The 247,338-nt window shown below is 41.1% G+C and overlaps 7 protein-coding genes and 1 long non-coding RNA gene across 14 annotated transcripts; 3 read left to right on the top strand and 5 right to left on the bottom strand.

Moving 5' to 3' along the window:
* Positions 1-16,193: 16,193 nt before the first annotated feature.
* gpr35b (G-protein coupled receptor 35 b) lies at positions 16,194-16,785 on the top strand. Its single transcript, XM_061694396.1, is given in 2 exon segments — positions 16,194-16,406; positions 16,408-16,785. Coding segments are annotated over 2 exon segments (591 nt in total).
* Positions 16,786-18,097: 1,312 nt separating this feature from the next.
* On the bottom strand, positions 18,098-68,037 carry LOC133411732 (semaphorin-6B-like). The gene is made up of 16 exons (XM_061694395.1): positions 67,635-68,037; positions 67,484-67,546; positions 47,415-47,538; positions 46,153-46,264; positions 45,008-45,068; positions 44,858-44,920; positions 37,692-37,806; positions 36,714-36,802; positions 36,394-36,611; positions 34,640-34,771; positions 34,420-34,569; positions 34,103-34,279; positions 32,190-32,330; positions 31,464-31,541; positions 30,386-30,447; positions 18,098-25,355 (listed from the first exon to the last, which is right to left on the bottom strand). Exons 3-16 carry the CDS (start codon positions 47,533-47,535, stop codon positions 24,370-24,372), a joined length of 2,505 nt encoding a protein of 834 aa, XP_061550379.1. The 5' UTR covers positions 47,536-47,538; positions 67,484-67,546; positions 67,635-68,037; the 3' UTR covers positions 18,098-24,369.
* A 729-nt stretch (positions 68,038-68,766) lies between these two features.
* LOC133411527 (alpha/beta hydrolase domain-containing protein 17A-like) lies at positions 68,767-82,437 on the top strand. The gene is made up of 6 exons (XM_061694033.1): positions 68,767-68,966; positions 69,645-69,730; positions 71,211-71,656; positions 71,832-72,026; positions 73,451-73,630; positions 79,335-82,437. The coding sequence occupies exons 3-6, from the start codon at positions 71,214-71,216 to the stop codon at positions 79,558-79,560; spliced, it is 1,044 nt and encodes a 347-aa protein (XP_061550017.1). The 5' UTR covers positions 68,767-68,966; positions 69,645-69,730; positions 71,211-71,213; the 3' UTR covers positions 79,561-82,437.
* Positions 82,438-83,952: 1,515 nt separating this feature from the next.
* Positions 83,953-96,257, bottom strand: LOC133411526 (GRAM domain-containing protein 2A-like). 2 transcript variants are annotated; one of them, XM_061694030.1, is made up of 14 exons: positions 96,088-96,257; positions 93,123-93,260; positions 92,970-93,027; positions 90,975-91,047; positions 90,461-90,564; positions 90,288-90,377; positions 88,030-88,119; positions 87,894-87,956; positions 87,245-87,344; positions 86,276-86,317; positions 86,085-86,184; positions 85,457-85,558; positions 85,283-85,366; positions 83,953-84,294 (listed from the first exon to the last, which is right to left on the bottom strand). In XM_061694030.1, the coding sequence occupies exons 1-13, from the start codon at positions 96,231-96,233 to the stop codon at positions 85,330-85,332; spliced, it is 1,143 nt and encodes a 380-aa protein (XP_061550014.1). In that variant the 5' UTR covers positions 96,234-96,257; the 3' UTR covers positions 83,953-84,294; positions 85,283-85,329. The 2 variants fall into 2 exon arrangements, with proteins under 2 accessions (XP_061550014.1, XP_061550015.1); XM_061694031.1 differs by lacking the exon at positions 85,283-85,366.
* Positions 96,258-99,864: 3,607 nt separating this feature from the next.
* On the bottom strand, positions 99,865-213,932 carry LOC133412107 (receptor-type tyrosine-protein phosphatase S-like). Of its 6 annotated transcripts, none has more exons than XM_061695169.1 (36): positions 213,646-213,932; positions 185,236-185,443; positions 176,263-176,411; positions 171,916-172,057; positions 159,988-160,176; positions 147,847-147,957; positions 140,703-140,717; positions 137,246-137,515; positions 136,497-136,876; positions 134,509-134,710; positions 132,089-132,225; positions 131,304-131,448; positions 129,093-129,410; positions 127,555-127,748; positions 127,401-127,427; positions 127,037-127,154; positions 126,244-126,888; positions 125,427-125,521; positions 122,839-123,092; positions 121,691-121,778; positions 121,298-121,516; positions 120,050-120,207; positions 118,400-118,411; positions 118,059-118,171; positions 115,470-115,567; positions 114,270-114,393; positions 112,946-113,121; positions 111,382-111,501; positions 109,802-109,956; positions 109,443-109,728; positions 107,922-108,100; positions 107,282-107,408; positions 105,734-105,859; positions 104,184-104,338; positions 103,953-104,088; positions 99,865-103,134 (listed from the first exon to the last, which is right to left on the bottom strand). In XM_061695169.1, exons 2-36 carry the CDS (start codon positions 185,372-185,374, stop codon positions 103,066-103,068), a joined length of 5,871 nt encoding a protein of 1,956 aa, XP_061551153.1. In that variant the 5' UTR covers positions 185,375-185,443; positions 213,646-213,932; the 3' UTR covers positions 99,865-103,065. The 6 variants fall into 6 exon arrangements, with proteins under 6 accessions (XP_061551153.1, XP_061551154.1, XP_061551155.1 ...); XM_061695170.1 differs by having other exon boundaries at positions 176,266-176,411; XM_061695171.1 differs by lacking the exon at positions 140,703-140,717.
* On the top strand, positions 181,789-242,420 carry LOC133412108 (uncharacterized). The gene is made up of 3 exons (XR_009769733.1): positions 181,789-181,845; positions 215,029-215,070; positions 242,290-242,420. It is a non-coding gene; the product is annotated as an uncharacterized LOC133412108 (long non-coding RNA).
* Positions 215,853-218,857, bottom strand: fem1a (fem-1 homolog a). Its single transcript, XM_061694037.1, has one exon. It carries the CDS (start codon positions 218,678-218,680, stop codon positions 216,827-216,829), a length of 1,854 nt encoding a protein of 617 aa, XP_061550021.1. The 5' UTR covers positions 218,681-218,857; the 3' UTR covers positions 215,853-216,826.
* Positions 220,517-225,037, bottom strand: LOC133411974 (C2 calcium-dependent domain-containing protein 4C-like). The gene is made up of 3 exons (XM_061694883.1): positions 225,003-225,037; positions 222,612-223,374; positions 220,517-221,131 (listed from the first exon to the last, which is right to left on the bottom strand). The coding sequence occupies exons 2-3, from the start codon at positions 223,344-223,346 to the stop codon at positions 220,580-220,582; spliced, it is 1,287 nt and encodes a 428-aa protein (XP_061550867.1). The 5' UTR covers positions 223,347-223,374; positions 225,003-225,037; the 3' UTR covers positions 220,517-220,579.
* Positions 242,421-247,338: the final 4,918 nt, after the last annotated feature.

Genomic DNA, 247,338 nt, shown 5'->3' with positions numbered 1-247,338 from the left:
TGACCATTTTTTATGATACAAATCATCATCTTGAGCTTCACAAAAGATATGTTTGCAATTTTTGTGTGTGTGTCTATTTCCTCCTATTTCCTTAGATTCTAAATTGCCAATCGGTGTGAACGTTTGTGAATCGCTGTTTTTTTTCAATGCACCCTGTGATTAACTGGCGACCATTCCAGGGTATACCCCGTCTCTTGGCTAAAAGTCAGCTGGGATAGATTACCCGTGACCCTGAACAGGATAAACGATAGAAAATGAATGAATTAATCTCTCAGTATGATGTAACCCTGGAACTACATGCGAAAGAATCAACATATTGCTCTCTGACAATGTCAATCACCCATGTGGCATACATTGTGGTGGTACAATTTTAAGACTATTGAATAATACAGCTCCAAAGACACTTCTGCACTAAACATAGGCAAACGTCCAAATATGTGTAACATATACAATCAAGGAATATTTATTTCAGCTATTTTACACTAATGAATTCTGTCAGCAAGGAAGGTTGGATATTGTGGGGTTTTCCCCAATAATTGCTTGCAGAAAGTCAATGTATTCTCTGTGGAGAAGTTTCAGAGTTTACACCCAGTTACATTGTGATGTTCGATGCCGCTTGGTTCCTGTTTCGCTTCATTTCTGAACTTGTCATGATGTTTTCAATTAATGGTGCGCTGTAGCATTGGGCACAACAGTCATGAAGTACATATGGGGTGTGTAGCACTGTCAGTGCAACAAATACTAATGATATTTTGTTTTGTTCTTTTTCTGTTGCAATCAAGTACATTGAACTCCAGTTTTATTCAGTCCGCCCCTGTGGTGATGAGATGAGTGATGGTGGGTAAGTGGGGGTTGTGCTGTGTGTGTGTATGTGTGTAGGGGGGTGGAGGGATGAATGGGGGCTGGGGGGGTTAATGATGCAATGTGCTGGCAGCACTGTTATGAAACAGCATGAAGGCAGAGATTACTCAAACTAGGTTAGTAGAGCAGCTTTTTTCTTCCCTCTCTCTCACACAATCAGACACGCACACACATACTGAGACATACATGGCAGCAGGCACACACATTCCCCTTTTAGCAATCCTTTTTATCCTTTCACTCCACTTCTAATTTGTCGCATTTTTCATTCTCCAACGTGTGCAAATCCCCACTTCTCAGGCCCATGGTGCATTTTTTTCCGTTCAACTGTCCGCCACTTTTCCCTTCCCCTCACCCTGCACACACACCTCCTCTAACGCCCCTCTGTTCTATTTCTCCCTTGACAACAGCAGTAACACTTTGACCTTAGCGCTTATGTAACCGCTGTGCAGAATGGTTAGACAGCAGGGGAAGGGGGAGAGAGAGCATGGGGGAGGTGGCGGGAGGCTTCAACAAGGCAGACATTTTGTTGCTCGATGAGAAAGTAAGGTGGAAGAAGAGACGAGCAAGGAGAAGAGATTAGAGCTGGAATAGCTTTGGGAGCGTGCCACCAGCTGCATAACTCAATGACAGAATGGATGCGGGAAGAGGATGCAAAAATAAAAAATAAAAAAAGAGTTTTGAACATATTAAATCTTCTGACAACAAGCAGATCTGCATACAAAAAGAAAAACAATGTCCATTTTGGGTAGTACATCGCAGATGATAACTAATACCATTGTAGCCTAAAACATTTTACACTTGTTTGAGCCCGTCTGCTGCGATTGACTGGCAACCAGTTCAGGGTGCACCCCACCTCCTGCCCAATGATAGTTGGGATAGGCTCCAGCGCTCCCGCGACCCTTGTGAGGATAAGCGGCTCAGATAATGGATGAGTCCACCTGTGCGGTCTAATGTTACCAATACACAGTCAAGATGAGATTCAAATTCAAATCCTCACATGCTGTTTTCCGTGTATAGTTTGCATGTTCTCCCTGTGCTTGTGTTTTTTTTTTTGGGTACTCTGGTTTCCTTCCACATTACAAAAGCGTACATGTTAGGTCAATTGAATACTCTAAAGTGCCCATAGATGTGAGTTTAAATGGTTGTTTGTCTTTATGTGCCCTTTGATTCAATGGCAACCAGTTCAGCATGTGTCCTGCCTCTCACCCAAAGCCAAGTGGGAACGTTTTCAGGTCACCCTGAACAGGATAAACGGTAGAAAATGGATGAATGAATGTTTAGCGCAGCAAACAAACAACCATTCGCACCCACATTCACACCTACGGGCAATTTAGAGTCTCCAATGAATGCATGTTTTTTGGGATGTGGGAGGAAACCAGGGTGCCCGGAGAAAGAAATGAAAGAACAGCGAAGTAATAAAATACAATAGAGAACTATAACAGTATAATAATGACAACAATTATGTTACATAGGAGTTGGCTTTTATCTACAGTATACAGTATATGGAGTGGAAAAGCAGTGCTGCGCCTTGTGAGGAAGGGATGCAATGAATAGCAAATCAGACAGGACAGGACAGGGATAATGAGCCAGGCAGTGTTTCTGGTTTGTGGTGGGAGTAGCTTCGCAGTGCCAAAACCCTTGTTAAGAATTAGAGTACAAATGAGAGGACAAAGACTGGCCCTCCTGCCACAAGCGACTTGTGCAAAGAAGATATACTAGGGAATCAACAGCGTCACACATGCTTGTTAGTCAATTTCCAGAGTTGCTGTACTGTGCAAGCACAATGAGGGCGGGCGACCTTGGGCACACCCGTCCCAGAGGAATGTATGGGCCCAGATTGTCCACCCTGGGGGACCCAGCCAAAAGGACACCACCCATATCCAGCAACCCAGGGTGGTCCCCAAGCCCCACTGAAATTTACCACATTGTCATCCTCGCACCCATCCCCAGAAGTGCAACAGGCCCCCGCCCAACAACTGGGCCGACTGCAGGAGCCAGCCTTGTCCCCTAATCTTAACATTGTGGTAGAGGCAAATCAGCTCGACGGGCCGAAGTTCAGCTTCTTTTGTATTTGTGTTATACCAGTGGTGGGCAGTGAATTTGGTACCTGTGTATTAATCCACCTCTTAATACCACCAATGTCACGTCTGTGCATATCCCATCAATGGGGGTCGGAACGGGTAACCATGTAATCCCATTCCTCACAAGTCATTGGCGGCTAGCCGTCGAATAAGGCGGCCCCCATCTTGAGCTTTGCCTCTTGAGGAGGGTGGATGGGCACCCCACAGAACTAAAAAAAAAATTCAATCTGTCAAAGGAGGGTCACAGACTGGCCCTCTTCTCAAAGAAGACCTTAACAATGAATCAGGGAGAAGAGGTAGCACCTCAGCCACCAGACGCCTGTGAAGGCGGACGAAGGCTGCAGCAGTTCTTCAGTCCCAGTCGTCTGGGCTCCCCAGCCATTGCATCTGATTGAAGGGCTGTTGAGATCATGAATTTCTCGGGGTACAACGAGATCTTCACGTTAATCAAAGTTTTGCACAGGTGTCTCCAAAGGATATCCCCTTGGAGTTAACTGCAGACAATCCTTCATTCATTCATTCGTTCATTCACAAAACCTTGATTTGTGGGATAGCCATGAAGTCATATCGCAATTATAGAAACCATCAATACAATACAAAAACACAATATAACAGCACGTACTGTACACGCACTGTCACATACATCATATATTTATCTAATAACATGATCAAAACATAAAATATTTAAATAAAATGCATCATACTCAACAGAGATGCTGATGAGTGAATGCATTAGTTTGAGCAGATCGCTACAGATGTGTTTTGCTAGTCGAAGTCGGCTACAGCAAGTTTTGCACTGACTGGATAAGAGGGTGGAAAACTAGTGACATCATCGAAGGCCAGCGAACTGCGAATCTGTTTGTTAAAGAAACATTACAACTGCTGTCCATCCATCCATACATCCATCCATTTTCTGAGCTGCTTATCCTCACAAGGGTCGTGGGAGTGCTGGAGCCTATCCCAGCTATCATCGGGCAGGAGGCGAGGTACACCCTAAACTGGTTGCCAGCCAATCGCAGGGCACACATTCACACCTAGGGGCAATTTAGAGACTTCAATTAAACTACCATGCATGTTTTTGGGATGTGGGAGGAAACCGGAGTGCCCGGAGAAAACCCACGCAGGCACGGGGAGAACATGCAAACTCCACACAGGCGGGGTCGGAATTGAACCCCGGTCCTCAGAACTGTGAGGCAGATGCTCTAACCAGTCGGTCACCGTGCCGCCTTACAACTGCTAATATATTTAAATTAATATTGGCAAGCACTACTGACTCTGTCGGCCATGGGGCAGATTAGATTGACATGTCATCATATAGAGGCTGACATCTGATGGTGCAAAAATCCAACATACTGGATAATAATAATGCATAATGCAGGCAAGAGAAACACTAAGAAATGAAGAGAATAGACTGTTGGGAATAAATAATACAATTTAATGGAACAAATATTAGAATTTAGGTTGTAACTGTAAGCCAATACTTCTGATAGTCTTTAGTCTAGCAGAGATCCTCCTGCTGTCGCTCATGTTTGATTGTTACACATACTGCAAAGCTCATTTTTAAATAGCTTGATTCAGAACATTAGATTGTCAGGCCAGCAGTTTTGTTATCACACAGTTGCTTTTGTTGTTTGCCGTAGGTGTCTCTTTCTTCAGATCAAAATTGGTACAGGCTTATGACTCTGCGGAGTTAAATTTAAAAGCCTTGCTCACATCAAAGCGTCTTTGTGGGGATGATGGTTGGACTGTAACCGATTGGCTGCACATGGTTTTAGATGGGGGGGCCCCCATGGCCAATCTCTTTGCCTTAGTCTCATCAACTCTGTACATTCCTGTCTCGCTTCTCCCACGGCATGCCACGACGCTTTCATATACAGGGATATGCGAGCCTGGGGTTATTTAAAAGCACATCGATTGAAGGCAGAATTCACAGCTGCATGCAACAGCAACATGCATGTAAACAGTGAGATCCTCTTATGTCAGAGTCCGCCCTACTCCTGTGTAGTAATCCAGATTTTCTTTCTCATTTGCTAAAACTGCTTGTTTTCTCCTCTCTGGAGGTGGTGCTAATCCCTCCTCTCCCTGCCTACAGCTAAGGTTGCGCCAACTGCAGCACTGGTCTTTGCTGCGTCACTAGGTCAGTGTGGTCAATTCCCTCTTGCCACCCATCCGTTACCACTCCTATGTTTATTTGGTCTGTCTTTTATACCTTTTGTAAGTCGTTGTACTGTACAGCTCCAAATGCTTATCACACCTTGTTTCTTCCCCCCAGTCGTTGTTTGTTATCAGCCTCATTTGTCATATACTGTACAGCTTCAGTGTGTGATAAAGCCTGTACTGTATAAATAGAATTTGAGTTCAGGCGCAGGTCAATAGGTGCGGATTATCTCATTGAGCAAATACACCCCCACCCCGAATGAGATGGATTGCTGGGAGAAAAGCAAACATACAAAGTATATTTTTATATTGTCCTTGACCAGATTTTACGCAGCATGCTTCAGGTGTAAAGCCAGGTTTTCAGGTCTCCAATTTGATTTGCCTCCGTTTGCCAAACTCACTTCCTTTCTCACATTGCTTTTTGTTAGTGGCTGTAAAGTGAAAATAAATGCCTTGAAAATTTGACCCACCCCAGAGAAGAGTGTTTTTAACAACCCTGCCAAATCTGAATGATTGAAAAAATTGCTAAGTATATAAAATGAGGCTTCAAAATGGTGAAAAATCAAGACATTCTCTCTGCTCTCAAACACTCTGGGTGTGTCAGATGAATGTGCTTAAACCACACCCTGCTCACCTCTCAACTTTCAATCCAATACCAGTTGTACGAACTGGAAAAATGGATGCTACTTTGTTAAGCATGTTTCTTATGCCTGCACAAAACTACGTTTCAGCTGTGAAAATATGTCAGCTTGAAGCCTCCAGTGGCTGGAATATATCCCACCATGTTGTCGTGGTTCTTTTCTATGCTACAACAAGTGGACACCCCCCCTCGCTCTTCAGCCTTTCTCTGCGTGATGTGCGCGCACTCGAGGACGATAACGAGCCACTCTAAAAGCGGCCATGCCAGCAGACTGTCCAAAGGGATGATGTCGTCACTTGACACATATTTTGCTTCGCCCCAAAAAAATCAGGAAAACTGAAATAGTGAAAAACGGTTTAACGCTGCATCTCCACATTTGAGTGGTACATAGTTTTAAGTCGTTGCACGTTTTCAGCAATTATGTTCAAACATTTATAATCATTTAGAAACAAATCTCTGAATTCACTTTAAAGGGTATTTAGTAAACATTCAGTGACTTATTCATTTTGATTTAAATAAAGTGCATTTGTGATTACATACTCAATTCTGAATCCAGACTCATAGCCATGATACTCTTTTTGTTCCATGCATTATGATTCACACATACGGAGTTGCACACGTTTACATTTCTACAATATGCCCAGACACGCCTCGACAAACAAAGTAACATATTTTTTCTTCTGTCACTCAGTCCATCTCTTGTTTTGTTCCTTTTCCACTCCCACATGCACTTGAATAGTAGGACTGGGGCTAGTGTTGACACAGTAATGGTACTGAGCCTCTAAATTAGGTAATACATTAACTGAAAATGAGATGTTCTTGAGTGATTAGAGTGCCAACCTGGTCAGAATGCACAAATGTGAGGTCAAGCTGTTTTTCCTCTGTGTACACATGGTCGGATGCAAATATATGCCATGCAAATATCTGCATAAAAGGAGGTTTCCACGGGAACCGGAGTTTTTTCATCCTCAGTGTGATTCAACGTGCTTTGCTATGTGACCCTGACCCAGTTACGCCATGTAGTGAGTGCGATTCCACCCTCCGTGCGCATCGGCGCTGTTGTGATATTTGTTTGTATTTTGTATCCAAGGCCATCAAGCGTAGTGAGGTGGAAACAAGAAGTCCAGAATCTTGAATATTTCCCTGAAGGAAATACCTTCAGCTTCCTTCGTGTTTAGCCAATGACCTACATCCTCCGTAGCCTTTTCTCTGGTGTCGATCGCGTTCTGCTGGGCAATCAAATAGTCCTTATCACATTTGTTTTATCCACCCTCATAGATTCTCTCATCATCTTAATTTCCTTCAGGGCCAGGTTTGTATGTTTGTTTAAGCCTTTGCAGTCCTACATAATCTAATCATGGAAAACTGGAGCCACTGGATGACTCTTTTGAAATGATGAGGTTGTATACATGCATGAATCACCAGTTTAAAGCCACAGACACTTCCCTGTACGTTTGTGTTCCATTCAAACTTCCAGCTTTTTCAGGTTAATCGCATTCACCACCCACATCTGTTTTCGTCATTGCAGAAATAATGTATGCATCACCCCATTTTTGGGTGTTAATCAACACAGAAACGCTGCATTTGAGAATCAGGCATGGGTGAGATTGGATAAATCAGTTCCTGTGCAACAGCCCAGATGACTCATAGCGGCGCAGGCCTTCACAGAGACATCTAGTGTTGACACTGAGATACCACAGGACGGCCTTATGTAATACTTGGAGTTTGCTCTAGATCGTGCATATTGTATGACTCTCAGCCCTTTTGATCAGAGGACTGCAGTTACACATGACAAGTCACAAGCTATTATGCGGCTGAAAACTGCGACTGCAGTACTGTGGTTGTTTTTCTTGCTCTCATACAATCAGAAAGGTATACAGTAGGATTTACATGAATATACCCATATATTGGCTTCTAAGTTGACTTTTGTACATTTTTGGACATGGAAAAGGTACACAAAATATGAGTGTTTCATGTAAAGATCAAGTGACAAGCCATTATACCAACATTATGATATGCACACCCTTAAAGGGACTTTCTTGCCTGTAAAATAAATTGTTCATGGCTGTGCTTGACAGATTGAAAGTGCCATGTTGGTAAACATGCCATGTTGGGAATGATGTAATCACCACTGGATCAAAACAAGAAACTAGTGAATTGATGTACAGCTGACTCATCTGACTTGATTACTCAAATAGGTCTTTGTCGAGTGGACGCCTGCTGAAGGTAATAAGACAGAATGAAATGGTCTGCGTGAAAAGTCTGCATTGCATCACAAAGCGAAAAAGGAGTGAGGGGGTGGTCAGGGGCTCTGGGAGGGGGCAGATGGGTGTGTCTTCACTGACCTAGTTACAGCAATAGAACCCCTGAGCCCAACACATCCCTCCCCTCAGCCCCTCCATACACCATCCCTGCCTGACTCGGTGACGTGTAAAGGACACTTTCAAACCACACAGACAGCCAGGAATGGAAGTCAGGCGGAGGCAGACGGAGGGAGGCAAAGTGAGACGGGTGGACGGATGCAACGCAATTAAGGTCGACTGAGATGAGCAGACTTATACATCCACAATGATGTATAAGATCTGTACAGAGATGGGGAATCTCTTTGCGCAAACAGGAAGAGGCTCTAGGGACTTACAGCAAATTAATAACAACAGGCAGCAATGGTAATATTAAACCCCCACACATCCTGTGGAATATTGGATTTTTTTTCGTCATTTAGGGGGAAATCACATCTTTGCAGCGTAAAGCAGCTTTTAATAAAATCAGAAATGCTATAACTGCACAAATACAGGCTATGATTACTCATAAACATGATCTAATCTCATATTTCCTGTACTTCTTAGGGCTAAGCTTGAATTTCATGGCAATTGCAGTGTAGACTATGCAATGTCTGTGGGGTTAAATAAGCAGAATTAATGACAGACTTTACTTCAGAACCAGCTATCGTATACCTAACCTCCTGGCTCCTCACTGTTTGACTAACCTTTTGACCCCTCTATCTCTAAGTTCAAGTAGAAGGACTGCAGACAAAGAAGGACACCAGCGCCATATCATCTTACAAATGCTTGTAATTAACTGAAAGGACAAGTTAAAGAGAACATTGGCAATTTAAAAATAAATCTCTTTTGGATCTTATTCCTTAAAACTGTCACTATGACCCAGAGGTGTGACCAAGTCATTGCTTCGCAAGTCCCGAGTCAAGTCCCAAGTCGAGACAGGCAATTCCCGAGTCAAGTCGCAAGTCCTACTCTTTGAGCTTCGAATCCTTTCATTTTAAAACTATATTTTAATATACTGTATATAATATTTATCTTTAATTAATATGTATATATTATATACTGCATGGCGGCACGGTGGGCGACTGGTTAGAGCGTCAGCCTCACAGTTCTGAGGACCCGGGTTCAATCCCCGGCCCCGCCTGTGTGGAGTTTGCATGTTCTCCCCGTACCTGCGTGGGTTTTCTCCGGGCACTCCGGTTTCCTCCCACATCCCAAAAACATGCATGAATTGGAGACTCTAAATCCCGTAGCCTGTGAGTGCGAATGGTTGTTTGTTTGTATGTGCCCTGCGATTGGCTGGCAACCAGTTCAGGGTGTACCCCGCCTCCTGCCCGATGGTAGCTGGGATAGGCTCCAGCACGCCCGCGACCCTAGTGAGGAGAAGCGGCTCAGAAAATGGATGGATGGATATATTCTATATGTAATATATTTTAAAATCCATTTTTATTTATCAAAACAAATTTGATAAGTGCATTGTACCTTTATAAGAAAATTAGGGGGCTGATCAAAATGTTTGCACCTTCAAAGCCAATCGTCAAGGGGGGGTCTTTGTTTATTGCCCCTTCAAAAACGTTTGATAGTAGGTTTTCAGTTATTCTAGGAAAATGCTATGCTGTGACTTACTTTTTCTCAATTTATTTCTGAAGTGACATTAAACAGACCTGTCACAAATAAGAATTTGCATCCAGTAGTTCTGCAATTAGTAATCAAGTACGGACAATTCTATCGGAATAATCAAGGATGAGGATAAAATATATTTTTGCTTGGCTAAAGAGCAATTATGATTACACAAGAGAAAATGAGACATTTTACTTACTAATGAAAGACCAATTTGTTTCCTCTTTTAGATAATCCACAGTATTTTTCCTAAATTCACCTTGTGCAGATAGCAGAAAACTGCATTTTCGTGTCTACAAACATTTCTAGTGATGTAATTTCAAACACAAATATAAATACATTTCAATTTAAACTTGGTATTTTTTGTGAGTATCAAAATCATAAGGCATTAATAATGAAAAAAAAAGAGGAACACAAGTTTGTCATCTTGTAAAGATACAATTTTATACAATTGTGCTATCTCAGTCAGAACACTAGGGGGACTATGTAAAAATATTACGTCAAAAAGAGGCGAAGAAAAGGACATGAAGAAGAATGTAGTTTCACGTCAAATAGATGCTAGCTGTGTGCTGATCGACTAGTAAATAAAGTGAATTAAAAAAGAGGGAAGTAAATTAGCAACATTTCAACTCGACAGGTAAATTTATAATTTCTTGGTCCATAAAATCCCAAATATTTGGGCGATCGTTCTGATATTTTCAGAGGTTGAAGTGGCCATAAGTAGAGATGTCCACATACATTTTGGTGACAATTGTTTGCAGTTTTGTGACATTTAGCAACGTAAAGGGTTTTCACTATCGTGAGCATATAGAGGAGTCGAAGAGACGTCACAGAAACGCGAGCTGTCATCAGCTCGCCAACTTGTCTCTAGCCCGGTGAGATTGCAGTCTTAGTTAGAAATTGTTAGGAATAGTGTGTGCTTCGTTCGCTTTGTTTTATTATTCATTAGTAGAACAAAGGCTGAAAGTCGGTCTAAACTTACGACATACACCATGACTGAATTATATGTCCTGTTTATTGACCTGCCTCTTGGGCAAGAGCAATTGTCTCGGCAATTGTCTGCAAAGTTGAAGGTAAATCTTTTAGTAACGCACGAATATAGAAATAAGTAATTTTAATCTTATTATGCCTCTATATGTTAGATTGCTCATCACTGCTGCAACTCCGCCCTTTAAAGGGCAACCCATTTCTGCAAAACCTTCTGCTCTGTCATCTGTTTTTGTCTCATGTATTCTGAACTATTCCATTTAGCCTGACCAAGACCCTTCCCTAGATTTTTTTTCTCCACCCTCCCCCTTCTTTTTTGGCCTCTCTCGCGAGCCAAGCAATCTTTTCCTTCCTTTGCGAAACAACAAGCATTTTCATGCCGCAAAAAAATCTCATGCTATGAACCCGTGACAGTTATTTTATTACCAAACAAAGTGCGAACCCGTGACAGTTATTTTATTACCAAACAAAGTGTCCTCTGTTTCACGTGTCTTCACTCACTAAACCAGCATCAGAATCAGAATCATCTTTATTTTGTCAAGTATGTTAAAAAAAACACACAAGGAATTTGTCTCCGGTAGTTGGAGCCGCTCTAGTACGACAACAGATAGTCAATTGACAGAGAACACTTTTGAGACATAAAGACATTGAGAAACACAGTCACTGAGCAATAAAGGGTTGCTAGTTATCTGGTGATGCCGGCACAATTTTTTATTTATTTATTTATTTTTTTAATGCTGGACTGATTGCCAGCCAATTGCAAACAATACATACAGTACAGTAGTTCCCTTCTTCTTCTTATCTGATTAACAAAAAACTAGTAAACATCCTGTATTGAATGTCCTGTCTCTGTCATAATCAGCACAGTTTTTCTGCCCGTGAATACAACAATATTTTGCTTGGCAAATAGAGTCATCTTGTCAGTCACTGAACCACAATAAGAAGTGAGGTATGCTTTAGGCCGACAAGTACTTTCGCAATGTGTGTTGACACACTGACATACAATTCCTGAGGAAAATATTTGTTTTGAATTCACCAGTTCCTTTTTTCCCCCTTTCCTAGAAAAAGAACAAATTGGTGACCCACTTCTTCTCACAATCTATCTTTTGAGAAGGGATGCTATTGTGGAAGTATTTTTCAGACTTTTTTCTTTCATTTTCATCACAAGTGACAACATCCCTCTCAAAGTAAATTACTTGGATGGACCTTTAATGTAAAAGTGACGGGGGTTGCGTCACCCACATCCCCCACGGGTGCAATGCCCCTGACAACTACAGTGATCCTTTGCGATACGAGCGAGTCGATTTACGAGTTTTTCAAGCTTTCGTTCGGACGATTTTTTTCCTTTGATTTACGAGCAAAACTGTGAAAAAATGAGCGCTCTGTGGGAGCAGGAAATTCAACTTGCTTCACAAAAAGCAACAGTTTGGCAGGGAGTGAACAATTCTTCAAAAAGAGGCTTCAAGCTGTTTATTGCTGCTCCCTGTTGAAGTTTACTCTCAATGTAAACATAAACCAAAGTGAATTAAACATTGTGTATTTAAAACAACCACATAGCTTTTACTTAAGTCCATTTAGCCTAATGCTAACAAACAATGCAAAACGCCATTGACAGGCTGACAAAAAGCATCTATTTAGCGGAGTAACAGTTTATACACAAACGGTACATGAACACGTGTAGGCAGACAGTATAAAAATACGCACAGGTCATATATTCTTTATCGATACTCTGCAAAAAAAGACTAATATTACAGCAGCTCACTGAGTCACTTGCCATAGTTGTGAAACTCTTCATTTGTGTTTGCAGTACTGTATTATACTGCCCCCTGGTGGCCAGGTTTAACACACCAGAAGGACCCTAATGAATCATGATACACAAACTGTTTAATTCTTTATTAATTATGTAATTACTATATGTTTTTATAGTGCATGATATTTTACAGTACTATTTTCCTTATTGAAAACACATTACAAACAAAATTGTTTTTTTGGGGCGGAGGCTGGAACAGATTAATTGCATTGGGAAATATGATTTGAGATATGAGTGTTTTGTCACGGACTGAATTAAACTTGTATCTGAAGGTAATATTGTATTAAACAAAATATAATTGCTTGATGGTTTGGTTTTAGCGTGTTTAATAAATTAAAAGTGAAGAATGTGAAAGTGTCCCTTGCATTCTTGGCTTTTTCAGTATGCAGCCATCAGTTTGGACTGATGGCTTCTTCCTTGTCTACATTCATCGAATAAGGAAATTAACTCACTGTGGCAGATCGTCAAACTAGATGTTTTTGAGGTGTAGACATAGCTGCATTAAAATGAATTCAACTGACGTGGTAAGGCGGTTTTTTGATTGATTGAAAGGCAACTAAAATTCAAATGTGTTCTCTCAGCAGTTAGACTTCTAAGGCAGTCTTCTCGCACATACTGAGAGGTGTTTCCAATCACGGAGGTTGAAAAAAAAGAAAGAAGTAACAAATCCATTTTGGCGAAGTAAGGAGTAGAAAGTACAGCCATCTATTTTCAAATGTAGGGAGTAAAAGTAAAGTCCACTAAAAAAAAAAAAATACTGAAATAAAGAATAGATACCTGAAAAATCTACTTAAGTACAGTAACAAGCTATTTGTACTTCGTTACGTTCCACCACTGTGCCCACATTTGTGTTGGTTTTCTCTGGGTAATCCGGAGGTTCGTTTAACTGAACACTCCAATGGTGCGAATTTCTCAATGTGCGATTGACCTTTTACCAGTCCATGTCATACTATGCCTCTTGCTTAGACAGTCAGCTGGCATCTGCTCCATGACCCACGGCCCTAATGATAACTCCTATAGTGCTTATAGGAAATGGATGAATAATAATAAGTGGCACGGTGGACGACTGGTTAGCACATCAGCCTCACAGTTCTGAGAACCGGGGTTCAAATCCCGTCCTCGCCTGTGTGGAGTTTACATGTTCTCCCCGTGCCTGCGTGGGTTTCCTCCCACATCCCAAAAACACGTATGGTAGGTTAATTGAAGACTCTAAATCGCCCATAGGTGTGAATGTGAGTGCGAATGGTTGTTTGTTTCTATGTGCCCTGCGATTGGCTGGTGACCAGTTGAGGGGGTACCCCGCGTCTCGCCCAGAGTCAGCTGGGATAGGCTCCGGCACGCCCGCGACCCTAGTGTGGATAAGCGGTTCGGAAGATGAATGAATGAATGTGTTATATAGTTACAATACTACATCTCAAAACTCAACATTATTTTTTTTCCTTATTTAAAATGTGAGAGTTTATAATTTTTAGATTGCCAGCATTCAGAGATGGCAAAAGTACTCACACTCTGTGTAAGTAGAAGTACAAGTAATAGAAATAGAGTAAATGAGTAAAGTAATATACAATACCCGTTTTGTGTGTTTTTTTTCTTTTTGCGTTGACGCAGGCTTTTACACTATCAAAACAACGTTTCCCCCATAGCTTTGTTAACGTTGTGACATGACAAACAAAATAAAAAAGCTAAAGTAGCCAATGATAACCACTGAAAAAAGACACCTTACCTGTCACCTTACCTTTTTCAGAGAGAGAATTTTTGAACATTTTTTGGAACATAACACATACCCCACGAATCATTCGTCAGGGCCAACATAATCAAACAATTCTCTTGAATAAGGCTGTGCTGGGGAAGATCTTGCTTCTCCAAATCTGTTGTGTCGTGGTCGTAAATGCTCAAGTGTTTCACGTTCCTCCATGTTACAGCTGTTTTTTCTGCCTTCAAGTCTTCAAGAGCTCAGTCACTCATATCAATCAAGATCTCAACTACGGTTGACTTTACCTCTCTCCAGTGATGCCCCCCAACCCCCACATCATGTCATCATCCATCCATTTTCTGAGCCGCTTCTCTTCACTAGGGTCGCGGGCGTGCTGGAGCCTATCCCAGCTATCATCGGGCAAGAGGCGGGGTACACCCTGAACTGGTTGCCAGCCAATCGCTAGGCACATACAAACAAACAACCATTCGCACTCACAGTCACACCTACGGGCAATTTAGAGTCTCCAATGAATGCATGTTTTTGGGATGTGGGAGGAAACTGGAGTGCCCGGAGAAAACCCACGCAGGCACGGGGAGAACATGCAAACTCCACACAGGTGGGACCGGAGATCCTCAGAACTGTGAGGCAGACGCTCTAACCAGTCGTCCAGCGTGCCGCCTCATGTCATCATGAGGATGAAAAAAGTAACAAGTCTATTTTGACAAAGTACAAGTATTGTTTTTCAAATACTGTATAGGAAGTGAAAGTAAAACATTTTCAGAAATATAAATACTCAAGTAAAGTACAGATACCGGAAAAATCTACTCAATTAAATTGACAAAGTAGTAGTGTATCGGGATACAAGTATAATTCTTTCCGTGACCACGCTAGTAACTCAAATCACTCTTATCTCATTTCATCTTTCCCCGTTGAAATTCATGGAAAGGCCACTTATCCATTCCAGCCTCCCCAAAAAACAAACCAAAAAAATACTTTTTAAATGAAAAAACAACAAACACAAACAAATTATTAAATACTAAATAAAACACTTTGTGTGCGGCACGCTAGCCGACTGCTTAGCACATCTGCATCACAGTTCTGAGGACCGTGGTTCAAATGCCGGCCCCGCCTGTGTGGAGTTTGCATGTTCTCCCCGTGCTTGCGTGGGTTTTTCTCCGGGCGCTCCTGTTTCCTCCCACATCCCAAAAACATGCATGGTAGGTTGATTGAAGACTCTAAATTGCCCGTAGGTGTGAATGTGAATGTGAGTGCGAATGATTATTTGTTTATATGTGCCCTGTGATTGGTTGGTGACCAGTTCAGAGTGTACCCTGCCTCTCGCCCGAAGATAGCTGGGATAGGCTCCAGCACGCCCGCGACCCTAGTGAGGAGAAGCGGTACGGAAAATGGATGGATGGATGAAAACACTTTGCATCAATTGAATGGCCATTGTGCTGCTGCCTGCCTTGGCCACCTGGGGGCATTATAAGACACACAGACGCATATACTGTACATGGACATCTGTACAGTATAGACGTCTCAGCTCCTCGCAGAGGATAAAAAATATATGAGAATATGTGACTGTGAGTACTGTTATATTGAATGTCTAACGCTGTGTCCGAAATCGTTTACTCACTCACTACTCCCAACTCCCCATGTAGTTTTGCACTATAGAGTGGACTATATCATGAGCTCATTTATAACAGCTTTCGGACACTACACGGCGCTCTGTCGCTCAATAACAAAGTAGGCTTTTGCGGTGGGTAAAAGGTAAAATAAAAAAAAAGATTGCTGCACATTAATAAAATGAGATTTTGTAAACAAATATGTGTCATGTTCATGCAAGTTAGCGATGCTCAATAACTTGTTATAGAAGCGTTACTGTACATTGCTATAAAAATGCCAACAGTAACAACAATGACTCCTGAATATTTTGGGTGGTATATTTTTTATTTTTGGGGCTGGCTTTAACAAAACGTAAGGGGGTGGTGGGAAGCACAGTGTTAGGGGAACACTGCCCAACCACAGAACCACCATTGATTGAACCGTTTTACAGACAAGCATGTGCAGCAAAGCCAATGCTAGCTGTAAAGTGGACATGCTTCTGGGCTCGGTTTACAGCCCTGTGTTTGTCCTGGGGTTTCTTGTCAATACCGCGGTCCTGCGTGCGTTCATGCGACAGGCCTCCTGGACAGACACCCACGTCTACATGTTAAACCCGGTTATAGCTGACTCTGCCCTCATCATCTGCATTCCCTTTCGGATTTACCATTCTTTTTTTCTGCCTGGACAAGACTCTGTTGTTCACCTTCCTTATTTACATTCATTACATCAATATGCATGCTAGCATCTTGACCACTACGGCCATCAGTGTCCACCGCTACTGCACTGTTAGGTTTCCATTGTGGATGAGGTCATGGAGAAGGAAGAAGGAGATGGCCTTTGCTGTGTGTTTACTCATTTGGGGATCTTTGGTGACGATCGCCGCTGTCTTCCAGAAGGAGAATTATCCTAACAAACTGTGGACGTGCTTTGAAAGATGTGAAGATCAACCTTTTGCTTTCAATTTTGTCTTCATTCTGGTATTTCTTGGCTTCCTCACTCCTTTATTGATCCTAGTTTTTGTTCAATTCAGATTATCAGTATTGTGTTAAAGACAGACGGCGAGTCATCACCGCTGCAAAGGAGTTTTATACCGTGATGCTTACTATTGGACATTTTAAAATGTTGCCCTATGTTGTTATACAGTAACTGTGAGTCGTTCAACGTGTACCTGATTTTAAAAGGCGGGCCTGGCTTGTTGAGTGACGTGGAAGTCAGTAAATGAGTTTGTACAAAGGGCTGTCCATTTTCTTGTTTTAGCTTTAGCCACTTTGTGTGGCGAGTGACTGCGTCAGTTGAGGCCGTCGACAGGTCGGGAAGATATGCTTGTGTTTACTGTATTTTTCTTTACTGTTTGTTCAATAAAGTGAATGATTGAGCACCAGCAGCTGTTTGCTCTATCCAAACCACCTGTTATGGATTACAATATGTTCTAACTAATGGTGGAAGGCTTAATTCAATTAGTTGACATTGTTTTCTTTACTAGAGACGTGCAGTTGAGTAACTTAAGCCAGTTGGACTCGAGACGTGCAGTTGAGTACCTTAAGCCAATTGGACTCTGCAGTAAGTGCATTGCACTTTAGGTTGTTTTATTAAGTGTGAAATGATCCAAAACTTAGGACATTCTCTGGCTCTAAAGCACTCTTTCCTCCTGGCTCCAATTTATTGCTACGTAAGTCATCAGTAACAATCCATGTGGAAAAATACAATCCTGCAAATACAGCGAATAGCCGTGATATAAGTACAAAGGAAAATCTAAGATGCACTGAACCTGCAAAAAACGCGATATAGCGAGGGACGCCTACATATCTTTTGTAATGCCAGTCCAGGAACTATTCTGACACACTTCGTAAATGCGTGAATGACAGAGTGGGTAAAATGTTATATAATGTCAGTCAACTTTGCAGAGGTCATCAGGTTGCAATGTACAGTTTCATTAGTTTGGTGGGTGTGTTGCCTATAATTAGGACCAGAAGTATTAGTAGTAAGAGTTTATGGCCTTCATACACCACCACAATGGATTTGATGAACTCTGTATGGTTAAAGTGCAGACTTTCAGCTTTAATGTATTAGGTTTCACAAAAAAAATATGGTATTTTCCATTTGGCAATTGTAGCCATTTTACTTCGAAACCTAACTCAATGTTTCCATGATTAAATGTTCTATTTTACTCACTCTCTCTTGAGCCTGTTGTTAAACAGTATATGACCATAACTGCATCATATCACAAAAGCTTTTCCTCTCTTCTCTTTACAATGTGCAGTCAATACATCGGCCCCCAAGGGAGATCACGTCTAACATTCTTGCATTAAGGCCTAATGCGCTCAGACAGCATCTAGCCCCCTCTTGTGATGTAAAAAGTAACCGCAGAACCACCAAAAACTGCTGCCTCTTAACTGGTGTCTGTTTTTGTCATTTAGATAAGATAAAATGATTCTCACAACTATCGCTATCATAATATTCGTTTTAAAACATCAAGATGTACAAACAGAATGCTCAGTGTGTGAATGTGAATCCGTGGATTGGCACTGGAGGATATACTTAAATGTAAAAGCAACATTATAGCAGTAAATTATATATTTACATTTAATAGCAGTACTCCAAAGATTGATGGTTATTATCACAGAAGTATTTTAACAACTGCAAAAACTCAGGAGGCAGGCAAATGGCTCAGTTCTGGCTGAGATCAGGCCCGCATCTCTACTCTAACAACAGGAAAGAGCTGAAGTCAGCGTTCAGCCAAAGTCACGTAAATACTTTACATACATCTTATTCACAGCATTGGCACAGAAGGAAAAAAATAATAATAAAAATAAAACCCTCACACTTAAATTCCTTGCTGTTTTTGGGAAAGAACCCTCTGCTCCCAAATCAAACAGTGTACAGCAGGGGGATTATTTACAATATTCACAAATGTTACAGTTCTGGAATTGCAAAAAAAAGAAAACAAAAAAAAGAAGGAAAGTCATTGTGCTCTTATCTATTACTGCACAGCATAATTCCAATACAAATATTGTCTCCCTCGGGATGCTAACAAATATATTCAAGATCCTTCACTATGGCAGTTGATTGGCAAACAGACGACCACTCGACTAAAAAACGTGATGACAAATATGACACAAAGAATGACATGCCATACATAATCCCTCACATCATTTTAGTCCATTTACATCGTTACATTCTGCACCCACAGTTTGTGTCATTTTCATAGCATGTGTATAATCATAAAGCTCATTGACAATGTATCTGTATACATATTTACAGTACAATATAGTTATTGTATGACCTTTAAATACCATTGCTTGCATCATTGCAAATGCACATCAACAGTACAGGCCCACATGTAACAGAAAAACATTCAGCAGGTAAGGTCAAAGGCATATATCTCACATGTAGCATACTGCAATAAGTACGATTTTAGTCAGCAGTGGGAGCACTGCTGTCTAAAATGGTCATCATGGCACCTTAACACAAGTTTTTTTTTTTTTTTTTTGCTTCTGTAAACAGGCATCAGTAAAACATGCCTAAGAAAAGTTTGGCACACATGGGATGAAAAGACACTGGTGAAATGAGATTGTTGACAATTTCAATCTGTTACTGCAGTTTAATAATAGCTAACTAATAATCATCCTGTCATGAGGTTTGCAGTTCATGAATCAGAACTAAAGACAAATAATAATAATAAATAAAGGGAACTCTTAAATCACACAACCCAGCTCTTATTGAATGATTATATCACGTAATTTGATGAAAACAATATGACATAAATCCAGATCATGAACCAATTGAAGACTGGATCGAGAATCCTACCCGAAAGCAAAAATGGAAAGATTTAATCAGCAGCTCATCCCACTTTTGTAAATTTCCTCCAGACAACTCAAAATGTGGTTCACTAGTGTTTATGTCTGGGCATGTTCCTGATAAGATGACAGATGATTTCCCCTGGGAGTTCCCTACCAGGTTAATTCTAAGATCCTGGACAGTCTGTTAAGAGTCGTGGATGTAATGATACGGTACATTACGTCCTACAAGTGCTCGACTGAACTCAGGCGTAGGGAACCGGTGGGACAGTCAAAAGTGCGACTGACACTTAATCAGGTTAGTTTGTATGGTCTCCTCCACTTCTACTGTTAACTTTCAACTATCTCCTCCATGCTCTTGACACAGAAAACCTCCTGGCCAGATGGATAGTCATGTGGAGCTTGAGCAACTTCTGTGGGCTGCAGATAGTGCCTCATGCTACAACGTTTGGGGAAAAAAAGGCTCAACAAGAACAAAAAGGAAATGGTTTGTGGCCACCACCGGTAAAACCATTCCTCAGTCTCTCCTTGCACCTGTTATCAATTTGCACTCCAGCAGATGAAATTGATTCACAATCACAATTTCTTCCCAACTGGACAAGCTCCATATTCCAGAATTGTGACAGACGTGGAGTGATACCAAGATGATTGCATGTTCCCTTGATTTATTTTTGTGCTGTGTACTTCGTCGACAGCCTCTGAAAGAACCGGTGAAATTAATCTAAACCTCTCTGATTCAATTCAAAATGAAAATTGTAGACTCTAGGAGGATTTATTATGACTGAATTGCAGCTTTGGTGTACTTAACAAACAGACAGGTCAGTATTTTTATTTTACATTCATAGTAATAATGTCATGATTTTATTGTTTGCGTTCAAGTTCTAACTTAACCTTAGTATGTACAGGTACATATAAACCATAGTACTGGTGCACACATTAAGATCACCCAAAGTAAATCCGCTTTATCAAAGCATTCTTAAGACAGATTTTGCGTATCTCATCTTCATCTTTTTGGACAGCATCAATCTCCATGCTGTACTGATATAAATGCTGACTCTTTCATGAGACTTGACATATTGATGGTATAGAATTTATGGCCCCAGATTCCTGCTGGGGACATTTCCATTACCCCCTTTTGGCATTGGGGTTTCCTTCACTGCCTCTGTAACTGTCACTTTGTTCTGCATCACCCTTGTGGGCTTTCCAGGGAAATTCTTACCCATTAAACCTGGACTGTGTTCAATAATGTGGCATGAATGAATATGTGTATGTCCCAGTTACGTCGGTTACACGTTTGTCCCCGTCTTGCTTCCTGCTGAGTCCAGTGTTTTGGTGCAAACCTTTCTAGACATCCTTGTGGAATTATTGGTCATTAAGGAGTACATGGATCGGATGGGATGAAAAGAGCAATGGGCGACTAATATGGCGACAACATCATTACACAGAGCATGCGGCTGGCAGGGATAGTGCTGACATTTCAGTTCTGCTTCCCTCTCTCCAACGAATTATGATTCTGCATCGCTATGAGACAGGCTAGACTATTGGAGGCATTTAACACACATGCCGTGCCGCCTGTATACACTGAGCACTAAATAACCACAGTCACGACTTAAATGTATAAGTGCGGTGAAAGAGGAAGCAGATGCAGGTTCTCCTTTGCCTTCCTGTTTATGGTCAGCGACAATTTCAGTTTTTGACGTCTGATGAGTCACCATCAGACGTCAAAAAGTGACACCATGTTACCGATTACATATGGGCGTAATAATCGATAGTAACTGAACAAAAACCTGAAGTTGAGCTATATCCGTGAATTCTGCTCAATACAACACTGACATCCATACAGGAGTTTCAAAACACCCAGAAAGATTTTCCCCTGAAAAAGTGACACATAATCAATTCATTGATTGCTGATTTTACCTATAGTGAAGTTAATTTAGTCAAAGGCCCATCATTATTACTGGAACATAACATGGACAAAAGAATTGGGACAACCCGCTATTATTACAGGAAGTGAAAATGAAAGAAAATATAGTTTGTCTGCCTTTGCAGCTATACTTGCTTAGCTAAGACTTTGGAGTGTGTCTGTGGCATACCTTGATTTGTGCCAGTGGTGGACACCGACCTACATTTATGACCTAAATTCTAAGATTCGTTCCATGAAACTGTGTTAATTTATTCCCAACAGTCTATTCTCTTCATTTTGTAGCGTTACTCTTGGTGTGTGTTTGTGGATGTTAGATTTTGTTTTGTCCAATCAGATTTCAGGTATGTTCACACTGCAGGTCACTTCTGATTTTCTTGGTCCCAATGTGACATGTAGAAGATTTTAAACAGTTCAATTCCGATTTCATATTTCATATCCGACTCAGGCCTCTTTCATATGTAGATATAAATCGGATATTTCTCTGATGCAAGTGTGCTGTGGACGTGCAGGTCACATTCATCCGACCTATACGTCATCAAAAAGCGACAATTGTTAAAAAAAAAAAAGCTACGCCACAAAAGGAATGGCAGACAAAGGTAAACAGTGGCAAAAAGAAGATGCTTTAGAAAAAATACATATTAAAAAAATATTGGCTCTGGTTGCACAAAATCCTTGGCACAAATGCGTCATGACTAGACCTCCACGAGGGGTCATATTTACTTCCGTAAACACGGTGCCTCGTGTTTGTGTGCATGCACAATTTAACGTCCTGTTTCACAAAGTCATTCCGTCCACAGCAGCCGTTGCATTTGTTTTTGTAAAGTGAACAACTATATAATAAGATTGGATTAAACAAAACATCCGAATTGGGCATCATGCCCTGTAGTGTGAACGTAGCCTATGTATTGTCATGTCAGTCTAATCTGCCCAGGGCCTTTAGAATCAGTAGAGCCAGCCCATGTAATTTTAACTTTATTTTCAATGGGACTGTTTCTTAAACTAGCGTATTTTCACGACCATAATGCGCACTCAAAAGTCTTACATTGTCTCCAAAATGGACGGTACGCCTTATAATGCGGCGCGCCTTATGTGTGCACCGAGTTCCAAAATCGGTAAATGTTATTGTGTGACTTTAATGAGCGCTCCGCTTGACTGACTGGGTGCATTTCCTCCCGACAGGCTGCTTATAAAGAGGATAGGCGGACGTGACTGAGGACAGCATGCAGATGTTAAAGGGCGAAGGGTACGCCCCCAGTAGGTATATAGTATGTGCATTGTGCAAAACAACATCGGTTTGGACCCCAGAAAAGAAGAGACACGCTTACGAAGCACAGTTTAAACTGAAAGCTATCAGTTACGCGGGGGAACATGGGAATCGAGCAGCCGCGAGAGAATTCAAGATCAACGAATCCATGGTTCGCAAATGGAGGAAGCAGGAAAACGAGCTTCGCCAAGTCAAGAAGACGAAGCTGAGTTTCCGTGGAAACAAGGCGAGGTGGCCTGAGTTGGAAGACCAACTCGAGCAATGGATTAATGATCAAAGAACAGCTGTGAGAAGCATCATTGCTGAACAGCCCCCCGGCAACGAGACTGACTCGGACAATGACGAGAGGGAACCCGGCATGTTTGATGGAGAACTTGCCCAGCTGTTCATTTCGGATACAGAAGATGAGGACTTTGATGGATTTGTGGAGGAGGATTGATCAAAAAATAACGTGAGTACATTGTTAAATACTTCAATAAAATACAACCGAACTCAGTTTTGCTCCCGCTGCCTTTTAAAAAACATTGTTTTAGTGTGCATGCATGCTACCGTATGCTTTAAGCTAGCGTATGTTTTACCATGCCTGCGCCCAACCATACGGTGCGCCTTATGTATGTGTTAAAGACAGAAATAGACCCCGTAACTGAGACTGGGCCTTTTAATATGGTGTGCCTTATGGCCGTGAAAATACGGTCATAATATTTCAAAACTATCCTCACAGGGCCAGCTGGTTGGCCCACAATAATGTCATTATTTTTCCGTCCTCTGATTGGTTGGACGGCGTAAAAACTTGTTACAGCCAACTTCGACTAGCAAAACACATCTGCACACATTAATATATTTAATAATCAGCATCACTCGTGAACATGAGGTTTTATTTTAACGTTTTGTTTAAATGTTTTGTCATGTTTTAGATGAATATTGATTGTGAACTGCTCCAGATGGTGTACGTGGTACAGTTGCATGCTGTTATATCGCGTTTTTGTATTGTATTGATGGTTCCTATAATTGTGATGTGATAGTGTGATATTAAGAGGTGGATTAAGTTCCCAACTGAAGTTCCGGGTACCAAATGCATGTCCCACCACCTATTTGTGCACTGGGGCACAGCTCTTCCCTAAACTGTTCCCACAAAGTTGGAAATACAGTCCAAAATGTCTTGGCCAAATGAAGAATTAAGCTTCAGGGAAGAACTAATCTCGACTGATTGAACAATGATGTGTGCCCCAAGACTTTTATCCATTTAGTTTTTCTGTGAGGCAAAGAGCATCCCAGTATTTGCTAGTTTGCTGCATGCACGGCAGCCTCTAAGTGCCTTCCTTCCTTCCTTTCTTTCTTCTTGTGCCCTCTGCCTGCAGCCTTGTAAGAGAGTTTGGCAGGCGAGGCAGCTCTGCAATGCAGACACAGCAACAACCTCTGTCCATCTGACCAATTAGTGCGAGCCAGCAAAAGATTGGCAGGCGCAGCAGCCAGTCGTAACGAGATCCTCGTCATTGGGGTATACTGGAGGGTGGAGAGAGGGGGTTGCCTGAGACAGAGGGCTTGAATGACAATGAACAAAAAAGGTCCACAGACGAGAGGGGGAGGGGTGTGGATCAGGGTAAAGACATGGATAGGTGCCCATGTAGGCCCTTTATTTCCTCAGCAGTCACTGGCCAGCCTGAGTCCTGTCATTGCAGTTCTTCTTACTCATCAAATGGCTGAGGTCCATCAGCTCCCCCAGTTCTCCCCGCTCCAAAGCCCCCCTCAGCAGGGCCCTGGTGAGCACAGGGGTGTGCTGTTGGGACATGTATGTCTGACCGCTGGGGACAGCCATTGAGGGAGGGGGCAAGGGGACGGGCACCATGGCGTGGCTGCTGAGGATGTAGCCTTCTGGGGCCGGCCAGCGCAAGGGCAGAGGCTCGCTGCACTCCGCGGGCGCGCTGGGCGCAGAGACCACCCTCCGACGCTCAGGTGAGTCCTGAGGCGTCATGGGGTACACGTATTCCCCCGCGGACTTTCTTTGGGGGGCTTTGGGCGTCCCCTTTCCTCCTTTCTCCTGCCTGCTCAAGCAGACGTAGTGCTGTCGGGGGGTGTCGCTCCCCCGGCCCTCGCCGCCGTGCCGACTGCCGCCCCCCTGCTGGAACAGTCTGGTGGTCAGATAAACTGAGGGAGGTATTCGACAGGGGGAGCCCAGACCCACGGAGCCGCCCCCCAAGTAGGTCTGGCTGGTGTCCCATCCTCCGGAGTTGGAGTCAGACAGACGCAGTCCTCTGCGTTTCTGCTGTGGTGTGTGCTCCGGTGTGGGGAGGAAACTGGGGTCAAGCTCTCCGGATTTGACCCACCCATTGGGCATCACGAATAGGGTCTCCCCGCCCTGAGTGCAGGTGCGCTCCCCGCCTCCCTGCCGCGTCACGCTGAGCACAGAGCCGCCCATTCCGCCGGCGTCACTTAATAAGCCTCTTTCACGCCGCTGGATAGATGACTGAGTGGTGTTGCCATGGCGGCGGTTGCTGGGCTTGTGGGCCATGATCCAGCACACGGCGAGGCCTGAGAGCGCCGCCCCGATGGTGAACGCCGACACGGCGGAAGCCACGAGGAGATTGAGGGAGACGAGACTCTCTGGTTCGATGAGCAGACTCTGCTGCAGGATACCTAAAGAGGAAGAAACTTTGTTAGGATGAGATGTATAAAGCTGGTTTCCCAACCTTTATAGCGCCATGGGATATATTTTACATACAAAAAAATCCACCGAACAAAAATGTCACAAAAAGTGTATTGACTCTCGACTTTCAAGTGCCGCAGCTTATCAGTGTTTTAAGTCACGAACCATTGCTTGGTTGATTTATTTACTTTGTGTTGCAAGACAAAAACAAGGTAGGCTCCACTTCAATTAAATGAAAAAAAAAGTGACTTTAATGGTCTCACATGTAGGCAAGGAGAGCCACAATCACTAAAGCTCTTTCAGCCATTATTGAACGGGACAAACATTCAAATGCAAAATTAGGACACTAGAACTAAAAAAAACTAAAACTACGACACCACTAGAAAACTAAATTAAACTACTAGAACAAATTAAAGAGAGGAAAGAACCTACCAGAACTAAAATAGGAACACTCGCAAGGAGCGCCCACACGCCCACACTGAATTTACCTGCCAACCAAACTCCAGCTCTTGATGTTACTCACGAGGCCACGCCCCTTAAAGACACGCATCAACACACAAATACTACAGTATGTACAGTAATTACACTTTATTACACCAGTTTTCTTGACATTCTCTTTTAATGTTTCTTTTTTTTTACGTTTCTGTCTGTATTTAAAAAATGAAAAAATTTCAGGGGCTCGAACAAATTAATGGCATTTCAGTTCATTTCTATGGGAAAAACTGATATACCAAAAAAAAAGAAAAGAAAAAAAGACAGGGCTATGAGTAAATTGAGTTACAGGCTTAAGTCCATCCATCCATTTTCTACCGCTTAACCGAGGTCGGGGCACGGGGGCAGTAGCTTTAGCAGGGACGCCCAGACTTCCCTCTCCCCAGCCACTTCATCCAGCTCTTCCGGGGTATCCCGAGGCGTTCCTAGGCCAGCCAAAGGATGTAGTCTCTCCAGCGTGTCCCTCTCCTCCCGGTTGGACGTGCCCGGAACACCTCACCAGGGAGGCGTCCGAGAGGCATCCGAATCAGATGCCCCAGCCACCTCATCTGGCTCCTCTCGATGTGGAGGAGCAGCGGCTCTACTCTGAGATCCTCCCGGATGACCAAGCTTCTCACCCTATCTCTAAGGGAGATCCCGGACACCCTGCGGAGGAACTCATTTCGGCCGCTTGTATCCGGGATCTTGTTCTTTTGGTCACAACCCACAGCTCGTGACCATAGGTGAGGGTAGGAACGTAGATCGACCGCTTGTTCTCAGTAGGATCTCAGGTTAGCTGGGGCTTATCCCTGCTGACTTTGGCGAGAGGCGTGGTAAACCATAGCTTGTCGCCAGTCAATGACCTAGGGACAATTTCGAGTCTTCAATTAACCATACATGCATGTTTATGGAATGTGGAAGGAAGCTGGAGTTGACACGTGGGTTCAGTTCCCAATCATAGGGGCATGAATGGTTGTTCATCTATGTGCCCTGTGATTGACTGGCAACCAGTCCAGGGTGCAGTCTGCCTTTCGCCTGAAGGCAGCTGAGATAGTCCCCAGATCCCTGTGACCCTGAACAGGAGAAGCGATAGAAAATGGATGGATGAGAATACAAAGCTACTAGTCTGTAATGTGTACACGGGAAAACAATTTTCTTCTCATTGTGAGCTTTAATGTACCCTGACAAGTCAATACCTCCACTCCAAACTGCCGTTCATTTTCGTTGCAGAACTATTAGGCGAGATGATGTACAACTTGTATATAACTCAACAACTTCTCTCCAGTGTGGCCTTGGGGCTCTCCAGGCTTCCAAAAATTTCAGAGAAGCCTGCACTTGCCATCAAACAAGGCTCAGACCGAAAGCAACACACAGACGCCTATTTTTCTTCTCTCCACTCCTCATTCTTTCCATTGTGCAGCCTAGTCAGAGATTCTCTCCATACAACATACCGTGACTTCAGTGTTTCCACCCAGCTCTAATCACTCCCATCTGCACCAACAACGGTGAATGCTGGTCCCAAGCTCGGGAGTCACTGTGCTATCAGTTTTCCAGAGCGGTGGGGAATGCTGAAGCCCGCGTATCAGAGTTAAATAAAATGAATGTGCTGAATGCTTGAGAGAAGCTCCTTTAAACCTTTAAGTTCTGACCTAATGACATTGCACATGCCCCCGCCAAAAAAGGGAAAATACTTAAGCTTCTGTAGAAAAGGCTTTTTAATTTCCACTGTGGGAATTCCAGACTAAAGCTGGATGAGTCTCTCTCTCTCTCTCTCTCTCTCTCTCTCGCTCTCAAATCAGTCTCTTCATTTAAATACAATTCCTCTGTTAGATTCAGAACAAAGCTTTTAATGCTGTCAGAGGTTGCATTGATGTTGTTGCTCCTTGTGCAGTCTAGTGTTGGCAGGTACATCTCTTTCACAATGTCCCTAATTAAACTGTCACACTAGGACACTTTTGACCTAAAGCAAGTCAGAGTGAACTAAAAAAACAACAACAAAAAAACAATCCCAGCTGTACACACCAATCAGCTCTGACAATGACATCACAAACATCAACGGCTGGTGTCAGGGTTGAATAGATCTTGCTGAGCAGGGAGTGAGAGTTGTATTATACATGACATTACATTGGTGCATGTAATGATTTTAATTACAAAAACATGTCATGAATAGTTTCTAGCTCCACCAAAAAACAAGAAATAAGCAGTGGGAGGGTGTAATGATTGAATGAGCCACTAGGCGGAGACTTCCATTAGCCAGGTGGATGCAGCCAAAGACATCAAATATACACAGACCCCGCCTCGAGTGAGTTGGCCCGTTGGTGGGATATGTCAGCGTTTCTGCCATATTGGATGTGGCACGTCTGCCTTGTAAAGTCAATGAATTGAATTTTATAAAGCGCTTTTCAACAACGTGCACAAAATTAATGCCTCTCATTCACCTATTCGCACACACACACACACACACACACACACACGTATATAATATATACATAATATATTTGGAAAACGGGAACTAAAAACAGCGCATGAAAAAAAATAATGATCATAAATGGTTAGTCATTAGATAGGTAAGCAACTAATGTATTATTTTTCTAATGTTTTCACGAGTGTTTACAGCTAACCAATTTATGGTATGTAACACAGTTACTGTGATGACAAAGATCCATCCATCCATCCATTCTCTTAACCGTTCATCCTCACTGGGGTCGCAGGTGTGCTGGCGCTTATTCCAGCTGACTCTGTGCCAGAGGCGGGGTACACCCTGAACTGGTCGACAGCCAATCACAGGGCACATAAAAACAACCAAGCATTCTCACTCACATTCACACCTACGTGCAATTTAGAGTCTTCAATTAACCTACCATGCATGTTTTTGGGATGTGGGAGGAAACTGGAGTACACGGAGAAAGCCCATGCAGGCATGGAGAGAACATGCAAACAACACACACATCATCCACCGTGTCGCCTATGACAAATATTGAAATATTAACTTTAATAATTTAATTTGTGTCAAGAACAGCCACATCCTGAAATTTGGCTTTAAAAAAAGCTCTAACGTTTAACTGATTTTGATTAAGCATTTTGATATTCAGTGACATACAATATATCAATTTAACCATTAACAATGGTTCCACTCCCAGTTGAAGTGGAATTTAAACATAAAACAAAGAGAATTACAGGTTGTGTATTTAACCAAATCACATTAACTTTGTGGGGGACATATTTTGCCAAACCAACGTTTTCTAGTATTTGGGATGTAATATATGTCTTTATGTGAAATATGAATTAAAATCGTCCACGCATTCCTGAGTTCCAGACGTTTTTCTGTCAAGAGATCAGGTAATTCAAATTTCTTGAGCTTATCTACGTCACTAGCAAAGCTCTCCGCCTTCCCTTTCTGCTCCTGAGCCAGCGCTTTCAACATAACAAACACGTGTGGTCTGTGGGATGAGAAAGAAAAGCCCAAGGGGGTGACCACCTACTGTCGTCAAGTGCTCGCCACACTGCCTCAGCTTGCTTCGCCAGAATAGCATCCTCCCACAAAACCTGAATATACCAGGCCAACTCCCATGCATGAAATGTTCCCCGCCCCACTTGGGGTCTTGTCCAACTGGCCCATGAATCGTGGCCACTGCGTTTGCTAAGTCCTCATTTGGCACGGAATACCATCCCCGCATATCGCATTTCGGCCCAGAAAAGTTACCGTAGCAGGACTTGCTCGGTACAGGGAAGCCATGGACAGGAGAAACCCCTGAGGTAAGTGTGTGTAACGCATTTTATTAGCTCTCACAAGTGGGTCTTCCACACAGAGAAAAGGGGGAGGTATTAGCCAATTATGGACAAAGCGGATATAAAAGTGGGTCAAACAGAAATAGTTGTCAGAGGGGCCTTTTGTGGACACTCGTATGAAATAACCAAGGTGTTTTTAAAAAAAATGAAATTGACACTTTTATACTAAGTCCATGTTAGTGAGTCACTCTATGGAGGTCTAAATAGCCAAAATACAGGACCTTTCATGCTACCACACGATGCAAAACATCATAGATGGGATAATGAAACTAGTATAGATGTTGCGGTATTTAACAACCATTAAACAACATATATTTGAACAGAAACAGTAGCCACACATGCAGACAGAGTGTATAACAATACACACAGGCATATATTCTTTATCTGCAAAAAACGATTAATATTATTGCTGCTTTGTCATCAAATCTACATATAGTAAGTCTGTACAGTATGTTTCATACTGCCCCTGGTGGCCAAGGTCCACAATGCCAATTGAATTATCATTATGCACAAACTGGTTATTTCATTACATTCTATGACATTTGTGATTACGCTATGTTTTTAAGTACAATACTGTAGAGGTGTTTTGTTGGTGTTTTTTTGGGGTCCTGTAATGTATTAATGGCATTTCCATTCATTTCAGTGGAGGGAAGATGGTTTAAGATCAGAGTGTTTTGAGTTACAAGGGTGGTCACGAAACGATTAAACGTTTGCTAAACACACACAAAGCAAGCATCAAGTTGAAGTTGCTGCCACCTACCATCACAGTCTCCTAAATGGGAAGTGGTGTTTCCATATTCTACATCTTGTTGAAAAGGGAGCCTGTAATCACAGAGAAATCACACATTAGCATAGCAATCCTCTATGTTTCATAAGAGGGATAACAAAATCCCAAAAAGTCACGTAATCTTTAGTAACAGAATGCTAAAAAAAAAAAAAAAAACATGCTATGAAGCATTATACCTCTTTGTACATCTGGTGTAAATTGGGACTTTTGTGGAGAGTAATTAATGAAGCAGCTTTCCCACATATTGATAGGTCACTTGCTGTAAAAGGATATGCTGTTGATACTCGAATTGATTTTCTTCTGTGCTCCCTGCCCAGAAGGAGGGCAGATGTCACGGTCAGCTGAGCATGTGGTGACAGAAGAGTTTTCAGAACAAAAGGAATTATCTGTTTTGTTTTTTATTATTTTGCTACAAGAGCTGATACATGCTGAATACAAGGGGCTGATACATGCTGAATAATATTTCAATAATAATATAAACCGGGAGATAAGTTTATGGTAATCAAAATTCATGCTTTTATTGTGCAGCGGGAGAACTTGATGCAAGCACTAATAAATATTTTAATCAAAATTCATGTTGTTGTGCTGTGGGAGAACCTGATTAAAGCATTATTCGTAAATAAATAAATCTACTTTTCACAGAATAAATTTCCCATTTTTATCGCTCTTCTTTTATGTATCCAACTTTGAATAATTCCAAAACCTCTCAGCTAAACTTCCTAGCGAAATTTACCATAAATCTTACGACCCCTTGCAAATTTATTCATGAAGATGAAATAATCACTAATGTCAAACTTGATGGAAGTTGCACAGTTGCCTCTTGTTTCATCAGTGTATGATTACAACAGTGGTGTGCTTATGTAAAAAAAAATAATAATAATCAAATTATACCTTTTACAGTAAAACTATTAGAATCATTCAACCACATAAATAACATCTTTAATAATCAATCTTTACCCTAAATACAACAAATGCATAGTGGTGCACAAGTAAGTCACAGCGTTGCCTGCATATCAGAAAATATTCTTCTGCGTTTATGTGTTGCTCTTACCTGGTTCCTGGTCTAAGGAAGGAGCAAGTGCTGCCTCTGGTCCAGCCACAGTATGGATCCCTAGAGGCGAGGCAACTCCTGTGTGCAAACACATAATCAAAAATGTAACAAAGGTGATCCGATTCTGCTTACTCCCTGTTGGAAAACGATGGAAAATGGACCAAAACACAGGACCTGCAAACATGGCTATAAAAGTAACAATGTAGCAGTTAATCTGCTTGGCTACACACTTCTCAAATGTCAAATATGACCCAGTTGATTAAAAGGTCAGACTGGAAACACGTCATCTGTTTTTTGTCATATTTGTAATGTGAGAAGTTAAGTGTTTTCTTAGCTTTGTCTGTATTATTCTACATATTGAAACCAAATAAATTGCTAGTGTGGGAATTGGGTTCATAGTATGTGAAGTTATGTATCCAATCTTGGTATTCATTATGTATGCATTAAAAGTGTACCTTTAGAAGCATAACAATGATCAATTTTGACTTCCAGTAATGTAGTTTTAACAGTATGTTTATTTGTCTTGTTGTAATTTATAACTGGCCAGCATTATACTGGAAGGTGTTTAAAACCAAAATAATACGTAAACTGTTAAAGTCATAACTCTGACAATGTTTATCAAAAGATATGAGCGTTATGTATTATGTAAGTGTCTGATGACCCTCATTCTAAAAAGCGAAGAAGGTTTGAAGGAACGAAAAACACAAGTTAACTTGTATGGCTTACTTCATGCAGCGGGAGTACAGGTGGCAACGAGATGTGGGCACACGGACCAGGCAGGATGGGAAGGCCAGCAGCAGGGTGTGGCTGATGCGGTCCAACGTCAAAGACAAGAGCTGGCGAGCCTGAGGTGAGTCCTCACCACATCTGAAGAGACAAAAATGAGAGGGAGGAGGTGAAAATATCCACAGCTGGGTCACATAGGAAGTTGGATTATGCATGGTACGCCTTTACGATTAGTAGTCCTAAAGCACAGGTCTCAAACTCAAGACCTGGGGGGCAGATCCGGTCCACCATATTATTTTGTTTATAAAGCGAATCATGTGCATCTACTACGGTGTTAACGACCAACGATTTTTTTTGTAATCGCCTATGAAGTGAAGAAAATCGAGTCAAAGTTGATTAATTGATGATATTTTTTCAGCACATAGTTGTTGTCCGTGCTTTATTGGACATAACGTTGTTGCTACGAAGATTAGTCAACTTCAAGCTGGAGTAAAGTCGACTCATTGACAAGTCGAATGTCAGTTCAACATCTAGTGTCTGACTGCCGTGGATGTTTGGATTCGTCAACTGGAATCCAGTTTACTACCACCAATAAACATACAATATTTGTCAAGTACGTTATTCAAAGGGTAGGCATGGAAGAGGGTCTGGCCCAGCTTGTCTGTGAAATTCAGGTTTGTAAACCACTGAAATGACGAACAGGTCCCTGTAGATGCTTTGGATTAGAGGTCATCAAAGCTTTTGATAAAGATAAAGAATTGAGGGTGAATCTCGGCTTGTCACGTCGATTGCGTGAGAGAGAACTGCCAACCAGAAGTCAGACAAGTTTAGGCGCCTCGCACTTGAACAGAGTATGTGTAGGTACCCTATAAAGAAAGTATGTGTTGCGATAGTTAGCGGAACGTTTATGTCACGATAGTGAGAAAAGATGGCGCAGTTCAAGGAGTGAATGGCAAATGGCATGTGAAAAAGCCACACTATCGCCATACACTCAGCCTTGCTTGTTTATCTGTAAATAAATTATTTTCCCGTCAAAATCCCTTTCTCAATCTTGTTGATGTTGTTTTATACAGTTGTTTGAGCTGTCCCAAAGGCAAAGAATATTAGCATCCAAGTCACTGTTTTGCTTAACATGCTTCTTTTCATAAAAAGCTATTTTTCTCCACCAGTATTGTGGGTGAAATCATACCATCGACTGCTGATTACTAAAAGATGGAAAAACCTAGAAACAAACGTGTTTTCAGGTGAAAGAAAAGAGTCTACTCTTTCTTTTGGTAGAGTCGGTGTTAATATTGTCACAGAACACAATATTCTGTTGGACTTGAAAAATCAGTCAAAATGCTCTAAAACGGCTGGCAAAATGTGGAACTTGGCCCTGAAAACGTCTGGCAGCCAATGATACTGCAAGCATTTTTGTTCCCAAATGTCTTTTTTTTAAATTTTTTTTTTTTTTTATAAAGAGATTACATAACTGTTGAACAAACTACTTTTCCTGACTTCTGATTTCAAAAGTAGTTATCTATCAATTTGTTGTACACATGTAATAATATAATGGGATGATAACAAAGATAGCTGGGATAGGGTCCAGCACGCCCGTGACCCTAGTGAGGGTAAGCGGTACAGAAAATGGATGGATGGATGGTTTCACAGTCATAATTGCTTCTCTGAAGGATACTATAACTAAAATGTAGCCCGCAACAAAAAAGGTTTGAAATCCTAAAAATGTAACTAAAAGTGTATTTAAGCTTGAAGTGGTAAATATAATGGTGCAGTGGGGAGTAGCAGATCATATTAAAAAATGTTGAAGCCTTTGTTTCTAAAATAGAAGCGATCCATGAGATATGATGGATCACTATGCCAAGGGGCGTCATCGATCGGATATCAAGGACAAAAATCTCTTTACTCCAACTCACCTCTCAGGGTTGAAACCCTCTACCTCCTCCAAGAACACACTGCTGTGGGACATTGAATCCCCACTGGGAATCATTAGAAACTTGAGAATTGTCCCTCGGGTCGAGCCCAGGAATAAAACTGTGCGGTTCCTATAGGGCCCGGCTTCTGTGTCCACCACCATAGCTGTCAGCTGGTAGCTGCAAAGACATATCGGCTGTGAAAACACATTTACTCTAAGCGGCTCAATAAAATCTATTTTCTTCCCCCTGTGCCACTTAAAGCTTAAATTTTTCATGACATAAAAGTTCTTTAACTAGAAAGCATTCTGTCACAGTACCGTCCCATAGTCTTGACTACCCAGGGTCTGTGCCCCAGCAGCGGTACTGTCTCATCCATCAGAGGGTGGGTTTTCACAAAGTTTAACACCTCGTCCGGTAGCGTAGTGGAGGAACTAAATCGGGATCCTTGGACTGAACATCCTCCGGGTCTGGAAAAAGAAAGACAGAATACAAGAAGATCTACGCAAGTCCTGTCTGCTTATACTGGTACTAGTATACCTGGGTTTAGGAACTGCCTCTTCTGGTACCGGAGTCCAAATGGACTCAGGGGATTTCTGTTCCTTGAAGCGTCCCTCGAAGGCGTGAGCAAGCTGCTGCATGTCAAACACACACACGGCGGAACCAGGAATGCTGCCGGATGCAGAGAAAAGAATGTGCAATAAGGAATGGAAACAAGTCCTGGGTGTATACTGTATGTGCAGTGGCGGGCCGTACATTTGGTACTTCGTCCTTCAGTGGGCACTTACTCAACTTAATCCACCTCTTGATACTATTAATCATTATCACCTTGCAATAATAGAAACCATCAATATTATATGCATCCATCTTCTGAGCCGCTTATCCTCACTAGGGTCGCGGGCATGCTGGTGCCTATACCAGTTATCATTGGGCAGGAGGCGGGGTACACCCTGAACTGGTTGCCAGCCAATCGCAGGGCACACTCACATTCACACCTACGGGCAATTTAGAGTTGTCAACCATACATATTTTTGGGATGTGGGAGGAAACCGGAGTGCCCGGAGAAAACCCTCACAGGCACAGGGAGAACATGCAAACTCCACACAGGCGGGGCCGGGGATTGAACACCGGTCCTCAGAACTGTCAGGCAGACACTCTAACCAGTCGACCACCCTGCCGCCATCAATATTGTACAAAATTGCAATATAACAGCACGCAACTGTGCCACGTACGTTATCCGGAGCAGTTCAAAATCTATATTTATCTATATTTTACTAATATGACAAAAACAAATAACAAATTAATAAAATACATCAGTCACTCGTAGATGCTGATTATTTAAATGTATTAATGTTTGCAGATTGCTACAGATGTGTTTTTCTGCAAACCCCAATTCCAATGACGTTGTGACATTGTGTAAAACGTAAATAAAAAGGCTTTGCAAATCACTGTATTCTGTTTTTATTTACATTTACACAATGTCCCAACTTCATTGGAATTTTGGTTTGTAGTCGGAAGTTGGCTGCAACAAATTTTGTCTAGCCAACCAATCAGGGGAGAGGAAAGTGCTGATGTCATCGAGGGGGAGTGTTCTAGCCAAGTGAGGGTGATTTTGAAATCTGATTGTTTAAAGAAACCATCGCATTGCTAATACAGTGGTCCCTTAAGATACTGGTGACCCGACTTTTCGAGATGCTGTTGGGCCAATTTCTTGCTTTGACTTGCAAACAAAAATTTGAGATACGAGTGCTGTAGGTGGAAGTGAACGTAACTCAGTTCAGAACAATCAGCAGTTAGGCAAACTGAACAAAATAGAGAATTACAGATTGTGTATTTAAAACGACCACATGCCTTAAAGTCTGCTATCTTAATGCTTCATGGGAAATGCCATAGATGGGGTAATGAATAACATCACTGTTGCGGTGTTATAACCCTTTCAGCAACGGGTATTTGAACACAAATGTTGGGGCAACACATGTAGACATATATATACCAATACTCATAGGCATATATTCTTTATCATTTGCGAAGAACGACTAATACGTAGGAGCTAAGACCAGCTGCGCGTACATTATTTCGATATGTCTGCATTACACTGTCCCCCAGTGGCCAAGATGCACACACCAGAAGGAGCAGAACAATGTCCATTGAATTGAAGCAAAAAATGCGGCAAAAACTGTTTTATTTCTTTACATTCTATTTAATTATGTCATTGATGTACATTTTTATACAGTACAGTATTACATAAACCTTCTTGATTGCCCACCGCTGTATGTGTGTGGGTGTCTTATTACCTGTTTTGGGGTGTAGAGAAAAGGCCCAAGATGACGTCCCGCCCATGCATGCGAATGATACCGCTTGTGGCGTGGAGGAGGTTAAAGTAGAAGTGCGAGTCTCCCGGGACGGAACAATTGAGCCGAGCCTTCAGGAAGGTGGTCCACTGTTTCTCGAGGACGCGCTGAGAGCCGCCGAGGTCGGATTTACACACACGAGCCACACGGGACACCATTACCTGGAATAACATAGCAGAGCACAGTCCAATTGGGAGATATTATAATAAATGGAGAGATGTCTGAATAATGTAACTGGGAAGATACATGAATCGAGAAACAACCTTTTCCAGATGGTGAAACTCCATGGCCATTTCTCTGAAGAAGAAATAAATATGAGACCTCCACTCCATGGCGCTTACAAAGTAGGGCTCTACATGGGAATATTAGCAGAAAAAAAAAAAAAACTTTGAGGAAATCACACATACACAATTTAAGCCAGCGGCAACACACCATAGTCAGTCACATCAGGACAGTCGGCTTCTGTCCACCGACCTGCTCATTGACTATTCATATCCTGTTTAATTTATCGTCACGGATTAAAGAATGGACATGAATCATCATTACTTCATCCAAACAGTGACCTGCTGGAGACTTGTTTTCCCCTCTATATAAAAACAGGCTTGACTTTGAGCCTTATTAAGGCTGTGAACTGAAGAGTCCAATAACTTCAATACATCACTCTGTCTGTGCATGGTCCACTTAAAAATAATTGTGTGTGAAGCACATGATTTAGTCGCCGAGAATATGTGGACAAAAAGTATTGAAACCCCTAACTATTGATCTGAGAATGTGGTATTGGTCCTCTTTGCCATTAAAGTAGTTTCCACTCTTCTGGGAATACTTTCAACAAAATGTTTGGGTGTGTCTATAGGAATTTTTGTTCAATGATCCAGAAGAATACGAGCCTGAGAGAAGGCCTGTTGGCTCACATTCTGTGTCGTAGTTCATCCCAAAGGTGTTTGATAGGATTCTCCCACAGCAGACTAACCAAAACATGCCTATATGGATTTTTGCTCCATGCACTGGGGCACCAACTTGTTCCCAGAAAGTTGGAAACGTCCAGTTGTCCAAAAGGTCTTAACAAGATGAATAAACATTATTGTGTCGAATTAATTACTAAAATGGTGTATCTGTAATTCAAGTATTTGACAGTTTCATTTTCTGAAACTAGGACGATGCAATAAGCACTTTTGAATAGTTTATGTGACATTTGTGTGTGTTTAGGGGACATTTCTTGTGTGTCTGTTCCGATAAGCTACCTCGGAACCATTTGGAGTCGTGCTTGACCGTGCGGAGGGCGGGGCTGTCGCCGAGGCTGCGGTAGATCACAGCATCGATGTTCCATGGAACCGCCCGGGCCCTTGAAAGACTGCCCTTTCTCGCACATATCCTCCCCCAGCTATCCCTCTACTCTATTTCCTCTCTCCTTTCCTCCTCTCAATTCTCCCCCCCCTACCTCCCCCCACCTCCTCTCCCAAGTGCGAGACATGTAGACATCCCTCTAAAAGTCCGAGACACACACTCCTCTTTCTCCTTTCACTCCATTCCCCTCCCCCCTATCTCCCTATTCCACACCCCTCCCCCCTATCACCTCACTCCAGTATCCCCACCCCGCCGCTCTCCTATCCCCTTCATTCCCATTCGCCTTCACCCATATCCTCTCTCTTCCCTCCCCCGCTCCTACTTCCTTCTCTCTCCCTCTCCCCCCTCCTCTCCCCTCTCCTCTCCCTCTCCCTTTTACACTACCCTCTCCCCTTTCTCCCCTCTATTCTATCCCCCCCCACCATCTCCCCCCCCCCCTTTCCTCTCTTCACCTACCCCCTCACCCCCCTCATCTCCTATATCCAAATCCCATACTCCCTATACCCTATGTTGCAGCGAGCTCGTGTACCACGCAGCTGACCCGGCGTACCCAAGCCAGAGTGGTGGCTCACTCCCGCCATATCTCTATAAGATCATACAACGTGACTAATCCGCTACACTATCGCTATCCACCGACAGCCCTCCCTCCCTTATGTTCTCTGTCCCACAGTCACAGCACATGGCAGCTGTCTCCGTTACCGGTACTTCACTTGAGTATGTATTTTTCTGATGAAGCTTTACTCATTACCGTTGTTGAAATAAACACATAGGGCACGTTGAAGTTAATAAGTAGTTCTCTCTTCAACTTAACTCCCCCCTTTTGGGGGTCACTCAATCCCCAAACCAAATGAAAATGTCCCAATACGAGAAGACTGTAAAGTCCAGACTTGGTTGACGATGTAGGTAGAGTGCACTTGCATGAATGGAGTTCTGATATTCCCGATGAATCTGGGTTGGGGGCAATTCTCCTGGCGAAAGAACTCATTCTTAACTTTGACTCAGTTACGTTGACTCAGATCAAAATAAACCACTCTGGTACGAAACGTGATTGCTGTCTGCCCCCAAAACATTTATCTGTACTTTTTCATTATTACTTTGTCAAAATAGGATTGTTTGTTTTTTTTAACCTCCACAGATGACGACATGACGTAAAAAAAGATGTGGAGAGAAGTCAAAGCAACAGTGGTTGAGATCTTGATTGATTGAGATGGAAACAAGGAGAGCAGCATCATGTGAAGAATGTGAATAAGGGAGCATTAACGATGATGATGCAACCGATTCGGAAGAGCAAGACCTTCCCCATCCATCACTTTATTTAAGGGAATTGTTTGATATTGGTGGTTACAAGAAAGATTTGTGGTGAATGCCTTGTCTTGTGTCAGCCTAAAAACCACCAGCTTCTGGTGTTCAAAATTGTCTGTCTACTCTGAAAAAACACATACATGTAAGGTGTATCTTTGTTTTTTATTGTTTTTTTAAACGGATTTAGCAGCTACAAAGCTGTTGAAATGTATCCAGCTGCCTATGCAGGACTTTATCAGTTCAGTCCTGATTATCTTGTCAGAATTTAGCTTGCAGCAAAGATGAGGTCAGTGATATATTTTTTCTTCTCAGTTTGAGCGCTATAAAAGTTAATAAAAGAGAAACAGTTTATTTTCTCGTGGGCCAAGATATCAATTGACAGTATTATGGTATTATAATACGGTATTATATATAATTGACAGTAAAAATTTAATTGTCCTTTTATAACTAGTACATTTCAGAGTCTGTACCTCTTTATTTTTACTTAATGTGCTGAATCAGTACTTTTGCCGACAGGCTTTTTCTTACTCAAGTACTGTGAGTAGGCTGTGAGTACTTTTGCCACCACTGGTAAAACAATAATGGTGGAGCGTAAAGAACAAATCTTAAAAAGAATCCTGAGAGGAAATAACACTCTCAGCCACACTCTGTAGCTGTCTTCAAGGTGGAGGCTGTTGATGGAGTCGAAATTAATGAGGCGACTAGGGAAGCTGAAACCCGACATGTCTAACCTCTGTGATTTTACAACACTATTAAAAAGACTTGAAGGAGCAGTGGAGCAAAATTAAACTTTGAACGTGTGTAGAGACAGCTTGGAAAGCATGTGTATAGTGGGGATCAAACCAGCCTTTTAACGGAGAGACAACTACACTGCCACCTGTGCCAAGTCATAAGGATAAAGAAGATGGATTAATGAGGAAGCCATGCAATTTTTTTCTTTGTGTTTGTCACAAGCTAAACTTCTTCTTTTCCTTTGGGGTCGCCACAGCGCGTCATCCTTTTCCATGTAAGCCTATCTCCTGCATCCTCCTCTCAAACACCAACTGCCCTCATGTCTTCCCTCACGACATCCATCAACCTTCTCTTTGGTCTTCCTCTAGCTCTCTTGCCTGGCAGCTCCATCCTCATCATCCTTCGACCAAAATACTCACTATTGCTCCTCTGGACGTGTCCAAACCATCGAACTCTGCTCTCTCAAACATTGTCTCCAAAACATCGAACCTTGGCTGTCCCTCTGATGAGCTCATTTCTAATTTTATCCAACCTGGTCACTCCGGGAGCGAACCTCAACATCTTCATTTCCGCCACCTCCAGCTCTGCTTCCTGTTGTCTCTTCAGTGCCACTGTCTCTAATCTGTACATCATAGCTGGCCTCACCACTGTGTTATAAACTTTGCCCTTCATCCTAGCAGAGACTCTTCTGTCACATAACACACCTGACACCTTCTTCCACCCGTTCCAACCTGCTTGGACCCATTTCTTCACTTCATGACCACACTCACCATTGCTCTGGACGGTTGACCCCAAGTATTTAAAGTCCTCCACCCTTGCTATCTCTTCTCCCTGTAGTCTCACTCTTCCCCCACCATCCCTCTCATTCATGCACATATATTCCGTCTTACTTCGGCTAATCTTCATTCCTCTGCTTTCCAGTGCATGCCTCCACCTTTCTAACTGTTCCTCCACCTGGTCCCTGCTTTCACTGCAGATCACAATGTCATCTGCAAACATCATGGTCCACGGGGATTCCAGTCTAACCTCATCTGTCAGCCTATCCATCACCACAGTATACAGGAAGGGGCTCAGAGCTGATCACCTCCACCTTAAATTCGTCTGTCACACCTACAGCACACCTCACCGCTGTTCTGCGACTCTCGTACATCTCCTGTATTATTCTAACATACTTCTCTGCCACTCCATGCAGTACCACAGTTCCTCTCTGGGTACGAGGGCCGCAGAACTTTCTCTAGGCTTTCTCTAGATCTACAAAGACACAGTGTAGCTCCTTCTGACCTTCTCTGTACTTTTCCATCAACATCCTCAAGGCAAATAATGCATCTGTGGTACTCTTTCTAGGCATGATATCATACTGTTGGTCGCAAATACTCACTTCTGTCCTGAGTCTAGCCTCCACTACTCTTCCTACTACTTCATTGTGTGGCTCATCAATTTTATTCCTCTATAGTTCCCACAGCTCTGCACATCATCCTTGTTCTTAAAAATGGGCACCAGCACACTTTTCCTCCATTCCTCAGGCATCTTCTCACACGCTAGAATTCTATTGAATAAGCTGGTTAACCACCGAAAGCCTGTCTCACCTCTTCCCGAAAAGCTGCACAACACTCGTCCTGTCTCAGCTTCCACCAAATGGTTCTCTGCTCTTCCTTTGTCTTCCTAATCTTCCTCCCCACCACCAGAGTCATCTTACACACCACCATCCTATGCTGTCTAGCCACACTCTCCCCTACCACTACCTTACAGTCGGTAACCTCCTTCAGATTACATCGTCTGCACAAGATGTAATCCACCGACTCCATTTCTCTACCCATCTACACCATGGTAAAATAATTTAAACCGTGCCCCTAAACGTCTAGCCTTACTGCCTTTCCACCTGGTCTCCTGGACACACAATATATAAACCTTTCTCCTAATCATCATGTCAACCAACTCCCGGGATTTTCCTGTCATAGTCCCAACATTCAAAGTCCCCACATTCAGTTCTAGGCTCTGTGCTTTCCTCTTCTCTTTCTGCCGAAGAACCCGCTTTCCACCTCTTCTTCTTCTTCTTCTACCTGCAGTAGCTGAATTTCCAACGGCGCCCTGCAGATTCACGGCGCCGGTGGCTGACGTTGTTAACCCAGGCCACGACCGATCCGGTATGGAATTCTTTGGATGAACGCTCATATTTGTTTGGCAAAGTTTTAAGCCGGATGCCCTTCCTGACGCAACCCTCTGCATTTATCCAGGCTTGGGACCAGCCTACAGTTTGCACTGGCTTGTGCCCCCCACAGGGCTGCATAAACTAACAGACCAGTATGCGTACATTCATAGGCACAACCTCATGAGATGCAATACAAGACCTTTATCATCCTGTTTCCAATACTCTCCTTATCTTGCTGACTAAATGAGATCGGCAAAGCATTATAATGGTACACCACTGCAAACTGGCCAGAGAGTGTCTACATTTTACATTTTCCTCGGTGTGTAATGTTTTTCTAATAACTATAACAAATACTATTCCAATAAGGTGCCTCAGGATACAATACTAAATCATACCGTGCTTGCTTGTGTTGACTGCTCCTATGAAAAAGCCTCGCAGCTCATCGAATACATTATAAAACAACACATTAATCTACTCTGAGCTTTATTTTTTTCCTCTCTCTCAGAATCCCCACTTAGACCAACCATCCCTGAATCTTTTTTTATCAATATTTTGTTCTTTAATACAACTGCAGCAGATGCAATCACTCAAAAGGAAATCATGCTTGACTCACATAAAATGAAATGAAATGAAAAATATGAGGGAGGTGGCATGCTGATTTGACCTTCAAACCAGCTCAATGGCCTCAGCCATCTTTTATCTGCCACTCAAAATCAATAAGGTTACTGCCTCGAAACATTAATGCTTGCAATTGTGCTTCTGCATTTGACATCTTGACTTGTGTTCTTTAGAACACAAAGGTTCCTTAACTCTGCCTTCTTATAGGCCTCCTATGGAATGTTTGTTTAACCAGGAACACATCTTAGCCCCTACCTACCTAGCGGTGAACGATCAGGCCAGCAAGGCCTTTTCTGCTGCCCTAAACACTATGAGAAGCAATGACCTATGTTGACAACCTAAATTCCAATATTTGTTGTTATATTTGTTTATTCCCAACAGTCCTTTCTCTTGGCTGCACTGCTTCCAGTCTGTATATGTTGGATGTTACTTTATTGTCCAATCTGATTTTGGCCTCTGTGTGTTGCCATGTCACTCTAATCTGCCGAGGGCCTTCAGAATCAGTTGTTCAGACCAATGCAACTTAAACGACATTAGCAATGGGATTGTTTTTTTTTTAAGTCTCGGTATCCGTCAAACCACATCCTGCTGAAAGATGGATGCTACTTTTTCGAGCAACTTTCTTTTGCCAACACATTCTACATGTTTGAGCCACAAAAATATATGTTTTAAGCCTGCCGTTGCTGGAATATATCCCACCGGGTCGTCGCGGGGCTTTCTGCGCTGAAACGAGAGGTGCTAGCCACCAGCAAGGTCATGAGCTAAAAGGCTTTCGGGAATCCTCCCGCTCCGCAGATGGGCAGCAAGCTCATCCAAAGCGTCACCTCCTCACCTGAGAATTTAAATAACAACACCGAGCTGTTCTTTAAATTGTGGCATCTGGGGAGTTTGCATTTTTGGGCTGTAGGCATAGCTAGCAGAGTTCTAGTTCACCAGAAATGGACTTATAGTAATAATAAAGTGACTTGGATAACCACTGATGCGAGCAAAGGTGCTCAAGTGCATCACTGGTTGAAAAAAAACACTGGAAAACATAAATTGGGAAAAACAATCTAGTATCTCCCCAATTCAGTTCTCTGTAGTTCTCAGTCTTTTCACATGTTAATATCATCCATCCATCCATTTTCTGAACCGCTTCTTCGCACTAGAGTCGCGGGCGTGCTGGAGCCTATCCCAGCTGTCATCGGGCAGGAGGCTGGGTACACCCTGAACTGGTTGCCAGCCAATCGCAGGGCACATACAAACAAACAACCATTCGCACTCACATTCACACCTACGGGCAATTTAGAGTCTCCAATTAATGCATGTTTTTGGGAGGAAACCGGAGTGCCCGGAGAAAACCCACGCAGGCACGGGGAGAACATGGAAACTCCACACAGGCGGGACCGGGGATTGAACCCGGGTCCTCAGAACTGTGAGGCTGACGCGCTAACCAGTCGGCCACCGTGCCGCCATGTTAATATCATTAGAAACAAATCTCTGAATTCACTTCACCGGGATTTTAACCAATCAGATTTCAAATTTGTCCTCGCAAGGCCAGTGAGCTGACATCAGCATTTTTCCATCCCCTGATTGGTTCATCAGAGCAAATCTTGTGATAGCCAAGTTCGACTAGCAAAACACGTCTTTAGGGACCTCCACACAGTAATATGTTTAATAAACAGCATTTCAGGTGAGTATCATATATTTTTGTAATGTTTAGGTCACATAACAAGATAAATATTGATTTGGAACTGCTTCAGATGATGCACAGTGTGAGGCATAGTTGCGTGTCGTTATATTGTGTTTTGCAAGGTGATGGTGGTGGTACTAGAAGATTTACTAGGTGCAAGTACCCAGGTACAAAATGCACGGCCTGCCACTATCTACCGTTCCTTGCCTCAACTGACTTCATTTACTGTTACCTCCCTGAAGCCTCCCTGAAGCCATGTTTCTCTCTGTTCTTCCCTGTAAACAATTACCTCTTGTAGCTGTTTTAACTAGATGTCACAACTTGTTGTTACCATCTCATCTAATCTTGCAAATAATTAATTAATAGTTCCCTTCATATTTTACACTTTCACACCTGTCCCGGAGGTGCTGGTATACTGTAAAAATCTAATAGGAGTTGTTTATTTGGTTCAGGTAGCATTTCATTGAGCTTGATTTAATTTAGATGAGGTGGTTGTTTAGTAACATGAATTCACGTGCAAAATAAATAAAGTAACAGCTGTTGTGTGTCCATACAGATGGTGTTGATACATGTCTGTCTCCTCACGATACCTCATGTTTGCCCTTCATTCGGCACACTCGAATGTCGTTTTTGTTGGATTCCCATGTCCGTTTCTACCGAAGAGAGTAAGAATTTATTATAGAATCATGATTATTAACGATAATGGTTTTGTGAGTGTGAAACAAAATGAGCATTATTACCTTGCTGTAGAACATCTCATCACCTGCCAAGTTGTCCAGTTCCACTCGGTATAAATCATCTCTACAATCACGCAGAAACATAATTGGCTGTTAATACATGGGTGTTTTTCTTTGCATTTCTTTCATTTTAAGATGGCCAATTTGTTTTCATCCTTCACAATGTTGAAAGTTTATAACGAATCACATGAAAATGCTTTATACTACTTTGGATGCTTGCCTTCCACATTCTGTTTTAATGAATGTTAACCAGAGGCCCGTGAAGCAGTGAAAAGAAAAAAAAAAATCAACCAAAAACAATACCAGCTCTTCACATGAACATAATCAACTATCCAGATTCAGCAATTAGTAAATTTTACAACCTAAGATAATAATAATCATCAAGAATGTTGACCATCCAACATGGGAAACTAACTTAGAGTGGTGAGTAAAATTTTGGTACATCTTTTGAGTGACTATATGAAGCTAAAAAAAAAAAAGCCCATTTTTTATTGAATGAACAAATTTTTAATTATTGTATTGGTATGCGACCAGTTCAGAGTGTACCCCGCCTCCCGCCCGAAGATAGCTGGGATAGGCTCCAGCAGCCCGCGACCCTAGTGAGGATAAGCGGTAAAGATAATGGATGGATGGATGGATGGATGTATTGGTATCAACAAAAACAACATATTTACCATTGAACTTAGTGTATAACTGCACTACATCAGACTATGAGCGTGAAACAAAACAGAAACAGCTCTAAGTAGCAGTTGTACAGTTTTACAACACTGCAAGCTATAACCACAATATAAACATGTTGTAAATAATTAACTATCTGACAAAGATAGTCAAACATTATTATCTTCATAAAGGGAAAACGTTTGATACAGTATGAAAACATTTGATACAGTATGCAATGTAATCTTGTGATATACAGTATACTATGTATGTTTTTATATACAGTAGACGTGAATATGTGATATGTACACCAAATGAATTGTCCAACATAGCTTGATGAATCCTAACAAGAACAACACAAAAATGTCTTGCAATTGTGCTTCTGCATTTGACATAAAAAATGACAGTGACAGCAGATGGAAGCATCAAGTGAAAGATATGAAGGCAAGCACATCAGTCACACACAGTTGGAGGTGGTTGCCGTTGGTTACCTGGCTCCTATGTAGAGTGTGCGGTTGACTTGAAGAACCGTCTGGATGTGGAGCTCCTGCCTTTGTGCTGAACGGTGAGCTCTGCCCAGGAACACTGGATACCTCCTCACCACTGAAATGTGCCAAGAGTGAAATATTGAGGACTTAAAAGAAGAGGTTGCAATTTACAAATATCACTGTTTTTGTTGTATTTATTAAAACTGTCAGTATGTCCTGACAGTAGTACATGAGTAAAATGATTGGTTAGAAAAAAACGAGATCATCCATCTCTGGCCATGTCCTGTGCTTCTAATTTGATTTGCAAGAAACCAACCCGTGTGAGGAAAAACAACCAATTAGAGACAGAAGGCCTGCCTGACTGATGAGGTGTCAGTCATTTCTTCTGCACTTGTAGGCACACATAGCAGAACCATTTTCGCAGCCTCGCACTAGACTTGCGCATTAGGAGCTTTGTTGAAACTATGGCTGGTCACCTCAGGCAGCTGGAGGACAGTAGTTTTCCCCTTTACAAAATATGAACTGAAAAATAACAGCGGCGGCCCTCCGACAGCTTCCCTACCGCTTAATTTAATACAACCCTAGTTGATGGCATGATGCTTTTGTGTGAAAAAGCTGAGGCCGTTGTGTAGTACAGTTCATAAATACGGTTAAGGGTTTGGTGTTGATGTTTGTTCAGAGGCCGCTCTAATGAGAGCAACAGTTTGAGATTGTTATTGTAGTCAGGAAATGTTAGTGTTTTCTTTCTTTTAATGAGAAAATACAAAAGAGGTGGAGTGAGCTGAATGAGACTGATCCAAAGTTTCAAAGAGGGTGACAGTCGCCTCTACGGGAGCCCTCATCAACAAGAGACTGATTGGGAAAATGTCTCCTCGTCCTTGGCTCCAGGTCAGCGGGAAACGACCAAGTGATCCATCTCCATAGGTCTCCTCCCCTTTTCTTTTATAACCTGAGCCCTCTTTGTGTCAACCCATCCCATCCAAAATGTCTCTCACTTCCTTCATCTCCTCGTGTCCCTTAAAATCCAAACAAATTCTATTCACTTTCCCTTCCTCCTCTCATCTTGTTCATGCTTTCGCATCATGAATGTGAGCTTTAATTATCTAAATAGAGTCTGTGCCCCACTGTAGTTCTGAAGCAGCTCCATTCCAAGGGTGGGACTTTTGACCCCCAATTTCCACATTAATCATGGAGCTATACATCAATGCGACACACATACGCGTACACACACACACACACACACACACGTACACAAGGACACATACCCTCCAGAGGGACGTAGCTTAGTGGACTTGGCTCCTCTGGGAATGAGCCATCAGCCAGATGAAGCAGCAGGAGAAGAAATGTGAGGAGAGGACCCACGGTTGCCATGGCAGCAGAATACATGCACTGTTAATAAAGTCAGAGAGAGACGAGAATCAAAAGCGTCATTTTTTTATTTATTTTGTGCACATTTTCCAACATTCACTTCGACAGTCAAGCATCTGTATGTGTGTGTGAATATGTAAGCCAGTAACGAAGTAGAAATACATTGTTACTACACAAGTATATTTTTCAAGTATCTGTACTTTACTCAAGTATATATTTTTGTGAGGACTTTTTACTTTTACTCCTACATTCGAAAACATCTGTACTTTTTACTCCTTGCTTTGTCAAAATAGCCTCGTTACGTATTTCAACCTCTGCGGGATGACGACACAATGTAAAAAAAAAAAACAGAGAGAGGTCTTGGGGACTAATATGGCAGAAAAAAAAACAGGGACAGCAGCGACATGGAGGAGTGTGAACCAGGGAGCGCAAACAATGACACAACACATTCAGAGAAGCAAGATATTACCCCCTCCATGGGGGTATTTAAGATTGATGGCCTCAGCTACAAGAATGATTCATGGTGAATGTATGTTGTCTTGCACCAGCCTAAAAACCTAAAAGATTCTCAGTCTAATCTGAAAAAGAAGAAAAAAAACATGTTTTTTCAGTTGTTATCATTAGCTAATTTATCATTTTTTGTGTATGTCAGTTTACAATGTTAGCTAAGATATGGGAATACGTTTTTCTAATTGTGTAAAACCCCGACTTAATAAAAGAGGGAAACTATTTTGTGTGCATAGAATGTTTTTTTTCCCCGTTGTGCCAAGTTATCAAAGTGGGTATTGTATGCAATTGAAAGTCAAAATTAATTTTTACTTAGCTTTGGTCTGTTCTGGACATTATATAGAGATTCAGAGCTTATGTTTCTTTGCTTTGTACACTGAAGCTCCTCTTACCAAAGTCTCAGAGAGAACTACTGGAGTTTCTCCCTGGGACCTCTTAGCTCTGTTTCATAGTAAAAAAGGTTTGTTAATAAAGCTTCATAAAATGGAGATGATACAAATAAGTGTCATTTGTAGTAAATTTTAGGGTCTGTACTGAAGTCATTCACTGCCGTGGATGTTTTGCATTTGTCAACTGGGATCCAACCGTTTACTGCCGCCGACGTATATATTCGTCAAGTCCGTTTTTCAAAGGGTAGACGTTGAAGAGGGTCTTGCTCAGCTTGTCTGTGAAATTCAGGTTTGTAAATAACTGTAATGACTAACAGGTCCCTATAGATGGACGCCTTGGATTTGAGATTAGCACAGTTTTTGAGTAGAAAAGGATTAGGGGCTGAATCTGGGCTTGTCACATTGATTAAGAGGGAGAGAAAATGCTAACACATTGAAAGTGTGACAAGTTTAGGGACCTCACACTCAAACAGAGTATGAACAGTGTATGGATGGTATATAAACAGAATATGCAGAGTAGGTAGTAGAAAGTGTGTGTTACGATTGTGAGAAAAGATGACAAAGTACATGGAGTGAATGACGAATGCCGTGTAAAAAAGCCGCTGACGTTCTACTCCAGCCAACCGGTGAATCAGTGTCGCTCAAAGCGTGTTTCATCGTTGTATATCTTCCATTAATAGCTCTTTCTCATTCTTGTTTTTGTTTCTTATAATTTGAGGTGAGCCCAAAAAAAAAAAAAAATAATAAACATAGTCAATGTTCTGCTTGACATGTTTCTTTTCACCAAAAGCTTGTTTTCTCTGCTTTTTTTTCCAGAGACAGTTGTTTTTGGTAAAACCAAAACACGCTTTTTTTTCTGGTGAAAGGAGAGAGTCTACTCTTTTTTTTGGTAGGTTCTGTGCTATATTGTCACAGAACACAATATTCTATGGGTCTCAAAAGATCAGTCAAAATGCTTTAAAACGGCTGGTATTGAGTTACGTAGAAGTACAGGTACAGTACTTCCATTCCATCCATTTTATGAGCTGCTTCTCCTCACTAGGGCCGCGGGCATGCTGGAGCCTATCCCAGCTATCATGGTCAGGAGGCGGGGTACAACCTGAACTGGTTGCCAGCCAATCGCAGGGCACGTATAAACAAACAACCATTTGCACTCACATTCACACCTACGGGCAAGTTAGAGTTGTCAATTAACCTACCATGCATGTATTTGGGATGTGGGAAGAAACCAGAGTGCCCAGAAAAAAACCCAGCAGGCACGGGGAGAACATGCAAACTCCACACAGGCGGGGCCGGGAATTGAACCCAGGTCCTCAGAACTGTGAGGCAGACACTCTAACCAGTCCTTCACCGTGCCGCCGATACAGTACTTAACTGTAAAAAAAAAAAAAAAAAAAAAAAGACTGGTAAAAGTAGAAGTACTGATTCAACTCCTGTACAGAGTATGAGTACTTTTGCCCACTCTGGTGTGTTTGTGTGTGCGCTGACAAGGTCAGAAGTGCAGCGGAGTGACTGCTGCCAGCTTGGTGGCAGCAGCAGGAAGCTGATGTGTTTCTATTGTTGCTTTTGGGTGTAATGGAGCTCCATTGTCAGAAATGTCAGCTCTTTGTCAGAGTGTTGAAATTGAAGAGGATTCTCACAGCCATAAAACACACCAAGGGGACAAAACAGTCACAGACTACAAAGCCACTTTGGGTGGGAATGTTCCTACCTCTGATGGTCTTTCTGCACGGACATATGGAGGCTTTATTTTGAGTAATCGGCAACAAAAGTCGTAATTTCTGCTTTATGAGTAGAAATAGAGGAAACGAGGAGGAGAAGATATGTGTGTAGGACGGGCTGGTTCTTTCTCACCGCTGCAGGGCAAAAGTATAGCGGACACGCACACACACGCACACACACAAATAAGTCTACAGATACACTGGCAGCGAGTGAAGAAGAACATTTGTCCTTTATGGACCTTGTTTTGGTCACTCTGCAGTGTTTCCCTACCTTTATCGAGACAAGGCATTTACTCTATTTAAATTAGAAAAATGTCACAAAATGTATATGCAGTAGCGCTTGAAGTACGAGTTTAATTATTTTAAGGACCACGCTCGCAGCTCAAAACTTCATCAAAACATCATCTCAACATCAATCATCTTTCACCATTGAAATAAATGGAAATGCCATTAATCCGTTCCAGCCTCCCAAAAAAACCCACCTAAAATTTATGTAATGTGTTCTTTAATAAGAAAAATAGCATCTTTAATATTGTACTTTATACAAGCATACATTAATTACATAATTGAATACAATATAAAGAAACAAACCCGTTTTTGCCACATTTTTTTTGCTTCAATTCAATGGACATTGTGGTGCTCCTTCTGGTGTGTGCGCTTTGGCCACCTTGGGGCAGTATAATACAGACATACGGATATACTGTACATGGAGCTGACCTCAGCTCCTCAGTCAGTCGCAGCAATATTAGTCCTTCGCAGAGGATAAAGAATTTATGCCTTTGACACAACGGTACAAATATGATATGATATAGGTATGTAAACAAGAACGAAGCCGAAACAATGAGTATTGTAATCACTTGTGTTAAAAAAAATACATTGCAGATGTTATGTCACCGGCAGTACAGTGGACGACTGGTTAGCATGTCTGCCTCACAGTTCTCAGGACCTGGGTTCAAATCCGGCCCCGCCTGTGTGGAGTTTGCATGTTCTCCCTGTGCCTGTGTGGGTTTTCTCCCACATCCCCAAAACATGAACCACAGGTTAATTGAGGACTCTAAATTGCCCGTAGGTGTGAATGTGAGTGCGGATGGTTGTTTGTTTGTAAATGCCCAGCGATTGGCTGGCGACCAGTTCAGGGTGTACCCCGCCTCTCGTCCGGAGATAGCAGGAATAGGCTCCAGCACGCACGCGATCCGCGTGAGGATAAGCGGTACGGAGAATGAATGAATGAATGAATGAATGAATGTTATGCCACCATACAGCCATCGTATCACAATCTTTGCTTGCAAGTCAAAGTAAAACTGGCCATACTACAGCTCGTATCTCGAAAAACACAAAGGTCATTCGTATGTTAAGGCACTACTATACACTGATATAATGATGATCTTGTCTCAATTTACTCACAACTGTACTCAGTGTAAAACCTGGGCCTGTTTCGTAGAACACAAAGCTACAACAGGATTTTTGTACCTTCTGTCATCTTGTGGAAGAGCATTCAGTTGTTCTACCTGTCACTATACGTCGCTTACATAGATACATCAACAAAAATACATTATTTTTAATAAGTGAAAAAAGTTTACTAGGGTACAAACAAGGTATTTTTCTTTAACTGTTTTCGTTGTGTAGAAATCTCCAAAATATCGTGATAAAATAGAGAATTGAAACGTATGCCTCAATACTTATGCCTTTGAATGGAATTTTTTCCTTTGTGGAGTTTGGGCATTTCTAACTCCACACTTTTCTGTAATGCAGCATAAACATGGAGTAACGCTGAGAATACCATTGTAATATTTTGCGGTAGTTTATCATTATGTCCAAAATAGCATACAATTCCAAAGCTCTTGTGCCATAAAATCTCTCCTGTATTACATTGAACACACAACACAAACACACACACAGGCCTACTAAAATCTGCAATTGGAGTAGCATTTATGTAATCATAATGCCTGTGAGTAAACTCAAGAGCTAGTGTGTAAAATCGAATTGGCTTTGACAGTAGAAGGTTTAGGAATGGACTAGGACAAACAAAGAAGCAAAGAAAAAAAGAAAAACAAGAAGAGCATCAAGGGCGGTTCTTGAGTTTTCGTATTTTGTTGCTGCACAACACTGCTCAAATAGTGGAACATGTGCAATTTGATGATCAGAAAGAGAGCTCACGGATTGAAGGAAGGATCTGACAAATACAAACGCTCCAGTTTTATCAAATCAACCTGCCAACCTGAAACATCTATAAATAGGATGCGCATTCACCTGCAGCATTTGGAGGAGTGACAAGCTGTTGGAAGACTTCAGGGACGGGATACACACACACAGAAACACACACACACGCCAGTGACAATTGTAGCCTGGAGATCGCAGTTTTGACATCTCTCAACCTCCTCCTCATCTGATAGAGCAGGTGAAGCCTGAGGGGAGGTGCAAGGTCTTTTCAACTGACTCTCCATCAGGATTCGCCGGTCTGGCACTGTCATTTCATTACGGCCATTTCACGGGCGGGATCCAAACGTGATACGTAAGTCGAAAATGAAATTGTGTTGCATTAAATGGATCGAGAGGACGGACGTGGGAAATTAAAAAGTACTCAAATGAAGCGTGAGTCCCTCTGAGATTAGGCATCATATAGTTATGGAGTAGCACTGTCACATTACATTTGCCCCCACCCCCCACCCACACACACACAAACACTTTCATACACTAAGGTGCACATGCAATCCACAAAATCCTTCAGGCCATCATTTATGAAGCCCCCTCATTAGAGCGTGTATTTACTGAGGTAATCAAACCACGAGGTAGACCATTAAATCTAGGTCAAGGCCAACATTCCACAGTAGGAGCCGAAGGACAGCACTGAGACAAAGGCCCTTAATCTTCAAACATAGGACTACTTGGGGCCTGGTTCACTAAAGACCGCAACCAGGGTTGCGTCTGCCGAATGAGGAAAACTGCCACGCAGTTCATTTTGTGCATTCTGGGCAGAGTGTATGCAAACAGATTAATCTAGCAATGTGATTTGTCAAACCTGAGACAAATACCGATGGTTGATTTTGTGTCTTTAAATAGCTCGTCTGAAAGGCAGATGCAAACCAACATGCAAAGCGGTACCAGCGTAGCGCGTTCAAAATGACAGGAGGCGGTGTGAAATGTTATGCTTGTGTAAAGATTTTTGAAATGCCAGAAACAAAAGATTATCGCGACATATTCATTTATATTCAGCAATGCAATTTTGGAGGTTCTGAATGATCAAAGGGATGACTTGGAGTCAGTCACAAGAAGGAGTCATGCCATTTCACCTACAGTATGTTTCAGCATACTGTAACAACTGATGCTGGCCTCTCCCAGAGCAGTTTTCCCATTGTGCCATCCCAAGTTTTAAACATACCTTTATGTACATACATCTAATTTCCACTCAATCAGGAAAAGTTAAATCAAACAAAACATGGCTTGTATGCAGTTAAAATTATCAGAGCAATTGTTTTATTTTCTGTAACTCAGTAATGTTTGTTTGCTTCTTTAATTTAAAATTCTATCCATCCATCCATTTTTTGAGCCGCTTATCCTCACAAGGGTCGTGGGAGTACTGGAGCCAATCCCAGCCACCATCGGGCAGGAGGCGGGGCACACCCCGAACTGGTTGCCAGCCAATCGCAGAATTAAAAATTCTATCATTTCAAAATTCATTTTTGTGCTTGCCGGCCAGTCCCAAATGTTTCATGGTGAAAACCATCAGGGCTACCTAAAGTGTGAAACCCTCTTTTAAATATGGTGGGCTCCACCTTTTGCATCTGCTGCCAACAACGTGCGCAATCTGTTAGAGTGAGTACACACGCAAGTTAGCACCCACTATTTGGGATCCTATTAGTAAATCGCAATCTTAGCAGATTATCCACAACACACCCAGCAAGAGAGTGTACAATCCGTTTGAGTGACCAAGCAATTTAGGGCCTGCTATTGTGGATCTTAGTAAACCCTCTGTGCTTCATTAAACAGGGTTTTTATATTTTGTGTCCGAGTTGTTCTGAGGAAGACACCAAAAGGCACTTAAGAAACCTGCAGTGTCAGAGTGAGGATCATAAAACCAGTATCATAAAATCAAGAAAATGCAGCCGAGCCATTAAAAGGAAGTACGTGTGTTGTGCCGTACGTGTCAGATCGTGTGTGTGTGATTGAATTAAATGGCGTGACGCTGACACGGTTATCATGGGACGCACACAGCCTGGCAGTGTAATCTCGCCTCAACAAGAAAACTATTAACAAATCAGCTGCTAATACCCACATCATTAACCGATCGGCAGGTTGTCGGAAGCACCTGTTTACACTTTATCAAGTTTTGCAGATCAGCTTGGTTCTCATCAACTGGGACCAAGCTCCATTTCATTAAGTCCTGCTGCACTCCTTATCAGCATAACAGATCAGGCAGTTGGTAAGCAGCATTCTGAGAATTTCCAAATGTTCATCACCTATAATTCAGTGCATCAGCAACATGATAGATTTCGTATTTACCTATAATCCCATCACAAATGTGCCTGTTGAATGTGCTCATCTTTTGTACGAGGCTGCTGAACAAAATCAATACATTTTCATCCTGCAAAACAGAGACACAAGTGCTCCATCTCTCCCTGTGGTAGGCATTATTTAGTGGCCATGATGATACATAAATCTGAGAAACCTCAGCAGTACCACTTAAAACACAAAGCAACAATACGCCAAAAGGAAGCAGCAATCACTGCTTTTGAGTCGTATAAAATGATTAGATGAGATTTTTCTGTCCTGATTGGTTGTTCAAAGCAAAACTTGATATGCCCATCTTCAAGTCGCAAGACACGTCTGTAGTGATCTGCACACATTAATAAATGTAATAATCAACATACCTGGTGAAGTTGGTGATTACGGGAAAGTCCCCACTCAAGTACCAAATGCACTGCCTGTCACTGTTGGGATCAGCATACAGGAATCAGTTGACTAAGGTTAAAATCAAGGTTCTGGCAACCACTGTTCAGAGTTCTGTGACCAAAATAGTCTCAGAAGAGGGATGGTTAATCATCTGAGGGAGTTTGACTATGCTTGTGAATGGTCAGGGCACAGGTATTTTAACCCAATAGAGTCAGACTTAGTTGACATTGCAACTGGTCAGACTAAGATGGTTCTACGCCTTCATTGGAGTCCAGCTGTGTTTGAGGATACTGATTGGACTTGATTAGGAAAGCCACACACCTGTCTATATAAGAACTTACAGCTCACAGTGCATGTCAGAGCAAATGAGAATCATGAGGTCAAAGGAACTGGCTGAAGAGCTCAGAGACAGAATTGTGGCAAGGCACAGATCTACAAAAAAAATTCTGCTCCACATAAGATTCCTAAAACCACAGTGGCCTCCATAATTCTGAAATAGAAGACATTTGGGACGATCAGATCCCTTCCTAAAACTGGCCGTCCGGCCAAACTGAGCAATCGGGGGATAAGAGCCTTGGTGAGAGAGGTAACGAAGAACCCAAAAATCAGTGTGGCTGAGGTCCAGAGATGCAGTCGGGAGATGGGAGAAAGTTCGAGAAAGTCAGCCATCACTGCAGCCCTCCACCAGTCAGGGCTTTATGGCAGAGTAGCTCTCCTCAGTGAAAGACACATGAAAGCTCGCATGGAGTTTGCTAAAAAACACCTGAAGGACTCCAAGATGGTGAGAAATAGGATTCTCTGCTCTGATGAGACCAAGATAGAATTTTTTGGCCTTAATTCTAAGTGGTATGTGTGGAGAAAATCAGGCACTGATCATCACCTGTCCAATACAGTCCCAACAGTGAAGCATGGTGGTGACAGCATTATGCTGTGGGCGTGTTTTTCAGATGCAGGGACAGGACGACTGGTTGCAATCGAAGAAAGATGAATGCGCCCAAGCACAGGGATATCCTGGACAAAAACATTCCCCAGAGTGCTCAGAAGCTCAGACTGGGCCGAAGCTTCACCTCCAAAAAAGACAATGAACCTAAGAAAGCACCTAAAAATAACAAAGGAGTGGCTTCAGAACAACTGTGAGACTGTTCTTGAATGGCCCAGCCAGATCCCTGACTTAAACCCAATTGAGCATCTCTGTAGAGACCTGAAAATTGCTGTCCACCAACGTTCACCATCCAACCTGACAGAACTGGAGAAGATCGGCAAGGAGTAATGGCAGATGATCCCCAAATCCAGGTGTGAAAAACTTGTTGCATCATTCCTAAAAAGCCTCATGGCTGTATTAGCTCAAAAGGGTGCTTCTACTAAATACTGAGCAAAGGGTCTGAATACCTATGGCTGTGTGATATTTCAGTTTTTTGTTTTTTTTGTAAATCTGCAAAAATGTCAACAATTCCGTTTTTTTCTGTCAATATGGGGTGCTGTGTGTACATTAATGTGGGAAAAAATGAACTTAAATGATTTTAGCAAATGGCTGCAATATAAAGAGTGAACATTTTAAATCTCTGTTGAGGGCACATTCAGAGCTCTGTAACAAACTAGTTGAAGGATCCTTGGCTAGTGACCCGTCAGTAATAAACTCCTGAGATGAGTGAGGTATCAGGATTATTGGAATGGCATTCCGCCTCCAGAATGGTGTGGTCGTGTGACAGAGCTTTCCATTACTAAGGTTGCGTACTTAATTTGGTTACCATACCAGGTCACCAGGGCCTGAATCTTTGGTGTTGCTGTTGCGGCACAGTTTTTTTTTAAAGACCTTTTTTCAAATTGGAGTTGTGGGCGGTGTTCCTCAGAATTCCATGATAATATTAAAACCATATGAATCTGATTTTAGGGTACTGCTCATCAGAGTTCTGTGACAAATGGTGTCAAAAGCGCGATGATCAGTCTCTATGGTCTTGTTCAATCCAATAGATCTGTTTTCAAATTTGTGTTGAGGGTGATGGCTCATAGTCAGTGGTTCCACATTCAAATCTTCTCCTTCTCTGAGTTGCTTCCAGATTCTGCGGCTTCCTCGCAACAATCCAAATTCATGAAAGACTCTAAATTGTCCATAGGTGTGAATGTTTTTTTGTTTCCAGTATTTGTGCCCTGCGATTGACTGCCGACCAGTCCAGGGTGTACCACGTCTCTCACCCAAATTCTCCTGGGACAGACTCCAGCTCACCTGTGACCCTGAACATGATAAGAAAATTAATAGATTAATGCTTACCTGTCTCTATTGGTACAGCTCACATCAATAAAATGAGCATTGATATCTTTTTAAAGCCACCTATTGGATACGATGGTCCAGGTGTACTCTTTTGTGCCAGAAGCATACAGTTCTGTATGTTTTCTTTTGTTACTTTCGATCTAAGGTTATGTTTAGCTGTACAGGCAAAAGCATTCCCTTTCACTGTCTCTTGCACTCTGGTGCTGCAGCCACTTCACTCCTGCCTTTGTTACCGTAGCAACCGATAGCAAAGCTCGGCGGCTCCTTTGCAGTAGATGTAAAAGCAAAGACGTTAGGTTCGCTCTTGTACACATACATGAGTATATACGCCTATACGTGCACTCAAATGCAGACGGACAACCAAATGCATGCAAATGCCTTTATGTGAGTGTTCATGGACAGACGTGAGGTGGTGGGGGTCCCCACTTTCTCAGCAAGAAGGGGGATGGGATGGAGATGTTTTGCCTTCACATTGTCGACACATTGACAGTCATAATAGATTATTTGACGTCAGTGCATCCAACATAGAGTACTGCATATGCTCATATTTAAGAACAAAGGTCACATTTCGACTGCTCGTTCATGTCATATCCTACATGTGTAAATGATAAACCATTTGGAGGTGTGCATGCTACTCAAGCTAAAATCAAAATGATCGGAAGTCTTTTAAAACGGTCACTACACAAATGGACGAAAGCAACTACAGCTATTAAACAAACTGGAAACTTAAAGAACAACAACATACTTTTTCTCGCTTTGAACATAGCCCATCCTAGAGGACAGTAAGCAGGTTAAATCCCTGAATAAAGTAAAATGGCCTGAGGGTAGAAGCACAGACATGGGCTAAACTGGGAGAAGTGGGTCACCTTCACAGAACTGCATCCCGCTAGCAATATAGCTTCATTAATGAACTTACAGCAGTCTTTTACTGAACACTAATGTAAAGAAAAATGCCACATTTAAGAGAATCAGCAATGGCTTTCTGACTAAGTACAGTTTTGTCTGACCACAGATGCACTAAATACAGTGGTGAGAGTTCAGATGACTACGGGATAAGAAAACACATTCCTCATTTTGCCACGCAACCGAGATGTGAATGAGAAGTCATCACATGTAAATTAAAAGCTTTAAATTTCAAACTTTAAGATCCAAATGTTCTAAAAATGTTTAGTTCAATTTGTTCCAGGCAGAGAACAACATAATCCATCTGGAGCCTAAATTAACATTATAGACAATAATCCTACTAAAATTGTTGGTACTACAGAATTTGTGGTGAGGCATCTAATCATGTAAAAAAAATATACTTTCTAAAATTGAGATGGGAAAAAAAGGAACAAATGTACTCATTTTATAATCTTTATAATAGAATCAATCAATCAATCAATCAGTCAATCAATTAATCAAACTTTATTTACAAGCACTTTTTATTCAAAAAAGAATGCAACTCAAAGTGTTTTAAAGGAATTAAAAAATAAATCTAAATAAATCAACCCCAACCAGGACAGACACACACAAGCACACACACAAACTAACTTGAGCTTGAGTACAGAGTGTGCAGACGCGTAGCTAGCTAGCTAACCAACAAGTACGCTAGATAACCAATGGTGCAAACGAAGGCGCTCAAGCTCTTATATAGTAGGGGAGGGGCAACTCATACATTTTAGCCATTCCCAAAAAAAATCAGGAAAACGGAAAGGATGAAAAACTGTTTAACGCTATATCTCCACAATCGAGTATTAAATTGTTCTCAATGTTTGCATGTTTTCAGCAATGATCTTCAAACACGTATAATAATGTATTTTGAAACAAATATCAGAATTCACATTGCTGTTTTTAAAAAAAAAAAAAAAAAAAAAAAAAAAAAAAACACCCCCTCCTCCATAGATGGATACTATGGTAGCATATGTACAGTAGATTGAGTGGCCATTTCATTAGGCACAGCTGCACAATATTATGAGATCCAATATAGGAGCTGTATCAAAATTCTCCTAATAGAATTCTGTTTTGACACAGTTGCAGTACTGGATCCCATTAGATTGTGCAAATGTACCTGATAAAATGGCTTGAGGGCATATCAACTATTCTGTCATTTTCATATCCTTCATAATATCGTTGCGGTAATACAGTCCTATCTATTTGGATGAAATAGGATAGTTGGACGTTGCATGTATGACTGGGCAGTAGGGTATAATTGTGGATTCAAATATCTCCCCCAGAATGCGACAATGCCAGCAGCGCCCACATCATGTCAGATCGCACAGTTTGGAGAGAAGAGAGAGGACTCTTGCATATTTATTTCTGTTCCCAGACCGGATCACATGCACTCATTTACAAATATAATAGAAAGCCTTGCGCACACACACAGACAGACAGACAGACAATTGCGCTCTCTCCAGCAATTGGAACACTGTGTCAAGTCTTTATCTTATCAAGTTGAAGGCGATATTCCCTAAAGTGGCTGCCTGTCTCCTCAGAGCAGCTCTAATCACACTGAAGAGAATCTGTCTTTTGCTGTTAAATATCCCAAAATGCTATTCAATCTCATTTATATGCTAATGCAAAGGTTAACCCTTTTATGCAGCTGTGGGCTAGCTGGTTTTGTGTATGGATGATGTAGAAAAGTGAGGGAAAGAAGAGCAAATTAGTGATGGTGAGTGAAAGAGGTAAAGATAAGAGATAAAAAGGAAAAGACTGTAAGAAGAGGAGGACGAGAGATATTCCCAAGGGTGGGTGCCATAGGTAATTAAAACAGGATGGACAGAGCTGGAGTCTAGCCAGCAAGTGCTCCATCTCCCCTTAGACTTCTCCTCCAATCAGGCCCTTCCGCCTAAAGCCAAATTGCTGCTAGCAGCAGACACGCTGCAATCGTTGGCTGCAGTGAGTTAGCAGCTTATATGATAATGGACGTGCGTGATAAATGCACAGCTCAGAAATGGAGGTACCAAAAGCAAGCAGTAAATAGCTGTCAAAAAAACATAACAGCTTAATAATAAATAATAAATGGTCCTGAAAACAACACACGCATGCAAAGCACACATACACACATAAACGCCGGTGCGTGTCCATCTACGCTGCAGCAAGGGCAAATGTTACTGACTGGAGTTTGACTGCAGCAAGCGCATATACATTCACTGCACAGCCCGGAGCTGGAAGCGAGCGCATGAGTATGCAGCGCACACACACGATGAGCACAGAGTCGGGTGCACGCACGCTCCAGCCATGTATAACCACAATGAAGATAAAATCATGTAACACAATAGGGTTATTATTTCAGTTTGCGCTGAGCATAATCAAAACAGGACCATTTTATTAGATTTCCATTTTCTATTTCTACTTCTTAATAAGATGAGCTAATATGGCAGCCATTACCATGAGTGTGGCTTTTGTGCATAATGTAAAATGAATCCCAAGCAGTGAGGTTGCTCATGTTCCTGACATCAGGGATCACCAATACGGGTAAATTTAGCTCTTTTGACAGAAGCCCGCTAAGAGGATCAGAGCTCACAATAGGTGGTCTTCGCACAGCAGATATAAAAAACAAAAAACAAAAGGCCTGTATTATCGGCTGCAACATGCACAAGTAATACCTCCTCTACTCGCAGGTATAAATTCACGCTTTGCTTCACGCAGTCTGTTGGAAAGCCTTTATTGAAACAGCAAAGTGTATATTTGGAAGGGTTGGACAGGATGAAGCCAAGCAATAGATTAGCCACAACAAAAGCTTCAGTCAAGCTATGAAAGCATCTCGAGCACAGCCAGGAGACAAAGGACTTGGATACGCCTTTATCTCTCACTAAAATGTCTTCCAAATGTCTCAGACTAAGCTGTCATAGCGAAAACCTGCCTTTGGCTGCGGTTCTTGTTGAATTTGTTGGGAAACAAAAGTAGAATAATATGGCCAGTTCGAAGACAGAGACTGAGAAGTAGCAGCATTCATTTTGCGCACAAAGGCAAGAAGTCAAGTGCTGCTGTGGTGGCATTTCAGAAAAGGTTACTCTGCTTATTGCTTGTTTTATTTGTGAGCGGGTGTAGCTTGAGTTCACAAAAATAAAACCACAAGCTCTATTGTCATTTTTGTACTTTGCAAATTCGAGAAGTTTATGAGATCACAGAAGGCGACAGATTAGACAAACTAATTGTTTTCACAGAAGAGGCAGCTGGAAGATCACTCACAACCAAATTTTCTATGCAGGCAGCTGAAGAAGAGGATGAGCTGCATGCAGAGGTGACACAAACACACAAAGACAGAACAAAGCAAGTATAAACAACAACAACAAAAAAGTTAAAATGGCAAGACTTTAAAGTACCGTATTTTCACGACCATAAGGCGCACCGCATTAAAAGGTGCCGTCTCAGTTATGGGGTCTATTTCTATATTTAACTCATATATAAGGCGCACCGTATTATTGGGCGCAGGCATGGTAAAGCTCGTTTTCCTGCTTCCTCCACTTGCGAACCATGGATTCGTTGATCTTGAATTCTCTCGCGGTTGCGGCTGCTCGATTCCCATGTTCCTCCGCGTAACTGATAGCTTGCAGTTTAAACTGTGCTTCGTAAGCGTGTCTCTTCGTGGGCGCCATTTTCGGGGGTCCTTAGCCAATCCGATGCACATACCGGAACTATGTACCTACTGGGGGCGTGTCTTTAGCCTCCTCTGTCACACGCACCCTTCCCCCTTTACGTCCGCATGCTGTCCTCAGTCACGTCCGCCTTACTCTATATAAGCAGCGTGTCGGCAGGAAATGCTCCCACTCAGTCAAGCGGAGCGCTCATTAACGTCACACAACAACATTTACAGATTTTGGATCTCAGTGCACACATAAGGCATGCCGCGTTATAAGGCGCCCCGTCCAATTTGGAGAAAATTTTTAACTTTTAAGTGCGCCTTATGGTCGTGAAAATACGGTACATGAATTGCTTGCATGGGTTTTCTCCGGGTACTCCTCCCACATTCCCAAAACATGCATGTTAGGATCACAAAACACTTGCAATTGTCCAAAGGTGTGTGATATGTTTGTCTATTTGTGTCTAGCATCTTTCGTATGCCTACACATAACAACGAGTTTGAGCCGTCAAAGCGTATACGCTTAATGTGACTGGAATTTGTCCTAGTGGGTCGTTGTGGGGGTTTTTCACACCGCGACAACGAGGCACTCTAAAGTGGCCAAGCCAACCCTAAACCCCTGTCCACATATTGGCTGTCAAGCTAAACTTTTTAAATAGTGTGCACACGTCTCCATGACGTGTGCACACTCACGCGCGACAGTTTTCGGGCTGTTGACATAGGTAGCTAGCTAACTAACAACTGCATGTTGCAATTGCGCAGGATTACCGCTGATGCAAACAAAGTCTCTCAAGTTCTTATATAATGGGCAAGGGCGGATGCATGCTAGACTCCAAAGTGCATCACGAGTACAAAAACATCACGACAACTGAAATGGTAAAAAACAGTTTAACGCTGTAGCTCCACAATTCAGTACTACATAGTTCTCAGTCTTTGCACATTTCCAGAAGTTGTCTTCAAACATGTATTATGTATTTAGAAACAAAACCCTTAATTGACTTTACAAATATTTAATGTTTGTTCAGAGTTTAATGTGAAATAAGTCATTTTAAAAAGTGTTGTTCACTGCTTGTGTGTGTGTGCGAGAGAGAGAGACTTCATGCATAATGCACAATGTTAGGGTGATAAATCGGAAGAAAAACTGTGCAAAACCAACACAAGTGTTAAGCCGTAATCGCATGTGCTGAGGATACGTGCACAGAGATGCTAAAAAGAAAAAAAGAAAAAAGGAGGCTGCACCTCAGGGGACGAATCATGGAGGACGGAGAGTCATAAAAGAAAGGATACATGGCCGCTGTAAAGTATATGGGAGAGTCGCGCATTGAAAACAACTGCGAGGCATTCTAATGTGGCTAATGTTGTGACTCAATCCACAAGGGGCGGCGGGGCTCAGGTGCTACAGAGTGGGGAAGGAAAAGAGTATGTGAATGAGCTGGTTCGTTATCACAATGTATGCATGTTAGTGTGGAGGGATGAATGATGCAACAGTTCACAAGAATTCGGTGCGTATACGTGCAGCTCGTTGCCATGTTCCAGCCACCCTGGTTTCCTGAACACAGTAGAAGTTATGTTCCTACGGACAACAGAGTTTGCATATAAAACTCCCCAAGCGGTGTGGCGGCCATTATTATTCTCCTTTTTTATTGAAACATCTGCAACAATTCTCTTGAATGGCCCCAAAAGACTCCTGAAGGCATCGTACCTCATCACGGGGAAGGTTTTGCATGGGAGGGTATATTTTGAATAGCTGCCCCAGGATGAAAGTTGCGTACTGAAAGTATGCTGTGATGGCTCCCGGCCCTCGGCCCTCGGAGTTCTGCAGAATAAAACCCTTGAGGTCCACTCTCCGAGGACCCTGTTGGATGAAGTCGTGCAGCAGATGCTTGCCCAGCTGGGTCCTTCTGATCGTTTGCCCTGAGGTGTGTAGACTTCAACACCCTTTTAAAGTCTTGAACTTGTTCCACAGCAGCCCACCAAATGGATCAACGCACCCGATGATACGGTATCCAGAACTATTATCATTTCTCTTTGCTTTATGATCACATCTGTGACCCAAAACAGCACTCAGCAGGGCACAGACCTCCGCTAAAGCCCAACAATCCTGGACAAGTCCATCTGACTTGTTTGATTGAAAAATGATAATGGGAAAGGGCATCTTCCACTGCAATCTCTTCTTTCCATTGCACTGTACCTCCAGCTTGTCTTTCCACTTTTCCAAATGCAAAAGCAGGTAGTACAAGGTACTAATTCTGGTACCTGGTCAAGCAGGTTTAGCTGATACCATATGCAAGAGATCAACCACTGCTGATCGCTCATTAGTCAAGCAGATGCATCATTGCCACATCATGATTTTAGGCTAAATGACTACGAACAGAGGTACGTCGTAACAAGCTACTTTTAGTCCGGTTCAATTAAGCTTTTGGATAAGTTGTACTTATCTGAGTAGTTTTAACGCAGCATACCTTTTACTTTTACTTGAGTATTTTTGTTCAGAAGAAACCTTACTTTGTGTCCAGTACCTCTCGCTACTTTTATTTGTATTTATTATTGCTTGTACAATCTATTTGATTTGGTTCGCCAGGGAGACTTGTGCCTCGGGTCCTGTCACGTGACTCTAGTCCACCAATCCAATGTAACCACTGCCGACGTTTGACTCCATTTCACCAATCAAAAGGAGCCGGGAAGTCACATGACCCACAAAGAAGCAAAGTGACAAATTTTACGTGAATATACGGCATAAACAAAATTTGCAATGGTAAATATTGAACACGTTTAACATTTACGATTGTCAGCCACGGCCGTTTTTTGTGCAGATCGGGAAGCAAAAATCAGTCTTAACACACCCCACATCACAGGATAATCACTCCAAATAATCATTCAGAGACATCCGAGAATCGGACCTTTGCCGACTTTGATCGCAAGTGCAGGAAAATGCTTAAATTTGGCCCGATTGTCACGATACATGCACCCCAATTTACAAACTATCCAAATAAACAAATGGCAATCAAAACAATACCTCTTGGGCATTTGTGCTTGGTGAAGGTAATATTGCTGTCTTCTTTGTTGTCATTTTCTGATGCTGTTTTGGTTGCAATGACTAAAAAATGCGTCCAAGCTTTGTGAGCTGAATTGAGTCAATCCTGTCTGATGAGGCAACAAGTAGCACTAGGTTCAACTTCAGATTCATTTTCAAGCACAGCAGTGGTAAACCAGTGTGACTGATGGATTGAGTCAATGTTCCTATTTGTGTACTAAAGGTAGAGAGAGGCAATTTGTTGCCAATTGCTTGAGGTATTCACTTGGCGACAAGAATGGAGAACCTGTGAGATGGTCTGAGCCAAATATTTCACCAAACATGCTCCTTATGAAGAAGCCCACCATGCTAATCTGCCACTGATTTACTCTCCTTGTGCACAACTATATTATGCTGCAATCCAATCTATTTTTCCGTGCTTGAGATGCCCCGTTTGTGGCTGAGTATGTGTGATTGAATAGGGTCCGATGTGATCAATAGAGCTCATTAAGTGTCCCTGTGGACACCCCAAAGGCTCCCTTAGATAGCTTTTACGTGCAGACAGCTACGCTTTTATTGCTTTGAATAGTTCCCACTTTGTTGGTGGAATAGTTGCCGCCACTTAGGAGGTCGTCTCTGTGGGTGTGGGTCTATCTGTTTAATTAGATTAGATATGTTTGGTATTTTTTTTGTGCAACCTCGTGGCTATCTTTTTTTATGTGTCAAAAGAAATTTGTTCAGTATGGGTAGTTCAGAGAAGGTTCCAGTTAACATTGAATAAACACATTCCCCACCTTGTAGATAGGGCAAAGCTGATTCATATTGCCTATTTGTCAATTTCAGTCCAACATGGGGGAAAAAAAACTATTTAATTAAACTCATTTCACCAAATCTCTGAGTGATTTGTTTTGAATATGTAGGATTTTATCATTTCCTTGAATTTGGATACAACTTCACCTCACTTTTGGCATTAATGGGGAACTAAACCCAAGATGTCAAAACTTTCTGTTATATTATATATTTTCTATTGTATGTATTCGATTTCATTACACGCACAAAAGCTGCATGATAAACCATGATTATAACTTCATCATCTATGTGTACTTATCGAGTTGTGAGCCGATCTGGATTACATTTTTTGGCACATACTGTACAATGTACTCTTGCAAAATAAAAGGCTGCTGAGTTCCCCTACACAGTATACATTATAGCTGCTCTTTCATTTAACAACTAAACCTTGCCGGGGTCCTCTTCTTTTCATAATTTGATGACTGCATGCTGCCCTTTACATGCTTTATTGTACATGCAGATGAATGGCGTTCCCCATCCTTGGGTTGCTATTATTCTGTAGGCCATGAGTCAGTTCATCACTGCATGTTTGGGCTGAGTGGCTGCAAAACCGCCTTCCAAATGGAGGCTGAGGCTGCACCTGTTGTTGCCCGAGCTTGCTGCAGTGTGCCGGGGCTCAGCACCTGCTCACACGGCCGCTGTATGGCCGCCTGTGTGAGCGTCAATGCTAACAGGGAGACCATTCACACCCCTTTCCCTCAACGCTTGTTCACCCGCCGCTATCATTTCTCTCTATCGCTCTCAGCCCGTCCCTTGCGACAGATTGCAATCTGACTTAATTACTCTCTCCTACGGCCACTCTGCTGTGCTGCCCATTCGTTTACCCTTGTTAATTTGGTCTCTAACCTTTTGTTTTCACCTTTCAACTCAGAACAGAAACAGAAACAACAGCAGCGGATGAATCGAATTGGTTTTGGCCTCAGTGATGCAGCTACAAACAATAAATGACCATACAGCTACTAAGTCATTTCAGTAACAGCTTAAAGGGCAGCAATGAGTGAGCATGTCACTTACTATGGAGGCATTGGGTGAGAAGGTTTAGGCTAATTTACATGGCAAGGCACTGGACAAAGGATTTCCCCCCACGTTGTATAGTGTATCATTTTCTCAGGATTACAATGGAAGTTAGTTGCATGTCCCAAATTATATTAACAATGTATTACAATGTATTCATTGTATCTCACAACAAAACTTTTTCGTGTACATGTTTGTATTTTCAATGCGTATCTGGCATGACATGATTGTCATTTCTAATCAAGTGACTTCATGGCCTCGAAATAATCAAATCTGACCTTTACTATTGTTACCAGGGAGCCCTCAGCAAACACTCGTTCACACACCATGAATACACTCTGGGGACCCTAACAGCAATAGCCCCCACTATGATCACGACCTGTGATCTAAATAATCCGAATTTCTGTCAAGCTTTGCGCCGGAATCCTTGCACTGCAGCGTTAAGCAAGAAAGTACAGTATTGCGTGAAACATTGCATTACACTCAGAGCTACGCAACATGTTAAAGAATCATTAACGATGCAGCATTGCACAACATGCAAATCTAAATAGAAAAGAAAAAAAAAAAAAAGCAGACACAAAGAGCAGTTTAGACCTCGCCAAGTGGATCTCTAGTGGCGAATCCAGAGGGACATAATGCAGCAACGGTGTCGCGCATGAAGAATGTACGGTACAGGTCTGCTCGTGCCATCCGCACGGCGCGTTTGCGTTTGCGTTCGCGCCGCTCATTCGCTCCACTTGGCACACTCACCGCACCAGATGGGTCAGGTGGAGCAGGTGCCACTCGCCCACTCGCCCTCGCTTCTTTTGGGTTCTGTGGAGAAAAGGTGCATGGGTGGCAAGGCTATCCGGAGCCTCGATTCAAAAAAGGAATGAAAAACAGCTCATCAGCCGCACCTCACCTGTCTCTTCCCTCTTCTGTTGCTGCGCCTCGGCGGAGCATCACCGTGTACCCAAACTAGCGACTCCAAAACGCCCAGTTGAGTTTCTTTTTTCTTTCTTTTTTTGTTTTTGTTTTTTAAATCCTCCCCCAAGAGAAAGCAATCAAATTTGGATGTCCTCCCCCACCCCCTTGTAGTCCGTTGTTTTTATTCCCCAACTCCAAGTGTTGAGTTATCTGTTAGGAGACCGAGCTGCCACAGTCGTCTGCACTTGCTCGCTCGCAGCTGGCAGCTAAATGTAATCTTCCTTTTTTAATTTACAGTGGCGAGGTGAAATGTCCAATGCAGAGCAGGCACGGTGACAACCCAAGCCCATAATTTACGTACACTCTCTCTCCCCCTCCAACCCTACCGAACACACACATATACACACACACGCACACACAGTCCTGCAGTGGATCAATGGAAGGACCATATCCAGTCTCTCTCTCTCTCTCTCTCTCTCTCTCTCTCTCTCTCTCTCTCTCTCTCTCTCTCTCTCTCTCTTGATTTTGAATTCGTCCGTGTGATAATGTGATTACTTTGGACTATGTTCCTTTAAAAAAATGTGTCTGGTCTTACGTTATACTACTAATTTTATTTTTCAGGTAGATTTGAAGACAAAATAACCGTTATTATTTAATATAATATAATATAATATAATATAATATAATTCATTCATTGTCCGTACCGTTTATCCTCACTAGGGCTATAATATAATATAATATAATATAATATAATATAATATAATATAATATGATATAATTGTGTGGGGTTCAAATCCCGGCCCCGCTCCTCGTGCCTGCGTGGGTTTCCTCCGGGTACTCCGGTTTCCTCCCACACCCGCCCCCCCCCCCCCCCCAATAAAAACACAAAAAAAAAAACATGTTATGTTAATTGTCGACTGTAAATTGCCCATAGGTGTGAATGTGAGTGCGAATGGTTGTTTGTTTCTAAGTGCCCTGCGAGGATTAAGTGCCTAGTGAGGATTAAGCGGTGTAGAAAATGGATGGATGAACGTTGGTGTTCAATTGTTCACAAAGGCGTTGCAATAAAGTTATATTCCAGAGTGTACTCAATGTTGACGTCACTTCCGGATTTAATGACAGTGCTCGAGAAAAAAAAACATCTCGTAGACATTTATTTAATCTTAATAGCTACCCAAAAAAAAAAAACCCACACACACACAAAAAACACCGGTATACTTGAGTAAAATCATCCATGTCAAGGCACAAAGGGGACTGTCGAAGTGTTGTGCTGCCTGTGTGTACAAATAGGAGCACAGGAGCCTTTTTGCCAACGTACCGTGAATTGGTAAGTAGCTCGCTCGGATGCTAACAGGTTAGCACTTTAATGCTAACTGTGTCTGGCTAGTTGCCTTTCTATCGATAGTTCTTTTGTATTTATTTTTTTAAGGCAGTGTCTCGGTATTAACAATGCACAATGGTATTCACGTCCATACGTCATGCGCATACTTCTGTTTGGTGCGGATGTCGATGAAAAGAAAGCTATGTGCCAGCAAAGGCTAGCGTTAGAGGTTATCATCCTATATGATTCATTAGCATATGAGACAGGCTGTCGCCTCTTGAGTTCATGTTCTATTCGGGCTGGCGTCACAGATATCATCAGTGATAAACACATCGAGGCCCACTAATCACGTTTGAAATGTTCCCGATTTGATTTCGACCTTCACACACGACTAAATGTTGTGTATTGTGTACCCAAGTATGTTGGGTGTACTGTTAAAGTTAATCAACATTTGTATACGCCTCACTTTTAAACTTAAATGAGTGAAATCAAATAACTTGGATGCAACATGGCAAGCTTCCTGTTTTTTTTTTTTTGAATTTGGTAACTGTGTGTGTGTGTTTTAAACCAAGTCTCATATTGTATGAATTCGTCTCTAGTTTTGTTGTTGTTGTAGTTGTAATATTTAGCAATAGCCAAATTGCTGTAAATATGTGATGTTTTATTTTTTGGTTCATTTTAAAGGTCCATCAGGCTCAGTGACAACAGCATAAGACCCTGGCACCATTGTGTGCCAGTCCATTCCGAGACCCAGGGACTTTAGAATTCAGGTAAAATCATAGAGCACACCTGTTAAACGTAAAGCCCGAGGGCCTAGATCCGCCCCGCAGCATCATTTTATGTGGCCCATTAAAGCAAATAGTCTTTGTAGTTTCTTCCAATATGGATTTGTTAATGTCTTTTTGGCATAAAATCTATACTGAATTTAAAAATTTTCTTCATCTTATTTGTTTTTTTAAATGTTTGCTTTCATCAAATAAATTCGGCAATGGTTGTATATTGAAATATTATCTGGACACTATTTTCCATGACTTGTGATTCTATTTGTTGTTAAAAATATACATAAAAATAATCAAATGCAGGTACAATTGTGTAACTATAATAATATGATGAGGTGATGATACATTTACATTCCGGTTTTCATAGTCCCTCTGATGAAAACCATGACTACAGTATTGACCGAGACAAAAATTAGTTTGACATCCACATATAGAGGAATATTTGCAGTGCGTTCTTCTGGTAAAGGAAACCGTGGCTATTTGCAGGGGATTGGGACAGAGCCAAAAGTGTGGGTAATTGACACGCCCAGCAAAAATATGTATTTAATGGCCTAAAACAGTAGTTTAAACTGACAACATTAATCCAATTTCAATCTCATTTTACAACATTACCATTAAAAATAAACCCCTTACAGATTATTTGATTTAAAAAAAAAAAAAGCAATAGAAGTGAGCATGCACACTGAACGCACATTTGCTTTATTTGCGTTACATTTAATGTTACATCCACATTGATCCTCTTCAGCGGTTCGTTAGCGCGTTTTACTTCCGTTCCAAAGACTGAGTGATGTGAGCGGCCACAGCCAGCACAGCAAATCAGCCCGACTGGACATTTCTACTTATGCCCACTTCACTATGAAAATATCAGATATTCCCAGTATTTTGGATTTTATGGATGAGCGTTTTCCACTCCCTAGGCACTGGCTGGTTCCTTTTCTTTCTCTCTTCCTTAAATTACTCCCCTTTCCTGCCCCGCCCAACAAAGCGCTTTGAGCTACCACGGCAGGAAGTTGGAAGTCCCGTCCCCCATCATTCTTGACGCTGATTGGCTGTCGGGACTTCAATTTGTGGCTTCTAGTTCAACATTCCTAATGCCAAACTGCATTAACTTTATATGTAATCACATCACGTGAATGATCCAATTCACATACGTGTTGAATGCAGTATTAATCTCACCTCAATAATAACTTCCCTCGTGCCAGTTACTACTTTCTTATTAGCCAGGGCTTCGTTTCCATCTTGAGGCATCTTAAAGTGTTAAAGAAAGAACACAAAATACATGAAAAGCTGAGGATCGCCTCCACAGAAGAAAAAAAAAGTGAATAGGGGAATTTGTAAATTGAGAACCTTAAATAGGTGTGGGTTCACTATAATCGGTAAATTTGTAGGGAGAGATTATAGCATCCTCATTATGAATTTTAATTTAATGCACTTTGTGCTCTAATTATCCTGTTTTTGTTTGGTCTAGCAGAAGATGAATGGTCTGTCCATACGAGAGCTATGCTGCCTTTTCTGCTGCCCTCCGTGCCCCAGCCGCATTGCAGCCAAATTAGCTTTCCTGCCACCGGAGCCCACATACATCCTTCTTCCCGACCCAGATCCTGCATCTGGAGCTGGAACAGCATCTGGGTCCAGCACCGGGGGCACCGTCCCTTCTCTGGGTGCTCCTGGGCTACGTTCCCGGTTGAGTGCAGGTAGTGGTGGTGACAGAGGAGGCGGTGGGGGCACCAGTGGCGGAGGAGGTGGAAGTTCCGGGGCTGGGGCTGGATGTGAGAGCAGGTGGAAGCTGCATCTCACGGAGAGAGCAGAGTTTCAGTATTCTCAGAGAGAGCTGGATGTAACTGATGTGTTCATGACCAGATCCAGCCGAGGGAACAAGGTTGGGTGCATGTACATACGCTGTGCCCCTAATGCCAGGTGAGTTGTCGTATATATATATATATATATATATATATATATATATGCCCAACCTTCACAAAACACTTTAATGCTGTCATATGATCCTGTTCAGTCATTTTGTCTAGTATTATATGCAGAATTATATGGTGCAGAAGGTGTATCCTTGCCTAATTTTTCCCCTTTTGCCTCTCAGGTTCACCGTGTTGTTCTCACACGGCAACGCAGTCGACCTCGGTCAGATGAGCAGCTTCTACATTGGCTTGGGCACGCGCATCAACTGCAACATATTCTCTTACGATTACTCAGGCTACGGGGTTAGCACCGGCAAGCCGTCGGAGAAGAACCTTTATGCTGACATTGATGCCGCCTGGCATGCCTTGCGGTCTCGGTAAGATGGCCGTGGCTATCCATTATTATCAGTGTAGGATTTACTTTTAATAGCCCAAAAACACAGAAATTGTTTTGAGCCACATTGTCTCTTGATGGTAGTTACTCGCCTTGTCATGGTTATAGTCTGTTACTGACTCTGTCCATTGTCAAAATGAGGTACTACGAGGAACAATTTGTTGTAGCTGGTCAGTTGGAATTTCAAGTGGGCTGCACTGATCCACTATGGGTGACGTAAAGCACTGCTGCTTGCTAATTGGTCGATGATCAGATTGATCATGATCGCCCAGAAATAAAAAAAAAAAACAGCACTCATGCTAATGTTAGCTTACCTTCTCTATTCAAGCTCTGGAAACTGCTTTGGTGTCCTTGGAACATACCAACATAATCATTCGCTACTGTACAGAGTAACTTTTTTGGTTGGCTCAGTGGTACTCAAATGTGTTTTCTCATCATACTATTCTATTTCTGACTATAAACAAACCAAATGGAAACAAAATAGAGTGGAACCTGAAAGGTTGAATTCTGGTTGCTCTCCAATTAGTTTTTAATTTGGAAACTTTTCCCTTTCAGGGTCAATCTGTTGTATGATACAACAGACCCTGAAGGGTATAACTCATATCATAAAACTGTTTTTAACTGTCGAGGCAACTTGAAATTCGCTTGTCGGACGGAAGCCTTGCATCTCCAAAACCATCACTTTTCAGGAAACCAAAATGAACGGCATGTTTGTTGAGCCATTAGCATCAGATCCTCAAAGAGACCAGGCCATTTTTAACATTTCAAATTGGTCAATAATTAGTTAAATTAACAGACTCGTGAAGGGACTGACCAATGGTATCGATTTGTGAAAAAGTATGAAATTGACAAAATTTGGACGTAGGTTTCTGCCCTACTGTGACATATAATATAATGTAATCATACAAATGTAAAAAAAAAAAAAAAAAGTTGACCAATGTTAATGATTAAACTTACAAACAGTAAAACAGTCTCAACTTGAATGTTTAATGTGAAGATCCTTTGTGCTGTAGAGCCTCCTGCATCTTTTTAAAGTTCCTAATTTTCACACAAGCGTAAAAAGAAATTAACAAGTGTTCATAGCGGAACATTAACACAAAACAGTGAAGATGCGCAGCTTTAAAATTTTAGTTTAAGGACAACATTCTCTACGTGCTTGTTTCTCTCCAAGCATTCTTCTAATACCAAAACAAGCTAAGGTATGCTGACGTCTTCTGTAACATTATGCATGAGGGCTGGCCAAACAAACCTTTGTGCAGTTTTAAAGGCATCGTTTTCCCCCCAATAGTTTTGGTTGAATTCCTAATTGGACGACTATTTGACTTTAAAGGTATTACTCTTTATGCATATAAACTAAACTGCCAGTTTTCATGAGATACATTCATCAAATCCTGCAATCTGTCTCAGGTACGGCATCAGCCCTGAGAACATCATCCTGTACGGACAGAGCATCGGCACGGTGCCCACAGTGGACTTGGCGTCACGATTTGAGTGTGCTGCCGTTGTTCTTCACTCTCCTCTCACCTCCGGCATGAGAGTGGCCTTCCCCGACACAAAGAAAACCTATTGCTTCGATGCCTTCCCCAAGTAAGCCTTCACCGCATTTAATGGCCTCCACTACTCCTGTTACCAATCTGACTGAACAGTTAGCTTGTTAGATAGTGGAACAAAATGAAAAACTGTGTTTCCCTTAAATTTCTCCTCCCTCTAATACAAAACAGGATTGGCTTTAATGGAATTCATAGCTGAGTGCATTCAGTGGGTACGGAAAGTATTCAGACCCCCTTAACATTTTCTCTTTGTTATATTGCAGCCATTTGCTAAAATCCATCCATCCATTTTCTGAGCTGCTTCTCCTCACTAGGGTCGAAGGTGCGCTGGAGCCTATCCCAGCAATCATTGGGCAGGAGGCGGGGTACACCCTGAACTGGTCGCCAGCCAATCGCAGGGCACATACAAACAAACAAACAACCATTCACACTCAGTCACACCTACGGGCAATTTAGTGTTGTCAATTAACCTACCATGCATGTTTTTGGGATGTGGGAGGAAACCGGACTGCCCGGAGAAAACCCACGCAAGCACGGGGAGAACATGCAAACTCCACACAAATCATTGAAATTGATTTTTTTCCTCATGGTGCACAGATCCGCCTCACAGTTCTAACGACCGGGGTTCAAATCGCGGCCCCGCTTGTGTGGAGTTTGCATGTTCTCCTCGTGGCTGTGTGGGTTTTCTCAAAAACATGCAGGGTCGGTTAATTAAAGACTCTAAATTGCCCGTAGGTGTGAATGTGAGTGTGAATGGTTGTTTGTTTCTATGTGCCCTGCTATTGGCTGGCGACAAGTTCAGGGTGTGCCTCGCTTCTTGCTGGGATAGGCTCCAGCACGCCCGCCCTAGTGAGGATAAGCGGTACGGAAGATGAATGAATAATGTATACACAGCACCCCGTATTGACAGAATAAAAATGGAATTGTTGAAATTTTTGCATATTTATTAAAAAAGAAAAACTGAAATATCACACAACCATAAGTATGCAGACCCTTTACTGTGACACTCATGTATTTCACTCTGGCACTGTCCATTTCTTCTGATCATCCTTGAGATGGTTCTACGCCTTCATTGGAGTTCAGCTGTGTTTGATGATACTGATTGGACTTGATTAGGAAAGCCACACAACTGTCTATATAAGAACTTATAGCTCACAGTGCATGTCAGAGCAAATGAGAATCATGAGGTAAAAGGAACTGCCTGAAGAGCTCAGACACAGAATTGTGGCAAGGCACAGATCTGGCCACGGTTACAAAATAAATATCTGCTGCACTTAATGTTCCTAAGAGCACAGTAGCCTCCAGAATCATTAAATGGAAGACGTTTGGGACGACCAGAACCCTTCCTAGAGCTGGCCGTCCAGCCAAACTGAGCAATCGGGGGAGAAGAGCCTTGGTGAGAGAGGTAAAGAAGTACCCACAGATCACTGCATCTACTCAGTGCAAGACACAACACCTGAAGGACTCCAAGATGGTGGGAAGTAGGATTCTCTGGTCTGATGAGAACTTTTTGGCCTTTATTCTAAGTGGTATGTGTAGAGAAAACCAGGCACTGCTCATCACCTGTCCAATACAGTCCCAACAGTGAACCATGGTGGTGGCAGCATCATGCTGTGTGGGTGTTTTTCAGCTGCTGGGACAGGACGACTGGTTGCAATCGAAGAGAGATGAATGCGGCCAAGTACAGGGATATCCTGGACGAAAACCTTCTCCAGAGTGCTCAGGACCTCAGACTGAGCCGAATGTTCACCTTAAAAAAAGACAATGACCCAAAGCACACAGCTAAAATAACAAAGAAGTGGCTTCAGAACAACTCTTAGACTGTTCTTGAATGGCCCAGCCAGAGCCCTGACTTAAACCCAATTGAGCATCTCTGTAGAGACCTGAAAATGGCTGTCCACCAACGTTCACCAGAAAACCTGACAGAACTGGAGAGGATCAGCAAGGAGGAATTGCAGAGGATCCCCAAAGCCAGGTGTGAAAAACTTGTTGCATCATTCCTAAAAAGCCTCATGGCTGTATTAGCTCAAAAGGGTGCTTCTACTAAATACTGAGCAAAAGGTCTGAATACTTATGGCTGTGTGATATTTCAGTTTTTCTTTTTTTAATAAATCTGTAAAAATTTCAACAATTACGTTTTTTTCTGTCAATATGGGGTGCTGTGTGTACATCAATGAGGAAAATAAATTAACGTAAATGATTTTAGCAAATAGCTGCAATATAACAAAGAGTGAAAATTTTAAGGGGGTCTGAATACTTTCCGTACCCACTGTATATTAATTAAGAATGCACTGTGTGGTATATTGCGTAGCATGGTGTCCTGTGGTTAGCAGTTCTGCCTCACGGTCTGGAGGTCCCAGGTTTGAATCTGAGCTCAGGTCCTCCTGTATTGAGTCCGCCTCACTGTTCAGAGGTTGTGTGTTAAAATCCTGGGTATAACCTTTATGTGTGGAGTTTGCATGTTCTCACTGTGCTTTTGAGTTTTTTTTTTTTTTTTGTGTACTCTAGCTCCTCTCAAATTCTAAAAAACATTCATGTTAGGTTCTTTAAGACTCTACATTGTCTATAGGTCTGAATGTCACCTTATCGTGGTGGAGGGGTTTGTGTGTCCCAATGATCCTAGGAGCAAAGTTGTCTGGGGCTTCACGCCCCTTGTAGGGTCAACCATGGAAAACAGGTCCGAGGTGAGGAACCAGACATAGCACGGCTCCCAAAACCCCTATGAAGAATACATTAAATGGATCAAGTTTTCCCTTGCCGGGACGCGGCTCACTGGGGCCTCCCTCTGGAGCCAGGCCTGGAGGTGGGGCACGAAGGCGAGCGCCTGGTGGCCGGCCCTGCACCCATTGGGCCCGGCCTGGCACAGCCCGAAAGGGTAACGTTGGTCCCCCTTCCCATGAGGTCACCCCCTGTGGGAGAAGCCATAGGGGTCGGGTGCAGTGCGAGCTGGGCGGTGGCCGAAGGCAGGGACCTTGGCGATCCGATCCCCGGCTACAGAAACTGGCTCTAGGGACGTGGAATGTCACTTTTCTGGCAGCGAAGGAGCCCGAGCTGGTGTGGTGAGGTTGAGAAGTTCAGACTAGATATAGTCGGGCTCGCCTCCACACATGGCTTGGGCTCTGGTACCAGTCCTCTTAAGAGGGGTTGGACTCTTTTCCACTCTGGAGTTGCCCACGGTGAAAGGCGCCGATCAGGTGTGGGTATACTTCGCGTGGACATCGGGGGAGAGTGGCTCTGGATTGGCAGACTGGGGTGGTGGTCCCCCTTTTTAAGAAGGGGGACCGGAGGGTGTGTGCCAACTACAGGGGGATCACACTCCTCAGCCTCCCTAGTAAGGTCTATTCAGGGGTGCTGGAGAGGAGGGTCCGTCGGGAAGTTGAATCTCAGATTCCGGAGGAGCAGTGTGGTCCTGGCCTTGGAACAGTGGACCAGCTCTTCACCCTCGGCAGGGTCCTCGAGGGTGCATGGGAGTTCGCCCAACCAGTCTACATCTGTTTTGTGGACTTGTATAAGGCGTTCGACCGTGTCCCTCGTGGTCCATGTACTGTTTTGTCCGTATTGTCCCCCTGATACGGGCTTTTCGGTCCATGTACTGTTTTGTCCGCATTGCCGGCAGTAAGTCACTCGTTTCCGGTGAGGGTTGGAGTCCGCCAAGAACTGCCCTTTGTCACCGATTCTGTTCATAACTTTTATGGACAGAATTTCTAGGCGCAGCCGAGGCGTAGAGGGGGTCCGGTTTGGTGGCTTCAGTATTGCATCGCTGCTTTTTGAAGATGATGTGGTTCTGTTGGCTTCATCAGTCCTTGATCTCCAACTCTCACTGCAGCGGTTCACAACTGAGTATGAAGCGGCTGGAATGAGAATCAGCACCTCTAAATCTGAGACCATGGTGCTGAGTCGGAAAAGGGTGGAGTGCCCTCTCCAGGTCGGGGATGAGATCCTTCCCCAAGTGGAGGAGTTCAAATATCTTGGGGTCTTGTTCATGAGTGAGGTAAGAATGGAACGGGAGATCGACAGGCAGATCGGTGCAGCGTCTGCAGTGATGCGGACTTTGTATCGGTCTGTTGTGGTGACGAAGGAGCTAAGCCAAAAGGCGAAGCTCTCTATTTACCGGTCGATCTACGTTCCTACCCTCACCTATGGTCACGAGCTGTGGGTCGTGACCGAAAGAACAAGATCCCGGATACAAGTGGCCGAAATGTGTTTCCTCCGCAGAGTGTCTGGGCTCTCCCTTAGAGATAGGGTGAGAAGTTTGGTCATCCGGGAGGGGCTCAGAGTAGATTGAGAAGAGCCAGATGAGGTGGCTCGGGCATCTGTTTAGGATTCCTCCCGGACGCCTCCCTGGCGAGGTGTTCCGGGCACGTCCCACCGGGAGGAGACCCCGGGGACGACCCAGTATATGCTGGAGAGACTACATCTCTCGGCTTGCCTGGGAACGCTTCGGGATCCCCTCAGAAGAGCTAGAGGAAGTGGCTGGGAACAGGGAAGTCTGGGCTTCCCTGCTGAGGCTGCTGCCGCCGCGACCCGACCTCTGATCAGCGGAAGACGATGGATGGATGGATGGTTTGAATGTGAGTGTGAATGCTTGTTTCTCTAAGTGTGCCCTGCAATTCACTTGCTAGCAGTGTACCCCACTTTCCGTGAACCTAATGAGGACAAGTTCTGTTAAAAATGTATGGTATGGATGGATGTGGCTGGTTTTCATCTGGGCTGAGTGTAGTCTTAATCTTAATCTTTTCCCCCTGAGTGGGTTCTCTATGAGTACTTGAGCTTCCTCCAACCCTGTGATTTCATTGACTAGTGATCAGTCCGGAGAGTACCCCGCCTCTCTCCTTCAGTCAACTATGACAGAGAGGAGATGAAAAAGATGAAATGATATGAATAGAGAACATTTTCTTGCCAGGTGGCAATTTTATAACGCTGTGCCAATGTCAAATGGCAGGCCACGGTCAAGGGAATGATATCCTGACAAAAAGTGCACAGCCTAAGCTGTCAAAAGCTGATGGCCTAATGGCTGGCCGAATGATACCTGAAACAAAAAAGTAAGTAAAAGACTATGTCGGGGGCACTGCTGCAAATTAAGCACTTTTCATATGCAGCAGCGCCCACATTTTAAAAGTAAAAAATCGCAGACAATCAGGCTCATTTAATCGTTGCAGCCAAAATCGCGATCATGATTAGAATTCGATTAATTGTGCAGCCCTAGTGTAAAATACAAATGTCACCAGGCGGCACAAAAAAAGATATGTTCAGTTCCCTCTGTACTTGCTGTTTTTAATTAGATGTTCGTGAGCTAATGCTTTTCATTCAAATATTTACTGCATTTATGACTAGACTTTATACCGATTTTATCGGGCTGATCGGCTATTGACCAGCTCTGCAAAAGAGATTTACTCCGCGTCGCCATCATGCACAGTATATTTCAATCCAAAAGGTAGTTTAGGCGGCACGGTGGACGACTGGTTAGAGCGTCAGGCGGGGCCGGGGATTGAACCCGGGTCCTCAGAACTGTGAGGCTGACGCTCTAACCAGTCGGCCGCCTGTGTAGTTATCTATTCACAAAAAAAGAAAATAGCATCTTATCGTGGGCTTTTAAATTTGACTGTAACATTTAAGGTTGGACCTCCAAGTAGGGTATTTCTGAATTCCCAGCTGTGTGGAATGCGGCATATGTTTTTCCTAAATAAGTCATGGCCAGAATTAACTCAAGTCAACCTTAATTGCTTCTTCCCCTCCTCCAGCATTGAAAAGGTGTCAAAGATCCCATCTCCAGTGCTCATCATCCACGGTACGGAGGATGAGGTCATCGACTTCTCCCACGGCCTTGCCCTGTTCGAGCGCTGTCCGAAGGCCGTGGAGCCCCTCTGGGTGGAGGGCGCCGGGCACAACGACATTGAGCTTTACAGTCAGTACCTTGAGCGGCTACGGCGCTTCATCAACCAGGACCTGGCTGCACAGCACGCCTGAGGATTGGAACAACAGCCTCTCTGCCTCCGCGCGCATGTGTGTGAGTGAGAGATGAGAAAAGTGTGGCTCAGACATACACTATCTGTGTGTCTTTTATACGTCACGTTACTTTTTAAAACAATTGCATTAAAATAACTCTTTAAGATTTGAGCATTTTTAAAAAGTCATTGCGTGTATTTATCTTTAGTGTGTTTGTAATGTGGCGAAGTTCAGTTGAGCTTCGCACCTCAAAATGAATACAATTAATTAAAAGCTCTTCTTAAAAAAAAACTAACAAAAAAAAAAAAGTAACAACTTTTTGTTTTCCAAAAAGGCACACAGATGTCATTTAAAAGTGAATGAATGATTGTGGTCCTGGATGTAAAATCTTGAGTTAATGTTCATATCATGGACCTGTGTGTGCGTGCGTGTGCGTGCGCGCGTGTGTGAGAGGCAGCTTTGGGGGAGAGAAAAAAATGAAGGACATCCTTTTGACTTGGCTAGTGGCAAGTGGGGGGGAAACGTTTGTGATTTATCAAGTTTTTTTGTCTTATTTGTGTGTGTATGAAGAATACCTCCACAGTTTGACCAGCTCTTTTTAGTGGACAACATGACACTGGTCAGACCTGTTTATCTGTCAGTGGACATGCAACTGACTGCCAGATAGTAACTCACCACTTCGCACCCTCCAAAAACTGGCAATTTCTTTCCTGTTTCCTGCCGTAGCTTTTGCCTTTTTACTCTTAGCTGCTCCTCCTGACAGGGATTGTCATTTGTCCCCGTGTTGCTTTTATCCCACATGCAAGTGAGCTGCCTGGAATGTATGTGAGGTTCCATTCCCTGTGGAGGACTACTCCATACATGTGAATGTTTTAGCAATACTCAAATATGCTCTAAACAGTCAAAAGGGGAGAAGTCTTTAAGTGGAAGTAAAGGTACAGTAGAGCTGTGCCCTCATGGGAGCCACTAGAGGTGAAGCTTGTATCATTTAGTGCAAAGGTGAATAACACTTTCGCTCATCGTCCTCCATGTTTGTGTCCCGATGGAAGGAATCGCAACAGTTCAGTTGTTGGGGCTATAGAGCTCTGGACTACAGTGGAACCTCCAAAGTCGAACATGATCTGTTCCTTGAGTTCCAAGTTGGTCGAATTTTAAAATTGCTGTACAGTATTCCCGCACATTCCGATTCACAGGCCAAACCACTGTCTAATATAAAAGTATTTCTTTGGCACCATCTTGTGGCATCTTGGTGCAAAGAAACTATGTTAAAGTGGGTTGAGGAGGTTCAAACTCATTTTTGTCGCGGGCCATATTGTAGTTACGGTTTCCCTCAGAGGGGCATGATGCTGTGAAACCATAAAAATCTTTAATCACCATCATATTTACACACAAAATTTATGAACTAGTTTTGGAATCAGAAATCAAGGGTATTTGGTTTTTCAACTATTGTTCATGTTTGGTAAAGCAAAAATGCTTGCTGTATCTCAACATTATCATTTATGATATATGACTTTGAAATTTTGGCGCAGATTTGAACAAGAATCATGGAAGTTGACACATGATTCGCCTTCGCGGGCCACAAAAATTCAAGTGGCGGGCCGGATCTGGCTCCTCCTTGAGTTTGACACCTGTGTTGTAGAGCTTTGCTGCCATATTTTGGTATCTTGGTGTCATGGAACTCCGTGTATGTGGAAGTCAGTTGAGGAGTTTCTTAGTGCTTTGCCTGCATCTTTAGGCAGTTTTAACTTTTTTAGAGAGAGTGAGGATCACTCCAGATTTCCGCCGATCACAGCAGGACTCGATCGCTATCCCCCGCCACTGTAATGTCAAATGGATACATTTTAGTGAATTTAAAAAGTCTACACAGCTCTGTTCAAATGCTAGGTTTTTGTAATTTAAGAAAATGAGAAAATCATTTCAAAACTTTTTCCACCATTGTGAGCTGTAACCTGTTCAACTCAACTGAGGGAAAAAAAAAATAAAAATAAAAAAAAAAATATATATATATATACATATATATATATATATATATATATATATATATATATCTTTTTGGGAGGGCAACTAAAAATAAACAACTGTAATAATGTGGTTGCACAAGTGTGCACGCCCTCTTATAAGTGGGTATGCGGCTCTGTTCAGAATTTACCAATCACATCCGAACTCTCGTTCGATAGGAGGCAACACACACCTGCCACAATTTAAAGTACCTCTGGTTAACCACAAATAAAGTTCAGATGCTTAGTATGCTTTTCCTGATGCTGTGGAAGATCTCTGCGAACCACGGCTTGAGCTGTCAACAAAAATGTCAGGAGAAGCCTACTTGAACAACTGACATTTTGGAGGTTAATCAGAGGCACTAAATGGTAGCAACTGTGTGCTAACTCCTATCTAACATAAATTCAAATGTGATTGATTAATTGTGAACCCAGCCACATCCCCCGTTATAAACGCTTGTAACTGAGGATATGCGCATTTGTACAACCAGTTTATTGTTACACCCCCTCTTGAATTTTTTATTTTTTTTTCAATTGTACAGGTTATAGGTCTGATTAACGGTGGAAAAAGTTTTGAAATGAATAAGCTTGGTTTCTTTTTACATCACAAAACCTGGCATTTGAACTTGGGTGTGTCGACATTTTATATCCACTGTAGTTCTAAGTTAAAACTATCGCCACTATAAACTAACTGTACGTGCAACATTTTAACATAACTGTCTTAAGTACAAAAAGAAGTTAACCACTGTATAATGCAACAAAAATAAAGTAAAACTACTCACCCTGACTGACAAGCGTGAGGTCACAGTTGGTCATTATACTTTTCAGTCTTTGCAATCGCTGGTCCCACAAAAAAAAAAAAAAAAAAAAAAACACCACGTGATGAATTGAGGTTTGACGCATATTTCCCCTGCCCTCCCAAATTTTTGGTTGTGCTTCAAATGAACTTTGGGGGTTCCACCGTGTTGCTGTCTGGCCCTCCCAGCATCATTTTCAGATGTTTGCCAACCTGAGTGGCTCTCACATAGAGGGGCCCACTACTTTCTGTCTGACCCAACCATGCATTACCTTCTCACTCGAGTGTGGTGCGCCGGTTCCACCACACACACACACACACACACACACACACACACATATATATCTTTGCACATCAATACTCATGTACTGTACTAAAACAGTATACACACATTTATGATATATCTATCAGATCAAGCATGAAACAAGCAGGTCTTAAGTTCAGCACTATTGTAAGAAGGGTATAAAATGTAAAAGTTTGTGTGTCGTTAATGTTTTCAGTAGGCCAGGTGTCTGGCTTCCTGTTATAGAAAAAACCCGTAGGACCAGTTGGTACACCTGAACGAGTTCATGGCATGGATCACGTGAGACAGAGCTCTGGGTTTTTTTTTTTGTTTTTTTTTTTTTCCCTCTTCTTTTTCTTCTCTCTTCCCTCCTTTGGGTATTGGTTACAGCGCTGTTGGGATGCCTCATCCTTGTCAGCGTTTGCTTCGTGTGTGTGCTATTGAAATCAATGGAGATCTGTTACCACCTTAAACCAGGGATCTGCCACGTGTTCATAAGCTGTCAACTTTTTTGTCAGCATTAGAAGTTTAGAGGCTTCCTTTACCCCCCGCGGACAAGTAGTTTTTTCAGGGATTCATCTCGCATGGGTTTTTGGGTGTAAACTTAACCGTTTTTATGCACCACTATGGTTGATGTTTCTTGTTTCCTGGGCCCTTCACATTTATTGAAAGGGGATTGGGGGCTTGAACAGTGAAAACTGTATGCATGTCTATTGTGTTATGCTGAGCAAGTGATGGGGTGTTATGTTCTCTACTATGTATTCTATATGAGGGCAAAGCTGAACCAATGGCATTGGACCTGTGAAGCGCTTTAAAAGACAAAAAGAACAGGACATTTATTCGATTCTTTTTTATTATTATTATTTTTTTAAAATCGCTGATACAAACTAATGTATGTTACGTTTTTTCCTGGGGGTCAAGCGGGTAGGTGGGTGGGGGGTTTACTTGAACAATACTAGTGGACTGTTTATACTGTATGGTTACTGTACTTACCTATTCTATTCTTTGTATTATGATTTGTAATTTTATGTTGCTTTTTTGAACTGAGACTATGATGTAATGGAATTAATACATGGGACTGAATCTTGACCTTTTTATGGATAACAAAATAAAAGATGTCTTCTGTACAAAATGGATCATAGAGGTTTTGATCAATAATCGGGTCAGTTGTGCTGTGCAAACAATGTACATTTGAACATTTTTAATAATGCAATACTTAAGAATCATGGAGCTGGATGAAATATGTCTATATAGAATTGGCAACTTTGATAGTGTGATTTCATGTTAATCGATGTAAACGCGCAACACGTAGAAGCTTATGCTTGTAGAAACTGGACTTCAAGAACGTGGTACTTTATTATTAAAGAACCCCCCCCTTCACATTGTAATGCTATTGTTTAGATGGAAACACTACCCTCTACTGGCTTGTTCCTGTCTTCTAGGAGTAAAAATTATTTATTTAATTATTTTCAAATCAAGTGCTCATCTTAAACTCACATGACCTGTACATTATTTGTGAACATAAATACATTGCTTTTTCGACTTTTCACTCTTTGGGTAAAGAAAGCATGGGCTACATGTATAAAGTCTCATTAAAGGCAAACAATTCTGTATTAATGACGCAATGAATCGTGGGAAAATTGGTCGTATTTGCTGCCCTTGACTATGTTTCTTGATGGCTGGAGAAAAAAAAGAAAAGACAAACAACAATTGGAGTTATTGATGTAGGCTAATTAATACATAATCAATATAATAAATACAGTATAATCAGCACAATGTCGTTTTATTCCAAAGATACCTCCATACAGTGCTAATTCTAACCATTTAAAAAATATTTTCATCCTTACAGTATACCATTTATTTCATTAGTCATGTTCAGTGGTTGACTGTTTGTTCCAGAAAATTGTATTTATTTATTCCCGACAGTCTATTGTCTTGATTTGGTAGTGTATCTCTTGGCTGCACTGCTTCCACTAGGTTTATGTGGATGTTTGATTTTCATTTCCCCCCCCCCCCCCCCCCCCCTTTTGTCCAATCAAACTCCAGCGTCTATATGTTGCCATGTCAATCAAATCTGGCAAGGGCTTTCAGAATCAGTAGAGCTGGCCCATGTAACATACACTACTGTATATAGTTGTCCAGACTTTAAGAATTTTTTTAGGTCCCTGACCAAAATTTTAGGATCTGAATCAATATATTTGGTGAGTATAATGTATTTTATTTTCTTTTTTTAAAATGTTTTTGTCGTGCTATTAACTAAATATTGATTCTGAACTGCTCCAGATGATGTATGCCACAGTTTTTTATTTATTTATTTATTATTATTATTTTTTTTTAAATAAATATGGTATTGAGGATTGCTATAATTGCGCTGTGATAGTGGTGGTATTAAGAGGTGGATTAAGTTGGGTTAATCCCCACTGAAGCCCCAAATACCAAAAATCACAGCTCTCCACTGATCATATTTTATTATTATTTTTTTCACATGCAGTTACTGTACATTGCCTTGAAGTGAGTGATAAAACTCAAGTGACCAAATCTTCTCTATTCCTCCCAAAAATGACATTTGCAGGAGAGCTGCATGCTTCTGACAAGATGTTTCTGCACTTATTCTCAAAGCAGCTCGAAGCTATCGGAACAGTGCCCATTCTGACTAAGCAAACACACCTGGGTGCGGCTGTGGCGGAATGTAATCGCTTATCCTTTTTTCAGCCTCAGTGGCCAACAGGTCGACAGACAGCCATGCCACTCCTGTTTAATTTGATTTTGCCAGTTAAGGTTTTAAACCGGTTTGACTCATTGCCAGCACCAACTTGCCCAAATGCGTGCGTGTGCACTCACTCTCTGTACTCCAAGGACAACTCAGTCAAAGAGTTTAGCTGCTCCTCCAGTGCTATCATCCTGAGCCCGATGTATGCAGACACCACCAACAGAAACACCAACCTACACACATAAAGCACAACATAACTTACTATTGTGCTCGGCAAAAAGATGCACCAGTCTGAACCCTTCTGGAGAACTGACTACACCTTTCTAGCCAACAAACCTGCTATCCACAAAAATGGGCCAGAACAAGGAAATAGTTACTCCAATACAATACATTTGTTATTTATTTATTTATATTTTTCATCCATCCCGCAAGGGGAAATTTATGTTCTTTTAAAATGTCTGTGTTCCGGCATCCAACACTGAAAACAAACCACATCATTCTTTGATACACTACAGTGCTCACAAAACGTTTGTTATTATTTGGGTGAAAATTCAGGGTGAACCTTAAAGAGTCAAAAGCCTTTATGGGTGAACTTAATTTGGCCTTCTCTAAACTGTTGAATGTAATTGTTCAATGTTTCATTAATTTTGGCACAACTTGCTGTTTCAGGTTTAGCTGGTCTGGACCGCAAAATGAACAAACACTCTTCTTAATAATAATACAGTGGTAGAAAGCCAACAATGGTTTTTGACCACTTACAACATCAAGTAGATGTAGAAGACCGTGCCGAAATTCACTCTTTGTCTGCGGAAGAAAAACTGTGTGACGTCCTCCATAATCCTCCAAAGCAGCGATGATGCTGATTGAGACAAATTCATTTGCACGGCATCAACATTCCCTCTACGTCTGAGCATGAATCATTGAAAACAACTTCAAGGCCTTGCACACACCTTGGTCCACCTCGTCTGTTGAGGATACGCTTTGTGTGGCACCTGCCAAGGTGCAAAGAAGAATCGATATCAATATTATGAGCAATACTATACATACTATATGGTCTCCCACGACCCAAATGAGGATTAGCGGTAAATAGAAAATGGATATGTTTATCACATTAGTTGTGATAGCAATATGGGGAGAAACGTGGAGTTTTATGGCATTTTGTAAAGTGTTAAAACAGGATTTAACAAACTTCTCCAGCTCGAAAGCTCATATTAAACATTACGCCCCTCCATGGGACCCAAATTCCTAAAAATATGTAACGTATTGTAAGTGACAAGTGACATAAATCAAAAAAGCTTGTTGCTAAGAAAGTGGGTCACTCAATAAAATAGCTATAACCGTAATTTGACTTAAAACTAGGCAATTGTTTGATTCCTAAATAGTATCTTTAATAGTTTTGTAAACCACAATAGCATTGTGCACAGTTTAACATTAACATTGCACTTAAATAAAAAAATTAAAAAACAGTACCTAAATAGTGATTCAATTCAAATGTATTGCTCATAAAGTCTAAATAAAAATTGCACAGTAATACATTTTTAAAAACTTTTTTTTTTTTTTTTAAATGATTAAATGCAAATGTACCTACAAGCTAAATCCGGCAGAACTGTATTTAACAAATGTACTGTACTGGGTTAAAAAAAACAACAAGTTGAAGCCAGTGTAACATTATGCACAGTTTGAACCTTTAATTCAGTGATTCTTTTACATGCCAGTAGAGGGAGCTAGCGTACCACTATCATTTCAATAATCTACACCCATTAATTATTATTATTTTTTTGGGAATAACATCACCAATATGTGGCTTGTCAACAAAAATGAAATGAGAACATCCTTGGAAGAATGTCTACACATTAAAGAACTCAAGTTAATCTATCCAAGACTATAGCCAGGACATGAATAAAAACCTATTGTCTTACCTTTACTGGCCGAGTGAGGGTTGTTGTCTTCCAGATAATTGCCATTCTTTCCTTTCATACCATGGTCCACACTGTCGTCAAAGCTGGAATGACTGGACACCTTTGGTTTGGGCATTTGGACAAATAATAAAATAGAGACTTGCTTGCAGTAGAGCCTCTAAAGTCAGATGTTCACAATAATTTGAAATTTGCCCAAATTTCTGGGACACATTACAGCTCTAACGTCACACAAAACGTCAGAACACCGTCATGCGAGAAGACAAGAGTACAGTGAACCCTCGCCTATTTGTGGTTCGCCCCCGGCGTAATTTTGTGCTCTTTCCCTAACGCACTAAGATGCCACAAGAGGACGCCAAAGCCATGGCTAATAAGAAAGTAGTAATAGGTGTCAAGGAGGTATGTTGAAGTGATACATCTCAATAGTTACTGAGGATATTGACTGTACATGTTTTACGACGGTGATAGGTTGATCCACAAACAGATTACTAGTTCCATTATTTCCAATAGGAAAAATGTCAAACTCTGAACAAATCAGCGTTCCTGAATTGAGGGTATTTGACCTTAGAGGAAGATTATGCGTTGTTATCATGAATATTTTCTTGTCTAGTATCATAAGATAACCATGTCTTTATTGCAGATTTTAACTCACCATAAGGTAATCAGCTTCATTCTCCGCAGAGGAGCCATGAGGGCTGCTTTTGGCACTGCCTCCCTGTGTTGTCACAGAAACAGCATTAAAAAAAAAAGAAGTCATATTTGTGGTATGGTATTATGTACGTACGTACAGTTCTTGGCACACTCGACTGTACATGTGAGTAGACTGGCTGTAGGAGATTGTAGCACATCTCTCGGTTCTTCACAGAAATTAAAAAGTACTGAGGGACGAAACGGCAAGCGTGAGACGATTAAGCAGCAACGAGGAAATTCATTGGACTTTTTTCAGTTTGCCTCACTGCAGGATGTTGAAGCCCATTTAAAAAATAAATACATTTCCACTGAATTACTTCCTTCAAGATACGTGTTTGGGAAAAACAAGAAACAAGAAGTAGACACATTTTATTTGCCTTACTGGGTCACATAAAATGATGTGCAAGGTTGGATCTGGACCTCGAGCCTTGAGTTTGGCAACTGAGTCCTCGAGGAAGTGAAAACTGAAAAATAACAACACCTGGAATTGTTTAGGAATGCATTAGGAAGAGTTCACAGTTTCAGCCGGCTCACCCTTTCGGCAATACAGTGGAACCTCGATAAACGGATAACGGATATCGGATGAAACGAACTGTCGTGACTAATCAATGTGTCCAAATATCGTTTCCATTTGTCACTTAAACTGGCGTTGAAAAAAAGTCTCTTAGTTCTAGAATGGGCCGCTGGTGTTTACTGGCACTGTGGCGGAATATAGGGTGAGACTTGGGCTTAGGTCTGGAAATTCACTCCAAGCGCGATCTACACTCCGGAATGTTCGGAAACTCAGAGCGTTGTTGGACTGTGCCGTTCGTTTATTCAGAGCGACACACTCTGGGAGCTCTGACTGAGGAGACAGAGCGGCCGGAGCGTCAGGCAGGACGAGATGTTTACAGGCGGAACTAACACATCCAATATGGCGGACGCACTGACGTATCCCTGCCAATGGCCAACACGCTCATTTGTAAATTCATACACAATGGAGCGCAATCTGCCTCTCTGAACACTGCGCTCTCAGAGCACAGTGAGAGTGTCAGATTGAATTTCCGAACGTATCCTGGGAGATACGTGTGTGCCACCTATGTGGCGGCCATGTTGAATGTGGCTACATTTCCACCTGTCTGTCATGATGGCGGGAGTTATAGTCATAGTAGCATATCTAGTGTTTTGCGTCGCAGAGAGAGCTCACATGGCTGTCTGCGACGTTAACGCACAGAGGAACACGACATACAAGTCTCTGGAGTCTGGAACATGCTATTTTTGCTACAGTAACAGTTTTTGTTTGTTTGTTTTTTGGTAAGCCGTTTATCTATGGCAGGGGTGTCAAACTCATTTTTGTCACGGGCCACATCGTAGTTATGACTTCCCTCGGAGGGCCGCTACAACTGTGAACCCATATAAATGAAAGATTACCGCATATACTGTAATTACATACAGTATACACAACAAATTGATTTATGTCCAATTTTGAAATCCGAAGCCTATAAAAACACGTTTTTCAACTACTATATTTCGTTTCAAAGGGGGATTGGTAACCCAAAAAAATGCTTGCACATATCTCAATGTTTTTTTTTTTTTTTTTTTAATCCAAGCGAAAGCAATACGCTTTCGTACATATGGCCCCAAATAAATCAATCAATAAATAAATTAAATAAATTAAAAACAAAAAGTGCTTCCATGTACCGGACAATCGACGAGAACGGACAACCCCCCGTCCCTAGGAGTCCGTTTTATCGAGGGCCACTGTATAGGCAAATGCTAAGGGCACGGTGGCCTTTAGCGTGTGCCCGAAGTTAACTAACTTGTTATTAAAAGTACTTCTTACTAGTAACTGGAAAAGTTAAAAAACTTTCAAATGGAAGGCAATGCCCAATTAATATTACTACAAAGGATGTAGTCGTCGTAATGGATCTTTTATGAGTTGTCGCATTTACATCAGGCTAGCTAACGTTTTTTTCTTCTTTTAATTCACTTCTTACCTCTTTATAGATCAGATCTGCAACCTTGTTGCGATACGTTGTTATTAATACGCCATAACTTAGCATGGCCACATGTCATTAAACTGCAGCTTGCTGCTTCTTTAGATCTGCTAATCAACATTTCACCGTAATCACAATAAAGTTGTATGTAATCTAATGCATATCAGAAAAAAAATGTTGAATAATGAACAGTATATTGCATAGTAGACAATATGTGAGTATTAAGTTTTTCTTTATTTCACATTGTAAATTAAATTGGGTGATATGATATCCTATAAATTAAAGACACTGGAGAGAATTCTATTTGGGAATCCAGATGGAAGAAACGTCATATTTACAGCATTGAATTAATCAACTGGAATGAAAAATCATTGTCTGACCTTCTCCTCGTCAGCAGTTTGTATCGACAGCATGGAAAAAGCTGAGCCATGTTTCTTCACCTCCTGAATGCTGGATATTGGGATCAGCACCTGCAACATACCTAGCCTTAATTAGGAGTACTACAGTATGCTCGGGTAAACAGTTTCCCATCATCCTTATTTACAGCACTGACCTTGGTCTCTTTGAGCAGCACGGACGAGAAGAAACACACATAATTTTCAGAAATAAAGAGTTTTCCATGGTAAAGCACTTCCTTCTGCAGTGCGCAAATGAAAGCTGTGGAAAACAAACAAGCACACACACATACACACAAAAGAGGCAGAGGTTTTATTTCTAAAAAGTATATTTATTACTGTAAGTCATTGTAATACCATGGATTGTTTGAACATTAACACTCCGCTTAAATATAGGAAAAGAAAAACCTATACTTAAATAATGAGTCCATTAAAATGTATTGCACACAAAAAAAGTAAACGTACCTGAATATGTTTAAAAACAAACAGTTTAATAACTGTTTAAATGAATGATGAAGAAATGCAAATTGTACCGTACTGAAACGTTAAATACAACTGAACTGTCCTTAAAAAATATACTTACAGTCAAAAGTAAACAATGTAACATACTGTTCTGGATTTAAAAAACAACCTGAGAAAGGGCTACTATCGCTCCGAGTGTAATCTACTCACTATGAATCGGGTTCTCTCCTTCAGGGATTTCTTGAAATAGTTTGTGGAAGTGTTTATTGTGTTTGTGGAAACTCTGAAATGAAACAAAGAATTGCACAGTTGCATTGTATCCATTCACTGGCCACAACATTAGGTACATCTTCATGTTCAGTAATGTTCATTTTTGCCTGCTAATGATGCTTTCAGAGAGGTACTCGTTTACAATTCTTTTGTGGTTGTTGTTTGCAGTGGCGTAGAACTGCACTGCGTCGTAATTAGAATCTGCCAAAAAATACAGGATATCTTGTCCTATCTTATATAGTGTAAATCAAATCTGAGCATTATTATTTTGCGTCGATAATTTGATTTTAAGACAGCTCTGTTGTATTATCTCTCTTTAATCTGGCCCTCAGAGCAGAAAATTATCAAGATTTATCTAATATTTGTCGCGTTCACTTTTTCCGAAAATTGGTGAGCTGAAATGTACAGCTTATACACTGCGCTGCCCTAATTGGAAAATTATTCATTGTAAATTTAAAAAATATTAATGAAATAGACAATTTTACATCATTGTAGCTGTCCGGCAGAACCAACATATGGTCAAGTTACTATTTTCTGTCCCCACGTCGTATGTTATTTTTTATGCGTTATTAATCAATTTAAAGGGTTGAAAATACCTCTTCCCTCATTATGTCTCTTCAAGATTGAGAATCTGGAGGTTGTTTCGACAATAATGAATAAAAATAGGTTAGGTTAGATACATTTGACAAAGCTTTTTTGTTGTTGTTGTTAAAAATGGATCACTGTAATGCTTCAGTGTAGAAGGAGCTCGTCAGTCACAAAGGTAAGTCTGTGGAGATTCATTTCCAACTATTAAACTGTTTAGTCTGCTCATCGTTTTATGTATTTCATTACTATTGGCTCTTAGGCTATGTTCACACTGCAGGTCAATACAGAGTTTTTTTTGCCCATATGTTACATGTATCACATTTAAAGTCGGATTTGTTTTTCTAATGTGAATAATGACCACATAAAAAGATCAGATTTAACAAAAAAATCCGAATTGGGCATCATGCCCTGCAGTGTGAATGTAGACTTAGAACTTTGAGAAAGCGATAGGGAAGATGATGTAACCACAGTTGTTCGCTTTTGTGAAGAATTAAAGGTAGAGTGGGAGTGAGCTCAGACTTTGATATGGACGGCTGGAGCTGGCGACGTGCCCCACGGCATAATAAATTAGCGACTGAACATGATATTGCGGTGGTGTTGTGTTGATGTTGGTACGCAACGGTACATGAGTGAACGTGCTGTTTATTAATTCAAGCAAGATGGTTTATTTTTGGGCGGCACGGTGGATGACTGGTTAGAGCGTCAGCCTCACAGTTCTGAGGACCCGGGTTCAATCCCCGGCCCCGCCTGTGTGGCGTTTGCATGCTCTCCCCGTGCCTGCGTGGGTTTTCTGCGGGCACTCCGGTTTCCTCCCACATCCCACAAACATGCATGAATTGGAGACTCTAAATTGCCCGTAGGCGTGACTGTGAGTGCGAATGGTTGTTTGTTTCTATGTGCCCTGCGATTGGCTGGCAACCAGTTCAGGGTGTACCCCGCCTCCTGCCCGATGACAGCTGGGATAGGCTCCAGCACGCCCGCGACCTTAGTGAGGAGAAGCGGCTCAGAAAATGGATGGATGGTTTATTTTTGTATTTCTTGAAAGAGACTTTTTTACATATTTTACATACACAGTTTAACATTTTATTTTATATTTTTACCTCATCTATGTTGGCCCATCTTTCCATTTTAATGATCAAATGTGGCCCTGCATTAGAGTAGATTGTGCAGGTGTGCCTAATGAAGCGTCTCAAGAGTGTATAAAGAGGTTATAACTCATTCACTGCCAGCCTTCCCAGTCAACATGGATATTTGACTTGTAAAGCCGTCAGTGGCAGTGAATGTGATTATTTAATGAAACCTGTTGGCAAAGCTGTCAAAATACAACTGAAAGAAAACATTTAGTACATTGTTGCTGACAAGCCCATCTCGCCGGTCAATGCATTCCTCCGCTGAAGTCTTCTCCCTGAGCACGCAAAGATGTCAAGAAGCAGATAACAACAGAATAATCACGTACTTTGAGCAATGCCACGCTTCAATTTGAATCAAGGTGGAGTCTACCTGACGGTTACGTTGTCGTTGAGGTTTTCATTTAGTTCCTGGATATTCAGTCCACTATCCTCTACATTTGTATATTTCTTAATGAGCTTCTGGTTGGAGCCTCTGCGGCTGTTGAAGCGTCCCGCTGCATCCTGAGAGCTGACCACAGAGAAGAATGGATTCAACAAAAACTTCATAAGGGAATATTGTAATATTATAACTTTTAAAGAAAATGTTACAATATATGACATGCTTCATATGAAGCTCATGCAATAACCCCTTGGTATCATTATGAGTCAATATAAATAGGAAGTTCCTTTGGTGTCATCATGAAAATGTATTATTAGAATAATGAAGCACTGAGGTCTGATTATACAAGCCCAATTCCAATGAAGTTGGGACGTTGTGTTAAACATAAATAAAAACAGAATACAATGATTTGCAAATCATGTTCGACCTTTTTTTTGAATTGAATACACTACAAAGACAAGATATTTAATGTTCAAACTAAATAACTTTATTGTGTTTAGCAAATAATCATTAATTTAAAATTGTATGGCTGCAACACCTTCCCAAAAAGCTGGGACAGGGTCATGTTTACCACTGTGTTACATCACTTTTTCTTTTAACAACATTCAATAAACGTTTGGTAACTGAGGACACTAATTGTTGAAGCTTTGTAGGTGGAATTCTTTTCCATTCTTGCTTGATTTACAAGCTTCAGCTGTTCAACAGTCCGGGGTCTCCGTTGTCGTATTTTACGCTTCATAATAAACGCTTCAGATCTGGACTGCAGGCAGGCCAGTCTAGTACCCGCACTCTTTTACTACGAAGCCACAGTGTTGTAACCCGTGCAGAATGTGGTTTGGCATTGTCTTGCTGAAATAAGCAGGGGCGTCCATGAACAAGACGTGGCTTGGATGGCAGCATATGTTTCTCCAAAACTTGTATGTACCTTTCAGCATTAATGGTGCCTTTACAGATGTGTAAGTTACGCATGCCATTGGCACTAACACAGCCTCGTACCATCACAGATGCTGGCTTTTGAACTTTACGTCCATAACAGTCCGGATGATTCTTTTCCTCTTTGGCCCGGAGGACACGACGTCCACAATTTCCAAAAACAATTTGAAATGCGGACTCGTCGGACCACGGAACACTTTTCCACTTTGCATCAGTCCATCTTAGATGAGCTCGGCCGAGCCCAGAGAAGCCGGCGGCGTTTCTGGGTGTTGTTGATAAATGACTTTTCCTTTGCATAGTAGAGTTTCAAGTTGCACTTACGGCTGTAGCGCCGAACTGTATTTACTGTCATTGGTTTTCTGAAGTATTCCTGAGCCCATGTGGTGATATCCTTTACACATTGATGTCGGTTTTTGATGCAGTGCCGCCTGAGGGATCGAAGGTCACGGGCATTCAATGTTGGTTTTCGGCCTTGCCGCTTACATGCAGTGATTTCTCCAGATTCGCTGAACCTTTTGATGATATTATAGACCGTAGATGATGAAATTCCGAAATTCCTTGCAATTGTACTTTGAGGAACATTGTCCTTAAACTGTTCGACTATTTTTTCACGCACTTGTTCACAAAGAGGTGAACTCTGCCCCATCTTTGCTTGTGAATGACTGAGCAATTCAGGGAAGCGCCTTTTATTCCCAATCATGTCACCCACCTGTTCCCAATTAGCCTGTTTACCTGTGCGATGTTCCAAACAGGTGTTTGATGAGCATTCCTCAACTTTCTCAGTCTTTTTTGCCACCTGTCCCAGCTTTTTTGGAACGTATTGCAGCCATAAAATTCCAAGTTGATGATTATTTGCTAAAAACAATAAAGTTTATCAGTTTGAACATTAAATATCTTGTCTTTGTAGTGTATTTGATTAAATATAGGTTGACGATGATTTGCAAATCATTGTATTCAGTTTTTATTTATGTTTAACACAACGTCCCAATGTCATTGGAATTGGGGTTGTAAATGGCTAAACATTTGCACACATACCAGTAGATTGATGTCTTTTAAAATGTGTTTCCTTCCTTTATATCATTTTTATTTTCATTGGATGTGTGTAATTTTGGCACATTCAACACACTGCTCCGCTAGCTACAGTGTGTTTAATTATTAGTTAAATGATAAGTAAAGCAAATTTTAAAAAAGGTTCATGGTGTCATTGTCAACAAGTTATTTGATAAAACGAGTCATTTTGATCATTTATATTCTAATTTCATAACCATATTGAACAGTTTGTATTGTCCCCGGAATTGCTGTCCCCACTGTTATTATGGGGTGAATGTCCCTTTAAAAATCCCTCAGCTGTTTTCAGAAACATTCCGACCGGCATCTTCTTTCTTCAATGGAAGCAGAAATAGTGGATAGTTGCAGAATAAATAATTATACTTATGTTTCATAGTTTTCATCATATCATGTATGTGATAGTTGGATGATGTCAAGGTTAACATGTCCACTCTGTCATGGGGGGGGGGGGGGGGGGGGGGGAACAATTTATATAAAAACCTTTCTGAAATTCTGAATATATTTGTTGTTGTACAGTATACACTCCAGGTCAAAAAAATATTCTTTTTTCTCATGGTTTTGATTAAGCTCTTTTGAAGCATTAATACATTAAAACAAATGTTCTACATGCACAATAATAACATTTTTTTGTAAGCTGTGTTTTATTTTTGTAATTTGTTTTTAAATGCTTTTAAATATTGTACTTTTAATCACAATAAGCACAATGAGTTACCTTGCCATGCTGCCTTGCCATGCCTAATATAGTTTATTGCACAGTAAAAAAAAAAAAAAAATCCACTTATAATAAAAAGTTTAAAACCAAACAGTTCATAAAGATTAAATGCAAATTTATTGTACTGCAAAGTTAAATACGATGTATTGTTCTTTCGCTTTCCACACTTTGAAAATCACTGCGCTATTGCACTGTCATGACAAATGAGAGTGGAACGTCTTTATGAAAAGAAAACACACTTACACAGAGCTGTCCAGTGAGAACTTCCTCTTCTTCAGACTCATGGTGGAAACACACACACAAACGCGCTCACACACTCTCACACATAATCTCAAATGAGTCAAAATTGTCAAAAGTGTATAAACACAACTCAACTGTGCGGACTTCATTCCCGAAAATCAGGGCCAGCCAGGCACAAGGAAATTCTCAGAAATGTCAGGTGAGAGGAAAACCCACAACAAGCCCGATCAGCCAATCGTCTGCGAGGAAAGGCGGGGCTTTTTCAGAAGTCAACCAATTTTAGCGAAGGTAGGTGTGAGTTAAAGTCTGTCTACCCAAGCCACGGTTGCTAATGGTTACCACACTCAAGTCACGTAGAGTAACCAGCTTGGCCAGCACTGATAGATATCAGGCCATTTCATTTCATACCTCATTATCACATTAGCGCATTATGAAAACATGATTACTTTATTACTTTCTTACTTAAATGTATGATGAATAAATATAATTATCCTTTGAATCTCTGACAGTGGCGTGTTTTATGTCCCTGATGAATAGATATTCATCATTACAAGTTTGCAAGTAGTCCTTTATATTAGATGCAAGGTGCTGTAGCACTGTTTTATTCAGCGTCAAAAATTCAGTGTCTTAAATACAAACTCAAGTGGCACAAAAATGCAAGATGTTATCATTAAAAGGTATGAATTTGAATTTCTAATAATTTTTTTTTTTTTTTTTTTTACAACACAACACAATCTATCACACGGCTTTTATTTTTTTTATAGTTAAAAAAAAACTGTGTTCAAAATTAAATTTCACATGGCACAGATATACTTTTATACCATTTGGTATTTTTCATCCATCCATCCATTTTCTGAGCCGCTTCTCCTCACTAGGGTCGCGGGCGTGCTGGAGCCTATCCCAGCTGTCATCGGGCAGGAGGCGGGGTACACCCTGAACTGGTTGCCAGCCAATCGCAGGGCACATACGAACAAACAACCATGCGCACTCACAGTCATGCCTACGGGCAATTTAGAGTCTCCAATTCATGCATGTTTTTGGGATGTGGGAGGAAACCGGAGTGCCCGAGAAAACCCACGCAGGCACGGGGAGAACATGCAAACTCCACACAGGCGGGACTGGGGATTGAACCCTGGTCCTCAGAACTGTGACGCTGACGCTCTAACCAGTCATCCACCGTGCCACCTCATTTGGTATTTTTTTAAATCCAATATCACTTTTAAGTATTATTTATTAACTACAAATAATGTATCTTTGTTCATCTATCCTATCTATGGCCGTGATGTATCGTGACAGGTTAAATGCTAATGTTAAATGCTCTTCCACTAGATGACGAAGGTGCAACAGGATCAGATTTTACACCGAGTAAATAAATTGAGATAATACAATCATTATTTCAGTATATACTGTATTTGCGTAAACGTACTGCTATTTGCACAGCATAATTTAGTCTCGTCTTAGTATATATATTTTTTGGGATTCTATTTTTTATTCTTGATAACACAAACTTGGAATAGAAACCCAATCCCCAATATATATATATATATATATATCCATCCATCCGCTTATTCTCACAAGGATGCTGCTGGAGCCTATCCCAGCTATCATCGGGCAGGAGGCGGGGTACACCCTGAACTGGTTGCCAGCCAATTGCAGGGCACATAGAAACAAACAACTATTTGCACCTACGGGCAATTTAGAGTGTCCAATGAATGCATGTTTTGGGGATGTGGGAGGAAACCGGAGTGCCCGGAGAAATCCCACGCAGGCACGGGGAGAACATGCAAACTGCACACAGGCGGGGTCGGGGATTGAACCCCGCTCCTCAGAACTGTGAGGCCGTGTGTGTGTGTGTGTGTGTGTGTGTGTGTGTGTGTGTGTGTGTGTGTGTGTGTGTGTGTGTGTAAATTATGCTGTGCAAATAGCAATACGCAAATACAGTATATACTGAAATAATGATTATATTGTCTCTCTCTCTCTATATATATATGCAAATGTTCACTTTTAGTTTAGTTGTATGAGCAATACTATAATGATCATATACAAATGGAATGCCACTAAACAGTGTTAGACCTACACTATGGCTGCACTATTAATATAAGTGAAAAAGAAACCAAAACAAAAAAACTCCAGCACTTAGCTTAGTTTTTTTGTCTTTCTGTTTGCTAGTAAGCAGACTGTCATTATGGTTACTGCGGTTGGGAAATTCCATTGGTACCATTGTCACTCAAGCGGTTAGAAAATCAAACAAACAAACAAACAAACCATAACATTCCTGTTTCCACACCTTTATTCAGAGTCTTACCAATCAATTTCTCCTTACTTATTGAATGCACCACTCTCGTGCAGTTTTATGGAAATGTATTTTTTAGTTTCATGCTAAATGTATCTGTCTTACTATTTAATGGCTTACAATGTCCAAATGAATCCATCCATTTTCTATACCTCTTACTGTCTCCGGTTCCAGGGTTTTGGCTTGTCTTTTTTAGCGTCGGACCATGCTCGAAAGCACTGTAGATGACAATTCACGATAGGGGAAGTTCCAGGTGCCAAAACTAAGTAAAAACAAAACAAACAAATAAAAAATGATAAAACAAATAACTAGTAGTAGTGTAGACCTATGCCAAGGTTGCACAAACCTAATTTGTTGTTTGACTGGCACAGCATTGTACACCGTCATACAGTAGATGCCGGTACCGCTTCGTCGCTGATATATTCCAGAACATTCTCATTAAGATTTGTGCATTTTTCATTGAGAAAAACAAAATGCAAATGTTGAATAAAATGGGAATCTACACCTTGATGAAATTCTGCAAAATCATGTTAACGTAAATTTTCTTGAGCGATTTATCAATTCCTAACTAGTTTCCACAATTTACTTTTTAAAAATGTGACGCTGCCTGTGTGATTGATTTCAAAGTAGTCCAAAGTCAATTGAAATCGATAAGAAACAAAGGCTTGCATCAATGAAGAAACTATATAATAAACATGCATATGATTAAAAGGAAATATTGGTCTTATAGTTAAGTGGTGTAAAATGTTTTCCCTTACAATAAACAATATGTTTATGACAGTGGTTGTTAATATGATGTATCTAATAAACCAGGACATTCTCATAGTGCAGTCACTACCTAACTGCAGTTCGGTTGTATTTAACATTTTTTTCATTACATTTGAATTTTATCTTTATGAAGTGTTTGTAATTGAAACTTTTATGTGCATTACATTATAATTGAATAATTTCTAAGCATATTTTTTTATTTTTTTATAAATTCCTGTATTTAAGCGGAGTGTTACTGTTGAAACTGTGAATAATATTCCAATGGCTTACAATAATATTAAATCTACTTTTTAATAAAAACATTTTGATGACCACTTAAGGTAGTTTTTAGGTAGTACCTGGTGTAAAAACGTTGTGAACCACTGACATTAAATATAGATAAATACTGTTGAAAATGGAATTTGTTCTTCAATTGGATCTCATTACTTTGCAAATGTACCTATTGAAGTATTGTGCTTACTGTCTAATAATTTGCATTTAACATATTATGGGTGAGCGAGCATATTAGATTAATGAGGTCATTCCAGAATGTGTCTAGACATTATGAAACATGACTGCAGGTGTACATGACATCATTCAAACGGGATGTACGATACAACACAACCTTTCGGCTGAAAACGAAGCTGCCAGGCATCTTTGTCTCCATCTAGCGGCCAACAACACAAACGACGACATTCCCACACACACACACACACACAAAACGTCCCATTTGTGCTGTATATCCAATCATCTGCTTTTAATACAAAGTCAAGATATTATATCTACATCTATGTTCGGAAAGGAAAGAACAGGTACAGAAGTGAAGGAGAATGGCCCTCGACACAATCTTCTCGTTAAGCCTCGTGTGTGCATCCTCACCACTTCTCTTGTCACAACAATTGGTTAGAAAGCGACGGAATTACATATTTCCATATATGTCACACACTGTCAAGACTTCTAGACCTCACATCGACTTCATATCGGAGTATTTTTTTGTCTTTTTTTTAAATTAAGGGCGAGGAAAGTGTGCAGCGGAGCCATCTGTCAAAAATACACCTGCTACCGTGTGCTTTAGCAAACTACATCTGAGCGTCTCTGATGCCCTTTGACCTCGTTGCTATGATTACCCATGTTGTTGCTATGGCGGTCAAATAGGAGGGCAGGGAAACAAAAGGTCATCACTGTAAAGTTAAACTCGGTCTTCCCCTAAAATATATCTCTAACTAACAGTTGGACATCAGTGATCAGTATCAAAGAGCACCCTACACAGAGGGCATACTTTGTCACAGAGAAAAAAAGTTATACAAAAAAAAAAAGCATAAAACACCACCAAAATGAAAGATAAACACATATTGATTGGTTATAGTTACTGCTAGCTCGATACTCCAAATTGATAAATAAAAAAAAAAAGCGTAACAAAATAGATTCATAAATATCTTTTTTTTCCCCCCCCAAAAAAATCACATAAAATAAATATGACACGATAAGGCTTGTTTTTGCGACAGTAAAAACTACATCACATCCAATCCCGCCATTATATCTTGTGCTCAGCCGTGTCGTTGGAGCGTTATGTACAAAATTGGGCTAAATCTCATCAATTTTCTGCACTGACATTGCTGTGCTGTTCAGTCACCACGTGGGATCAATTCATTATGATTATCTGCCAAATTAATATTAAGCACGGAGGAAAAACATCAGTCGGTTTGGTGGGTTCGGGATGTACTGTACATGGAACTTTAATGGGAGCTGGGTCAACTGAGTGCAAGGGAGAATTTGAATACAATGGTGCCATGAGATCCAAGTTTAGTTCATTTCCCCATTGAAATGAATGCAAATGCCATTAATCCGTTCCTGCCTCCACCCAAAACATTTGTAATGTTTTAAATAAGGAAAAATAGTACTCTATAATATTGTACTGCATAAAATATATAGTATAACATCATTAAAAAGAACGGCGTGGTGGGTTGACTGGCTAACACATCTGCCTCACAGTTCTGAGGGGTCGGGTTCAAATCCGGCCTCACCTGTGCAGAGTTTGCACATTCTCCCCGTGCCTGCGTGGGTTTTCTCCGGGTACTCCGGTTTCCTCCCACATTCCCAAAATATGCATGGAAGGTTAAATGAACACTCTAAATTGCCCGTAGGTATGAATGTGAGTGCGAATGGTTGCTTGTCTCTATGTGCCCTGCGATTGGCTGGCGACCAGTTCAGTGTGTACCGCGCCACTCGCCCAGAGTCAGCTGGGATAGGCGCCAGCACGCCTGCAGCCCTAGTGAGTGTAAGCGGTACGCAGAATGGATGGATGGATAATTAAACTAAATGTAAATAATGACAACATTTTTGCATCATGATGAATTAATTGTGAATCCTTCAGGTATATGCCCCAGGGGGCAGTATAATACATTCATGAAGACAAATGAAGAGGACTTTCACAAATACCGTGACTCAGTAAACTGCTATATTACTCGTTTTTCGCAGAGGTTAAAGTATATATGACTGTGGGTATTATATTTTCTGTCTACATGTGATGATGCATTGTTTGTGTTCAAATATCTTGCTATCGTGTTATAACACCGCGACTATTGATGCTAATCGTTAGCCCATCTATGAAGTTTGGCATTGTGTGTTAGCATTAAGCTAGCGGAAGGCAAAGTTGTGTAGTTTTAAACACACTATGTGCAATTCTCTCTATGTTTAGTTGGACAGTTCAACTGGGAGGGCCATTAAACAACTTAAAAGTCCCATATTTGCAGAACTGTTCACTATTTGCTGAACTGCTGCTTGTTGGAAAGCAAGTTGAGTTGAGTTTGCTGCCTATACAGTTCTCGTGTAATCAATTTTTGCTCATAAGGCAAAGCAAACAATCGCCTGAACAACGCCTCCTATCTCCAAAAACTCTAGTCGGGTGACCAGTATCTCGAGGCACCACTGTATTTGAACCCCCAAATCTTTTTTCCCTTTTATGACACCCTGTGAGATTTAATTGCAATGCAGTGCACTTCAAGTAGGCTCGCTTCAGAAGGGCTTTCAACCTCACTTTAAGATCATTGTACGGTAATAGAAGTGAAGCATGTGAGCAAAGCAGCATGTTAAACACAAATCAGCGTAAGGCAATGATAATGAAAACAAAACACACACACACACACAAACAAAACATGAGACAAAATAGGAAAAAGTCTTTCAACAGCATCCCTGTCAACAAGCCACCATCGGAGCTGACAAAATGGGCCTGGCATGAAGAAGGGGAGCAGGATGAGGAGGATGAGGAACCATTACAAGCAAATAGCAAGCAAGCTTTGTCAAAGGCGCAGGACAACGGCGGCCAGCCCAGTCCGGAATATTTAGTCTCTTTCTTGGCCTGACATCACAATTCCTGTTTGTGGGCCACAGTTGATTGGCTCGTGTTGGCACTGTGCGTCAGGTATTAGGAACGTCCGCTCTGTCTCTATAAGCGGTCCTCGGGGGTGGTTGAGTCCAGAAGCGAACCACCTGCTTTCATTATGATCAGTATACACCTTAGAAAGAGACTCACGTATACATAGAAACGTTGACCTTTGCACTCTTGTAACCCATGAGTACACCAAACCAATAGATACAAAGTTGAGGATAAAAAGCCCATTAAGGGTGCAGCAAATATCCAGGCTCTTTGTGTGTCTTTCTTTTAGTATTTATACACAGAGAGAATCATGAATTCATTTTCCTGTATTTCACTGGTATTGGAGATAGCTGACACAACACATATGTATTATTATACGTCCTTCACACTTGGAACACTGAGGTAAGTACAGTATATGGATTACACATGGAGAGTCTAGTGCAGCTCTTCAGCGGAAAGAGCGCGACTGTTGTTAGACAGATTCGTTGCTGTTGTTTTATTTGACCTTGTTGGTGTAGATCTTCCCTCTTTGTCTTTTGCTCCTTTTTTCAGGTTGTGTCTTCGCTTATGTTGCATAGTGGTCAAAGCTACCCAAGTATTCCAGAGCAGCCTGGTAGCAGAACTGGTACTCATCCTACACAAGAGAAATCATTTTTAAGAACAGCTTTTTTTTTTTTTTTAGTTTCAGAGAGGGCAGGGATAGGTCACTACTCACATAAAAAAATTTTTTTTTACTGTAAGCCAAAAAAAAACATGTATTTCTCTTTAATACATGTTTTTTACTCATCTTGGCATAAACAATACATAAACATGCAGACACAAAAAAAAGAGAAAACTAAGAAAACAAATGTTATAAGTAGGGATGCCGATAATGTAAGTCTGTACTCGTATTTGAATTAGAAAAAAAAAGCTTCAATTCTAATGCTCCGATACCACTTTACCAGCCCAACATATAACATCGGGGGCAGGTGAAGTAGGAGCCATGTCAATGGTGTGGAGGTAGATAAAGGTAAACACAGATGACAACACTTAGACTGAAATGCCTTGTTTCACAAGTTACATTTAAGTGAAATGTGAGGCAAGATAGAAAAACATAGTTGTTACTCTAAAAAGTCTCATATTTGAGTGAAAGATACCGTGTTCAAGTCAAGTTTGTTTCGTGTTTTTCAAAATGTTTGATTTAAATAAAGGTAATCTTCATTAGAATTGTAAGACAGTGGTATTAATGAATTGACATTACATTTAAGTAATATTAAGTTAGTATTCTTAGGAATTTTATTTTATTTTTTTGCATTTTACAGGCAAAATCTGTGGCACGTCAACGACGACTGTGAAACAGCTTGTGGGCATTTTAAAAACTTCATGAAATCCTTGACATTTTGTGGAATTTACTATTCATTGAAAAGAAAAATGCCATCCAGTTGCTGCTGTGAGAAGAACATGTCGACGTACCTCAGTCTGCACCATGGCTGGTCTCTGTGTCCGCAGCATTTTGACAGTCTGGAAGATGTCCACTGCCCCTTCATAGCGCATCCTCTCCAGCACAATGCTCAGAGTGATGAAGACCCCTGTCCGACCTACGCCAGCACTGCAGCCGAAATAACAATCGGTGAACCTGTGCACCATCTGTACAAGAACACTAATGTGCTACATTGTGACCGGCGGGCCGAAGCTCTTTCTCACCTGCAGTGAACACTGATTGGTCCATCCTGGCCAAACTGCTCTTTAGTTTTGTGCACTTGGCCAATGAAATCGATGAAGCCCTCACCGGATTTGGGCACACCTTGCTCGGGCCAGTCGGTGAACTGGAACTGACGGACTGTTCGTGATTGGCCGTCCTGAAAGGAAGTACATTTTATTTATGTAGCACTTCTCACAGCGAGACCTCTCATGTCTCCTGTCATTTGTGTCTGCCTAAAAATTCGCATTTCAGCCTGAAACCACTCCACTTAAAACTTGAGAAACATACAAGTGCCTATTCTTGCAAAATGTAATGCATTGCAGTCCGCCCGAGCCACTCAGACGTGTTTCGAGCTCTCTGTTCCTTGCTGTGAAAGGAACAGGGAGAAAAGCAAACCGCACAGCAGACATGATAAAGTTAGAAGTTGGCAGAACTCAAATTGCGTTTGAGTAATGAAACGGATGTCAACATTTTCTATAAATGTGCGTGAATCGACCTGTCCAAGTTCAATATCATCAAATACAGTATGCATTTCAGAATTAATTACTGCTGTCTGGTGAGCCTATTGTTTCATGTGAGTAAACAAAGATAATTAATTTAAGACCATTTATTGCAGCTGGATTTCCTTGAGTTCATCTTACCATTTCACCCAAAAATATTAGTTTTAAATGGAGATTGTTGGGCAATATTTGTATTTGCATCTTATATTTTGGTCTATTTGACATTGATGTGCTATTTAATTTATTTAAATTACAAGTGACTCAGTACTTGAGTAGTTTTTTTCCACTGAATACTTACTCGTATTCAAGTCACTATTTGGAGGACGATGTTTTACCTTGACTTGAGTCATAATATTCTAAAGTATCAGTATTCTTACTTGAGTACATTTTTGGCTACTCTACCCACCTCTTGGCGCAATAAAGGTTGGGAATTAAACAAATGAACTAAGACACAGCATCTGTTTTAGGAAACACAGCATTGCTGCATATCATGAGTAAAAGTGGTATTCCTGCTGCATTGACTGGTCAGTGAGACACCGGCTGGCAATTTCCTCTTTTTCGCTTCTAATAATTACAGTTATCTGACCCTGAATCAGCGGCTGTGGTGAACTTCCCGCTGAAACGTCTGCTATTCTCAGCCACTCTGGAGGCAATAACATCTTTTCTCCTCCGCTCAGCCTTTGTGACTCCCCTTTAATGGAGATCAATAGAGCATCTGTCCAAGTGGCGTCTGGGCAGGACAGGCTTAACCGGAGTTATCTATGACTGGCACTCGTGCGCAGATGTGGCCGCCGTGCGTTCCCAAACACACGAGCTGTCAGCTATTCTGCCGACAACACGGCCTAATGAATAATCTCAGGTGGCTTGTTGTGATACGCCCGTTCACATATAAATGAGGGAACATGGGTCCGCGGGTCGATAGGACATCGCTTTGGTCCGCTGACTCCATACGGCGTTGATAGATTGGGAACACGCCGCAAGAGTCAAGGTGGTGTAAATGCTGCTGTTTGAACACGCAAAGGAGAATTGAAACACGCACAACGTGAACCCACCCTGGCATCTGTTACTTTGAACTCCCGCAGGATGTACTGGGGCATGTTGTATTCGGCCATGGGGTCCACCACAAAGTACTGGTACCTGGCGGAGCGCTCAGCAGGCCAGTACTGGTGACACTTCTCCTGCGACAAGACACACACACACACAGCCGTTGATGTTATTGATTAAATGATACTGATAATGATACAAAATCAATTGTTTTTTTCTGTCCAGAACAAGTTAATAAACAAGCCATTTTGATCATGTGTATTCTATTTTGAAGATTTTGCATGTGTCCCTGAAATTGCTGTCCACCCTGTCATTATGGGGTAACTTCCCCTTTAAGAACCTTCTGATGTTTTCTGTGACATTACGAACAGGATTTTGTCCTTCTTCAATGAAGATTGACGTGTAATATTTGTACTTGTTTTGAAATTGTCATTTATGTCTACTGATCAGGTCCACCCTGTCATAGTGAAATATCAATTGACAGAAAAACCTTTCAGAAATTTGAAATAAATGAATCATGTTGCCAAGAGAAGGTCCCCCATATGCTCATTAAATGCTAACATTAGCCAAAAATGTCCGCCCTGTCAGCAAGCTCACATATTTTGAAGTCTTCATGTGCGTTCTCTGCTTGTAGTTAACGTAAAAAAAAGTGTGGGACTTTGACCAATATGCATTTCTAACCTCATAACATATAGTTAATACAATGAATATGATGTTCATTGGAAAATCTTACTTTTTTTTGGGTGAAATGGGGAAGTCTCAAAGGCACCTTATGATGATACTGACTCATTAGTGTGTTGTGTTTGGATTGTGTGTGTGCGTGGGTGCATTTGTGCGCGTGTGTAAGCTATTATCGTGATATCTTGTCACCTCCTAATTCCTTATCGATACTAGTCTCCGCCTACCTGCAAGTTGCTCAATTCTCTCTTCATTAAGTACGCCAACATAATTTAATGATTAATCTAATGTGCCTTTACGAAGATAATAATGCTCTGTTTTGATCGACGAATAAGTGCAGAATGGTAAATATGCGGAACAGGTTATCATTAAATATGATGAAAGATTTGAGTTTAATATAGATGTGTAAACAAATTTGAAAATCATACTAAAAATAAAAAAGGAACCCTGTACATGATTTACAATATTTTTATTATTGTGGTTGTAGTTTGCAGAGGTGCAGGATTGCAGTTCATCATAATTTGAATGCAGCTAAAAAAGGCCAAAATTGTAAACTGTATTGCAGTTCAATAGTACTTCAATCATAACAATAACAACCAGATTGTAAAATAATACCTCCCTCAACGTGTCAATCAAAAGAATAATGCTTTTGTCTTTTTCGAAGCAGAATTGCTGACAGGGCTCTTGTATTGGATCCCATTAGAATGTGCAGCTGGAGCTAATGTATGTGTAAATACTAATGATCTCCCATTAGTGCCTGACAATTTTTCTGTAGTTATAATGCTGCTCTCGGATCCTGGAAACCTTACCCCACTAGAATCAGTCAAGCAACTGGATTTAATTTTGTACTTTGGAAACGATGCAGTGTGAATCCTTACGCGTCCCATTTCTCTCAGTTTAGTGAGCATGACCACGATAGTTGAGTTGTGCTCCCACAGCATCCTCCAGAAGTCCTCCGTGGTCTCTGCAAGTGGACCCTGGGTGGCGATGTAGCCTTTCTGCTGCCTAAATGGGAACATTTACAGGCGTAAATAAGTGGAATCGTCCTGAAAATAAGAACATAGTCATTACAAACATTGGGTACAACATCAAGGAGGGATCGTATAAAAGCTGTACTGAGCTCAAGTGAGCTTCATTATCTTTACAAAAGCAGATTTTAAACAATGCTCTTTTATTGGATGTGATTAGATTCTGCAGCTGTACCTAATGTTGTGGCCAGTGAGTGTACATATTATCAGGTGCGTTTTAGAGCACAGCATTTCTTTTCTCAAGAACTGGAACACTCAAAGCTTGTGTATCCAAGCAGTTTGGAGCTCTGAATCATCTTCACCCTCAATCTTTTGACGTGGACAGTGCCGCAGAGCGATTGGAAGACGCGTACACGGAAACGGTAAAACTGACGTGATGTGACAGGCGCAAGCACTGTGGTGAAAACCTTTCCAACCCGTTCACTCGTCAAGTGATCAGCTGTAGACAAGAGGCCAGGTTGTATTAATGTTTGGCTTCAACTAAACATACCTATAACCGTCGATGTAGCTGGCGTTGATGTAGTCTGACCCCTCCAGGCCTCTGATTGGCTGGAGACACACGCGGGTGGTCTCGTAGGGCATGATGTTGACGAGCCGGTTCTTGAATTTGTTGCAGGGCAGGTTGGCTGTGACGAAGCGAGACGTGTGCGCTTTGGTGTTGGCCAGTCGCTGCATGGAAAGAAAATATATGTGTTTAAAAAAAAATAAAAATGAATGGAACTAAATGCGGAAGTGGCTACAAAAGAGCTACATACACCGTTACTTTTACTTGATCTGTTTTGATTTGTCAGAGACTCGTGTCAGATGACTCTGCTTCACCAATCCAACCTGAGTGACAATAAGCACTATAGAAAATGGATGGATGGACTACCAAAAAGAACAGCTATTTCATAAGTTACCATCTATGTCTGCTTAAAAATGTCCACATTTAAGCCTACAAAAACTCCAAACAACATTTTATTTAATCTCTGCCTGGTGAGCCTATTGTGCTATTTCATGAGTGTAAACGAAGAAGGCTAGTTTAAGACTTTGTTTTAATGGCTGAATTTGCCTTAATTTGTTATTTTATAAAGATTTAATTTATTATTGTTTTACTTAAGGTAATATTGTTGAGCAATACCAGAAGTTGCGCATTCCTATTTTGTGTTTTTGTTTATTTGACGTTCATGGTCTGATCAGAACTTACTCACCAGTTACTACTTGAGTTGTTTCTCACTAAGTACTTATTTGCACTTATTCAAGTAATTATTTGGAGGACTAGTTTTACTTTGACTTGAGTCGTATTATTCATTTTCTCCCTCATACAGGAGCGGTACCCACAAACCTTTTCTTTAAAATGAATGAATTAATTCATGCATTTTACCCTTAACCCTGACTCTTAAAACGAAAAAGCATATTTGTAAGTTAAGCGGGTGTTTAAATTGGTCAAAGGCGCATTAAGGACACACAACAGTACAGTACTGTAATAATACATATTTTCATTTAATAAGGTTCAAGAGTCCTGTAATATTTGTTGAATTAAATTAGCAGTTTCCCCACCAAAATTGGTTAATTGGAATGATAATACACTACAGAAAATTGCTTTTGTTTGTTTTTAAGTTCATTTAACCAATTAAATAATTGGTTAATTTATTTGTTGTAAATAATAAAATAAAAAATACATTCAGAAAATAAAAAGATACAAACTATATTAAACGATTTTTTATGTATTTTACATCACCATAATTGAATTACTTGCAAACAAATAAAATAAGAATATATTATTATTTTACATTTTAACTACAAGATTATTCTTTTTTTTTTTTTATCTTATTCACACATGGCCCTTCCTTCCAGTTTAAAACTCAAATGTGGCCAGAGAGCACTAAAGTTTGACCACCCCTGATGGTCCAAGAAAATGTTCAGATACTTTGGAGTCCAATAATGAGCCCAATGGGGTACATTAGCGTCGAATTGTACATCTACCAGAAGGGACAGTAATACAGTCAAGCATCTCTTTCTAAAAGCGTACCTTAAACTCCAGCTCCATGCCCGTGACGTGCTCGCCACTCTCCACCTTGGCCAGCTTCTGCATGTACGAGTAGAGGCTCCTGGCCGCCACCTCCGTGTTCCCGCAGGCCACAGCCTCCTGCAGCGCCTCATGGATGAAGCTGTACTGGTCCTCGGTTTGCACCATGTAGTTCCTCTGCGAGCGCATCAAGGTGACATGGCCGTAGATGTCAGCGGTGCGCTCGTGTCGGATGCGCTCCAGCATGGCGTCGATGACGATGAAGCAGCCGGTGCGGCCGACGCCGGCGCTGAAAGGGAAGACGGACTTCAAGACGCACACGGGCGGAATACTAACCCTTTCTGTTGGGTTTGTGGGACAACCTGCAGTGGGCGATGATGGGCCCGGCGTCCGGAGGGTTGCAGGCCTTGACCCGACGGAGGAAGTTGAGGAAAGGGGTCGGGTATTCTGGAACGCCGTGATCTGGCCAGGCAGTGAACTGGAACTGACGCACCTCTCGTCGTTCGCTGCTGCCGCTCTGATGTGAGACAGCAAGAGAAACTAACTTTTTTCACCGGGCGTTGGGGCACAAATATTTTTTTGCTTTGAGTTGCGAGCAAAAATTTGAGTTGTAAGCGAGCTTCAAGTACTCCACCGCTTGAGTGAACTACAAAAAAAAAATGTAATGCACTCACATGTGGGCAAGGAGAGCCACACTCGCCAATGCATTTGTAGCCATTTATTAAACAGGACAGACAGGCAAACACACAAAATACAAAATAAGAACCCTTGCTAGGAGTTGCTGTAGACCACAACGCACTCTGAGACACTCACACGCAGACTATCTGGCTATGACTTCAGCTCCTGATGTCACTCACTAGGCCACGCCCCTTAAAGGCATAATTCCAAAACACGAATACTACAGTACATACAGTGCAGTATATACTTTAGAAAACCACTTTATTTATCTACACTCTCATACAATCTATTTTCTAAAACAAGAGTAAAATAAGTCAAGAAGTCGTTATAATATGAAAAAAAAATATATTTATATTAGAAACGACCCTAAATTTTGTAATGGAATATTACAAATTTATTATCATAACATTACAAAACTTTACGTGGTACTTGTGACATTTCAACCAAGTTTTTTTCCCATTCAGTCTGGCCCAAATACGGCTTATTAACGCTGCTGTTCTAACACGATAGCGAACATATTACATTTTATAATGAACAGCAAACAAATGATTGGTATTGTTTGTGCAATTTATAACAATCCCAAACTGAAATGATGACAATACATCAGACAATAGGACACAGTGGAGGACTTCTCCTTAAGTGGTTAGTTTCCCACTTACATAATTTTCCCATTTACAAACACAATTCTCCATATCACGCATCACAACACAAATGTTGAGAAGTATTAGTACACTTAAAAGCCAGAGTTGGCCTAGTTTCTGTGTTTGCAAGTGGGCCACAGAGACACAGGCTAGTGTGACGGCCCGAGATTAGCTCTTCTTCCGACAGTGGTCAAATCTCATCACCACAGAGACGGACGCCAGCATGCTTTAACTCGCCATGAAGTACAGGCTAACGGCCTCTCTCTTTTTTTTTTAGTTCAAAGAAATAAACAGTGAGTAGTTTGAAAAAAGGCCATAATTGGGGGGGGTATTTTTATTCTTTTCACATGCCCAGCTTTAACATCCTTTATAACTGCGGCAACCTATAGTATTTTGTGGCCAGCATATCCTACATGTCTGGCATGTTTGTGGATTGTTTTGCAGTCTAGCCCTTCCGACTAAATCATTGCGATATCATGTTACTTGTCAATACACAGATATTCCTGATTACTTCAATTGATTCTGGCTTCTGACTGATGCCTTTTTATTCATTGTCCACTGATATGACTTCAGGTTAATGAAAGGAAAATTTCAGAAAGGTCACGAGAATGAAGAGTTATTACCTTATGGAGGGAGACGGTGCGGACGCAGAATGTGGCCAGTTCCATGGTGTCCAGCAGGGTTACCTGGATTGTTCCGAATGTGTCTGTGCCCCGACTAGGCCAGTACTGGTCACACTTTATCTACACACATGAGCAAAACGCATCGACTTGAATTAGCAAAATTCTCAATTTCAATACAAAGTATAGTAAAGGTTCAGTAATCCCCCGGTGTATCATGAATTCAACTATTCGTGTTACATACATATACCCAGCTGTTCTCTGAAAATTACAATTTAAAAAAATTTAAAAATTTACATTTTATTTGGTGCACTCGCTGAAATGCCCAATGATCCGCATGATGCTGCCAAAGCCCTGTCTAAATAGGAAAGCAGTACCTTGGTGACAAGGAAGTACAGTGGTGCCTTGAGAAAGAGTGACCTGACTTGTGAGTTTTTCAAAATACGCGCTGTTGTTTGACCGTTTTTTTTTTTTTTTTTGCTTTGACTTGCGAGCTACAATTAGAGATACAAATGCTGTATGCTTGCAGTTACTTCCACTCAGCTCATGTCACAAAAAGAAGCAGTCTGGCAGAGAGAAAACAGTTCTTCAAAAAAGAGGCTCCAGGCTGTTTAATGCAACTCCCAGTTTAGGTTTACTGTCAAACTAAACAAAACAAAGAGAACTAGAAGTTGAGTATTTAAATAACCAAATAATTTTCCTTTGAAGTCCCCTAGCTTAATGCTGACCCATAATGGGAAACGCCATAACGAATAGCGCCTATGGAGTGGTGTTACATTACTTTAAGCAATTGATATTTGAACACAAATGGTGCATCAACACATGTAGACAGACAATATAACAGTACTCAGAGCCATAAATACTGCATACTCTGCAAAGAATTACTAATATTACTGAAACTTACTGAGTCATATACATACGGTATTATAATGCTCTCCTGCGGCCAAGTCACATATAACAGAAGGAGCTCCAATGAATTAATCGTGATGCACAAACTGTTTAATTCTTTACAGTCTATTTATTTTATTCTATGGTTTTATAAAAGTAATATATTATAGAGTGCCATTGTATTTATTAAGAAACACATTACAATAATTATTATTTCTTTTGTGGGAGACTTAGAGCAGATTAATGGCATTTCTGTTCATTTCTATGGGGAAGGATGATTCGAGATATGAATGTTTTGAGTTGAGCGTAGTCATGATCTGTATATTGAAGTGATACTTTTCGAATGAGAGACAAGATTTGACATTCAGAGAGGAACTAACTTTAGCCTGCGTTGCAAGTGGATGTTACAGAGAGTCTTCGCCCCATATGCATGTACACATGCACTTCCGGTGCATTTTTTCAAAATCAAATAATCTGTAAGCCATTTATGTTTAAGGGTAATGTTGTAAGGTGAGCTAGAAATGATATTAAACTGTTCAAGGCATCAATTACTTGCATAGTTTTCTATTCTATTCTATTTTCTCGTCGCGGCTGGGCTTGGCCCCTATCACCTGTAAATGGGGTGGTTACTGTACTGCAAATAAAATGCCATTTTGCTTGTATGTGACAGCAGTCCAACCCGTGATTTCTCTTCCAAGCGTGTCATCATGACAACGGAGGCCGCCCGCTGCTCCCACACCATCCTCCAGAAGTCACCGAATGTCTCAGCCAGCGGCCCCTGGGTGGCGATGTAGGCATTCTGCTTTCTGTAGCCGTCGATGTAATTGGCGTTGATGTAGTCACTTCCCAGGACACCTGCAAACAAGACACATTGGAGGAACATAGGTATCTGCCAGTACAACGTAGGCATAGGCCTACTGTATGTCAAACTCGAAAAATCACATTCTTAATAACCTATTGTAAGTCTTCTAAAACAAATCTATGCTTACCTCACTGATGACAGTGAACATAAACGCATGTCCCATCCTGAATATGTGATTTGTGCAAAGTTAGCATCCAGTCACTAAAGGTTGGTTTTCAATATCAGTTGATATTAAGATGGGAAAGTTTGTGATTATAATACACTTTTGTGCTTAAAGGCAATACAGATTTATGACTACATTCAATGTCATCTTTTGTTTGCGATTCAATCTATCCTGGCATAGACTACAAGTCTGTTTATTTGGCCACATAAAGTACCAAAATTTGTCAAACTGAAATCCTATGAGATTATATTAACATTTGTTTTTTTGGGTGTCACATGTGAGCTCACTAAATTACCAAGCGGATGTTGGTCTACTTTTGCTGTACTTTACCTGGGGTTTCCGTTTTAATAATTATTCATAACTTAGACAATATGTTTTTTTTGTTTTTTAATTTCGTGCACTGACATCTCAGCTGGAAAACCCCAAAGAAATAGAGGATATTTTTTCATTAGCATCTCTAATACAACTTCTCTATTTTACAACATTTACTTGTGTCATTTTGAGTCAGAAGATACACATTTAACAATTATAAATTCACTTTAAAGAAAAAAAAAAATCAAAAGAAAAACACTTTTGTGCAATAGTTTTGTGGTCTTGAGTTTGACATTCTTCTTAAAAACTTGCTGTTTCAAGACTAATTCATGGTAACAGTGGCAAGTGTGTTATAATTTCAAGGGGGGACATGAGTTTATATAGTTTTGGTTTCATGCGGTCCTCTGAGGGCAGCCATGATGAAAATGAGTTTGACATCTCTGTTGTAAGGGCTTGGTGGTTAAGAAACAAACAAAGACTGAACACGCATAAGTTCCACATCAAATCTCTCCTGTGGAGCTTGCATTTGAACACGCTTGCGTTGTTTGTTTGTTTGGCTCCGGAGCCATGTCTGCAATTTCACTTTTCATCCATCAGCCTGTCTCTTCCGCATACCAATCTTGTTAACATCCTCTGCGAACCTCTCCTCTGCCAGCTCGTGCTTACCTTCTATGGGTGCCAGGATGACTCTGGTGTGGTCGTACGCGATCACGTTAGCATAGCGGTTTTTGGGCTTGTTGACCTCCAGGTTGGAATGCTCCCAAGTGAATTGCTGCCCGGGGTCAATGGACTGGGAAAAGGAAGCAAATTGCACATAATAACAGTGCGTGTTGGCATACTGGTAGTTTGATGGTGGATTTGTTGATGTGGAATGATAGTGAGCTTCATAAACTAGAATAGTTTATGAATTCTAGACTACACTAGACTACAATACATGTTAAATAGCCTGTGTTTTATGAAGAGAGGGCTTAAAAGGCTTAACACCTATAGACGGGAACACTCAGAGAGCACTCGTCCATAGTTTTACCTCGTGCAATAACGTGTCTACATTTATGCAGTCTATTTGTGCTTTACTATTACAATTGCGGGTGAGTGTGCTTTATTTTATATTTTGTCCTATTGTCTGTGGTAACTCAGTTGCGATGTGCAGTTAGCTATCTTGTTACACCTACACACTGAAAATACATCGTTCCTTTGGAAAGTACACTACCGTTGCCACTTTAGAGCGCCTCATTGTCGGCCTTGAGTGCATGCACGTCACGCAAAGAAAGGTGGAAGAGCGAGAAGGGGGGATATCCATATTTTTGAAGTCCGACGTGACAGCCAGCGTGTGGACTGGGGTTTCGAGGGGCGTGGCTGATTTAGTGTCGAAAAGCTCCGCAACGACCCGGTGGGATATATTCCACCCAATGGAGGCTTTAGGCAAATATATTTTTGCAGTTCAAACATGTTGTTATGTGTAGGCAGCGTTTATTTCAGCGCATTTATGGAACACGCCTGCAGCGTTCGAGAGCAGACAATGCCTTGAATTTTCATGATTTTTCACGACTCATTCTATATACGTAGCGATTTTTTTCATGATTCAAATTGGGCAGGGTTGTTAACAACAGTCTTCTCTGTGGTGTGTCAGATTTACAAGACATTTATTTTCACGTTACAGGGACTTTAGGTCAGACATGAGTCAAGTTCTGTGACTCAAGTCTGCAACCTCAACTTCAATACAGTAAGTTGAAAATATTATTTTGGGCCCTTAGAATCGTTGTCACTTTTCTAACCGTTGCAGGGCCCCTGGGTAGGGGTAACAAAAAGGAAGCATTCATTAATCCACATAAATTTACAGTATATAAAACACAATTGGCGTCTCACCTCATATTCCTGGGAAAGTCGGAGATTGTCGTTCGCTTTCATCAGCTCAATATGCTCAGCCAGCTCGCTGATGGGAATGGGCGGATGGCTCATCATTCCTGCATGACGGTGAGCATGCGACAGCGCAAAGGGGTCAGCGGTCACCCCGGATTTGTCCGAAAACCCTAATTACCTCAGGTCACCATCACTCATTCAAAGATGTGAGGATAATTGCACGGGAACGGAACATCACATATCATTACGGAAGACGCTGGGGCAGAAAATCAATGTTGAGCCGTGCGTGTGGATAACGTGAGGCGAGTCGTGTTTGTTTTGAAATTTTAGTTTTTTTCTTCTTTGATAAATTGCTTCGTGTGCCATCAGAGGAGCAGCGGAGCCGACAAAACAAACAGAACGCTAATTAGGAGAGTCTGAACATGCGCGCACAAAGGAAGCAACCTGGCCGACTCCTGTCTCTTTGCAGCTGGCTGACACACAGTGCCAACAACAAATCCAGGTCTTCAATTTGGATGCATTTAAGTCATTGGAATCGAGCTATCAATTGCAGACAGATACTATAATGAAAGTCATTTTCTTGCACTTATCTGCTTCTGCAGCACCCACAGGTAATCACAACATAATGTGCCTGTCACGCTTTAGATGACCTCAGACATCATCAGCGGGAAACAATTTTCATCTTTTCAAGGCATCTCAAAGGCACAATTCTCAAGGGATGAAAAGAGGGTACTTCAAGGCTGCTGTCACATGAGAGTAGAAAAATTCTCATAATGGAAGAGAGGAGCTGAAAGTGCTTTATTGTATAGTCTTCACTTTGCATAAAAAAGGATCAAAACCTTAATCTTCAGATCTTCCCCATGGAAACGCATCACATTGTGCAACAAGGACATTGTTCCCATCACTGGTTCATGAAAGGCTTACTGTATGTTTTTTTGGGATGTTGCATGGAGGAAGTGACAGTGCTGGCGGTGCCATGCAGCACATAACCAGCAGTGTTGTTGGATCACACAGCGAGAGCAGACGAAGCAATGTAGTTACTTCACAGTAGGGTCTCGGTTGGCAAGATTCATCTGAATTATGAGTCAAACGTCACTCGTATCATTTTGCATTTAAAGTGAATTCAAAAGTCAATGTTCAAAAACTGATGAGGTAGATTTCTCTAATTTCCGTTGGTTCTGAAGAACTGTCGTGCACAACGTGGGTGAGTGGACGTGCTTCCGTTTTTTTCCCCACATCGTGGTGACTCAGTCATGATGCTCTGACTGCACATGGACGGTGGCAATGCTGACCTCGAGGGTACGGGCTCATTTGCGTGCTTATCAGGGGTGGCTAGTACTGCTGTCTCACAGCAAGAAATTTCTGTATTTTAAATACAGCCAATATAATCCTTTGCTGTTTAAATGAATCAAAATGCCATTAATCTGCAAAATAATATACAGCAATCCCACCTCCATCGCTGGGGTTACGTTCCAGACCACCCACGATAAAGAAACACCCAATTTAAGTACACCATAGGCATGTTTTTATAGTAGTTACGGCACTTGTTTTAAAGGTCTTGAAACACACATTTAAAACAATATAAAAACACATTTAAACACTATATATTGCAAGAGAGAGCTAGAGCAATGGGTAAGACAAATATATTGTACAAATAGTATAAAAAATAGATTAAAAACTGTAAAAATACGATATAGAGGGACCGTGAAGCGTGGACCGCAATATGATTGGGGATTACTGTTTATATGTTGGTAATGTGATTTTTTTTAATATGAAAAACAGCACTCTATAATAGTGTACTTAATAAAAACATACAGCAATGACTTGACTGTGTCACCTCGTTTTGCATAACATCATTTGCTCAGACAGCCTTCTCAGTAAATGGGGTACAATGCTGGAACTCTCTGACTGAACATCTGAAATGTATCACAAACTTTGGTATTTTTAAGAGACCTACCAAATCCAGGTTATTTCAACAGCAGAACTGCTCTCACGTTTGATTTTCTGTAAAATTGGTACTGTTATATGTATACATTTTACTGTATCCACTTTTTCTTGTCCCCTTTTTTAAATAAACTGTTTTACTGTGTATTTTTATAAAAGCCCTTCTAGGGACAGGTGTTGCAAATTCGCATTGCCACAAACACTATGATACTGGGATACATGGGATGCTCGTTCTCACTTGTCTATGTTTTTGTATCTGTCCCTATACAAATAAAATAAACAAACAAACATAATTAAATAGACTGTATAGAATTAAACAGTTAAACAAATTCCTTGTGTGTTTTGGACATACTTGGCAAATAAAGATGATTCTGATTCTGTGCCACAATGTTTGGCTTCAATTCAATGGTCATTGTGCTGTTACTTCTGGTGTGTTTGCCTTGGCCACTTGGAAGCAGTATAATGCAGACATACAAACGTCACAAATTACTCCTCTGTAAACCGCAATAATATTAGTTGAAATTATTTATCTTGGTCTCATTTTAGTAAATCAGAAAAACTTGACAGCTGAACAGGGGTGTGTTGACTTTTGGTATCCAGTGTATGTTACCGTCAATGAATGATGTGTGTGTTTGGGTACATATTCGATACCTGGAGTTTGGAAGTTAATTCGTCTCATCTCCACCGGGTCTGTGGGGTGATGGGCCATCATCTCGGCATTACTCAGAAGACTCTTGGTTCCTGGCTCAGACTCCTTGCGCTTGCTGCTCCAGACAGCAATTATTAAGAGAGCAATTAGCACATACGAAAATCAAGCCAGAGAAAATTAGACTCAGCACTGACATGTCATTAGCATTAGCACTGGTGACTCAATGCACATACATGAACAGATGCGACATTCTATGTGCAAGCACAGTAACGTGGTGTTATGTTCTGTAATTGCTTTAGGAACAAGGTCAAAAAAAAAGAGCTTGACATTGGTGTAATCGTACCTGTCAGGTTTGCTGTTTCCAGTGAAACAAGAGCCCGGGAAGGAATAATTCAGGAAAAGAAAAGGACGAAAACAGACAGAGGAAAATCAATATGCTGCATTAGTATTCAAAAGCTGGATGACATGCAGCAGAATGAAAGCTGAGCACGCTTCAAACTAGAACATTTCATTAGCAACCCAATGTGATTACATTTTAAGTCATGATTTGGCAAAAATGATCAGTAGGCGTCAGTTACAAAATCTATGATAGTTGTGTAACAAGTGTTAAACTTGGTGGAAGGATTGAATACATATTGACTGTCTGACATATCTCTTTCTCTGCATACAATAAAAAAAACAAAAACAAAAATAATTCTGAGAAAATTGATAGATGGATGGACGTTTAGTGGAGGTTAGTATTTTTTTGTGTTCGTACACTGTATATTACATGACAATTTCACTTTGGTTCTCATTTCATAAACATGTATTTGTTGCCCGCCAAGTGATCTTAAATTCAAAATTGATCGCTTGTTTATTAATTTAATTCATCAAGATGTTCCAATTGTGCTTTTCTGTTCTTTCTTGGAGTTATGTTTTCTTATTTTATGATGTTTCTCCATTTTCTGCAGTACTTTATGGGTTTCTGTTACAGTTAGAATTACTTAAACAATATCTAGGAGACATGGATAAGCTTAAACATGATTGAATATTCTTAAAAGAAGGAACAACAACTACAGGGCAAAAGCAGCGTACACAGTGGTCATTAAAAAAATATTTCCCTGAGCTTCACTTTTATACATGCCACAGCCCATTGTCTTCACAATCAGTGATTCTCAGTGAGGTATCAGAATCAGAATCAGAATGAGTATGAGTAGCACTAATGGTACAAGGGATCCCTCTAGTGGTACAGGAAAGAATCACTTAATTCAATCAAACTCTGCAGGAGAGTGGCTTCAACTTTTATCTTTTTAATCCAGTACAGTACAGTTATTAAGTACAGTTCAGTTGTATTTAACTTTGTAGTACAATACATTTGCATTTAGTTATTTAGAAATGTTTGCTTTCAATCGTGCAGTATTCGGGTAAATGTTTATTGAACCTTTATTTACATTCATCCATCGATTTTCTGAGCCGCTTCTCCTCACTAGTGTCGCAGGCGTGCTGGAGCCTATCCCAGCTGTCATTGGGCAGGAGGCGGGGTACACCCTGAACTGGTTGCCAGCCAATCGCAGGGCACATACAAACAAACAACCATTCGCACTCACAGTCCTCCTGCCTACGGGCAATTTAGAGTCTCCAATTAATGCATGTTTTTGGGATGTGGGAGGAAACCGGAGTGCCTGGAGAAAACCCACGCAGGCACGGGGAGAACATACAAACTCCACACAGGCGGGGTCAGAGATTGAACCCAGGTCCTCAGAACTGTGAGGCTGACGCTCTAACCAGTCGACCACCGTGCCGCTCCTTTATTTACAATACAGTTTAATTAATTAATTACTTTTGTATTAAAGTTTTTATTTTATAATATTTAAGCGGATAATGCTACAGCGGCTAACAAAAATGTTCACTGTCAACACAAAAATAATCCCTCATCCACCTTCACAAAGTTTATCTTCAACTCTAACAATACAACTCATGATTACAATATTTGGCGCTCTTCCGTTCTACTCACTTCTTGTAGAGTAAAATAGCGATGACGATGCAGATGATGAAAACCACCGCTAGTACCGGTCCCACCACCCAGATAAGACCGTCACCTGCATCCAGGGGCTGGGGATCTGAATCTGGGGCGATCACCGGATCAGTGTAAGGGCTGGCCACGTACATCTTCTATTGACAAGCAGATAGGGTGATTATCAGTTCAGTTCAGATTATCAGTAAAATAAATAAATAAATAAATAAATAAAAAAAAGAGATAAATACTTTTGGATATTGCAATAATGTTCTCCATATTATATATATATATACACACACATATATACACACACACACTGTGTACAATCAATATTTTCATTATTTTAATGTAATTTCCTTTAGGTTTCAACATGGAATAGAACTGTTATGCATATATTTTATGCATAACAGTTTCATACATTGTACATATTGAGTGAATTATAAATCATCATGATATCATTATATAACACTGTCAATAGTATTTAGCATTTTTTTCTGGTCTAGATTTGATTCAAATGTCTGAAATTCCTTCTCAATTCTGCTCTTGTACTTGTTTGTGTTTTGTAGATATATTCTATTTCGATATTATTAATACAAATGTATATGTTTGAATATTACGGCTGTGACAATGGATAATTTCCCCTCACAGGAAAAATGGAGCATCTCTCTATTTACACTATCTATCTATCCGTTCGTCCGTCCATCCATCCATCTAGTTAAAAAGTCCTCAATTGCTTTTGAATGCTACCGTAATTTTGGTAGTTGAACTAAGGACTCAAGGATAGGGTAGGTGTGTTAATATAATAAATGTTTTTGTAGCATTATAGACGATGCATAAGTAATGTAATTAGAGATGTGTTTAAGCTTACAGACATGTGACAAAATGATGTATAATTATTAGCTCAGATGGACTTATAGAGAGCTTGAGGCTGAAATACACCCTACAAATAAGTCTCGGAGCTGAATATTTACATCTTTTCCCATTCTATTACTCACATCTCGCAGCCGCACACAAAGTGGCAACATCTCTCCTGCCGCCAATCAATCTTTATTAATGCTGTTGATGGAAATACATGATGGTTATTGCCTTTTGCTGGCTACACCTTGACTGACGTGAATTTTATTGTTGCAGCTGTGAGGCCATATTGATCTCGATGCATAGTGACAGCCTGCTGGATAGCGGCGGAACGGAGGGCGGGGTCACGAGAAAAGAGTGAAAAGAGATGTGACACGTAGGCTTTCATACCCCCGTTGTAGAGTTGAGTTCAGCCAGGATGAAGAAGACATATTCCTGCCCAGGCTCTAATGCGCGGTTCTCAAAGCCTCCATAGTCCAGCTGGTCCCCTAGGGTGAAGAAGGCTGGTAGGGTGGCAGGTGTGAAGCGGGCCGTGATGTAAGCGCGGCGCAGGTCCACCTGCTTCTGCTGGCGAGAGTCCCTCTGCTTTTGACTGATGTCTTTTAACAGCTGAGACATGGGCCAGCAGAGAGAGGGAGAGAAATGATGCATCCCAACATGACTAATACTGCATTTATATAAACTCATATTGAATTTAAAGTGAGTTCTGATTTCTGGTGTGTGGGTGTTTATGGATCCTTCCTAACCTTTCTAAATCAAGGAATGTTTTTTTGTGGTTCTCACCTCCTCGAGGTCCATTTCGTCCGGGCTCTTGAGGTGTCTGATGACGCCACGGGCCCTCCGCAGTGGAACCACAACAACATAAACATTCCTGGGTGAAAAAAAGTACAGCACGACTCAACAGAATAGAATACTAAAACTTTTCTCAGTTTCTTTTGCAACTTATTACACAGACTCTACTCTAGGCATACTTTAAAGACCCTGGAATGTGAATTCAGAGATTTGTTTCGAGGAAAATGAAGGAAAATGTGTCTGCCAGTCTCTGCCTGCATTTCGCCACAGCACCAGTAAACAACAGCGGCCAATTCTGGAACTAACAGACTTTGTCAACGGGAATTAAAGTGACAAATGGAAACAATTTTTGGACACATTGTTCAATCCCGACTGTCCGTTTTATCCGGATTCGTTTTATCGAGGTTCCAATGTATTTGGAATGGCCATCTTGATAGATATACGTAGCCTGCCCTTCCCATAACGCAGGAGCCAATCATGTCCTGCCTACAACACTTTCCTAATTATTCCTAGTAACGCCCCTGTGAAAAATGCGTGAGATGTATTCCAGTCATTGGAGGCTAGATTTTCACAGCTCAAATGTAAGAATGTGGAGGCATAACTGAGATTTCTGGTATTTGAGTGACAGTTGAGCGAGATGTGGCTTTAGCGCATTCAGAGGAAACACCCACAGTGTTCGAGAGCTGAGAGAATGGCTTGATTTTTCACGATTTTGAAGCCGCTTTTGAGATATACATTTTTCAATAATTCAACTTTGGTACGGTTGTTCACAACACTCTTCTCTGTGGTTTGTGAAATTTAGAAGACATTTTTATTTCACTTTACAGAAACTAATTTGTGATATCACATTTTGCCACTTTTGTAGCATTGACTGAATAAATTCTAAGCTTGATTACATCAATTTGACCGTGAAAAGAGAAGGTTTCTCTCTAGCCATTGTTTTTTTAATCACTGAGATATGATTCAATTGTGAAATTATTAATTGTCAGCCCTTCATTTGATAGCCAAGCGTCATTGGTTGGTGCCTTACCAATTAATTCTCACCTAAAACCACCAATGATAAGAAAAGAACTACCAGAAATTGCACGCAAAGTCCAGAAGTCTATAAAAGTGAAACGTTCTTCCTCATTCACTCTTACTTGACAGGCGTTCGAGACTCCAGTGATGGCAGAATTATTGTGACTGTAGTCTCTGTGTCCCGGGTGTGGTCAATCTCCGGGCGGCGGATGGTGATTGGCGGGGATGTTTTGGCGGTGATACGGTGGCGAAGGCCTCCCATGTTGCCTTCGGGAGCTGTGATCTTGAAGTCGTAGCTGGTGTCGGGCTGAAGGTTTGGGATGACCGCCTTCTTTAGGCGAGCATCCACCTCCATCTTTTGGCGATTGTACTCCACCTTGGGAGAGAGTTAGTGAGGTCAGCATGTATAATGATGATAATTATTATATTGATAATCCGAATGATAAAACAGTACATGTATTTGAAACACACGCTGACTTAAAAAAAAAAATATATACAAAATAAATCAAACAAGCAAAAGTACTACACGCTACTCTAACTGCGTTTGTTTGATCCATGTCTGTGTGTGTTGCTTCATTAGTCACGACCACTGAAGAGATTTCTCATGCAAGATGAGCTAGCAAAGGCTAAATATAGGCTTAAAGGGGAGTTTGCAATAATAATAATAAAAAAATGAAAAAAAAACTTTTTGTCATATCTGTGAAGAACTGTCAGTATGACCTGAGACCAGTACAGGTTTGTACAATTTCCTGCTACATTCTAGTGAGAGCATTTTGCATCCATCAACCATATTTTGAGGATACCAAACTTCAACCCCAATTCCAATGAAGTTTGGACGTTGTGTTAAACATTAATAAAAAAATAATACAATGATTTGCAAATCAGGTTCAACCTATATTTAATTGAATACACTACAAAGACAAGATATTTAATGTTCAAACAGATAAACTTAAATGTTTTTAGCAAATAATCATTCATTTAGAATTTTACGGCTACAACACGTTCCAAAAAAGCTGGGACAGATGGCAAGAAAGACTGAGAAAGTTGAGGAATCCTCATCAAACACCTGTTTGGAACATCCCACAGGTGAACAGGCTAATTGGGAACAGGTGAGTGCCATGATTGGGTATAAAAGGAGCTTCCCTGAATTGCTCAGTCATTCACAAGCAAAGATGGGGCGAGGTTCACCATTTTGTGAACATGTGCGTGAGAAAATAGTCGAACAGTTAAGGACGATGTTCCTCAACGTACAATTGTAAGGAATTTAGGGATTTCATCATCTACGGTCCATAATATCATCAAAAGGTTCAGAGAATCTGGAGAAATCACTGCATGTAAGCGGCAAGGCCGAAAACCAGCATTGAATGGCCGTGACCTTCGATCCCTCAGGCGGCACTGCATCAAAAACCGACATCAATGTGTAAAGGATATCACCACATGGGCTCAGGAATACTTCAGAAAACCAATGTCAGTAAATACAGTTCGGCGCTACATCCGTAAGTGTAACTTGAAAGTCTACTATGCAAAGCAAAAGCCATTTATCAACAACACCCAGAAATGCTGCTGGCTTCTCTGGGCCCGAGCTCATCTAAGATGGACTGATGCAAAGTGGAAAAGTGTTCCGCTGAGTCCACATTTCAAATTGTTTTTGGAAATTGTGGACGTCGTGTCGTCCGGGCCGAAGAGAAAAAGAACCATCCAGACAGTTATGGACGCCAAGTTCAAAAGTCAGCATCTGTAATGGTATGGGGCTGTGTTAGCGCCAATGGCATGGGTAACTTACACATTTGTGAAGGCACCATTAATGCTCAAAGGTACATACAGGTTTTGAAGAAACATTTGCTGCCATCCAAGCCACGTCTTTTTCATGGACGCCCCTGCTTATTTCAGCAAGACAATGCCAAACCACATTCTGCACGTGTTACAACAGCGTGGCTTCGGGTACTAGACTGGCCTGCCTGCAGTTCAGACCTCTCTCCTATTGAAAATGTGTGGCGGATTATGAAGCGTAAAATATGACAACGGAGACCCCGGACTGTTGAACAGCTGAAGCTGTACATCAAGAAAGAATGGGAAAGAATTCCACCTGCAAAGCTTCAACAATTAGTGTCCTCAGTTCCCAAACGTTTATTGAATGTTGTTAAAAGAAAAGGTGATGTAACACAGTGGTAAACATGACCCTGTCCCAGTTTTTTGGGAATGTTTTGCAGCCATAAAATTCTAATTTAATGATTATTTGCTAAAAACAATAAAGTTGATCAGTTTGAACATTACATATCTTGTGTTTGTCGTGTTAATTAAATATAGGTTGGACATGATTTGCAAATCATTGTATTCTGTTTTTATTTATGTTTAACACAACATCCCAACGTCATTGGAATTGGGGTTGTGAAATTGATCTATTAAAATGTCTGCATGATTACAGGACAGCTTGTTAAATTTGTATTTTACAAACATTTACTTGGAAATGCAAGTATACTCCTGTTGACAATTGTCAGAGTTCATTACAAAACATTTTTACTTTTTGTGATATGGCTGGGAGAAATTAGATGATTCTACTGCTCCATAGTGATGCATGCTGGGTTTATATGAAGATACTAAATTTGATGTCTTGCCCAAAGGGCTACATAGTAAAAAGTTGTGCCCGTAAACTGGCTTGTGACTAATTTTTTCATTAAAAACATGTTGGTGCTTCAGATGATGGACATACACTAAAGCGATACGGGTTGCTGCTTTCTGGGAACTCCCACGTCAGAAGAACACTAGTCCTCGTGGCCAGATTGACTGAAAAATTTCTTGGCACGTCTGAAAGAGAAGAAAAACGGCACTCAGTGGAACATTTTTATTTAAAGCAACAATTCTGTCTCCTTCCTGTGAACCTGGAAAGAAAAAAAAGGTGTCAGTGAGGTGAGACGAAGTGTTTAGGAGGATGGACAGGTGATGAGGAGAGTGGATGGTGGCAGGAACAAAGAAGACAGCACAGCAGCGGGAATGTGACATGCCACATTCACCAAGTGTAAGGTTGTGTTTGTTACACTTCCAAGTACGCATGTCAGCAAAGGCTTTAGATAAAGTGGCAGTGGAGTTTATCGGATTGAATAAATCGCCAGGCCCAGAGTTTTCACTTCATTCCAACTGTCCACTTACCTTTTGGATTAGATACTGTATATTGATGCCCCATATTGACTTTTACCTGAAGGGATGTGATAAGCAGTGCTCTTGAAGCATACAGCCATTAACATTCAGTCTTTTTCCATTGGTGAAGGGTAGGTGATGGAGGTAAGTGAGTGAGTGGAAGAGACTGAGGGGTTTGTCGCCTTCCTCCGACTTGTTTTCAGCATCTCTGAGGTACACGGCGAGGAGGGAGGGGGGGTCAGGAGTGGGTGTGGGGGGAGGGTCAACCTGCAAGAACTGGCCTGCACTTCATTTAGTTTAGTGTTTCGGCGTGAATTCCACAGCAGGAGGGATGTGAAGTTGAATCAGTACTTGGATGAAGGGTATTTCCAGGGTCTGAAGGCCAACTCTACCTGTTTCAAAGGCCAAGGTTCGGCACACCATAGCGGGGCTGAAGGGACCGGGGCCTGCCTTGTTGTGGGCTCTGAGCTGCACCTCGTAGGCTGTGCTGTGATTGAGGCCCAGGATTGTGTAGCTAGACTGGCTCGCTGGCAGCGTGACCACGAGGGCCGGTAATGAAAAGTGGCCAGGAACACTTGAGGGTTTGGACCCTGAGGCTTCTTTGTAAGCTATGTTGTACTCTGTGATGACGCCATTGCTCTCCGCTTGGTCAGGAGGAAGCCAGGAGAACTGCAGGGAGCAGCAAGTGGCGTTAACAAAGTCAGATATTTTAGGGTATCCTGAGGGTGGGATGACAGGAACGGTTATTTCCTGCTGTATTACATCTCCGTAACCTGCTCGGCTCTTTGCAGAGAGCTCAAAGACGTAGGAGGAGCCTGGGGAGAGGTTTATGACGGTGAAGTTTCTCTCTTTTGTGAAATCTATTGTGGTCTCCAGGGAGGCATTCTTCAGGCCAAATTGGAGGCGGTAGCCTTGAATTTCCAGAGGGAGTCTCTGGCCATCAGAGCCTGACGCTGCGCATTCCAGCGGAGGAGCCCATCGAAGCACCACTGATGGACCTAATCCCGAATGCACCCACAGGCAGGGGGGGGCAGGTACTGCAAACGACAGCGTGGGAAGTACAAAGTTAGTTTCAATAATCATTGAAACTATTTAAATTAATTTGGCTGCTGCGGCTGACTTTAAAATTCCCTTTAGAGGATGTATGTAGCTAATTTCAGAAGTGTACACTCAGCATGTGCTTACCTATCCCTGAGGTCCTCACCAGCTTGGCTTTGCTATGTGCGCCATCACCTTTGGTGGTGTAAGCTGCCACTGACACAGCATATAAAGTTTCTGCTTTTAGGCCTCCCAAAATCATTTCCTGTGACGGTAAACACAAATGTTTACATTTAACATGAAAAACACCATTTAAACTCTATTAACACTTGAATGAATGTATGGAACTGATTACAGTTTCAATTGAAGATATTAAGGATCATTCACTCGTTAATTTCATAGGTGCTACGTTTAATGTCTTGACGGAGAGTTCTGTGTTATATTGAGTGCTACTGCAGTTCTGTATGTACTGATATTGAGTTCGTGAAGAGGGTGAAGCGCGTGCACTCACATACTGAGTGGAATCATACTCCTCCATCTTAACCGCCAGGCGAGACACAGCAGACAGGCAACCCAGACAGGAGATGAGAACGGAAGCATATTTAACCATCAACTAATTGACCATCACTTCATCACATTTAAATGTTCTTCCACGATGATGTCACCTGAGACTCATCCAGTAGGAGGTCTTTTATCCAAGGAAGGTTTCGAGATTCACTGCCGCCAACACGGCTGTAGTGCACCTGGTAGCCACGGATCTGACCTTGACGTAACCTTGGCAAGACAGACCGCCAAGTGACCCGAAGTGCAGACGAATTGAAAGGGTTGATGTCTATGTGACGTGGGGCTGCGCTCGGAACTGTATAAGTAAAAATTGTCGTAAAATATGTACAGTACATGAGCATCAGTATATACAGTGGAACTTCCAAAGTGGAAGACACCATCAACACAACAAGCAAGTAGCCTTTTACCCTTTTTACTGTCAAGTGTAAAAATAATTGATAGAAACACTATACAACTCAGTCTATTCAATACTCAATCATAATAACGAAGGCGGAATGTGATGGTTACTTGCGTTGGTGCTGCGTCTCACTCACTTACCAACATTCTTACACGGTAAAAAATTATTCTTGCAAAACCTCCGATAACTTCTACGATGTATTTGGTGAAGCTGCTTTGAATGCGAGTCCCCTTTATGTATCACTTCCTGGGTATATTGTTCCTCTCTTCTCATGTTGTTCTTTTAACACCTCTGGGTCTTCTTTGGGAGTAAGTGGAGCAAAACAGAGACCTCTGAAGCAGAGGTAGGGGACTTGAGTGGCATGACTCGAGTCACGTGACTCAAATCATGAGTTGACTCAAGTCAGACTTAAGTCGCCAATTTAAGCATTTAGTACTTGCTTGGCTAAAACTTATGAAAGACTCGACTTTGACTTCGTATTCAGAGGACTCGAATTGAACTACATGACTGGACTATTCTTGCCTGTTTACATCTGATAATCTGCATTTTCAAGGTTGTGTGCCATTTGTTTGGTATTTGAAAGAAAAGTAATTTTTTTGGGTATTGCTCACGAAACTCGTAATCCACCAGTGTTCTATGACGTGGACTGTAGAGGCCACTTCATGAAGCAAGTATTATAGCGGGAAGTGATTGTTTTTGATACAATCGTGAAAAAGAGAATGGCAACATGAAATGGTTGTAACGCAAAGATGAGTGACAAAACAACTAGAATATCTAATTTCATTAGCCACTATAAAACACAAAAGACAGGTACGCTATGCTAACTTATAAGTTATCTCGCTAGTCAAAAACTGTGTTTGTGTTTTTAATTGAGAAGAAAATAAAGTAATAGACAATATAAAGAAGACTGGCTTGGGACCATTCAAAACTGAGATTGTGACTGTGCTACTATAGTTAACTAACACTTACTAACAGATATTGAGGGCAACGTGACGTTATGTGTGAATATACGTGTATTTTGACTGAGCAAGATTGAGAATTACCTTAGTTATGACTTGACTTGCTTGAAATTTATTGGGCACACGACGACTGATTTTTCCCACACTAACTTGAGGCTTGAAACTAAATGTGACTTCTGCGCTGAAGAGTCATATTTTTCCCAACAATTTTGTGTGAAATCCAAAGAGTACATAAATTTGTCTTGAAATTTCACTGTAATCACTAATCCATCAACAGGCTTACCATCCTCATCTGTTCTGCAGAGTACAGGCAAACTGTTGGGTCCAGTTCCCTCAGAAGTGGCGGCTGCCATGGTGATGTTGTACCAGCTCCATTTCTCCAGGCCCTCTACCAATGTGTCCGCCTTTCGGGCCGGGATAGGAAGCCCGGACACCTCCTGGCCCTGACCTTTGCCTTCTGCCCCAGAAACTCTGCGGTACCTCAGCTCATAACCTGCCAACTCGCCATTCTGACCCTCCAGTGGAGGTGGCCTCCAACTAACTCTCAACGAGGTGGAGCTGGCTCTCTCGCAGGACACACCCTCAGGTGCTGCTGAGGGCTCTGATTGGATAAGGGGGAGGGCAGTCGGTAAAGCGTTTGAGAGTTGGGTTTGAAAAGCAGAGGAGGAGAACGATATAAGTAAACGGACAGGGGATAGGATAAAAAAAATGAAACAATAACGACACTACGGTAAACCAAAACTGAAAGAGATGACACCGGGATAAGCATGAGAACAAAAGCGAAGCAAGCACTTGGCGTACAAGCATGGTGCTTAATGAAATAAACTAGAGACAAGATTATTGACCGTGAGCAGACAACCTAAGGCGGAGACGTCTGGGCTTGATGAGAGTACAGCATGTGTGCATGTGTGGGAGTCAAAAAGTCCTGGCTGACAGATTCAAGTATCTGCCCACTCAGCTGTAAAGCCACTGCGCTGTTTGCCTCGGGGGACAATCTAGATGTGCACCAAACCTTGGCGATAACAGAACGCACCCTGGGAAATGCATTTTGCTTCAGGAAATAGTCTACTTATTTAGAGCTTGGCCTTTACTGCAGCCCTCTGACATCTACTCCACTTTGTTTTCTTCTTCTTTTGGGGGGAAGCAAAGAGTAAAAGGACACAGGTTAGATTTACCAAGCACATTTTTGGGCTCAGAAAACTGGATAGATGTTTTATATACACACATTACATCACCAACTGCACCATTTAAATCCACGTGCACACCAACTCAGGTATTTTTTAAATAAATCACTGTTCACACCAAGATACAATCACAGGCTGTCAAGTGCGTGTGTGGTTGCAAGCTCTAGGTCAGGGGTCACCAACCTAAGAGGTACTTCTTGGGTACTGATTAATGCCAAGGGTTACAGCGTGAAATCCCTGTTCACATGCTGGCTGTGACATTGAACTTTCTCCCTCTTGCCCCTCCGCTTTCTCAACGTGACATGCGCACACTCACAGCTGACAATGAGGCGCTCTAAAGCAGTTACGCCAGCGGATTATCCGAAGGGGTGTAGGCATGGTTCCATGTTTTAGCTACGCCCCTCCGGAAATCTGGAAAACTGAAATTGTGAAAAACCGTTTCACGCCATATCACCACAATTTAGTACTACTGTACATAGTTCTCAGTCTTTGCATGTTTTCAGCAATTAAATTCAAATATGTAATGTATTAAAAAAATTAAAAAACATAATTCACTCAAGAACATGTAGTTAAAGATCATTTGAGCAAATTTGGTATTTTAGAAGCGTGTATCAAAGTGGATGAATCAGTGCCCAAGAAATAGCTCTCAGTTTAAAAAAATCTGGCTGATATAGAAAAATAAATACCCATTTTTAAAATATTTGTCATTATGTGCACACGACTAAACATCATAGCCCAAAAAAGGCATTTATTGGACTATTCTTGATTATCGAGAAAAGCAAAGAAAGGTGAAAATCCAAATAATAGAAAAAAAAATTCACAGACTGTCTGGCGCTTACTTACAACATTGCAGGCCAACCCACAATCCTTTAAAGCTCCTCTCCACTGCCTGCTAGCCAATAACTGGGAGACTTTCACCCTTTCAAAGATATTAGAAACCGATAGAGGGGAAAAAAGTGAAAGGACGGTGAAAAGGAAGGAAGAGAAAAAAACATTAATCGCTGCTCCATCTCCATCTGTCATGATGTTTTGGCTGAGTAAAAAAGGGAGGGAGGCTGAGCGAAGGAGGAAGAAAGTCACAGTTAAAACGCAGATGGATGGATGGTAGTGGGCTTTGGACACATGGCCTGATAAAGGACATCAATGTTCAGATGGTGTCACAGGGTTGCCAGATTGTACAAGGTCACCGGACATCAACTGCAATTTGTGTAGACGTGTGTTTTCATGACATTCGTGTGCAAGGTGAAACACAATACAGCAGCACTGTGTGTGTGTGTTCATCACATGAACCCAAGGAAAAAGAGACATACTGGCTTGTGATGTCCTCTGCACCAGTTCGTTGGTGAAAGCACCGATGCCTTTGTTTGATATGGCAGCCAGGGAGAAGGAGTAGTCTGTGTTGGCTTTCAGACCCTCCACCGTGTAGGAGTTCCGTGGGCCAAAGGTCAACTTCTCCTATGAGAGAAAGAGAAGAGAACGAGGTGTCACAAAAACATACAGACACAAAGAAGAGTTTCATAACTACTGTGAGTCAGTAAGCGGCAGTAATATGAGTCATTTTTGGCAAAGGATGTTGTTATATTGTTATATTGTCTGTCTACATATGTTTCTGCACAATTTGTGTTTAAATATCCATTGCTATATCACAGCTACATGAATGCTATTTGTTAGCCCTTCTTTGGTGTTTCCCATTATGTGTTAGCATTAAGCTAGTGGACTTTAAGGTAAAGTTACGTGGTTGTTTTAAATACACAACGTGTAATTGTCTCTGTTTAATGTTTAGTTTGACAGTAAACTTCAACTGGCAGTGGCAATAAACAGCTTGAAGCCTCTTTTTTGAAGAATTGTTCACCATCTGCAAACTTCTGCTTGTAGTGGAGTTGAGTTGAGTTCACTGCCACTATACAGCGCTTGCATCTGAAATTTTTGCTCCCAAGTGAAACCAAAAACATCAGCCGAACGATGGCTTGTATCCTGAAGAATTCGTAATTGGGTTTACTTGTATGTAAAGGCATCACTGTATACAAATAGTTTGGTCTCTGGTGTGCCTGCCTATCTATCAAGTGTGAAATTAAGCAGATAGATTGTGTCTTACCAAACTGCCAAACTTGACAGGTTTGTAAAGGAGCTCATAGTTGATGATGCCTTCCTTAGTGTATGCAGGCTCCCAAGTCAGCTCAATGCTGGTGTCTGTCACTCTCCCGATTTTAAACTTCCCTGGTTGTCCTGGAACTGGAGGAGGAAATAAGACACACCCATTTCGGTTTCAATTTTATTTGCATGTATAGTCTACAGCATTTCAGAACTTTATCACCAGAAGGTATAATGCTGACATTTTCTTCTTCGCTTTCTGCATATACGTTGGTCAAAAATATTAGAAAGAGTTCTCACACATACCCATACTTTGACCACAAACAATTTGTGTATTTGTATTTCTTCAAACATTAGCTTTGTTGCTCAGTAAAATCACAAATATTAGTTGGTTGAAAATGTTTCACTAATTTTGTTTAATTTTGCATTGTTATAATAATAATAATAACAATAAAAATATTAATATTTTTAAATGGACAGTTTGTTATTCTATGGCTGTTGTAGTTAGTCAATTACAGCAATAAAAAGACAAGTTGCGGTGCACAATTAAGATGTTTTATGTTTCTCTTTAACATTTAAGTTAGTCCAGTAGAAAAGCAGCTTTTCTTCACCATTTTAAATCCATTCAAAACACATTTTCAACTAATTCCATGTGATTTATGTTGTAACCATGAGGCTCTTCTTTCATCAGACTTCTACAAATATTTTAACTTAAACCATATGTTTCTCTTCTTGTACGAGCTTGAAACTGACAGAATGTTCAGGTACAAATGTCTCACGTCTACACAGGAATTTAAACACGTAATGCCATCACAGATTTGTGAGCGTTAATCTCTTCATGCCTGCCGCCACATAAAACCTACAACTTTTGCCACTGCTGTCACCGTGACGTGATTAGCTCGAACAGAACAACTTTTTGCTCCCGTTAATCCCTGTTTCCTTTCCACAACTCTCCACTAAATTAAGTGTCAGTTTGTGCAAGTTACTTATTTGAAGGATGCACATGTTGTGACAGGTCACGCCCAGTATTGCATAGTGGCTGGGTTCCACTTGTCATCTGAATAAGATGCTTGGTGTTTTGTATGACATCCAGTGGTGATGCTGCAGGGCCGTGGGATAAGCGGTCCAACAGATAGAACTGTTTTTCTTTCTTTCTAATGCAATCTGTAGACTTTATATTTAATACTAGGGATGCTCACTGTAATGATTAGCCAATCACTTGAGTAGAACATATTGTTGATTTATCTCTTGAGGTAAAATGCAGTGTAAAACTGCAACCAGCATTGGTACTGTTATTTAAATCGCAACTATTTTGCAGCCTGAAAAATAACAATGTGGCCTCCACTGAGTTGTGCAGCAATAATCTGCTCAATGGAAACAGGAGCTCAGAACATATAGAGAAAGCTTCTCCCATGCCTCAATTCCAAACTTAAAGACTGATGTGAAGTAAACTGAGCGAGTTCATTCGGGCTAGAGAAGTTAGTACGCAGGCTAGCAAAGTTTTAAAACATTTAATTGGTCTAGAGGGCAATCATACTTGAGCCCTGTGAATCCTGCCTCACAACAAGTGGCCTGTCAAACGTGTCATGACCAGGAAAAATCAGAGAAATTCTTTTGATCTACATTTTTCCGAATCTTCTAGATTGTTACAATTTTATCTCAGTTGTGAAGTTTTATAATATGGTAGCTAATGATTTTTAATTGAAATTGTTGAACACCCCCCCCAAACAGTAGGGAAATAACCAAGTATGTAACCACCTCACAATCTGGCGATATCCGGGCATCAGGTGAGATTCTAGGTTGGACCTAAAATGCACTATAAACTTTACAAGTGAACGTAAAAGTCCCTGTAAGGCAAAAATAAACTTTCTTTTGTTATTAACCAATTTAAAGTGCTGAAATTAGTTTGAGAACAAATCTATTACGTATCTTGGATGTTCAACTGTCTGAGAATTGTTGTAAAATTCCATCTCTTCCCTCATTCTGCGGGAGCCGTGGGACATTATGTCACCTCAAGATTGAAAGTATGGGTGTTTTTTTTCTTTTAGACAATAATGAATAGATTAGGTTAGATACATTTGAGTTAACCTATTTTGTTAAAAATGAATCGTTGTAATGCTTCGCTGCAGAAGGTGCTAATCAGCCACAAAAGTGCATGTAGATTCGGTGTATTAAACTGCTTAGTCAGCTAATTGTTTTATTTATTGCAACTCTCATGGCTCTAAGAACTACGAACTTAAACGATGCGGTGTTTGGTTCCTCAAGCAAGCGGTGTTTGGTTCCTCAAGCAAGATGGCGTTTTCTTTTTTTTTTTTTATTTCCAGAAAAGTAGCGATTTTGGAGATGCTACGATTCCGCCCCACTGCGACGATACAGTATGTGATATACGATATGATATTATGTTTGCCTATGCACAATACTGACCTCCTGGCATGACTTTAACATGGACCGGGTCAGAGAAGGGCCCGTCCCCGACTGAGGTGAAGGCCAGGACTTGGAGGGTGTATGTCTCAGATGTCACCAAGCTCTGTATTGTGGTGATCACACTGTCCTGGACATTATGGATCTTCCACTCATTCATCGGCCGGGACGGGTCCATGGTGTAGTACACGCGATAGCCCTTCACCTGTAACACGGAGAGAGATTGACGGAAAGCGTGTTGAGTTTTTAAGGTCATCCTGGACTGAGCTGTGGGATAAATGGTCTCCCATTTAATCTCACTGTCTTGCATGCACGGTAATCCATAAACCCTTCATTCAGCATCCAAACAACTAGTATTTATCACAGTCTAGATTGTCATCCATGAAATATGGTTTTTACGTCAATCCAGATGGCCACGCCGGGTTGTGGTTCACGCCTTGTTAGAGGTCGTTGTTATGAGGTGACGACCTCCCGTGGCTGAAGGTTGGAGAGAACACCTCTAATACAAACTAAGTGTGTTGTCACTATCTCATCACATTTGTTTACTGTCCTCACTCGTGACCTCCACCAGCAATCTGTTGTCACTCCTTTAATAACTTTAATCCTCATATGCACGAAATGCACTTCTGTGAATATTGTAGATGGTCAGATCGGCTCGAAAAGGAAATAGGCTTCCAGAGGGAGTGCTCTTTATTTAGAGTACAAAGTCCAATCACCTTTTCTTTCTTTAGAGATTGGGGTTGTACTGAAGTGTTAGAGGGGGTAGAGAGTGGGAGCACAATCCCTGTAAAGGACATGAACCTGTACACTGTAAAACAGCTCCCAGTGGGCAATTTTATGAAGGCTTTAATGTTTTAATCTCCTTAAAGTCTCTGTGCAAATCTGAAACCTTGTTAGTCTGTCCTCAGTAAAAGGAAATGTAATTTCAGATGGGGATAAATCTTTTTTTTTTTTCTGTATTATTAGTTGGCACCAATGCCTCTACTGTTAATGTCACATGAAAGTAATTACAATTTTAAAGCAATCACTTTATTGCTCCCCAGTGATCTGCTGGATGTGCAGAATTGAAACATTTACTGTAATATGTAAAAGAATCAAAAAATCTCTGTAGCCTAACGGTAATTAAATATGAGTGAAAAGACCATTTAGCATTCCCAGCACAATCCTTTAAAATATAGTGCCAAATCTCATATTACTTCATTGAATCAATTTGCAAACTTTAGACACATGCTACAGACTCACTGAACACTCTATTAGAAGATTGTAATGAGATCAAACATAAGAGCTGTATTGAAAATTCTGCTTTTAAAGCTCAGTTTTGACTGACATTGGTAAAAAGGTGTTAATTCATAATATGATTAATATTATGCCTATTTTTAGAAACACGCACTCAGTAAGATGCAGTTGCTGTAGCGTTTATATTGCGTTTATATTGGATCTCATTTTTAAAAGTCAAAGCTTAAGTCTTTTCATGCCAACATATGAGCATTGATGGCAATGTATTGGAATTTACAGGGATAAAGTGCAAATGACAAAATGTCTTCATGGGAACTTGCAGCATAATCTTGGCTATTGGGGTATCCATCCATTTAGTTTGCATACCGTTTATCCTCACTAGGGTTGCGGGCGTGCTGGAGCCTATCCCAGCTATTTTTGGGCGAGAGGCGTGGTACACCCTGAACTGGTCACCAGCTAATCTCAGGGAACATACTGTATAAACAAACAACGATTCGTACTCACATTCACACCTGTGGCCAATTTAGAGTCTTCAATTAAACTAGCATGCATGTTTTTGGGATGTGGGAGGAAACTGGAGTTCCCTGAGAAAATCAACGCAGGGACGTGGAGAACACGCAAACTCCACACAGGCGAGGCCGGATTTGAACCCAGTTCCTCAGAACTGTGAGGCAGATGTGCTCACCAGTCGTCAACCGTGCCAACTGACATGATATTTCAAATAAATAAATGAATAAATACTTCGGTCGTCCCACCTGCCCATTTGGCTCCTCAGGTTCCTCCCAGCGGACCATCACTGTGTTCTGTGAAATAATGTGGGCTTGGACGTTTCGCGGTGGGCTGGCCGGGGCCTGCTCTCCCGTCCGGGCCTCCACACGCACGGAGGGGGGGCCCTGGCCAATGCTGTTGAAGGCCGACACTCGGATCTCGTACTCAGTGTTGGGGTACAGCCCACCGATGCTGTAGCGAGTTGTAGTGATGCTGTCCACTGTCTCATATTTGCTGTCTGGACCTTTGGCTCGGTACTGGATGATGTAGTAGGAGACTGGGTCGGGGTTACCAGAGTCCCATGTGATGGTCACACTGGTGGCTGTGGTCTCTGTGACAATGGGAGTGCCAGGAGGCTTTGGCAAAGCTAGAAGCAAATCAAGATTGATTAGGACATTGTTAAGGTGATATACTGTAGTGCAAAGATGAAGTGGCTTCTCAAGGGCTGCAAAATTACGGGAATTTAAAACATGGAAACCCCACACAGATGCGAAACTAAGAAATGTGAGGTAGATGTGCTACCCACTCGTCCACCGTGTCACCTGAATGTGATAACTTTGCATTATTTACCCAAAATTCTCAATTAATTCCCATCATATTCCAATGAAAATTTGTAATGCATATTTCCAAACTTCCCCATCTTAACTTCCCGTACATTTTCCGCAAACTTTACGCAAATTTACTGGACTTTTTCTATCTCTTTGCAACTCTAGGCCAGTAGCAGTGAATCTCTTACTCTTGACCAAGACCTGAGCTGTGGCCTCGATGATCCCCAGGCTACTCATGGCCACGCACGTGTAGTTGGCCGACTCCCGCACGCCGTTGAGCTCCAGCACGTTGCGACCTATCGGCATCTCGTCCTCGGGGGTCAGGTCCTCGCTGCCCACCATCCATTTGACGTAGGGCATGGGGGAGCCCACCGCCACGCAGGTGATGTTGACGCTCCCTCCCGGCATTATTTCGTGGTTGGAGGGGAGGATGGAGAAACGAGGGGCGACCCGGCGCACTGGTAAAGGAGGAGAGTTGGGGTACAGAGGAGAGGGCAGGAGGTTAAGGAAGGGCGGGGAGAAGAAAGGCGGAGAGAGAGAGGAGGTCGGGTGAGGGGGAGAGAATCAGATAGAGAGGCAGAGAGCGAGATGCAGAAAGAGTGAAGAGAAGAGAGGTAACAGGAAGGGGGAGAATGAACTTCAGGGTTTTTTTTTTCTTTTACAGAAATTACAAAGGGATACTTCAAGTTAGTCCCAATTACTTTATGGTACTGATGAATCCAACAGAAAGACACACATCTTGTTGAGCTCACCCAATCAGAGTGAGCTGCCTGGACAAACAATAATGTGACAAACTCTTGAGTAACGCTTAAACAAGGGCATGGCATCAAGAATCAGTTTCTCTTCTTTGGAAATGTCTTATTTGTTGATTGTCATGTCAGATGTATTTAATTATTTATATGTAATATAAGATTTCCTCACTGGCATTACTTGAAGCAATGCCTACACTAAACTTGGGTTTCTTTAAAAGCTTACTGAAGTATAGGTCCTATATATGAACAAAGGTATTGGGACACCTTGCCATTACATCTACATGAAGCCAAAATAAGAAGCACCTTCAACAGCTTCAATTCTTGCGAGAAGACTTTGAAGATGTTAGTGTGTCAGTGGGAATTTGGTGTTAATTTATCCAGAGGAACATTTTAATCTATGTTCTAGTTCATCCCAAAGGTGTTTGGTGGCAGTTCTTTCACACCAAACTCATCCATAGATGCCTCTAAGGTCTTGCTTTGTGCACTAGTGCACAGTCATCCTGGAACAGTAAACAAGGCTTTTTCTCAAACTGTGTCATCGAAGCATGGAATTATCAAAAACGTCGTGGTAAAATGCCTGTGAATATTCTCATCTCAGGTCATTGTATTTTGAGGGCATTGAACTGATTCCGCCTGGACTGTTCCGGTTGTCTTAGAAAACATTACGCAGGCTTTACCAGTCCATGCAGCAAGGCTAGATAGGACAGCTGTACTCTAATCTTGGTGTGGAAATCCTGTCTACGCGGAAATTGAGCAAATATTTTTTTGTTATTCGTCTTTAAAAAGTTTCCCATAAACACGGAATCATTTCAACAAATTTGTGTCTACATGAAGACGCTGAAACGCTGTAGTTTATGCCAGGCCTGAAGAGGCGCTGTAACGCTGCCACAGGAAGTCACCAAAAACAGAGAATAAGAAGCCTGGGTGATGTAAACATGCAACAAATGGCCGTGAATGGGAAGCGAGCAAGAAAGAGCAAAAAAAGTTGTGTTGACTGTGCTTTGGAACGAAAGCCCAGACCACCGCCAAGGTAAAGAACATCTGACTCGGTAATCTACCATTTTTGTTGGAAATTGTGTCACTGCTTGCACATGGTAATGTGAGTACTGAGAGCACCACGTCATCAATTCAGGAAAGATGCCTTGTGTTGTACACACAGAAACGCAAGGGCAGCATTTTGAGAGCTGTCCACACTTGGACCCGGTTTCAAAAATGATTGTTTTCGGGATCCCAAAATGCCGGCTCCGCGTGGACGAAACAGCAAACCGATAAAAAAAAATACAAAATAAAATTAAAATTAAAAAAAACTTTGCGGATACAATGAAATGCATTTCCATGTGGAGTTAGAGACATGCCCCAACCAAGAATGGTTCTCCTTGTTTTTGGGATGCAAAATGCCAGTCATTAAGATACATTGGAGAGAGGCCTTTGTCAGCCAATGACAGAATCATCATTGTTAATATTCCATCCAGTTGTAAAAATGGTTGTAGAGGCACCTGAGGGCCAAAAGTGGCTTTGTGTTATTTGTCAGAGGCTAAATTATTAAATCTCTTCAGACAGGATGAAAGGACTGTTTTATATGTGGGAGACAGGTGGTGTTGTAAATTCCTTCCTCTATTTAGAGATGATTTCTAAACCTTGATTCGATGGCCTCCCTCATTCGCTTTTTTAAATCTGTATTCTCTGTCCAGAATATGTGTATTTTTGTCCACAAAAGAGTGCTCTTTGTCTTACTAAGACGATGAAGATTCAGGTAGCATAAACCTAACCCTTAATTTACAAGTGTCAAACTCAAGGCCTGGGGGCCAGATTCGACCTGCCACATCCACAGCCCGCGAAAGCAAATCATGTGTGTTGAAAATTACAACTTGTCTTCACTTTTAATACTGTTGAGTTATTGCAAGCATTTTGCCTCTTTTAAAATAAATTGAAAAATTGTTGAACAATTTATTGTGTGTGTTTTTTGTGTGTTTATATATATAATACATTTACAGTGAACCCTCGTTTATCGCGGGAGTTAAGTTCCAGGACTGGGTGCGATAAGCGAATTTCCGCGAAGTAGAGACACCATATTGATTTAATTATTTAACGTGTATTTTGACCTTTTAAAAACCTCTCTATCGTATTATTAATAGGATAATCATATCATAGGATATTGCATTATTGCACACTACTTAGCAGTAACAATTAAAATAAATAAAAAAATAAAGATGGGTACTGTAAATAATGTCCATATATATATAACTTAAAAACACCGTGAAGTCGTGAATCCGCGATAGTCGAACCGCGAAGTAGCGAGGGTTCACTGTATATGAGTTCCCAGTCATAACGGTCCTCCAAGGGAAACTATAATTAAAAAGTGGCCCGTGACGAAAATGACTGTGACAGCCCTGCGGCCTAATTGATTAATTAATCGTTTCTGTCCCAATTCTTTTGTCCATGCCAATGCTCCTGGATACAGAGAGACTGAACTCATAGGTCACTTTGCATGCCTCGGCGACTCAAGAGGAATAAAACGGTGGACGAACACAACAAAGATAATGTGGAAGTGGGAGAGAGAGACAGGTAGAGGAGGAGAAGACAGCGATGGAAGTGAGAGAGAGAACAGCTCTGCTTCGCTTCCACGCAATGACGTGGCAATGTAGGCAAAGGCACATTGCAACAACAAAATACACAGTTTCAAACAGATAACAGTGTGCAGTCAAAATGAACTGGGTATGTGGACAGGAGAGGGTTCTAATAAGGTGCCTTGGCAGTTACAGAGTGATCATCGGACACGTTAAGTAAAGAACAAGACAGGATGAGAGAGGCAGAACGGAGAGAGAAGAACAACAAGTGCGGGCAAAAAAGTGAGGTAGTATGTTCATGTTTATAAGTTAATAGACTTATGTACATGTGTCTGTAGCTCCTACACATCAGGGTGCGGACAGAATGCGGAGGGAGAGGAGAAAAAAGAGGGAGGGAGGGGAGGGGTAGAGAGATAAAGAGAGGGTTAGAGGAGGTTGTTTCGGGGGATGGTGGGGAAAGGGGGAAATAGAAGAAGAGCGAGGAAGAAGAAAAAACATGAATCTATTTAAAAACACAGCTATACCAGAGTCTGGCCCATTCAGAGAGCAGGTGCTTCCGAAGTAAGAGAAAAAAAAGATAGCAGAAGAAGAGCATGTATGCTGAAGAAATAAAAAGAAGAAAAGGTTCACAACACAGAAAACTGAAAAAGACAAAGAGATCAATGGATAGACATCTTAGAATGGAAGGAGAATGAAAGGGGAGCGAGAACGAGAGCAGAAAAAAATGTGTCACTTATATATAAATATATATATATATATATATATATAGAAATATAAAATGGTAAAATTAAGAAAACTGTTTAAATCTTAGCAAAACAATATCATGATTTCATGAGCTTTTCTTTATCTGGATAACACATTTTGACATTTTCCGACCAACCCCAAAATAAATCAATCCACACAGAAATAAAGACATACAGTAACGGCAAATTCACATCATAACCTCCACCCCTTAATGAGTGACATCGTGACTTGGAATCTTCATAGGCCACATCCCTCCTACTCAAAGAATCGAGAGACAATTGAATAAAAGTCAACATTTTTTTCATTTTGATTTCAAACAAAAAAAAGAAGAAGAAACATAGGTTTCTTCTATATTCAATTTACTAGTTACATATAAAATGAAAAAACATTTTCCAATTTACTTGAGGAAAATAAAGCCGGAAGATGCCCAGAATTGGATAGAGAAGTCGAAGACAAGGAGGAGACAGAGACAAAAATCTGTTAGAAACAGACATGATTAGGCAAGCGTTTCACCTCAACTGAGCATGCTGGACACACACACACACACAGACTAACATTCAGCATGCACCGTGCAAACACATACATGCAATGTAGCTGCATCTATCAATATGCACAGATAATACTTGCATGAGCAAAACACGTTGTCATTCAAACATCCCAATGGTTAAAAGCCCTGTGTGGAGACTTCTTTTCTAAGAAGGGTGTCAGAAAGTTTCCAGGACTGGTGTCACAAGAGCTATATTACAAATCCAAACTGCAACCTGCATGTGAAGTGCTCCAATGCAAAAGTAGAAACTGACATTTTTATGTGCATTTTATAAAACACTTATTTTTTTATTTTTTACTAGTTTTTAGGTTAAAGCTAATTATTTTCATTCAGGGTATTCTAAGTGATTGTGAATTAAGCAATTAAGAGGCTACTTTGGAAAAAAATTACATTTATTGAAAAAGTCTTTGAAAGAGGTCCTTGATATTATTTCATTGCAAAACTGCAAGAAAATAATTTTCCACAAAAGTTCCCCAAATTTTCTCACAACTATAAAATTACACTGAAATCATAAGTATCATGGTTTGAGAAAAAAAATGATTATGGGTGAGTGTACTTGAACTACAGTCTCTTTAACTATTCCTCAACCTTAAATCAAATTAACCCTTAATCCTCACCCTACAAATGGAGAGACAAGTCGCACTGATTGCACAGTCAGTTATGTTCAAGACCGGTTGACCCACTTGATTACGACCAACATCGGCGAGCAGACTTGGCCACTAACACCAATCTCACCAGTAAATTTGATGACATCATCTCTCTTGGACTGCTTCGCGCAAGTTAGCATAGTTTATGCTCAAGCGATATTAGCAGCGAGGACGTACGTGACAAGTGTGTGATGATGTAAATAGGGGTGTCCCAATCCGAACTTTGAGACCATTAGTCTAAAAAAAAAAAAATGACGGACTGCATCGGATCGGACTGGATCTAAAATCTCAAATTTTACCAGAGTGTAAGAATGAATGTTGCTCGCTTAAAGTCGTTTATTGACATTCCAGTTGCAGTTCACTGTTAAACTAAACTCCCATAATAAAAGAATTACACTTATTGAATGTTCAAATACATCACAGACCTTACTTACAGAAAATCGCTAGCTCAAAGCTAACACAAAAACACCATTGACGAGCTAATGAAAATTAGCATTGAACTCGCAGCACTTACGGTATATTTCTCCAATAAATGAATATTGGTACACAAACGCTGTATAACCACATACAAAGAGGCAATATAAAAATATTCACTGGCATATATTCTTCAATTCTTCAAATCGAGTTTTAATAATATTCGGTCGTGACATCTACTTTCTTTGTTACTGCAAGTGTGTATCTCATTGTGTGTATCACATTGCCCCTCAGAGGTCAATACGTGCACAGCAGGAACATCAACAAAACTAAATCCCAGTTGCATCAAGAAGTTCGAATGTGTATTGCCGCACATGTGGAGAAAGCAAATGATGTTCCCCCCATATACTGACAGTAAAAAAAGAAATAAAATGAATTGGACTTTGTTATTTTACACTTTAAAAAATCTAATTTGTATTTATTGAGATCATTTTTTATGGTTTTGTAATTTATGTTTTATTTAATCTATTCAAATGACCTGTGATAGACTCCACCATGCCCGCGACCCTAGTGAGGATAAGCGGTACGGAAGATGAATGAATGAAATGTAGACTATGCTTATGATTAAGTTAAGCAGTGGTTATGTTGCAATTTTAATATATTTTTATTATTTTATTATTAGAATTATTTTTTATATTTTTGTTATTGGTTTTATTGAAGTTATTTTTCAGGATTTCATATTTATCAAATCATACAATAAAACTGAAAATTAATTTAACATAATTTAGTTTATTCAATTCAACTTTATATAATGCATTGGTTAATAATAAAGTGCATTGGTTAATAATAAAGGGGTGAGTTTTTTTCATACCGACTGTTGCTGATTATTGTTATCTGTTTGATTAATATCACTTCATCAAGCGTTTTCTTACATTACATATTACAAAATTCACAGTTTGGATTTGAAATATATCTTTTGTTCCACCAGTCCTGGAACCTTTCTGACACACCTTGGATTAAGCGAGTTTAATACAAGGAATAATTCCTCACATGCTCACAGAGCTGCTTGCATAAAATTAATAGCGGATGGCCCTCACGATCCCCCTCCATTATCCATAGTTTGAGAGAGATGTGAGGTTACATCTTTATTAGTCGAGCCAACCTTAATCCTGTCCTCTGTGTTGAGACTCTGGAGGCGGTCGGCTGGAGGAGACCTTTGCACAGCCATAGGGATTATGGCTCTATCTCTGCAACTTCCACACTATACAGCATATAGGGAGCCATTGAGGACGATCGGCGGTTTGACATTTACACTGCGCAATCCCGTTTGGCTCAAGGACACAACTTTTATTAGTCACTGTAATAAGGCGAAACTTATCCCCTCAGTACTTGATAATGCAAAAAAAGGATTGATTCCAAATGTCAATAGAAGTGTGTCGGACTGTTAAGTGGAGATAGCGACAGTCCAGACAAGCGAAGCTCGACATAGACTGTATTACACAGATGTTTCTTTTTTATTGGGTGGGGGTGGGGGGGGGGGGGGGTAACGCTGAAAGCAGACTCACATGAAAGTATGTCTGCTTTAAATTGCTTGGACTCAAGCAGTGGGGCCTACTTAACCTATTAACACCGTTTTCAGACACTCATTGAACGTTTTGGAAATTATAAATTTTGACCAAAGAAAAATTATTGTTGTACAGTATACTATAAAACAATTCCATTTTGTCTGATTTGTTATCATTCTTAAAGCTGAAGAATTATAACACTCTATTACTATGTTTATTTTTCATGTTTTATTACAACTACTTTACTGCTAACACTAGCTTTCTTTTCTGATTGGCGGGGAGAAATCACATGGTTCGACTGCCCTTGCCCTGTAAAAGGCTCATAAATATTGCCTGTTAGAAGCCTGTGGACCTGGTTAAATAAAGTATAGCCCACAAGTTATGGGACATTGCTGTTTCTGAGGGATGTTGTGGAAGGGATCATCTGAAAATGCATTATCGAAATTAAGTGCTGATATTTATCGGTTTCCTACCTTGTTTAATCGTTGTTGACAATTACCGTGAGAAATCAACATTAAATTAACATGGTCAGTGTCTTGACATACTGTAAATGTCATTATTAATAATAACATATCATGAAATGTAATTTGAGCAAATTTGTTATTTCAGGAGGGTGTATGAAACTGGTAGCCTTTCACATTAATCAGTTGCCAAAATGTAGTTTACTCTCAGTTTCAAAAACGTTGATGACCCCTGCTGTATAAAATATCAGAGATATGTACAGCTGTTCACAACTTTTCAGTGTTATTTACAATAAATATGATTGTCAGCTTTATTTCCAGCTAATGCAGCCCAACAATCTTCCTCCTTTTCGCTACATTTTTTTTTTGTCTTCCTGGACCTGCAGCTAAAAATATATTGTTTCTGTTTATCGCACGGTGTGAACCGTTTCATGTTTTAGCAACCGCAATGTAATCCAAATGCGGCACAAGTTGTGAGAATCTGCAGCAGCATTGTAAGATGATGAGTCATCACTGCAAACTCGCTACCAGTTAATAATCTCATTTTGCTAATTAAGACTACTGCAGATGTCAACGTGAAAGTGAATGTGTGGGTCACGATGTCAACATGGAAAAGGAAATGAAAATGTTTTCCTACTTTCTAGTCAGACCTTTTCAAGTTGAAGATCCAACACAAGAACTGCAGCTCAGCCCAAACCAAACAAGTGTACGAGTGTGACTGGGAGTGCAAGGTTCCCACTGGATGCAACAAGTGCAACACTGGCGGAGATGCAATGTCAGGGTGATGCAATGATACAGAAGAGTAGGGGACGGAGGGGAACAAGATTAGGCAAGTTTAATAAGAACACAGAGGGTGTGGGAACACAGTGCATCATGCTCTTGACGTGCAAGTGGTGCTCCTTCCTCTTTCTCTCTCTCTCGCTCCTTTCATGCAGACGTCGCCTCTTTTAAATTGTCAAATTCTTAGGTCTGCATGACAACAGGACCATACCATGCAAAAAAACATTGATTGGGGAGAGCTGAAGGCAATAGCAAGGGTTCTGCACACAAGGCCTCACAAAGCAGTCAATGCATTTGGCTGTTTAGGCTATACTATAGTAGACAGAGTGGATTTGAAGAAATTAACTGAATCTGGGAGACGGTTTTAGCAGTCTAAATAGAGTGCGGTGGTCTTTGAGGATTTTCTTTCTTTCTTGTTTCTCTCTGTTTCAATAAGAGAAGCTTTCTGAAACAAAGGAGTAACAAAAGAAAAGAGAGAGCACACCAACCTTCTCGAAGCTCTGAGGGATGGAAGGGGGTTGATGCGGAACACAATGACGTGAGGAAAGAGAGAACGAGGAAACACAGAGAGAATAAAAACAACCAGCGCAAAGCCAAGCACACACGCACGCACACACAGACTCGCACATACACACAATCTAGAGGCTACAATCATTACAACTGGTTCAACAGGGATCATGTGGATGCACAATGGTGCCAGTAATGGACATCATAAATGTATTAATATCTTAAATGTATTCAATCTAATTGATTGGCCTTGTAATGGTCGAACTCAGGGGTGGGCAAACGTTGGTGCTCAGGGACCACATTTGATTTTTAAAACGGAGCTCGGTCACTTGAAAATAAGGGGAAAAAAGTTTCAACGTACGTAGATAACGGCTAAAAATATTTAGCTAAATAAGCAGCTCAGGCTTCTGTTGTTATGCTTGTTGATGTCTACAAATGCATAATGTGATGTGAAAATGAAAAAAAAATCTTTACCGTCTTTCTCGTAAGACATTTTAAATACACTGTTTGTCAATTATTCCTGTATGCAAAGGACATTTTCAATAAGATTTGGAGAAAAATGCAAAAATGTAAAACAACAATTAAAACAACAAAAACTGATTCTCATTTTGAAATTGTATTACTCATAATTTATTTAATTCTAACAATTTTTATGTTACATGCAGAATATATGATAAATTGATAATTGTTTTATTTAAATTCGGTCAATCAACCAATCATTTAATGAGATCAACTATTTGAATAATTTAAAAAATAATAGATATACACAATTTTATCTAAACATGTTTTAGGAAAAATACTGAAAATTTAATGCAACAAATATCACATTACTTGTGATGATGTAAACCTGATTCTTAAAGTGTGGAATGCGGGCTCTCTCTAGTGGTAAGCAAAAGAATCACTGCCTGAGTACAGTTCAGTTATATTAAACTGTGAATACATTTGCATTAAATCTTGAAGAACTATTTGCTTTTAAACATTTATTTAGGTGCAAAACGTACTTGCAGTATCAAATCATTACCTAAATACTGTGGACTCCGGCATAGTCGAGATTTGGCATTTGCGAATTTACCAATTTGCAGATTTTGGGGGGGGGGATCTTATCCCCCGTTGTTCGCGGAAACCCATGCTTATTCGCAGTATTTTTTTCCCGATGCCCCACTTATTCGTGTTTTTTATTACCCATCACTCACTTGTTTGTGTTTTTTCTGCAATTTTTTCTCAAAGCAATTACAATGAACGTCAGTTATTTGCAGATTTTGACTAATACTATACAATAATATTAAATATACATTTGGTCTTGTACGTGACTGTATTTTAATGTTGATCACAATGGTGGTACTTGGATAGGTAAGTATTTTTATTTTATTTTTTAGGTCGTATTTGTTGTAAAAAGTTTGAGAACCACTTATGTAAAGGCTTAGTGGGCCTGATAAAAGAACAAAGCGGGCCCCATGTGGGGGGCCCGGGCCAAAGTTTGCCCACTCCTGGTCTAACCCCTCAGGTCAGACAGCTTCAGGTACAGAATCCATTTTAGTAGACAGTGATGTCTCTATGCAGTTAAACTGTGGTGTGTTTTCCACCGTACCACGGTTTTAGGTGGACTTGTTAAGGTGGAAAATACCAAACAAGATCAACACGCACTGCAGACAATGGGTTGGTTAGTAGTACTTGTTAAAAGAGAAGAGTAATGGAAAAGACATGTTTGGTTATAATGCAACAGCACCCCAGCAGTGGTGATTTCACTGTGTATCTCTGTATGTACTGCATGTGTTTTTGTTGTGTGTTGTGCTTTCAGGCCCTACCTCGCACGTAGAGGTTGGCTGGCGAGGAGTAGCGCACACCTTGAGAATTAGTGGCCACGCATTCATACTTCCCTTGGTCGGTTTCCTCGCTGTTCTCGATCTGAAGAGCTCCTGCGAGGAGGAAGAGGAGAAGAAGCAGAAGAATGATGTTTAGTTGAATCATTTTTAAAGACATTTCTGCTGGCATCCGGTGATCTCTTGGTTCATGCGTTTGTTGGCCCTTTCCTGTCTTGTACATTGGGAGATCCACACTTCTATTGCCTCAGCATCCATCAAAGTCTACTTTGTTGTTGTTGTTTTTTTTTTTTTTTTTTTAGTGAGGCACCTTTTGAATGGAGTACAATAAAATATGAGGCAACCGTGTCCTTCCTTCTTAAAAACAGAATACAGTCATGCCTTGAGATAAAAGTGAGCCGACTTACGATTTGTTTGTGATATGGGCCATCGTTGGGCCGATTTTTTCCTTTGACATGCGAGCAAAATTTTGAGATATGAGCGCTGTATGTTGCCAGTAAACTCAACTCAATTTCCAACAAGCAAAGTGAACAGGTAGTAGGTAGGTTTATAGTAAAGTTAATTGAATATAGGTTGAAAAGGATTTGCAAATCTGTGCCCTGCAACTGACTGGTGACCAGTTCAGGGTGTAGTCCGCCTTTGGCTCAACGTAAGCTGGGATAGGCTCCGGCACCCCGCGACCCTGAACATAATAAACTGTGTTGGGAAAGTATGGATGGATTTGCAAATCATTGCATTCTGTTTTTATTTAGGTTTTACACATCTCAACTTCATTGGAATGGGGAAACATGACTTGAGATAGGAGTGATTTGAATTACGAGCGTGGTTACGGAACAAATTAAAGTAGTATCCCAAGGTACCACTGTATATTGAAGTGATACATCTCGACTGAGACACAAGCTTTGTGTGTCGGGGAGGAGTTGGGTTTAGCCTGGGCTGCTAGTGGAAGTTACAGAGAGTCTTTGTCCCATGTTCCTGTACAGGTGCATGAAATGTTTTGAGTTACGACCATGATCACGGAACAAATTAAACGTGTATCTCAAGGCACCGCTGTATAACCTGTGACCTAAATGTGAATCCGAATTAATGCAAGTTTTTTGTAAATTTTGAAGATAGTTACATACTGTACTTTTCCTTTTGGTTTTAACAGTTAAGTGGCACACTGCCACCAGTACCCTAAGGGAACAACCAATGATACTCTTTAACTCATCCACTTGCCTCTTTTATTTAGTCAATTTTCATCCTACTTTCTGTGTCTCCTTAAATTAAAATTATCCCCAACATTTGTCAGGTGTTCTTTTCTTCCTCGGGTTTCAAAGAGTTCTATTCTTACTGCTATTTTATTCCCCCTCTTGCTAACGGGCCTTTTGAATTACCACCAGTGACTTTTTTTTCTTGCAGCCTCCTGAGTTACATTCATCTCATCTGAAACTGACTTTGACATGAAGCCTGAGGAGGAAGTATAAAACCAGGGCTTACACTCTGCTGCACTGCGCTGAGCAAAGACAAAAAAAAAAGGCATAACCACTTGAAATAAACACCTCACACACACACACACACACAGTAGAACAAAAGGAACCCACACAGTTCGACACACACACACACACACACACACACACACACACAAGATATAGAATATTATATAGTGAGACACATTAAAACCCTCAGGCTGGTTTAATATTATCTACAGTTCATTGGAACATTTCTGGGAGCATGGCTGTAGCGCACCAAAGAAATGCTGCTTTTTAAAAAAAAAAAACATTTTTAAATAGTAGCGAGGTATTCATCCAAGATTGTTGATTATTATATTTAAATGTTATATAAAAACATACAAAGACAATCAATCAATCAATAATCAATCAATCCCTTTTCTTTTTAACTCGTGGGCCACTGAGGTTGCCCTCATTTACAGTGACGACGAGTAAACATACAGAAACAACAAAAACAATAAAAACAAGATTAAAAAAAGGAACAATACATTAGCTAAAACAATTTCAAGAAGAAATGAAAAATTGAAGAAGCAAAGATTTAAAATGGCTAAGGGAGGGGAGGGAAGACAATTTCATTGATCTCTCCAGTTGAACCAAGATTGGTCAAAGCTCTAGGAGTTCTTAAAAGAAGCAACTCATAGGAACGGGTTTGATAAGACCCAGCATGCCAATCGAGCATGTTGGTGATATAAGAGGGTTGCTTACCAGTATGAGCATTAAAAATAAATAATAGCCAGTGTATCTCATGTCAAATAGAGACAAAGCCAATCAATTTACTGCTAGGGAGCAATGATGAGTCGTGTAGCGAGCACGAGATGAACTTGAGAGCTGAATGGTAAACGGAATCTAAAGATCTGAGGCTGGTAACAGTTATATCTATAGACTACAACATCGTAGTCCAGAACAGATAAAAACACAGCCTCACCAATCCTCTTCCTTCAATACAGAGGAAAGCTAGTCCTATTCCGATACAAATAACCAAGTTTCTGTCATAATTTGGCGACAAGAGTGTCGATATGGAATTGAAAGGTAGATTTATCATCAAGCCATACACCCTAGGTATTTGTAAACAGAGACTCTCTCAATGATAGATCTATAGCTGCAGAGATAGAGATTATCAAGGTTAGGTACTTCAGCCTTTGAGAACAACCTGTATTACGTTTTGCTCACATTAAGGACCAGCTTGAGAGAAACAAGGGCTGTTTGACAATGACTTGAAAGAGAGTTGTAAGTTTTCTACTGCTTGTGGAACAGTGTCAGCTACGCAATATAAAATAGTGTCATCAGCATAAAGATGATAATGAGCGTTCCTTTCTGGAGGCACTATATCATTAATATAAAGCGTGAAAAGCACTGGACCCAGAATGGATTCCTGAGGGACACCATTGGTTACAGGTAAAAGGTCCGGCTGGACACCCCCTAGTTTCACACATTGAGATCGATCAGACATAGAACTGTGGAACCAGTTACAAGCATTCACATCAAATGTAATGTTACATAGTTTACTTTACAGTAATGAATGATCAACAGTGTCAAAAGCCTTAGACTGGTCAATAAATAGAGCAGCACAGTGTTTTCTTTGGTCCAGTCCAGAAACTGTAAGATCAGTGATAAGAGTTATAGAAGAAATATAGTACTATGGTTGCCTCTAAAGCCTGACTGATGTGGAGATACAGTACTATGGTTGGCTCTACAGCCTGACTCATGTGGAGATAGTTTGGAGTGATGAGCCCAAAAATATTTTAAGTTTACAATTAATCGACTCATGTAAATTTGCAAAACATGACAAGAGATAGGTCTGTAATTATTAGGGTCATTCATTTATCCCCCTTTATGCAGAGGAAGAAACAATGTATGATAGTTTCTCAGCAATACATGTCAATATTTGTTTGTTGTTTATTTGATATGGACATCACTAAAACATTGGACAAACCAGATGTATTGCTTTAAGTATTTCAGCATGAGTGCTAATTCTCAACACTCGTCCACAGACGGTACATAGAAAAATGATCGCAATATTTATACCAGTCACAAAAGACAGCTAGGAGCATTTACATGGTACACATTGTATACATTGTGTATGTCATGTATACATAGAATAAATCTATCTAGCAAGCTACAGTATCGAGCTACTGACCTAAAAAAGGAATACTATAGATGACTAGAATGCAAACTTCCATTATCAGGTATGCCCTACTATTAAGAATAAGCTGCTTAACAAAGCAATCATGTTTTAATAAGAATGGATGAAACTATGTAATTTTAGCATTCCTCACTCATAGCTGGTCATTAATTATGAGAGGGGGACAAAAATGTCTTGGTGGATGTAAATGTTCTTGTTAAAATTTGTGATCCGGGTTCAATTACAGCAAATCAAAAGGCTAACAAACTGTCCCGAGCCCTTGTTCTTACTAAAGTAAGATCGCTTTCTGTTGTCACCTTCTTCCTAAAGCATTCCAAAACACTGCTAACAATATTTGCCTAGTAAATTTCATTAAGGTTTAGTTGCAGTTGTGAAACAACTAACGTGGAATGTTATAGTGAGTGTTACTGTGCATTACACACAGTTAAAACAGCTGCATAATGCTGGTTTAATGAACACCGTTTTGCTTGAATTTCCCTTTTAAATTAAATGTAGTGCAGTACTGCTGTGTAGAGAAGAAACCGATCATAAAAAAATTAAATCTAATGGTAGACTATGTCATTTCCAATTGCATCTCACTTGCACACGATTTAATCAATTTAAAAAACTAATCAGATGAGTTTTAATCACTCCCGGAGAGCGCAAGTGGGCATTCTGTGTGTGTCATTCTCCAAGGGAGATAAACTTTGATTTGTTTCCACCATTTTGGGCTCAACTTTGAGAGCTGAGGCTCAGCAAAAAAAATCTACCATCCACCTGAGTCATTTTTCAGACACATGAAAAGAAAAACAGCTCATGGCTCTCCTGTTCTCTGTTTCTCCCCCTTCGCCCACAATGCAGAGAAAGCTTGTGATTAAAAGTAAAAAGAAATCATTGCGCCCAGTTCTCCTCCAGAAAGAAAGTCGAGTCAGGAGTCAAATCAGAGGTGAGGCCGACACAAAGAACACAACTCTTGTCTGGTGCAAAGTTCACGGCACATACTGTGCATACATAAACCAGCAGAGGTCAAACATGATGAAAGTCAGTTATTGGATGTCCTACAAAAAGAGAAAGTAGAGGAAAGAGAGATGGAGAAGTAAGCTGCTAAAAGAGCCAGATTGCGATATGATCACTGTCAACCCAGTTTCAGTAAAATGGTGGAAGGTGTATCATGACTATCAGGCTGAAACGATACTGATATCTCCACCAGCTCAAATGGAGCAATGGGAGTCAACTAAGCTAAGGCTTCCCTAAATAGGAGAACATAACTTCAAACCTTTGAACCACTTGCTTTTGATATCTAGAATGAGTCATTATGTGAAAGCTGACAGAGAAAAGTACTTACACAAACACTTTTGGCAACAGAAACTGTGAAGGGGCTTATAAATCAAATCTATTATTATTCTTGATGCTATTTGTTTTCAAATCTATTAATGATCACTCCACCTTAACATGCTCCATCCCTATGCTCCTGCCCGATGAACTGTAATTCACTTTACTTTGGAGTCAACCTGTCCTCCCTTAAACAGCTCCAGTTTGTTCAAAATGCTGCTGCTTGTCTCTGGCCCGGCAGAGGATGTACTTCCTGCGGCTTCTGAGGAAGCATGGCTTGCCACAGGAGCTGTTGAGGCAGTTCTACACAGCAGTCATCGAACCAGTCCTGTGTTCATCCATCACAGTCGGGTTTGCTGCTGCCATAAAAAAAGGACAAAGTCCGACTGCAACGGACAATCAGGACTGTGAAAAAAATCGACGGTACCCCCCTGCCCACCTTTGAGGACTTGCACGCTGCCAGAACCAAGACAAGAGGATACAAAATCCTCTTGGACCCTCCACATCCTGGTTACCACCTCTTCCAGCTCCTTCCCTCAGGTAGGCGCTATCGAACGATGCAAACTAAAACTAGCAGAAATTCCAACAGCTTCTTCCCGCTTGCCATTAAAGGCCAGATGACAAAGATGTTATGGGGTCACTTAAAATTCATATTTGCATTGTTTATATGTTATGTAATACATGCACGTAACTTCCAGCAAGTTTTCAACTGTAGTTTAGCTAAAATTGAGGGTTTTATGACGCATATTGAGCCCTCCACGAAGATACCCAAAGCTCAAGGGTGTGGTTATTCTATCCACCACAAGGGCTACCAGAAGTGACGTTGCATTTGACAAACAGCGCGCTATACACTATATACAATGGCAAGCAACGTGTTGGAATATGATGAGGAGGAGGAGGATTTCGACGTACAGGAGCACTCAACTGAACCTGGCATTGTCAAACCGTACATGTTTGAGCCAATCAGGAGGTCGGAACATGACAGTGACACGACGAGCAGCCAAGTAGCAGCTCTACAACAGAAAAAGAGAGTGGCCACTGTGACAGCATGTCAAAAGCATATCTTTTTATACAGCCATAGCTTGAAATAATGGCACCCAAGGGGTGCCAATATTTTTTAGCCCGACAATACATATTATATATTCATATGTTTCAGTGACACGGCACAAGCTTTTACATAGTATGCAGTATTCCTATATATTGTGTGCCCCTTGCTCGAGTAGCTTTATAACACGCTGCACAGAAATTCTTTGCCGTGCTTGTTGACTTGTCATATAGGCAAAGGTACAGACGACAGTACTGAAAAGTACTGTGTGGATCTTTTTTTCCTACTCCCCAGTCCATAGTAACCATAATAGAGTCGTAGGTATATATATACACAAGGAAATCCTCACCTCTTGTCTGCGCCGCTTCGCTGCGGCACCTGCGAGATTTTGTTCTCTTGCTGGTGGTTGAGGTCCCAATGGCCATAGGAAATATAGTTGGCACCCCAGCTGATTTCAGCCTCGACCTCTGTATCCAATGCTTTCGGCTCAGTCTTTCTCAAAACACGCCGGTTCGAAGTGATCAGCACAGAGTTTGGAATGCTTGCTATGCACCCATAGCTGACCACGCTTCTTCCCCTGTCGACTGACTTTTCCTATCCACTGGTCACGTATTCCTTTTTCACTTGGAAAGCCCCCCAAAAAAAAAATCTTGCCACTGCCTGAACAATTTGTACAACCAAATGCCACACAATAAACCATCGTGACATCGCTAAATCATGCGACAACAAATATACAAGGACGGGAACAACAGCATGGAACACTAGCACACAACACCGAATGAACAGGCTGTTTGGCCCGTGTGACGTCACAGTGCCGGATAGAGCCGAAGACCGGAAGGCGCTGGATGCAAAAAGCAGAAGGCGCATTCTGAATAATTTTTATCGATTTAACTGCTGTATATCTGCTATATAATCACTTCGAAATGGCAGGTGTGGTTTGTAAAGGAGCGTTATAGCGTTATCAAGAAACATTTTAACATCTTTGTCCTCTGACCTTTAACCTCTTGAACAGGTCATTTACAATTCCATTGTATCATCTCTGTCGGGACACTTGATTCGTGCTCTCACTGTAGTAGTCTCGTCACTATTGTTGACCAAAACTGGCCACTCACATGCTTGAAAAGTATCTGCACCATTTGCACAATTGTCACTGTACCAGATTATCGCTCTATTAGTCATTTCAACTGCTCTAAATTGCTAGAGGATTCTGCATCATTTGCACAATTTCATTTCCATTTTCCGAACCGCTTATCCTCACTAGGGGCGTGGGGGTGCTGGAGCCTATCCCAGCTGACTCTGGGCGAGAGGCGGGGTACACACTGAACTGGTCGCCAGCCAATCGCAGGGCATTTATAGACAAACAACCATTCACACTTAAACCTAACAGACAATTTAGAGTTTTCAATCAACCTACCATGCATGTTTTTGGGATGTGGGAGGAAACCAGAGTAAACCCACACAGGCACAGGGAGAATACGCAAACTCCACATAGGCGAGGCCGGATTTGAACCCGGGTCCTCAGAACTATGTGGCAGATGTGCTAACCAGTCGTCCACCGTGCCGCTCATTTGCACAATTGTCCAAAAAAAATAAAATAAAAAATGTATCAGCGTGACCACTTTCCGGATATGTTTCATTGCTCAGTGACTCTCTGTAGTGTGTTTTATATTTGTATGTCTCAAAAGCATTTTTTTGTCAAAATGGATGTCTGCTGTCATACTAGAGCGGCTCCAACTACCGGAGACAAATTCCCCACATGTTTTTGACATACTTGGCAAATAAAGATGATTCCGATTCTGATTGACTGGAGCACGCAAGCGGGAGCACATAAAACCTATTCTGGCCTCCTATGCACGTTGGAGTTCATTTTATATGACTCTCCTATTTGTTTTCAAATCTCTTCATGGTCTCCTCCTGCCTTGCTGCTCTCTGAGCTGCTCCATCCCTACACTCCTGCACGGTCAGCTGAGCAGTTGCTTCTGGAGGTACGGAAGTCTAACTTCAGAGGGCATCGATTTTTCTATTGTTGGTCCTCAAATATGGGATGACCACCGAGTGCATATTACAACAGCCCCCACTGTTCATTTTTTTAAACCCATTTTGTTTCTTGGCTTTCAAACACAACATTAAATTATTTTCATGCTTATTTTAGGGTCCTATTTGTTTGTATTGTTTTTAACTTTGTTTTTGTTTTAAACTAGGTTAAGTTGAATTGTCTTGTGTTCGATCTTTATTATGTGGCGCACTTTGTGTCAGAAGCGGATGTTTTAAAGTCCTCTATGAATAAAACTGAGCTAAATTGAGTTCATTCTGCTCTTGCTATTATTCCTCTATACAATCCAATCGCATGAAAGGCTATAAATAATTTTGTCAAACTAGGTTTGTCAAAATGTGCAAAAAAATAAAAAATGCATTTTTGTACTTTTTTTAAAATGTATTTTTATTTATTTATTTATTTACATGAATACAGCATCTCACAATACAACTTTTCCACTTTGGCCAACCTTTAACGAGAAATTATTAGGTTAGGCAGGTCCATCCATTACTCAGCAGTCAACCTCCGGGGCCATATTGCAGGCCATCTGCTAGGCTGAGGGTGTCAGAGTCGGTTAAGTGTTTTGGAAAACTCTGGGACGCTCAGTCTCTCATGTCATATATTTATAGATAGATTGTCATGCTTCACTCACATCTACACTGGTGAGACAGGTGGTATAAAAACAAGAGAGGAAACGAGATGGATTCTGTGATGGCCTATAAGGATTTCAGAAAAAAATCCACTCTCCATTGTGCAATATCCGTGTTTCCACCAAAAGCAATGGCTTCAGCCCATTAATGTGTATGTTCCAAGGCCTATACACTACCAGAAACACCTACTGTACATTAACAACCTGAATTCTAATATCTGTTCCATGAAATTGTATTCATTTATTTCCAACAGTCTTTTCTCTTCATTTCATAGCGTTTCTCTTGGCTGAACTGATTCCAGTATGTGTATGTGGATGTTAGATATTTTGTCCAATCAGATTTCAGCATCTTTGTGCTGCCATGTGAATCTAATCCGCCCAGGACCTTCAAAATCAGTTGTGCTGGCCTATGTAACTTAAACTACTGTATATTAACAATGGGACTATTTCTTTACGAAATCAGATTTAAAATGTATATTTTTGTTGTGTTATTAGATAAATATTGATTATGAACTGCTCCAGATGATGTACTGTACATGGCACAGTTGCATGTTGTTATAGTGCGTATTTGTATATTACTGATGGTTACTACAATTGTGACCGGATAGTGGTGGTAGTAAGAGGTGGATTAAGTGGAATAAGTCCCGATTGGAGGCCCAGGTACTAAATGCAGGGCCCTTCACCAGTATGTTTCCACAAATAGATCCTGGCTTGGACATTAAGGGTTTGTCCTTCAAAAAACAACAAATATCCTCAAAGGTACAGTTTATGTACCATTGATACTTGACTTTTACAGCTAGGGAACCTTTTCGGCCCTGAAAAGAGCACAATGGCGGTCGATAATTAGCCTGATGGAATACATTAATGTACTATGTGCCTTGAGGGACAGAAATTGATTATGACTCTATTTCTGGAAGTATGGAATCGTTCTAAAATAGGCTGCAGTTATTTCCAAAATCATTTTTCATCCTCACCCATATGAGCCAGAGGAATACTTCCAGATCTCAACCAAGAAAAAGCAAGAGAAGAAAAATAACATTTGTGTCCCCAAACACACCCCTGGCCGCGATCCAATGAGAGCTGGCAGCCGTCTCCAAAATCAGAGGCAGAGCTCGGAAGGTGCCCCCATTTAAGTGATCTTAAAGGAGCGTCATCCAACACAACATCGTGCCACTATTTTGTGCCTCGCTCAGGTGTAATTGATTTCCTCTAAGGCATCTATCTCACTGCAGCATTTGATTCATTATACAGTGCATTTTGTTGCTCGGCTCTGTGGCGCTTTTGTTGAGTTGAAATCCCATTAAACCTCGCACCGAATCATGCAGTGCAATTTGTCTTTATACTCTTTCATCGGTGTGATACTTGGCCTAACAGTCTGCACTTGTGAATAACTGTCATGTCTGGGTAACAACAAAGGCCCAAATAACTATCAGCGAAGACTGGATGAAGTATACTGGAGTAGATGATGAAGTTGATGACATCCCATGCGATGTCAGCATATTGTGTGAATCCTCAGTGTACTGTACTTCAGTCTCGCAAGAAACAAAGGACTAACTGAATTATTCTGGGTGTCAGTTTTGAATTTTCTTTGGCTATTTTGGCCTTGGCTTGTGACACACAACAAGGAGTGTTAAGAGACGAACATGAGAAGAAGTAGTAAGTACTAAGCAGACTGACATCATGCATCTTTCTCATCATCCTCACTGATGTGACGGTAGAGTATTTGTATATTTTTAAAAACCTTTTACAGTTCTTATCTTGCTACATATTTTTTTTACACCATCTGCAAGCGCACTGGAGATTGTGCATAATAGAAAATTCCAAATAGCAGTCAGTGTGAGCAAAAAAAGGCTTCTGCTGAAAGCAAACAATGTCAGTAAAGGCCTAATAGAACATCTTAACTTTATTTAGGGTAATCAGAGACACTTTAAATGATGGCAGATGTATGCAGACTTGTGTGTACAAACTAACATGAGTTTGAATGTGGTTGGTTAATTCTGCCACATCCAAGTTATAAGAGGGTGTGCACACCTGTGCAACCGCATTATCTCAGTTGCTTATTTTTTACTTTCCATCTCAAAAAGATTAAAAACAAAATCAATTGAGTTGTACAGGTTATAGGTCACATAAAGATGGAATAGACACAAAACGTGGCATTTGAACTATAGATTTTTATATCCACTGTATAACGTGTACATAAAATTATTTGTGGCTATGAAAAACTAGTTTGCTTACCCAGATGTCTAAGTTGTTCATGGAAATAATATTAAACCCCAAAATTTGTATTTTGTGCACATATACCATTTCATGGACATAAATTATATCTATATGGTGGCCACAATTACAAAATAACAATTCCTATCATGTCTGGTGCTCTGTACAAACAGTATTTGCTGTTGTTTTTGCCACATATTTATACTTCATGTGGATTGAGTTGAGTTTGAGTTACTGGTGTCCATGCTCAAATCATTAAGAATTATCCGGATTTTATTAGAATTTTCAAAGACATTTTCTGCTCTGTTTCCGTCCATTCAAAAAACATCCATTCAGGTCAATTATTTGACAGCCAGGTAGGTCAGCTGTTGAAGAAATATTTGGTAAAGTTTTTGAAGCCACAGTTGTACAAATGGAGATTGGAGATGAAACGTTGACAAAGGGCAGGAGTGCTCAGTGAAGTACAGTATGTTGGCCGACAGCAGCGAGATAGCGAGCCTGGCAGGACAGACGAGCCCGGAGAACGTGGGTTTGAGCTACAGCAAAGTGATTTTGCCTCACCATCACTTTCATTACCCCTTAGGACAGCTCAGGGAAAGTAGCTGAGGAATGCTTGCCTGCTTATTCCAGGAGAGACTGTGTGGTCTCAGCAGAGGAGCACAAACAAAGCTGAGCAAACTGTCTTTAGTGAAAAATGTTCATCCCTCGATCTGCCTGTCAATAAAAACGTTCTCTGCCTTCTCCAAATGTAAGCATTATTTCATTTGATGTGATTTCAGTGTGAGTAATAGATAACAAATGGATAATTTCAATATAAAATCCTCCTGACTTCATATCCATTGGTTTTGAGCTGTTTATGTGATGCATGTTTAATTTAGTGAGTTTGTGTGGCATGAATTGGTTTGTGGCACATCCGATTTCCGCAGTTTCAATATTTTGTGGATAGGTTTAGGCCCCTATTAACTATGGTGAGGTCCTAAACGTTGATTAAAAACAACAATTTTCTCCTTGGCTGAAGAATTAAGCAAATTCATAAAATTGGCTTTAAAAAGGTTGTAAATCCCCACAGCATCAGAGAGGAGCATGTAATCTCTCGATCATAATCACAAATAAAGCATGATAATCACCAAATTTAGAGCAACAGGGATTTTATATGATAGCAATGCTAAGCTTTAGATGCAGTTTTCTTTGCTTTTTGTGAAACTGAATAAGCTGCAAAATAAAGTGGACATTTCTCACCTGATCGGAGCTGTTTGATGCGGCCTTGGCTGCTGCTGGGTTCAACAGGCAGGAAGTCCTTGAACCAGGAGATCTCTGGGTCGGGGATTCCACTGGCGGCACACAGCATGGTGGCCGTCCTTGTGCGCTCCACCACCTTCAGCTGGGGGCCCATATCGATACTGGGGAAGCCAAATGGCAACAGGTCCTCTGGAGGGGTGTACAAATTAAACACTTGGCATCAATGGAAGTGGAGCTGACCCCAAACCATTTACAATTAGTGTGAAGCTAAGCCAAAGGAGGAAAATAGTCAAAAAGAATGCACAATCACATGATTGTGCATATGGACTGTTGTACATATGTGCCTCTGTCTCTTATGAGGAGCAGTAAGCACAGAACAAGGCACAAATGATGAGGAAAACTTGTTCCCAGGAACAGCACTGAACCAAATATGCATTGCTAACAGCAAAGGTGCGACTTTGCCTGGCCTTACAGCATTACCACAGATTATTTGCTTTGGTTTTCAATAGCTTGTTGTAGAGTGGATGCAACTTATTCATTTTTTTATTTTTAAGACAGGCGGGACGGTGGGCGACTGGTTAGAGCGTCTGCCTCCCAGTTCTGAAGAGCGGGGTTCAATCCCCGGCCCCGCCTCTGTGGAGTTTGCATGTTCTCCCCGTGGCTGCGTGGGTTTTCTCCGGGCACTCCGGTTTCCTCCCACATCCCAATAACATGCATGGTAGGTTGATTGACAACTCTAAATTGCCCGTAGGTGTGAATGTGAGTGCGGATGGTTGTTTGTTTGTATGTGCCCTGCGATTGGCTGGCCACCAGTTCAGGGTGTACCCCGCCTCCTGTCCGATGATAGCTGGGATAGGCTCCAGCACGCCCGTGACTCTAGTGAGGAGGAGCGGCTCAGAAAATGGATGGATGGATGGATTTTTAAGACAGTATTAATCAAATGTTCATCTCCACACTGTGATGGATTACCAGTAACCTTTATTTATCCAGGTAAGGGAATTGAGAACAGATTATCATTTGCAATGATGACCTGGCATGCAATGACCATCATAACATAACATCGATGCATCAATTTTCTAACACTAAATCCTGTTCATAGTTGAAGGAATTTCTTTTTTTTAACAAATGAAATCCATTTAATTAAAATGCCCAAATTCAATACTTTTAATGACAAGAAATAACATTAAGATAAATTCATAGTTTTTGTGTTTGTAGAATGTGTTGTGTCAGGCCAGTAATTGGGGAATGCAAACTCACACAGTCAGTTTGATTATGAGCTTGGAGTAAGTTTTCATGCGCATGCATTGTATTCTCGTTCCCCTTGGCCTCCAACTTGTGATTTTTTGTACATTTGTGTGGATGTGATAATTTAAACAAGGAGAATGGGGTTCGACATGAGCTTGTGCATGGTGGAAAAAGAGGAAAATCAGATTAGACAGTGTGAAACATCCAAGAGCCATAAATCTTCGTTTAAATATACCCTGAACCAAAAGTGGATCGCAATTCGAGGTGTGTCAGAAATGTTACAGGACAGGTGTCACAAAAGATCTATTTCAAATCCAAATACAAACTACAAGTTTTCCCCTTCCAGGTAATCTCGGGATCTTGGGAAATAGGAATAAAATCAACAAGCCAGGTCGGGTGAGTCGGGAGGTTGCTCCAGCATAGTGATGTGCTTCATGGCCAGGGCTTTGTAAGTAGGCACGAGCTGTCCTGCCACAACTCTCGCCTCTTCAGGAGTACTGAACAAAAATGGAAAATTAGTTTGGGTTTCTGATACCAGTCTTGGAACCTTTCTTCCACACTTCGTATGACTGATAGTTGAACTGTCTGTCTCTCTCTCTCTCTCTCTCTCTCTCTCTCTCTCTCTCCCTCCCTCCCTTCCTCTCTCTCTCTCTCTCTATCTATCTATCTAAAAAAGTCTGGATGTCAAAGACTGCAGGGTTAGTCCAGCCATGCATGAATCCTCCCTTGTCTCCCACAGTGGAGAAACTTAAGACTTCCACACAAACGTGGTGATGTGAGAGCCACTGTTCCCCTGCTTTTCACATCTGCAGTGGTTTGAAAGAGGAGACACTAGCAAAGACAGCGGGGCCACTATATCCGTCCTCATTAAAGCCACAGGTTTTTTCCCTCAGCTAGCTAGTCATTAGGTGATTTAGTAGGCGTGCAGACACAGAGCAAAGGTCCCCGTGTTTCTGACAAGTCGTCACTAAAGGCGGATAAACATACCGCCCAATCAGCAAGAGAGTTACTGAAAAGATTCACAGTAGTACACCTACACACTCTACACAGCCTACTCCCTGCCAACAAACACAAGTGTACAATGACCATGGCATTGAACTATGTGCGTTTCACGGTGAGGCTCGACGTGCTTGTAATGACTCCTGTCTAATAACTATGCAGAACCTGCTCAGTAACAGCAGTAGCAATTAGTGTTCTCTGTCAATTGACTGTCTGTTGTCGTACTAGAGCGGCTGCCAGAGACAAATTCCTTGTGTGTTGTTTGGACATACTCGGCAAATAAAGATGCTTCTGATTCTGATTAGAAGTCAGGATCAAGAGGAGGGGCAGGGCAAGCGGGTAATAAGGACTTGATAGCTGTGATTGTTTAAATGCACCGACAATTAGAGAGGCCGATCTGGGAAGAGTGGTCATGCTTCCGGATGTCTGATTATGTCGGAAGGCTGCGGAAAAGAGTGTGTACAGTATGTTGTCTGAGTACTGGCACCCCGGTCACTAACACATACCTAGTTGATAGAAAATACTGTATTTAGTTGGTCCCTCCTTTGGCCCTATAACAGTTACCCTTTGTCTTTCTACAAAATTCTGGCATGTTTCTTTGGCAGTCTTTGTGCATTCATCCAAAAAGAGATTTGTTAAAGCCAAGGGCTGTTAGTTCATCATAGAGGTGTTCGATGGAGTCGTCATCCAAGCATGCCATTATGGACTGTTCTTTGGGCACTGAGGGGAAGTCGTGCTGGAATGGAAAAAGGCCTTCCCCAAACACAAAGTTGAAAGCATTAAATAGTCTTAGCAAGAGGAGGAACAAAGTAAGTATGTGTGTGTGTTACCACTCAAACCTAGTAGTTCTTAGGAGGCAAAGAATTAATTGTATCCTTGCTTAGGCTGCTACACCCTGACACATATGGCAAATAACTCCAAACTTCAGTCCATACTGTAGCTAGTGGTCTTCTACCCATTCTTGTCATTTTTGTAACCTAGTAAAACCAACCCACCCAGCCAGTAGAAAAGCATTTGCTTCCAATTCCACATATATACGAAGATGCAAAGAGGTTCTCAAGTAAATAGGATTAAGTATCTCGATGACAGCCATCCAGATGGTCAGACACGTAATCAAGCATCCATCAGGCCCCTCTGCTTCCTTGTCTCCTTTGCGCTTTTTGCCACTATCTCTGTTTCACACACACTCTGACACCTCCCCCATACCTGCGCCTATAATTACATATTCCACTTTTCCTCAGCTGAAAAGCAATTACCAGTAGCAATTTCCTTGGCTGATAAATCAAACCTACGGGAGCCTCTTGGAAGGACAACACAAGCTGCAATGTTGTAAGCTTTGGAGTCAGTCCAAAATGTAGACTGTTACCAGGTCAAAGGTCTGCTTTTTTTCCTGTCCTTTTCCTTTTCCTCACCGACAGCCCCCTGCTACCTAAACACATGACAGACATGCACCATCTGCTTGCATGCAGTGTACTATGGGGGAACAGAGCTTCGATGGTGATAGAATCAATCTTATTTTATCCTTCAAATTCATCTGCTTTGGAGAGCCACCGTTGCCGCCAAACGGCAACATTAATGAATCTCACAGGTTACACAATCCTGTTTAGAGATGTACACTGACCATAAAAATGTATGGAGAGGACCACCTTTCCCAAGTATCTCACGATGGATCAATGCTAATGATCCTGCCAAACTGATGAAAGGGGGAGGAGGGGACAGGAAGAAGAGGAAGGATATCGATAGGCAGTTCAGAATGCTCCCCTGAGGTGAAGAATCTGCTATGCCTTACATCTGCTCCCCACTGCCCTCCATCAACCTTACCTCTCTCCTGAGAGGACTTGGAGGGTCTTTTATCACCTCGCCGTCTATGACTTGTATGGGCACCCTGGTTTTTTAATCTACTGCACACTACTGCAGAGGGGTCAGAGTGGATGTGTTTTTGTATTCCAGGTGAGTCTTTATCAATATAGTGGAACATCTAAAGTCAAATTCCCCGCAAGTCGTAAATACAGATTCTGACCAAAATCTTCTGGATTAATTTTGCTAGTATGGTTTTCTTTTTTCTTTGGCTTCCGTAATTTTTTCGTTTTTTTTTCATGATGCCCCCACACCACAAGGTACCAGCGAAGGCAAAAAAGTTATCAACTGGAACTTGAAATTATAGAGACGTCTCTACGGGCTACTCTGTAAAATATGGCTAAAGCGACAATAAATCGACATCAGTAATAAAAGATCGGAATGTACACCAGAACATTTGGTGCATTAAGTCTCTATCAGTGTAGAGAACCCCCACCCAGCAACAAGCAATAATCTCTGGCATCACTTTTTCAATGTATTGTATTATGTAATTTATTTTAATGCTATATAAATTAATAATAATAATAATAACCTGAAGTGGGAAAATTCTAGTATCTCACAAAAGTGAGTACCAATGCCTCACATTTGTGTAAATATTTCATGATATATTTTTATAGGACAACATGTAAGAAATTACACTTTGTTACAATGTAAAGTATTCAGTGTTCAACTTGTATGAATGTCTAAATTTACTGTGCCCTCAAAATAACTCAACACTCAGTTATCGATGTCTCAAGCACTGGCAACAAAAGTGAGTACACCCCTATGTGAAAATGTCCAAATTGAACAAGATATAATAAAATGTTTACTAAAATGTCTTTTGAGGTGTGTACACACCTTTGTGAGATACTGTAAACGCGTCAGGTATGCAACTCGATTTTGCTACCCGAAACATTATGCATCTCCCACGTCTCGTCCAAGAATAAGATTTTTCTTTTTTTTTTTTGCTTTATTATATCGTGGTTATTTCGATTTCCACTATGACATTTATGAATGCTAACATTTTTCTTACGGTCTTGCCTGTTCAATTAATAAATGTTATAACATGGTGACATTTTGACCCTGGAAAATTTGGTCCTCAATACAAACATTTCAGTGTTATCAGTTAGTTACTTTAATCATTGCATCGACAAAAAAAAAAAAAAAAAAAAAAAAAAAAGGATGGATAAACAGTGCACATGCATATTTTGCAGACACTGCACACCACAGATACTGGACGCTACAGAGTAGTTGACTGGTGAGGAGAAAAGGGATGTGGGAGCTACAGGTATTGAGCCAACCTCCTGAGTGAGTCAGCGGCTGCTTGAAATAGACACTGCAGGCATGGCCTTGATCACGCTTTTCACAAAATAAATCATTTATCAGACACAAACACTGCAGTGAAAAAAGTACAGTTTATTTGTCATCTCGTGGTTAAATTGATAAACCAGCATATGGGAAAATGAGCAGTGCGTCTATAAACAGAGCATGTCAACAGTGTTTTCAGGAACATTGGCAAGGACCAGCCAGCATTGTTCCCCCTGGAGCTTTGTGTTTGTGCACATCATGAGGTTGAGCACGTACATTTTGGCCCGGTTATGTTTACAGAAGGACATCCAGGCCTGGTGCCCAAAAAACAGGCGGCAAAAGCAACCCGATTTGGGCAAATAGGCAATTCATTCTTACACAGACACACGCTCAAACTGGCAGAGGAGACACACACAGAGTCAAGGACCTAATGCAAATGATGCAAACAAACAAAACACCATTCCAGCTTTTCTCTCCTGTATTGGCCGTCTTTTTGTTTCCATCCCTCGCACACAGAGTGACACAAGCGCTCACACACACAACAGAAACAAATTAGAGTTGTCCTGGTTGAGAAACACATTGCCTATTCATCCTCCAGTTCATTTGGGTAACGAATGGCCATGTGCATGAAATAAGCCTTGAATAAAAACCGATCTCAGGGAGTCTGATTCAGAAATAATCTGTAGTCCTCAGAGGCTCTAATGCTTTGACTCCTATAGACTGCAGGATGACTGAAGAGGAGCACTTTAAATGCTAATGGCCCTTTATGAGACTAGATCAGCTCACAACACAATGAAAAATGAGGCCCGCGAGTCACCTCTATCTACAAGCCTCGCTTTGGCTCAGCACTCTGATCCGGCAGCACTAAACACACACATCAAACATAGCCATGTCACACACTCCCATGCAAACAAGCGTGGATAATTGTGTGCAAGGAGAAGAAAGGGGAGGCAGGAAGTTAAAACAAAATATTTAAAAACGAGGCACATGTACGATTAAAGAGCCAGTTCCTCCACTCAAGGAGTGTAATCCTCTTGCAGGACGAGTTTATACCCTCTGTTTTTTTCTGCTACTTGAGCCGCCGGCCTGCCAGTGCAGCAGACGCCTGAGGGCGGGTGGGATCTGATCTGACTGTCCGTCATATGAAGGCTGTTTATGGTGGTGGCAGATCCTCTCAGATCCTCCCTTCTCTTCCCTCACCCTCTGCCTCCCCCACTCTCTGCCTCCCTTTCTCCTAAAGTGGGACACAAGGAGGTGAGTATAATCAGGATTACATAGCACAAACCACCCGCACACAAATATGCTCATGCATACGTAACCTTCGAAAGAAGGAGTTAATGCATTCGCTCGAACAGTCATAACATAAACAAGCACACACCCTGCTGCAGTGATGAGAACCTCTCCCTCAACAGAGGTTTTCCAACATGCAGAACTGCAGATATCCACATTTCCTGAAGGCTCAACGAAATGACAGCAATTTGCATAGAAGTACTTGGTTTGCAGGGAAGTGGAAGTGTGGGTCGAGGAGAGCGTTTGGACAGACAGTGAGGTCATGCAGGAGAGATGAATGTAAAAATGAAAAAAATGAATAAAACAAGAAGGGAAGAAATTAGAAACCGAATGCTGAGAGCCACATGAAGCCCGGCTGGCTAGTTGTGAAAGAAATGTGAAATGAACTAGCATGTGGGTAAAGGAACAGAAAAGGTAACGTCAAAGATCTCAGTGACGATGAACTGCCACATCTTCATCTATTAGCATCCGTATAGAGCAGTAAACCACATCCCGTGGCCCACCACAAGCACCACACAAGCTGCTATTAGTGTCGGTCAACCATTATACTAAATGATGACATGGAGCATGTCAGTGGACAAAAATACTTTTTTGCACAAGTGGAAAGGTTTGGCCACTAATGGAAAGCATCTTTGAGACATCAGCGGTTCAGGGACCATTTCCTCGAGTGACTCGGTTTATGATTTTGTTTGATATTTTTGACTTCAGTGCACTTAACGCCATTCTCGGATGGCATGATTTTCTATGAAGCACTGACATTTTGTAGCTTGTTGGGGTTGATGGCTTTTGGATTATTACTGCAAATGCTCAGATGCAGTGAGGTAAACTCGCAGAAGTTATGGGAAATAATTTATTACACACTGGAACTGTGTAGATTCATGTGTGGCGTCATCCCACTCATTCATCCGAAGCATTTCGTAAATTGTATAAAACAGGTTCAACCGATGCCAAGGTGTATACCACAATGCAAGCTTTTATTCGGGCAACATTGGTGTAACACATCCTGCCAAAAGATTGGGCTTCAACACAAAAGGGCAATAGATAGTGTGGTTGACCTGGTATCATTCTGGTATGCATTTAATTTGAAGGCCTGACTTTTGAGAGAATGTGTCGCGTCAGTGTTGCCGCCACTTTAGTCCGACTGAAAGATGAATGCTTCTGAATTGTTTTCCGTTGATAATAACTTTGCAGTTCTAGCAAGTGGTCTCTATTTGTGTAATAGAAGGATGTGAAAAGGAATATTATACAGTAAAAACATTATAAAGCCAAATAAATAATATTTGTAATCTACAATGGGTTAAAATACACAAGGCTGTGTGAAAAGTGGGCTCAACATGTTAGTATGATTACAATAGGGACCTTCAAGGGACGTGAAGTCTAAGCCTTTAAATTAAAAAAACAATGAGGATGAAGGTCATGCTAAGATTCCTCTATATAATATTGCTGCATTTCATCCTAATACCACTTTTCTCCCTAAATAAATGATCAACAGAGTGATCTTAATTCTATTTATAAAAAAAAAAAAAAAAAATCATCCTGTCACTGTAAATTACCATTGTTGGCATTTAAAAATATTGTCTATAATTGTAAACTCCCTGAAATTCTCAATTACCATGGTTGGTATTTTAAATTGAACATGTAAGAGTGTGAATGTTGTTCTCAGACTGTGATCTTGGTATTTTTCAATTGTCCCTATCATGTACTGTATGTTTTGATAATTTTATCTATGATACATTTTTATTGTATATTTTACGAGTCTGTGTTAGTTGTTGTGCGCCCCAAATTAGGGACTTTTCCATACTGTATGTTTGTTTTTTGTTTCATTCATTTGCGATATGTTATCTTTTAAAGGATTTTTAAATAACCTAAAAAGATTCTGGCTTTTTAAAGAAAATAATGCTCACTTTTCCTTAAGAGAGGTATTAATTTTACGATACAATATGGTTATTTTGTTTGTTATGTAGTGGTATATAACTGCACAGCATCATACTGGGAGATGTTAGTTTATTAACCTGCACAAGATGGGAAAAATATTAGAAACACATTATCAGTATAATACCACAAATACATAAGTATTGTATTGTTAAATGAATACCGCTAATGGAAATTAAAAATAGAGCATTGATATCTTTGAGTTCTTGAGACAGCTTTTATAGTGGAGCTCATTAGATGACCGGTTAATATACAATTTAGTCAGGTAACAAAACCCATTGATTGCCTTTTGTTTGTTGTGTAACATTAAATTCCTGGAGTCCCCTCTTTATTTCCTATAACCCTTTTATTTCATTATTTTTCACCAATCTGTCTATTATGTAACTTGTGATATTATTCTAACACGATATTTTGCCAACAACAATAAAAGTGTCATGACTTTTGTAGAAAAACATGGTGAAGAAAAAGCATGTACAGAAATTGCAATGCTGACAGTACATGGGGGAGAATGAATGAATGGAGCCAATGTTGATACAGTGGAACCTCGGTTTTCGTGATTAAGTTACGATAAGTTTGACTTAAATGTAAGTGTACGAAAACCAAAGCAATAGTTCCCATAAGAAATCATTTAAATTGAATAAATCTGTTCAGAAAATAATGAAAATAAAGATAGTTTTACGTACACACAAAAAAACAGCATAAAATGAAGACATATAAATGACTTAAGACTTTTTAATGTTTTTTTTGTACAAAAAAAACAATCGGGTATGAAAACTGGGACAAAAGTTCGCCGAAAAAATTTGTCGAAAAAAATCGTAGGAAAACTAGGGCATAAAAAACAGATGTTCCACTGTATTTGATACTCCAGTATACCATAAGTACTGACCATCATGCCCCTGTCTATATCCATATTTGTAAAGTTCTATAACAATAGTCTCCAAAACGTCTGCAAATATTTAACCACAGCAAACAGCTTTATTTCATACTTGAGGTTAAATCTTGTTGACATCCCTGACAATCCTTTCTTCAATTCAATACCCTGAGCTTCTGATTAGGGGGAATCAAATCAAAGATGTCATGATGAATTCATTCGGATAAAAGTTTTCACGAACAGAAACAAGACCAATGTAAGCACACGCACACCGAGAGGCTCGTCCCCCAAGTGTAGTTCATGTGGTAATGGGTTTTAGATTGGGGCTGTGTACAAAGATGATGGGCCCGGTTAACAGATGGCCAGGGGATGGCCAGGTCAACCTTCTGTTCATCACCCCGCCGAACCCACTCCTCCATTCTTACCGTTTTTTCTTTTCCTCTCCACTCCTCTGTCATCCCATTCCATCTCTTGTTTCACTTGACTCACGCCACCACCCGTTTCTTCACCCTCTAGCAACTGTGCTTCACCTCTCCTCGACCTCCCTCCTCCCTCTCGCCCTTGCTTCCTCAATTTCTGCCAGCAGACACGGGTTGTCTGCCAGCCTGAAGTCTAATCCCTTGATTATTTTTTTCTTCTTCATGGAGTATAGCCACTCCGGCAGGCACCCCCTCTATTTCTTTGTCCTTTGCTGCTGTGCTGGGCAGATGGCCAGTGCTCACAGCTGCAAGTCAAGTTCATAGCGTGTTGGAGCACCACATTGGAGAGTATTCCTCCAAGGAGGCTGTGCACCAGTGATTAACCAACACTCTGGCCAGGACGAACCAGTGATTGGGGCATGCTGGGATGCAGCAGCATCGCTAACCTGTGAGCCTGATGTGACTAAAAAAAGGAAAGTCTACTGCAGCCTCATGCGGGGGTCGTGCTTTGGCCTGGCTCTCTACAGCGACCGGGGGAACGACAACCGAAGCCAGGTGCCTGCACGTGCAAAGACAGTGATGAAACTCAAAGAGCCACGTGCTCCTTTGTCCAGAGGTGGCAGAAGTATTCACTTGGTACTAAAGTAGAAGTACAGATACTTTCGAGAAAAACAAAGAAAACAAAGACTGGCAAAAGTGGTAGTGGTTCAACTTCTGTACATAAAGCTATAATCCACAACTTTTTTAATGAAAAATATATAGATTTTCAAACAAGCCACTACCGGAGGAGATGACACAATGCTGATTAAGCCATTCAGGTCCTCTAACATCTTGCTGTATGTCAGGATCTTATTTTTTATATTTAGTGAATGCCCTGTTCATTTCCCGCGCTGGCCCAGTTGGTGGCGCACAGAAATGACGCATGTCCTTTAAAACTAGGGTTGGACATCCTTTGAATTTGAGCGGTTCCGGTTCCGATTCCTTAGTTCGATTCCGGTTCCAAACGATTCTCGATTCCGATTATTTTAGGGGGCTGGGTCAAAGAACCTTGCATGGTTTCAATAAAGGGTGTCCAAATTATGAAGATCCATTTTATTACCAGCCCGCAGCATAGACAAAAAAGATTGTTTGACTCAAGGTTCTTTATAACCAGTATCAATATCAAACCTATGAACTAAAAGGCAATGTATGTGGAACTAACCCAATTGACTTAATATTCATTGTTTCAGCTAAAAGTTAAATATTTGAATCAATATTAAATACAATATAATCAATATAAATTGTTAAAATAGTTATTTTAACTGTAAGCAACTGTTTACCTTGTTAGCTGTCTCAATGTTGGCGTAGATGTATTTTATTGTTTCACTCACCCAGTTACACTGAGAGTTGACTTCACTGAAGCTCCGCGCGGTGTCGGCTGAGGCTTGGAGCGCGTCAGACGCTACACATCGGGAAAAACTCCTTTGCACAATATAATCTTATTCCAAGTGTTGCAGTGGGGCGACTGGTCATTCATTTTAACAAAGTTAAGACAGACTTTTGTTTGCCGCCGTGCCTGTGTGGGTTTTCTCCGGGCACTCCGGTTTCCTCCCACATCCGAAAAACATGCGTGGTAGGTTGATTGAAGACTCTAAATTGCCTGTAGGTGTGAATGTGAGTGCGACTGGTTGTTTGTTTATATGTGCCCTGCGATTGGCTGGTAACCAGTTCAGGGTGTACCCCGCCTCCTGCCCGAAGATAGCTGGGATAGGCTCCAGCACTCCCGCGACCCTAGTGAGGATAAGCAGCTCAGAAAATGGATGGATGAATGTTATCATCCATGGCGGTTAAAAATAGTAACAAGCCCATTTTGACCAAGTAAGGAATATAAAAGACAAATTTCAGTTTTCAAATATAGGGTGTAAAAGCAAAAATTGTCTGTAAAATAAATACACATGTAAAGTCCAGATACTGGAAAAATCTACTTAAGTACTGTACAGTAATGACGTATTTGTACTTTGTTGCTTCCCACCGCTTCCTTTGTCTCACCTCTGATAATGGCCAGCTTTGCAGTGACTGACAGCTCTCCTTCGCTGTTGCGTGCCACACACTCGTAGATGTTCTCGTCTCGAGGTGCTCTGAGAGGTTGGATCCTCAGCACGGCGCCTGTGCCTTCGTCAAACTCAATGGTCTGAATGGCAACAGAGAAAGACATTAGTTTCATCGCAGTGGAAACATACATTCTAGGGCTGCAAAAGTTAAAAGTTTTAACTCATGATATAATCACAAAACAATATCGCATTCACCATGTATTAACTCAGATTAATCACACAATTTATTTTGACCATTTACACTACCTTACCTTAATCGCAGATGTATATCTGACATGCGGTGCAGGTTGCTATAAGGTCAGTGATCAGGTCAATGCTTACACCAGTGCAAAGATGAGTGAGGAGACTGACTGTTGTGCTCGGTGGCAAATTGGTGCCTGTGATTAATCGTGATTAATCAAAATTCTCAAGTGTGATTAATCTGATGAAAGAAAAAATAATCTATTGTCAGTCCTAACAGATTCCCAATAGTAAATGAAAAAGATTTCACAGTAGACCCTTGGAAGTTGAACAGGAGGATGTTTGATGTTTGAATTTGCCAGGAGGATAGGGACCAAGCCCTGCCGTGAATAGTGAAAAAACGTGAGTAATTAACACTATATTAATAGTTTAAACCGTAAATGTACCACAATCTATGATACCAAAACGTTTTGATGATTATTTTTTTTAATCAGTGGAAATGCACATGTACTGTATATAGCCTTCATGACCCCTAAATACAAATTGAAATGCAATTACAAGACCTCCGTTGTTTGTTAGCTTGAGCTTTTTAATAGCCACTCAGCAAAAAAGCAAAATCATACACAGTGATGAAGGCTCTCTCGTAACTTCCGCGATCTACCCGAGCAAAATTTAGTTCCGCCACGACATACAAAGATCTTAGTCCCAGTTGAGATGCGTCACCTCAAAGTACTTCCTTAATAGCAATTACTACTTTCCCATTAGCCAGTGCATGATATTTTGGCATCATGGTGCATTACAAAAAGAGCACAAAAACTGAGAATAGGTGAGATTTTAGGTTCCAAAACGCAAGGGTAAATTTTGTGAATAGCGAACTGCAAATAATGCAAATGGAATGACAAACTTACTGTACATTCTAAAATACCATACATAGTTTTAGAACATTTGAACGCAGTTACTTGTCAAGTGCAAATATAAAATTAGTGATTAAATTTACTTTCGACAAGTTAGTATTGTGGCGGCACGGTGGACGACTGCTTAGAGCGTCAGCCTCACAGTTCTGAGGACCGGGGTTCAATCCCTGGCCCCGCCTGTGTGGAGTTTGCATGTTCTCCCCGTGCCTGCGTGGGTTTTCTCCGGGCACTCCGGTTTCCTCCCACATCCCAAAAACATACATGAATTGGAGACTTTAAATTGTCTGTTGGTGTGAATGCGAGGGCAAATGGTTCTTTGTTTGTATGTGCCCTGCGATTGGCTGGCAACCAGTTCAGGGTGTACCCCGCCTCCTGCCCGATGATAGCTGGGATAGGCTCCAGCACGCCCGCGACCCTCACTGAATGCGAGTGAGGAGAAGCGGCTCAGAAAATGGATGGATGGATGGATGGAAGTTAGTATTGTCGTTTGTCATCATCTGTAGCGGAACTAGCGTGTAACAAAATTAAAGCTATTACAGTGATTATCACTTTTTGCTGCAACCAAGTAAGGTAAGACATTACTTACTAATAATACTTGAATATTTTACCTGTTTAAATCTCAATTAGGTGTGTTATACTGCATTTTAACCTTGTAGTGACCAAATGTTGTCTTTTCACGCGACGTGTCCATTTATGGGGACCTACGAAGAGTGTCCCGCCAGGGTTTAACAATTAGAACTCTGCTAAAAATTTCTGAGAATCTGACTGCACCATCGTTGGCTTTGTCAATCATTGTTGATGTTTTTGTTCGGGATTTTCCATTTTTGTTAAATTCCAAGGTGTCCGATAGCTGAACTTTCCAATGATAAACTGTACTGTATCTAATTTCCCATAGTTAGATTTAGCAGGAATGTGGAAATTTTTACATAAATTCAACATGACCCTACTCTGTTAATACATGACCCCCTCTCATTAAGACACATACTGTGCCTGCAGGAAACTTGTATCTTGTGCCAAGACACCCTAGCAAGTTACACTTATCATTCTGGGCTCACTGTTAGGAATATAATGTTGAACCATGCATTATGTTACAGTAAATTATTAATTTACAGGCAAGCAGGGTCTTAGTAGCATGCGTATATTAAAAGAACCAGATAATACTGCATTCAGATGGAAGTTCCTCAGAGGTGCATGAAGTCCCCCACCCCCACAAAAAAAAGGCCTGTGATCCTTTGCATCTGTTCAACTATTGCTTTATTTAACCCCACTTCCCAACGGCTCGGCCTCAACTGCCAAGGAACATAATGCTGAATTTTGCCTTTGAGCGAACAATAAAACATTTAGCACATAATGATTTTAATGGCACCAATTAAATGTTAATGTTGGGATTTAAGGAGTATCCACTAATTTTTACGGTATACATCTCGTGTTCAATCCGAAATCCTGCAAAATGATAAACACTGTAATACATTAATATCTAGACAATTTTCAACATCTAGGCTATTTTCAACATACATGATATACTGTGCTGAAAATGCTAAATTTGAAATAATAATAAAATAAAAAAGGAACATGAATTAAATAAAACTATTTTTAGTAACACCCCAAAAATAAGTATTCTTTCAATCTCTGGCAAGGCACAAACTGACACAATTGTTGTCATTACACAATTAGGCCACTATGTCAAATTGTGTTCCTGTATCTTGTTAAACAGCCACAGTTTTGAGGAGAAACAACTTAGAAATGCATTTAATAGTTATTCAAGAATACCATACATTATTCAGGTTTAAATTTAAAGTGAATTGAAAGATTTGTTTCTAAATACATTATGCATGTTTCATGATAACCCGAAAATGTGCAGACTGAAAAAAATTATGACTCATTAATGGAGATATAGCGTTAAAGAGTTTTTAACCATTTCAGTCTGGAATGCGTTATTAATCCTGTCCACTATATGAGGACTTGAGTGCCTCTGTTTGGATGAGCGGTTATCCTGTGCAATTGCGACGTGCAGGTTAAGAAGAATCATCTTTTATTGTCAAGAACATGCATGTATATATTTTTTTCCCCTCGGCATTTATTCAATTACAGCTGTTAACAAAGTAAACACACACTGTTAGTGGCACACACTGGAGCAGTGGGATACTTAAGCGCCTGGGGAGCAGTTCAGGGTATCAGTGTCTTGCTCAAGGACACCACAGCTGTGGGTCCAGGGGTTGTTGGGGTGGATGGTATGTTGCTGCATTCTTTCAAACTCCGTCCGCACTTGATGAAGCTGACATTATTTTATAAACAACATTCTTATGCCGGTTGGTGACTTGATGGTGGCAGGCCAAGATCTTAACCACTTGTCCACAGCTCCAGTTAGCTTGCTAGCTATGCCTCTCCTTCTTCTTTTCCGTTTGGCTCGTCCCATAAGAAGTCACCACAGCGCGTCATATTTTTCCATGTAAGCCTATGTTCTGCATCCCCTCTCTAATATCAACTGCCCTCATGTCTTCCATCACTACATCTATCAACCTTCTCTTAGGTCGTTCTTGACCTCTCTTGCCAGCTACATCCTCATCATTCTTCTACGAATACATTTACCATCTGTGTCCAAACCAACAAAGTCTGCTCTCTCTAACTGATGAGAACTGAACTCTGATGAGCTTATTTCTAATCCTATCCAACCTGGTCACTCCTAGAGAGAACCTCAACATCTTAATTAATTAATTTCCACCATCCCCAGCTCTGCTTGTCTCTTCAGTGGCACTGTCTCTAAGCCGTAGATCATGGCGAGCTAGCTAGCTATGCCTACACTCTGAAAATGCATTCTCCCTTCTGATAGTCCGTGGTGTGGCCGCTTTAGAGCGCCTTGTTGTCGTGGCGTGGAAACCATTTAAAGTTGGAAGGGTACCAACACTCTTCTCTGTGGTGTGTCAAATGTACTTACATTTAGATGCAGTATATTTCTTTTCACTTTTCAGGGACTCTAATGTTTCACATTTGGGAAACAGGAGATTAAAATTTGTAATTATTGTACAGAAGTATGGCAATGTCATACTGTTGGCTAATGCTTTGTCTGGGAAAACGTGCTTCTGGGCACAATGATAGAAACTACAGCATAGACTACAAAATACAAACTATTTGTCATATTTGTGCATGCCATGCAGTAAACGTAAGTTTTTGACATTGCGCACTGTGACAACCACCTCGATACGCTGAGAGTTGACTTTCTTGCCCTTCTTGTTCCAGTAGACGACCGGTTTAGGATTCCCAGTGGCTTGGCACACGAACGACGCCACGCCTCCTGATACACCAATGTGGTCTGTAGGAATCTTGGTGAACTTGGGAGGAGCTGAGAGAAGAAAGCAGAAAAAAGAAAAGAAAACGTGAACGTTGATCACCAAAAATGACTAAACAACAAACACCCTGCTGACAACTTCCAAATTTGCACTGGCCACAGTTTGCTTTGTGCCACCTTGTGTTAAGCTAAATTCCTGGGTATCATTTAGAGGACATTCTGAAGGACTTCCTGTGGGTAGTAAATAAAAAATAGCCTTGGGCTTCAATGGAACACTCTCCCTGTTCAACTCGCTCTTTTACACTTTGCTTCTTCCAGACCAGTCGAGCCCTGAACTGCAGCAAGTCACTCCGGGTTCTAATGCAAACATTAAGTGGACAATATACAAGCATCTAATTGGTGTGTATTAATACCAGATGGGTCAATTTGTCACCTTGGGGCATTTGCACTTACAAATTCTTAATATCTTTACCATTTCAGTCAGTCTATCAACATTACTGCTAATTTGTTTACCCAGAGGGGGGAAATTGAGGAGAATGATGGGGACCTTTATGTGTTGTGTTGGACTGCAGTAGTTGAAAAGTGCTGAAATTGCCCTTTGCAAGAAAACAACAATTTTCCAAGTCGGCCATTGAGCCACTATTACTGAACCTACATTTTTCCTGGCAAGTGAGTCAGATCAATCAGTCAACATGCACCCGCCCCCTTGCGATCTGTCTGTGGCCTGTTGCCATGGTGGCCAGCTTAACTCCTCGTCAGCTACAGAAACGCTGCGATCCATCAGGGCGAAGGCAGGATGACCCTTACCATGGCAACCTGAATCCCTCCTCCCACTTCCCCTAAGTCTGGGCGGCTAATGTCCTGCTGTGTTGACTCACTCCTTTTCTGAAGAAGGAATAGGAACCGAAAAAAAAACCCTACCAAATGATCTCTTGCAGATTCTAAAAGGCTGTTAGCACATTTTCACATCTCACTGGCTATAACAAGCATACAGTTTCATTTCGGTGGCTATAAACAGTGAACATGACCTTGCTAAAATAACAGGTTTTCTGAGATGAAAGTTTATCAGGCAATATATATTTAGGGAATGGAACTGATTTGAATTTTGCGGTTCTGATTCTGTTTATCGATCTGATTCCATTTCGATCCCCATCATGATCACTGACCTTTATAATTCTAATGGGGGAAAAAATAGATAAGAGATATGTCAGAAAGTTTCTAGGACTGGTATCATCACAGATTGTTTTCCCTTTGGAAGTACAACCCCAATTCCAATGAAGTTGGGACGTTGTGTTAAACATAAATAAAAACGGAAAACAATGATTTGCAAATCATGTTCATCCTATATTTAATTGAATTCACTACAAAGACAAGATATTTAATGTTCAAACTGACAAACTTTATTGTTTTTAGCAAATAATCATTAACTTGGAATTTTATGGCTGCAACACGTTCCAAAAAAGCTGGGATAGGTGGCAAAAAAGACTGAGAAAGTTGAGGAATGTTCATCAAACACCTGTTTGGAGCATCCCACAGGTGAACAGGCTAATTGGGAACAGGCGGGTGTCATGATTGGGTATAAATGGAGCTTCCACGAATTGCTCAGTGATTCACAAGCAAAGATGGGGCGAGGTTCACCTCTTTGTGAACATGTGCGTGAGAAAATAGTCGAACAGTTAAGGATGTTCCTCAACGTACAATTGTAAGGAATTTAGGGATTTCATCATCTATGGTCCATAATATCATCAAAAGGTTCAGAGAATCTGGAGAAATCCCTGCATGTAAGCGGCAAGGCCGAAAACCAACATTGAATGCCCGTGACCTTCGATCCCTCAGGCGGCACTGCATCAAAAACCGACATCAATGTGTAAAGGATATCACCACATAGGCTCAGGAACACTTCAGAAAACCAATGTCAGTAAATACAGTTCGGCGCTACATCCGTAAGTGCAACTTGAAAGTCTACTATGCAAAGCAAAAAAAAAAAAAAAAAAAAGCAAAAAAAAAAAAAAAAAGCAAAAGCCATTCATCAACAACACCAGGAAATGCCACCGGCATCTCTGGGCCAAGCTCATATAAGATGGACTGATGCAAAGTGGAAAAGTGTTCTGTGGTCCGACGAGTCCACATTTCAAATTGTTTTTGGAAATTGCGGACGCTGTGTCCTCCAGGCCAAAGAGGAAAAGAAACATTCGGACTGTTATGGACACAAAGTTCAAAAGCCAGCATCTGTGATGGTATGGGGCTGTTTTACTGCCAATGGCATGGGTATCTTACACATCTGTAAAGGCACCATTAATGCCGAAAGGCACATACAGGTTTTGGAGAAACATATGCTGCCATCCAAGCAACGTCTTTTTCATGGAGGCCCCTGCTTATATCAGCAAGACAATGCCAAACCACATTCTGCACGTGTTTTCGTGCAGAATGCAGCGTGGCTTCGTAGTAAAAGACTGCGTGTACTAGACTGGCCTGCCTGCGGTCCCGACCTGTCTCCCATTGAAAATGTGTGGCGCATTATGAAGCGTAAAATACGACAACAGAGACCCCGGACTGGTGAACAGCTGAAGCTGTAGATCAAGCAAGGATGGAAAATAATTCCACCTACAAAGCTTCAACAATTAGTGTCCTCAGTTCCCAAATGTTTATTGAATGTTGTTAAAAGAAAAAGTAATGTAACACAGTGGTAAACATGACCCTTTCCCAGTTTTTTTGGAACGTGTTAAAAAAATATTTAAATTAAATAAAATTCTAAGTTAATGATTATTTTCTAAAAACAATCAAGTTTATCAGTTTGAACATTAAATATCTTGTCTTTGTAGTGTATTCGATTAAACATAGGTTGAAAATGATTTGCAAATCATTGTATTCTGTTTTTACTTGTTTGACACGTCCCAACTACCTCAACTTTCTCAGTCTTTCTTGCCACCTGTCCCAGCTTTTTTGGAATGTGTTGCAGCCGTAAAATTAAAAGTTAATGATTATTTGCTAAAATGATTTAAGTTTATCAGTTTGAACATAAAATGTCTTGTCTTTGTAGTGTATTCAATTAAATATAGGTTTAAAATGATTTGCAAATCATTGTATTCTGTTTTTATTTATGTTTAACACGTCCCAACTTCATTGGAATTGGGGTTGTAGAACCCCTGAAGTCTAACGCACTATCCAGCCTTCTCATGCACCCTTGGAAGGATTCTTCCGGGATCCTCCACAGCTCCATCGTCACAGCCACTTTGATATCATTCACGTCTTCCAAACAGGTTTGCTTGATGAGCCAGTGGAACTTGGGAAAGAGGAAAAAAATTACAAAAAGCCCAGTCAATTGGGTAGGGAGGTTAAAAATGGCGTTCTTTTGGCCAGGAAGTGTCAGATGCTCAGGGCATTGTGAGCAGGCAGGGTACCATTGTGAAGCAGCCATGCGTTCTCCTGCCCCACACTGGACAAAGTTAACGCCACAGTAGATGTGCTGGTTGATTATCTGGCCCACATTTTAGGTGAAAACATGTAGTTTGGGTTTGAAATATATCTTTTGTGACACCAGTCCTGGATCTTTTCTGACACACCTCGTACGTCTGAAAATGCAAAATAAATGTACAATAGAACATACAGTGGTGCCTTTAGATATGAATTTAATTCGTTTTCATAATCATTCTGGAGGACACCACCCCAACTCCCTTAAATCCCCCTGTTCCAGTTGAAGAAAAACAAGCCCAAAGCATGATATTCCCACCAACATTTTTCTCTGTGGGTGTGGTGTTCCTCTGTTGATGATGTGCAGTGTTACTTTGGCGCCAGACATAGGAATTGTTGCCAGAAATTCTACTCCGGTGTCATAAAACCACAACACATTTTCTGGCATGCTTTGAGACATGTGAATATTGTTTTTGCGAAATTTAGCGATGCCTGGATATTATTCTTGGTTTCTTCAAAATATATAGATATATTTTGACTGGTGCATTTTCATTCTTTTTAGAGCCACTGCTTTTTGCAATGAGTCACTTGAATAATATCATGTCATAGAGGCGCAGTGTCCTATGCAGTAATAAATGGAACATAGCCAGAATGTCAGAAATGAAGTGGTTTCATCTCATGCTTAGGCACAATCCTCAACAGGATGATACATAAAGCTGGAGTTGGCACAGAGCAGTCAATCAGAACAAATTCGTGGCCATCATTCGTCCCAATAGCACCGTATGTCTGGCCTATTAAACCCAAAGAGAAGCTTGGGGACACTGAGAGCAGTGAGCCCCTAAAACCCGCGAAAGTACAAAAAAAAAAAAAAAAAAAAATAGTTACGTCGGACCACCTTGTTACTGTGACAGGATTATGACAGAATTTCATATGCCTTGTTGAGCACAAACACGGTCTCACTGGCTTTATGTACAGTCCAGAATGTTTTCTGTACTCTCTTAAATGCGCTTCAACACCAATCCTCTTGCAAAACCGACCCCGCTGGCAATGTTACCACTTAAGCCTCTTCTTAAAGCCAGGGAAAAGCCCCGCAAGGCACTGACTTTGTGTGGATTTGCACTGAACAAAAACTTGTTATGGCTGGATGGTTTCAGGAAGCTTCCTGGAAAATACGGGACTAATGAGCGGCTCTTTCTCTTAATAGAAGCTTTCACTCGTTTTCACCAAAGCAGCCAGGTCGACTAATCTTCTACCACTTGGCTGCTTTTACAAAACACCTTTTTAAACCTGTAATCGTCTAAGTGACTGATTGAGGCTCCGGTCAGTTTCAGATTTAACATTCGTCATGGGAGGGAAAGGAGGTCGATGATGTCTGGCGCAGGTCAGGTTGCGATCGTCCCTTTAAAGTGGTAAATGCAAATTAAATGCATCCTCTTTGAAAGACGTATACAGGCCGGGAAGAGCTGATGTTGCAAATTGCATTTGGCTTTAATAGAGAAACATACCTGATGTCAGGGGTTTACAGTGCAAGCAGTTGTGGTCTGACAAGCCTTGAGGCCATTTTGACTAATGCATTTCTTCCTGTTTGTCTGTTTTGACAAAAGCTAATTGCATCTCATTTTAATCAAGCAATTCCTTGACATAAAGATGATTGAGTCACAGTTGTATCCAAATCCAAAGTCTCTAGGAAATAAAATGCATAAATGCAATATACAATTAACTGTAACATTTTTTAAGTGCCCTGCACATTGATATGACTGTATAATCACTTATTACAATTAAACAATTCATTCGGAGGAAGGCTTGTAACCAGCACAGAAGAAATTGCACAACCCAAGTGGTCGTTAAACGACATTGAGCAATAGAAAAATAGCATTTGTTGCCTGTCTCCCTTCCTTTTCTTAAAAAAAAAAAAAAAAAGGTTACTTCATTCTGTAGTCATGTCTCTGGGTTTTCATTCAGCCCTGTGTCCAAAGCACATCAGCCCCCTCAAAAACATTTGGACTCTTCCACAAGTCACATGGTCCACAGTAAGTTGCATCATTCAGATCCTCTGCAGGCCATGGAAAGGCCAAAAGTAAGTGCATTAATTCTTCTGTATAATAGATGACATTTCAACAATGATTGGGGGGTTAAAATGAACCTCAGTCCTGTTACCTATATTATACTTTGGATGATATGTATTTTTTAATTTGTCGAATCACTGTCATTTGTTTAGTGTCAATTATTAGTTAGTTCATGCTATTAGCATGAATCAAATGTGGCTATATTTCATACATTTGATAAATCCATGCTTAAAAACTCACTCCTGTTTCGTTCAGTCCTGTTACTCAAATGAGCAGTTTCAGTAAAATAAAACAATCACATAAAAAAATAAAATAAAAAATATAAAGTTGCCTGAGATGGGCCAAGACACATGAGTCGCTCAATATTTGTATTATCAGACTGCAATGTGAAAAAAAGAGAGTTATAATAAGCAAATTGAACCAATTTGGTGGAACGGTAGTGCAAAATTTGATATGATACATTCTGCATGAGATGCCTCTACATTCCAACGGAATACTGTACACAATACACGTATAGGTCACTGACATGGCAACGAAAATGTCATTGTCGCAAATTAGTAATTCAAATGAAAAAGAACATTACAACAACAATACTTTCCAGACAAATGCAATGTGGTTTGTTTGTTTTGTGAGCGTGTACTGTGTGTGTATGTGCGCGTGTGTGTGTGTGTGTGCGCGTGCGTGTGTGTGTGTGCGTGTGTGTGTGTGTGTGTGTGTGTGTGTGTGGACCGCTGAGGCAGGAAATCAGTGCAAATGTTGTCATCAAAAAAATGAGGAGAAACATGCTGATGGGACCTCCCGGCTCATCAAAACATTAACAAGCAACAGTCCAGTTCCAATGTACTCACAAGGCTGCTTTCACTCCTCTGTATCACACACACACACTCTCTAACACACGCACACATGCGCACGCTCTAACATGCGTGCACACTTTAACACGCGCACACACACACACACACACACGTGTACACACACACACACGTGTATATATATACACACACACAGTTTCTTACAGACATGCAAACAAAAGCCTGGGCATGCCAAATCCCACACATGGACTGTCTCCCCATATATTCACACATGGTACATCGCATTCACACCTGATTACATATAGCAGCTGCCATTCACCAGAAGAAGTAAGTAAGAAGTAAGTAAAATGTTCAAATCTGATTGACGGCCTATTTCAATGTCAACATGCAATCTCTCCAGACATCCTCCCTATTTCCCAAGAAATATTCCCTGCTATCACAGAACTTTTGTTGCTATGGCAACCAAATAATGTAGGACAGCCTTTTCTCACAAGAATTTAGGAAGGTTTCAGACAAAAAGGGAAGGACTGTATTGAGAAAATCTTTGGGACTTTACGAACATTATTATTATTATTAATTATTGTGACTTTTTAGCATTTCTTTTCCAAATCCAATGTCTTTTTAAAAATCTTTTTTCCATGTATTTTCTGCCATAAGTCATTCATACACTACGTATTTACAGTCTCACTGCCACAGTATATAACAATGTTACACTACGTATTTATATTGTCACTGCCACAGTATATGACAATGTCTATTTTGAAGAGAAGTAGTCATATTTGATATTTTACTGAAATCCACCAGATTCAAATTTTCCCAGTGTATAACCATGATTTATCAAATGTCAGCGTAGTGCTATTTGACATTTTTACTGTATATTACAGTTACAGTTCAGTTTGTATCCATTGTAGGCCGTTGATGAAATTCTTGTATTTTGTATTATCAAGCCATGTGACTACCAGGGGGCCCCAAGATTGTATGTGAATGTGTATGCACATCCCCTTTTCACCCCTGAAATGATCAGCATGTGCCGACAGATGCTCACACACGCTTGGGGCCTGCTGGTAGTCATATGACCCCATAATATAACTAGCAAAAATACAACAATTTCATATGCAGGGCTCCAATGGGAAAATGGTTGAATGTGGCAGTAAAAATGTCAAATAACTACTTTTAAAAATAAAATGCGGACTTTCGATAATGTATTGTTATACATTGTAATGGCAGTGACATTAAAAATGTCAATGAAGCATTTCTGGCCACAAAGTTGTCAAGAGGGAGACACTGGCACTAGTTACAGTATAAATACTAATGATAACAATGTTATCTTTGAGAGCATGTGGCAGTATTGTTTTGTATTTTACATTTATTTTGTAAATTTTTAGCACGGCATGTCAGCCGTGTTTGTGGGGGGTATCACAGCGGACGTTGGTGGGAGCTCACAAAGGTTGATGTTAATGTTGCTTGGAAACAGTCCAATTTGCACATAATCTCATGCTTAACGTTTTGTGAAATGCATCATTACTATGAATCTGCATTTTGTGCAGTGGGGCTTCTGGCTATTAGACTGTCAATCATTGTTTGCAGCGATATACAGTGCCCTGAAAAAGTAATGGCCACCTTTGTAAATAGTTTTTTTTTTTTTTTTTTTTTGCTTAGTTTCTCCGCTTTAATGTTTAATATCATTAAATAAATGTAAATATCAGACAAAGATAAAACAAGTAAACATAAAACATAGTTTTTAAATGGTGATTTTATTGATTAAGGAAAAAAAAATTCAAAGCCACTTGGCCCTATGTGAAAAGAATAATGGTCCCCTAAAGCTAATAACTGGTTGCCCCACCCTCATGAGCAGCAACTTTAATGAAGTCTTTTCTATAACTGCCAATGAGTCTTTCACATCTATGTGGAGCTATTTTGGGCCACTATTCCTTGCAGAATTGTTTGAATTCAGCAACACTGGAGGGTTTTTGAGTTATTACCTTGTTTTTATACAGTACAATACTGCTGAGTGCTATTTTTCTAATTAGAAAACATGTTCCAAAAAAAACCTAATTTGGGTGTTTTGGGGGGCTGGAATGAATTAATTGCATTTCTAACCATTTCAATAGGGAAAGATGGTTTGAGATATGAGTGTTCTGAAATTTGGAATGAATTAAACTTGTATCTCAAGGCACCACTGTATATCAAATGAATTTTCCCCATTGAAATATTGAAATGAAAAGAAATGCCATTTATCTGTTCCAGAGACCCTAAAAAAACAACCCCCAAAAATGTTGCTCCACTTAAAAAAAGGGGGCGAAAAGCACTATATTGAATCAAAACATAATAAAACAAAGGATTTAAAGCGATGCACTATTTTTATCAATGTTTAATTACTGTACATATTGTAGTATTTGTGCATTGGATGTGTGCCTTTAAAGGCATGGCCTAGTGAGTGACGTCAGAGTTCGGTGTGAGCGTTTGGGTGTGAGTTGTGGCCTACAGCAGCTCCTTGTGCGTGTTCTCATTTTCTATTTGTATGTTTGACTGTCCTGTTGAATACAACTGAATATGCTTCATGACAATAAATGTAAAATACAATAGACATACCTGAGGCTGCAGAAAGATTGTTCACATTAATTAGCAGGATGATGAGATGCAGTAGGGGAGACAGGGAGGAGGTCCTGAGGCGGAACCCAGGAATCAGCCTCCTGGACTGGTCTGGCGCACGGCCTGTGCTGGACAGCATGGTCCTGCTGTAGGCCGCTTGGAGATGACTGAAATGTGGTTGGGGCTTCGCTCAGCAGGGGTAGGCACACTGCAGACACACACAAGAACATGAAGGTCAGCCAAAATGGATGAAAACATTGTCACCGCATCTCTGATTCATCGCTGAAATGTCAGCGCACTGCAAGGGGAAGAGTGGACTCATCCGAAAATTCAAACCGAGCTAGGTGAAATCCTCCTCATGAAGACAAATTAAAGCCAAATTCATGCTAATGCAGGATTAAGTCTTTTGATTTCCCCAAAGCACTTCAAACTGGGATTAAGGGCTCATGTGGGCCAGCCCTGACTCAACTAATACCAGAACAATAGAGCTACTATGCACCAACTAAAAGAAGAAACAAGCTGAAATTGTTATTTTGCCACACTGTTTCAGCATTAATGAGCCTCTGTACCAGTGAACCTTGAAATAAGCTGCAGTGATACATTTTTACCCTCCTCAAAAGTCATAATAATTTAATTTAACTGTAGCGCTGACGGAAATAATTTGATTTCATTGTTATGGTGCAACATAAAGGAGTAAATAATCGAGCTTGAGTTTGCCACAGTCGTTGAAAAAATTTAATTGAGGGGTCAGAATGTCCTGCGATTGGCTGGCAACCAGTTCAGGGTGTACCCTGCCTCCTGCCCGATGATAGCTGGGATAGGCTCCAGCAATCCCGCGACCCTTGTGAGGATAAGCGGCTCAGAAAATGGATGGATGGATGGATGGATGGGTCGGAATGTGGCAAAAATGCAATAGTGGCGTATATGTCAAAGACTTCAGATTTAAGGGAGGTTGTCATCCGTCCCTCTCTTCGTAAAAACATGCCCGGCCTCCTACGTACGGCTTCACATAATTTAGCTCGTGTTCATGCTGAGAATCACACAAGCAGAGTAGAGGCTCACTCTCCCTTCATCAATAACTCTTCAGTCTGTCCTTCACCTCCTCTCCTCTATGACAAAACAGTGGTGGGGGAGAAAGGAGCCTTTGTCTACCTGTCACATATGACGCACATCCGAACTAAACCACTAAGTATATGGGTGAAAATAATGAGGCGCACCACAATTAATCTATTAGTCAGAGGCTAGGCTAGTTCCATCTGAAACTTTTTCATCTTATCAAGACATTTTGAACAATTATGTGCATCCAACATTGCAGGAATCGTTTAGGAAATCTGCCTCAGCCGCAAAAAAGCAGGGGCCTTTAGGGCTGCCACACACCAAGTGAGGCGGCCAAAAGTGAGTCAAGTGGACCATCACAAAAAAAATTAGTTGAAGATTCTTCACCACACACCAAGAAACTGAGCACCACACATCGACCAACACGCTGCACCAAAAATACTGTGAGCCTGTGTCAGGTTTTGAGGCACCTCATACAGTATACTGTTCTGTATGAATTTTTTTGTTGAACCACAAAAACATGGCGAGATTGTCAAGGAAGAAGAAGATGGCCACGAAGAAGGAAATGGGTGAGAATAAGAAGAGTGTGGATATTTTGTGAGGATGTTGGCAATGATCTATCGTCCCGTTTAAAACCCAGAAAAGTATGTGTGTTTTTTTTGTTTGCTTTTTTGTGAAAGCTCATTTTTAATTGGCTGTTACATCTATGACATTACAATGCCATGCACCGGCGATTCAGATTTTGAATCACAGCAAAACCATTGGCCGACCGTAGGCCATTCATGAAAAGAAGTTTCCAAACCACAAACAATGCGAAACAGTCGGTTTTCGGCTGAGTCGCTCGGTGTGCATCAAGCTTGAATTTCATATTCTGTAAGTAACTCAGGAATGCAATTTCTGTCGAAATTAAATGTGCACACTGAAGAGCTGACACTGAACTGAAATGCTGTGCAATTAATCCAATTGTTGAAACGAATGTGAATTCGGAAAATGTCTCTGACTTTTCTCACTGAAATTATGGAATTATGCAGAAAATGGGGATTTTGAGAATATTACAAATAGAAGCTTGAATGAACTGAATTTGTTGATATTGAAATGGTTTGAATCTGCTAAGAAGTTTGGAAAGACAGAGATAAATTGGAAAACCTCTCGAGCAATTTGGGAAATTTGAAATGCAACATTTGGAATTCTGGGGGAATTGGGAATTTTTTAATGTGAGTGAAAATACTTTCCAAGATGTCCTGAATGATCTAAACGTTTGAAGTTTGAATGGTGTGATCGAGGAATGTGTCGGAATTAGGTCAAACTGTAAAATGTCTCCATTAATTTGAAAATTTTGTCATGGAAAATTTTGGGAATGTGATAAATAATTGCCCAATATGTCCCAAATGAGATGAACAGTTTGACGTTGGAATGGTTGGCCCGAATGTTGAGAAGTTGTGAAATGTGGAAAGATTTAAATCTTAGAAAAGAAAATATTAGAAAATATCTTTATTTTGACATTGGAATGCTTTGAACTGCTCTTCAGCATTTTCACAATTAGCCGATTACTGCTTTTGACAATAAATTCCTTTTTTAGTTTTATCGTTGTTATTGTCAGGTTTAACTATTCATCACGAATACTCTTATTTGCACAAACAAAAAAGCAGAAGAAAACAGGATGAGCAATTTGAAAAATACAGACTGGGTGGTGGCTGCTTTGTGGAGTATGTGTCTAAAACATGTGGCCAGAACATCTGCATCACAAATTTATGTGTTGGGAATGTCACTTCATATTTTCCTGTGTGGAGTTTACTGTACATGTGCTCCCTTGCCTGTGTGTGTTATCTTCGGGTAAACTGGTTCCTTTCCACATTCTAAAAACATCCATGTTAGGTTTAGTGAAAACTCTAAATTGCCCTCATGCGTATATGTGGGTGTCAATGGTTGTTCGCCAATATGTGACCTGGGATTGACTGGTGAGTGTAATCCGCCTTTCACTCGAAGTCATCTGAAATAGACTCTGGCTCACCTGTGACCCTGAACGGGATAAGCAGTAGAAAATGGATGGATAGATGCACAGGGAAGTCAGGGAGTGAGGGATCTGCTGTCTCATTCTTTCTCGCCGCATTTTTTTTCAGGCTTTGGATTCTTGTTTGACGTTTAGACCAAACATTTCCCTTGGAATTTTAGATCACGTTCCAAGTTGTTAAACTGCTAAATTTATGAAGTTATGAGGGTCGACTGTTTGGAGTAGGAGGCAAGCATATTGTTTTTGAAAATTTTGATCCAGCTTCAACATTTGAGAAACACTGCTCCTGCTGGTCCAATACTTTTGTACAGTTTGTGTAACTGCCTTGTTAGGGCCAGTAAGGCCTTCAGAAGCACTAACCTACATTTACAATGTAACTTCTAACATTTGTTCCATGAAAGTGTAATAAGTCATTCCCAACCGTCTGTTCTCTTCATTTCGTAGTTCTCTTGGCTGCACCACTTCCAGGACATCTGGCTGTTGGATTTTATTTGTCTAATCACATTTCAGCCTCTCTGTGTTGCCATGTCAATGTAATCTTCCCCAGAACCTTTAGAATCAGAGATGCATGTCATTTAAACTACAGTACATTAGCAATGGGATTGTTTCTTTAACCAATCAGATTGAAAATTTGTCCTCACAGGGAGCACTGACCCTTGATGGTGTCAGCATTTTTCTGTCACCTGATTGATTGGTCAGATTTATTACAGCCAAGTTCAACAAGTAAAACACGTCTGTACACATGAATACATTTTAATAATCAACATCTCTGGCGAGTACGACGTATTTCATTTTAAAAAATTTCTGTTTTTGATAAACATTGATTCTGAACTGATCCAGATGGCAAAGTTGCGTGCTGTTATATTAGGTTTTTGGCACATATAGACAAACATTTACATGGTTTATATATTTGTGACGTGATAGTTGTGGAAAAGGTGTATTGGGTACGTCCCCACTGAAGACCAGCGTATCAAATGCACGGCCCGCCACTGTTAAATGCCCAGAGCGTGACATGGCATGTATCTGCAGTTGATAGGCCAGATTGTCATTGATGTATCAGCATGCACATAAGCGACGCCTTCACCTTTACATCTCCGCTGCGTGGGCGCTAATGGTGTGTTGAGATTACTGCTGACCCTTTCTCGCCTATTTTCCTAAACGAAAGCGGCATTTCTGGTGCGTTGCATATTCAAAGACTCCCCCGTCCACTTATCGAGCTAATGACCTGCTCCAACACATTACTTGCTGCCCCTTCCTCCTCTAAAAATAGCCAATCTGGAAAAACACATCTGTCTATCTGATATACAGGCTCTGTTTCGCTCACCACTCCATAACCTCGGTCTTATCACAGGCCAGCGTAATCGAGGTTGAATAGAAAAGCTTTCAACGTCTTTTTTTTTTCAATTGAACAATATGATAAGAAGAATCAGGGCTGATTCAAGCTTCACCGGCAGCACGTTAAGTAAATTCTCCTCTTAGGGAAACTCAATTTGCTGCTGTTAATCTAACAAGGGCTGCCGCGCAGTGTGCAGCCACATAGCGACTCCAACATTAGACACTGCTCATATATATTTCACTGTCTGCTCCCTCTCTCCTGTTTGCCGGGTTGTCGGAGGCTTCCCAATCTCACCGTGCCCTCAGCATAACCCTTCATATCTTTCCTTCAGATTATCCAGCGCTCCCTGTTGTCTTTCACCTGCTGACAAAGCCCCTTTCTCTCCTTCTCTTCCACTTTTGTCCCTCACCCAGCCTCCTAAACCCTTATATCTTACCCTCGTCTCACTTCTGCATTAGGTGCTGTTTTCCTGAAATCTCCTCATCTCCCTCCTCCCTCGTCTTCTTGTTAACCTCCCGTGATGCCATCCTCAGTGCGACACCCTTTCGTTCATCCCTTCCTTCTTCCAACGTGCACTCTAAAATCTCGCTCATGGCCAAATCCTTTCTCCAGTGCCTAGCTGCTCTGCATCGACTCCTCCAGCTGCTGCTAAGCCATTGACAGCATTCAAACAAAAGGCTTTAGAGCGTTTTACAGCTGGGTTATTGGAGGAAGCCAGCCAATGCAGATGCAGTAAGCAGCGGCATGCTGGTGGTTGGGTTAAAGTCTCTATTGGGCAAGTAGCAAGAAATGGACTGTGGTAGTGTTGAAAGGAAAACACATGGTCATCATTAGGATCTGATCTTTAGGGGTGCGCTTCCCAGCCTGTCAAGAATTTATTACACAAAGGTGTTAAAATCATTTCGGTAACATTTTTTTTTAAAACTTTAAAATTACAGAGGAGAAATCTTTCCAAGGACCCCTTTATAATCCTAACACCAATTAAACACAGCTACCATGTATACCCCTAAATGCCATAGGAATGAAAACAGTCATGATGTTATGATTACACACACATTTTATTATGAAAAACAGTCATAATCTTACAAGAATAATGTTCTACTTTTCCGAGATAAAGTCATAATATTATGATATTAAAGTCAAGGTTTAACAGCAGAAGGAAGCCATGTTTTAAGAGGCGAATTTCAAAAATACAACTTTATTTTTGTGGCTTCTAATATGGAAAAGAACAAATTAGAACATGAAATGTTTCTAATGGTTCGATCCCTAAACTCTACAGTGGCTAATTATTTCGCCATGAGAGATCATTCTGTGTACCATGGGAAATTGTCCAAATTCACTTAATAGGTCCATAAATTATTTATTTTTTTTACAAAATGTATCTTTGTTCATCTATCTAGGCCAGTGACATATAGTGACAGGCAGAACAATCAAATGCTCTTCCATTTGATGACAGACAGTACAATTAACATTGGTATCCACCTTTTGCCATTCATACAACAGATTAATAGCTTTGTCATCATTATTATTTCAGCATATACTGTATACGTTAGGTGACATTTTTGTGTAGTGCTATTAGATTTTTCAAATGTAAAATATATGGCTTGGCTCAATAATATACTCATATATTTAACTCGGGTGCACCAGCGGTGAGGGATGCCGTCAAGCTGAAGAAGGAGTCCTATCGGGCCTTTTTGGCTTGTGGGACTCCTGAGGCCAAGCAGAATACAGCTTTGGTGGTTGCTGAAGCAAAAACCCGGGTATAGGAGGAGTTCGGTGAGGCCATGTAGAAAGACTTCCGGATGGCTTCGAGGAAACTCTGGTCCACCATCCGGCATCTCAGGAGGGGGAAGCAGTGCACTATCAACACTGTGTATAGTGGGGATGGGGCGCTGCTGACCTCGACTCGGGACGTTGTGAGCAGGTGGGGAGAATACTTCGAAGACCACCTCAATTCCACCGACACGCATTCCCATGAAGAAGCAGAGTCTGGGTTCTCTGAGGCGGGCTCTCCTATCTCTGGGGTTGAGGTCACTGAGGTGGTTAAAAAGCTCCTCGGTGGCAAGGCCCCGCGGATGGATGAGATTCGCCCATTGTTCCTAAAGGCTCTGGATGTTGTGGGGCTGTCCTGGTTGACACGCCTCTGCAACATCACGTGGACATCGGGGACAGTGCCTCTGGATTGGCAGACTGGGGTGGTGCACCGGAGGGTGTGTTCCAACTACAGGGGGATCACACTCCTCGGCCTCCCTGGTAAGGTCAATTCAGGGGTGCTGGAGAGGAGGGTCCGTCGGGAAGTCGAATCTCAGATTCAGGAGGAGCAGTGTGGTTTTCGTCCTGACCGTGGAACAGTGGACCAGCTCTACACCCTCGGCAGGGTCCTCGAGTGTGCATGGGAGTTCGCCCAACCAGTCTACATGTGTTTTGTGGACTTGGAGAAGGTGTTCGATCGTGTCCCTTGGGGGGGTCCTGTGGGGGGTGCTTCGAGAATATGGGGTACCGAATCCCCTGATACGGGCTGTTCAGTCTGACCGGATTCAGAGTTTGGTCCGCATATCCGACAGTTGAGTGTGAAGCGGCTGGGATGAGAATCAGCACCTCCAAATCTGAGACCATGGTCCTCAGTCGGAAAAGGGTGGCGTGCCCTCTCCAGGTCGGGGATGAGATCCTGCCACGAGTGGAGGAGTTCAAGTATCTTGGGGTCTTGTTCATGAGTGAGGGAAGAATGGAACGGGAGATCGACAGGCGGATCGGTGCAGCGTCTGCAGTGATGCAGACTTTGTATCGATCCGTTGTGGTAAAGAAGGAGCTAAGCCGAAAGTGAAGCTCTCGATTTACCGGTCGATCTACGTTCCTACCCTCACCTATTGTCACGACCCACAGCTCGTGACCGAAACAACAAGATCCCGGATACAAGCGGCCGAAATGAGTTTTCTAGAAAGTTCTAGAAAGTCAACCATCACTGCAGCCCTCCACCAGTCGGGGCTTTATGGCAAAGTGGCCCGACAGAAGCCTCTCCTCAGTGCAAGACACATGAAAGCCCGCATGGAGCTTGCTAACCTGAAGGACTCCAAGATGGTGAGAAATAAGATTATCTGGTCTGATCAGACCAAGATAGTAATTGTTGGCTTTAATTCTAACACGTGTGGAGAAAACCAGGCACTGCTCATCACCTGTCCAATAGAGTCCCAACAGTGAAGCATGGTGGTGGGAGCATCATGCTGTGGGTGTGTTTTTCAGCTGCAGGGACAGGGAGACTGGTTGCAATCGACGAAAAGATGAATGCGGCCAAGTACAGGGATATCCTGGACGAAAACCTTCTCCAGAGTACTCAGAACCTCAGACTGGGCCGAATGTTCACCTTCAAAAAAGGCAATGACCCTAAGCAGACAGCTAAAAGGAGCTAAAGGAGTGGCTTCAGAACAACTCTGTGTTTTTGAATGGCCTAGCCAGAGCCCTGACTTAAACCCAACTGAGCATCTCTGGAAAGACCTGAAAATGGCTGCCCACCAACATTCACCATCCAACCTGACAAAACTGGAGAGGATCTGCAAGGAGGAATGGCAGATGATCCCCAAATCCAGGTGTGATCATTCCCAAAAAGACTCATGGCTGTATTAGCTCAAAAGGTTGCTTCTACTAAATACTGAGCAAAGGGTCTGAATACTTATGGCTGTGTGATATTTCTGATATTATTTTTTAATAAATCTGCAAAAATTTAAACAACTCCATTTTCTTATGTCAATATGGATGGCTCAACCCTGAAAATGCGTATTCGCTGGATGTCTCAATTTACAGAAAAGCTGGGTGACGTTTTTTAAGCTCCCAAAAAATGAGGGGAAAAAAAAGCAATGGATTGACTTTTTAAAGACAAACGCGGATGGCGAGATTTCATATACCGGTACTTAGAGGTTTTTTTTCTTCATTCAAATTTGGATGGCTTGTTAACATTACTCTTCTCTGTGGTGTGTCGAATTTATAATGCATTCTAAGGCTGAACTGCAGTCGCTGAAGCCACCCTTCATCGACATCACAACTCACTGTGCCTGATCATTTCTCAGCATCGAGCGAATATGTATCGCAAAAGAAGGCAAGGTGTTGGAAGCTTATTACCGTTTCAGCGTGACAAGTCATCCAGACAGCTTGATTGATGGTGGATACATGTGCTATATATTGCATGGAGCAGATAATGACACCACAGCTCAGGTGGTGAAATGTACACCAGTTAATGTGCTCCAACAGGCTGATGTAATAACATTGTTTAGTGTGGCCCTGCTCTACTGGGAGCCCCTGGAAGATTTTTTTTTTTGGTCACCTCGCCCATTTACCCATGATGTTTTTCATCACAAGAAGGTGACGACAATAGCTACGGACCTGTCTCCATGACAACAAGCGGCCGGGGGCTAAAATAAAAAGATCATCCAGTAGGGCCATGCAAGCTGTGAGACAGACATTTTTATGTCATGTCATGTTTGATTGTAGATTGAAAAAGGGGGTGGGGGGGTAGAAATACATTTAACACTATTGCTCTGCATTGCACCACAAAACTTTATGGTGGAATTCTAATTAATTCGAACTCATGTTTGTTCTTTCATGTTTACACCCAGCCTGTGATCTAATAGTGCACACGACGCAGCTCCAAAATAACCTTGTTTTCAATTATTCATGGATTTGTGTGCCATTCTTTTGATAAGTTGAGAGGAAGGCTGTATTAGTCACACACTGGGAGCGACTGGGACTAATATTACCTCACGCATCCAATGACCCTGCAACCTCTAGGCGAGTGACACTTGCAAATGCATGCACGCTCACGAGGCAATTTACACACACACACACACACACACAACTGCACACACAAAAAAACACAATTTTTTTTTTTTTTTAAACGCACACAACATAGCAGATGGCAAAGCACCATGGGGGAGATTGGCAGTCTCTCTCTGTCACACTTTTCTCTTTTAAACACAAACTTGAAGATACACACACACACACACTCACATTGAGGATCAGAGGCACAGGATGAAGTATGGCTCACTGCAGGCATGGGTTGCGTTGCCCCGGTTACATTTTTAGGAGTGGAAACAAAATATCTAAGACTCTCTAACAGAAAACACACCTGTCACTCAAATACAGAGAATCTTTGTCCTGAATATAAATTAATGTGGCAGATTCAGCTACATTTATGGCTTTCTTAAATGGTTAAGAAGTGTACATCTACAACTCATCTGTTTACATTTACTGGAAACAACATAAGGTACATGTGCGCATTGAAATGACATCAAATAAACAATCTGTATCAAAGATACGTTTTTAAAGGGATGATGCTCAGTTTTGAAAATGACGCCAATCCAATAACACTTGATGGGATTCTATTTTTGGTTTTCTGCTAAATGTCACAACATGATTTAGACAGGGAGGCCGATTGGACAGCGAATTCAAGTGATCACTGGAATATATAGCATCATTATCCAGGACATGAACACGTTCATAAAACAAAGTCAATATTTAAGACCAATATTTATGTTGTGGGTCTAGTTTTCTAATTGACTTTACATAATTGAAGAGGAAGGAATTGAGAGGCTGTGTTTGTTTAGATAAAAAAAAGTGCTGCCCTGAGATACGAGTTTAATTTGTTCTGTGACCACACTTGTCATGCAAACGTTTCACAACTAATTTAATTGATTCAGTAAACTATTATATTATATTCCTATATTACTAGTAGTAATTTATTCGCAGAGGCTAAAGAATATATCCCTGTGCGTTAGGGCTGCACAATTAATGGAATTTTAATCATGATCGCGATTTTGAATGCCACGATTAAATGAGCCTGATGGTCGGCAATTTTTTACATTTAAAATGCGGGCACTGCTGCATATGAAAAATGCTTCATTCATAGCACTGCCCGCAACCCAGTCAGCCAGCCACCATGGGGCAAATGTATGGTTAAGGCTTCATTCTGAGAGGGGCAACTTCAAAATAAAAGCTTCTTATATTACTACATTGGACATCAATGCCATTTTAGCATTTATTTTGAAGTTGGCCACGGAGCGCGATGCCAGCCCTTAATGAAGCCTTAACTATGCATTCGCCCCCTGGTGTCTGGCTGACTAGGTTGCGGGCACTGCTTCAAATGAAGCACTTTTCATATGCAGCAATGCAGTTAAATGTACAAAAATCAGCGACGATCAGGCTCATTTAGTCGTGGCAGCCAAAATCGTGATCACGATTAAAATTCGATTAATTGTACAGCCTTAGAATTCTGTATATATCAAATTATGTAGTCTTTTTGTGGTGAATATATTTGTTGTGATCATGAATCAGTATAATGTTTTCATTTAATTGATTTGACATAAGTGTGTATATTATTAAAGAATATCATAACAAAAAAATTGATTTTCCCCAGGCGCAGCCTCTCTGGTGTTTTAGATTTTACAGCAAGGGTTTTTCTTCACTTAATTCACCATTAAGGCGTGACTAACTGGGTGTCACGTATTCAAAGTGATGGATTTATAGATGTACTTTGCTTCATTTGAGCTACATTAAACGTGGTATCACCTGTTTTTGGTGTTATCGTCTGCTTTGAACGGTAATTGAAGAAGATATTAACCTTTCCCACATCACAACATCAGCACGTCATTAAAATTACACACAGGCATTGCAATTGCTTTGGACCGTTTTAGTTGCTGGATCCCTTTTTCCGCCGCTATAAAAAAAGCTGTGGATGTGCTTCAGCTGTTGCTCATCACAATTTCATAGCTAGGACAACACATGAAATTGATGATGAGGTATCAACGGAGGGATGGAGAGAAGCCTGACTAAACTTCGCTCCATGAAATGCAACATAAACTACTCTGCAAAGCTGCTACAGCCCAACAACAGGGCAATAAACACCCACTCCTATTGGGGCTCCAAGGGCAAACCCTTCCAACACTGCATCCTATAAGGGAGGCACCAGATCAGCTGGGCGACAGATGGAGTGGCTTCCTCTGAGCAATAAATGTATTACCAAATAGCATAAAAGTACAAATAGAGAGGATTATAACAGGGGATCAGAGGAAGGGGAACACTCTGGAAGTGTTTTTGGAAACAAACTAATATTTTCACACAAGCAACAGTGTCAGAATAAGTCTAAAACTAAATGTAATAATTAAGTAGGCTCACATCTCATTGAAACACATTCTAATTTGATTACATTAGAGAAGTACAGACTTTTTTACTCGTACCTTTTTAATTTGTCCATCCATCCATCTACTTGTTTTGTATATTTTTGCTGAAAATAAGTGTCAATAGATTGTCAGATGTTGTGTTAAGAGATTGGTGAAATTATTTGTGTTCTTCATATCCACATAAAACATGAATACACTTTAAAACATTTTAGGAATTTCTAATGTTGTAAATGTACAGTATAGTTGCTTGGAACGCTCTAAAATGGTGCAAAACATTAGATTGCCTCCAAATTGTTAGGCAAAAAGATGATGAAATGAATTTGAAAATATATATGGCAAATATTTTCATTATCTCACACAATGTCCTTTGCCACTTTTTTGTGTCGTTGGAAGCCAGAAGATACCAATTAGACAAATTAAATTTTTTAAAAATCACTTCAACTCAAAATACAGCCAGAATAATAACATACTGTTAATTTAATACCTCTGACATTATTATTCTTGCAACTGCCTTATTTCGAATCACTCCTGCATTGGATCTCTGTGCCGATATACATACCTATATTATATATTATATAAACATATATATTGGCACTTGTTGTGATTTGTGTATGCTTCCATTATGACTTGGAGGTTTTATCAGAATCAGAATCATCTTTATTTGCCAAGTATGTCCAAAAAAAAACATACAAGGAATTTGTCTTCGGTAGTGGGAGCCGCTCTAGTACGACAACAGTCAATTGACAGAACACTTTTGAGACATAAAGACATTGAGAAAAACAGTCACTGAGCAAAAGGGTTGCAAGTTATCTGGTAATGCCGGTACAATTTATTTTATTTTTTTTGACAATTGTGCAAAAAGATGCTGATTGGTTCATATTTAATTGTCAACACAGGTAGTTAATTTTTAAGCCAAAAAAGGGGCATAAAACAGACACAACAAAAACACAACAGATGATTCATGCATGTCCAAAAAGTAAGGTCAATGCTTACCCACTCACCAGCAACAAAAACAGAGAACAGGCGAACACTGTATTTCAAAGTGGATTCTTTGAAATGTCTTTCATCGAGAGAGGCCTTGCTCATTCTCTGCTACTTTCCTTTCAGAGGCAAACCATTTCTGTGCAGGCAGCCACTCAATTTGTAGTCTGATGGTTGAGTCAACTTGAGGTTCTATTACCATATCCAAGGCCTTCATAAAACTCCAATACCATCTACTATATGCACATACTGATTATACAGATTTGTGCATGACAGTAGTTGTACAATTTTTGTTCTTCTGGGATATATCAATCTATCCATCTAGCTACAAATCCATCCATCTGTCTCGCTAGCTAGCTAGCTTCTGGGACAGAAGCGGAGGGTGGGGACAAATTGTTCAGCAACTTTTATGAGCAAATGATCATCCTCTCGCATTCAACTGCTACTCCCCATAGTGGCCAAAGAGCTACAGTATTTGAAACCAAACTGTCCAACACTGGTTGGCGGCCCGCGGGTTGTCAGCCATGTTTCATTTTGTGGCACTGGTGAGTCGCTCTAGGAAGCAGACAAATTGTCTTTGTGTTTTCAGCAAAACAGGACATTTGTGGACAGCAGCTTTTCCTTAAGAAATCGGATCAACATTCTGTTCCTATTTTCTGTCATGTTATGAATCAAACACTACTCCAGTTATTCCCAAAATATATAGAGTGCCAAAGGCACCAAAACCTAAATGCGTGAGACTAGAGCCAATAATTTCCAAATATACAGTTTTAATAACCAGAATAAGTGTTTGTGAACATGATGATATAAAAATGCAAATTAATAATCAGGCCAATTCACTTGTTCTGAACTTTATTTTAAACACATGCTTTTATCCATCAACAAATAGTTAACATACTGAAATGTAGTATAAACAACAAAATATGGACATGAATTCAGATCATTTACTTACCTAGACACATATTTCGAAAAGAGAAAATGGATGGCTGGATGGATTTTAAATTTAGCAGTCAATCACAGTTGTTTGATTCCTAGATAGCAAATAGAACCCCAATTCCAATGAAGTTGGGACATTGTGTTAAACATAAATAAAAACAGAATACAATGATTTGCAAATCATGTTCAACATATATTTAATTGAATACACTACAAAGGCAAGCTATTTAATCTTCAAACGGATAAACTTTATTGTTTTTAGAAAATAATCATTAAGAACATTTAATAAACGTTTGGGAACTATCCATCCATTTTCCGAGCCGCTTCTCCTCACTAGGGTCGCGGGTGTGCTGGAGCCTATCCCAGCTATCATCGGGCAGGAGGCGGGGTACACCCTGAATTGGTTGCCAGCCAATCGCAGGGCACATATAAACAAACAACCATTCACACTCACATTCACACCTACGGGCAATTTAGAGTTGTCAATTAACCTACCATGCATGTTTTTGGGATGTGGTAAGAAACCGGAGTGCCCGGAGAAAACCCACACGGGGCCGGGGATTGAACCCCGGACCTCAGAACTGTGAGGCAGACGCTCTAACCAGTCGCCCACCGTGCCGCCCTTTGCAAATCATTGTACCGTATTTTCACGACTATAGGGCGGACCATATTAAAAGGCGCAGTCTCAGTTACGGGGTCTATTTCTGTGTTTAACACATACATAAGTCGCACCGTATTATTGGGCGCATGCATGGTAAAACATATGCTAGCTTAAAACATACGGTAGCATGCATGCACGGTAAAACAATGCTTTTAAAAAGGCAGCGGGAGCAAAACCGAGTACGGTTGTACTTTATTGACATATTTAACAATATATACTCACCTTATTTTTTTATCAATCCTCATCCACGAATCCATCAAAGTCTTCATCTTCTGTATCCGAAATGAACAGCTGGGCAAGTTCTCCATCAAACACGGCAGTCAGTCTCGTTGCCGGGGGGCTGTTCAGCAATGATGCCGGCTTTCGCGAAAGTTCGGACAACAGTCAAAGCAGATACCTTAGCCCAGGAATCCACAATCCATTCACATATGGTGGCGTAACTCGCGCGGTGTTGCCTCCCAGTCTTAGTAAAGCTTCGCCATCTGTCATCCATCGCTCCCACACCAGCTTTTCCTTGTAATCCGCCGGACGTTGCTGCGCCACGGTACCCGGATGGATAAATGGCGCTGTTTCATAAAACGAAAGCACCAAGACGGACCTCCTTGAAAATGTTCGATTTTCATTTATTCTGAAAGCATTATTGCCCTCAGTCGAATGGTGACTGCAGAGACGCTTCTCCCGGCTGTTCTTTGCTCATTAATCCATTGCTCGAGTTGGTCTTCCAACTCGGGCCACCTCGCCTTGTTTCCGTGGAAACTCAGCTTCGTCTTCTTGACTTGGCGAAGCTCGTTTTCCTGCTTCCTCCACTTGCGAACCATGGATTTGTTGATCTTGAATTCTCTCGCGGCTGCTCGATTCCCATGTTCCACCGCGTAACTAACAGCTTGGAGTTTAAACTGAGCTTCGTAAGCGTGTCTCTTCATAGGTGCCATTTTCGGGGGGGTCCTTAGCTAAACCGATGTTGTTTTGCACAATTCACACCCCTACCGGGGGCGTGGATTTAGCGTCCGCTTTCACGTACCCTTCCCCCTTTACAGCCGCATGCTGTCCTCAGCCACGTCCGCTTTTCCTCTGTATAAGCAACGTGTCAGCAGGAAATGCTCCCAGTCAGTAAAGCGGAACGCTCGTCACACATCATTTATAGATTTTGGAACTCGGTGCACACATAATAAGGCGCCCCGACCATTTTGGAGAAAATCTACGACTTTTAAGTGCGCCTTATGGTCGTGAAAATACGGTACTTGGGCTTCAGGAGCTTTGCTGGCCCTATGGCAGAATATCCACCTCCCAGTCAGTCAAGTGGTCCAAAAAAAAATAAATAAATAAAAAGGTCAAGCGCAGTGCTCATCACACAACAACATTTATAGATGTTGGAACTCGGTGCACACATAAGGCGCTCCGTCCATTTTGGAGAAAATGTAAGACTTTTAAGTGCGCCTTATGGTCGTGAAAATACGGTATTCTGTTTTTATTTATGTTTAACACAACTTCCCAACTTCATTGCCATTGGGGTTGTAAATGCAAAGAATTTTCAACTCATTCCACATGATCCCTTAACATTTATATTACCACTACTCAACTTTTATTGCTTGTTTTTTTGTCTGTCATCTGCCGCCTGTGTGTGTGATTGACCGTTTGCGTGGGTGACAGTTCCTGATGCGTTCAAGGGCAACTTGCGTACATGTTACGCCATGACCAAATTGAATTAAATTATTTTAAAAGCTGCAAAATGAATGAGTATAATACAAAAGTGTAGGGGGGACAGATTCAGAACTACATCCCTGCTATCTCTATCTATCTTTCTATCTGGCTGTTGCTATTATTTTTCAGAAGTGTGAATGGTTGAAAATCTATTTTGAAAACACCACCTACACACACAGACACACACGACAAACACCTCCAACCAAGGCACACTGAAGCCAATTAACGAGCTCCTCCAGGAGTAAAGCTCCCTGACAACACAGAACACCACCATCTCCCAGGATTGTCATTTTTACCCTCCCCATACCATCATCATACCCTGACTGCACTTCATTAACAAGCTATGCAAGACCCTCATTTATTTATATAGGGAACATGATTTGATTGTTAGAATGACCATATGGGCACATTACCGTCACCTGAATCCTATATGAATTCACTAATTGGTTTATCATTCCAAAATAATCCATTTTTGATGGCACTAATGTGAGCAAACTTCACAGTGATTGGAATAAGAGTGTTATTTTCTGCTATCGTGCAGCGATGTTACTGTAAAACAGACAAGCACCTGGCACAAAAAACTGAAGATGAAATGTAATTATACAGTATATTACAGGGTGTGCTGACAATTACTTTTTACCTCCTCCTGTGCTGCAATCTAGAAGCAATTATTTATTCATTCTCAGTTTAGGTAAAATATCCGCAGCCCGATCAGGACGGGCTTATTAATTTTCTGGAGATGTTGTGTTTCCCCGCAATTCAATTCTCTCCTGTTTAATTGTGCTTCCATGGTACTGACTTTGTCACATGACCTGTTGCCCAGTGGGAGCTCATTATCTCACAATGGCAGCGCCGCCGAGATCGTCTACGGAACTTTACTTTGCATTATGGTATTTGCTTAAGGTTAAGAAGATTGCAGAGACAGAACCCAACAGCATTACTAATAGATTACTTTCATTTTAGCGAGGCAGCATATGCTGGGGACCAAATTCCGCTTAAATGCACCACACACGCCCGGTTTTGCAGTTTTGTCACTAACCAGCCATTGCATGACTTCCTGATGGAAATGAGATTTGTGACAGGAAATGAATTTCTCCTTGAGGAACGATCAAGTGGTGAATCGAATCGAGTACTGGAGTAATGGGGTAGAAAACATTTTGTTTGTCCTCTGTCTTGCCCAGACTGGCTGAAAACGTGTCCTGGTGAATAAAATGCATGCCAAAGGGAACAGACTTCTGCCCGGATGCTTCCCACCAATGAGTAGTCATTATTCGCGGCCCGTTCAAATAAATTCTTCCTCCAGCTTGGGATGTGTGAAGATAAAATGATCACAAAAAGCCACAAATAAACAATGAGTCGCATAAATTAGGCCCGTTTAGCACCTCAGATACCCGACTTCGAATCAGCACATCACAAAGTAATTTTAATACAGCATTCTATTCTGATGGACATAAGAGTATATTTTGCAAGATACAATGTTGGGCAAGTTACTTCCAAAATGTAATATATTACTAGTATGCTTAATTTGAAAGTACAGTAATCAGTCACATATTACAAAATAGTGTCTTATAATTGTAATGCTTGGTGCTACTACTGCTTTACTTTTGCCAAAAGGAAATGTGGCTAAATTATATATATAAAACATTGATGCCTTTAAAAAGACAACAATGCCATAACAACATATCCCCCAAAAAGTAGAAATAGGTCTTCTTTGAATCTAACAGATGAAATTATTCCACAAAATTAACTATTGGATTTTATAGCCAAATATTAAAATAAAAAGTCAGTTGTTATTTGTGCTACATATGTGATTATTGATAAATACAAATGATGAGGCACATCACAACCTGTATTTGGTGCTGCTATGATGATTGACAATTATTTTGCCCAATCCGGCTTCAAATGTGACGACAAAAAATAACCAATTACAGTAAAATAAGACAACGCAGGAAGTAATAGTCCAAGGTGGAAAAATACAACCCATTAATGGAATGACTAACTCCCATTACTATGCTTTATGTAGCTCTAAAAGTGGACATATTCAAGGTCCGCACAACATTAAAATGCATTGTAACTTCTCTTTACTGTCTAACTACTGTGCTGTGATTTTAACGGGTATATAGTTACATCTATTCATAACTATATTCGATAAAGACAAAGACAAAATATACAATCCTTTATCGTCACTTTAAACACTGTCAATATAAATATTCTCAATTAGTGAAATGCAGTTTAGTAGCTCTCTCAATCGAACAGGTAACTGCAGAAATCAAATTTGTTTTAGTAGTACACTGCTTACATTACAGTGTTAAAAGTGAGATAACTCGTTGTGCCCAATACTGCGGAGTAATTAAGGCGTTCTGATTCCTCTCAATGGAACTATTTTTTCACAAATGCAGCTGCTCTCTCACTATCTGACATATGGATGAAGGCCAAAGCCTCTTCTTTGTGGAGCCACAGTCTGGCAGTAGGTATGGTAGAAGCACTGTGAGGCTATGCTTGGAGCTTAAGGCTAAACTCTCTACATTAAAACATGTGAGTTTGATGCTACGCAGGTGCAGCTGCGGCTCAGGAGCCAAACGTGTCCTTGAGCAAGACACAGAACCGCAAGCAACTTCCAGCATACGAAGTCACTCCTTTGGTTGGCACTAAAGCAAATTTAGTGGGAAATTACACAAAGGTTTTGCAATGTGTTACATTCGTAAGGGGACTATTATGTCAAAAACACCTGCAGCCATGCTATAACAGACTGCATTAGCATGGCGGATATGCTACATATAATATATTTTTGCAATAAAAAGTAGTAGTAGGGTTCAGGTTATGTAATATAGTGGTGCCTTGACATACGAGATTAATTTGTTCCGTGAAAATGCACCACATTGTGCTTCTTTTGGTGTGCACGCAGACTTGAGGATAAAGATTATACGCCTATAAACATTGTCATATTGTCTGTTTCCATGTGTTTCTGCACTGTTTGTGTTCAAAACGACCTCGATGCTATTGGTTAGCCTGTCTATGGTGTTTTGCATTTTGTGTTAGCATTAAGATAGCAAACTTTCCTAAGGCAAAATGGTGTAATTGCTGTCCCCATGTAGCACTCAAATCTAAAATTTTTGCTCGCAACTCAAAGTAAATAGTCAGCCAAGCAACTGCTCGTATCTCAAAAAACTAATAAGGTGGATTACTCGTAAATCAAGGTACCAATGTATGAGTTACATCAAATTTATTCGTAAAAACAAAGCAAAGAAATAGCAAAATGTCAGTTCTTTATTTACAATGCATTTTCCTAAGAAATCACAATCAAATTCCTGTGATTAAATCCAGTATGCAAACACAGCACTTGAACTCACAGAAATCACAAAGTCAATCATATCCATGGCCATAAACTGTACCCTTCAAATAACCCATCATGGAATTTCAACATAATGGTAACACTTGAGGTAAAGTAAGAGGACCAACTCTTTGCAAATTAACACCTTCATATTCTTTGTCACATAATGTATGCCATCCATCCACCAATTTTGTGTGCTGCTTCTCCTGTTCAGGCCTAAAGGTGTAAGGTGGACGACACCCTGGACTGGTCGCCAGTCATGACAATCACAGGGCTATTGTGAATATCACATTGACAGCGAATCGAGCCCTACCAAGTTTAGCAATATGACAGTTTAACATATTAGTGCAATCTAACTGGAAACAACACATTTGCATTCACGCCAAGTAGTTTAGCGGTCATATTTTGGACACAGCAAAAATACAGCATAATAATAAATCATCTGTTCGAATGTACAGAACGCAGAGTTAAGGTTAGCTCGCTTCTTTGGGAAAATGCTGCTAGCACTATTAGCATATGTAGCAAAACAAACAATATGTCAACAACTGTATTTATCAACATTTCCTATTTGTTTCTGACAAACACACCATGTGAATTGCCAAGTCTCAGAAGTAATTTTAAAAGTATACTTATTTGTAGGAATTAAATACACTTATTCTAAATTCTTTTGGAAACTACTGCTAGCAAATGTTAGTAAAACAATCAAAATTGCAAAACCTAATGTGGTTATCCCATTTCTTTTTGTCATAAATACAATTTAATATAATAGCAATTGTCATAAGTAATTTGATAACAAGCGGATCATAATGGACTCATTATTCACAGATTTTCGCTATTCGCGGTCCCTATCCCCTGCGAATAGCGGGGGTCCACTGTATTGTATACACGTTTGTAGAAACTGATTACACCACTACGCTGCTAACTTCCTTTGAAAAATACTGCAAACTTTTCCATCTCATGCTATTGGCAATTGCAGCAAAACAAACAAAATGGGGACAATGCTCATGTAGTTACTACTGTGGTGATACTTCAGGTGTCAAAAGGTTGTTGAGGACTACAGCAGATATCCAGATAAGATGTTGGTGTTTGAACTATTGGATGTCAAAACTCTACACTTCAAAGTCGATGATGCCAGGTCTTTGAGCAAGTTCTGATGAGGCATTTTGTCTTGTCTTGTGTCAGCCATCTTGTCAGTCAGGCCTAATGACTCCTGTCAGTCAGGGATGTAACTGTCAAACTGAGTCAATGGCCTCGTGTCATCCTCCCATGATTGAATAATGACCTCTGAATATCCACACATTTGGCCATTTTCAGCACACAAGCATTTAAATCACGACAAAGTAAGACCTCAGCTTCGATGGAAGAGGAAGCCGCAGCAACATGGAACCATAGTACCATCCTCCTTTGCAAATGAGGAAAGAGGAAGGTGGTGTAGGAGGATGATGAAGATGTCTTCAGATGTGTCAACCGTGATAAAAGGGGAGCCGAATGACAGAAGACAAGAGGTGGACAGGTGGTAGAGGAGGAGATGCGAGGTCGTCAAGGAGTGTGCATAATTCATCCCTGCTGACACATCACAACCTGTGATTCATCTGGAGAAGGGCATCAAGTCAAGTCACCGTCCCAAAGTCTCCTAGCCTTCAGTCTCGTGTACACATCCACACGTGTACCTGCAGACACGCAACTACAATGGCAAACAGCCACCTGGTTTAAAAATGGATGTGCGTGTGTCTGGAGACCTTCAACAAGGTCTCATAATTCTGCAGCTACTTTGGCTACACATTCACTGATATCAACATTACCCGCACAATCTTCAAAAGATAAATACACAATTCTGCCTTTACGAAGATCGCAATTCCCAATTTTACACTGTCAGAGATGTATTCATTAAACAATATGTGTATTATTGTGGTTTTGGATTACCGTAATTTCTCATGTATAATGTGCACCCATGTATAATACACATCCCCAAAGTTGACCTCAAAATTCTGCAAAACCCTTCAACCTATGTATAATGCCTTTTTACAATGCATTGCAACAATGTATTATCTGTATTTTGTTCGCTTTTTTCAAACAATTATTCTGAAGTTAAGCACTTTGTTTGAACACGTAATCCTTTTTTTAATTTACTTGCTCTGATTTTGAAATTCACAGCCCTACTTTTATTTAAGAAATTAGAAAAAACACAGTTGTGCTCATATGTTTGATTACCCAGGCAGAATTTGTAAGATGGGTACAATTCTTTAAAGAAAACATGAAGGACCAGGTGAAACATCCATCCATCCATTTTCTGAGCCGCTTCTCCTCACTCAGGTCGCGGGCGTGCTGGAGCCAGCTGTCATCGGGCAGGAGGCGGGGTACACCCTGAACTGGTTGCCAGCCAATCGCAGGGCACAAACAAACAACCACTCACACTCACAGTCACACCTATGGGCAATTTAGAGTCTTCAATGAATGCATGTTTTTGGGATGTGGGAGGAAACCGGAGTGCCCGGAGAAAACCCACGCAGGCACGGGGAGAACATGCAAACTCCACACAGGCGGGGCCGGGGATTGAACCCGGGTCCTCAGAACTGTGAGGCTGACGCTCTAACCAGTCGACCACCGTGCCGCCCCAGGTGAAACAAATTAATTTTATTTTAATGGGATTCAAATTAAACGGTCAGGCATGTCAGAAAACCATTATCATTAAACAAAACATAACCATAAATAAATTAATGGTGGTTCAGTTATCAGTCATATTAAAAAAATATATATTTCACAAATTCTGCCAGGGTATGTAAATTTATGAGCATAACTTTACATGTACGTAGTCATGCGTACCTCTGTCATATTGGAATGAAAGTGTAGGCTACGCCTCTTTTATAACCACAAGGTGGCGGTGGCATTTTGGAATGAAATTGTACAGCTTTTTCATAACCACTAGATGGCGGCATACATTTATAAAATGTGAAAAGTTCCATTTACCCCTATACCTATGTATTATGCGCACTATTGACTTTTGACAATTTTTGGGGGAAAACTATGTGCATTACACAAGAGAAATTACGGTACTTTGTTCCTTCTACCTTGTTACCTTCAGAGGGGCACAAGATTAGATAAGAATAAGATTATCAACAATAACAATTAGTGATGTTCCAATACCTACCGTATTTTCACGACCATAGAGTGCACCGTATTAATTAGAATCAGAATCATCTTTATTTGCCAAGTATGTCCAAAAAACACACAAGGAATTTGTCTCCGGGAGTTGGAGCCGCTCTCGTACGACAACAGACAGTCAATTGACAGAGAACACTTTTGAGACATGAAGACATTGAGAAAAACAGTCACTGAGCAATAAAGGGTTGCTAGTTATCTTGTTATGCCGGTACAATTTTTTTTTAAATTTATTTTTATTATTTTTTTGACAATTGTGCAAAAAGATGCAAAGTCCTCTTGCACTTAGTGCAGTTCAAATGACTAATCTCGCAATAGTCCGGTGCAATGACCATTGTGCAAAGGGCGCAGAGACTTCAAGGAGTGTATGCAGTTTAAAGTGACGAGTAGTGCGATAATCTGGGACTATGTTGATTGTGCAAATGTTGCAGATACTCCTCAATCAGTGTGCAAATGGGGCAGATGCTACTCTGGCATGAGTGTCCAGTATTGGTCAACAACATATATGCAAATAATGCAGTGTGGCGAGACTACTACAGTGAGTGCACGAGTAGTATATAATTGGGCCGACAGAAATGTGACAACAAACTCAGACAAAAGAAGTTGGCAGCATGTTGCAATGGAATTGTAGGTTAGCTGTTTAAGAAGTTGATTGCAAGAGGGAAGAAGCTGTTGGAATGTCTGCTATTTCTATTTTGCATTGATCGGTAGCGCCTACCTGAGGGAAGGAATCGGAAGAGCTGGTGACCGGGGTGTGGAGGGTCCGAGAGGATTTTGCACGCTCTTGTCTTAGTTCTGGCAGCTTGCAAGTCCTCAAGTGTGGGTAGGGGGGTACCGATAATCCTTTCAGCAGTTTTGATTGTCCGTTGCAGTCGGAGTTTGTTCTTTTTTGTAGCAGCACCAAACCAGACTGTGATGGAAGAACACAGGACTGATTCGATGACCGCTGTGTAGAACTGCCTCAGCAGCTCCCGTGGCAGGCCGTGCTTTCTCAGAAGCCGCAGGAAGTACATCCTCTGCCGGGCCTTTTTGAGGATGGAGTTGATGTTGATCGCCCACTTCAGGTCCTGAGAGACTGTAATTCCCAGGAACTTGAAGGTCTCGACGGTTGACACAAGGCAGCTGGACAGTGTGAGGGGCAGCTGTGGCGAAGGATGCCTTCCAAGTCCACGATCATCTCTACAGTCTTGAGCGTGTTCAACTCCAGGTTGTGTCGGCCACAGCTCCAGCCGCTCAATTTCCTGTCGATATGTAAACTCGTCACCGTCCTTGATGAGGCCGATGACATTGGTGTCATCTGCAAACTTCAGGAGTTTGACAGCCGGGTGCGTTGAGGTGCAGTCGTTCGTGTAGAGAGAGAAGAGCAGCGGAGAGAGGACACAACCCTTGGGGTGCCCCAGTGCTGATGCTGCGTGTGGATGAGGTGGTCTCTCCCACCCTCACCTGCTGTGTCCACGAGTTGGCGACTTATTACCGTAATGCTAGTATGAACAAAATTAGGGGCGGCTGGCTTGATTGCTACTTTAAGAGTGGAGACTAACTTGACCGGTGCTACATACCTACTGGGAGCGTGCCTTTAGCGTCTTCCTTCACGCGCACCCTTCCCCCTTTACGTCTGCATGCTGTCCTCAGCCACGTCCGCTTTTCCTCTGTATAAGCAGCGTGTCGGCGGAAATGCTCCCATTCAGTCAAACGGAGCGCTCATCACACAACAACATTTATAGATGTTGGAACTCGGTGCACACAAAAGGCGCGCCGCATTATAAGGCGCCCCGTCCATTTTGGAGAAAATGTAAGACTTTTAAGTGCACCTCATGGTCGTGAAAATACGGTATATTACTATCGGGTATTTGCAGTGGTAAAAATTTCCCGACATTGCGTATACCGAAACCACATCACCAGCCTGACATATACCTTCCAGGTAGTAGCCATGTCAGTCATGTGTGTGGAAATACTTTAAAGACACAGATGACAACATTGAGGCTAATATAAATTATGCTTTGAAAAATGAAAGTTCTGCAAGACTCATCACCCGTTCTACTCCGCATGCACAGTGTGAGGAGTCACGTCTCTTTGATGGTCCTGAATAGTTGATAATTAGTTGTTCATATTCTGTTAGTGTTTTGTATTTTACCGTGTAATGGGCTCATAACAGCTTTCGTTAATTGTTATGAGCCCAAACTGTGACCTGTGTCACCTTTTAAAGTGACATTTTGAAGACAGAAACACAGTTTTTGCATACTGAATTAATTAGCAGTTGCTCCTGTGTTGTGCAGATTAAACTGTGATGTAGGTAACACCATGCATCGCTGTCAGTTCCGTTGTATTTAATTCTACGTTATATTTCACCTGTTTGTTGTGTACTTAGCTTTCTGTTCAGTGCAGTCGCCATTCATGTTTACACGAGCAGTCACGTAATGGCTGCGTATGCTGCATTCAGGTAACTTTGTAATAAAAGTGAATGTGTTTATTAATTTTTACACTTTACACCAATCTTATCGGCCTGATCGGTATCGGACGATAATTAGCATTTTGTGCTGATCGGCTTTAATGTCATAATTTGCCGATCCGATCAATGACGTCATTGATCGGCTCCGCAAAAGACATTTACTCCGCGTCGCCGTGTACGGTGTATTTGAATCCAAAAGCTAGCTTATTTTTAGCCTTGTCGTGTGTCTTTTGACATAGGACTGTAAATATCTGACCACCAGTAAACTTATTTCGAAAAAAAATAAAACAAAAAAAATGATCTATGATGTGGGACAGACAACACGTCTGAGACAGACAACACGTAATGCATGGATCAGACTAATATGGTCTTTCACAATTGCACTGTCACACTACTACAATAAAATCTTGTATTCCGATACTACCGCATCCCATTTTTTACGATCACTGGGCTTTATCCTGTCAACTCAAACGCGACCGGATACACTCGTTACCACGGCCACAACAACAACAATTGATTACGTCATGTGTATTATAAGAATTAAATTGGGGGAGGAAAACATGTGTTGGTGGTCACCGGTGCTCGGGAGAAGATTTTAATTCAAGGCTTGCTTGAGGTATGTTCACGTAGTTTTAATACGACACAGTTCGCAAGCAGGCAACAAAACGATATGTAGCCTAGCAAGCTAGTGCTAGCACTAACGGTTGTAAGGCCGTTCTGTCGATTCATGCTCCAACGTTCTGGTATGTTTGAAGTAATGTAATTACAAAAAAGTAATTTAAGTAAGTTAGCACCCGCCGGCACGGTGGGCGACTGGTTAGCACCGGTTTCCTCCCACATCCCAAAAACATGCATTAATTGGAGACTCTAAATTGCCCGTAGGTGTGACTGTGAGTGCGAAGGGTTGTTTGTTTGTATGTGCCCTGCGATTGGCTGGCAACCAGTGCAGGGTGTACCCCGCCTCCTGCCCGATGATAGCTGGGATCGGCTCCAGCACGCGCGCGACCCTAGTGAGGAGAAGCGGCTCAGAAAATGGATGGATGGATGGAACAAGTCATTTAAATAGACACACTGCTCCATCTTGTGATCGGTTATCGTTTTTTTAAACTCGCTGATCGGCCCCAAAAATTCTCATTGTGTAAAGCCTATTTATTTCCACACAGTATTAAAAAAAACACTAGGGGAATTAATACTTGGATTGGAATGCTTTAATAAACACACACGAGACAATCACTGTTGTGAAAAGTGCCATGTGCAAGAAAAGTTTGTTTTTTTGAACATCCATCCATCCATCCATTTTCTGTACCGCTTATGAGGATAAGCGGTGGTCACCTAAGCGGTGATAAGCGGTGGACCCGAGTGAGGACTAGGGTCGCGGGCATGCTGGAGCCAATCTCAGCTATCTTTGGGCAAGAGGCGGGGTACAATCTGAACTGGTTGCCAGCCAATTACAGGGCACACACAGACAAGCAACCATTCGTACTCACATTCACACCTACGGGCAATTTAGAGTCTTCAATTGACCAATAAAAAAAATAAAATAAAATAAAACACATTTTCATCATAACTGAAAAACGTATTCGCATTATCACGTAATACTCAAAGGTAAGTACTTGTACTTTAAAAAAAACTGGTATTGGTGCGACTGATGACAAGTGCTAAAGAAAACGGATGGAGGGATAACACCAATAATAATTACATACCAAATCATCTCAATCTCATATTGTAACATCTCTGACTCCATCGATCTTTGTTCAGACATAAATATAAATAAAGCTGGTGTATTCAATCTCACTGGATTGTGTAATTGGACCTAATGAAGTGTATGGAATTATAATTGGTAATTATTGTCATAATATGTTCAGTATAGTGTCTGTCCATCCTTTCTTGGTGTGGGTGATTATTCATTTGTGCTTATTTATTAAACATGTAAATATACTTTAATCAAATGAATTGGAGTGTTTTTGGGGTGGTGACTAGATATAAATTCATGCATAGTGTCTCAGGCAAGTCTCATACATTTCTTACAATATCATCCATCTGCGCTGTACTGCTCAGCTATGATGGGTTCATTGTGAACGCCACGTGCATTGTTTTCAGCGAGCTGAGCCGAGCGTACAAAAGCATGCTCTTTGAAATACCCTGCGAAGGTCAATTAATTTCTGGGCCTTGACAACACCCTACTTCTTGTTATACGGGACACCCTCAGCATCAAAGTTGCCTTGATGTTCTCATTTCCTTCAGGCCACAGAGGTTAGGACAAAATGCGAGGATGGGCACAACATTGTAACCCACAGAAAGAAAGCCAGCGACATAATAACTGTGAGAATGTGAGAATAAGACTTCAATGAAGGCCTTTGACGAGCAACCAAAGCGGCTCCACTGGGAGTGCGTGCCATTTTGCATATTCGAGATTGGATGGCTCTCGCAGTGTGGGTTCTGCTTGTGAAAAGTAAGAACCCATTGAGGCCCAGAGTTGAACCATGTGAAATGCTATTTGAGGGAATTCATGCCATCAGTGATTTCATAGCGCTCCTTACAGAGCCTATGTGAATATCTGTGAGGCTGTGTGTGTGAAGAGACGCTGAGATGACTGAAGAATTCATTCTGTTTCTACACAATGACCTATTCCTGTCAAACAAATCCAAAAATACCGATTTAAGTCTCCCTCATTAAAGGTGAAGACGGTTGTCAGTGGAGCTCGGAGGAGATAAACAAGCTAAAGAAGGGAATTCACGCGTGAGAAATGACTGATTAAAATAATTAGGGATGTGGAAATGGTCTGGAACAATAACCAGCAAACACATTATGCCTTGGGGAAAATGTCCCATCTGTGTGTGTGTGTGTGTGTGTGTGTGTTTGTGTGCGTGTCAGAAAAGACTCCCTGGGTTTCACCAAGACAGCACGACATTTGGGCGGAAACCACAGAAAACCCAAAACAGGCACGCTTTAGAAGTGTACTTATTACAAGCCTAAAAACAAGCATCAGCAGTGAGGAAACGTGCATGGGTAAATCAATGTATAATTAAGAGACGCTCAGGAGCCTCTATGAGTGTGCGTTAGCAGAAAACCCAACTGCGTGTAATTATAGACATACAAGAGTACACCGGTATTATATATGCAGGTGGTCTTCATTTTATGCACAGCCTGACACCAGCAGATGCAGCAGCTAGTCTATTGTCTAGAAAACAGCCTGCTTAAATAAGTCCAACCACTTTGCCACCTGGTGCCACACACACACACATACACACAAATCCAGATATTCTAGCAAATTATGCATGATAAATCCTATACCTGGTGTTGGAATACTCAGAACTGGTGAATGTCTTTCAGGCACTTGAAATTAGAGTGTGTGATAAACAAAGGATGCTCTTGTGTGCACGGGTCTCTCATGCAGCCCAGCTAACAATAAGCACTGAGGGGGCGATGTGAGGGGGAGGCGAGGGTGGGGGTTTGATGGGGAGGATGCGAGGGACTCGCTCCACAGTGCTGTCGCCAACCAGCCTGAACACAAGTCACCAGAAATGGGCAGACCACCCCAGCATCCCTCCGTTTTAAAGAGCTTAAGAGAGAAAAACACTCGGCACAAATAAAGCATCTGGGTGGGGTGCTGCGTGGAGTACCTTGGTAGGAAGCGCACCGTCTCCTTCCGCGCCGTCTGCGAGATGCATGGATGGATTTACAACTGGAAGAAGCTTCCACGGCTGTAGTGTAATCCAGTGGCAGCCCAGCTCCCGCTTTATAGAGGAGGATGCATGTCACGCTCTGCCGCCGTCCTGCGGCTCCTCGTCCCCTTCTGTGGACAGAGCGTGTTCGTTCGGTTTCAGATGCTGAAGCTGTCTTCTGCCTAAATGTCCTCCTCCTTTTCCTCTCCTCCTTCTCCCCTCCCTGCTCTTTCCTTCCTTTCTCTCATGCACACACCAAAGCTCTTCCCTTACCACCCTCCCCCCCAACATATGACGTGATGCAGGAGAGGTCTCCTATAGCAACCGTAGTCCCCCCCCCCCCCCCACATCACCAGCTATTACCCCCATTACCATATACTGTAGCTTCCCCTCACATCCTCGACCTGGACTGCTGACTGGTGGAATACTGGGTTGGGTTACGGCTTATTCTGCTTTCTCCAGGGCAACATTTTTTTTTTTTTTTAAATAAGCAAAATTTTAACTGGGTGCATCCTTCCCAAAATGTATTCACCTTTATTAAAAAAAAAATAAACAGTATCTGGCTGAAAAATTCCAACCGAAACATTCTGAAGGAATTTGTCACATTGCAGAATTGATTTAAACATTAAACACTAGAGCTGTTCTGGCCAGTTGTATTGATGGTAGACTACTACACAATTGACAGCGTCTGTACTGTCCTGGTCATTAAAAATATTTTGAACGGACCAATCTTTCTTGTTTGCAATTATGGGTTCCCGAGAGCACAAACAAAAAACTCCTCCTTAGAAACTCAACATTACATTTCTGCTCATCAAAACACATAAAATGATTATCTGAACGAATGTCATGGAACTGTCCAAATTAAGATCTTGATTTCAGAGTTTACCAAAATGAGCTTGTAGTGCTCACCTCTGCTAAAAATGGATGGACGGATCTATTGTTTAGGACAAGACTAAGATGGCCTATGGTTTGAACAAGATGCTTTAAGTGCGCCATCCTGTGGAGAGTTTCTGTTATAACACTACAGCAAATGACAAAAAGGCCTCGGGTTGATTGGGGAAAAAAAAAAAAAAAAAAGACCCTTAAATTACAATAAATGTGTTTATGAAACCAACTGAGGTCAGAAGGTTACATATTTCACAAGCAACACGAAACCTAAAACAGTTACTTGAAAAGCCAACAGTTGTGGCTGGCCTAAACACTATTAGAAGCACTGAGCAACTTCCATCCATCCATTTTCCATATCGCTTATCCTCTGAGCAACTTTCACAAGCTAAAAAGTAATATTTATTCCATGAAACTGTATTATTTATTCCCAAATCTATTCTCTCCATTTCATAGAATTTCTCTTGGCTGGACTGCTTCCAGGACCCGACTATGGAGGTTAGATTTGTTTTTGTCCAATCAGAGTTCAGCCTCTATGTGTTGCCATGTCAATCTAATCTGCAGAGGGCCTTCATAATCAGTAGTCGTGGCACATGTAACTTGAACTACATTAGCAGTGGAAACGTTTCATTAACCGTATTCCAAATTGACAGCTTGATGACATCTGCATTCAACATTCATCCATTTTCTACACTGCTTATCCTCACTATTGTTGCATACCTGTATTTATTTTTCGGACAGATGACCACACAGCGTTTGTCAATTCTTCCACAATAAAGGGCGTCTCTGTTGACAGAGTGCCATCCGTGCCAGTCACCCTGTGACCTGCCCAGGCGGGAAGTGTGACACTGTTCCCATTTTCAGAGCAGATGCTAGGGCAAAAGAGCCCTAAAATTAGAAGGGCGAGCACCCCCGTCTCTACCGCTGCCCCGCAGCAGTGACGCTCATTACACACTATTTATACTTTGAGCACAAGACTCGCAAAGATCGGGTTTCTGTTAGTCTTTATATCGGTAAGCTCCAGTTTAAGTGAGTCACTTAAAGCTCGTGAATAAAGCTATGATGTATTGAAAATTACTTTCAAATGTTTGAATTAGCATAATTTTATGACCGTTTGGATAAGGCTGTGCGACCAGCGTAATAATTTTAAGTAATCTAAAAGAGCATAACAAGCGTTCTATGCAAATGTATAAGCAACCGCAGCAGGGGAAAATAATTACTTAAAAAGCATTTAAACCCAATTTGCAGATTAATAAACACACCACACACTGCTCCAGCTGACATACTGAATTTTATTCAGGCGATCTCTGACACACACATTATGTTCATACCATCGGGAAAGAGGAAGGCAGCAACAATTCGTAGCCTGAATGCATGTCCATTTGAAGCATCTGAGTCAGCATTCAATGTGGTGTTGTTGCTTACAGCCTGGACACAAAGCAAACATTCGAGATAACACAAGAGAGCCTATTAAAAATAAGACTGAGATGCAAGAGTGGCCACAAAGCCATTGTTTCAATTTGTGAGAATTGCGACTGAGGTTGAAGTGGATTTTAGGCAACTGGTCATAACCAAGTATCAAATAGGACTGTTGATTATATCACAAATGCTGCATGCAGGGTGGATTAAAAGGGATGGTCTGGATGTTAAGGCATTCCTAGGACACATTCTCCATTTTTAACCTCTGAGAAGCAAATTAGAATCCAGAGTCCAATCAGTTCACAGTGATTCTTCGCTTCAAATACTGCCAGACCACAATGTGCTTGTTGTAGTTTTATATATATTTGTCTCTCAAAATGACCTGAGGAATCCCAAGTCTCCAAGTAAATTATTAGGTTGTCATAATTCCAATGATATGTTTGTGGCTTTACTCCCAGAGAAGACAACGACCCCCACAGTTTGCATTTGGCACAGTGAGCTTAAAATCTTTCCAAACAGAAATAGCATGTAATCAAACAGTAACCAACCAGAACCAATAAATACAAGCAAGTGTGGCTGGTTGAGTTTGTTGAATCATCCATTCTGAACATCGGACAAACAACTATCGTAATCCATGGTGTTCAAATGTCATACTTCTCATTTGACCAGATGCTGCCATTCAATAAATCCACCCATTTAAATACGTATTGTAGCTTTTTGTCAGATGTTAATTTTAAAAGCTAGACTGTGGTGGGACAAAGGAGGAGTAAAGCAAGCAAGGGTCAAAAGAAGACGAGAGAAGTTTGATGCAAAGTAGTGACGTCGGTAATGGAGGTCAGTGCAGCTCAATGAAGGCTTCCATCTCCTCCGAGATGAGTCCCCTGTAAGGAAGTCTGTGCTTTTCAACAGCGCGAGCCGCCAGGCACTGAAGGGTGATGTAGTTAAGCGGGTAGAGAGCCGGGTGGCTGATATTGTGCTCATCTAACAGCTCGTATGCCGCCTTCCTCTGCGCGTTGGTGGCGTCGAAGTGCGCCCCGGCTTTCATGAGAAGCGCCATGATCTCCGGACAGCTGTTGCAGGCGGCGATGTGCAGCGGCGTGTTGTTCTCGCAGTCCCGCGCGTCCACGTCAGCGCCGCACTCCAGCAGCAGTGCCGCCACCGCCTGGGAGGGGAAGCGGCCGACGGGGTAGCGTCCCACCGATGTTGTCTCCTTGTCCACGGCCATGTGGAGCGGCGTGAATCCGCAACGGCCGCGAGGGTTCAGCTTCAGCAGGCGGTAGACCGTGTGCTTCTTCTGGTGCTCCTGCTGCGCGTTGCACTCCAGCTTCTCCAGCAGGAAGATGAGATGGAGAATAATGGCGAGTGCCTTGGTGAATTGAGGAGCCTCTGGTGGATTGTCTTTCTGCGCCACGGCTCGCTCCACCTCCCGCACGCTTTTACCCAACACGGTCATCAGATCGTGGAAGGTGATGCGTGTGGACAGGGTGCCCTTTGCGCGGTCTTGGAGGACAAAGGAGAAGAGCTCAGCAAAGGATAAGAAACTAGAGGCCGTCATGGGGCTGAGTGGGTCCAGGTTGCTCTGCTGCATATCTAAAGCGTACTTCCACAAGCTGATGCATCTTTCAAAATTGCCCGAGTCTGCGTAGACGGCCCCCCGGTAACGGATGTAATAGGAGGTGTCAGGGTGGGATGGTCCCAGGATGCGCTCGCGAACCAAAAGGGCCTGCATCCTCATCTCGTCGGGGTCTGTGATCAGAGCTTCCAGTTCTTCAGCACTGTTAACCTCCTGTGCACAGCCATATGCAGGTATGGGGGGCCCGGGTGGAGGCTTAGTCAGGCACCCTGCTTGTTCCCCCGGCTGCCTCAGCTCCATGGCCCGTCTCCAGTATTTCATCGCTCCCAACAGATCCCTCTTCTTGTCCACAAAAGTGGCGCCGAGGAGTTCGAGCGCATCTATACGTTCCTCCCTGGAAGTGCGGGGCTGGTGGGCAAGGTACTCCACAATGTTGGTGTGTCCCGTCACACTCGCAGCTAGCAGTGGGGTCATTCCATAACCATCCCTTTCCATGCGAGCGCTACACTTGAGCAACATCTTCATGATGTCCAAGCTGCCGGATTCAGCGCAGTCGTGGAGGGCTGTGTTTCCTTTGACACTTTTCCGGTTGACGTCTGCCCCTCGGTCCAGTAAAAACTTGGCTATCTCCTTGTGGCCCTTGTAGCAGGAGATCATGAGGCAGGTGTGGCCGTGTCTATTGGCCACCTCCATGTCGGCTCTGTGCTCCACCAGGTAGCGTACAATTTCCAGGTGGCCATCGAAGCAGGCAGCTCGCAGCGGAGTGGAGTTAGTTAGTGTTGCATTGTTCACCGAGGCACCGTGTTTTAAAAGAGTCTTGACCACCGGGAGGTGACCGGCTGCCGACGCCGCCCACAGCGGCGGAGCTCCTTCGATAGTCTCGCCGTCGAAGTTTACCGAGCCCCCGAGTTCGACGTTTGCTTTACAGTGTTCGAGGAGGTAGTCTACGACCTCTAAATGTCCGTACCGCGATGCTATCAAGAGAGGGGTGCCTCCCTGTGTTTTCTCTTCGGCTAAAGCTTCAAGCTCTTCGGGAGTTTTGTTGCTCAGCAACTTCTGGATAAGTTTCAGCTTACCATCTCTCGCCGCGTTGAACACCGCCGCCGTGATATCCATTGTTAAAGGCTCCGTGTTGCCTTATTGGACATCAACCCCATAACCACTCGTTTAGCACCATAAAGGTGAGCGCGGCTTTAAAAAGCGCGAACATTGAATTTTAGTTCGGGCTCTGCTTCGAGCTCTCATCTTTCTTCCATTTTGAGGGTGCTGTCAAGATGGCGTGTGTGTTGCCTGACAGTTCTGTGTTTACGGTGACTGTGGGGCATTATGGGTAATATAGTTTGATGATGGCGTACAGCCGTGTTTATTCAAGCCTATAAACTACATCACCCACAATGCAGTTGAGTGAGTGACCTACCAGCTGATGGGTTCGTTTGGTACTGATTTTCGGACAAACAAGGCGCACTGCATGCGGTCTTCAGACGAGACCAATGACGTCAGTGCCGCGTTAACGCTTTACAAACCCAACGCTCACTTCGATGTGGCACACTGACGTTCTTTGTAACGTTTGGAATGTTTCCTGAAAACATATGCATTAAGTTGGATCCCATCCATATAATAAACACATGTAATAAATATACATTTTTCAACAATCATTCTAAAATTTGCCAGCTTATGTCATATGATGATATCGTCCGATTTATTTGGTTCTTTTAGCAAGTTTGACAAAGTTTTCTAAAAAATAATGTATCCATGTTTTTAATCGTTGTCACAACTGAAGTACCGAATTACTAAAAATGGAAATTTCTAATGACATTGATAATATAATCTGCAAGATCATGTTCAATTGGCTATGTGTCAATTTCAGAAACCTTTAACATTTGCATTTGCTTTTCTATTTTCAACATCACAAAGTCTACGTCATGCGGAAAGCTAAGAATTCTGTCACTAACGTGTTATTATACACGTTGGCCAATAGAGAGCGCAACAATACAATTTTTTTTCATGGTAGGTTTGTTATGTATTTCCCCCCTCTTACATTACTGCAGTGATTCTCAAACTTTTTTCAGCAAGTACCACCACCCCCTCGAATAAATAAATAAATACACAAATAAATATTTAGCTCTCCAAGTACCACCATCATGACCAACATTACAAAACACTGGAGATGCCTCATGAGGCAGCAGTGTCCGTAAAAAGAGACAAAGATTTTATTCTTTAATGTATTTAATATTATTGTAAGCCACTGTAACATTACTGTATGTACAGTTTGAACATTAACACTGCGCTTAAATATATGAAAAGGGAGTTTGAATTCCCAGAGACAATATTGTGTGCACACGAGCGAGATTATGCCTCTCAAATGTCTTCAAGTCTGGTCTCGATACACAGAGCCCTGCTGTAGATTTGTGTGCAAATAAACAACAACACAAATTAAGGACATACAGTAAATGAATCCAAGACAGACCACTTAAACAAAACAAAAAACAACAGTAAATCTGAAAAACACTCATTTTTGGAACATTTATTGATAATGATTTTTTTGGTGATATTTATGATTTAACATCAAGTCACAGCAGCCTGAGGGGCATTACATTCAGTAGCAAATACATTACCAACTACGAAGTAAACCATAAACAAAAGGCCATTGTTCATTTTGGGTAGCATAGGTTGGTCACACATAACAGTCACAGGAATACAGATCCCATGTAGACTACACCATTACGAATCATTAAAAACCATGATACATTGTGTAACTCATGAATACACAAACAAGGTTCCACTTTTTAAATTGTAAACACAGAGAAAATTGGGGATACTGATCATTGTTAACATAACTGTACTGTAACTTGCTAGTTTCCGTTTGGCTTTTTGAGAGCAAGATACAACTCCCCCAGGATTCCTTTGACCTGTCCAGTATTTAGCAGATCTGTGAAGTGGAATGAAGTCAGGAAAGGAAGGGCTTTGAAGATGAAGGGCTGCTTGTTTTTCCACCAAAGTCGTGACAGGGATTCCCTACAGGCCTGCGAGCAGCTCACTAAGCAGCACTTCTCGCTCTCCAAGAAGCATGTCTCTCTTCAGACTGGTTCCCTTGTTCACTACCTTTATCTTCATGGCGAGACCTTTGACTTGCGCCTGAGGCAACGAGTCAAAAAAAAAGTCCTCGTTGAAAACAGGATTCCGGCTGTTCTTTATAATAGTGCTTCTTTGTTTCTGCTTCTTGCCGGGTTTTAGATAGAGCGCCACACAGCAGTTGATGCTTTTAATGTCTGTCTGCTTGCCATAAATGGACTCCGCCGCCAGAACGCGAACCCTCAGCCGTGCCGCCTCTGGGTCGTAGTGCGTGCTAAGTCTGAGTGTCCCGCCCTTGTGTAGATTGACGGTGTGCTCACGCGGCAGGGGGTCAGACGTCATACCCCTCAAGCCGCCGCTCTTGCATTTGCGGACAGCGGGAGAGCTAGGACAACGCGTACGGCGGCGTTGCATGTTGGGGCTGTTGTCGGCAGAGCTGCAATCATCTGTGGAAAGAGAGCTGTGGCGGGCCAGGGAGCGCTTGGCACGAGATACCTACAGACGGACAAGAAACACAAGTGTAAACTGTTAATGCCCACAGTGAAACCTGACTGTAAATATGACTAGGAACACAGAAAATATGAGCCCTTAGAAGAATTGTTTAAAGCTAAACATGGATGCTTTTTACGCCACTAGCATGCATTTTGTTCCAGGCCAATGTCACATCTAACCACTGGAAATATTCAGTTCCCTTCCCACCGTGGATGAATAATGAATTGCAGAAAAAAGTTGCACGGACTGAAAACTATGTAGTACTGAATTGTGAAAATATGGTGTTAAAGTGTTCTTCACCATTTATTTTTTTTCTAACTTTTTGGGCGTGGCTAAAACGACTCCCAGTGGTTCGCTACGGCGTTCAGCATGAGTCATCCCTCTCCCACTATATAAAAAAATTGAGCACCTTCGTTCACATCAGTGGTTATTTGTCGCTATTGCGAGTTATTTAGTTTTGACTACCAGGGCCATTTTTTGCCACGACAGCGTGTAGGTTGATAGTTCGCTATGCCTACACCCCAAAAATGTATCCAAACTGGATGGCAAAATTTACAGAACAGCTCAATGTTGTTATTTAAATTCCCAAGCAAGGAGGTGACTGACGCGAGGATCCCTCGAATCCAGAGGCTCGTGAGCTCGATCCCCAAGCTTGCTTGTGGCTTGTGGCTCTCGGGCGGTGTGGAAGGCCTAGCGAGGAACAGGTGGGATATATTCCAGCCACCAGAGGCGTTAAGTTAGTATATTTTTGCAGCTCAAACCTAGTGCTGTGTAGGCATAGGAAATTTGCTGGACATTTTTCAGTGGGCTGTGGTTTCACACAATCAGCGGGCACGCCCACAGTGTTTGTGATAGCAGACAATAGCTTCATTTTTATTCTGTTGAAGCCTCATTTTACAGAATATACTTGGCATTTTAAAAAAAAATCATTGTCAACATTGTCTCTTCTCTGTAGTGTGTCAAATTTAGAAAACATAGTTATGTAAATTTACAGAGACCGCCGGTGTCATTGATTCAGCATCACCTATCTTGTAGCCTGAAGAACAACAACAACACGACGTCAGTTATGGAAAGTTGACCTACATATGAAGACCAGATGTGTCACAACTCTTGTTCATGACTCCAGCATTATTCTCGGCAATACAACACTGGCATCGAGGCAGGAGTTCAGAACTTTCAGAAAAATATTTTCCCATTCCCTAATCCAAGGGAACCATTGAGCCACAAACTGACCATTAAATTTCCTCTTAATTAATCAAGTAAATGCAGTCAAACACCCACTTTTTGTACCCTTGATGCTTTTAATAGTTCAGGAGCTTACCTGCACCTTGTTGGCTATGGAAAAGGTGGTCACTTAATCATGGAACAAATGAAACTTAAGTCAAGGTACCACTGTATTGTACTTCTACCACCTACTGTAAGCCAAATTCTGACTGCATACGAACTGCCTTCATTTCCAAAAGGCAAAAAGTCAACCCCTTGCCTTGGCTTGCGTCTCCTGTGTGATGGACCTCAGGAGAGAAGCCGAGCGGGACAGCAGGGGAGAGTTAAACGGGGACGACTCCGCTGACGAGCAGGTGTCAGTCTCTCCACCGCTGAAGTAGCGGTAGGGGTTGGTGTCGGCCGGGGCCAGATGAGTCCCCCCTTGGGAGCGCCTCTGGGAGTTTGGGGAGGTTAGAGGGCTGCTGGGGCCACTGTGGAACAAGCTTTCCTTGCGCCGGGTATGGGGAGACTCCATTAGGGTGGAAAAGCCATAGGAGGTCTGGGCTTTGGGGACATAAGGCAGAGACATTGCGCTCTGCGATTGAGGGTCTGCATTCGTGTTGGTGTCCGAAGTCCCGGTGGCCGGGTCGTCTGCACTTTCTATCTGGATGATGTGACGGTTCGCCGACTTTTGCAGGCTGCGTGTGTCCCCTCCGAAACGGGAAAAAAGCCGAGGGCTGCGGGGGTTTTTGCTGCTGCGAGCTCTGGGGCTCTGGACGCAGATGACGTGATCGGAAGAGGAAGGTCGCAAGGCAGAGCAGTGCTGAGGCTTGGGGCTTCCCGACTCCTCCGGTGGGCAGCAGATGAGTTTGGGGGGGATGAAGAAATCTGGAATCTTTTCGGGAGTGAGCACATTAGCGTATACAGAAACAGGAATGGCCTCAGTGGTCTGCGGGGGCTGAGATTGTGTCCCACTGCTCTCTATTTTGCTGCGTAGCTTCTCCAGTAGCCACATGTCCGCTCAGGCGTCTACTCCACCAGTTCTGCATTAACAATTAAAAACAGTCAACAGAACTTGATTCATACAGTAGCTATCTACACGGTGATTGAAACTTAACTCCCTGTTTTAAAATACTTTTTTCCCCTCCATTTTTGTTTGTCTTTAATGCAGTGTTTACCGACCAATTTTGAGCCAAGGACGTAGGACAAATCTCCCAAAAACTATGAGCACTGAAATAGTGATGATCTCGTCTCAATTTAAGGCTGCCGCACACCGAGCGGTGCGACTGAACTGTAGCGCAGTGTGTGGGCTTTGGCAACTGTTTTCACGAGTGGCCGATCAGTCTGCCACCAGCACAACGTTGCAATGTTGCTTGTACGTACCTTGATGAATACGTTCAAACTAATGGGAGCCAGCGAGACTTTTAAAATATCCCCACCCTCAGTTTTATTCTCGACCACGTCCACTCTCTTTAGCAACCCGCTCGCTCCTTAACTATTAATCCACCGGTATCTTTGCATGGTTGAATAAATGTTATGTAGCATCAATCGACTACATGCTCACTATTCAGCACATCTACTGTACATACATACATACAGTGCATACACACATACTGTATATGCAGACAGACAGAGAGACAGCCATGACCCATCTATATCTCCTGGAGAAGTAGGAATTCAGCCATTAATGGAGGAGCCCCATCCTGAATAAAAATCATATCTTTGACATTCTCACAGCTAGCCAGATTTCTTTTTGCATCATGATAAGGTGCATTATGGTATTAATGGTATCGCAAAGAATGGACCCGCTATGCTGTCCAAAGTTATCCCACACACTTACATAGATAGATAGATAGATAGATAGATAGATAGATAGATAGATAGATAGATAGATAGATAGATAGATAGATAGATATTTAAAAAAATGCATACTGTTAATGTCCATGTAAAGGTGCAGCTGTGTCAAAATTAGTCATTATGTTTATTTCATGATTCCAATCCTTTGGTCTTTTGCCGTGGCTGAACTTTTAAATAACGTTGATCAGGTTTGATGGTTTAGTCACAGACTTTCCCAAAAAGCGTTATGCTTTTCTTTCAGAAATGTGGGATATAATTGTGTGAAAATGTACAAAACTGTTAAATTTATCAACCCTGGACAGGAGCTCAGCACCCCTAAACCTCTGATCTACATCGGCCCTGTTAAAAACATTAAATTGAATTTTAATACAGTACATTAAAAACGCACATTAACATTAAAAATGAGAAAACATTGAAATAGTTAATGTACGTATAGGTATTAATAGGGAGTTACTGTTCAATCACCCTGTATATGTTTACGTTTGTTGCCCTATAATCAGAACAAATTTAAATAAACCAAACCAAAACAAACAAATAGGCATTTTACTACAAACTGGAAAACACGCTAATAATGCTTACAACAACAATAACAATAAAAAGCGATTTAATATTCATAGAGATGAACACTTGTTGCAAACAAAGATAAATCATTAACATTGCACCGCCCAAACATCTGATAAAAGAACTTTTTACTTCTTTTTTTTTTTTTTTCAACGTGCGTGAGCGACATTCATAGCATCCGAATGAATTCCCAAAGCATTTTAAACAAATTCGAGCAAGTTCCTTGAAATATTACGTTTTGAGCCAAACGTACCTACCTGCCTGTTCACTGCCGAACTCTTGGCTTCTTCCGAACAGTTTCGAAGTGATATGTGCGCGAGCTGATCCGAAGTTGCGTGTGATGAAAGAGTCTGCTGCTGCTGCTGCAAAGTGTGATCCAGCAGAGGGGGGCAGCAAGATGAGGCGCTGTCGATTTTATAAGATCAGCTGCGCTCTGTCAGGAGCCAATGAGGACAGTGTGAAAGCTTCCCAACATATATGGACCATTAAACAATTCACTATGAAATCTAATTTCAAATCACCTGCAAATGACGGCATAGTTTTAAACAGAACTTCGCTGATAGTCAATTGGCTCTCCTAAAAGCTGTACGTTTTGTGAGGTAGTCACTCCCTGTAATGTAATGCATAGTGCAAACACACAGAGTCCTTAATTGGACTTCCCGGTGGTGTGCTGATGATGAGGTACAGAGACAATATATTGCTTTCATCCACCGCAAATATTTATGAAGCACTGATTATGGAGAAGAAGAAAAAAAGCCACTATAGCAACACGGGCTTGTTCAAGCTTTGCATGAAAAACATTGCAACAATTGTTTTAATCCAGTGAGCCCTCGATTATTGCAGGAGATATGTTGCAGACCCATCTGCAGTAAGTTAAAATCTGTGATATAGAGAGACCATAAATTTTTTTCTCAAATAGTTTTAACCCTGCACATGCTTTTAACATTCAAACTCATTAAACCACACAAACTAAAACAGACTTTCTGAACACACTGTTAACATATTCAAAAGAAAAGAAAAAAAAACGCACAGAAAGTGTAATGTTAAAACAAATACTGTACACATACTGTAAATATCAAGCGTCTGTGTAAATGTAAGTGCCTTTAAGAGGCGGCCCTTGTGGGATGACGTCAGGGAGTCAGCGCATCGGTGTCTGGGTGTGAGCTGTGGCTCGCAGCAGCTTCGGCAACTCTCATTTTTATGCGATGATCCGGTCCAATCGGGTTCGACCGCATGCAGCAGGCCTAAGACTTTTTCATGTGTCCTGCTATGAGACATCCATAAAAAAATTTTGTTGATCAATGAATCGGGAATTGGGGGCTAATTTTTTTCTAACTTTCTAGTAGGTGCTAACCGAGAGTTTTGGGGTTTTGTGTTCGAGACACCTTAAATAAATAAATTTTTACTAGGCTACATGTACTTCCAAAATTGTATCGTCCATTGAGGTTTTCGGGCATGTTGAAGTCTCTTAAAAGTTGATTTAATCGTCTGAATAATAATAAACAGTGAGTTCAACAAGCAAGTGTTTACATATACTCTAAATTACCCCAAAGTAAACAATGTTCTCCAGTGCATTCTCCCGTTGTTCGTGATACGGTAAATGTGCCATAATAGTTGCTCGGCAAACAGTCAGATTTCGAGAGAAAAGTCAGGTCAAATAAAACTATTAAAAATTTTTTGAATAACATTGAGTCTATATGCATACTCGAATTTGTCATCAAAACCGATGACGAGACAGATGTGTTCTTCAATACAAGACCTCTTGCAGTGGATGCAGGGACTGTGGATTCCAAATCTGTGGCTTCCAAACCATGGGAACTAATATGGAATGATATTGTACCTGTGTTTCTATGTTGATTAGTTAGTTGAAGCCCAAACAATCGTGTCCAACGCACTAAGCCTTTTGCCAGGTGTTAAACATGGAGGTGGATGAGCAGCAATCTCGTAGGTGTCAATTGGACCAGTCGGTTTTCTGTTGAGTGAAGAATAAAAACACACCGCAGAATGAGGTTACGTCGCATATTGTTTTGCAAAAACATTTTAACTAATTTAATTTCAATTAGATTAGAGCAAGTACATAAAAAAAATTATCGACACTAGCACAAAAACAAGAGGGTAAAGGCATCCCTTTACTAGTTTCTTATTCTGAAAACATTTTATCGCAAGAAAGACAACAATGTATATTAATTGCACCTTAAAATATCAGCTTTGTTGGCCCTAACATGACATGTTAAAAGGGTTTACTGTGCAGTACTGTAATTTACATTTATACGCTGCACTTTCACTTTTCATATTTCAGACCTGACACACCCTAACTGTAAATGTTATAATTTAAATGCATTTTTTTTAACCTTGAAGACAAACACAAACACAAACAAGAAACTGAAAAATCTTTGTGCATATTGAAGAAGTAAAGGTACATTTATGTAAATGAGATCACGCACTAATTTTTCTCCCATCTGAAAATAGAGCAAAGTCTATTAAGGTTTAGTGAAGCCTCATTAGATACCGGGGTGAATCAAGCTCACCATCCATTTAGATATCTGCATAGTCACTTATTTTTCAAATTACGTCTGAATTGGAACGTGTCAAGACACTTAAGCTTGGATACATTGATGTGAATTTAAAAATGTTTGGCATTTCAAAATATATACATAGATATACATTTATCAAAACACTAACGGTATTGTAGCAGTATTTCACATGATCCACCCAAAATTTCCTTTAAACGTTTTTATTTCAATGCATTAACTTGGGTAATCTGGATGAGCATGTACAGTAGGATCAGGAAAATGATCTAACATTCAAAAGCAATAAAGTGACGAGCGTGTACACGCGTAGGGACCTTTGGAGGGCGCTCAAAGTTAAAAGGGGCGCACATGGAATAAGAGTTTGAAACACCTTACAGAAACATACATTGTTGTTTGACATTTGACGTATGTGATTTGTATGTTCCTGTTCTGTCTGCTGCTGGCTTATCACCCGCCACAGGAGATGTTTGTCGAGCCCCAGACATGACTCAAAAATAAATAAATTGTGACCACAATGTAGATATAACGTGCAGACAAAATCCTCATTTGTGTTGACACAATTCACACTGGTGTGACTCCAATGTGTGTTTGAATTGGTTCAAAGTTGCCATGATGTTGATAAATGAGGCATCGGACTGGAAGCCATCCGATTCTTCCCACACACTCCTCAACCCAAGGTACTGAATAAATCATTGCATTTATTGCTCCATTTAAGCCTCTCCTCCAGTAAACCACAACAAGTACATCCAATATGAGCAAATGGCACAACATATGTAAAAAATGTCAACTCGTTCTCAATAAAATCTTAGTCATTGGAATATCTTTTACTTCTTTATTCTTTTATGTTCATTTCTTGGGAACACCAAAATGTTCTCACATAAAAGCATGCACGTAGTATTTTTTATTTATTTTTTGTCTCTCCTTAAACATAGCAGTAGTTGGATTTCAATACACCTGGATTTTGTCTGGGTACGTGATGGAGGAATACACAGTTCATGCAACAGTTAAGGCCTAAGAAAACAATCAGTGACATCAAAACAATATTCCTCGCCTTCATTCTTTTGTGCTTGGCAGAGCTAACCATCCATCCATCCATTTTCTGAGCCGCTTCTCCTCACTAGGGTCGCGGGCGTGCTGGAGCCTATCCCAGCTATTATCGGGCAGGAGGCGGGGTACACCCTGAACTGGTTGCCAGCCAATTGCAGGGCACATACAAACAAACAACCATTCGCACTCACATTCACACCTACGGGCAATTTAGAGTCTTCAATAAACCTACCATGCATGTTTTTGGGATGTGGGAGGAAACCGGAGTGCCCGGAGAAAACCCACGCAGGCACGGGGAGAACATGCAAACTCCACACAGGCGGGGCCGGGGATTGAACCCCGCTCCTCAGAACTGTGAGGCTGACGCTCCAACCAGTCGCCCACCGTGCCGCCTTGGCAGAGCTAAATATACTTAATTTAACACTGAATGAGTATCCTAAACAATGCCCTCACTAGCATCAATGTCTAATGTAAGCACGCAGGCTCTGCCATTGAGTCCTTTTCGACACTGACATCTTAACTGTACATTATATTTAGAGGAGAACATTTTAATATACAGTGGTGCCTTGAGATACAAGTGAGTTTTGAGATACAAACTGTTGTCCGGATGATATTGTGCTTTGACTTGCAAGCAAATATTTGATATACAGTACAAGTGCTGTATGGTGGCAGAGAACTCAACTTTCTTCACAACAAGCAGGAGTTTGGCACCTAGTCAACATCCATCCATCCATTTTCTGAGCCGCTTATCCGAGTGCTGGAGCCTATCCCAGCTATCTTCGGGCAGAAGGCGGGGTACACCCTGAACTGGTTGCCAGCCAATCGCAGACCGAGTGAACAATTCTTAGAAAAAGAGGCTTCAAGCTGTTTCATGCCACTCCCAGTTGAAGTGCACTGTCATAAAATCAAGATAATGCTGTGTATTCAAAACAACTAAATAACTTCGCCTTAAAAATTATCCCTCTAGCTTAATGCTAACATACGTATTTATAAACGTGATGGCAAAGCTCCGTCAGCAACCAGCCAACGTGTAACTGGTGATGTGATTGCAAATATACTGTACAAAGATATACAATATGACTAGATCCAATTCCAAAAGACGTGCCTCCCGTGCCTACATGGTGGCCATGTTGAATGTGAGGCCTTGATGTGGCGGCCTTCGGGATGATGGTTATATCTATTGTCAATTGTGCATAGAGCACTACGCAGAGAGGGAGCGGTATGGCTGTGGTGTTAACTCTTAGGAATACAAAACGAAAGTCTCTGGAGTCTGGAACATGCTATTTTTGGTGGAGTAACAGTTCAAGTTGTTTGCTTATAGCAATGAATTTGGAATTAGGAAGCACACTAATTCCTCGCAGCTCATGAAAGCGACTCGCCTATGATGAGTACTGTACTGTATATCAAATATGTGACCATGACCAAGCACGTGGTAAGTTTGGATACAATTTGAAACTTTCAAACATTTTGAAGCTTTTTTTTACATTTATTTACAATAACTTCATACTGCACTGGGTGTTTTAGGTCATGAAAAAAACCCTACAAAACAATAGATTTGTACTGTACAGTAGTATGGCTGCACATGGCCTCAAAAAAAGGAAAGTTCTTCAATGTAACGGACAATCAGCTGTAATGGACAGAAGGAGCAGCACAATGTCAACTGAATTGAAGAAAAAAATGTGGCAAAAATTGCTTACTTTTTTACATTGTATTTAATTATGTCATTACTGCATGTTTTTATAAAGTAGCCTACAATGTTATAGAGTGCTTTATCGCTTATTAAAAACATGTTTGTTGGGTTTTTTGGGAAGCTGCAATAGATTAATGGCATTTCCATTCATTTAAATGGGGAAAGATGTTTTGAGGTTTTAAGTCACAAGCATGGAACGAATTAAACGCTTATCTCAAGGCACCACTGTATAAGTAATATCAACTTTCGGAATTGATTGTGATTGCCTGTTAGCAGACCTGCAGTCCACTGTCAAACAACATGATTTATTTTTTACTCTCATCTTCATGTTGAATAACTCAGTGTACAATAAACAGAAATGTTTGAGTCCACCTACATGTTTGTGCAGTGGTAGCAGCCTTCATTAGTGAGTATTCGCTGTCTGTTCCTAAACTGTTATTACAGACTCTACAGGCAAAAACTGTTCCCACATCACAGGGAGAAAGCAGCTCCATCTGTTTTGTACTGTAACCTTTTTTTTTCTCTCCCATGTGTCTTCAAGAAATATCATGGGAGCAATTAAGCAATTGTTTCAGTAATAATGTATTGCTTTGACAAAATTGCGCTGTATGGATTAAATACAGGGAATATTTCCATTGCACAATTTCTCTCATGTCAGGCATATTACAAGAGCAAGAGATGCTTAGACGAGTCACGTCAAACTTCTATTTTAAGTCTGTTTGAAATTTCAAACAGATGTTTATCTCACATTCGTGCACAGGTGTGGTGTGTCACCAGTTCAACATTCAGCTGGTTGAGGATGAAGGTTTCTTTTTTAATCCTACAAGAAGTTTCTGGGCTTCTTTGACTGAAATATATTTTGCCCTAGGTATCAACTTGTCTTTCTTGTCTCAAGAAAGAAGGTCACCGTAGTGAATTTTTTAACCATACTAGCTTTCACAGCTGAATACAGGCAAACTTTATTCTCTACAAATTTAACCAGTGAAGTCAGATGGTTTGTGTCACACCTTCACTTGAACAAGACTGAGGGGACAGAAACAGAATAGTTGAGTCATGCACATAGAAGCAGGGGGATCATTCTGATTTTGAAAGAGCTCCTTTGCTCTAATTTGGAGAATGTTTGAAATGAAAAATCTCCTGGTGGATATTGGCTTTAAATTCATCCTGCATAGAGGATAGCAATTATTATGCACTATGTGACTCAAACTTCCTGTTTTAGATGTTTGTGCTTAGGAGATGTAATATGTTCTTTTACATGGATAGAAAAGTTGATATTTCCTGTGATAAAAAATACACCACAAAGACATTTTTCTTATAAAAGAGATGTACAACTAGAATGTAACATTTTCAACAAATGTGTCATAGCATTGCAAAAATCTTAGCTAAGAAAACAAAAACAAAGTAAAGGTGCTAGTACAGTAATCGAACATATAGTGATGGATGTTTAAATTAGGCTGCATCACAGTCTTACCACATACAAATCAATTCACACATCCCACACACTCCTTTGTTCACGTCGCAGAAAGCTGAAGTGCTCGCTCTGCGAGGTGACTTCACCAATTTGTAAAGTGGTCACCTATTTAAGCTTGAAATAAATATCTTTTTTTCCAGTTTAGCTGGTTTAGGTTTTGAGTCACATATCATTGATAGATTTCAATATGTATTCATTGTGCTGGCTGCATGCACCTCTATTCAAAAGAGAGATTTACGTGACGCCGCACGAGTTTTTATCTGCCGAAATATTATATATATAATATATATACATTCACTCAGCTTATGATACAATCATTTATTATTGTATAAAAATATTAAGGAGATACTGTATAATAATTAGGGGTGGGAATCAAAAACCATTTCTTTCTGTGAACTGGTTTCTCGTAATTCGATTCCTAGGAATCATTTGTTTGCTTGCTTGATGAGTCTGCTTACCGAGTCCTCTCGCGTCACAAATGAGTGATGACGTCACACGCAAGAAGTGTAAGTTTATGAACTTTACCAAAATGGCGTGAAAGTAGAAGCACTCTAAAGTTTGGCCAAATTTCAGTTGAAAAGATTATTCCGAGGCTACTTGCAAAGAACTAGAGCTTTGACCAAGGCTTGGCCACTGGTGAGGCCGCTCAAAGCGCCTCAGAAGCTATTTTGCAAAACCAGGTCAAATGATATTTTTTTTATAGAACAATTCTTTTTTTTTTTTTTTATGTCTAAATTAGTTTTGGGTTAAGTTGAATGCAAAAGGAGCACTGTAAATACACCCTAATGTTAGTAGCTAAGCTGTTTTATATTGTTAAATGTATCCATCCATTTTCCGTACCATTTATCCTCACTAGGGATTACTTATTTTTCTTCCTCAGGATACCTTACAGATCATGAGTGCATACTGGTAATTATAATAGATACTTTTAAAAGGCGTGTCACCGTCACCGTCTACATGCATTGTATGTATTTATATTATTGACAATATTTGCATTATAGTTCAATGCAGCAGTGTTGCAATATGGCCAAAACATATTCAACAACATTTAGCGAGTCGCATCTTTGCCTCGGATACATATTTGTGAGATGTTGCTTAAGAAAACACTGTGATTCAAGCACGTACAGGCTGGCATCATACACATTCGCCAGCTGCACTCAAATCCTCTTTAAGGCTTTTTAACTCCATCACACCATCTGGTTAGAGGCCACCGGCAACCAAGGTAAACAGACGTCGAGCACACACTGCTAAAGAGAGAGTGATTTCTGCGTTGGCCTTCAGACTTGTGGTGATACACTAATTTGAGGATTAGCACATATGCGGACCAAAAGAGCAGACGATTGGTGAGTACATAGAACATGGAAAACAGAACATTGGACAGATGGAGATGGGGTGAAGACAGTACAAGATGGAGTATGAAGAAATGAAGCATGGACCAGCACCATCTGTAAGATAGTTAGGAGAAACACAGTAGCTTATTGATGAGGTAGGAACAAGAACTCCAAAAGGACGAAGTGCTTTGATTTCCTGTATTCTTTGAACCCACTGCTGTCAACGCAGATGTTCTCCAAAGTGGAGCATCCATGTTTAAATCACTGACATCCTCTCCCTGAAACAGTTCATTTCTCGAATTAAAAAAAGGGACAGAATTGATCAAATTAGGAAAGTTTCTTGGATTTTTGCACAAAAGAGCACAAACAACACTTCAAAAAGAACAAAATAGCTTTATTTCTCCCAATACATGCCATTTTTTTGTTTTCTCCATTGACATTTTACCCATAAACTTCAGGCATATTCAAGTGCTGCGTCTTTATGAAGGTGTACAATTAAGTTTGGCCTTGAATGGAGTCTGAATTCTGCCTTGTGCCATTCGTGGCACTCTCAGAGACATAGTGGTCATAGACAAAACTGCCTCTTCGTCCAAGAATGATCAAGAAATTATTTTACCAAGTCTTTAATGACAAGTAGTGTATCAATTCATGCAGGCAGAAGTAACAGTGTACAGCTAATCCTTGGATTTATGTATCGTCTTGGATTTACAACCACTTCAGGCAACTTGTTCCTCACATCAGCCTAATAAAGTTTTATGGACCTTATTATTATGTCAACTTAATAGGTAGAATTAGCTCAATAATCATTCAACATTTTACTATGAAAACTCAGAGTACACTATTGTAACATAGTCCAGTGAACACTGGAAATGGCATTGAATGGATGTACTGTAATAGAAGATATATGGCACTATATCTTCTTTTTGCCTTCTCTTATTAGATTGCTACAATACGTTTCCAACATGCATGGCTCAGTTTTTACGCCAGATGCCCAAAGCAGCTTGCAAATCCCGTTTGTAAGACAATCAGCAGAGAGCATGCAGAAGCCGAGCTGTCCAAATGTAGGCACTTTAGGAAGACCATTGTGTGTTTAAATTGCTGGAACTAATGTGTAATGTCATAATTTTTCCACTTGCTGCTCAGGGAGTAGTACATTGGGATCTGCACTGCAGTGATGAAAATATCTGATCTGAAGACCCCTTGTTGTATTTTACGTCACTTGTCATATAAGAATAGTGAGTGCAAAATAATTTCTGTCTTGAGTCAAAACATTTGCATTTTGCAGTTAGGAAAAAAACTACAACAGAGGGCCAGACATCATGGTTAATAGAGAAGAGGAAACATTAGTACGAAGAAAGAAAGATTATGCCAACATGTCCACGGTCATGTGAGCTTGGACAGAAACAAAAAATATGGTGAAGTCATAGTCACACAACCCTAGATTGCAACAACAATAAAAAAAAGTCTTGAAAGTTGTGGTTGGTAACGCTCTGAGAAGTGATCTAGTGTGGTGTAGTGAGGGCACCATATTTCTTGCTCGCAATGTGGAAGTGACCCCAAACAGTACTGAGTTGTCATGTCAACATCACAAGCAACATAAACATAAAAATATCTGCAAAGAAAGAAAAAAACATTATGGCCAAAAAGTAAAATTTTTAGGCCATCTAAAAAAAGTAGAGGCACTTAAAATAGTGGAAGGTATGTCCTGAAATGATTTATGCTTAGTGTAACTGAAAGTGTAGTGGTTCATTGCCACTCCAGGGTGGAGCTCTCCCCTACTCTTAACATGTGTATAAAAAAGAGGTGGATTGATTTCATTCCTTTTCTGTAAGACATTTTACTTCCCATGATGAACTCCCTCAGTTGTTTGTCTGCTTTGTATCGCCACCCTTTTTACCCGTGTGCTATTTTCTGTGCATTTTCTGTGACAGCTTTGATATTTTTTGACAGTTAAATCTGTCGGAGTGATGAGTCTTGACACAAAATGCTGGCTGTTAGCACAGTGTGACAGAAAAGAAAGAAGGTATGCCGCTCTGTGGATGTGTTGACAGCACACTAGCCAGACTATTGTCATCATTATCAACATCACCAACACAAATTGGGTCACAGTTCAGAATTAACCAATTACATTCACACTCACGTTAAATGGGGGTCAGGACATACCTTTCACTATTTAAAGTGCCTCTACTTTTTTTAGATGGCCTAAAAATTTTACTTTTTGGCCATAATTCCCAAAGTTATGTTTGACACAAACAACACTGCTCATCACCAAAACAACACCATACTTACAGTGAAGCATGTTGGTGGCAGCATCATGCTTTGGGGCTCTTTTTCTTCAGCTGGAACTGGGTCCTTAGGTGGAAGTTTGGAACAGTTGAAAAAAAAAACAGTCAGTGTCAGCACAAAACCTTCATCCTTCTGGAAGAAAGCAAAAAAATAAAAATAAAATCTCAGGAAAAGTCTACTATAACAGCCAAAATTTATTTGGGGTTAATCAGATCATCCCATATCACTTATAAGAGGGTGTGCACACTTGTGCAACCACATTATTTCCATTTATTTTACTTCACCTCTGGAAAAGATGGGAAAAGGTCTATGGAGTTGTAGAGGCAATGGCTCACATTAATGGTAGAAAAGGTTTTAAAATGATTTATCTTGGTCTCATTTTTTACAATCACAAATACCTGGCATTTGGACAGGCGGTGTGTAGACTTTTTATATGCACCGTTTAATGCTGGGAAAAAAGACTACTATTGCAAAACAGCAACACCTCTCTCATGACCAAGTGACGTCTATAGAGCTTGCACTTTGTACTTTGTACTGTTGCGAGTGCGCTGGAGCCTACACCAGCTGACTTAAACAGGAATGGTCGATTCCTGTACTCTTTATTAAGGCATGCAGGAGGTTGTCTCTCTACAGTGCAGTTCACAGTGCTGTAGAATTATGGAAATACATCTTTTTTTAATAGAAGAGACCAATCAAGAAAGAAAAGGGATCAATTACGACTACATTCAGGTCCCTCGAAACACCTGAGCTAAGCAAAGGACCCCCAAAGAATTCTGTGCCCTAAACAATTACACCAAACATACTTTAAATGTGAAGCCATAACATCAGCATGGATTGCTTATTAGTTTGCAATGGTGTAGAACTGGACTACTTCATAGTGTGAGATGTGTTTCTAATATTTTCTGTGCCCTTGTAGCTGATTAAGGGAACCAAACTATTTTAAAAAACGGTCTCCACAACAATATGCATTAATTCAATACAACTTAATTCTGCTCTGATACCTCCGTCAATCAGAACTCTTTTTTTTTTCATAAAGGCAGAATTTTCATACAGCTCTAATTGTATTGGATCTCATTAATTAGACTGTGCCAGATTACCAACTGTTGTGCCTGAGACAGTACAGAGAGCATTTTATTAATAGTTTGTATTCAAACCATTTCACAGATGCTGTGAATTAAATCCAGCAAATCTGTGCTGTCGATACACCAGCCACCCTCGTCCAAATTAACTATTACACGTGAGTTTGTCTTCATCCCAAAAAATGTGTTTATATTGGTCTGGTTATATGCATGATTATGCCATTAAACATTATACAACTAAGGCTGATTGTCACAGTACAAACTCTTTGCTTGTTAGCGCTCTACAAGTCTATCATTTTTCAACACTTCTTTCAAATTCTCACAGGATACTCATTATGACACAAGATGTGCCGCTATACCACGGCTCAAAGTTAAAATCAATACCTTGTTAGTGAGAGGTCAGATTCTTCAAACTGTTTGAGGTCATCATTCTATGTCAAAGCAATGAGCCCTTTGATTTGTTGTAACATACGCAGGATGGCGAAGGCAGCTTTGGTGGATGTTCCTTTTGGGTCATCACAATTCCTGTATGCCAGAGCAAAAAACAAACATTTTCCATACATTCAACCCAAAATGTGCAACTGTTGTTGGTGTCAAATCTCATATGAGTATATTTCTAATTTGTATCTAAGGGCCGAAATGCATGGATGTGGTGGGTGAATGGGGGGGATCGCTTCTTGCCAACAGCATCTCAAAACATCCACAGTCTTGCCTTTATCGCCCGTTTCCTCTTCTTTGTGGCCATCTGCTTCTTCCTTGACAATCGCGCCATGTTTTTGTGGTTCTATGAAAAAAATCGAAATAATTCTGTACAGTATAGTGTATGTGGAGCCTCAAAACCCCCAAAAACGGTTGCAGTTTTTCATTTGCTACCCCTCGGTAGATGTGCGGTGCTCAATCGCTGGATGTACGCCGACTAGTGGTGTAACGATTCATTCATTATATCGATGTATCAATTTATCTTCCTACGATCCAACCGCATTTATCTGTGCTTGACAAGTTAGCCTTCCTTCCTTAATTTGTTTTAAAAGGTAATCATACGATTGTATCGATAGTGGGAAATAATGCACTGGATTTAAGCATGGCAGGATTTATATGGGTGTGCATTTGTTGTCTCTCCAAGAAAATCGCTTGTAATTCCTCTTACTTCACTTAATTTGTCAGTTAGCACACGACAGTTAGCACTGTCAGGGCTACTTTCTTCTTTGTCTCTTTTCTTGTTTCCTTTTCTACGACCCAAATCTAGTCACTCCTTTCCATAGTGCCCCTAGTGGTGGAACGAGACACCATATTATGTGTGTCTGTTGTTTTAGTGTCTGGTGGATGGCAGATGAGGAGGAGGCGAGCGAGACTGCTTCAGGCGCAAGTTTGTGCTACAAAAAAAATGTTTGTTCATTTATTTAGCTCACCATGTATTGTTAACACAATTCCTAAAAGATTTTCCTCATGAAAACCTCACTTTTCATTTTAGCCATTAGCATTAACTGTTTAAAACAAGGATTCTCAAACTGGGTCCAGCTCGGGGCTCCTTACAGTGCAGACATTTTTCCAAGGACACCCTCATAATTGTAATACGAATTAAACATCTTTTCTAGGAAAAAAATGGCCCAAAAAGTAAAATTAGAGCTGAAATAATATAAATAACAATAAGTTGCTGTTTTCCCTTGTTTTATTGCAAAGCAATACAATTAGTCAACTATTTATTATGTAGACTCATAGTCCATTAGAAAACACATACGGTACGGTATACAATAAGACACATAAAAGGAAAGTACATCACAAAAATCTTGAGATTTAATGCCCATAATTAGTTTTTACCCAATTCCCTTGCATGAAAACAGCATCCAAGAAATTTCACGTGCACTGTCCAGTATACAGTTATTTGTTTCACAGTACCACTGGATAAATATTTGGCTAAAATATTACTGAACCGATTTCCAGCCACTGAATCGTTTCGGATCGTATCTTTCTAAATGAACCAATATCATCCTTGAATCGACACTGCAACCACAAATCGTGATATGAGTCGAATCGTTGCTAGAACGAATCGTTCCACCCCTAACACCGACTGCAGTGTTTTTTTCGTAATGTCTACTTCAGTTGTGTCTGGCCTTGTTATCTGATGTGTGGCAGGTCTTAGTGTTATGAACACTGGTGGTACCTATACATCCATCGATCCATTTTATATAGCTCTTGTCCTCATTAGGGTCATGGGGTTAGAGCCTACCCCAGTTGACATTAGGCAAGAGGCAGGGTAGATCCTGGGCTGGCCACCAGCCAATCGCAGGGCACATACAATAGAGAAACAACCATTCACAAGCACATTCACACTCAAGAACAATTTAGTCTTCAATAAACATGCTTGCTTTGGGAATGTGGGAAGTACCTTAAGAAAAAACGCATTTCATCTACTTGTCAACTTATTGTCATGTGGAACAGCATACGTTTGCCAAATAATACATTCAGTAAATAAAATATATTAAGCATTAGTTTCTACAATTACGCTTAAAGTACACACTAAAAGTGAGACGTGTGACACCTTCTACCACTCATATTTCCACACATACTTCTTACTGCCTTGTGACGCCCACATTCAAATTGTTTATTACTGCACATGATTCACCAACAATCAGTGACTTTATTTGCAGTATTAAGAAATAATCCCGGCTGGTCAGTGTGGCCCTGCTATCTTGTTAAAGTTATATCATACAAAAGTTCAGTGTCCTTGCTGTTAGCTTTGCCTGTTGTTTTTGTCTGTTGGCCCACCCTTGGAGGCACACAATAGCAACATAGTGGTGAAGGTGTTTGAAATGGAGGAGGGCCTTAGGCGGTGAGACAATAACAGAACATGTTTAACACCACAGAGCCTGTGTTTATTTTTATTGTTAACACGCCTACAAGCTGCACTTGGATACTAATCAGCAAACTTGAACCAGTCCACCATTGTTACCATTTGTGTGTTGTTATGTTTGCTGCTTGTTCTACATCAATTTGTACTGGAGGAACAAGAACAATGACAGCACCCAGACATCCGACAAGGCTTAAATACTGGTAACATGCAAAAACAGTCAGTGGATTGGCTACAATCTATATTTTAGTTAATGGGATGTAATACGCAGCACAATGGGCGACTGGTTAGAGCGTCTGCCTCACAGTTCTGAGGACTGGGGTTCAAATCCCAGCCCCGCCTGTGTGGAGTTTGCATGTTCTCCCCATGCCTGCGTGGGTTTTCTCCGGGTACGTGCATTTCCTCCCATATCCCAAAAACATGCATGGTAGGTTAATTGAAGACTCTAAATTGCCCGTAGGTGTGAATGTGAGTGTGAATGGTTGTTTGTTTATGCGTGCCCTGCGATTGGTTGGCAACCAGTTCAGGGTGTACCCCGCTTCCCGCCCGAAGATAGCTGGGATAGGCTCCAGCACGCCCGCGACCCTTGTGAGGATAAGAGGCTCAGAAAATGGATGGATGGATGGATGGGATGTAATAAAGTCCTAGCCCAAAAGTATGTAAGTATGGATTACACCTTGATGAGAATGTAGGCTCTCATGGGATTTTTTTATGATAATTTTAAATTGCTGCCAAATGAGCATCATTATCAGATCTGGTTGAACGTGGGTTTACAGTAGTGCTGACCATCTTTGAAAACTGTCAGCATTAGTGTAATTTAGAGAACATTTATTGTGTAGATCTCAAAAATAAAACTTAAAACTTAACACTATGTGCAAATGAACACAAATAACATTGTGGATATAAATATTTGATATACTACTATGTTATATACTATTAATATACTGTATTTTTTACATTACAGTCCCCTCCTCCTGTCTGAAGTGTGCGGTAACGTACTGATTCATTTATGGTATTCATACGTGTGTGCTGTGCTTAAATATTTTCTCTAGACACTTAATTTACCTGCTGATTTGCTGTTGGTTACTCGCTGCTGTAATGCAGTTCCAGCTAGACTTCTTTTCAAAGTGTAATGTTCCACCGACCTAAGCACTTATTCTTCTGGTGTTTTGGTACTCTACATTTCACGTTAGCTTAGCATCTAGTATTCCTCCTGTAGTTATGGGGCAGTTAGGAAAACAGGGATGATGTGTGACTCTTTGTTGTGGATGTCCCTTTTTTTAACAAGCTCGGAGCTGGTTAGAAAACAATGCTTCCAGCTCTGCGGTCGGGCATGCTTGAAGCCATTTGCTCACAGGCAGATACGATGACATCATAAACAAACGACTGGTTGGTAGAGTCCAAATCTACACCGTAGGCCAAATTTACCTAAAAATCTATTGTACATACTAGGGATGCAACCAACGATTATTCTAATAATCGGTTAATTTGTTGTTGTTTGTTTCGATTAATCGATTAATCGGATTTAAAAAATGTCCATCCCTTGATTCAAAAACAGGGAATTATTTCAAACTGACAGTGCAGGAAATGTACTTTCATAAAGTGATTATGATTCAGATACTGGTTTGGTCCATAATGTGTCAGAAAATAGGCAAAAATGGTGATCATTGTTTTCCAAAGTAAAAGCAGATGTTTGCAAATGTCTTATTTTAATGAAACACAATGATAACCAGCCTGCTTTCATGGAGGACTACAGAAATCTGACAATATTTACTGTTGAGAGGCTGAAATTCCAAGGATTTGGATAATCTCAAATTCATCAAGGTCTCTAAACGATTAATCGAGTATCAAAATAGTTGTCGCTTGATTTGATAATCGATTGGTTGTCTATTAATTGATTAATTGTTGCTCCTCTAGTATATACTGTATGTGCCCCCCCCTACAAGAGACCTGTGATAAATAAATAAGGTAATATTGTTAAATATTTGTTAAAACACACTTGCCTGGTGATACAACAAATTCAACAGAAAAGGAGATTTCAACTCGTGTAGTTAATTGACCATTTCATTATTTGTGGGAAAAAAAATACATTCTTATGTTTTTTGGGTTTTTTTCAGTGTGTAAAAACAAAAAGTTGCGCACCAAAAACAAACCAATGCAGATGAAGAAATCCTTTTACGATGTATTTTTTTTATGCTTATGTATCCTTATCCAGAATGGTTTATTCAGTTAACTAATATGCATACTTTGAGTTTAACTAAAAAAGAGCAACTGTTTTAGGTTGGTTAATGCTGTAAGGAAGGGTTGACACCCCTTTTTCCTCTGCTGCTAATGCGACAAGTAATATCATGACTATTTACTCAAATGAAACTTAGAAGGCAAGAGAGAAACTGCAGCCACTGTATGTTCTTCAGCCAACATCTCCACCTGCTAGAGTTCTCCATCTGTCCAGTCTCTCATACAACGCCAGCACAAGGCAGCTGTTGAAAGGAAGTAGCAAATTAAAATAATTTTTATTCTACTTTTAATAACAACTTTCCAAACTCTGAGAGGGGTAGATTGTACATATATTTCATTGTGTTCACTTTGATGAACCCCCTGCCAAACAATTAATCCTTCATCCATCCATTATCTACACCGCTCATCCTCACAAGGGTCTCAGGAGGACTGGAGCCTATCCCAGCTATCTTCGGGCAGAAGGCGGGGTACACCCTGAACTGGTTGCCAGCCAATCGCAGGGCTATGTTATTTATAGCATTGGAAATGTGTGCCTCCTCGCTTTGTTATGATTCATAGCCACAGGAGTGTGTAGTCCTTCTTTCAGTTTGACATGAGCTACTTACAATTAAGTCTTGAAAATGTTTTTATCGTTACTTCTCAATTGCATCAATAAAGGACAAGTTTATTTAAAAAAGTAACAGCTTGGAACCTGTGTCATGTGATACAGTATAATGTGAGCACATTAGGAGCACAACAGCAAAACACCAAATCCCCATACCACGAAAAATAAATGACAAACACTTACTTCACCTTGCTCTTTGAAAAATTAGCATTTGGATATTTACGCACTGATATGTCTCACAGGTTATTCTGTTGTTGTTTTTTTTTACACATGGTTTGTTTTTACAATACAGCATATTGTGGTTACCTCACACATTTTATACACAGATTCATCATAAGTACATAGGTGTTATACTAATTTTAGATACAGTTTAAACAAAAGTCACATACATTTCCTTTTTTGTTTTTGATTTCAGGTATCATTTGGACAGATGTGAGGCCGTGAGCAGCTTTGACCCTTATCTCACTGGATCTGATGGCGACTCAAGTTTCCGCTGATTGCAGAGAGATCTCTGTGACATCCCTTGGGGTCTCCTGGAGACTAGCCACATCGCCAGGGAGTCGCAGTGAAATCGAACATGTTCCATTAAATTGAAGACCTTTTGGCGACTCCTCTAAATGCTCACGATAGAGAAAAACCTTCACGTAGCTTAATGTCACTAAATAGTGAGCAATCGAAACCAACATTGAAATGGATATGTCTACCTATGGCCACTTCAACCTCTGACAATATCGGAACAATCGCCCCAATATTTTGGATTTTATGGCTGGGAAACATCAAGATTAATGTGTCACGGGTGTGTGTTCTGGTTGTTGTCTTCCCCCTGTCTCGTACACACCTGCACCTGAGAGCATCTTCACCACTTGTGCCTCGTTCACCCGAATTACCCCATGCATTTACCCTCTTGTCTCATTCTTTCTAGTCGCCAGTTCATTGTACCTTGTCGTCGCGTTCCAGAATTCCTTGTTTCCAAGTCACAGACTCACAGTAAGACTAGACCCTGTTCCGATTATCGACCTCGCCTTTTTGCCTCACGTTTTTGGATACTGCTGCCTTTTTTTGGATTTCCTGCCTGTGTACTGACCTCTGCCTGTATATTAAACCTCTCTTTTTGAAACTGTCCATTTGTTTTGCAGTCGTGCATTTTTGGGTCCTATCCTCTGTTCCGTTCATGACATTAAAAAGTATTCTCTGTCAATGAACTGTTTGTTGTCGTACTAGAGCGGCTCCAACTACCGGGGACAAATTCCTTGTGTGTTTTTGACATACTTGGCAAATAAGGATGATTCTGATTCTGAACTGCTGCTGAATTGTCGTCGGGGAAAGAAAACTTCCTGCCAGGAGGCAATTTTGCAACGGTGCTTCAATGTCAATTGTTTGATCACGGTCTGAAGCATCCACTGAACTGAACTTTTGTTGAGGCTGAGTTCCTATGTGGCACTCCGGATAGACTTTCCTTGCTTGCTCTAAAAGTTGGGTGTTTTCATCAGTGGTGGTAGTAGCAGGCCTTCCGTTGCATGGTTTATCAAGTACAGATCCTGTTTTGAGAAACCTGTCGTAGATAACGTAGATTGTACTATGCATTGGAGTAGTGTCTCGGCTATAAAGCTTCTCTAAAAGTTTCGAAACACTGCTCTAGTTTTAATTGGCGAGCCATGGGCAAGTGAATGATATACATCGACAAAAAGTGCAAAGCCTAAGATATTGAAAGCTGATTGCCTCACATCTGTCTGAATGATACCTGAAACGAAATCGAAAAAAGGGCTTGTATAAGGACTTTGGGGACACCCTATATTATATACTGTATTTTTATACTGTTTGTATCCACAAAGTATTTTTGTAGCCTAAAAAGGACTTTTCTGTTTCACTTCTTTTAAATAAAATGTGGACACTATTCATTGGCCATCCTCCTAAGAGTCTTCCTGTTCTTGCCTTCCTGACATATTGAAAACATCCTTTGGAAAAACAAACATCCTGAAGACCATATAATGAAAATGTCACAGGCAGCTTGCGAGGTCTTATTTGTATTTGTGTTATTTACCAACTTAATACCTTCAGAAATATCAGTAGAGGTTTTTCAATATTCAAAATCAAGAGAAGGATTGACTGATGGATTGTTGACTTTATCTTTCCAAGCCTGAGAGCCTCACTACGTCCATGTTACAGTTGTGCGGGGGAGGAAGAAACACAGCAGGGTGAGATCTGTAAAGACCAAAGGGGGATGGGGAGGATGAAGAAATTGATTCGAATGCAACAGGCAATATTTCGATTAGCCCAAAAATAAGTGGACTCAGCTGCAGAGGTCGGTCTTGCTGTGAGGCAGCAGGTGGACGCAAGTTTCTCCCCCTTGCCTTTGTGATGTTTTTGATCAGAGAGCAGTGGCGTGGCACCGTGAAAGGCTGAGGCGCATCACACCACTTCATTGTCCGCCAATAAACAAGTACTTTTCAAACTGAGGTACTTTTCACCATGTTGCTCCAACGTGACACATGTCTTTGCTCTCTTTTTAACAAGTCCCTGACTGAGACATGGAGAAAAAACAAACAAACGAAAAAACTGACTTTGAAGCAGCAGACAGTTAGCTCAAGCCTTGTAATCCTGTAGAACTAAATACTGTTATTGATACTACTACTTATGCTCTGTAGTTTCCTTGTCAGAATTGATGATTGAGACAGTTTAGACATAATGTGGTTACTTTCTTTGAATGGCTCCTTGCTTCATGTATTTTTCCATTTGGCAAGGACTGCAGGGTGACTGAATCTGATGTTATTTTGGTTATTATTATCATTAGGCAAATTGCCGATGGGGTGGCAGTGGCGGTGGGGTGCGTGGTTGTTAGACTGTAGAGCTGTGTAAAGCATTGACTCAAATACATTTTTGATTCCTGTGGCGGGTAGATTAAGGTAAGATAGTAAAATTTGGCCTGACAACTTTTCGTCCTCATTGTCTGCAAATGTAGACTCACTAGTGTACACAGTGCAGATATTGCTGTCATTATTAAAGGGAAAGTTCGCAATTTTCAAATAAAAAATAAATAAATCCCATTTTGTCCTATTTTTTAAAACTGTCAGTATGACTTGACAGTAGTACATTATTAGAATGAAAATCTTTTTTTTTTTTTAAATCAGCCTTCTCTATCCCCCCCATCTTGTACTCGCTAATTAGATTTCTGAGCCTGCCTTGTGCTGACCTATTACCTTGGGTTTCAGGAGCTTTGCTGAAACTATATCCACCTCTGGAAAATAAGAAAATGCCCATCCCCCAATTGCCAACAACTGGGCACAAGGCTAACAAAGAAAAGTAGAGCAAAGGCACCTCAAGCAGCTGAGAGGATTCAGAAGTGTTACGGAATTAGCAACAATCCTGCTCAACATTCCTGCTTATCACTTCTTTTTGACGTTTAACTGATTGTACATTCCGAAAAATTACGTTTCAAACAGAGAACATTTAGTGTTTGATCTTTTTCACATGACTTTGTTACAGCTACGGTTGTTTTTTAAAGTGTTGTATACATACTGTAAAGTTGAGTTGAGTTATACTGTAATAACACTCCCTTACGAATGAGTCGTTACCAGTTTGGCTAATGACGGCTTGTGTACAGCGCTGACGCTAGCGTAATATTGCTAGCACTGCTATTTTGTTGAAGCTGGATATCCGTTCTCTGTGACTATTTATCATGACTACGCACTTTCATAATCACATGCCGTTATGAAAGGCCATGTTTGAGAATCGCGCTTGTGCACGTTAGTGAGCGGCGTGGCTTGGGTCAGAGACTCAAAGGGGGATTAGTAAAGTGAGGCTACATTCAAAGTTGCAAGCATGTTTTAACACTGCAAAGTTCCCCTTGAATAAGGTACTATAACTTGTTATTAAGATTGTACTAGTGGTTACTAATTAGTTGATATTAAAATAGGAAATACCTTAGTTCTATAGGTGTAGGTAGTATAAATACACTAGTTTTAAGACATCAGTGGTGGGTTTTCAGGCTAGCTATGTTTACTTGTTTTAAGAAAGTCAAATTTTCCTCTTCTATTGGCAGATAATTTTGCTGAAATTAAGTAAACTCATTTGAAATCTTTTCCGCCTTGTTTTTAAATTATTATTATTATTATTTTAAACCCAGTGTTTACAGTACAGTGTATTATGGTGTAATCATGCATGAAAACAGACTGATATGAGATGGCTTTTGGGATGAAGACAAACTCATGTGTAATAGTTAAATTTGACTAGGACTGCTGGTGTGTGGACAGCACAGATCTACTAGATTTAATCCACTGTTCAATAGCATCTGTGAAACGTTTTGTGTACTAATTATATTTAAAAAAAGCTCTTTGTACAGTCTCAGGTATAACCATTGGTAAATCTTTACAATCTAATTAGATCGAATACAAGAGCTGTATCTACATTCTGCTTTTATGAAAATAATAGTCTGATTGACAGAAGTATCAGACAAATTGATTTAATGTATGTTGTTGTGGAGATGTTTTTTAAAAATGTGTTCCCCATATTTAGCTACAAGTTCTGCACCTCTGTCAAACTAACAAGCAAGCCATGGTGATGTTATGGCACTTCACACTTCAAGTACTGTACGCTGTAATTGCAGCACAGAGTTTTCTTTGTTTGGGGTCCTTTGCTCAGCTCAGGTGAGTAGAGTGACCCGACTTCTATTAAAAAAAATAATAATAAAAATAAAAAGGCAGTTCGTCTTTCTAGATACGTAATTAATATCAGAAAATCAAAGACAACCGTAGCTTCATTTATCAAACGACTACCACTACCACATCAGTTACTCTGGTCAGTCGGAGATTTAAATTATTTTTTTTACATATAAATTACTCAAGCATGTATATATTTCTAATGATGTTTTTTAGGTGACCCAGTCATTTGCCCACTACTGATCACCTGTTCCCTCCCAGCAAGATGCTTCACAGTGGCACAGCACAAATGGTTAATGAGCTGTGTCTACTTTCATCCAGCATTTTCAATTATGGCCCAAGAATTGAGTTCATTTGGCATCTGACGAAAGGGATGCCCTTTTTGCTCTCTTTATGGCAATGCACTAATGCATTATTTTAATTGCTTTTGTGTTACAACAATCGGACCATTGTTCACTCAATCAAGCTTTGCAACCAATTAATTATTGAACTATAAGATGTGCCTTTGAACCTGTCCTGTCCTGGACTAACCCACTTTTTGTGTTAATGGACATTCGAGCTGCTAAGGAAATGATATCTCCCTTTTCAGAAAAACCTGTATCCATAGGAAGATGTCTATATTTCACTGGTACGGACTGAAAATGAACTGTGTGTTTTTTAACATAACAACATCCATGTGATATAGTAAATGTAATAGATAACAGTGATGCCTGTAAAGATGGCGTAAATGTGCATGTGTTGATTGATTGATTTATTGATTGAGATTTTGGGATTGACAAGGAAAAAGCGGACGGCCACAAAGAAAAGGA

The sequence above is a fragment of the Phycodurus eques genome, chromosome 13, assembly GCF_024500275.1.
Source record: "Phycodurus eques isolate BA_2022a chromosome 13, UOR_Pequ_1.1, whole genome shotgun sequence".
Classification (NCBI taxonomy): Eukaryota; Metazoa; Chordata; class Actinopteri; order Syngnathiformes; family Syngnathidae; genus Phycodurus; species Phycodurus eques.
Note: the sequence above shows the minus strand (reverse complement) of the source record. Positions and strands in the feature narration are given on the sequence as shown.

Bases quoted from the DNA above. Each gene is read 5' to 3' on its own strand.
- LOC133411732 (XM_061694395.1), bottom strand. From the start codon at position 47,535: ATGTATTCTGCTGCCATGGCAACCGTGGGTCCTCTCCTCACATTTCTT. The intron at 46,265-47,414 runs GTATGTGTCCTT...GGCACATTTCAG, and splicing joins AAGCTACGTCCCTCTGGAGG to TGGTGAGGAGGTATCCAGTG. The intron at 45,069-46,152 runs GTAACCAACGGC...GCGTGATTGTAG, and splicing joins ACACTCTACATAGGAGCCAG to AGATGATTTATACCGAGTGG.
- LOC133411527 (XM_061694033.1), top strand. From the start codon at position 71,214: ATGAATGGTCTGTCCATACGAGAGCTATGCTGCCTTTTCTGCTGCCCT. The intron at 72,027-73,450 runs GTAAGATGGCCG...AATCTGTCTCAG, and splicing joins TGGCATGCCTTGCGGTCTCG to GTACGGCATCAGCCCTGAGA. The intron at 73,631-79,334 runs GTAAGCCTTCAC...CCCCTCCTCCAG, and splicing joins TGCTTCGATGCCTTCCCCAA to CATTGAAAAGGTGTCAAAGA.
- LOC133411526 (XM_061694030.1), bottom strand. From the start codon at position 96,233: ATGAAGTCCGCACAGTTGAGTTGTGTTTATACACTTTTGACAATTTTG. The intron at 91,048-92,969 runs GTACTAAATGTT...GTTTCATTTCAG, and splicing joins ATGGGCTTGTCAGCAACAAT to AGTTTCCACAAACACAATAA. The intron at 87,957-88,029 runs GTACGTACGTAC...GTGACAACACAG, and splicing joins AGTCGAGTGTGCCAAGAACT to GGAGGCAGTGCCAAAAGCAG.
- LOC133412107 (XM_061695169.1), bottom strand. From the start codon at position 185,374: ATGCTGTCCAGCACAGGCCGTGCGCCAGACCAGTCCAGGAGGCTGATT. The intron at 123,093-125,426 runs GTATGTCCATCA...CTCTCTCCCAAG, and splicing joins GCAACCCGTATCGCTTTAGT to GTGGAGTACAATCGCCAAAA. The intron at 109,957-111,381 runs GTAATAACTCTT...GTCTCACATCAG, and splicing joins GCACCGTCTCCCTCCATAAG to AGCGGCAGCAGCGAACGACG.
- fem1a (XM_061694037.1), bottom strand. From the start codon at position 218,680: ATGGATATCACGGCGGCGGTGTTCAACGCGGCGAGAGATGGTAAGCTG.
- LOC133411974 (XM_061694883.1), bottom strand. From the start codon at position 223,346: ATGTGGCTACTGGAGAAGCTACGCAGCAAAATAGAGAGCAGTGGGACA. The intron at 221,132-222,611 runs GCAAGGGGTTGA...GTCCGTCTGTAG, and splicing joins CACAGGAGACGCAAGCCAAG to GTATCTCGTGCCAAGCGCTC.